Below are 288,358 nucleotides of genomic sequence, written 5' to 3'. Positions count from 1 at the left end.
AAGACGGTTCTGTCATTAGAATTGGGGTGATCTATAGGCCTCCAGGGCAATCTGAGGAATATGACAACAAGATGGTGGATGAAATTACCCAAATGGCAGTAAAGGGAGATATTGTGGTTATGGGTGATTTCAACATGCCTGATGTTGACTGGAATATCCCCAGTGCCCTTACATGCAAAAGTAAGACTATAGTAGAGGCCTTTACAGGAGCAGCTCTGGCACAGCTGGTTAAGACACCAACTAGAGGGGAGAATATTCTAGATTTAGTTTTTACGAATGGGAATTGGGTTTCAGATGTCAAGGTGGGAGAAAATTTAGGTTGCAGTGACCATCTATGTTTGTGGTTTGATGTAAAAACTCATTGTGAGCAATCCTATAATGCAACCAAAGTATTGGATTTCAGAAAAACAAATTTTAATGCAATGGGGGAATATTTAGATAATGAATTAAAGGGGAGGGATAAAATGGCAGGAGCGAGCACCCAGTGGACTGTATTTAAAAAGGCCATCTTAAAAGCCACTGGACTGTATGTAAGACAAATAACTAAAGGTAAAAGGAAGAAGAAACCGCTATGGTTTAGCAATGATGTAAGGACTATAGTCAATGAAAAAAAGGCTGCCTATAGGAGGTATAAAGAGTCTGGAAGTATAGCTGATAGGGAGGTGTATAAAATGAGACAGAAGGAGGCGAAACAGATAATATATGCTGCTAAAGCCTCAAAAGAGGAAGAAATTGCCAAATCTCTAAAGAAGGGGGATAAAACCTTCTTCAGATATATTAGTGATAAGAAGAAGAAAAACTGCGGCATCACGAAGCTTAGTACCGGGAAAAATACATGCATTAATGGGAATAAGGAGATCGCTGACCATTTCAATAGCTACTTCTGTTCAGTTTTCTCAAAAGACACCTTACAAAATAATAGTATAGAGGGATATAGCATTGCCTCCAACTGTACGGATTCAGCTCCAGTGATCTTAGAAGCCGATGTCTTAGAAGAACTTGAACGATTAAAGATAAATAAGGCAATGGGTCCAGATGGCATCCACCCCAGAGTTCTTAAAGAACTCAGATCTGTCATTGCTACCCCCCTGACTGATTTGTTTAACCAATCCTTGTTAACAGGAGATGTTCCTGAGGATTGGAGAATGGCAAGTGTTGTGCCTATCCACAAGAAGGGCAGTAGAGAAGAAGCTGGTAACTACAGGCCAGTTAGCTTGACATCAGTTGTAGTTAAAATGATGGAGACTCTACTGAAAAAGAGGATAAATCAGCACCTAAAAAACAATAAATTATTGGACCCAAATCAGCATGGCTTTACTGAAGGCAAATCATGTCAGACTAATCTCATTGATTTCTTTGACTATGTCACAAAGGTGTTGGATGAAGGTGGTGCCGTGGATATTGCCTACCTGGACTTCAGCAAAGCCTTTGATACAGTTCCACATAAAGAGCTGATAGATAAATTAGTGAAGATTGGACTTAATCCCTGGATAGTTCAATGGATTTGCAGCTGGCTGAAGCATAGACACCAGAGGGTTGTTGTGAATGGCGAGTATTCTGAGCAGAGTCAGGTTGCAAGCGGTGTGCCACAGGGGTCTGTTCTGGGTCCTATTCTTTTTAATGTGTTTGTGAGTGACATAGGGGAAGGTCTGGTAGGGAAGGTTTGCCTATTTGCCGATGACTCTAAAGTGTGCAATAGGGTTGATATTCCTGGAGGCGTCGGCAATATGGTAAATGATTTAGCTTTACTAGATAAATGGTCAAAGCAATGGAAACTGCAGTTTAATGTTTCCAAATGTAAAATAATGCACTTGGGGAAAAGGAATCCTCAATCTGACTATTGTATTGGCAGTTCTGTGTTAGCAAATACTTCAAAAGAAAAGGATTTAGGCGTAGTGATTTCTGACAGTCTCAAAACGGGTGAACAGTGCAGTCAGGCAGTAGGGAAAGCAAGTAGGATGCTTGGCTGCATAGCTAGAGGTATAACAAGCAGGAAGAGGGAGATTATGATCCCGCTATATAGAATGCTGGTGAGACCACATTTGGAATACTGTGTTCAGTTCTGGAGACCTCACCTACAAAAAGATATTGACAAAATTGAACGGGTCCAAAGACGGGCTACAAGAATGGTGGAAGGTCTTAAGTATAAAATGTATCAGGAAAGACTTAATGAACTCAATCTGTATAGTCTGGAGGACAGAAGGAAAAGGGGGGACATGATCGAAACATTTAAATATATTAAAGGGTTAAATAAGGTCCAGGAGGGAAGTGTTTTTAATAGGAAAGTGAACACAAGAACAAGGGGACACAATCTGAGGTTAGTTGGGGGAAAGATCAAAAGCAACATGAGAAAATATTATTTTACTGAAAGAGTAGTAGATCCTTGGAACAAACTTCCAGCAGACGTGGTAGATAAATCCACAGTAACTGAATTTAAACATGCCTGGGATAAACATATATCCATCCTAAGATAAAATACAGAAAATAGTATAAGGGCAGACTAGATGGACCATGGGGTCTTTTTCTGCCGTCAGACTTCTATGTTTCTATGTTTCTATGTTTCTACAGAACTAGACTTACAATCCTGGGCCTAGAAAGCTTAGAACTACGACACCTTAAACATGATCTAAGTATTGCCCACAAGATCATATGCTGCAACATCCTGCCTGTCAACGACTACTTCAGCTTCAACCGCAATAACACAAGAGCACGCAACAGGTTCAAACTTAATATCAACTGCTCCAAACTTGACTGTAAAAAATATGACTTTAGCAATCAAGCTGTTGAAGCGTGGAACTCATTACCAGACTCCGTGGTGTCAACCTCCAACCCCCAACATTTTTCCCTTAGACTTTCCACGGTTGACCTCTCCAGATTCCTTAGAGCAGTGTTTTTCAACCAGTGTGCCGCGAGACATGGTCAGGTGTGCCGCGAAGCTCAGAGAGAAAGAAAGAGAAAGAAAGCAAGAGAGAGAGAAAGAGAACAAGAGAGAGAGAAAGAGAGGGAGGGAAGGAGAGAGAGAGAAAGACATAGAGGGACGTAGGGAGGGAGAGAGAAAGAGAGCAAAAAAGAGGAAGGAAGAGAAAGAAAGAGGGATGGAGAGAGAGAGAAAGAAAGAGGAAGGAAGGGAGAGAAAGAGGGAGGGACAAAGAAATAGAGCGGAGGAAGAGAGAGGGGAGGAAGAGAGAGATAATTTTTTTGTCCAAACTTTTTTTAGCCCCTCTCCCCCCCCTGCTCAATGTGCCCCAGGGTTTCGTAAACGTAAAAAATGTGCCGCGGCTCAAAAAAGGTTGAAAATCACTGCCTTAGAGGTCAGTAAGGGGCGAGCATAAGTGCACTAGTGTGCCTTCCATCCCCTGTCCAATTGTCTCTCCTATATTTTATATATCTTTTCTCCCATTCATATATCCTTTCCTCTACTCTTAATTGATGTATTCTATTCTCATACCTCTTCTTCTAACCCTTCCCTGATATTTACTACTACATGTTTTTATTCTCTTTAACTTTCAATTTGTATTGGACAAAATAAATAAATAAAATGAATAAATAAAATAGATGGACCATGAGGTCTTTTTCTGCCGTCAATCTTCTATGTTTCTATCCTTTTCCTCCCACCTAGGACTGTATGACTGCAGCTTGTTGCTTGTATCCTTAAGATTTTTATTAATATTGTTTCTCCATTGCTTATTTGACCCCTATGACAATCATTAAGTGTGGTACCTCATGATTCTTGACAAATGTATCTTTTTCTTTTATGTACAGAGAGCATCTGCACCAAAGACAAATTCCTTGTGTGTCCAAGCACACTTGACCAATTTAAAAAAAATCTATTCTATTCTATCTGCCGCCACCACCCCTCCGCGGCGGCGGCGACTGTGAGAACGGGGCGTCTCATTTCCCACTCTCCACTCCCCACCCCCGCCCCGGCTACCGGCGAGTTCTCGCCACAAGAGAGACGCGCTCGTGCAGCTTTAGGCCGCCCGCGGCTTCCGGCGCTCGAGCCTCTGAGAGGCTGCCGGGCGCGGGGTGACGCACGGGGCCGAGGTGCCCAATGAACGAGGCGCGCCGTGCCAGGGACCGGTGTATAAAATGAGGCGCGCCGCCTGTGAAGAAGGAGCCAGAGGGTGGAGGCCCACTGCGAGAAGGGATTTTTGTGGGCGCCTGCGGCCTTTTCCCGCCTTTCCTTGCTTTGTCAGAGGGGGGGAAAGGAAACTTTTGGGCAGCGGGCACGCATTTAGACGTGGTTTTGTTTTGAACTTATCGACCACGAGAGCCGGCGAGCGGGGTCCTGACGTTTCCTTCGACTCCAGGCTGGGCGCACGTGCTGCCAGAAAACGCCCCATTCCCACGCTCGGATAGTTTCTCACACACTTCCAGCAGGACCCGCATCTGGGTCTCTTGCTCCCTTTATTCCCGGGAATCTGTTGGGCTGGGCGCGCCCGCCTTGACCCAAATGGAGAAAAGGAAGCCGCGGGCCGCGCTGGATCCGCCGCTGCGAACCGCCAGCTGCAATGGATACGCGCTGGCGGACAAGCAACCGCCCCTTCAGCGGAGCCTTTCGGGCGAAGCGCCGTCCCGGAGCTGGAAGACCGCGGCTGGCGGGCATCCCTTAGAGAGCTGGAAGGAAGAGCGGACCCGCAGCGAAGAGGACAACGAGATGAACTTGCCCGGCCTGGCGTCCGCTTACTCCACCATCCTGCGCGCCTTGGGCGAGGACCCGCAGCGCCAGGGGCTGCTCAAGACGCCCTGGAGGGCGGCCACGGCCATGCAGTACTTCACCAAAGGCTATCAGGAGACCATTACAGGTGAGACGCCCGACCCGGGCTTCTGTAAGGCTCGGAAAGCATTGAAATCAGGGAATCTTCACAATAGTCCTGTGGGGTAGGCTATTTATGGCAGATACCGGGGGATGTGCTGGTGTTAACAGTATGGTTCAAATTTATTTATTTATTGGATTTGTATGCCGCTCCTCTCCGAGGACTCGGGGTAGTTCACAACATAGCAAAGAATATATATAATGTACAGATCTAAAAATCCAATTAGTTTTACTAGAAAAACTTTAAAACTCTACTAACATTTAAAACCATTCATTCCGGTGAGGTCCCACAGAGTTGGCCTCCTTAGGGTCCCGTCGACCAAACAATGTCGGCTGGTGGGACCTAGGGGAAGAGCCTTCTCTGTGGGAGCCCCGACCCTCTGGAATCAGCTCCCCCCAGAGATTCGCATTGCTCCCACCCTTCTTGCCTTCCGAAAGAGCTTAAAAACTTATCTTTGCCACCAGGCTTAGGATTTTTAGATCTTCCCCCTGGCCAATGAATGTTTTCAGTATGATTGTTGAATGATTGGTTGATAAGTTTTTCTTTTTAATTGAATTTACATGATTGTTTTTAAATGTAGCATTAATTGGATTTATATTATTGTTCTGTTTTTTAATATATGCTGTGAGCCACCCTGCGTCCTCAGAGAGGGGCGGCATGCAAATCCAATTAAATAAATAAATAAATTCCCAGTCACATCAAAAAACATATTACATTCATTGGCCAGGGGGCTAGAGTCTAATGGCCCCACGCCTGGTGGCACAGATAGGTCTTTAAGCTTTTATGGAAGACGAGGAGGGTGGGGACAGTGCGAATCTCTGGGGGGAGCTGATTCCAGAGGGCCGGCCCCCCCACAAAGAAGGCTTTTCCCGCCAAACGACATTGTCTAGTTCAGTGTTTCCCAACCTTGGGAACTTGAAGATATTTGGACTTCAACTCCCAGAATTCCCCAGCCAGCGAATGCTGGCTGGGGAATTCTGGGAATTGAAGTCCAGCAAGTTCCCAGGGTTGGGAAATACTGGTCTAGTTGATGGGACCCGGAGAAGGCTGACTCTGTGATCAGAATGAATGAATGATCACATGTATTTGTTTGTTTATTTGTTTGTCTGTTTGGTTGAGTTGGAAAGGAGCTGTAGGTCATCTAGTCCAAACCCCCACCCCAAGCAGGGGTCCTTACATTGTTTCGGGCAAATGGCAGTCCAATCTCCCCTTGAAAGTCTCAAGTGTTAGAGCGTCACGGCTTGGCTAGCACATGACGTATCCAGCCCGCAACTAGGGAGTTTGACAACAGTGAGAGTTTCAATCCTTTCATTTAATGTTATTTTGAGGTTGGGGACAGACTAATAGAACAAGGATATGTCTCAGCCTCCTCCTTCAATGCACCTGAAGCATCTGCATGACCATTGTGAAAAATAAATAGTTGGACTGGTCTTATCCTGGCCAGCAGTGCTACATTTTTATGTTTTCTCTCAGTTAATCTTCACAAAAAACTACTACATTAGGTAGGCTGGAGAGAGAATGACTACCTCAAAGAAACCTAGAGAACTTTGCAAGTAAGTAGGGAGGGTTTTTTAAAAAAAATATTAGAATTGGAAGGGACCTTGCAGGTCATCTAATCCAGTCCCCACTCCAGCAGGAGTTCCTATACCATTTGAGACAGATGGCAGTCCAATCTCCCCTTAAAGGTTGCAGGTGTTGGAGCTCTCACAACCTCCGCAGGCAACCTATTCCACTGGTTGAGCACTCTCACATCAGAAAGTTCCTCCTTATTTCCAGGTTGAATCTCTTTTTGGTCAGTTTCCATCCGTCATTCTTTGTGTTTTGGAAAACAACCTGACCCCCTCCTCTCTGTGGTAGCCCCTCAAGTATTAGAACACTGCTATCATGTCTCCCCTGGTTCTTCTCTTCAGTAGACTACCCATGCCCAGTTCCTGTAACCATTGTTCGTATGTTTTAGTTTCCAGTCCCCTGATCATCTTGGTTACACTCTTCTGCACTTTCTCTAGAGTTTCAATGTCTTTTTCTGTAGTGTGGTGACCAAAACTGGATGCAGTACTGTAGGTGTGTGTGGTCTAACTATAAATCCATATAAATATACATCCAAGAAAGAAAGAAAGAAAGAAAGAAAGAAAGAAAGAAAGAAAGAAAGAAAGAAAGAAAGAAAGAAAGAAAGAAAGAAAGAAAAAATCTTTATAGAGTGGTATTAGTACCTCCCTATCCTAGATTGGACTTTCTGGAAACTTGTTTACATTTAAGGCATACATGGTGTTACAAACTTTGCTTGTAAGGCAGCTAGCTAGTACCTATACTTAGTCTATGGGAGATAATGCATGTGAGATAAGTGAGAATCAAAGTTTGTAGTAGGCTTGTTGGAGGCTGGGTACACCCAGTTTCCTTCTAGTGAAATCAGCATGACTTAAAAGAAAAAAAGTACAGTATTCCTTTCCTAGATAGCCTGTTAACTTTTTTTGTACTCTTTTCACAAAAGCTGAAAGAGGTGGGGCTCATGCCAGCAGGATGCTTTCACCCAACTGCTTGGTAAGTGATAGTTAAAGGAAGTGGATTAAGAGGAGGCAGACAAGCTAGAGTTCTCATCTTCTGAGAAGCCAGCTGAGTGATTTGGGGCTGTTTATTTGCTCTGAGCCCTAGACTGGAAAAATTAAGAAATATAGGAACTTTCGCAAAGCAAATCCCTTCTGAAAATCTTGCCAAGAAAACTGCGTGGACCTGCCCTTGTAGTCACTAAGTGTCAATATTAACTCTTGCCAACAACAAGGGTGGCGTAAGTTGTACCAGCAGGATACTTTCCTTCAGTTGCATCATAAATAATAAGGCTGCTTCTGCTTTGCATAATCCTGACCAATACAGCAGTACTGAAGGCCAAGGTTGAATCTTGCCTTAGTCCAAAATGTGGTTTGCTTGTTTATGGCTTAGTACTGAGTGTTCTGGGTCCTGGTGATGTACAAACCATTGTTCAGTGGTTAGCATGTTGCATAGGAAGAAGGAATATAATATATGTATGTGAATGATTGAATTGGATGAATGTGGATGACTGTACATGGGTTTTTTAGATTTTTTTATTATAGTAAATTTATATAATTCTTTTAAAAAAATAATTAGATTTCTTCACATACATTGTCTTCTGCATTTACAATGTTGTAGGCTGCCCTGAGTTGCTTCAAGGAGGGTCCGAGATGTGGTATGGGTTCCAGAAAGATGAACTGTATTCAAGGATGGGTCTGGCAAAAGTTTTGTAGGCTCTGGTGAGTAGTGTGAGATTGCCAGAGCAGAAGCTGTGTAGGATCAGGTTGACAACTCTAGAAGCCTTTTTGGCGATATTGTTGCAGTGGCCTTTGGCACTTACCGTAGATCATTTGATATCAGTTGTAGAAAAGCATTCATTAGTGTCTCCAATTACTCTAATTATTTCCTTTTCTCTCACATCACTTAGATTTAAATTTAGGTCTAGATTTAGATTTAGATTCCATCTTCCCTGCCGGAATGAACAATGTCTGATGTATTCTTATTTTCTCTGCCCAAATGCAACCTGATGAACGTAGGTTGGGCCAATTCTTACTCAACTCAGCCAGCCAGTGAGATTCTATTACTGAGGGTCCACCCGAATCTGCATTACTATGGTCTTCGGCCAATAGTTTTATCATTCCACCACACTGTCCTTGAGAATGAAACAAACATCCTCCTAGCTTAGCAAACAAGATTTACATATTTAGTGAACAGACACTAGGTCTCAAACATTTTTCTATGTGACTGGAGGCAAAATATTTATGACCTGAGCTAAAATTTCCACCAGTCTAATAGTTACAATATATCCAGGTCTACCTTTCATCTAGTCCAGTTTTTCTCAGCATTGGCAACTTTGTGATGTGTAGACTTTAACTCCCAGAATTCCCCAGCCAGCATACTTAAAGTTGCCAAGGTTCAGAAACACTATTAAAGTTTGTTGCAAAAATCAAACGCGCCACTTTTCAAATGCGCCGCTTCCCTGGACAGCCGGCTTTGCATCCTCCTCCCCCGCTGCTGCGCTGGGGCTGCCCCCTGGAGCCGGAGGCGACTCGGCCCCGGTGTGGCCGAAGCATGAGCTTCGCCTCCTCTTCCGCCGCTGCGTTGGGGGCTGCCTGCCACCGGCGGGTCCCCTCCGCCACCCAATCCTGGTACAAGATGGAGCTGGCCACCATTAAACAGGTAGGACGAGGGGAGAGAGAGAAAGGGGGCAAGAGGGGGGAGAGACGTCAGCTCAAAGCCCCGCAGAGCTGCTGCTGCCGCCTACCCCCTTCCATCCCAGCGCTGGCCGAGCCTCAATTACTCAAGGAAAGGGCGGAAGTGCCTGATGGGCGCCGCCATTTTTTCCTGAACTGGCGGGGGCAAAGTGGAATGGGGAGCGCACAGTTTTTCAAATGAAGAAAAACTTTTCGCTCCCCACCCCCAACTCCGACGCCCAGCTCAGCTGGGCAGCCTTGGAAAAGGCTGCACAGGGGGGGGGGGATTTTTCTGTGCGTGCCCACGCAGGCGCGCACCTTAGAGGGAACATTGGTTACAAGGAAACACAAGCAGGAAAGTTAGTTTCATTTCAGCAGAGCAGACAAGCAAAGAGAGTGGAGAGTGGGCAGAGTGCAGAGTAGACTGAGTCACGCCCAGCCTTCAACTCAAGTTCCAGTTTCGATTCTCTGCATAGAATCAGAAGTGGTTAGCATTGCTAATGCTTATTAATTGGCTAACGTTAGATTATCCACTGTTGACCTATCCAGATTCCTAAGAGGTCACTAAGGGGAGTGCATAAGTGCACTAGAGTGCCTTCCGTCCCCTGTCCTATTGCTCTCCTATATCTCCTATACCTTTCTTCTATTCCTATATCTATTCTATTCTTTCATTGATATGTTTTATTCCTATATCTTCTCTTCTATTCTTTCTTAGATATATTTTACTGTGAGTATATCCTCTATAACCTTCATTATGTATTTAACTATGTGTATACCCACTAAAACCCTAATTGTGTATTGGACAAAATCAATCAATCAATAATATGGCTCTCCCACTTGGTGAATATTTTAACAACACTGATTTATTCTATTAGCTTGACAAGATTAATCTCCCTCTCCTGTAATCAACAGTTTTGAGGCAGAAACATTAAAAGAAATTTCTCAACTTTCGCCACTGATTAATTGCAACGCATGGTGATATGAACTGCTAGAAATTCACAAAGTCAAACTCTTTCCTTGGCTTTGTTATCTCTGTCTCAGTCATCCTTGTGGGAAAGTAGGGACATAACATTGACTCTACATAAAAGATTGCAATCAGGATTGATTGTCCTAGATCAAATATGGACTTTGTGCCACTGATTTTTATTGGTATGTGGTGTTTTTCCATAGACTCCCATGTTAATTAGTACATCAATAAAACGAGAATGGGTTGGCCAGTTTCTGTCCAGCAGTTCCTGTGATCAGAAGCTGTTGAAGACATAAAAATGAACAAGATGTTTATGCAAAATTATGGAACTTTACTAGGTTGAAAATCCTTTAGATGAAACTTTCCCTGCAGCATCTTTACACAATTGCTTTGTAGGAACAATGTGAAAATAGCTTATGCACGCTCCTTACAGACCTCTTAGAAATGGGGAGAGATTGACTGTAGACAACCTAAGGTTAAAGTTTTTAGGGTTTGGGGTCAGGTAGTGCATTTTGGGCATTGATCACTCTATTGCTGAAGTCGTATTTTCTGCAGTTGGGTTTGGAGCAGTTTACATTTAGTTTGAATCTATTACGTGCTCGTGTATTGCTGCGGTTGAAGGTGAAGTAGTCATTAACAGGAAGGACATTTTGATATATGATTTTATGAACAACATTTAGATCAGATCGGAGGCGATGTAGTTGTAAATTTAGCTGAGCAACTCTGCCTGGCCTTTCATTCATTTTTGTAAAGTATGTTGGTTTATAAACTTTGCAAGGCTGCCATTGTCTCGTGTTTAATGGCTGCTCTTGTTCCAAATGTTTTGCATAGTTTTAAAACTGCTTGTTCCAAATCCATTTTAAAAGTGGCAAAGTTAGGCTAAGGTTCCTCCCCTCCCCTGCTTTCAGTCTGAATTTTCGTTGGTAAAATAGTATGTATTAAATTATACCCTTTTTTTCATTGCTGTTGGTGACGAAAATACTAGATATTTCCAAACAATGGATTCCACTTGAGTGAGAAGAGACAATATGTGTTTGCCGACCTTGTTAATGTTGGAAAATTACTCTGGGCAATTTCCGATTTATGGTAGTTTCCACCCAGCACATTCCCAGTTATACCCTGCATCTGGATTAGAGCAAACAAGCAGAGCCATTCCATTCAGTTAGCAAAAATATTGGTTGGTTGGTTTGTATTTATTAAACAGCAATAAACATTTTTAAAAATAGCTTTATATGGCAAAATGGGATGAAAAGCAGGCAAACTCTAAATAGCCCTGAATCTCTAAATATGAATGAAATATGGGCTAAAGATTTATTAATATATTCCTGAATGGCAAGCAACCATTTCAGATATCAGACAGATATGAAAAATGGACAATAATTTGTATTCTTTACCTCTACGAAATCCACAAAACTTTCTAGAAAGATTGTGTAATTTGCAAGAACAGTGCAAAAGGAGTGGCTTTGAGTCATCCCAGTCTTAACCCTTTTATGTACATAACAATAACACAATAGAGATGGAATGTAGGGTACCAGATGAACCTTCTCAATTGTGCATCATTAAGAATGTCAGGGATGTAATCTTACAATTACAGATTGTGATTACAGAGTCAAATTTTATTGCTCTTTATTTGTCATAATCTGTGAAACACTGTTTTCAAAGATACTGCAACTTGGACCTGTTTTCAATTATAGTATTTTATTTTATTTAGTTTACATATAATAAATATGGAATAACAATCGCAATGAAGACATAATTTTTAGACCATGTCACTTATGATCCCATGTTATGTCTGAAAATTTTGTATTCCAAAAATCGCTATTTTTTGAAACCACATTCCTTATTTTGGGATGGATATAAATAGTAAGCACTCTTCTGGATGTTGGGACACTGTGGAAAATGCAAGATATTAATTCCTTAGTAAATGTTCTCTGCCATTATGAATAGGCAGGAAATTGACAGGTGAGACTTCTGGTACTGTAGGAAAGGTGCATGGAAGTACTGTATTTTATTTCAAGTGATAACTCAGAAATATTGCTAATTTAATTCAACTTCTTGATGAATGCCCAATTTTTTCTTTGGCAATTGTTGAGTGCAATACCAATGAAACGATTGCTTGCCATTCAGGAATATATTAATAAATCTTTAGCCCATATTTCATTCATATTTAGAGATTCAGGGCTATTTACATTTTCACTCACTTTCCCTTAACTTCTGTTGTCATATCGATAACATAACAACATTGTAAAGTAGGTGAATGTGAAAATACTGTATATTGGCTGTGGTACAATATTTTGCATTAGCACAATAGTCAACTATTGTATCTTAAAGAGGAGTTAACATGAAACTAGGGTGCAGTTATCCAGAAGAAAACTGATTTGCATTAATATGAAATATATGTTGGCGACTGCAGAGTTTAGTTACATCAAACTAGAATTTGGCTTAAGATTCTTGAACCACATCAGATTAAGCCATAATGTTTTTTGGGCATATACGAACACAACAGCATTTTTTAAATTTGGAATCGCCTCTTGAGTGAAAACCAAACCAATTTGATTCTCTTTGGATGAATTCTATGTAACTATTATGGTAAGTACATCTCTTACTGCTAAACTTTAAGCAGAGACAATAAAAAGCACCATTTAGCAGTACAGTCTTCTTAACAAGTGTATTAATAGTGACAACAAAGCAGGTACAGTACAAGTAAGTGGCTAATACAGCTTTAACTTTAGGCCCTATAATATACATAATACAGAGAAATAAAGACTAGAGATGGACAGTAGGAAACCAGTCTGTTCTCCTCCAGTAAATAAGTCATTTGGTAGATATGGATGATGCATTATCCAATGATACGAAAGAAAGAATTGGGCTGTTATCAACTGCCCAGCAGTTGGTGCCTAAAGTGGTAATCTTAGTCTGTTAATTGATGGGGCTGACTGACCTCTCAAGAGTTTTGTGACACTTTAAAGACTAGTAATTTTAGTTCCTGAGCATTGAAATAAATTTGGTAGCCTTTAATATACTACAAGTCTCTCTGTTCTTTAAAAACGTCTGTTTATTCTAGGAAGGAAGTAAATTCTCAGTTGCTCAGAGACCATTAAATATATGTCTTCTGTGTTTTGTTGACCTGCCTTTTGAGTATCAAATTGGCAGTGCTTCTGAGAGGTTACCCAAGTGACATTAAAGCCATGCAAATAGTTTCTATAGCAACAGGCTCCCTTATCTCTGACGCAGTCTGTGTTTCCCTTCATTTAGGTTTATCATTTCTCTCTTTCTTTCTGGCTGTGCTCCTTGCTTTTATCCAGCATCACTTCCCTTGACTACAGGTAATCACGTTCCCCCTTCAGCATCTTCTAAACCTTTCAACTCAAAAGGACAGACACCTGATATGATTACTGAGTGTGGAGATTCCATATCCTTTTAGTTATGGATTAAAAGAGATTGTGTCCATACAAAGATTTAAACTTGGATTAAAGTTTAATCCAAGTCAGCCAAGGACTTGTGACTCTTCAAAAAAGCTTTTTTTATGGTTTAGGTGCAATCCATTGGCTTAGATGTGACACCTATTTTGTCACATATGCAAATTCTTCTCCTTATCTATCAGACTTAGACATATGCCTAAGTGAATCTGTGAAATAAATTATAAAATTGGGTTGTAAAATAAATTGTAAATGTAGCAATTAAAGACAAAAGACAGAATCTGTGATAATTTGGTCAATCTTAAATTTAGGTTAGATGAAGCCAATTTTCTTTAATAGACAATAGCAACAATATACAAAATAGTCATCTTCCTAGATCAGAGGTAGGCAAAGTTGGCTCTTCTATGACTTATGGACTTCAACTCCCAGAATTCCTGAGCCAATCAAGCTAGTTCAGGAATTCTGGGAGCTGAAGTCCACACCAACTTTGCCTACTCCTGTCCTAGATGAACATCTGTTCAGATCATATTGGTAGAAATGGCAAAAGAAAACTAAGTAACCATATAGAGACACAAATCTTATTGAAGGAAAGTCAGTTTGATTCTGCAAAATACATTTTGCCTGCCAACTCCTGCTCCTCCTCCACCTCCTTTTTTTGAGAGTGTCAGCTGACCCCTGGATGGAGGAGATATCATTGATCACATAGACATAGATTTTCTGTTCATTAAATTCTTCCAGAAGGATCTTGAGTAAATATAATAGTTGTGGGTTGAGAAAGTATATGTCTCTATGGATTGTAATCTAATTAAAATAGAAAGCAATGCATAAATGGGCAATTTTATAGGAAATAATAATAATAATAATGATGATAATAATAATAATAATGATAATAATGATAATAATGATGATGATGATGATAATAATAATAATAATAATTTGAATCTCTCCTTGGTCAGCTTCCATACGTTATCCTTTGTTTTGCTTTCTGGTGCCTTGGAAAACAGCCTGACTTCCTCCTCTCTCTGTTACTGGAACACTGCTATCACGTCTCCCCTGGTCCTTTTCTTTGGTAGACTAGCTTGGTATCATCTGCAAACCTGGGTTAGTTCTCCTGCCGTTCCCTGATCTAGGCCATTTTAATTTGGATTTGAGTTGACATGGATTTCGTTAGAACAAGCTCTTCATGAATACATTAACTACCTATGCCACAAAGGATCCTATATCATTTTTTGAAATGGCAAATGCTGACATTTAGCTCAACAGATCAAATATTCTGGGTGATTTGAAACATTTGTATTGTTAGGTTTTTTTTTAACAATATACAGTAGATCAAGGTTCGACAAACCCAGGCGCCTGGTCGCCAGTGGCGCCTAGAAAATGTTGTCTGGCGCCTAGAAAATTTTGCCTGCTGTACTGTATGTCAGCGTTTCCCAACCGGTGTGCCGCCTGGGCAGGGCGCTGCGGTGCCTCTGACCTCTCCGCTCCTGCCCGATGCCGCGGTTTCTGGCGCTCTCCTGCTGGGTCCCAAAGAAGGCAGGCAGGAAGGAGAGCTCCATTCTTCGCGCCTTTTTCCCGCCTTCCTTCTTTGGAGCCCAGCAGGAGAGCGCCAGAAACCGCGGCATCGAGCAGGAACCGGGAGGTCGGAGGCACCGGCACGGCAGCGCCCGCCCAGCTGAAGGTTCCCTGTTGTCATCGGCAAGTGTCCTTTGGAGCCCGGCGGGAGGGCACTGGCGGTGGGAGCGGGGGGGGGGGGGCGCGGCTGCAGCGGCACAGGCAGTCGCGGGGAGATGGCGGGGGGAGCGGGGGGCGGCTAAAGCGGCCCCGGGCACCGTTCCCTGTACGCTTTTCCAGGGGCGCGCAGGGAGCCGCGGCCACCCGCCCGCCTACCGGATTTCCCTCCGCGCGGCTGGGGAGATGGATTCGCCGCCCCCGCCAGCCCGATCTCCCTCCAGTGGCTGGTGACGTAGTTCTACCGCCCTCGCCAGCCTGATCTCCCTCCGTGGGGGGGTGGGGGGCGACGAACCGACGACCAGGGGCTGTCCGTCCGTGTTGGGTGGTGCAGGGCAGGCACAGGCAGCCCCAGGGGAGAACAAGGGAGGGAGAGAAAGGAAAGAGAGAGTAAGGGAGGGAGAGAAAATTGAATGAAGGAGGGAGAGAAAGAAAGAGTAAGAAGTAGAAAGGATAGAGAAAAAGGAAGAGAAAGGGAGGGAGAGAAAGGAAAGAGAGAGAAAGGGAGAGAAAGGGAGGGAGAGAAAATTGAATGAAGGAGGGAGAGAAAGAAAGAGTAAGAAGTAGAAAGGATAGAGAAAAAGGAAGAGAAAGGGAGGGGGAGAAAGGAAAGAGGGAGGAAGGGGGAGAGAAAGAAGATATGAAGGAGGGAGAAAAAGAAAGAGAGATAGGAAGGAAAGAGGGAGAGAAAGGAATGAGAGAGAAAGGGAGGGAGAGAAAGGGAATGAAAGAGGGAGAAGGGGTGAGAGATAGAAAGGATAGACAGAAAGGGAGAGAAAGGAAAGAGAGAAAGGGAGGGAGAGGAAGGAAAGAGATGAGAGAGGAAGGAGGAGACAGAGGGGGTGAAAGCGATGTCAGGTGGAGACTCGGCAAAAAACCAAGTTTGCTTAAAAAAAATTCTGGCTCCTAAATTTTTTGGCTGGCTCCTAGATTCTGAACAACTTTGTCGACCCCTGCAGTAGATGAATGTCAGCTCCTTTAAAAAAATAATATAGAGACTCATAGCAATGTTTAGTGGAACTGGTTCTGTTGATTTCTACTCAGAAGTATAAAGCTAATTGAATTCAGTGAGATTAATGCTCAGGGAAGTGTGATATAGTTGTAGCATCTGTGATCCTATATATCAGACTTCCCCCTACCAGATTTAAGATTTAAGATTTATTAGATTTGTATGCCGCCCCCTCCGAAGATTCGGGGTGGCTCACAACAACCACAATACAATACATAGATTACAAATCCAATAGAGTTAAAAAATGAGATTTAAAACCCATAGATATTAAAAGCAATCATACTGCACAATCACACCATTCTCATATATTACAGTCAGGAAAAAAGGTGGTGGTGGGGGAAGAGATAGTTATTCCCCCCCATGCCTGGTGACATAGATAGGTCTTCAACATGTTGTGGAAGGCGGGAAAGGTAGGGGCAATTCGAATCTCCAGGGGGAGTTGATTCCAGAGGGTCGGGACCACCACAGAGAAGGCTCTTCCCCTGGGTCCCACCAAACGGCATTGTTTAGTCGACGGGACCTGGAGAAGGCCAACTCTGTGGGACCTGATTGGCCGCTGGGATTCGTGCTGCAGAAGGCGGTCCCAGAGGTATTCTGGTCCGATGCCATGTAGGGCTTTATAGGTCATTACCAACACTTTGAATTGTGACCGGAAACTGATCGGCAACCAGTGCAGACCGCGGAGTGTTGGCGGAACGTGGGCAGATGCTGCATATGTGATTAACGTCAGCTTCCGTAATCATCCAGGCAACATAGACAAGAAAACTGCCTGGATGTAATCAACCAGGAGTCAAACCTGAGGCTAGGGATATTTAGGGGCAAAATGTTTTACAGTGATCCCTCGATTTTCGCGGGTTCAAACTTAGCGAAACGCTATACCATGGTTTTTCAAAAAATATTAATTAAAAAATACTCCACAGTTTTTTTTTCTATACCACGGTTTTTCCCACCCGATGACATCATACGTCATCACCAAGAATCACTTCTCTGTCTCTTTCTCTTTCTTTCCTGTCATTCTCTGCTTCAATCATTTTCTCATTTCTCTTTTTTTCTCCCCTTTTTTCTATTATTTCTCTCTCTCTTCCTTCCACTCTTCTCTCTCTCTCTTTCTTCCTCTCTCTCACTCTCTTCCTCCCTCTCTCATCTCTTTCTTTCTTTCCTTCTCTCTCTTTCTCTATCTCTCCCCCTCTTGCTCTCTCTCTTTTTCTCACTTTCCCTCTCTTGTTTTCTTTCTCTCACTCTTTCTCTCTCTCTTGCTATCTCTTGCTCTCCCCCCTCTTTCTCTCTCACGCGCCGGCCCGTGCACCCACCAGCCTCCGGAGAATGCCTGTCCCGCCTCTCTTGCAGCAGAGGAGAAAGAGAGGTGGAGCGGGTGGGCGAGCGGCGGGCGGAGCGGCGAGCGGGCGGGCGAATGGCGGGCGGGCGGGCAAACGGCGGACGGGCGGGCGAACGGGCGGACGGCGGGCGGGCGAACGGCAGGCGGGCGGGTGCCTACGGGGAACGGTGGCCACCAGCGCTGCTGCAGGAGGACCCGTGTCCGAAGAAAGCCGGTGAGAGGGGTAGTTTTTGGCTGTCCATAGCCAAAAATGGTGTTTTTACTTCCGCGCCGCTACATCGCGGAAAATCGATTTTCGCGGGAGGTCTTGGAACGTAACCCCCGCGAAAATCGAGGGATCACTGTATTACCTAAAACAGTGATGGCAAACCTTTTTTTCCTTGGGTGCCAAAAGAGAAATGCATGCGCACTACTGCACATGCGCGAGTGCCTGCACCCATAATTCAATGCCTGGGAAGAGCGAAAACATCTTCCCCTGCCCCCCCCCCCCCCCCCCGAAGCCCTCTGTAGGCTGGAAACGGTCTATTTCCCAACTTTGGGTGGACCCAATAGGCTCATGTTTCGCTCTCCCCAAGCTCCAAAGACTTCCCTGGAGCTGGGGGAGGGTAAAAACGCCCTCCCCCATCTCCCCGGATGCTCTCTGAAAGTCAAAAATGCCCTCCCAGAGCCTCTGCGAGCCAAAAATCAGCTGGCCGGCACACACAGGCATGTTAGAGCTGAGCTAGGGCAATGGCTCGCGTGCCAGCAGATATGGCTCCGCGTGCCATCTGTGGCACCCGTGCCATTGCTTCTCCATCACTGACCTAAAGCCTATGAAACTTTTCCATAGCAGCCCCATTCTTGAAACAAAGCCTTTGGCTTTGGTTTAATGTAATGTATCCATTACATTAACAACGTTGTCCTTTGTTCATAGGTGAAAAGGGTATTTACAAAAACCTAGAAATACAACATTGCAATTAGAATAAATAGGTGAATACAGATATCATTTTTTATTTTATTATTTTATATTATTTTATATTATTATTATTTATTTATTTTATTATTTTATTATTTTATTTTTATTTATTTTATTATTTATTTTATTTTATTTTATTTTATTTTATTTTATTTTATTTTATTTTATTTTATTTTATTTTATTTTATTTTATTTTATTTTATTTTATTTTATTTTATTTTATTTTATTTTATTTTATTTTATTTTATTTTATTTTATTTTATTTTATTTTATTTTATTTTATTTTATTTTATTTTATTTTATTTTATTTTATTTTATTTTATTTTATTTTATTTTATTTTATTTTATTGTTAGAGTTGAAAGGGACCATGCAGGTCATCAAGTCCAACCCCCTGCCTGAGCAGGAATCCTAAAGCACCCCGGCCAAGTGGCAGTCCAATCTCCTCTTGAAAGTGTCCAGAGTTGGGGAGTTCACAACCTCCGCAGGCAGGTTGTTCCACTGGTTGATCGCTCTGATCGCCAGGAAGCATTATTCGCCAGGAAGCGAATCTAAAAATTAGTAAAGCTGCTTGGTGGGTTGGTTGAGCTAATCCAGATAATCCCTCCATGCACCTGCTATTGGAGTAATAGATGCATATCCTGAACTAGATTTTTTTTTTAATGCCAAGAAACTAAATTATTGCTGGGTGGCATATAACCCATGACTTGGACGGCATGAGATTAGTGGTAGCCTCACATTCTATTGCCTGGGCTGAACTTAGGGGGAAAAAATGTTAATACATGTTGTGATTCCGTCTGAGGCCCCTCAGGGAACGGCTGATCCTCTGCCGGCTTCCTGCTCAGAGGGGGAGGATGAGGAACAGGAGGTTCAGGCAGACGGGGAGGAGGAATCTCAGGCTGAGGGAGAGGGAGGACAGCCAGAGTCCCCCGAGAGGGAGCTCTCCCCAGCAAGCAGCCTGGATTCCTTAGATGAAAATGCACAAGCAATAATCGATCTCCGGCAGAGAAGAGCAACACAACGAAAGGGACAATTAGCCAGGTACTTTCAGCACTAAAGAGGCAACAGCTGGGTTTGGGTGTGGTGCTCTCTGGAAAGGCTGAAAAGGCAGACCCACCCTTCCTGGCTTGTGGAGTATTATCTTTGGGAGTCCTGGGACCTGGCTGTGATCTTTGGCGTCTTGGAATTCTGGTTTGTGACTTTGAATACTGAAACCTTGGGGGGAAAAGGTGTGGGTCTTATTCTCTACAGTGGTGGGTGTGCCAGCAAGAAGTCTGCTGTATTGTCTGGCCATCAGGACTCTGCTGTGAAGTCTCCTAGCCTGCCTGTTGGGAAGAACAGGTTTTTCTCTGTGTTTATTTTTCAAACTATAAAGTGCTTTTGCTTTTACCAGCGTGTCTGGCTGCTTTTTCCAGTTGGTGTTGAAGTCTGGGGGCACCCAGACAGAACAATACACAAAGATTTTGATGGAGGCAAATGACTTATGGGAAGGGAAGTGCTGAAAAGCCAACTGAGTCACAGCTGCTCCTTTGAGCCTTTTTGTTGAAACAATATTTTATCTTTCCTCTCCTCCCTGCCCTCACTCCCTGTTTACATGCCTGGCTTCCTTAAGACCCTGCCAATGATGGACAGTACGTAACAAAACAGTTGTGTGCCTCTAAATTCTGGTTGTCAGGGTTACCTGCCTCTGTCTGGCAGCACACAGGAAATTAAAACCACCCCTGATAGCATATCTCGCCTGGCCTAAAGGGCAGTTCATTGGTATATGTGCCTTGCGTTCATAACTGGAAGGGATATATCTCAGCAGAAGCTAGAAAAGGAAAAGTGGATGGCATGGATGTTGATTCTGTTTATATTAGCTAAAGATGAGAAAGAAACTTTTCATGGCATCAAACCCCTTGTCTTCATTCAGCTCAATTCTTAAAAGTATCTAGAAGTGTGAAAAAAATGTAACATGAGATAAAGTTAATACTTTTATTTATAGGACTTTTTCTGTCCCCTTTTCTTTTTTATCCCAACTGTTTTGGATGGATAAACTGGTAATATAACAAATTATAGGAAATGTTTAATGTTATGCTAAAGGGTTAAATAAGGTTCAGGAGGGAAGTGTTTTTAATAGGAAAGTGAACACAATAACAAGGGGACACAATCTGAGGTTAGTTGGGGGAAAGATCAAAAGCAATTTGAGAAAATATTATTTTACTGAAAGAGTAGTAGATCCTTGGAACAAACTTCCAGCAGACGTGGTAGATAAATCCACAGTAGCTGAATTTAAACATGCCTGGGATAAACATATATCCATCCTAAGATAAAATACAGGAAATAGTATAAGGGCAGACTAGATGGACCATGAGGTCTTTTTTCTGCCGTCAATCTTCTATCTTTCTATGTTTCTATGTTATAACTACCATATTAACTAGGTTTGCAGGTTGCTGTTGTATCAGTTTCCACAATGTACTTGTGAGATAGGCTATGATTGTTCAAATTTTTCCTAGAGGAGAATGGATACAGAGATATATCTTTACATTATAGTCAACAAGATCCTGACAAAGTTGAGTTCCAAACTTGACGATCCATGTCTTAAATCTGGGTTCACATACTAAGCCACTAAGTTATTAGTTTGGACCAAATGCATTTCATATGAACTCCGTCATTATAGCATAACCTTAAATTGTGGTTAACTTTGATTTTCTTTGCACGTGGTTTGACTAACTCCAGGGCCAGTTTGGCTACCATAAATTAAGTCTAAACATTTTAGAATTTGGGAAGAAAAGCTACAAGTTCAAAGACTAAATCTTCTGCCAGTTAGAAAAAATACAGAATTAATGATGCATAGTATATATATCATCACAAAGTTTTGCTCTTAAAAACAAAAATAAATATAAAATGGCAAATGTATTCTATTGGATGTACACAGTGTTTCTTAAACATTTGTGCCTTTTCAACTTTCAGTGTTTCTTATACATATGACCTGTTCTCTACAAAAGTCTTGAAACTGGATAAAGAGACCCATGTAAGCCAACGAGTCACTTGTTCATTTATTTATTGAAGAAAATGATCCAAAGCTACATATTGGTGGTCATATTGATGCAGAAATGTTCAATATTCAAAAAGGTTTTACAAATTTAAACAAGACTGTAAAACTGTGCATGCTTGTGTATGTTCCATATATCTATCACAATTTGGCGGAGGTTGAATTTTAAAGAAGCTGGTCCAAAGAAATGGAAATGGATGAAACATAATTAAATTTACAGATAAGACAATGTCTAGATGTTCTATATGAAAAAGAATAACCATCTTGCATCACTGGTATTAGGGTTTTTTTAATAACAAAAAGAAAACAATGGAAAAACAATTTAAAAAGCCTAGGATATTGTGTCACTGTTGCTCTGTTGATTTCAGATGTACTCAATGATGCCATATTTGATGAAGACCACGATGAGATGGTGATTGTGAAGGATATTGATATGTTTTCAATGTGTGAACATCACCTGGTTCCATTTATTGGAAAGGTAAACTTTTAATTTCCTTTTCTCCGCTTTAAAGTCTAATCAATAGGCCAATCATTGTTAAATGCCTGATTTTCAAAACTATGCGGGACAACTTTAGCAAATTATCAAAAATGTGTTTAAAGGAAATACATGTTGCATACAGAACAACGAAGCCTGATCTTAGGGCCATCAAACAAGGTATAAAATGTAAAGTGAGCAAAAATAGTCCAACTGTTAACATCACAAGGTAGAGTGTTTCAAAGTGCAGCTTCTCCGTACTGAAGGAGCGGGTCCAGCAGTCACACGGGTTGCTCATGTCCAATCCGGTGGAACTGAGCCTAGTATTAAAAAAGCTTGCCGGATCCGCCCCTTCCCCAGAATTCGCTCAGTTCGCATATCCTGCGGTTGTATTGTGATAGCTCGTTCAACATTCTAACACCTTCCCTTCGATCTTTCCTTCAAAAAGTAGTAAGATTTATTGTATTTATTTATTTACTTGCACTAATTGCGCCAGCCGTTTAAAAGAAAAAAAGAAAAGAAGCGGCTCGGCTTTTTTCCTTGGGAGAAGTTGCGGTTTCGTTTCCCCCCGGCGGTTTTGCCGGTTACGATTCCTGCGGCCGCTTGTGGATTCTTCTAATCCCTTGGCCTGGAGGTCCTGGTGCAAGTATTTATCCATTGAATTATTGATTATTTATTGTATACAAATATTTAAGGGCTTATAAAATACCTCCTGCGGAGTGAGACGCCTTCTAGTCTCCTGGACTTAGTCGATCGCTTTTCCCTTAAGAAATTCTACGGAGCGATTTTTTCGGCGCGAAGGCCTTCGCGCCCTTTTTTAAAATCTAGGCCTCTCGTGTTGGCCTTCTGCCAGCCGCGTAGGCCTCAGTCCACCGCGTGGATCCGGGAGCGGGCCTTGGGGGTCCCAGGCTAAATTCTCCACCGGCTAAGCCTCCAACCAGAGTGCCTTGGTTTACTTAATTACAAAGTTTAGGGAGGCTGGCCCCGCTGGATTTGGGGGCACGAACTCTGGGTTTGCCCAGATTGTCCTCACGTTTCAGCAGCTTCGAGGCCTCGAAGCAGGATCCATTCCTCTTGGGAAGTCCTTGAAATCTTCTCCTTATAATTCAGTTATTGGCTCAGCCTTGTCTTCTGTTAATTGTCAGACTATGGCTACTTTTCCCAAGAGAGGCACAACTAAAGGTCCCAGAGAGGCCAGGCCTACAGGCGATGAGATTACTAGTATCCCCCAGGCCTCTTCCTCCTCTTCTCCAGGGGCCCGCCCCTCGACCAAGGTCACCAGGGCCGAGAAGAGAAGGGACCTAGCCCTACAAAAAATTCATGACAAATCAGCAAAACGTTTGAAAGTGCAGGCCCAAGTAATCAGTAGTCAAGACCCACCAGAGGCCTCTAGTCTGCCTCCTTCTGGGGTCCCTGTGTTATCTCTGGATGAGCCAAACCTAGACAGACCCCAACCTAACCTATGGGGCATAGGTCCAGAGGAACCAGATATTATTGAAGATTCCCCCCAGCCAGGATCCTCCCAGGCCTTTAGGGATTCTTCTGCCATTTCTGCTGATATTTCCAGTTTACCTCCTGAGTTCCAATCTATTTTTGCTGTGTTGTCCAAAGCCATTGATGCCAAACTCTCTACCATCAATGAGCTTCCTTTACCTCTTCCTCCTTCTCGTTCCTCCCGCCCCTTGGGTTCTTCCCCAGCGGTCAGAGCTCCTATTCAGGATGATTCAGAATCCTCCCAGGATGAATATGAGGATGTAGAGGAGGATGAAGACCCTTTTCAGGGCTTATCAGAGGATGAGGAATCCCAAATAAAGGTCCCTCCTCCAATTACTATTTTTCCTTCTCAACTATTCAAATCTCTCCTCCTCAAAGCTAGAATTTCTACGGGATTAGCGGCCCAGGAGAAACAAGCCTCCACTTCCACTGATCCCCCGGAGGAGAATCTACCTTACTTCACAGAGGAACAGGAGGATAACGAGGTAATTCCTATGCCTAAATTGTTTAAAGATGCCTTACTCAAACAGTGGGATTTTCCAGCCTCTGGCCTTAATCCCTCCACCAAGGACAGAAAGTTGTATAAACTCTCCTCTTCCTATGAAGAGCTTCTATCCTTTCCCAAACCAGATGAACCTGTCAAGATTCTTCACTCGGCAGCGGCTGTGCCAGGCGAGGCGGAGGAAGTCCTCCGCCCAGAGGACAAGCGCATCGAGCAAATGCTCAAAAGAGGATTCACCGCTGATTCCTGGGCCATTAAAAGTTCTGCAGCGGCCTCCTTCTTCTCCAGAGCCATGCTGCTGTGGCTTCGCCAACTTCAACAGCACATTCCTCCCGATGACTTGAGAGGTCAACAAGACTTCAACAAGGTCTTTGCAGCTGCCCAGTACGTGGCTGATGCCACCTTGCAATCTACTAGATTTTCTGCTAAGTCTATTGCAGCGTCTACAACGGCAAGAAGACTCCTATGGATTCGCCCTTGGAAAGCGGGAGTTCGCCAAAAGTGGCAGTTATCCCAGGGCCCCTTAAAGCGCGACCTTCTCTTCGGTGATCTTCTGGATCCACTCCTCACGGAGACCACGGACAAGAAGAAGGTTTTGGGTCCAACCACGAAAAAGGTTACCAAAACGCAGTCCTTTCGTCGCCCAGGGCGCCAGCAAGATCAAGCGGCTTCCTATCAGAGATCTCCAGGTCAGTATTCCCCCCGCTTTCGTTCCCAAGGCAGGAACTCCAGGGGTAGAGGGTTTCGTTTCCAAAGGGGAGCTTCCTCTAACAGGGCTTCAAAAAAACCTAGATGGTAATCTTACCTCCATTCCCATAGGGGGTCGCCTAGCTCATTTCGCCTCTAATTGGCGTCTCACCTCCAAGGACCCTTGGGTCATTGACACTGTTCAAACAGGCCTTCTTTTAGAATTTATTTCTCCTCCCCCTAAACGTTTTATTTCCTGCCCTTCTCCCAGGTCATCCTCAGATTGTAACCGTATGGAGGAGGCCATTTCTCATCTATTGTCCATCAGAGCCATTCAACCGGTCCCTTCCGGTCAGAAGGGCCTAGGTTTTTACTCCATCCTATTTATGGTTCCAAAGTCCTCCGGAGGTTGGAGAGCCATTTTGGATTTAAAGAAACTAAACCTATTCATCAAATATAGGAAGTTTAAGATGCACTCCTTGTCTTCTATTTTGGCCGCCATTCACTCGGGAGATTTCATGGTCTCCTTAGACCTCACTGAGGCCTACCTTCACATTCCTATAGCCAAGTGCCACAGAAAATTTTTACGTTTTTCCTTTCAGGGCAGGCATTTCCAGTATAGGGCGATGCCATTTGGCCTCTCCTCGGCCCCTCGGGTCTTTACAAAGCTCTTGGGGTCCCTGGCGGCCTATATCCGGGCGTCTCCCATCCACATTTTATGTTATCTTGATGATATTTTAATTCATGGGAACTCCCTAGAGAGAGTGAAAACAGACCTTTCTGTCACCATGTCAGTCCTCCAGGACCATGGATTTTCCATCAACTTTGATAAAAGTCACCTCCAACCTTCCACTTCCATTTCTCACCTGGGATCCATTATTGATTCAAAATCCTCCCAGGTTTTTCTCTCTCCCGAGAGAAAACTCAGTATAGTGGAGTTAATTTCTAACATTTTATCTAATCCTTCAGTATCCATAGTTACTCTATCTTCCCTTTTGGGGAAGATGGTGTCATGCATAGGCATCATTCCCTGGGCTCGCCTTCATGCTAGGGAACTCCAGTGGCTACTGTTGCCTTTTCAGAGATCGGGGCACAGCAACTCAAATCGACGCATTGTCATCCCACTGAGTGTTCGCAGATCCTTCAAATGGTGGAAGTCTCCGGCCATGGACAGAGGATCCCCGTTCAGGTGCCCGGATCAATTTGTCATCACCACAGATGCCAGTCTATCGGGATGGGGCGCCCACGCCCAGGGGATGATAGCCCAGGGCACGTGGTCCCCGGAGGAAGCTTCCAGGCCAATCAATTGGCTAGAGTTAAGAGCCGTCTCCCTGGCTCTGAAGCATTTCTCTCCTCGCATTCCCAACCGGCACGTTCTCATTCTCACCGACAACATTGCCACAAAAAGCCATATCTGCAGACAGGGGGGCACGAGATCCAAGGCTCTCATGAGGGAGGCCCTCAAGTTGGGCCTTTGGGCGGAAAAACATCTCCAGTCGCTCCTAGCCGATCACATCTCGGGGAGTCTCAACGTCCAGGCGGATTGGCTATCCCGAGCAACGATAGACCCAGGAGAGTGGAACCTTCATCAAGACCTGTTCCATCAAATCACCCTCAGATTCGGCCTACCAGTCCTGGATCTCTTCGCGACCAATGCGAACGCCCAACTCCCTCGCTTCTATTCCAGATTTCCATCCCCGGGAGCGGAAGCAATCAATGCCCTCCGGAGTCCATGGCCTCCAGGCCTACTCTACGCATTTCCTCCAATTCCAATCCTCCCGGACGTGATTCACAAGGTCCTCACCGAGAGGGCCCGAGTAATCTTAATCGCCCCTCATTGGCCCCGCCGGCCCTGGTTCGCGGATCTCCAACAGCTGTCCGTCCAGGACCCTTGGCGACTCCCCGTTTCGGGGGATATGCTGCGGCAGGGGGCCTCTTTCCATCCAGACCCGGAGTGGTTCCACCTCACCGCCTGGCTGTTATCAGGAGAGATTTAGAACTGCGTGGTCATGACCCCGATTCAGTGGAGGTCATTTTAAAGGCCAGGAGGGGCTCGACCAATCGAATCTACGACCACACGTGGTCCAAGTTTCACCAGTGGTGCCTACAGGAAGGTTTCTCCCCTCTGTGCATCCCCATACACAGAATTATTTCCTTCCTTATGCAAGGCTTCCATAAAGGACTTTCCACCAGCACCCTCCGGCGTCATCTGGCAGCCATCTCATCTGTCCTAGGGGGTCCCCGCAGACAGCCTCTCCGATCCTTCCCTGAAGTTCAGGAATTCCTCAAGGGCATAGCCAACCTCAGACCTTCCAAGGTCCACAGGTATCCATCCTGGGATTTGCCACGGGTTCTCCATTCCCTCACGCAGGCACCATACGAACCCCTAAAATCGGCGTCCCTCAGGTACCTATCCTTTAAGGTAGCTTTCCTGGTGGCTATTACCTCTGCCCGACGCATTTCGGAGCTGGCTGCCCTCTCAATCAGGCAGGACCTTTGCCAATTCCATCAGGACAAGGTAGTCTTGCGACTGGACCCCACCTTCTTACCCAAGGTCAGTTCCATGTTCCACAGATCTCAGGATATTGTCCTACCTTCCTTCTGCCTCCAACGAGACCATCCCTTGGCAATTAGATGGCACACCCTGGATCTCACCAGAGCGCTGAGAATATATATCCAACGCACAGGACCCTTTCGGAGGTCAGAAGCACTTTTTGTAGCCTATCATCCCAGAGTCATGGGGGCCAAAGTGTCTTCAACAGTAATAGGCCGTTGGATCAGAGGGACTATATCTAAGGCCTATGAGTCGGCCTCCCTCTCAGTTCCAAGGAACATCACTGCGCATTCCACCAGGAGCGCAGCCACCTCGGCCGCTTGGGCGACTCAAGCCCCGTTGGAGGAGGTCTGCAAAGCAGCCACTTGGGCCTCGCCAAATTCCTTCATCAGGCACTACAAAATTGATTCTTACGCTTCAGCGGACGCTGCCTTCGGCAGAAGGGTACTCCAATCCGTTATCTCACACGATAGCAAGCTAATCCCACCCTAGGGACCATCTATTGGGTATGTCCCATGTGACTGCTGGACCCGCTCCTTCAGTACGGAGAATAGGCGTTGATTGCTTACCTGAACGCCTCTTCTCGTACGGTGAGCGGGTACAGCAGTCACTTCCCGCCCTTGTATGTGTCTTCTTTACCTTTCTATATCTTTCTTCTTCTAACAATGAGAGTTGAACACTACAGAGCTTCACAACTGAGCCTAGTCTATGGATTCGCGAATTCTGGGGAAGGGGCGGATCCGGCAAGCTTTTTTAATACTAGGCTCAGTTCCACCGGATTGGACATGAGCAACCCGTGTGACTGCTGTACCCGCTCACCGTACGAGAAGAGGCGTTCAGGTAAGCAATCAACGCCTATTTTGGGGAGTCAAGAATAGGCAACCCAGTCCATAATGTATTTGTTGCTGTTCAATTTTAAAAGTATGTTTCGATTATTATTATTATTATTATTATTATTATTATTATTATTATTATTACTATTATTATTATTATTAATTAGATTTGTATGCCGCCCCTCTCCAAAGACTCGGGGCGGCTCACAACAATAAAAACAATATTATAACAAAACAAATCTAATATTAAAAGAAGCATATAAAACCCTATCATATATTTAAAAAACATACTTATATGAATTAAATGTCTTTATTTGATAAAGGAGCAGGTGCATCATCGCTCCAAATGCCCTTATCAGTTGCCAAAGCTCTGTACCTTGACCCGGGTGACGTCAAAGAATTATTTACTACTCCATTCAGGCAGCAAAATGTTTTCAGCATTTATGCTACGCAGTCTAATAAATAGAGAGTCCACTTAAAACCACGAATGGATAGGTAATAGATATGTCCATTTATTGTGTCTGGTTTTTTGTGTAATAAGTGCAGATTGAGTGTTTTGTGTTTTGATTGTATGACTCAAAGAAGGGGGAGGCACAGCTGTTGGGAACAAAGGCTGAATGAATTAGTTAAAAAATTGATGTCACTTTGTTTGCTCCTGAATGTCATTTTATAAATCATTACTCAGTGCTAATAGCTACACTCATCTTTGCTTTATCTCAATATCTGCTCTTCTCATTCAGCTTCTCATTTCACTGCCTGCCTGCCTATTCAGTGGAAGTGGGAAGATTTAGCACTGCTGGGTTTCTTATGTTCTTTCAACAAGTAAAAATAATGTAGAAACAGATCTGGAAGAATAACATTGCGTTCTGGCACTAAAATAGTGCCAATTCCGATCGTATTTACTTTCTTAATAAAGAAAACTATATTGGCCATAAAAATATAATCCCAAACTGATAGAACAATACTTTTATTGAGCTGATTGAAATGGGAATAAGAGCTACATAAACTTAAAATGGATTGATGGATTTTTTATTTTTCCAAATTTTGGCTGGCATGTTCCTAGCAAAAACCAGCCCATACAATAATCATTTACAATTTCAATTTGCCTTTTTGTTAAAATAATTAAAGTTATGACTCATGTAGCAAAGAAAATGTTACAATAAAACTTTACATCATGATATTAAAGCAGCTATTAAAACATGATGTAATGTGTGATTAAAGCAAGTAAATATCAGTTTATGAAAATAAATTTTCAGGTTGTATTTCAAAGACATCAGAGCGGTGGTGGTTTATAAATATTTTTGCTAAAGGTTTGTGTGTGTTGTGTGTGCTCGTGCATGACACTTTTGCACATTTGCAGAAATGTCCTGGGCAGGTGGGCGGAGCCTCTGGGCACCAGTGCTACCAGTTCTAAGGACCGGTCTGAACTGGGAGCAACCCACTGCTGCATCAGAGGTTATGAAAGACTAAACAATGGAGAAATAATTCATTGGCATTGGATCTGGTCCATCTCAGGTCTTGGTCTTGGATGATTCCAGCTCACCTGGAGTGAATGAATACAACTCCTCAGTGAATGAGTACAACTCCCATTTCCCATGGGAAATGTTAAAAGAAGTATTTTGAAACTCAGCCAGGGTGATTTTATTTTCTTTCAGGGAGAAACTCCATAGGACCCAGGCCACCAGGCACGCGGTTGCTGCTGATATGTGTTCAATGATGCCATTGTGCAAATGCTGACCTGATATACACTGCTCAAAAAAATAAAGGGAACACTTAAACAACACAATATAACTTCAAGGAAATCAAACTTCGGTGAAATCAAACTGTCCACTTAGGAAGCAACACTGAAAATCAATCTCACATGCTGTTGTGCACATTCAGCTTTGTACAGAACAAATTATTCAATGAGAATATTGCATTCATTCAGATCTAGGATGTGTTATCTGAGTGTTCCCTTTATTTTTTTGAGCAGCATATTTATGACCATTATTTATTTGATTACATAATCAAATATGTCCTTAAATGGGATGCTCTCTGAACTTGGTTGTTGTTTTTCAAGTCTATATCTGAGTACATTATTAGAAAGCAGTCCTTTCAAACATCTGAATCTTATCTGGTAAATAATAATATTATGTGCTATGTTACGTTATATGACATTATGTAAGATGTCATGTTATAGTTATGTCATGTTATACAATGCTAGGTAGGGGCTGTCCTCAAATTCCCTGAAAAGAAGAAATACCAATAAATGTATTGCTTCGATGCCTTTTGGATATACTGATGTGTTCAATTTAATTTAATTCGGGTTTTAAAAAGTTTACAGGTGCAGTTATTTATAAAGACATGAAATTGCCAAAAGAGAAGCAAGGGTGGATTGAAATCAGATTCTGACTTGCTTGTTGGACTCCATAGGGCTCTAAGCCATAAGCTATAGTGGTTCTCAACAGGGATTGCCCAAGACCGTGGGAAAAGACAAATTTCCCATGGTGTTAGGAACTAAAGCTTCTATTCTGGAGCCTTGGAACATATTTTTACAATCTGACCAATCAGGCGTTTAAAGTGGGGGTGTCCTTCTGACCTTCCTGCCAATCAGCTTAAAGCTCTGTTGGGAGAATTGGCGCTAGACTTATGGTTGGGGGTCACCACTACATGAGGAACTGTACTAAGGGGTCATGGCATTAGAAAGGTTGAGAACCACTGTATAGGCTTTTAGTGAAAGAGTAGGACATGCTGGGGTCAAGGCTGTCTAACATCCACAGCAAACCTTCAAAGCACAATGTTCACCTTTCTTTAGCAAAAGCCTGTCAGTTTCCTTCTTGTTTCGATCACCCCGAACTAGCCTGGATTTCTCTCCTAATAGTTTCTGACATTTCATTTCAAAGCCCTTTGTGTAATAACCCTGGCGGCATGCCTTGTGGGCAGAGATCTCTGTATTAAATTTGATCATCACAGACATAAGCTTTGACTTCTTCTGGGTCACAAGAGAGACCCATTTGAAAATGCCCGTGGCCTCTTGCAGCACAGTAAGAATATTTTTTCTACTTACCTTTACTTTCTCCATTTCTCCTCTCAAAGGGGAAACTTTTTCGTATCTAGGCCTAGCCAGGCAAAATTCTGAATGCTGGTACTGTCTGATTGAATTGACTCAGAGTCTCTTCTTTACTTATTACTAAAAATGCTGATTAAAAGTATGTAGCTTTAAACCAGGAGAAGCTAGTTGTTAAGTGATCAGAGGCCACCTTGGGTGAAACAGTGATGGGTCAGGCTTTTTGGAAGAGAGTTTTGGAGATCGTCTTTGATTTTAAAAATTATGCTTGGCTTATTTTACAGTTTCCTCTATAGTTTTGGTGGGTTTCCAACCTTTCAAATGCCAGGAAATCATCTTTCATTTCTTTATAATTATAATCAGAAAGGATTTCAACAAGGGGTAACTCCTGTCCTGACTTTGCTCCAGCAAAGTTTAGGGGAGAAGCTAAACAGTGCTGGGACTGGTTAATATTTGGAAGGGAGATTACTAGGGAATTCCATGTGTCCATTTAGGTAACAGGAGTCAAGCTCAAAAGTTAAGAGTTAGCAAACTTTGAAGTCTGGTTGCAAAGAGACTTTTGAAGGCCACATAGTAGTTCAAGATCACAAGTAGTTCAAGATCACAAGATATTCATCATTGACTTTTTCTGTTGCATTGCATTTCATAATAGCAATAGAATTTAGACTTATATACCGCTTCATAGTGCTTTACAGCCCTCTCTAAGCAGTTTACAGAGTCGGCATATTGCCCCCAACAATCTGGATCCTCATTTTACCCACCTGGGAAGGATGGAAGGCTGAGTCAACCTTGAGCCTGGTGAGACTTGAACTGCCAAACTGCTGGCAGCTGGTTATCAGCAGAAGTAGCCTGCAGTACTGCACTCTAACCACTACACCACCGTGGCTCTTTAGTGTATGTTTAGTGTATCTTTAGTGTATACTATTCTCCCAGTTTTCCTCTGTAGGGAAAGTTAAATTCAGCGGATGGCTTTTTCCCCTTCTTAAATAAAAACAATAAAAAATATTTTTAAACATAATAAATGAAGCATATAGAAAGTACAGGTGAGTCATTGTATATTGTATCATTAACAGGCAGATATACCATAGGTGTGGTTTGCCCAGAGAGATAAAAAATGCCAATGCACTTAAATTCAGATTCTGAATTTAAAGATCTTCAAAGCCAGTAGTACCTGTGTATACTTATTGTATATTACGGTAAAGGTAAAGGGTTTCTTCTGTACAATCATATCTGATTATAGGGAGCACTGGTTATCTTCGTTTCTTATCCAAGTAGAGCCAAAGTAGAGTCTGTTATCTTCCCACTGAAGTGGTACCTATTTATCTACTCGCATTTACATTCTTTTGAACTGCTAGATAGGCAGGAGCTAGAGCAAGTAATGGGAGCTCACCTTATTATGCGCACTCATGTTTTGAATCTGAGCTGCTAGTTTTCCAGACGATAAGCCCAGCTTCTTAACTGTTGAACCATCATGCCCCTATATATATTATTATTATTTCTTAATTATCTTATTTTGTCATGATTTGCCCCTAAGTTAATGCTGAGCATCATTTGTTATCCAGGGCTGCAGGCTTAAAGGGTAACATCATATAGCAGATAGGGCAAAAACAATAGTATTAGAGCCACAGCCAAAAATGGATAAGGCCACCCATTTTCCTCTTTGGGGCATACTCTTCTTTCTCTCTTATTTAAGTCATCTTTTTCCCCTTGGTTGTTGAACAGTGGAACAGATTGTTCTTGTTAGAAGTCTAGGTTTCAGTTGGCTGTAAGGTCCAAAGCGACTGACTTCTGCCTTCAGCCATCTCTTAGCTTCATCTCTTGTTTCTGAGAGTGTTTGCATTCTGCTTTTCCCATCTTTGCATCCTGCCTTTATCAGATGTCCATAAATATAATGAACTACTAATTAAAACATTTTTTCTAGGCTACAACCTCAGATGCGCCCCATTTAGTCATGTGATAGTAGTAATGAATCCCACTTATATTTGATTTAGTAGATTTTCAACAAATTGATATCAAGTTAGGAAATCTTTCCATATTTTCACGGCTATCTTTAGGACTTACGTCGCCATTCTTGGTTTGTTTGTTTTTTTCAATGAGCTTAATAAATACTAAACTGTAAAAGATTTCTGATTGCATCTTCTATTCTTTACAGGAAAGGAAGGAAAAAAGTGGGAAGTGAGTTCACAAGCATGTTGGATGTCTCTTTATTATTATTATTATTTATTAGATTTGTATGCCGCCCCTCTCCGTAGACTCGGGGCGGCTCACAACAGCAATAAAACAATTCATGACAAATCTAATAATTTAAAAACATTTAAAAAAAAACCCCGTTATTAAGCAGACATACACACAGACATACCATACATAAATTGTATAGGCCTGGGGGAGATATCTCAATTCCCCCATGCCTGGTGGCAAAGGTGGGTTTTAAGGAATTTACGAAAGGCAAAAAGGGTGGAGGCAGTTCTAATCTCCGGGGGGGGAGCTGGTTCCAGAGAGAATAGAATAGAAGAATAGAATTTTATTGGCCAAGTGTGATTGGACACACTTGGCCAATAAAATTCTATTCTTCTATTCGGGGCCACCACAGAGAAGGCTCTTCCCCTGAGACCCGCCAAACGACATTGTTTAGTCGACGGGACCCGGAGAAGGCCAACTCTGTGGGACCTAATCGGTTGCTGGGATTCGTGCGGCAGAATCCTTGGCCTTTTAAAACTTACACAACTGCATGCATGTTTGCTCCACTCATTCACCAATTTTTAAAAAGTCACTTTCTGGGTCATGCGTGACACGGCATGGGTACACATGCATGAATCTCACAGGTCAATAAGTCCTGAGTTTTGTTTAATGACTTGTTCTTCTTCTGCCTAGGTGCATATAGGTTATCTTCCCAACAAACAAGTCCTTGGGCTCAGCAAGCTTGCAAGGTAAGAAAAACAAATGCTTAAAAAATGTGAGTTGTTTAACTGTGGGTAACCAAAGTAAAACTAGTATGGCATGATTAAAAGCACTGGGCATTTTTAAAAGCACCTGGCTAGAGAGCAGGAGGTGGTGAGTTCTAATCCTACCTTAGGCACAAAGCCAGCTGGTTGATTTTGGGACAGCCATTTTTTAAAACCCTAAGTTTAAGGTAATGACAACAGCAATTTACTTCCAATGATGTTGCCAAGAAAAGTGCATGGTTTTGCTCATATAGTCACCAGGAGTTGAAGGAGATAAAGAGACAGAGGTAGAGATAAAGTAAAGGAAATGATGCCCAGATTCAACTATATGCAAAATTTGGAGCGATTTAATTCAGTTATTCTTCAGGTTCCAGTAAAGTAGCCTCACCAAAAGAGAGTGGGAAGGATCGTAATGTAAAAGAGAGCGAGGAGAGTTGATGTTTTGGACCATCTATGCCTGAAGATGATTGATATAGATGTTTTTTTTAAAAAACAAATTAAATTTGGGTTCTGGGAAAGTGAAGAGCTGTAATTGTTGGTATTTTAGATTTCAGTTCTCTTAGAATTGTGAATTGAGGGCCAGTATCTTTTAAGGGCCTTGCATGGGAAAGCCCAAGTCTCATGTTTCTTTCCCAAAATTGATAATGAAGTGCAGGTGGATCCATTGCTGTGCTACCTTGGAGAGGAAGAATCCACTCACCACAGATAGAAGCTTTAAGAGAAGAGGACTGGTCCCCCAGGCAGATTTTATTCTTAAACTCCCTTGCAAAATGGTTCCATTTAATTTTTCAATATGCAAAATATGGTCAGGCGGTAGGAAAAGCAAGTAGGATGCTTGGCTGCATAGCTAGAAGTATAACAAGCAGGAAGAGGGAGATTGTGATCCCCTTATATAGAGCGCTGGTGAGACCACATTTGGAATACTGTGTTCAGTTCTGGAGACCTCACCTACAAAAAGATATTGACAAAATTGAATGGGTCCAAAGACGGGCTACAAGAATGGTGGAAGGTCTTAAGCATAAAACATATCAGGAAAGACTTAATGAACTCAATCTGTATAGTCTGGAGGACAGAAGGAAAAGGGGGGAAATGATCGAAACATTTAAATATGTTAAAGGGTTAAATAAGGTTCAGGGGGGAAGTGTTTTTTAATAAGAAAGTGAACACAAGAACAAGGGGACACAATCTGAAGTTAGTTGGGGGAAAGATCAAAAGCAACATGAGAAAATATTATTTTACTGAAATAGTAGTAGATCCTTGGAACAAACTTGTAGCAGACGTGGTTGGTAAATCCACAGTAACTGAATTTAAACATGCCTGGGATAAACATATATCCATTGTAAGATAAAATACAGGAAATAGTATAAGGGCAGACTAGATGGACCATGAGGTCTTTTTCTGCCGTCAGTCTTCTATGTTTCTATGCTATGTGATACTGATGTGTCTTCAAGCCAATCTATATACAATATCTGTCTAGATCAGAGGGGTTACTTATAGTATTATAGCATTTAGATTTATATACTGCTTCATGGTGCTTTCAGCCCTCTCTAAGTGGTTTATGGAGAGTCAGCCTATTGCCCCCAACAATCTGGGTCCTCATTTTACCGACCTTGGAAGGATGGAAGGCTGAGTCAACCTTGAGCCTACTGAGATTTGATCTGCCAAACTGCTGGCAGCTGGTGATCAGCAGAAGTAGCTTGCAGTACTTGCACTCTAACCACTGCGCCACCGAGACTGAGGATTGTGGGGTCCTTTGTACTCTCTGAGCTTGGTGGCTTCCTTGCAGATGTTTCATTACCAAACTAGGTAAGCTGGAGTTGTTTACTCCAGACTTAGTTAAACGTCAGATCTTGGATTGACAGGTTAAAACTGTATTTCTATCATTTCTACAATACTACTGTACTCTATTAAAGAAATTGGTAGGATATCACATGTAGTTCTAGCTGAGAAACATTATAGAATGACTGTTTAATGCAAAGGGTGGGTTTTAAAAGTCCAAATACTCGTTAAATACATAAAAAAAAATCTTTCCTCTATTTCATGGAAATTCGTTTTTCACGGGTGGTCTTGGAACGCAGCCCCCGCCAAAAACGAGGGGTCACTGTACTAAATCTTCCATTCACAGTTTAGTCTGACGAAATTTGTTTTCTCTCTACAATGACCTTCTGTTTTAATCGTCTCAGTTAAACTTAACCGTATGTACCTCACGGTATAGTGCAGGGATCAAGAAATATACAAGTATAAGCAGCTATGATTCAGTTTTTTGGAAGTATTTATCTGTCTCATAAATATCACATCGCTTGCAGGCAAAACTACATTTTAATCAGAAGAATGGCCATTTTATTGGAAAATTAACTTCCCTAATGCACTTAACTACAAGACCTATTTTCTTCCCGTAACTACGATAGTTGGGTTGAGATACAGCGATTGGTTCAAGGTCACACAGTGAGGTTTGGTGGCTGAAAATAAACAACAACTGGGTCTTTTGCTCCTGGTCCAACACCTTAACTGCAACTCCACACTGGTGCGTACCTTAGAGACAAGTTCCAGACTTTTTCTGCAGAAGAAAAAGAGGCAGATTTAAGGACAATCTCAGATTCCCTTTTCTCTTTTTTTGCAGAGAAAGGGCATTCTACAAGAGGCGAATCCAGTGATAGCGAACCTATGGCATGGGTGCCACAGGTGGAGCCATATCTGCTGGCATGCGAGCCATTGCCCTAACTCAGCTCCAACGTGCATGTGTGTGCCAGCCAGCTGATTTTTGACTCTGGGAGCCAAAAATCTGGGAGGGTGTTTTTGGCTTCCAGAGAGCCTCCGGGGGACGGGGAGCGCATTTTTAACCTCCACTGGCTTCAGGGAAGCCTTTGGAGCCTGGGGAAGACAAAACACAAGCCTGCTAGGCTCACCAGAAGTTGGGGAACAGGACGTTTCCAGCCTCCAGAGGGCCTCCGGGAGGGGAGAGCTGTTTTCACCCTCCCCAGGCATTGAATTATGGGTGTGGGCACTAACACATTGGACCAGAATATCTCCGGGACCGCCTTCTGCCGCACGAATCCCAGCGACTGGTTAGGTCCCACAGAGTTGGCCTTCTCCGGGTCCGGTCGACTAAACAATGTCGTTTGGCAGGACCCAGGGGAAGAGCCTTCTCTGTGGCGGCCCCAACCCTCTGGAACCAGCTCCCCCCGGAGATCAGAACTGCCCCCACGCTCCTTGCCTTTCGTAAACTCCTTAAGACCCATCTCTGCCGTCAGGCATGGGGGAACTGAGACATCTCCCCCGGGCCTATACAGTTTATACATGGTATGTTTGTGTGTATGTTTGCTTTTAATAATGGGTTTTTTAGTGTTTTTTAAATTATTAGATTTGTTTTTACATTGTCTTTGTTATTGTTGTGAGCCGCCCCGAGTCTATGGAGAGGGGCGGCATACAAATCTAATGAATGAATGAATGAATGAATGAATGAATGAATGTGTGATAGCACGCATGCATGCTCTTTTGGCACCTGAGGCAAAAAAGGTTCACCATCACTGGGCTAATTGATATTATTTTCCCCCTATCCTTTTACACAAACATTTTGCATTAATAAGAACAACAGAGGTCTCTCCAGAACTCCCTCAGTATGTATGTATGTATGTATGTATGTATGTATGTATGTATGTATGTATGTATGTAGGTAGGTAGGTAGGTAGGTAGGTAGTTAGTTAGTTAGTTAGTTAGTTAGTTAGTTAGTAAGTAAAATTTATATGCTGCCCAACTCCAGTGGACTCCAGGCACCTCACAAATAATAATCCCATCTACTTTGAACCCTGGGTTAATATTCAAGTAGATTCCTTGAGGGTGACAGTTTTTGACTCTCGAATAACAAGTTCTGGACATCATAGATCCTGCAAAAAGCAACTAGTTAATACCATTTCAATGAATGACCTACAACCAAAGTTGAGTTCAAAGTTGGCTGGGGAATTCTGGGAGTTGAAGTCCAGATCTCTTCAAGTTGCCACGGTTGGGAAACACTGCTCTAGTTGATGGAATCCGTTTTGGAAATTCTTTCCAAGCAAAGAAGACCACAGAAGGAAAAGGGGGGACATGATCAAAACATTTAAATATGTTAAAGGGTTAAATAAGGTTCAGGAGGGAAGTGTTTTTAATAGGAAAGTGAACACAAGAACAAGGGGACACAATCTGAAGTTAGTCGGGGGAAAGATCAAAAGCAACATGAGAAAATATTATTTTACTGAAAAAGTAGTAGATCCTTGGAACAAACTTCCAGCAGATGTGGTTGGTAAATCCACAGTAACTGAATTTAAACATGCCTGGGATAAACATATATACATTGTAAGATAAAATACAAGAAATAGTATAAGGGCAGACTGGATGGACCATGAGGTCTTTTTCTGCCGTCAGTCTTCTATGTTTCTATTGTCCATCTTGGCATTTCTATTAAGTACCTTCCTTGGTAGAATTTGACCCCAGAAATGTTGCAGCCATTGTAAAAAAAAAAAAAATGCCTATGGCCAAACCACCTGAATTTTGATCATGTGACCTGTTGAGGGTCTGATGCTTCTCACCTCAATGGAAACTTTCTGGCACTCTGACATTTGTGATTGGCTTGCCTCACATTTATTGACTTACACAAGGGCTGCTTGTGTAATAGTTGGCGACTTTTATCCGCCTGCGTTAGTAAACTGTTGAAAATATTACATGGTGCCTCATCCATCTTAATATGTTTTCCATCCGGGGAGGTTTATTTGGCATCTGTTATCAGCCTTTTTTGTTTTTGATGGCATTGGCAGGGCAAATCAATGGATTAGTATTGCTAGGGTGGTGCGCCCCCCCCCCCAAATTATCTTTAAATTGTAGCAGCGGAGTAAAGACGTTCGTGTTGATTTGTCATTCACATCTGATGGTTTTCTTTCTGTCTGTGAATCACAGCAAGTGTTGTTTTCTTTCCCCTGTTTGCAAATCAATACATTGCTGAAGTTAATGGCAAAGGAAGTTGAATCTCGGTGAGGAGCTGCTTCTTATCTTGTATCAGTGGAAGAAGCGAGGCGTTTGCATATAAAGCAGGTTTATACTTATTCTGTTGCCCAAAATGTAGCAACTTTATCTCTAGACCAAGAAGATAAGATTCCCGTACAATTGGCATTTAGAAACCATTGCTTTGATTTTATTAGCAATACACAGTATCTAACCAAACTGAGAAATACAAGAATTCAAATGATCTTGCATTAGTCTGCAGCTTAGGAGTTGGGATCCCTCGATAGGCAATTTTGTTAACTTTTGTTATTTATTGAGGACTGTCTTATATAATGTTGGACAGATGGCCACCCAGGTTTTGTCCCTCTTGGGATTTCATTAACATAGAAACATAGAAGATTGACAGCAGAAAAAAGACCTCATGGTCCATCTACTCTGCCCTCTTATACTATTTCCTATATTTTATCTTATGATGGATACACAGTAAGTTTATCCCAGGCATGTTTAAATTCAGTTACTGTGGATTTACCAACTGTGTCTGCTGGAAGTTTGTTCCGAGCATCTACTACTCTTTCAGTAAAATAATATTTTCTCATGTTGCTTCTGATCTTTCCCCCAACTAACCTCAGATTGTGCCCTCTTGCTCTTGTGTTCACTTTCCTATTAAAAACACTTCCCTCCTGAACCTTATTTAACCCTGTAACATATTTCAATGTTTCGATCATGTCCCCCCTTTTCCTTCTGTCCTCCAGACTATACAGATTGAGTTCATTAAGTCTTTCCTGATACGTTTTATGCTTAAGACCTTTCACCATTCTTGTAGCCCGTCTTTGGACCCGCTCAACTTTATCAATATCTTTTTGTAGGTGAGGTCTCCAGAACTGAACACAGTATTCCAAATGTTATTAATATTCATGCATCAGCAGCCTTTTGGAAAAATGTGCTTTTTCCTGTTGAGACTAAACTCAAGAATGATATACAAGGGTTGACGAGTATAAGTTATAGACAGGAATAGACCAGAAAGTGACACTGTGTGTGAAGGAAGCACACAGAGGTATCAGTAGTGGGTTCTAAAACCCATTGCTACCAGTTTGCACATGCGCTTGTGCACATGTATTTTGCTTCTGTGCATGCTCAGAAGCGTCCCGGGTGGGTGGGCGGAGCCTCGTGCTGCAGCGGCTGCCGGTTCTAAGAACCGTGCTAAACTCGGAGCAACCTACCCCTAATTGAGGTCCCAGAATATTTCAACAGGAACAAAAGTGAAGTGTGTCAGTAGTCCATGGCATAAAATAAGTTGATAGGGACTTTATTGGGCCGACATACACGAGAAAGGCATCTGAGTAACTTCCCAGATCATTAGCATTACACGAGCTAATAGTATGACCCAGCTGCCAAAGAAGCAGAAGCAACACCAGGCTACGCCAACAGAATTATACTATCAAGATGAAGAGAAGTTATTATTTTTATCTATTCAGTATTGGTAAGTCTGCCTCTAGAATATTGTATTCAGTTCTGGACCCTGTATGTTAGAAAGGATATTAAACTAATGTGTCCAGCAGACAGCAACTAAGATGATAAGAAAAAATCTTATGGGAATGTTTGAAAGCACTGGGTAGAATAGAATAACAGGGTTGGAAGGGACATGTTCTATTACTATATCTCCTTTTCTATTCTTTCATAGATATATTTTACTATGAGTATATCCTCTATAACCATCGTCATGTATTTTACTATGTGTATATAGATATATACCCACTAAAACTCTCATTGTGTATTGGAATAAATAAAAAAATAAAAAAATAAAATAAACATTGGAGGTCTTCTAGTCCAACCCTCTGCTTAGCAGGAAATCCTGCACCACTTTTGACAAATCCTTGTCCAATCTCTTCTTAAAAACTTCCAGTGTTGGAGCATTCACAACTTCTGGAGGCAAGCTGTTCCACTGATTAATTGTCCTAACTGTCAGGAAATGTCTCCTTAGTTCTAAATTACTTCTCTTCTAGATTATTTTACTTAGTTAGTTAGTTAGTTTGTTTGTTGGAATTGACTTCTATGCTGCCCAATCTCGAAGGACTCAGGGCGGCTTACAATAATAGTACAAATGGAAATATAAATAGATACAGAACAATAAAAAGAAGTCGAATATAATCTAAAACTATAAATCCCCGTATTAAAAAGAAACCTATTAATTATAAAGCAGTCATAATCCCATACATACATACCGTTCATACATTATGGCCTTGTCAGTTATTAGTTCATGGCCCCCCAGGTCTGCCGGCAAAGCCAGGTCTTTGTGGCCTTATGGAAGGCCAGTGGGATGGGAGCAGTACGGACATCAGGGGGGAGTTGGCTCCATAGAGCTGGGGCAGCCACAGAGAAGGCCCTCCTCCATTGGCCCGCCAAACCTGCATTGCTTCGTCGACGGGACCTGGAGGAGGCCAAATCTGTGTGCTCTTATTGGTCTCTGGGAGGTTACTACCATGTCCAACAAGTTCCATACCCTAGAAGCAACCACAAAGACCCAACAAGCATACATTCTTTTTCCTGTCCCAGTGTTTCTCCGTACTGAAGGAGCGGGTCCAGCAGTCACATGGGTTGCTCATGTCCAATCCGGTGGAACTGAGCCTAGTATTAAAAAAGCTTGCCGGATCCGCCCCTTCCCCAGAATTCGCTCAGTTCGCATATCCTGCGGTTGTATTGTGATAGCTCGTTCAACTTTCGTTCAACATTCTAACACCTTCCCTTCGATCTTTTCCTTCAAAAATAGTAAGACTGTTTATCCTTATTTGTTTTACTTGCACTAATAGCGCCAGCCGTTTGCGGCTCGGCTTTTTTCCCTTGGAGAAGTTGCGGTTTCGTTTTCCCCCGGCGGTTTTGCCGTGTACGATCCCCGCGGCCGCTTGTGGATTCTTTTAATCCTTTGGCCTGGAGGTTCTAGTGCAAGTATTAATTGATTGCCTTATTGATTCTTTATTGCATATATATTAAAGGGCTTAAAAATACCTCCTGCGGAGTGAGACGGCTTTCTAGTCTCCTGGACTTAGTCGATCGCTTCCCCTTTAAGGCATATTCGGAGCGATTTTTCGGCGCGAAGGCCTTCGCGCCCTTTTTAAATCTAGGCCTCTCGTGTTGGCCTCCTGCCAGCCGCGTAGGCCTCAGTCCACCGCGTGGATCCCGGAGCGGGCCTTGGGGGTCCCAGGCTAAATTCTCCACCGGCTAAGCCTCCAACCAGAGTGCCTTGGTTTACTTAATTGGAAAGTTTAGGGAGGCTGGCCCCGCTGGATTTGGGGGCACGAACTCTGGGTTTGCCCAGATTGTCCTCACGTCTCAGCAGCTTCGAGGCCTCGAAGCAGGATCCATTCCTCTTGGGAAGTCCTTAAAATTCTTCTCCTTTTCTATTCAGTTATTGGCTCAGCCTTGTCTTCTGTTAATTATCAGACTATGGCTTCCTTTCCCAAGAGAGGCACAACTAAAGGTCCTAGAGAGGCCAGGCCTACAGGCGATGAGATTACTAGTATCCCCCAGGCCTCTTCCTCCTCTTCTCCTGGGGCCCGCCCCTCGACTAAGGTCACCAGGGCCGAGAAGAGAAGGGACCTAGCCCTACAAAGAATCCATGACAAATCAGCAAAACGTTTAAAAGTGCAGGCCCAAGTACTCAGTAGTCAAGACCCCCCAGAGGCTTCTAGTCTACCTCCTTCTGGGGTCCCTGTGTTATCTCTGGATGAGCCTAACCTAGACAGACCCCAACCTAACCTATGGGGCATAGGGCCAGAGGAACCAGATATTATTGAAGATTCCCTCCAGCCAGGATCCTCCCAGGCCTTTAGGGATTCTTCTGCCATTCCTGCTGATATTTCTAATTTACCTCCTGAGTTCCAATCTATTTTTGCTGTGTTGTCTAAGGCCATTGATGCCAAACTCTCTTCCATCAATGAGCTTCCCTTACCTCCTCCTCCTTCTCGTCCCTCCCGCCCCTTGGGTTCTTCCCCAGCGGTTAGGGCTCCTATTCAGGATGATTCAGATTCCTCTCAGGACGAATATGAGGATATGGAGGATGATGAGGACCCTTTCCAAGGGCTATCAGATGATGAGGAATCCCAAATAAAGGTTCCTTCTCCAATTACCATTTTCCCTTCTCAATTATTCAAATCTCTCCTCCTCAAAGCTAGGATTTCTACGGGATTAGCGGCCCAGGAGAAACAAGCCTCCACTTCCACTGATCCCCCGGAGGAGAATTTACCTTATTTCACTGAGGAACAGGAGGATAACGAGGTAATTCCTATGCCTAAATTGTTTAAAGATGCCTTACTCAAACAGTGGGATTTCCCAGCCTCTAGTCTTAATCCCTCTACTAAAGACAGGAAGTTGTACAAACTTTCCTCTTCCTATGAAGAGCTTCTATCCTTTCCCAAACCGGATGAACCTGTCAAGATCCTTCATTCGGCAGCGGCTGTGCCGGGAGAGGCGGAGGAAGTCCTCCGCCCAGAGGACAAGCGCATTGAACAAATGCTCAAAAGAGGATTCACGGCAGATTCCTGGGCCATTAAAAGTTCTGCAGCAGCCTCCTTTTTCTCCAGAGCCATGCTGCTGTGGCTTCGCCAACTTCAACAGCATATTCCTCCCGATGACTTGAGAGGTCAACAAGACTTCAACAAGGTCTTTGCAGCTGCCCAGTACGTGGCTGATGCCACCTTGCAATCTACCAGATTTTCTGCTAAGTCTATTGCAGCCTCTACAACGGCAAGGAGACTCCTATGGATTCGCCCTTGGCAAGCGGGAGTACGCCAGAAGTGGCAGTTATCCCAGGGACCCTTAAAGCGCGACCTTCTTTTCGGTGATCTTCTGGATCCACTCCTCACGGAAACCACGGATAAGAAGAAAGTTTTGGGTCCAACCACAAAAAAGGCTACCAAAACGCAGTCCTTTCGTCGCCCGGGGCGCCAGCAAGATCAAGCGGCTTCCTATCAGAGATCTCCAGGTCAGTATTCCCCCCGCTTTCGTTCCCAAAGTAGGAACTCCAGGGGTAGAGGTTTTCGCTTCCAAAGGGGAGCTTCTTCTAACAGGGCCTCAAAAAAACCTAGATGGTAATCTTTCCTCTATTCCCATAGGGGGTCGCCTAGCTCATTTCGCCTCAAATTGGCGTCTCACCTCCAAGGACCCCTGGGTCATTGACACTGTTCAAACTGGCCTTCTGTTAGAATTTATTTCTCCTCCCCCCAGACGTTTTATTTCCTGCCCTTCTCCCAGGTCCTCCTCAGATTGTAACCGTATGGAGGAGGCCATTTCTCATCTATTGTCCATCAGAGCCATTCAACCGGTTCCTTCCGGTCAGAAGGGCCTAGGTTTTTACTCCATTTTATTTATGGTTCCAAAATCCTCCGGAGGTTGGAGAGCTATTTTGGATTTAAAGAAACTAAACCTATTCATCAAATATAGGAAGTTTAAAATGCACTCCTTATCTTCTATTTTGGCCGCCATTCACTCCGGAGATTTCATGGTCTCCTTAGACCTCACTGAGGCCTACCTTCACATTCCTATAGCCAAATGCCACAGGAAGTTTTTACGTTTTTCCTTTCAAGGCAGGCATTTCCAGTATAGGGCGATGCCATTTGGCCTTTCCTCGGCCCCTCGGGTCTTTACAAAGCTCTTGGGGTCCCTGGCGGCCTATATCCGGGCGTCTCCCATTCACATTTTATGTTATCTTGATGATATTTTGATTCATGGGAACTCCCTAGAGAAAGTGAAAACAGACCTTTCTGTCACCATGTCAGTCCTTCAGGACCATGGTTTTTCCATCAACTTTGAAAAGAGTCACCTCCAACCTTCCACATCCATTTCTCACCTGGGTTCCATTATCAATTCAGAATCTTCCCAGGTTTTTCTCTCTCCCGAGAGAAAACTCAGTATAGGGGAGTTAATTTCTAACATTTTATCTAATTCTTCAGTATCCATAGTAACTCTGTCTTCCCTTTTGGGGAAGATGGTGTCATGCATAGGCATCATTCCCTGGGCTCGCCTTCATGCTAGGGAACTCCAGTGGCTCCTATTACCCTTTCAGAGATCGGGGCACAGCAACTCAAATCGGCGCATTGTCATTCCACCAAGTGTTCGCAGATCCTTCAAGTGGTGGAAGTCTCCGGCCATGGACAAAGGATCCCCGTTCAGATGCCCGGATCAATTTGTCATCACCACAGATGCCAGTCTATCGGGATGGGGCGCCCACGCCCAGGGGATGATAGCCCAGGGCACGTGGTCCCCGGAGGAAGCTTCCAGGCCAATCAATTGGCTAGAGTTAAGAGCCGTTTCCCTGGCTCTGAAGCACTTCTCTCCTCGCATTCCCAACCGGCACGTTCTCATTCTCACCGACAACATTGCCACTAAAAGCCATATCTGCAGACAGGGGGGCACGAGATCCAAAGCTCTCATGAGGGAGGCCCTCAAGTTAGGCCTTTGGGCGGAAAAACATCTTCGGTCGCTCCTAGCCGACCACATCTCGGGGAGCCTCAACGTCCAGGCGGACTGGCTATCTCGAGCAACGATAGACCCAGGAGAGTGGAACCTCCATCAGGACCTGTTCCATCAAATCAGCCTCAGATTCGGCCTACCAGTCCTGGATCTCTTCGCGACCAATGCGAACGCCCAACTCCCTCGCTTCTTTTCCAGATTTCCATCCCCGGGAGCGGAAGCAATCAATGCCCTCCGGAGTCCATGGCCTCCAGGCCTACTCTACGCATTTCCTCCAATTCCAATTCTCCCGGACGTGATTCACAAGGTTCTCACCGAGAGGGCCCGAGTAATCTTAATCGCCCCTCATTGGCCCCGCCGGCCCTGGTTCGCGGATCTCCAACAGCTGTCCGTCCAGGACCCTTGGCGACTCCCCGTTTCGGGGGATATGCTGCGGCAGGGGGCCTCATTCCATCCAGACCCGGAGTGGTTCCACCTCACCGCCTGGCTGTTATCAGGAGAGACTTAGAACTGCGTGGTCATGACCCCGATTCAGTGGAGGTCATTTTAAAGGCCAGAAGGGGTTCGACCAATCGAATCTACGACCACACGTGGTCCAAGTTTCACCAGTGGTGTCTACAGGAAGGTCTCTCCCCTCTGTGCATCCCCATACACAGAATTATTTCCTTCCTTATGCAAGGCTTCCATAAAGGACTTTCCACCAGCACCCTCCGGCGTCATCTGGCAGCCATTTCATCTGTCCTAGGGGGTCCCCGCAGACAGCCTCTCCGATCCTTCCCTGAAGTTCAGGAATTCCTCAAGGGCATAGCCAACCTCAGACCTTCCAAGGTCCACAGGTATCCATCCTGGGATTTGCCACGGGTTCTCCATTCCCTCACGCAGGCACCATACGAACCCCTAAAATCGGCGTCCCTCAGGTACCTATCCTTTAAGGTAGCATTCCTGGTGGCTATTACCTCTGCCTGACGCATTTCGGAGCTGGCTGCCCTCTCAATCAGGCAGGACCTTTGTCAATTCCATCAGGACAAGGTAGTCTTGCGACTGGACCCCACCTTCTTACCCAAGGTCAGTTCCATGTTCCACAGATCTCAGGATATTGTCCTACCTTCCTTCTGCCTCCAACGAGACCATCCCTTGGCAATTAGATGGCACACCCTGGATCTCATCAGAGCGCTGAGAATCTATATCCAACGCACAGGACCCTTTCGGAGGTCAGAAGCACTTTTCATAGCCTATCATCCCAGAGTCATGGGGGCCAAAGTGTCTTCAACAGTAATAGGCCGTTGGATCAGAGGGACTATATCTAAGGCCTATGAGTCGGCTTCCCTCTCAGTTCCAAGGAACATCACAGCGCATTCCACCAGGAGCGCAGCCACCTCGGCCGCTTGGGCGACTCAAGCCCCGTTGGAGGAGGTCTGCAAAGCAGCCACTTGGGCCTCGCCAAATTCCTTCATCAGGCACTACAAGATTGATTCTTACGCTTCAGCGGACGCTGCCTTCGGCAGAAGGGTACTCCAATCCGTTATCTCACACGATAGCAATCTAATCCCACCCTAGGGACCATCTATTGGGTATGTCCCATGTGACTGCTGGACCCGCTCCTTCAGTACGGAGAATAGGCGTTGATTGCTTACCTGAACGCCTCTTCTCGTACGGTGAGCGGGTACAGCAGTCACTTCCCGCCCTTGTATGTGTCTTCTTCACCTTTCTATAATCCTTTTTCCTCTAACAATAAGAGTTGAACACTACAGAGCTTCACAACTGAGCCTAGTCTATGGATTCGCGAATTCTGGGGAAGGGGCGGATCCGGCAAGCTTTTTTAATACTAGGCTCAGTTCCACCGGATTGGACATGAGCAACCCATGTGACTGCTGTACCCGCTCACCGTACGAGAAGAGGCGTTCAGGTAAGCAATCAACGCCTATTCTCTCTTACTAGTATCATGTATATAAACATTGTTATATCTTTGTATACTACCAATACCTACTTGACAAAACAAATAAATAAACCGTTCTTCATATGTTTTAGCCTCCAGTCCCCTAATCATCTTTGTTGCTTTTCTCTGCACTCTTTCTAGAGTTTCAACATATATTTATATGTATATTTAGCTCAGAGAAGGGAAGACTGTAGCGAGCCATGATATCCACAATAAGGCATCTTCCTTACATTTTTATTTATTTATTTATTTATTTTGTCCAATACGCAATGAGGGTTTTAGTGGATATATATCTATATACACATAGTAAAATACATGATGAAGGTTATAGAGGAGATACTCATAGTAAAATATATCTAAGAAATAATAGAAAAGAAGGTATAGTAATAGAACATATCAATGAAAGAATAGAAGAAGAGATATAGGAATAGAAGAAAGGTATAGGAGTTATAGGAGAGCAATAGGACAGGGGACGGACTCGCCCCGTACTGACCTCTTAGGAATCTGGATAGGTCAACCGTAGATAATTTAAGGGTAAAGTGTTGGGGGTTTGGGGATGACACTATGGAGTCCGGTAATGAGTTCCATGCTTCGACAACTCAGTTACTGAAGTCATATTTTTTACAGTCAGGTTTGGAGCGGTTAATATTAAGTTTAAATCTGTTGTGTGCTCTTGTGTTGTTGTGGTTGAAGCTGAAGTAGTCGCCCACAGGCAGGACGTTGCAGCATATGATCTTGTGGGCAATACTTAGATCTTGTTTAAGGCGTCTTAGTTCTAAACTTTCTAGGCCCAGGATTGAAAGTCTAGTCTCATAGGGTATTCTATTTCGAGTGGAGGACTCTAGAAAACATCTAAAGGGCTGTAGAAAACAGGACAGAATTACTCTGAGAAGTTTTTACCCACAAGCAACTAAAGCCTGCTGACACACTCGGTTGTTAAGAACTGTTTTTTGAATGCCTTGCAAATAAATTGGAAGAGATTACTCCAGAAGCAAACCTGGCCAACCCACTAAGGAGCAATTATTATTATGGCTGTTGGCTAAACAGATGAAGAAAGACAATGGCATCTACTGTATTTCACAGGCAGCCTGAAGCGTGACCTTAATTCTTCTATTACAAGAATCAGGACTTAGAAGAGCTTAAGTCTGGGAGCGTCACATCCCACGTTGAGACTTGCATGGCCAGTCCTGATATTTTGTCTCAGGATGCTTTATCAGTAGATCCCCATGCTAAAATTTCTCATGACAAACGATGGTGTAGTTTGCAGGTTTTGAAAAAAGAGTGAAAATTAGCATAAAACAAGAGCATCTTGCCCATCCCATTTGTTTATTTATTTTATTTATTTATTTATTTATTTTGTCCAATACACAATACATATTGAAGAGGATAGACATGAAGTATTATATATAAAGAAAAGATATAAAAATAGAGGAGAAGATATATGAAAGGAAGAAAAGATATCTGAGATATGAGATAAGGAGAGACAATTGGACGGGACAAAAGGCAGGCTAGTGCACTTATGTACGCCCCTTACTGACCTCTTAGGAACCTGGAGAGATCAATCGTGGATAGTCCAAGGGAGAAATGTTGGGGGTTAGGGGTTGACACTACTGAATCCGGTAATGAGTTCCACGCTTCGACAACTCGGTTGCTAAAGTCATATTTTTTACAGTCAAGCTTGGAGCGATTAATATTAAGTTTGAATTTGTTGCGTGCTCTTGTGTTGTTGCGGTTGAAGCTGAAGTAGTCATTGACAGGCAGGAGGTTGCAGCATATGATTTTGTGGGCAATACTTAGATCGTGTTTCAGGCATCGTTTAAACTGTAACAGTGAAAATGATTGTTTATTTTCATACCTTCTTGGTTTTTGAATCACCCCAGAATCTCTCTGTGCAAAGGCCTGGTTACCAACAGGCAAATGCAGGCTGAATTCTAGCAAATCAAAGAGGCTGAATTGGTGATTCAAGTAGCTTCTCAGAAATTTCCATCTTAAGAAGTGCATTTCAAAACTACAGGGGCAGAACATTGACTGAACACTGTAATAGAGCAGGGGGCTCATCTAGGGGTGGGTTCCAAAATTGTTTACTATCACTCTGTGGGTGTGGCTTAATTTTGTGAGTGTGTCTTAATTTTGTGGGAGTGGCTTGATGCTCATGTGATTGGGTGTGAGTGGTTTGGCAGTCATGTGACTTGGTGGGAGTGACCAACGTGATGTCACTCACTTCAAGAGTTGCCTGGCCTTTCCTCGCTTCAAAGGCCTTAATGAGGAACAATTTCCCTACCTATTTACTACTACTGAACATGCAAAATATACTATTTAATCCTATTTATACATGCCATGTGTGTATATTACACAGCGCACACAAAAATATACATTATCTGCTATATATACTGTATGTGCATGTATACACATACATCTGCCGCACGAATCCCAGCGACCGGTTAGGTCCCACAGAGTTGGCCTTCTCCGGGTCCTGTCGACTAAACAATGTCGTCTGGTGGGACCCAGGGGAAGAGCCTTCTCTGTGGTGGCTCCGACACTCTGGAACCAGCTCCCCCCAGAGATTAGGATTGCCCCCACCCTCCTTGCCTTTCGTAAACTCCTTAAAAACCACCTCTGCCGTCAGGCATGGGAGAATTGAAACATCTCCCCCTTGCCCATGTTGTTTTGGTGTATGATTGATTGTGTGCTTGTTTTTTATATATATTGGGGTTGCTTTTATGAATTTTTAAATCTAAAACTGTAATTAGATTGGTGAATATTAGATTTGTCACTATGTACTGTTTTTGCCATTGTTGTGAGCCGCCCCGAGTCTGCGGAGAGGGGCGGCATATAAATCCAATAAATCTAATCTAATCTATTCTAAAACTATACTTTCAATCTCACTTACTACAGTTGGAAAAAAAAACCCAGAGTTCACTTTCTGCCACACATTTAACCATAACCTTTATACATTAGAAGATTACACATGACTCTAGATGTACTTCCCTAGTTTGCATATGACTCTTAGAGCCAGGTGATGTCACTAATTGAATAAAATGTGGTGAAACTCACTTAACAATGCTCTTGCTTAGCAACCAAAATTTTGGGCTCAATTGTGGTCATAAATCAAGGATTATCTCTGCCTTCCTCTGATTACATCCCTGTGTTAAAATAGTTGAAACCAGAGTTTCACTAATTAAAAACATTTTGGAGTAAATGTGTCGTCCCTCCCCCCCACTTTGGGTAATGGCACACAAATCCATACCCACCACAACATGGACATTTAAATTGGCGTAAAAATTGTCGTGGGTGCTAAAATATATTAATAATAATTATTAATAATAATTTATTAGATTTGTATGCCGCCCCTCTCCGAAGACTCGGGGCGGCTCACAACAATAACAAAAACAATATAATAGTAATACAAATCTAATATTAAAAAAAAGTATATATAAAACCCCAACAATTAAAACCATACAACACATGCATACCAAACATAAAATATGAAAGCCTGTGGGAGGTGTCTCAGTTCCCCCATGCCTGGCAATATAGGTGGGTCTTGAGTAATTTGCGAAAGACAAGGAGGGTGGGGGCCGTTCTAATCTCTGGGGGGAGTTGATTCCAGGGGGCCAGGGCCGCCACAGAGAAGGCTCTTCCCCTGGGGCCCGCCAAATGACATTGTTTTGTCGACGGGACCCGGAGAAGGCCAACTCTGTGGGACCTAATCGGCCGCTGGGATTCATGCGGTAGAAGGCGGTTCCGGAGGTATTCAAAAAACCCTTCCCAAATATTCCTAATAGGGCAATTGATAAAGCTCATTCAGTGTTACCATTTTTATAATATGGAGAGTCCTCTAGTTACAACCATTGGTCCAGTATCCATTTGAAATTCGAACAGTGCTGAAGGAAGGGATTTACGGCTGGTTCTCAAAATTCACTAAGGTTTTCCTATATGTGGTTTTGGGTAATAAAGGAAAACATTTCGAAATACTGTCCTAGGCTTATCATTAATTTGTTTCCAGAATAATCTTAATGGAATGCTTTTCCTTTTCCTTCTAGGATTGTGGAAATATACAGTAGACGATTACAAGGCAAGTAACAAGCTTTTTCACTTCACCTAATGAAATGCATGTTTTGCCGTTCTAATAGAATGTGCCATGCAATATCAAGGGGCTATTAAAAGCATGAATGTGCTGTGAACAATTTATTGCTGGTATATCTGACTATACAAGAAGTTTCATAGTCATGGAGTTTGTTCGTTTGTTCATCCATCCATCCATCCATCCATCCATCCATCCATCCATCCATCCATTTCAGGAAGTTACTTTGGACAGCAAACAATACCAAAGAGAATAAGAAAAATGGCAATATATCTGCATGTTCATCAGTGAGAAGCATTCTAGCCTCGCTATTAGATAAGCTAACTTTCTACTTGGAAGGATTTGTAAATATACATTATCTACGGAAATATATATTTCGACTTCAGAACATGGCCAGCCCATAAATATGTTCCCCTGCATTTCAAAACCAAGCATTGCACTTCAGGTGGCACGCCCAGTTTTTGGAATCAGGGAGGAAAGTGTTTTCAGGCTGCAGCAACCAAGTCCCTATCTTCCCCTGGGAAGTTGAAGTGAATGGAAGTTAGGATCCCCGCTGCTTGGAACCACCCCAAAATGCAGAGGCTAAAAATCTCCGAAGGGTGGGGGTTGGCAGATAGGTAGGGGTAGGGCTACATTCGATATATAAGACGCGCCCAGTTTTTGACCCTCTTTTGGGGAGTAGAAAGGTGTGTCTTATACTCTGAAAATACGGTAATTATACAAGCAGAGTAAACATTGATGGAGAGACCTGAATGGAAGCCAATAACAAATCTGCTGCTCAACCTCTCACCACAAGGTGGCGCTGCATCCTCCATCACCTTTTTCTGCTTTATCCCAGGGCTCCCTGTCTCCAGATGTAGGTAGTCCTTAACTTATGACCAATCACTTAACAACTGTTTAATGTTATGATAGACCTGGAACAGATGTGTTATGGCCCATAAAGCACTTCTGGCTGTTGCGAGATGTGCCACTACCATCCACCCAATCATGTTATCACAGTTTGGCTGCATAGCAACTGGTTCACCTTTATAATTGGTTGCAGTATTTCCAACAAAAAAGTTTCCTACTTGGAGGAATGGCTTTGAGCTTATGGCTATGGATTCACTACCATGGTGTTTCGTTTATGACTGCTGCATAAAATTGAGCCTTGTGTATAGGTGCCTCAATTTAATAGTCTGTGATTGCAAATCCTGACCCAGTCACAGTGGTAAATTGAGGACCACTTGGGCCACTTCCATTTCAGAGGTCAGCACCTGCTTTTAAAAGGAGTACCATACTTTTCGGAGTATAAGACGCACTGGAATATAAGACGCATCTTAGTTTTTGGGGAGGAAAATAGGGAAAAGAATCTGCTTACCAGGTATTCATCTGGCTAGCATCCTTGAGCCTGGTCAGCTTCAGCACATTATTTTATCCCCTGGTTAGGGCTTTAAAAAACTTTATTCGGAGAAAGAGCTTGCTAGCTGGGAACATCATTAGCACCTGGAAAGAAACATTCGGAGTAAGTAGAGCAATGGGAAAAAACCCTGCAAAGACTTAGGGCTTGGAAAACATTCTTTGCAGAGAGTAACAAAGAGCTTGCAAGCCGGTAAGGGCTGGCAACATCATTAGCACCTGGTTAGGGCTGGAAAGAAACTTATTCTGAGCAAGTTAGAGCAATGGGAAAATACCCTGCAAAGACTTAGGGCTTGGACAACATTCTTTGCAGAGAGAAACAACGAAAGAACCTGCAAGGCAAGAGCTGGGAAGTTTGTTAGCACCTAGTTAAGGCTGGGGGGAAAAAAGCTACATTCACAGTATAAGACACATCCAAATTATCAGCCTCTTTTAGGAAGGATAAAGGTGCATCTTATATTCCAAACAATACAGTAAGTGTCAAAGATTTCCTTCTTCTTGGACTCTGAGAGGCTTCCTTCCATTAAGCAGATTTGTGGCACGTTCTTCGTCAGTAGACTTTGTGGGCCATGAAAATATGATTTAAAATTATGGTTTTTTAATTTTTAATGAGCTATGGCTTTAAGAAATTATCTCCTGATCAGGATATTTATTCATTTTTCTTCCCTCCCTCCCCCCCTTTTCACTGCAGTTCAGGAGCGCCTTACAAAACAAATTGCTATTGCCATCACAGAAGCCTTGCAGCCTGCTGGCGTTGGGGTGGTGATTGAAGCAACGTGAGTTGACACAAAATTTGTAATGTGTCCAAAGAGTGAGGGAGGAATTCAAGTTGGGGGTATGTGGAGAGAGAGTGAGAGTTTTCACTGTTCAATTTCTGTATGGGTAGTCCTCGACTTACAACCGTTCATTTAGTGACTGGTGGAAGCAACAACAGCACTCAAAAAAGTGACTTATGACTGGTCTTCATATAACTGTTGCAGCATCTCCCCCCCCCCCCCCCCCAGTTCTCAACTATTATATATAGTTGAGAACTATATATACCGGTAATATCTATCTATCTATCTATCTATCTATCTAACTATCTATCTATCTATCTATCTATCTATCTATCTATCTATCTATCATCATCCATCCTTCTCTCTCTCCATCTATTATCTCTCTCTCTCTTCTATATATAGTGATACATCATCTTACGAACCCCTCGTCATTCGAACTTTTTGGGGTTCAAGATTTTTTTGCCTCTTTTTTCAAACTATTTTCACCTTACGAACACGCCGCCACCGCCGTTAGGATGCCCTGCCTCCGGACTTCTGTTGCCAGGCGAAGGCTCTCCTCGTTGGGAAACCCCACCTCCAGACCTTCCGTTGCCAGCAAAGCGCCCGTTTTTGTGCTGCTGGGATTCCCCTGAGGCTCCCCGCCATGGAAAACCCCACCTCCAGACTTCTGTGTTTTTGCGATGCTGCAGGGGAATCCCAGCATTGCAAAAACGGGTGCTTCGCTGGCCACGGAAGTCCGGAGGTGGCGTTTCCCAGTGAAGGGAGCCTCAGTGAAAACACAGAAACGCAAAAACACGGAAGTCTGGAGGTAGGGTTTCCCATGGAGAGGAGCCTCAGGGGAATCCCAGCAGCGCAAAAACGGGCGCTTCGGCTTGCGCGCATCAATCGCTTTTCCATTGATTCCTATGGGAAACATTGTTTCGTCTTACAAACCTTTCACCTTACGAACCTCGTTCCGGAACCAATTAAGTTCGTAAGACAAGGTATCACTGTATATAGTTTCATCACCTCAGTGAATGCCATGGCTTAATCATCAATAAAAGTTTACATGAGAGTAGAAATATTGAGGGCTTCATTTAAAAAAAAAATAATTGGCAAGCTATTATGCTGAAACCAAGATCGAATTGTATTTCAATTGTGAAGCTAAAGCTTTCTATCCTACTTCTGCTTTTTCACTGAGCCATGGTGGCGCAGTGGTTAGAGTGTGGTACTATAAGCTGCTTCTGCTGACTGCTGGCTGTAGTTCACCAGTTCAAATCTCACCAGGCTCAAGGTTGACTCAGCCTTCCATCCTTCCGAGGTGGGTAAAATGAGGACCCAGATTGTTGGGGGCGATATGCTGACTCTGTAAACTGCTTAGAGAGGGCTGTAAAGCACCATGAAGCGGTATATAAGTCTAAGTGCTATTGCTATTGCTATTCTTGCAGCAAAAATATTCCCACTGAATTTTTTTTTCGCTGTCTTTTCCTTCTGCAGACACATGTGTATGGTGATGCGAGGGGTTCAGAAAATGAACAGTAAGACTGTAACCAGCACCATGCTTGGAGTATTCCGAGAAGACCCAAAGACACGTGAAGAATTTTTGGCACTCATCCGTAGCTAAAAACGTGCCATCCATTTTCCTTCCTGGACTGTCTTCTCTAGCATTGATGTTGAATCTTCTGCTGTTTGTGTTGCTCCTTCTCTTTTTGGAAAAGTAACAGTCACTTTAAGATTTCTGAAGTTTTACTCTGTTGGTGGTAATTTTCTTTGTTCATATGGTTCCTTGTGTCACTGGAGCATGAAGGTCCTGGAAATATTCTCTCAATCTATGTTAATGTGACTGTTTTAAGGCAAATGTCATGCAGTGGCTATGTGTTTTTTGTGTGGCCTTAGTCGGGTTGTTCTTGTCAAAGTCTGTCTGAAGTGCTCGAAGGACCTATCCCCACTAAGACAGAGAAACTCTTTGCCCTAATGTCCAGCAAATTTCTCCATCCTGTTTCCAAGGTAAAGAAAGATGGAGAAAGTCCATAGTCTAGATCAGTAATGGCGAACCTTTTTTTGCTCAGGTGCCAAAAGGGTGCGCGATAGCACACACACCCATAATGTAATGCTTTTCCTGCAGAGGAATTGCTTTGATTTGGCAAAAACTCTTGACACTGAAGAGAAAAAATAAGTCCTAGTTTGCCTGGCGCTTATTTCACTAATGGGAGAAGATACAAAACAGAATTCCTTTTGTGGTAATGGAAGCAGAACAATATACAAACTGGGTCCACCTTTCCAGGCTTGTTAGGAATTCTGGGAGTTGTAGTTTCACCTTATTTGGAAGACATCTTGAGGGAGAATGAGCTCTCCTCAAGAATCCAGGACTGATTACATTTTGATAGGATTGGAGCATTGTATTTTTCCCTTATATGAAACTGATTTGAATGATTTCTTTTAGAAAATGTGGTAAATCTTTTACCACATGATTTCTGTTCAATATAGGTTGTGAGTGACTATACTGTGGACACTACTGCCACATGGTTTATATTCTATACTGGACTATTTTCAGGACTTGCATTCAAGTAAGAACGATTTATGTTACTTCTTGAATGTCAGCCCTACATTGTTTATAACAACTTGGTGTCAATTTCAGACCAGCTCCAGCCTGGGATTCTGCATCTTTACTAAAACAAGCCTCGACAGGAACATTTTGAACAGAATCAGTTTTAAGACAAATATGGAATAAAGGATATTGGGAGACTGTGTTTAGCAACCAATTCCTTATTTGTCTTTGTCTTTGTTTTTCTATTTGTCTTTTTGCTGTTCAGAAGTGTTTTTGTAAGAATAGAATAGAATAGAATAGAATAGAATTTTATTGGCCAAGTGTGATAGGACACACAAGGAATTTGTCTTGGTGCACATGCTCTCAGTGTACATAAAATAAAATATACATTTGTCAAGAATCATGTGGTACAACACTTAATGATTGTCATAGGGGTCAAATAAGCAATGAAGAAACAATCAATATTAATAAAAATCTTAGGATACAAGCAACAAGTTATAGTCATACAGTCGTAAGTGGGAGGAAAAGGATGATAGGAATGTTAAGTTAAAACTATGTGGAGGAAAAACACAAGGATCTCTGAAAAAAACCCAGAATTTTGCTTTCCTAATCCCCCCTGGGTACTGGGTAATACGATAGACTCTGTTTGCTGGGCAGAGTTAGCAACTGCTCTCTCTTGTCCTGGGGCCCTTGGCAAGTGCCCATCATTGGGAGAGTAAATCAGACTTTTAAATCATGAAGCAGAAAGTCTGCAGAGCTCCAATGATTTCTGGTTGTTTGTGTGAAGGATCAGCCTCACCTCAGTTCTGCCCATGAAAATACCAAAATGCTCAGCCGAATTCAGGCTTACCAAATCAACATCCAGAATTCCATGTTCTTAGACTACCTTGTAATTTGCTCAGTCATAGTAGAAGAGAAGGAGATGTGCATGGCACAAATTTCCAGATGTTTTCTTCAGGCTCCCTTTGGGTTTTGGGGCATGTCATCACCCATTGCTTAGCTTGCAGGTATTTCTTTGCTGTATTAACTTACATTGTCCTGGAACGGACTTCACCATGCAATTCATAGAAACAATAGAAGATTGACGGCAGAAAAAGACCTGATGATCCATCTAGTCTGCCCTTATACTATTTCCTGTATTTTATCTTAGGATTTTATTTATTTTAAATTCAGTTACTGTGGATTTACCAACCACGTCTGCTGGAAGTTTGTTCCAAGCATCTACTACTTTTACAGTAAAATAATATTTTCTCACGTTACTTCTAATCTTTTCCCCCAACTAACCTCAGACTGTGCCCCCTTGTTCTTGTGTTCGCTTTCCTATTAAAAACACTTCTCTCCTGAACCTTTAACAGATTTAAATGTTTCGATCATGTCCCCCCTTTCCCTTCTTTCCTCCAGACTATACAGATTGAGTTCATTAAGTCTTTCCTGATACGTTTTATGCTTAAGACCTTCCACCATTTTTGTAGTCCATCTTTGGACCCATTCAATTTTATCAATATCTTTTATTTTTATTCTTAATTATATTTCTGTTGGATCCATGGCAGGATACCCAGCTTTGCAAGCATATTTATAACATGCAGAAACTCCAGCCAAAGATGCCTTTCTGACAAATGCTGGGCATTATTTCATTTCCACATTTCAGTTTTTAGGCATCTTCTAACTTACCTCTCTGCCGGTTCACTTGTTCATGGGCCATGCATGCGTGCTCATGCACAATACCCAAAAAACTGCTTCTGTGCATGCGCAGAAGCAAAAAAAGCTGTGCACGCGCATAAATGAAAAACAAGATGGCGGTGCCTATGGCGCTGCTGAGAGAGCAAATTTGGGGGCGTGGCCAGCCAGCCATCACTGCCAATTCAGCGAGCGCGGAAAATTCCCAGTACTGGTTCTATCGAACCAGCAGCAACCCACCTCTAACTATTAGAGTTCCCTAGCCATGTTGGTTAACCATGAAGGCAAAGTCTCCTGCAATTTGATACAGGATAATGAACACTGCCATACAAACCCTAAAATAGGCATGTTGCTGTAACACCACCCACATCTCCCTACTCTTCCATGATAATATAACCCCACTCATTTTCTGCTCCTAATTCCCATCACAGTGTTAAATGGAAGTTTGTTCCAAGGACGTGGTTGGTAAATCCACAGTAACTGAATTTAAACATGCCTGGGATAAACATATATCCATCCTAAGATAAAACACAGGAAATAGTATAAGGGCAGACTAGATGGACCATGAGGTCTTTTTCTGCCGTCAGTCTTCTATGTTTCTATGTATTTCAGAAATGGGCAATCTTTGCTGGCCAATAATTACATTTAACACTGTTAGGATGGGACTTAGGAGCAGAAAATGAATACCATAAATAATTTGGGGTTTTGGTCATTTTCTTCCTGTAAAATTCTCAGCAGATGGAAGATTGAGAAAGCTTCACATAGGAGTTGTGAGCACAACAGTTTCTACAAAAAACATTTTGTGGTGCCCAAAGTAGGTCAGGTTCCCTCTTGTGTAACTGGAATGTCGTGAAAAGCCGCTTACTGGAACTGATCTCAATAATTGCCTTCCGAATGGAAAACATATTAAAGAAAGTTTTATAACCACTCTAATTAGAGAAAGACGGGATCAGACCCCACTCCTACTTTAATATGTGAGATGCTCGTTTCACTCTGTCTGTTGGGCAAGGCTGCCTTGTTAGCCGGACCTGGTTGAAACTAGAGTGATGGGTTGCCTGCTTCCAATTTTGCTTGTTGGGGTTTTTTCAATTGGTGACCTTGGAAAACAAGGATGGAGGCAGTGTGGGTCAAAAACCGCACTATTGCAGATGTATCACAACCCAAACCTTGTCGATTTTGCATATGGATCGGTGCATTCACATACAAAATGGCAAGGATCTTGCAGATTTTATCGCCTCACCCCCAAATCTGTGGATACTGCTGAGATGATGGACAGATTTTTGCAGTATTGGCAAAGCCAATATTTAAGGGTTTTCTTGGGAGGTGGGCAGAATTGTCTGTTGGGATTTTGGGGGGCAAATGCAGAGATTAAAAGTGCCCCTTGCATCCTTGGGTTCTCCTAGGATCCAACCAATGTCACCGTTTTGGAGAGCGCTTTAAAAGAGCTTTAAAACAGATGCTGTAAAGCTTTCCTTCTTAACTTGCCAATTACCCCAAATCATGAAAAAGAACCCACCACCATAGACTCTGGTGAGGTCACAACATCATTAATCAAATTTCCTGTGGTCCCCAGTGACAGGAGGACATTACAGCAAAATTCCCAGGCTAAAAAGAAAAGTTGTCCATCCTCGGATTAGCAGATGCTTTGGACTCATCCGACAAAGGTTCTGTTTAATTTTCTTATGGATCAGTCACAGAGATTTGCAAAAATGTTGGCCAGATCTTGTCTTTCCTTCAAGAAGCACATCTGTATTTCCCCTCATTTTATTGTCTTTATTTATTATTTATTAGATTTCCACACCGCCCTATTCCTCAGACTCACAACAAAAGTGGATACATATCATATAGAAATCTAAAGTTAAAACATACTAAAAACCCAATTTCTTAAAAAAAAATCACTCACATTCAACCAATCCAATCTATATATTCATTCTGGGAGATTCAAAGCAACTTTTTGGCTTAATTATTATTAATTATTATTATTATTATTATTAATTGAAGTTTTGAGCCTAAATATCTGATTTGTACACTACGTCCCTCTAGGTTATTTTACAAATTGCACTGTAATGTCTCAAAAGCCAAAATTGCACTGCGAGAGTTGGGAGAACCCAGTGACTTGATCAGTCTGGAAAATTCACCTGTGCTTGAAACGGGAAGAGGAAATAGCAACATCCAGCCAATCCCTCTCTCTCTCTCTCTCTCTCCCTTTCTCGTTTCTTATCATGCAATGCTTCCAACATACCTCTTACCTGGTACCTGGATGCATCCTTAATAGCGCCGCTTCCTCTATTGCCTAGTTTGAAAGTGGGTGAGTGAAGCAAAGAAGTCGATTTCCATTCCTTTCCCTGGAAGAAAGGAAATTCCAAGTGGCTTGTTCTCTTCGTGGCCTTAATGTATTGAGATCCTTTGGCTCAGTGAATCCTATTTATAATTTTTGTGAACTCTCTCTCCTTACTGCCTTTATACTACTACACTTATGTATGTTCATGTCAGTATGTGTTATCCAAATATGTATGTGTACGTGTATGTAAATCATATGCAATTTGCTGTTGTCTCTCCCTCCAAATTCTGGCCTATTTATAGTATTAAAATGCAGTGTTGATCACTTTTGGAGATAGTCCTCTGTGTCATTTGTGAATGCAGTGCTCTTTTTTAACTTGCTGAATGCTGTGGCGCATGGGTTTTATGGCCAGGCTGGAGTGGTGGTGCCCTATGGTTGTATGGGTCAGCAGAAGGAGAGAAAGCAACAGGGGAGGGTGAAGGGGTGCTTGCTGGGTTTGGTTGTTTTCTTGCAGATGTTTGGGTACCTAAACTAGGTAACATCATCAGTGCTAGTAAGAAAGGGGTTTTGCTCACAGTTTATGTTATAGTGGCTTGACCTATCAGTGTTAGTGAGGATGGCCTTAGAGGTTCTTTGATCAGAACTGACTGGGCAAGCCACTAGAATATCATCTAAGGGCAAACTTCACTCCTTACTGTTCTGCCGGCGTGTCTCAACCGCCCGTAATTACAGGGTAATTAGTCCAGGAAGACACACACCACACGATAAAAGGAAAACCCAAATGTTTTTTAAAAAAGAAAAACAGAAATAGCTCCCTTTTTAAATGTCAAAGGGATTTTCTGGTACACACAAGGCACAGGTTAAATGCAATCCAATTGCTCACCCAATAACTGGGAAATTGAGTCCAATTCTAAAGTCCAGAGAGTCCACACACACAATCCTGAACAGCAAAAAACCACGATCTTGATGAAACAATGAATCAGATAAACTGCCATGAGGCTAACACACCAGGCTGCACTTTTATCTGTAGCACTAATTACAGCAGCCCCACCCAACCACAGGTGGCCTCATTTTCTCTTGTAATAATCCTTCAGTTGTTGTCTCCTATGCATCACTCTACGCATGTGTGGATGCATCATTAATTCTTGTTCAGAATCCAAGGATGATACAGATGATTGATCTCCTCCTGGCTGTCTGCCAAACTCCCCTCTTCCCTGTCACTCACGCTTCCTTGGTCAGAGGAGACAGATTCTACTGGAAGCAAAACAGGCCTGTGGCATGTGGATGTCTCCCCCACATCCACCTGCACATTGCTTGGGGCAGGAGCTGGGCCAGAGCTAACCACAACACTTACCAGCACTGATGATATTACCTATCATATTTTTCAGAGTATAATATGCACCTTAGTTTGACGTGAAGAAAATAGGAAAAAGAAAATCTACCTACCAGGTATTCATCTGGCTAGTGTCCTTAGTCTGATCAGCTTCAGTACATTATTTTATCCCCTGGTTAGGGCTGGGAAAAAAAATCTCCAGAAGGAGTAGCAATGAAAACAAGCCTGCAAAGACTTAAGATTGGAAAAAAACTTGTTCGGAGTACCAATGAAAAAATCCTGCAAGCCGGAAAGATCGTTAGCACCTCGTTAGTGCTGAAAAAACCTTTTTCCGGAGGGAATAGCAATGAAAGCAAGCCTGCAAGCTGGGAAGATCATTAGCACCTCGTTAGGGCTGGGGGGGGGGAAAAGCTTCGTAAAAGCTACATTCAGAGTATGACGCACCTAAGTTTTCAGCTTCTTTTAGGGGGGGATAAGGTGCATCTTATACACCGAAAAATATGGTAATTCAAGTACTGAAACACCTGCAAGCTCAGAGTGCCAAGAGTGCCATTTCAATCCTGAGCTACAAATATTCTCCTTAATTGGTAACACAGGAGTGGAAACTAAATTCTGGCCTTGAAGTGCATATGTGCTTTCACAAGGGCTTTTTTTGGGCTTCAGAGAGAGACACTATTCCCATTAGATCAGCCCTGTACATAGGATACTGGGGACTATAGCCTTGGAGAAACACCCACCTCCTGGTTGCTGGAGGAGGCTGATGGTTTGAGCCATAAATGAGAGAGAGGAAGAAGTACAGAGAGACGTGTTTGAGCTTTGAGGCATGGAGGTTAAAAATGCCTTTGCAGAGACCTGGCTAGCTGGTGAGAGACTGCTGGCTGTACACTGAGTATTGAGTGGAGATTCTCAGTCTCAGAGGAAGAAGACATCAGCTGGAGGCTTCCTTGGGAGGAGGGCAGTGAAGACCAAGACGTGCTTCACCAGAACTGGGTTCCACTTACCTTCGCCCCTGGTTCACATCGCCATGTTTCACACGTCACCACAAGCAATTTTATTTCCATGTGTGCTCAGATGGTGGATTCAGCCCGAAACACAGCTGAGGAGCTGATCAGCTGTGCTTGGGGGGGGGGGAAGGGAGAAATAAAGGTCAGTATTAACCCAGGGGTGGACGGGAGAGCTTTTTTCAAAGCACAAATCGAGCAGAAGACATCAAAACACAGGAAAATCGGCTGAAAATTCAGGAAAAAAAGATGGCGGCGAGCATGGCCCAGCACACAACTGGATCCATGACGCCAAAATTACATTACCAGCAGGTTGTTAATGGCTCGGGCGATCTGGAGGACCCACCCCTGTGCTTCATCCTAAACCTAAGACAGATATGGATGGAGAGAGGCCTGCTATTAGATACTTGGAATATTTGGGGAAGTCCAAGAGGAAGGTACTTCACACGTGATCCTAGCAGAGAGACAAGTGCAAAGGCTTAAAGCCCATGCTTATTCTGTCCCACCGTCAAGCCCCCCCCCCAAATAAAATTACACACCATTGGATCAACAAAGGTTTTACTATTTACAGATTGAGTCTTTTCGAAAAAAAGGTAAAAACTAGCAAAGGCTTCACCGCACTGATTATAAAGTCTTATCAGCTGGACAGGGTCCCAAGAAGAGATAACCACGATAGTAATTACCAAGTTGAAGCAAGATTCAGTAGCGTAGATGTACAGAGGTTGGCTGGAAGCCCAGAGCTCATTACTGCAGCCAAGAATGTGGTTTTTTGAAACACAAGCCGAAAACATGAGCTGTAACAAGATTTCTGAAACGAACTGTGTTCTCTACGTCAAAGCATTGCATGACTCCTCCTTAAATAGCCTGAGAGCCTGGCGCAATAGCCAGCAGTGCTACTCACAAGGAAGCCTCCTCCTGAGTAACCATTCTTGCCTCCTAGAGGCCCTGCAAATCCTAGCATCAAGAAGAGGCTCCTCCTCTTCTCCTGAGTCACTCATCTCAGGAGTTGCAGAAGGCCCTGGTTGCTCTTCAGCCTTTGACATCACGTCCTCTTTGCTGTCAGTCTTGGGTGCCAGGAACACAGGATGCCTGTACCACACCTTCACTGTCTTTGAGTCCTCTGGGTCCATTACTAATTGTGCAGGACGCAAACGGGTCCCAACAACAGTGGACTCAGCCAGAAGAGATGGAAAAGAAGAAAGGGGGGAGCTGGTAACTTTGCTAGGAAGAACCATGTGGACAGAGAGAACTACAGAAAAGTTAAAACTGAAAAGCCTGGATACTGCTGGATGTAGTTCAGAAAATACAGATGACTATAGTAAAGGACCCCACTCCCAAAGACTCCCCTAAGTCTATCAATCTCTGTGAAACCATTGTCCTGTTTAATGATACACACATAAAGTTGTAAAAGAACCACAGTCCTACAGTGACAAATACGTAACAACTCATAGTTAAAACTATTTGAGAATTGTTTTTAATACCCCTCCATTCAGCTTTGGAAGCAGCTGAACGCTACCCTACAGGGACAAGTTGGAAGGAAATCTTCCACTTCAGAACAGCAGGAAATTCTCTGCCCCACGCTGGGGGAAATTAGAGAAATAAATAGATTATCACAGGTTTATTCCCAGATCATATGATGAAGTTGGACTTTTAAGATTTCTCCACCTTGTTTCTTGGGTCAATGTAAATCCAGGCCACAAAAGATCTTTTTTAATCAAAATGCAATGGCTGAGATTTTCCTAATGCAATGGATTTTTTTTTGGGGGGGGGGGGGAGGTACAGCACTTTTATTTTCAAAACAGAATCGTCTTTTCCTTTTTACTTGAAGTGAGCGAATTCATGTTTTTCCCTTTTTTTCCCCTTTCGAGAGGACTGCTCCTCAGTTTTCAAAAGCAGCAAAATGCAGTGGTTTTAAAAAACTCAACAGTAGTGTCAATATTAATCTACTCAAACAATACAGCCTGGCTTTGCTGAGCTATCTAACGCTCTTGAAATTACATCTCTCACATCCTTTGTTCAGCTTTAAATGAATCCCAAAATGAACTAAAATGCTGACCTTTAATTTTGGCAGGAGTCTATGTCTTTGTAGCAGATGATTCATTCTGTGACCAGGTTCTTAACTAGAAAAGTTTGTAAGAAGAAGCAATTTTTCCCACGGGAATCAATGTAAAACCAAATAATGTGTGCGATTGAGGAAACCACAAGGAGCGTGGAGGCCCTGTTTCCTCCCAGGAGATTCCTAGAGAGGCCCCATGGAGGCTTCTTCCCGCCTTTTCTGGCCCCTTTTCTGGCCCTGTTTCCTCCCAGGAGATTCCTAGAGTGGCCCCACAGAGGCTTCTCCCTGCCTTTTCTGGCCCTGTTTCCTCCCAGGAGATTCTTAGAAAGGCCCCAAGGAGGCTTCTCCCTGCCTTTTCCGGTTACAATTTCAGAGGCTCGGGTTTGTAAGTGGAAAATTGTTCTTGAGAAGGGGCAAAAAAATCTTGAACACTTGGTTCTTATCTAGAAAAGTTAGTGTCAACTTTAAGCAGTGATGGGCTGCCAAAACTTTTACTGTCACACTGTGGGCATGGCTTATTTTGTGGGTGTGACTTGATGGTTGTGTGACTGGGTAGGAGTGGCTTGCTGGCCATGTGACCAGGTGGGAGTGGCTTGACAATCATTTGACTGGGGGGGCTTAAAGGTCATGTGATTGGGTGGGATTGGCTTACTGACCAAGATAAGTTTTCAAATAGATGACTGGACTCTTTTTCAGTTGATCTCTTTCAGTTGATTAAATCACATTATTTGAATAGCTGCAAAAAGGACAAATGATAGACAACATTATTTATTGAGGAGCACAGTAACATTATAAGGTTTTGTACTGAACCCACAAGGTTCAAAATGATAACAGATTAGGCAAGTAGCTCAATTTTCTTTAATTGCTATAAAAGTTCAGTTCTAGATAATGATTAAAATGATTAAAGCGATAATGGGTAAAAACATACTATTTAATTATTTCCTAGTTTTAAAAGTAATCATACTTAGAGGGAAGGACAATTTAAAAAACTGTTAAGTTTTCAATAAATAGTGCATAAACTTACTGCCTGCACTGCATCCCCCTCCCGTGGGGGCAGCAGCCCATTGCTGACTTTAAGCTTTGGTGGACTTCAACTCCCAGAATTCTAGGAGTTGTAAGTCCACCAGGCTTAAAGTTCACAAGGTTGAAGATTTAAATGGCTCCCTTATCAAACTAATCTTTCTCTGTTGGGGGGAAACCGTATTTTATAGTACCGGTCTCCAATCCCTGATGTGCACACTGGCACCGATCCGTGGCCCACCAGGAACCAGGCCACACAAGCAAGGAAACCCCATCTGTGCATGTGCAGGATATAGGTGACACATAAAACCATGCCCTTCCCCCCAGGACCACAACGCACACACACCCAAGGAACCGTTCCCTGGCAGCCAAAAGGTTTTGGGGAGGGAGCTTTCTGCTATATAGTATAAAAGTCCATTGGTCCCTCCAAACTTAATATTAACCGCTCCAAACTTGACTGTAAAAAATATGACTTCAGCAACCGAGTTGTCGAAGCGTGGAACTCATTACCTGACTCAGTAGTGTCAACCCCTAACCCCCAACATTTTTCCCTTAGACTATCCACGATTGACCTCTCCAGGTTCCTAAGAGGTCAGTAAGGGGCGTGCATAAGTGCACTAGTGTGTCTTCCGTCCCCTGTCCAATTGTCTCTCCTTATCTCATTTATCTTTTCTTCCTTTCAATTATGTTCACCTATACTTTTATATCTTTTCTTCGATTCTTTTCTTTATTTATATTATTACATATCTATTCTCTTCAATGTGTATTATGTATTGGATAAAATAAATACATAAATAAATAAAAACAAATACACCAGGGCAAAAAGCTTTTGGAAAAGGGTGAATTTAAAGTAGAAACTGACCTTGATAAATGCATTTAGCTCCATTTCCAGTGCCGCTGCTCTTAATTTTCTGCAGATGTTCCTTCTCTGACACTCTTATTAGAGCTTAAAAAGGAAAGAGGAACATCAATGACATGTCACAACCAGTTCATAAATTTTAATCTGAGTTGCTTCAGGACCTCATTATGAACGTCTGCAAAGGCTGGAAATGTAACCCTGCCTTTTCTTTTTGGGTTATCTGCTGAATGTGAAATTTGACATTCAAGCAGATTTCAGGAACAAAGAAGCCCTGTGCCTCTCATCTGCTGAGCTGCAACCATAAATCATGTTGTCATCCATAACTCAGTGTGGAGCAAATAATCATTTTTTTCACTAGGTTTATATTCTGCCATTCTTCCAGGATTTCAGAGGATCACCCTTACAATATGCCCCTGCCGTAACGATCCTGGTTTGATTGGATTGAGATTCACCTAATGACCTTTCATGGTTGATGATGGACTTTCCTTCCAATCTTCTACATGCTTCTCATAATAGCCAATCTATCCATTTAGGCATCTATATGTATTTCAGAAATATCCTTGGAGTATTTTCTGACAAGAGAAAAGCTTCTGGTAATGGAACCACCAGCGAGAGATGGTTAATATCATACAATGTGTGTTAGGATCTGTCCATAATGTTGGGATGGCAATATATTGGCTGCAGGTGTTTCAGACTGTCACAGGGGGGAGCTAGAGTTTATAATTTATTTCTCTGAGTCACCCTCTCTGTTTCTCTTTGTCTGGCTACTCACTGTTAGGTTTGCTCTGCAATTCTCTGCAATCTCTCTGTATTGTAGTCATGTATTATAGCTAAAATGTGTTTAGGCTTGATATCTTAGTTTGCTGATTATGACAAAGACAACTAGCAAGAAAGACTATGTACGTGGTAATATTTGGATTGTTATTCTGACTTATGTGTATGAGTTAGACTGTTTATCTGAATATGTTATGTCTCAAAGTAAACTTGAATTCAAGTTAGTATATCTGTGTGTGGCTGAGTACTTATTCACAACTAATCTCAATCTAAATGTTTCTGTATGTGTATAGCCTTGGTAAACAAAGATTACTCTGTTCATACATTAACAATGTGTTTAAGGACAAGTTACACAGTTCTTCTGTTTGAGATGCTTGAATTTGAATTCCTGCACTGAACAGGGGGTTGAACTCTCTCGTCTAAATTATTTTCAGTGCTATGATTTGATATATGAAATATTGACTTCTGTATGTATTGTGGAAGCAGACATCCTCATGTTACTGATATTTGGATCTGAGACAAGTTCTCAATCTGTGGATGTCTGAAAAGTCCATGCTATCTGTTGTGGTTAGCTCTGGCCCAGCTCCTGCCCCAAGGAATGTGCAGGTGGATGTGGGGGGAAAATCCAAATGCCGCAGGCCTATTTTGCTCCCGATGGAATCTGCTGATGAAGCCTCCTCTGACCAAGGAAGCGTGAGTGATAGGGAAGAGGGGAGTTTGGCAGACAGCCCAGGAGGAGATCAATCATCTGTATCATCCCTGGATTCTGAACAAGAATTAATGACACATCCATGCATGCGTAGAGTGATGCATAGGAGACAACAACTGAAGGATTATTACAAGAGAAAATAAGGCCACTTGTGGCTGGGTGGGGCTGCTGTAATTAGTGCTACAGATAAAAGTGCAGCTTGGTGTTTTAGCCTCATGGCAGTTTATCTGATTCATTGTTTTGTCAAGATCATGGTTTTTGTGCTGTTCAAGATTGTGTGTGGACTCTCTGGACTTTAGAATTGGACCCAATTTCCCAGTTATTGGGTGAGCAATTGGATTGCATTTAACCTGTGCCTTGTGTGTACCAGAAAATCCCTTTGACATTTAAAAAGGGAGCTGTTTCTGTTTTTCTGTTTATAAAAACTTTTGGGTTTTCCTTTTCTCATGTGGTGTGTGTCTTCCTGGACTAATTACCCTGTAATTACAGGCGGTTGAAACATGCCGGCAGAACACTATCCTCAGTTACCGGCTGAGAGTATTTAGGGCATAGATGTAATGTCGGTAAGCTAGGCAGAGGGTGTCCATGAGTCACTTGACTCTCATTGGTTAGTTTTGTTGAAGACAGTGTTCATTGGCCAGTTTGAGTTGCTTCTCTATATAAAAGAGCTTTATATAGTTGGTTGTTCCGCTAGCTCAGGGATAGGCAAAGTTGGCTCTTCTATGATATGTGGACTTCAACTCCCAGAATTCCTGCGCTAGCACGATTGGCTCAGGAATTTGGGGAGTTGAAGTCCACATATCATGGAAGAGCCAACTTTGCCTACCCCTGCGCTAGTTACTGGTTGAAATAAAAACAAGATTTACCTCAGCCATGAACGTCCGCCTGATCTCTCCGTTACTTCAAGGGGGGGGGGGGGTCAAACTCAAGGCCCACAGGCTGAATCTGGCCTGTGGGGTCCTTAAATCAGGCCCACAAGTCCACCCTAGAAACAGCAAAGATCTGTCCTGTGGTGCCTCTGCCAGTGAAAAACCAAGCTCAAGAGGGCCTCTTGCAGCCAAAAACAGATATAGAGCTGTGTACACACCCCTGTCCACGTCCCCCCCCCAGCTCCCCCCCCCCCTGAAGTCAAACACAACCCTGATGCGGCCCTCAGTGAAATCGAGTTTGACATCCCTGATTTAGGCTATCAAATTGATGTTTATCCCAGGGCCCGTTTTCTCGTTTTATTCTACAGCATTAGCTCGCTGTGAAAAGGTTAATTACTGTATCCTCATGAGCTTTTGTTCTTTTATTTCTTTGTGTCAGCTCTGGAGTTTAGAAAGAGTTACATCAGCCTGCCTAGAAGAGAAGCTGGTTTGAAAGTGGAACAAGGGTCAGCTTGGTTTTCTCAACCACCTAAAGAGGTTCCCTTGATCTTTTGCTGGGTGTGTATTTGCCAGAAACACCCCACCCGCTTTGCTCTTTCGTAAGGCCACTGACGCTTATGCCGGCCCAGCACACTGTTATTTGGAAAGCTCCTGGTTTCAGCGTCACAAATCTTCTGATCTCACCAGTGGAGGATTTGATGAACATCTGACTGCAATTTGAGTGGTCCGGGGGAGACAAATCAATGTTTCAGGCAAGAACTGACCTCAAAAGGACCCCAATAGCTGCACCACACTGGCAAGGAGAATGGATTAGATTATTATTAGAGTTGGTTCCAGGGCTTATATGCTCCTTACCTTTCCAGCAAAGTAGAGCACTGAGCATAGTTCCCTCTAAGCTGAGCAGTGAGCAATCGCTCACTTAAAAATCATCATCAACTCAGAGTTTTCCAAACCTGCCCAGAAGCCGAGAGGGAAAGAGTGAGAGGGAAGGAGAGAGAGAGGAAGAGAGAAAGAGAGAGAAACAGATAGAAAAAAGAGAGGAAGGAAAAGAGAAAGAAAAAGAATGGGAGTAAGGAAGAGAGAAAGAAAATCAAAATCTAGTTTGAAACTAGCTCAACTATTTAAGTGGCATTTTGATATTGATAGAGTTGCCCTATTATGAGCTCACTGTTATAGACACACAGTACAGTATTTTATTTTGAAATTCTCTGAGGCAAAACAGGGTGGGTTTTTTATTTGTTTGTTTGTTTATTTATTTATTCTGTGCCGCCCAGTCCCAAAGGGACTGCCGCTCAGACACTATACTTTTCCGCCCACCCCCCCAAAAAATTAGAGGGAACACTGGCACTGAGGCCCAATCTCTCACCACGGACAATTTCCAGAGGGATAGTTCTGCTAGTCTTTTTTCAGCAAATGCAAGAATACCATCTATCTAATGGACGTGGACCCCTGACCATTTCCCCAAATACTTAGGCAATGATCAGTTTGCACCTACCATTTCTCTGTCTGAAAAAGAAAACAGCTTCCCTCACCTCCCAGAGGCCCTCTGGAGGCAGGAAAGGGCTTGTTTCCCAACTTCTGGTGGGCCCAGTAGGCTCATGTTTCGCTCTCCCTTGGCTCCAAAGGCTTCCCGTGGAGCTGGGGGAGGGTAACAAATGCCCCCCCCCATAGGATCTCTGCCGATCTCTTGCACTGGCTGCCAATCAGTTTCCGGTCACAATTCAAAGTGTTGGTAATGACCTATAAAGCCCTACATAGCATCGGACCAGAATACCTACGAGACCACCTGCTGCTGCATGAATCCCAGCGGTCGATTAAGTCCCACAGAGTTGGCCTTTTCCGGGTCCCATCAACTAAACAATGCCGTCTGGTGGGACCCAGGGGAAGAGCATTCTCTGTGGTGGCCCCGGCCCTCTGGAATCAACTTCCCCTGGAGATTCGAACTGCCCCCACCCTCCTCGCCTTCCGGAAAATGCTAAAGACCCATCTCTGCTGCCAGGCGTGGGGGGATTAACCCTCCCCCCTTTTTCTCTGACCTCTATATTGATCTGCTGGACCGAGTGTGTATGACTGTGTAGTTAATGGGTTTTTTTATATATACATGTACTTTAATTTAGTTTAAATTTTAACATTAAATTTGTATTGTATTGTATTACTGTCTTGTTGTGCGCCGCCCCGAGTCTTTGGAGAGGGGCGGCATACAAATCTAATAAATTCAATTCAATTCAATCTCTGTGTTGTGTTTGGCTCTGGCCCAGCTCCTGCCCCAGGGAATGGGGAGGTGGATGCAGTGGAAACTTCAACATGTCACAGGCCTGTGTTATTGCCGACAGAATCAGTTCAGAGTTTAGTTTCCTCGCATGAAGAAGAGGATGGGAGTGACTCGGCAGAGGAGGGCTTGGCACACAGCCAAGGCAGTCAATCTTCCTTATCTTCTATTGCTTCAGATGATGACATTTTGGACCCACGCAAGCGCAGAATTATGCGTAGAAGAGACCAAGTAAGAACATATTACAGGAAATAAGGGAGGCCACCTGTGTTTGGGTGGGGCTCCAGTAATTAGGGCTGCTGCTATAAATAGCAATGTGTGGGTTTGGCCATTGTGGAATAATATCTGTTCACAGTTCGTTAGGAATCTTGTGTGCTGGACTTTGTTGCTTTTTCACGTCTTTGAAACCAAAGCAGAGCAACGTGTGTGTGTGTGTCTCACTTCATTGGAAGAAGAAGGGGTGTGAAGTTTCTTCACAGCTGCTAGCTAAGTACTTAATGACTGCTTAAGGGAAATTGTACAGACTACCCGGTTGTTTTGGGAAGAGTGCTCTTTGCAATACAAAAAGAGTGCTTAGTTTATTTTGACTTTTGTGATAAAGAACATTGTTTTGAATTTTCAAACGTGTGTGTGTCTGAAATTTGTACCCTTGGATTTTTGGGAGGCTCCTATCAGAGAGCCCAGCAGAACACTCTGGAAGCCAAAAAACCCCTCCCAGGGCCTCTGTGCAAGCCAAAAATCAGCTGGCCAGCACACACATGCATATTGGAGCTGAGCAAGGGCAACAGCTCGAGTGCCAGCAGATATGGTTTCACATGCCACCTGTGACACCTGTGCCATAGGTTCGCCATCACTGTCTTATAGTGTGAAAAATACGGTAATTGTGCAAAGCTGCTAACCACACTCCTGGAGTGACAGGGAAGGAGGCTGCTCCTGGTGAAGCATAAACTTTCATTGATTTTAGGTAAAACTTTTCCAGGTTTCTCTTTATCTCAGTTTTGCAACTAAAGTAAAGGTTTAACATTAACTTTTCAAATCTGGGATAACATTGAGAAAAGGTAATAACACTGAAATAACTTAGGAAACGTCTGCTTTTAAAGTACAGTTGTAAGCCGAGAATTACCTGTAAACAATTGGGTTTTTTTTAATGTAGAGATCACCTAAATTGCTAATTTTGCTGCTATCATACGTCCTTCAGTGAAGATCGCTACATGCCATTTTTCTGGGATGCTTGTCCTCTTCTATCGAGTGTGCACAGTGAAGGGCTACCAAAATTTTAACTACCGCACTGTGGGCGTGGCTTATGCATTTTCTTTCAACGTCTTTCAGTGCAAATTGGGTGTTCTGGGGTGGAGCTCCATTTTCGCTACCCCACTGCGTTCCCCTCCCCCGTCCGGGCAGTAGCCCACCCCTGAGCGCAGCTTTGGAGTGGCGAGGAAGGTAGGGAACACTCACTTAGCCAGCCAGATCAGCTGATTTAACCCTGGTGATCAATGGGGTGACACACACGTCACAACCAGATTGCCCTCACGCATCGGTTGTTTGCAATCCTGGTCACTGACCATCGTACGGAATATTCAAATACAAACTTTGTTGACAGAAAGCCTTTCATCTTTCTCTTTATCAGATTCTCTGCCAAGTTAGAGATCAGCAGAATCTCTGCATTGCCTGCTTTCAGAAGGGGGTTTGGCCAGAGTTGCATAGAATTCTGCAAGCCCAGCCTATTTTTACATGGACGGTCTCACCTTATAAAAGATTCTGTATTTATTTATTTATTAGATTTATTAGATTTTATTAGATTATTAGATGTAACAGGTATAGCTAGGTGCCACTAAAAGGGAAGAGGCAAAGACCATCTTTGCAAAATTTCTTGGTAAAAGATGCTCAGTAAATCTACTGACATAAATTCTGTAAATTTAATACATAAGATAAAGACTCTCCCTGATACACTCAAGGAAAACTGTCAAAATCAAAATCCAGCATACCATGTATGCAACTTTGTGCTTGTTTTGTTGTTGTTGTTGGATTAAAAATATTAAAAACAAAAAAAACTTGGAAGCAATGAATAATAATAGTAATAATTAACAATTAAAAGATGGGGGGAAAGTAAGCAGAATGCATCTTAATCCATCAGTCCCATCCAGCATGATACACATCTGTTGGGGGCCCCAGGCCAATTGACAGAGCCAGGTCTTCAGGCTCTTATTGAAGGTCAGAAGGAGGGATGTGGATCTCAGTCAAGGGGCAAAATGTTCCAAAGGGCAGGAGCCACAGTAGAAAAGTCTCTTCTCTTGGACCCTACCAACCCAAATCCCCAAGTCCATCTGCCAGCATGTGTCCTTACACACTTTTCAAACTGTTTTGTCTCAAGTGAAGGCATTATTTAACCAGGGTTTTCTTTTCTTTTTTATTAATTTATTTATTTGTCAAAATGTGTACGGGATAACAAAAGCATACTAGGCATAAATTTGGTCAATAGGACAGTAGGACAGGGATGGTAGGCACAATGATGCGCTTATGCACGCCCCTTACAGACGTCCTAGAAATAGGGAGAGGTCGACTGTAGACAGCTTAAGGTTAAAGTTTTGGGGGTTCAGGGAAAAAACCACAGAGTCAGGTAGTGTAGGAATTCCAGGTGCTGATCACTCTGTTGCGGAAGTTGTATTTTCTGCAGTTGAGTTTGGAGCGGTTTACATTGAGTTTGAATCTATTGTGGGCTTGTGTGTTGTTGTGGTTGAAGCTGAAGTAGCCATTGACAGGTATTGTGGCAGATGATTTTATGAACTACAGTTAGATCAGATCGAAGGCAATGTAGCTCTAAGTTATCTAAGCTCAAAATTTCAAGTCTGGTGGAATAAGGTATTCTGTTGTGAGTAGAGGACTGGAGGGCTCTTGTGAAATATTTCTGGACTCTCTCAATTGTATTAATGTCCGATATGCAGTGGGGGTTCCAGATGGGTGAGCTGTATTCGAGGATTGTTTTGGCAAATGTTTTGTATACTCTGGTTAGCAGTGCAATATTGCCAGAGAAGAAGCTACACAAGATTAGGTTAACAACTCTTAGTGCCTTTTTCACAATGTTGTTACAATGGGCTCTGGTTTATTTATTTTTATTTATTTATTTATTTATTTAGTCCGATACATAATACACATTGAAGAGAATAGATATGTAGTAATATAAATGAAGAAAAGAATAGAAGAAAAGATATAAAAGTATAGGTGAACATATTTGAAAGGAAGAAAAGATAAATGAGATAAGGAGAGACAATTGGACAGGGGACGGAAGGCACACTAGTGCACTTATGCACGGCCCTTACTGACCTCTAAGGAACCTGGAGAGGTCAATCGTGGATAGTCTAAGGGAAAAATGTTGGGGGTTAGGGTTTGACACTACTGAGTCAGGTAATGAGTTCCACCCTTCAACAACTCCGTTGCTGAAGTCATATTTTTTACAGTCAAGTTTGGAGCGGTTAATATTAAGTTTGAATCTGTTGCGTGCTTGGAATGTATTTGAGTTCAAACAACGTTGCAGAAAATCATGATGGCTTCTCTACGGGCTGCTTATGAATGGTTCCCTTTACTATCTTGGCAAGCCGCCTTGCTGAGAAAACACTCTGGACCAGTCCCTTCTTTTTCCTTCTTTAAACACCACCCAAACCATAGCAATCCTCAGCCAGGCTACTTGACTGGACTGCCCTCTGCTGGCTGAATATTGACACCACCGGCACACATAAATATAGCCAAACACCTTCCTCTCAGAGAAGCAAGCAAATAAGGAGAGCCTCCTGAGTCCCCCCACCCACCCAAACAAAGGACTCAAAGAGGAGCAAATATTTCAGTTATCCCCCATTTAGCTTTCAGAAAAGGGGAATGTTAGTCTTACACCTGGTATTACAAGACATACATTCATGGCTATCTCTTTTGGATGGACTGGATTTTTTTCAAAGTGGCATAATATTTATCCATTCAATTCTGAAAAAAAGATGCACCACAACATTCTCTGACATCAGGGGAGATTTACCCAAACTAGCATTTTAAGCAGAAACTCAGAGGAGGGAGTTTATCCCTTAACTTTTCACCCTGATCCGAATAGTTACATTGTTGTAAGCTACTGATTCCTAATAAAGACAAATATTTTCTTCAGATCTAACACTTGTAAATTCTGTTTACTGTAACCTTACGTAAAGGTAGTATTAGAATTCATGGTTTTAGGTTCCTGGTTGGACTGCCTAGAAGGTGTTGTGGTTGGCTCTGGGCCAGCTCCTGCCCCAAGGACTGTGGGGGTGGATGTGGGTGAATCCTCCCAGTGTCAGAGGCCTGTTTTACTGCTGACTGCTTTGGGCAGCAAAGTATTGTCGGAAACAGGGAGTGACTGTGAAATGGGACCCTCAGAGGGGGGCCTGGCAGGCAGCCCATTAGGAAGCAATGCACCATCCTCTTTCTCTTCACTGGACTCTGATGACGAAACATTTATTGATGTACGTAGGCAAAGAGCCTTGAATAGGAAAGAGCAGCTATGGAGGTATTACAAAAGATAAGAGAGTTCACCTGTGTTTGGCTGTGGTTCAACTAATTAGGGCTGCTGTTAAATGGGTCTCTCAGTGTGGAAGATTATCTGTTTGTGATTGTGGATCTGCCTTGACTCTTCGGATTCTCCAAGGACCCTGTGCTTTGATATCTGGACTCTGAACGTAAATCATAGTTAACCGTGTGAGTTAAACAAAGTCTGAAGGAGAGTAGCTGTGACGACTTCACAGCTACTGGTTAATTGCTTTGAGTTTGTTGCTTTTGTTATTTCACTGCCTTCAAGTCTGTTTGTTTTACACCTGAGCCCTTTGACTACAAAAAGAGGGTTTTGCTTCTATTTTTCTGTGGATAAAGAAAGTATTGTGGACTCCTCCCGTGTGTGTGTCTGTTTTGGCTACTTTTGCATTTGATTAGAGGCTCGTGCCAAAAGCCGGCAGAACAGAAGGGCTGACAACAGTTATCAAGGCCAGTTGATATGGGAGGTCCTTAAATGTAGCAAATAAGTGTCCTGTTCCTTCTTAATTATTTTTCTGAAGTATCCACAATACCTTTGGTGGTTCCATCTAAAGAGGAAGTTTCCAAGTGATGATTAAATTGTCTGTAAGCAGATGTGAAAGCATACACCAGCTCACTGTTTTCAAATAACAAGGGAAATTAACTAGGATTGATTTTTATATGATTAAATCATCATCTGAACCTGGGATAGCTCAGTTAAAATAATTATAGCTTAGCGTGTTGTTCATAAACTCTGTGCAACTTCATTTTCTAATGTAGCATTTGCAGAAGCATAGATATCCTAAATCTTTAAAACTCGAATCTGAAGAAGAGTTGCACAGAGGGGGGGAAAAACTGCAGAATAGAGATATGGTATAATCCTAAGGAGCAGATGTATTTAATATTTGTTATCATACTAAAAGTCGAAGGGATGCACCTTCCAAGCACACCTACTCAGATACAAATTAATATATTTGCTAAACCCTCTCTGAAAGATACTGGGGCAAATTAGAAGAGCAAGAAAGATTTTAATAAAGATATTGCGGAATTCAGTGGGAGTTTAGATATGTGTCCTGTTGTGATATGATTAGAGGCCCAGTTGAGTTTAGTAAGGAAGAAGCCAGTGAAGAAATTCCCTGTTTAGGAACAGAAGATGTTGCTGTCATATTTGGCTATAAGGCAGATTATGTAAACTGTTAGATAGGGTGAATGGAAGAGGCAGACAGGAAAGGCTTCAAAACAACAGCTATTTTATTTGGCAACTATTTACAACCCAGCAAAGGCTCTGTCTGACAGACAGCCACTTTCCAAGGAGCTGCTAGACATTCTAGCCCAGGAGTAGGCAATGTTGGCTCTTCTATGATTTATGGACTTCAACTCCTAGAATTCCTGAACCAATAATGCTATCTCAGGAATTCTGGGAGTTGAAGTTCACGTGTGATAGAAGGGCCAACTTTGCCTACTTCTGGTCTAGCCAATCAGCAGTCATTATTGTCCCTCCAGAATAGAGGACCTGACTGAAGCCTATGTGCTTCAGTCTGAGAATGTAACATAACATGTAACACCATCCAAATGAACAAATAAAATAGCTACCAACTGTTGTGGTTCAGTCTGGGACCCCTCCGGGAATGGCTGACCTTCTGTCGGTTTCCAGCTCAGAGGGAGAGGCTGAGGAACAGGAGGTGCAGACTGACGAGGAAGAGGAATCCCAGGCTGAAGAAGAAGGACAGCCAGAGTCCCACCAGGGGGAGCTCTCCCCAGCAAGCAGCCTGGATTCCTTAGGGGAAAATGCTCAAGACATCATAGATATGCGACAAAGGAGAGCTAATCAGAGACAGACTCAATTGGCTAAGTATTTCCAGCATTAGAGGTCACAGCTGGGTTTGGGTGTGGTGCTCTTGGGAAAGGATAAAAGGCGGACCCACCCTTCCTGGCTTGTGGAGTTTTATCTTGGAGATTCGTGAGACCTGTCTGTGAACTTTGGTGGCTTACAATCCTGGTTTGTGCCTTGGACTATTGAAACCTTGGGGGGGGGGGGGTGCCAGCAAGAAGCTTGTGGTATTGACTGGACATCAGGACCCTGCTGTAACGTATTATAGCCTGTCTGTTGTGAAGACAGGTTTTCCTTTGTGCTTATTTTTTCCAGCTATAAAATACTTTTGGCTTTTACCAGAGTGTCTGGCTGTTTTTTCAGTTGGTGTTGAGGTCTGGGAAAACCCAGACAGAACACCAACCAATTAAAGATGGCCTAAATTTTTCATTATGCTCAGGCTTCATACCCAATTAGCTATGTTATTTAACAAAGCTTGTGTTTGCAATTAATTTAATTTTATTATTTAATTTTATTTTTATTGATTGATTGATTGGTTTTATATGCTGCCCATCTCTGAGGACTCAGGTCGGTTTACAACATATAAAAGAGAGAACAATACAGTACAGTGTCCTAAATCCAATAAATTTAAAACTAAATATCTCATCTAAAATCCCCAGTTATATTAAAAGTCAATCATACAAACTCAGACAACCATACATAACATTCGTCGGCCAGGGAGGCTAGAGTCTAATCGCCCCAAGATGGTGGTATAGATGAGTTTTCAGACTCTTGTGGAAGGCGAGGAAGGTGGGGGCAGTACGAATCTCGGGGGGGGGGAGAGCTGATTTCAGAGTGCTGGAGCCCCCACAGAGAAGGCTCTTCCCCTAGGCCCTGCCAAGCAACATTGTCTAGTTGATGGGACCAAAAGGAGGCTGACTCTGTGGGACCTAACCAGTCACTGAGACTCATGCGGCAGAAGGCGGTCCCGCAAGTAATCTGGCCGAATGCTATGTAGGGCTTTCTTTCTTTCTTTCTTTCTTTCTTTCTTTCTTTCTTTCTTTCTTTCTTTCTCTCTCTCTATTTATTTATTTATATATTTATTCATTTCCAACAATTTGAATTGCATTGAGAAGCCGATCAGCAGCCAATGCAGTCCACAAAGTGCTGGAGAAACATGTACTGATTGTTTGTTTCTGGGTACAACTTAAGGTGTTTGTTATCACCTATAAAGCCCTTCATGGTTTGGGTCCATAAAATCTGAGGAACCCCAATGGGAATAACCTCTTCCTCAACCCATGCTGGCAGATGGGCTTGGGGATTTGGGTTGGTAGGGTCCAAGAGAAGAGACTTTTCTACTGTGGCTCTTGCCCTTTGGAACATTTTGCCCCTTGACTGAGATTCACATCCCTCCTTCTGACCTTCAATAAGAACCTGAAGACCTGGCTCTGTCAGTTGGCCTGGGAGCCCCAACAGAGGTGTATCATGCTGGATGGGACTGATGGATTAAGATGCATTCTGCTTATTTTCTCCCCATCTTTTAATTGTTAATTATTACTATTATTATTCATTGCTTCCAAGTTTTATTGGCTTTTAATATTTGTAAGCCAGCTGGTGAGATGGGCAGCAAACAAGAAACAACAACAAAACAAGCAGAAAGTTGCATACATGGTATGCTGGATTTTGATTTTGAGTTTTCCTTGATTGCATCAGGGAGAGTCTTTATCTTATGTATTAAATTTACAGAATTTATGTCAGTAGATTTACTGAGCATTTTTTACCAAGAAATTTTGCAAAGATGGTCTTTGCCTCTTCCGTTTTATTGGTACCTGTTACATAACTCGAAAAGTGCAATTGTAAACATCATAGAATTGCTTAACTAAATATATTCAGAAGCAGGTTGTTCAAGAACATACATCAAATATAGAAAGGGAGTTCAACTTGAAATGAAAATGATTGTGCCTCTCCAATATTTTAATTTATCCAATTAATTATTAAGGCGGCTTTGGCTATGGCAAGCTCTTTCATCAAGTTTGGAATAATTTGCTCCATGTTTATTTCCAGATAAATGATTCATCCACGTATTTAAATGCGTAAATGAATCATTTGTATTTATGGCTATATAAATCTGTTGAATATATAAATACTGAAATAAATAGAATGCCAGCATACCTAAGAGTCATTATTCTGATTCAATGAAAATATAGATTTGGAATCTGGAGTGTTGAGTTTGCAGACAATTCTTGTAACTGGGTTGTTAAAAAAGTATCTGTTGTCCATGTCCCCAGTATATTTGGTCTGCACTATACGGAGATGAGGGGATGCAATGGCTCAGGGGCTAAGATGCTGAGCTTGTCAATCAGAAAGGTCGGCAGTTTGGCTGTTTGAATCCCTAGCACTGCATAATGGAGTGAGCTGCCATTACTTGCCCCAGCTTCTGCCAACCTAGCAGTTTGAAGCATGTAAAAATGGAAGTAGAAAAATAGGGATCACTTTGGTAGAAAAATTTTGGTCAGGTACACAGAACTGGGAGAAATATTTTGATTTTTCTTTCTTTTTTCCCCTTCTGGGCTCTGGGTATGTTTTCCTATCACAGTAAATGAGGTTGAGTTGTGCGTGAGTGTGTGTATATACATATACAGTTTATATAGTAGATAATGTACATTTATGTGTGCCTGTGTGTAATATGTACGTATACATATGGCATATATACATAGAATAGTAGGAAAAATAGATAAAAAATTGTATCTCTTTGAGGCAAGGAGACGGCAGCACGCTAACCCAAAACCTTGACATGAGTGATGTCAAGTTGGCCACCTTTAAACCAGTCACATGACCTTTAACCCCAGTCATATGATCATCAAGCCACTCCCACCTGGTCACATGGCCAGCAAACCACACCCACAAAATAAGGCACGCCCACAGTGTGGTAGTCAAATAATTTGCAGACCTTCACTTGTGGGAAGGTAACAGCATGCTGTCCGACTTTGGCATTTAGTTGTGGTGGCCACATGATCATAGAATTATCATCAGACAGCGTTGGACCTTTGGCTTAGAAACGGGAACGATTAGCACATATGTATGAGGGAAACTTTTACCTTTATGTGGAGATGAGTAAACCACAAACTAAATCATCATAACTTAATTAAAAATGTAGCTACAATTGATTCAGCTTGTACAATATTCCACGTATAAAACAGTACAAAAAAAGTCTTCATAAGCATTTTTTTTAAACTCACAGAGCCTGGTTGAGCCAAAGAAGTGAAGGACACTTGAGAAAATACAATGCATTGTTTTTGGAAAATGTGGCATTCAAGATGCCTTGCCAAACTAGCGAGGAATTCAAAATGCTGGAAGTTGTGGCCCAATGGAATAAATCATGGCTTTACAATCTTCAAAAACTGGGTTTATATATTGTGCTAAATCCAGATCAGACCAACCACCTATACACTTTTGTAAACTGTTTGGTCTTACAAAGGATATGAATGGAAGATATATGAACCGTGGCTACTTTGAAGTACAGAATAATCCCATGCCTTAAAGGCAACGTTTATCAATCTCAGCCACTTTAAGATGTGCGGCCTTCAACTCCAAAATTCATCTCAGCGAAATTCACACATCTCAATGTCAATGAGATTGAGAAACAGGGCAATGTGTGAATGGAGTCACACTTTTTGGATTAGCTACCCAAGAAACACCTTTATAAACTCTTGTTTTATACAGAATAGTGGGAGTAGGTTTGTAAAAGATGTTTTGAGCATACAATTCAATCTTGCTCTGCAACATTACAGAATGCTGAATTAAGGCCATTGCTAAAATTAATTCACAGTTAAGACGGCCTGGTTTTTTCTCTCCTTTCAGAGCAAAAGGTTTTCCTTGATCCAAACACACCAAATAAAGAGGCAACACTCCCCAATGTTACAAAATCTTGTATTAATCATCTCCCTTCACTTTCAATATAACGTTGATATGAAACATAGGCATGATTCCTAGTTACATGGAAGGAGAACGAGTAATAAATATATATTGTAGCAAGTTGAAATCACAAGGGTGTTTCACCAGTAATAACAACAAATTGAAAACTGTACACTTGCAAAGAAATTACAGCATTCCCCAAACATTAGACTTTCCCCCCTGCCCCTCTTTCTTATTCTGATTAATCAGGAAGCTGATACATGTAAACAAACATGCTATTTCCATATATGACAAATTTCTTTTAAAAATATGCATTGCTTGGCAACATTAACTAGGCAAAAATATTTCTTTGTGCACTAACTTTATGCAGGGGAAATACACGCTTCCCCCTAACCAAAATAAAATAAAATAAAACAGAAAGAAAGAGATCAAGACTAAAATGCATGCATGTACAATAGAAGGCTCTTTTTTTTTCATTTTTGCCGATAGCAGGCATGCAACAAAATGGAAATCCAAGCGGCTTCATTTGCTCACAGTAGGCATAAATACATAAGGGGTTATATATTAATAAGGGAGGAAGTATTCTGTTTTATTTTTAAACATTTATTAACATTCCTGTTTTCTTGCAATTCCTCCCAGAGGAATACACATTCACCTTTTAAGTAAAGATTAAAGGAATACAAAAAATAAAACTCACTTTGCAAACTTTGATGACTTGTATAAAATCAACTTTAGTGTTTTCATAGCTGTGTGCAAATTATACTTTCTACAAGATCTACTCTTTCTACGTCTTAGAATCAGGCACATCCAGAAAACCCAGGAAGGGGGACGGTGTTCCCTACATGCTACAAGAAAGGTGGACCTGCTACTGTTCTGAACATCTCTTTGTTTCTCTTCCCCATCTCCCATTCTCTGTGAAAACAGAGGATGCCACACTCCTGAAGTCAGCACCTAATGAGATGGGATATGTGCCCGTAGGTCACATTTTGTGTGTTCCTAAGTGAGATAAGGAAGGAGAAACAAGAACATTCAGAACTTCTAATTTAGCTGGTTGAAACCCAGGAGAAGAGAAATGCTAAGGAGCCGAGTGTAAGGTGGGCCCTGGGTTCTAGGGCTAAATCAGAGCATAATTCTGCAGCCACAGACAAGGAAACACCTACAAAGTTGTATGTCTCCCATCAAAGCAGTTCTTTGTCCAGGGAATAGAGCTGGTCAGCAAGAAACATTCTCCTGCCATCTCCAAGGAAAATAGGGTTGAATCTTGTTTTCAAACTGGGAAAGGTTCCAGTTGCTAAAAAGAAGCAGCAAACGGCACAAAGAAAGATTTGTTTTCTTTTGATATTTGTATTTCTTCGCCTCATCTTAGACAAGAGGAAAAGGCACTGTCAAGGCTCAATATCTAGAGCACTGTTTCCCAACCTTGGCAACTTGAAGATATTTGGACTTCAACTCCCAGAATTCCCCAGCCAGCAAATGCTGGCTGGGGAATTCTGGGAGTTGAAGTCCAGATATCTTCAAGTTGCCAAGGTTGGGAAACACTGATCCAGCAGAAGTCTTCAAACTTGGCAATTTTAAGACTTGTGGACTTCAACTCCCAGAATTCTCCAGCCAGTATAGCTGGCTAGAGAATTCTGGGAGTTGAAGTCCACAAGTCTTAAACTTGCCAAGTTTGGGGACCCCTGATCTAGAGGATGTAAAGAGGCTGCCTGATGGCAGGCAGGTTGCAAGCTTCTTGAGTTTGAATACCCAAGCTTGTCCAGAGTGATTTGCAAGATAAAAAGCTTTCCTCAGAAGGACAAAAGCAGCAGCTCAAGGTAAGCTCTACCCCTTTCTTACATGCGTGCAACTTCACAATGCATCTACCAAAGGAGTAGAGCTTCCACTGGGACAATGTTACATTACATTAGCCGTCCCCTGGTGACAGCTACTTGCAGATGTCTCTGAGTCTACCAGTTAGCTATGGATGGGACATTTGCCTTACTGAATGCCAGCTCCTCCAATTAATCCTAAACTATAGGATTCCAGCACAAACATGATATTCTCAATAAATTGTTTGTTTACTGAGCTATGAGGGCACCCACAAATCTCTTCTTGGGTGAAGCTCCAAAGCCTTTATGTGCTTTAAAGAGCCATTAGATTAGATCAGTATTTCTCAATCTTGGCAATTTGACGTTTGGACTTCAACTCCCACAATTCCCCAACCAGCATAGCTGACTAGGAAATTCAGGGACATTTTTAAATTGCCAGGGTTGAAAAACACTGGATTAGAGATAACATTTGGATTAGATGCTGCAAAACAGAAATACATTCCTTTTTAAACCAAGCTACTAGCCTCAATAAAGTGTGTTTATTACCTAAACAGGCCAAAATTGAGCGTTGATGACCAATCTTTAAATCCCATTCAATAACAATGAGTGACTAGACTAGTGATGGCGAACCTTTTTTCCCTTGGGTGCCGAAAGTGTGCATAAGTGCCTACATCCATAATTCAATGCCTGGGGAGGACAAATACAGCTTCCCCCATCCACCAGAGGCCCTCTGGAAGCTGGAAACGGCCTGTTTCCCAACTTCTGGTGGGCCCAGTAGGCTCGTGTTTTGCCCTCCCCAGACTTCTGTGGAGCCAGGGGAGGGTAAAAACGCCCTCCCCCAGCCCCCTGGAGGCTCTGTGGAAGCCAAAAATGCCCTCCTGGAGTCTCTGTGAGAGCCAAAAATCAGCTGGCCGGCAGCCACATGCACATTGGAGCTGAGCTAGGGCAATGGCTCGCGTGCCAGCAGATATGGCTCCACGTGCCACCTGTGGCACCCGTGCCATAGGTTTGCCATCACTGGACTAGATATTTTGGGTGATAAGTTGGAAAGGCCTAAAATGTTATCCTGGCTAATTCACATGGGACTTTGATCATTAGGAATTTAACAATGCTCATGAGAATTGGTATCAAAGCAGCATGTCAAATGGCAATTATCTCCCATCGCCATATAACCAGGCTCTTTTCTAAATGTAATAATTAGCCATAGGACAAGTACTAAGGCCTACAGTTTATTTCTTTATTGTGAATCACAGTCAAGGACCCTTCAAAATGCTTTACTGCTTTGGGTTGCAGTACAGAAAGTTATCCCAGTGCAGAGAGCGGGAAAAAGCTTCGCCCACTGCATTACCAGATTTTTCAACCTTGTCAACTACTATCCCTCAAATAAATTTCAAAGCAGCATAAAAATTAGAATTCATCCCCTTCCCCTCACAACCCCCAATTATGTTACATAAATTTGTTATTTCCCCATTCACTAGAAAGAAAAGCACCAATATAAATTTCATACATGATAACCGCATAGTAAAAGTTATCTCTGGCAGAGCAGGCAGAGGTATCCAGCTTACACACTCTTGTAATGAGAACAAGAAAAAAAAATAGAACACACATTTCTATGTAGTGAAATAGTTTGCATTTTCTGAAACTATCATATAATTGCTTATTATAAAACAGTTGCATTGAGCAATAAATGGTAAATACAAAAACGAAAGGCACTGCCACTTTTTAAAAAAATACTAAACATTTGACTTCCATGGCCTTCAGCATGCAACTATTTTTTTTTTATAAATACATTTAATTTCATTTTGGATAGTTGAGTTTATTTTTTTTAAATCTTCTGTGTTTTCTACCTGCACTCAATACAGGATTTGAGAGGAAAGGATATTGGCTTCTAAAATGTATCTGAAGCCTCTGTTCAATACACAAGATACAAAAAACATGCTCAACTTAGCAATGTACCTACACACAGTGTTCATGGAAAATAAGATCTCTTTTCCAAAGGGGGAAAAATAGAAGAAAAAAATGTATATGGTTATTAACACCAGAATTTCACATGGGTACCAGCCATAGCAAGTTGTAAGTCATATGTCTATCCAAAATAATATACTTTAATAATCAGGTAACCTCTGTTTTCTATATTCAGCAAAGGAATAAATAAACATTTCAAATTTTTTAAAGTATTTTGACCAGATTTCCTTAATGTGGTGCTCTCCAGACACACATGGACTAAAGCAGGGCTGTCCAATTTTGGCAATTTGAACACCTGTGGATTTCAATCCCTAGAATTCCACAGGCGGCATGGCTGGCTAAGGAATTCTGGAAGTTAAACTGCACAAGTCTTCAAGTTTTTAAGATTTGACAGCCCCGGACTAAAGCTTCAATAATCTACAATAGCACCCTGATTTTGAGGAACAACTTAATTTCCTTACTTCTCCTCCCCCCACCCAGATTCCTGCATGAGTACATAGTTTATAGCAGTGTTTCCCAACCTTGGCAACTTGAAGATATCTGGACTTCAACTCCCAGAATTCCCCAGCCAGCGAATGCTGGCTGGGGAATTCTGGGAGTTGAAGTCCAGATATCTTCAAGTTGCCAAGGTTGGGAAACACTGGTTTATAGATTTCCAAAACACTCAAGTCTACAGAACTGTTCCTTCAGTTTCTACATCCAAACTATTTTCTACACCATTCCACCTGTTTTCCCGACGATTATCCTACCGCAACCAATCAGCCTATTTTACACAGCAGCCTCACCTAACCTCGTCTCTTCCAGATATGTTGTACTACAACTCCCAGAATTCCTCACTCATGCTATGGCCATATACCATGCTGGTTTCGGAATTTGCAATGGATCCACAGTTGGGAAAGGCTGATCTACAGCAATGAACAAGTATGTGAACCCATCAATTGCAAAACAACCTCTGCCTAAATCTGTCTAGCAGATTATGTCTTTTCTCAGGTGCCTTAAAAATCACTTTCCAAAATCTTTGCCTCTAACACTGCACTTTTTCTTTACTAAACATAAAACCAATGTTTCCTTTTTACATGAAACAAAACAAAGCAAAGGGTATTTTGGCACTTTTTGTTCAGAAACATCAGTTTTGATTTTTTAAAATACTGCTAACTGAAACCCATTATAGCCTCAATTAAAAAAAAAAACCCAAATAAAACAGTAACAAAGTTCCTAACCAAAAAGCAGCAGCAGCAAATGTTTGGCACTATGTAAGGTTTGATTGGTGGAAAAAATGTCTACTATCAAAAATGGATTCCCTGTTTGGGGGAGGAAAAAACCCCCACTGTAATTTGCACTACAGATTTACTGAAACAGGCCTGACTGCATCATATTTTGGGCATGTCCATTTTTCATGCCGGTTGCACTTTTATGGTCTTTGAACTCTGGGAGATTTGCCTCTGTATTGGAGTTGAAATTAAAGAGCCATGGAAAGCTCAGGATTTTCACACAACTGGGAAGGGGGAAGTATTCCTATTTAGCAGTAGTTTCAAACCAATTTAAATCTGTAGCCTAGGCTTCATCATGACAAATCTTCAGCATCTTCACAAAACTACAATTCCTAATGCAAGAAGCCATGATAATGCAACCAGTTTCAAACTGGATCATTGTTCACTATATACAGATGTTGCTTGGCACTCTCTCTCTCACACACACAATCTCTCTCTCTCTCTCTCTCACACACACACACATACCCAAGAACTAAGGATGCATTTTTGTTAAGATGTTGCACAGCTATTTTTTTCCTCAGGAGGAACAGGAAGTTGTTATACCAAAATATAATTTTGTTATTGAATGGATTGGACAGTTATCATAGAGCTGAAGCATCAATGATTATGATCAGAAATGAAATACTGATTTCTAAGTGACACCTTATCACTTGCTATTATCTGGTAGGTGATGCTTTGGAACATATTGCATTTTCATGTATGCACATATATCTATTTAAAAGCAGTTTCTTCCTCTCAGCACATAATTAGTACAGAAGTGGGGAAGATGTAGGTTAAAACAGAGACCAGCATAAGGCTTCTCTGTTTGTGAGCATAGCTGAAGTCACCAGCATGTTGGCCTTGCTGGTAATTGGCAGGTTTAAGGTGTTAACTAAATATCTTTGCTCATTAGAGGCTTATGGCACCTCATTTTTCCCTTTAATTTTCTCTTGGGTCAAATCAGCCTGTAGAGATGCTTAGGAAGAGCCTGGGAGCAATTGCACTGTTATTCATCTTTGGATTACAACACAACAGTTGTGAGGCTGCAATCATAATGCTATTTTGCCAATTGTTTCTTAGTTGTTGTCTAGATAATATTTTGGAACAAAGGTAGACTTAGGAGTGGAATAGATGTTGGTTAAATTTGCTTCCCTAACTTCTGAATTCCAAATGCTACCAAACCAAGATCAAGAAGAAATCTCCATGTGCCTCTGCTTTTTTTTTTTTAAAAAAAGAATGTTCTCTAAGATGATATTAACTTTCATAAAACTATTCTTGAGCGTCCTAATGCTCTAGTGCCAAATCTCAATGAAGCATCTTCAAAATTCATTCATTCTCTCTCTCTCTCTCTCACACACAAACACAAAATTAAAGGAACAGGACCCTCTCTTCAACTTTTCTTCTTTCTGTTCTGCAACATTTCTTTGGCATCCTGCTCTGGCCCAGCTTGGAAAGTCAAGAAAAAAGTTCTAAGTGCCTGAAATTCTCTAGAGACTCGACATTATTTTAAAAAGGCAGACCTGCTATGACGCCAAAAAGGGAAAAAAAAATTATACACGCACGCGCACACATACACACAGGTACCATGCAAAAGATCTATATTATTAATGGCAAGATGAGAAGGAAAGTGGGAATCCCTGGTTCCTCCAAGATCAAAAGGCTTTGACTTGCTTCTAGCCAAAACTGCTGGTATCCCTTCCTTCTGGGGGTGCCCTTATCCCAGCCACTGGATGTCTCAAGATATTTTATCTGCACCACATACCTACAATCTCATATGGGAATTTGGCAATTGGGACTGGGGCACTGGTAGTTTCCCAGAGCAGTAGGGATTTTGGCCATGGACAATGGCTCTCCAGGACAAGTTTGGAAACTAGGCTGGCTTTACCCCATTGTTTCTCTGCAGAAGAAGGAAGGTGGAGTTTGAAGCACGTGCAACATGCTTTTTTTTTCTATCCGCCTTCATATGTAAACAATGCTCAGGATTCAAAGCTAGTTTTTTGAATGTAACTGAGGCAAAACCCATTGGCCTTCTGAGTTTCCTTTCTATCCCACTCAATGAAACCACAGCTCCCATTGTGGTTTGAATGTCAGTGAAATACAGCTCATATTTACAGACAATGTGCAATTCCCTTCTTCTTGACCATGCGTCAATTATATATTTAAAGGTCTCCTTCTTCATATAGAAGACTTGCATCAAACACCCACCCACCCACCCACCCGTTTCCACTGGAGACCTCCTGCCTATTCCCTTGCTATTAAGATGCCTGCCCTTAGATACTTTTAAGACATGCACCAGGATGCCAGCCCTTAGGTGAAGTCCCCCAACTTGTTTTGCTTACTCCAAGTTGTTTTTTTCTTTGTGTGTGCGCTATCTCTGATGACACAATTGCTGTGTTGCTTCTGACATAACCATTAGGATAAGCAGCCCTTCACAATGGAAACAGAGATGGAGAAGAGGGAGAAGGCAGAGAGAAGAACAGAAGGAAACAGCAATGAAAGGATGCAATGTATCTCCAGGGATCCTTCGCATGACAAGGGACTCATCATGAAATCCATCACTGGTCCAGCAGCCAAATTTTCTCACGGCCAGCGTTGTCAGTGCAGATTCTTCCATCTTCTAGATAGTTGAGGTTCTGTCAACACCATCTGTAAGGAGTTGGACATTGTTAGATAACAATGCAGTCTGCATTGGTTGTCGATCAGTTTCCGGTCACAATTCAAAGTGTTGGTTATGACCTATAAAGCCCTTCATGGCACTGGACCAGATTATCTCAGGGACCGCCTTTTGCTGCACGAATCCCAGCGACCAGTTAGGTCCCACAGAGTGGGTCTTCTCCGGGTCCCGTCAACTAAGCAATGCCGCTTGGTGGGACCCAGGGGAAGAGCCTTCTCTGTGGCGGCCCCGGCCCTCTGGAACCAACTCCCCCCAGAGATTAGAATTGCCCCCACCCTCCTTGCCTTTCTTAAAACCCACCTCTGCTGCCAGGCATGGGAGAATTGAGATGCTCTTTCCCCCTAGGCCTTTACAATTTTATGCATGGTATATCTGTATGTATGTTTGGCTTTTTATATTAATGGGTTTTTAATCATTTTTAGTATTGGATTGTTATTGTACACTGTCTTGTTGTTGCTGTTAGCCGCCCCGAGTCTCCGGAGAGGGGCGGCATACAAATCCAATAAATAATAATAATAATAATAATAATAATAATAATAATAATAATAATAATAACCCATTGCTCAAAAGGAACAGCAGATGGCTTTCCAATTCAAAAGCAAGGATGATAGAGTAATGCAAAGACCAACCTACCCTATTTTGTGAGGCAAGGCATGGATGTTTCCACCCCTTCCCACCAAGTCCTTCCTCAGATACATCTGGCAATGAGGATCATAGGTAAAAATACAGCCCAGTGGGAACTCTCTCCTACCCATCCCAAGCCCTTTTGCAACAAAGCAATGCTGGGAGAAACTGCACTGTGAAGAAATGGATAAATTACAGTGCTATCCCAATATTACTTTGGTTTCTCTTGGGAAGAGGTTGAATCAGATGGTTAGGTTAAGTCAATCAAAGTAGATTTCCCAGGTTGGGAGGTTGGCGGTATTGCCTCCTGAGATCCTACCGTATCCAGGATGCTGCTCAACAGTAACCACCAAAAGCTAAATATTTGTACAAGGCCAAGACTTTGCAAGGATATCTAATCTCACTAGATTTCTATATCCCCAGACGAAAGCTTGCAAGAGAAGATCACACCCCCAAAATGACATTGCAACTTTAATGATGAGGAAACACATGTAACTTTATACAAAATCAAATAATGGTACATACTGCCTCAAAAGGCCAATCATTTCTACGGTAGCTCTGGCATCATCTTGAAGACCCAGAAAGGAAGTGAAGTAACAATCATTCTAATAAATTGTATTCAGTGGGGACTTGAACAAGACAAATGGAGACAAGAATAGAATCCCTTTCTGTCGCAAACTCCTTCCCCTTCTGTTGTGGTTAGCTGTGGCCCAGCTCCTGCCCCAAGGACTGTGGATGTGCGGGAGACATCCACATGCTGCAGGCCTGTTTTGCCCTCGGTGGAATCTGATGATGAAGGCTCCTCTGACCAAGAAGACATGAGTGACAGGGAGGAGGAGAGTGTGGCAGACAGCTCAGAAGGAGATCAATTATCTATCTCCTCCTTGGATTCAGAACAAGAGTTAATGATACAGCCACGCATGGGGAGAGCGATGCATAGGCAGCAACAACTGAGAGATTATTATCAAAGAAAATGAGGCCACCTGTGGTTGGGTGGGGCTGTGGTAATTAATGAGGCTACTATAAAGAGCAGCGTGTGGGTTTGGCCATTGTGGAGGATTATCTGATCGTTGTGTTTCATGCCTGCTTTGCTGACTTTAATCTTTGTGTGCTGATTTTCCCCGCTTTGAAACTAAACCAGAGCAAAGTGTGTTTCACTTTGTGAAAGAAGAAGGACTGTGAATTGCCTCACAGCTGCAAGCTAAGTATCACAAAACTGATAAGGGACTTGTACAAATTATCAGTTTGTTTGGAGACGAGTGCTCTTTGCTATACCAAAAGAGGGCTTAGTTTAAGTGAATTTTCATTATAAAGAACATTGTTTTGAATTTTCAAACGTGTGTGTGTCTGAAATTTGTACCTGTGAATTTTTGGGAGGAGTCCACCAGAGAGCCCGACAGAACACTCTTCCAATTTGTTCAGCATTGCAATATTACCTGAATGAGATACCCTTATACATGCCATTATGGGGTACAATGCTTCAGCAAGCCCAACAGATGGCGATCTATGACTGGTAGCAAAAATAACACCAAAGCACATTCATTCATCCATCCATCCATCCACTCATCTGAAGCAACCCCAGTAACTGCATCAGAATCATTGTGTGGATTTGCCTTTAATAACAAGTAGCTGTTAACCTTCTGACACCAGCTTCTTTCCCTTCTTGGTAGCTCCTCAAGAAAAGAATAAAACACATTTCACCAGGTAAAGCTTATTGCTCCTAATATTATCTGTGTATTGTAGCTGGAATTGATAGACAGCAAACATGGAATTTTCTACAGGCAAGAGGTAATGATGTGGTTCCCTTCTTATGTACTGGAGTAGATAAATAAAGCTTCAATTTATTAAAGTTGCCTCCCCCCCCAAAAAAAATCATTAGTCGCACTGTGTATTTTATTAGTGACCTTGGACAGCTGGTAGCTATATAACTCTGCGGAGAGGGGCGGCATACAAATCTAAATAAATAAATAAATAAATAAATAAATAAACTGCCACCTGGCTTTCTCTGTTTTAAGATAAACATGTTCATTCAGTAGTAAGAATTTCTATCCGATGGCTTTTTTCTCCCTATCATTTGCATCAAAGGCTGGCTCGCACATTGTGCTAAGCCAGTGTTTCCCAACCTTGGCAACTTGAAGATATCTGGACTTCAACTCCCAGAATTCCCCAGCCAGCGAATGCTGGCTGGGGAATTCTGGGAGTTGAAGTCCAGATATCTTCAAGTTGCCAAGGTTGGGAAACACTGTGCTAAGCAATGGCTTTCTTGACCATGATTTAACAGAATAAATAAACAAATAAAGAGCTGGCTTGGCATCCTTTATAACCCTCAGTGTCCAAAAGAAGCCACATTACTGTTGTGGTTAGCTCTGGCCCAGCTCCTGCCCCAAGGACTGTGGATGTGGGGGAGACATCCACATGCTGCAGGCCTGTTTTGCTCCCCCCCCGGTGGAATCTGATGATGAAGGCTCCTCTGACCAAGAAGACATGAGTGACAGGGAGGAGGAGAGTGTGGCAGACAGCTCAGAAGGAGATCAATTATCTAGTTCCTCCTTGGATTCAGAACAAGAGTTAATGATACAGCCACGCATGCGGAGAGCGATGCATAGGCAACAACAACTGAGAGATTATTATCAAAGAAAATGAGGCCACTTGTGGTTGGGTGGGGCTGAGGTAATTAGTGAGGCTGCTATAAAGAGCAACCTGTGGGTTTGGCCATTGTGGAGGATTATCTGATCGTTGTGTTTCGTGACTGCTTTACTGACTTGGACCTTTTGTGTGCTGATTTCCCCCCGCTTTGAAACTAAACCAGAGCAAAGTGTGTTTCACTTTGTGGAAGAAGAAGGATTGTGAATTGCCACACAGCTGCAAGCTAAGTATCATAGAACTGATAAGGGACTTGTACAAATTACCAGTTTGTTTGGAGACGAGTGCTCTTTGCTATACCAAAAGAGGGCTTAGTTTAAGTGAATTTTCATTATAAAGAACATTGTTTTGAATTTTCAAACGTGTGTGTGTCTGAAATTTGTACCTGTGAATTTTTGGGAGGAGTCTACCAGAGAGCCCGACAGAACACATTACTTTGTGACCTCATGATGAACCATGCCTCTATCTCTCAATACTTTTTCCTGTGCATCTTTAAAGCGCATCAATAGATATGGGCTGCAAAAAGCTGGACAACCCCCAGATCAGTGATGGCGAACGAGCCACAGGTGGCACATGGAGCCATATCTGCTGGCACGTGAACCATTGCCCTAATTAAACTGCAGTGCGCATGGATGTGCCAACCAGCTGATTTTTGGCTTTTGCATAGGCTCTGGGAAGATGTTCAGACCCTCCAGAGGGCCTCCGGGATGGAGGGGAAACCATTTCCACCCTCCCAGGCTCTAAGAATACCTTTGGAGCCTAGGGAGGGCGAAAAATGGTACTATTAGTGTTGTGGTTAGCTCTCGCCCAGCTCCTGCCCCAAGGACTGTGGATGTGGGGGAGACATCCACATGCTGCAGGCCTGTTTTGCCCCCAGTGGAATCTGCTGATGAAGGCTCCTCTGACCAAGAAGACATGAGTGACAGGGAGGAGGAGAGTGTGGCAGACAGCTCAGAAGGAGATGAATTATCTAGCTCCTCCTTGGATTCAGAACAAGAGTTAATGATATAGCCACGCATGCGGAGAGCGATGCATAGGCAAAAACAACTGAGAGATTATTATCAAAGAAAATTAGGCCACCTGTGGTTGGGTGGGGCTGTGGTAATTAGTGAGGCTGCTATAAATAGCAGCCTGTGGGTTTGGCCATTGTGGAGGATTATCTGATCGTTGTGTTTCGTGACTGCTTTACTGACTTTGACCTTTTGTGTTTTGATTTTTCCCCACTTTAAAACTAACCCAGAGCAAAGTGTGTTTCACTTTGTGAAAGAGGAAGGACTGTGAATTGCCTCACAGCTGCAAGATAAGTATCACAGAACTGATAAGGGACTTGTACAAATTACCAGTTTGTTTGGAGACCAGTGCTCTTTGCTATACCAAAAGAGGGCTTAGTTTAAGTGAATTTTCATTATAAAGAACATTGTTTTGAATTTTCAAACGTGTGTGTGTCTGAAATTTGTACCTGTGAATTTTTGGGAGGAGTCTACCAGAGAGCCCGACAGAACACATTACTTTGTGTCCTCATGATGAATCATGCCTCTATCTCTCAATACTTTTTCCTGTGTATCTTTAAAGCGCATCAATAGATATGGGCTGCAAAAAGCTGGACAACCCCCAGATCAGTGATGGCAAACGAGCCACAGGTGGCACATGGAGCCATATCTGCTAGCACGCAAACCATTGCCCTAATTAAACTGCAGTGTGCATGTATGTGCCAACCAGCTGATTTTCGGCTTGTGCAGAGGCTCTGGGAAGATGTTCAGACCCTCCAGAGGGCCTCCTGGATGGAGGGGAAACTATTTCTGCCCTCCCAGGCTCCAAGAATACCTTTGGAGCCTAGGGAGGGCGAAAAATGGTACTATTAGGCCCACCCGAAATTGAGAAACATGGAAGCGGGGTATTTTCCCCCCATACAGGGGATGTGGGCACTCCCATGGGCACAATAGCATGAGCATGGGTGCTTTTGGCACCTGTGGGAGAAAAGGTTCACCATCACTGCCCTAGATGACAAGAGAAGTTAACATTTCTGTATGTCTTCAATATTATCTAGTCATTATTGATAATAGTCTTTTTGCAGCTTAGATCTGGTAACCCTGCACAGGACAACTTCAAAGAGAGTAAACGAAATGGAAAGGAACCGACGTCTATTTAAACTTCACCTCCTGCCTCCCCCTCCTTCTAACTCCCAAACCTGCATAATTTTCTCCATTTAGCACAGGAACGAGACAGAGGAAATACTTTGAAGTCTGCTGCTAAGTCTGTGGCTGGTAAGTTACATAAGCACAGATGGAGGAGAGAAACACACACAGCGGGTTTTATTAAGGATGGAGACAGCCCGTCCATCTGTAGTCCCACAACTACTGGGGTTTTTTTGGAGTATAAGACACATTTTTCCCCTCCCTAAAAGAGGCTGAAAATTTGGGTGAGCCTTATACTCTGAATGTAGTTATTTTGAAGCTTTTTCCCCCTAGCCCTAACGAGGCACTAATGACCTTCACAGCTTGCAGGCTTTTTTCTATTGCTAAGAGCTCCAAAAATGTTTTTTTTCCAGCCCTAACAAAGGGCTAACTATCTTCCCAGCTTGCAGGTTTTTTCATTGTTACTCTCTTCGAAGAAGGGTTTTTCCAGCCCTAAGTCTTTGCAGGCTTTTTTTCATTGCTACTTGCTCTGAATAATGTTTTTTCCAGCCCTAACCAGGGGTTAAAATAATGTGCTTAAGCTGACCAGACTAAGGACGCTAGCCAGATAAATCCCTGGCGGGTAGATTTCCCCCCCTATTTTCCTTCCCCAAAACTAAGGTTTGATTTGATTTGATTTGATTTATTGGATTTATATGCTGCCCCTCTCCGCAAACTCGGGGCGGCTCACAACAAGGTAAAAACAATACATAATAACAAATCCAATAAGGTGCGTCTTATACTCCAGTACGTCTTATACTCTGAAAAATACAGTATATTTAATCATCACCTACTCTAAGGCCAGCTATTATGATTCTCTCTGTTAATGTGATTAGTCAAACAAACATTTGTGGGTCTGATATCTAGGTTTCATTTCGTCTACTGTTTATCCTGACAGGAAAAAAAACCCGTCCTATCTTGCTTAATGTTCACGTGGGGGGAAAAAAGTAATCCAAGTGCCTCGATCCTTTTCTATCTCTTAAAAGTGTTATATAAAGGATAATCTTTGCTTGATCTTTTCAGAATAAAAACAATATATAGGGAACAGAGTCTTGTTATGAAATGTCTCAGCAAGATGCCTTATAAAAGCAAAAGAGGGTTCCCACCCTTCCTTTTCCCCCAACTCAAATGAAGTTCTTTCAGAAACCAGGAGAATCTCAGCACATTTGCACATACAGTGATGAAATAAATTTCCTGCTATATTATTTGTTTGTTTGTTTGTTTGTTTATATCCTGCCTTTAATATTTTTACAAATAACTCAAGGTGGCAAACATATCCAAATCACCTGACTGGATGGTGGGGAATGAAAGGATTTATACTCCTTACCCAAGGAATAAGGATTTATACCCAGGAGTACAAATCTTTCCATTCCCCACCATCCAGCTGAAGAAACTTATAAGTACCTTTTCAAAAGGCACCTTTGGGATAAACATGCTCTAGTATTTTTCCAGAAACATAGACATTCCCACCCAGGACAAAGTCAACATTACACTGGCAGGTGAATCCCCAGGTTGGAAGCAACCTGACGAGCTACTGGTGAAGAGAACAAGTACAAACAGCACTAAAGCTTCTAATGTGGTTGGATTAAGGTCCAGCTGCTGACGTACCTAACGGAGAAGGAAAGTATGAAACTGCAAAGATTACCACTCCAATGGCAAAAATAGGAGTTTGCATATACAGTGGCACCTCTACTTGCGAACTTAATTCGTTCCATGACCAGGTTCTTAAGTAGAAAAGTTTGTAAGAAGAAGCAATTTTTCCCATAGGAATCAATGTAAAAGCAAATAATGTGTGCGATTGGGGAAACCACAAGGAGGGTGGAGGCCCTGTTTCCTCCCAGGAGATTCCTAGAGAGGCCCCATGGAGGCTTCCCCCTGCCTTTTCCGGCCCTGTTTCCTCCCAGGAGATTCCTAGAGAGGCCCCACGGAGGCTTCTCCCTGCCTTTTCCCGTTACAGTTTCAGAGGCTCAGGTTTGTAAGTGGAAAATGGTTCTTGAGAAAAGGCAAAAAAATCTTGAACATCTGGTTCCTATCTAAAAAGGTTCATAAGTAGAGGCATTCTTAGGTAGAGGTACCACTGTATGCAGCTTTCAATTAGTCCAAGATTTGGGGATCACTGTATCAGAAAGGCTTGAAGCAATTTTAATCTGAGCGAAAAAGAGGGAATAAAAATAATAATAGCTTTTACCTCCTAGGGCATGTTCCGTCATACTCAGGCACAAGGACTCCAGCCTATTATTGATATCGGGTTCTGTCACTGGGACCTGGAACTCTGCAAAGATAACAAGAGGACTAAATATAGCAGATGACAATTGCCACTATTATTTGAAAGGTTTTTCCTCTAGCTAAATAGAGCTTTAGAGTATTTTTTTTAAAGAAATAATAAGGAACTTTCTTACTTTAGACTCAACAAAATTATCAATTATTCTTCTAGATAATTTTGAAGCAGTCCGAGGATGGTATAATTCCATCAGCAAGGGACAATTAATTCTAGCCAAGGAGATGTATTATAATAAGATTTCAATTCCTTGCAGTACCTACATGTCTATTGAAGATACTAATTAAGACATAAGGCAACAACATGCTATGGAAAAAAGTGCACAATCGAGCACAGAAATAAATGGATGAATAAAACATACACTTTCATTTTAAAAAAAAAGAATTCACCATTCCAATCTGTTACAAAAATCTAGAAGCTGATTGTTCCACATCCCTTTCTATTCTATTCTATTCTATTCTATTCTATTCTATTCTATTCTATTCTATTCTATTCTGCATATTCCCAAGTTATAATGAGGTTTATTTCATTCCAACTTCATTCTGTGTAACTCCCAGCCATTATGAACTCTGTATGACACCATAAGTTTATTTGTGATTTGTTAGCATACTTCATGATATCTGCAAATCATTAATTCAATTTAACACGATTCATGAGCTCTGCAAAGTAGGGCTTAATAAACTATGATTAAATAAGTCAAAACGGACCCAACAGGCCTAAGTTTGAAATGAACTTCCAGTAGGCCCATTGGGCCTGTTTTTCGTCATCCAGAGGCTCCAGAGACTTTCCTGAAGCCCGGGGAAGGCGAAAATGACGTCTTCCGCCCTCTGGAAGCGTGAAAATCAGCTGGCCAGCATGCACATGTGCAATACCTCACATGTCCTCAGATATGACTCGATAGGTTCGCCATCACTGCCCAAATCCAATAGATCATACTAACAGACACACAATCCTATGTACATATATGTGCATAACATTACATTATATTATATTGCACCAGCATAGACATGTTGCACGATGTGCTGACCCTGCAAGTCTATCATACTAAATACCTGTGGTGTTATGTTGCATTCAGAAGTGTGACAGTCCACGGATAGAAGCTATTTTTCAGCCTGTTCATTGGACTGGCTATACTTCTGTACAGGGGTGGATTTCATTTACTGCCGCTAAAAGGTGTGCTTCCCACGGAGCTCCGCGACCCTGGAGTACGTGTGCGCATGTTGAAGTGAGATTTTCTTCTTGCGCATGCACAAGAAGCCAAATCTTGTGTGACGACGCATGCAAGCATGGGATTTTGCTGATTTTCACAGGGTTTTTTTGCTTACGCGCATGTTTGTTTTTCAGCTCAAGGGAAAATTACTTATTTCTAATTCAATCTGACACAAAAGGTGGGGTAGGGGAAGAATTCTCCCCTTGCTAGCCTTTCCAAATCAGGTCTTCCTAAAGGAATTGTTAATAAGCCAGACGGTACTTTTCACATGTCCATCACTCGTTCAGTGGGGAAATAAGGTTATTGAGCCTTGAGAAAAAAGAAAACTTGGTAAGACTTACCAGGTTGCTGAAACATAAGCATTGTCTGAGGAGAGGTGTGGACAGGCAGTGAACGGGTCCTCTGTACAGAACTATGGCTTCGGCTGGGCATACTGTTACTTCCTCCTGGATTTGCAAACCAAAGATTCTATGGAGAGAGAACAGAACAAAAGTGTCAAAATCAAGGCCCGTGGGGTGCTCAGATCTGGCCCATGGGGCAGTCCTGGAAACAGTGATGGATTGGCCCGTGGTGCCTCTGCCAGGAAAAACAAAGCTTGGGAGGGCTGTGTGCAGCCTGGCCAAGCTCCCTTTTTGACCACAGAGGGCTGCAGGAGGCTGTCCAGGCCAAAAACGGAGCCCGGTAGGGCTGTGTATGGCCTCCCCAAGCTCCATTATCGCTGGTAGGGGGCTGCAGGAGGCTGTTGTGGCCAAAAATGGAGCTCGATAAGTGACATTGAGCTTTGCCATGCCCCCCCCCAGGTCAAATGCAATCCTTATGTGGCCCTCAATGAAATTGAGTTTGACACCCATGCAACAGAGCATGCATCATTAAAATAAGGCAAACCATAAATGCAGAAAAGCAAGGGTCCCTAACAACATTATAATCCCTATAGAATTATACCAGTAGGCTTATTTACTAGTGCACCATATTTCACCAGAAAAGGGACAGTTGGTCTGATTTTGGAAAGAAGGGTAACAAAATAGTTCATTTCAGAAACTCTTCCATCCTGCCATAATTTGGTGGAACCTCCTCCAACCAGCTTCAAATGCATTTGCCCATACAATTCAATTCAATTCAATTCAATTCAATTCAATTCAATTCAATTTATTAGATTTATATGCCACCCCTCTCCGAAGACTCAGGGCGGCTCACAACAGTAATAAAAATAGTACAACAATGGAACAAATCTAATAATAAAATATATAAAAACCTCAACAATTAAAAAACCATACAACACATACACATCAAACATAAAATATAATAAGCCTGGGGGAGATGTCTTAGTTCCCCCATACCTGGCGATATAGGTGGGTCTTAAGTAACTTGCGAAAGACAAGGAGGGTGGGGGCCGTTCTAATCTCTGGGGGAGGTTGATTCCAGAGGGCCGGGGCTGCCACAGAGAAGGCTCTTCCCCTGGAGCCCGCCAAACGACATTGTTTGGTCGACGGGACCTGGAGAAGGCCAACTCTGTGGGACCTTATCGGCCGCTGGGATTCGTGCGGTAGAAGGAGGTTCCGGAGGTATTCTGGTCCAATGCCAGTAGCCCTCAATTTACAACCATTCATTTATGACTGTTTGAAATGACAGCGGCATTAAAAAAAGTAATTTACAACCGGACCTCGTACTTATGACTGCATCCCCACAAAAACATGTTCAAAATCTAGGCCCTTGACAATTGACATATGTGTTTACTAGGTAAATACGTGTGCTTCGCTATGAAATTATGTGATGGGGCTTGATAAATTGACACTTAAGGCTTGAAAATTAATAAATAGTTTAAAAAAGGGACTGTATTATTTCGTTAGAGATGGTAAGCTAAAGTTCTGTTATAGATGAAGCCATTGGCCATTGACTTCATCTTCTAGTAAGACTTCTCTTTTACCTTTTGAGCCTAGGACAAAAACAGACAGAGCAGATTGGGGCCCTGGATCACTTCCACTCCATGACTATTTATATTATTATTATTATTATTATTATTATTATTATTTAGATTTGTATGCTGCCCCTCTCTGTAGACTCGGGGCGGCTTACAGCAATGATATCCTTGATTGTTTCCCCAGACTTTGGCTCAATATGGATAGAATCCCCTGTTATGTGTGTTTTTATCTATGTTTCTGCATAAAGCAAACTAAACTCTTGTTTGGTGTTTTTATGGTTCTTTTTTTCCAGTATATTCCCAGGTATTTGTGTTGGGCTGATTGATCTGCAGTTTCCTGGATCTGTCCCCCAACCTTTCCCCCCCTGAAAATGAGAACTCTTCAAATTCACCAAACTTTATTTTATTTATTTTAGTTTGCCAAACAATCATAGGATGGTAATTTGTAAAAATAAAACATTAGATAAGTAATGATAAAAAGTAATGATAGAATACCCTATGAGACTAGACTTTCAATCCTGGGCCTAGAAAGTTTAGAACTAAGACGCCTTAAACAAGATCTAAGTATTGCCCACAAGATCATATGCTGCAATGTCCTGCCTGTCGGCGACTACTTCATCTTCAACCACAATAACACAAGAGCACACAACAAATTTAAGCTTAATATTAACCGCTCCAAACTTGACTGTAAAAAAATATGACTTCAGTAACCGAGTTGTCGAAGCGTGGAACTCATTACCGGACTCCATAGTGTCATCCCCAAACCCCCAACACTTTACCCTTAGATTATCTACGGTTGACCTCTCCAGATTCCTAAGAGGTCAGTAAGGGGCGAGTACAAGTGCACTAGAGTGCCTTCCGTCCCCTGTCCTATTGCTCTTCTATATCTCCTATACCTTTCTTCTATTCCTATATCTCTTCTTCTATTCTTTTATTGATATGTTCTATTACTATATCTTCTTTTCTATTATTTGTTAGATATATTTTACTATGAGTATCTCCTCTATAACCTTCATCATGTATTTTACTATGTGTATATAGATATATACCCACTAAACCCCCCATTGTGTATTGGACAAAACAAACAAACAAACAATAGGACAAGGACGGCAGGCACAATGGTGCGCTTATGCGCGCCCCTTACAGACCTCTTAGAAAAGGGGAGAGGTCAGTTGTAGATAGATACTTGCAACTATAAGTCACACAATTGCTTGCATTTCTCCTATACAGTTTCAGTTTAACCTAGCACATGCTGCACTTAGCTTTCTGAACAGGCCATACTAAGAACGTCAGTCCCTACCAATGGCCCGTCTCTCCTGCACTCAAAGCATTTTATTTTTCCTCCCTTGGCAACCCTTTACAGGACCTCTTTACAGCACTGAAAACAGGAAATGCCAGAAGTCTATTTTGACCAGCGCAATCTCTTTCATTTTTAAAACTGAAAATTCAATGTAGGAGTGTTCAGTTTAGTCAAAGAAGGAAACTGGAAAGAGAGTAACAAGGGAACTTTAGGTGAATGATAAATACTTTTTTCTTTTCCATAAAAGAAAAAAATTACATACTCTGAATCATACACATGTTGCCTTGTAATTTTAGATAAACTTTTCTGCACATGGACAAATGCACACGTACAGGGATTATAGTACTGTATAATGCTCAAGACTGCTGTATAGATGTTAGGAATATTCCGGCAGTTAAAAAAAATCACTTTTTCTGAAGAGTGTCATCTTTGGAAAGACAGTTTTGGATTAAAGACTATCAGTTTTCAACAACTGCCTGCCAGATGCTCTAAAGAAAACAGACTCATTGCAATGAAATGTATGAACATTTCTTTCAACATTGACATGTGCATGATATACAGGCAGTTCTCAGCTTATGACTCCAACCAGAACCAGAATTCCCAATGCTAGATAAGGTGTGTCAAATTCTATGACATTTCCCCCATTAACGACAACAACAGAGTTGGAAGGGAACTTGGAGGTCTTTTAGTCCAACCCCCTGCTTGGGCAATAAACCCTACACCACTTCAGACAAATAGTTATCCAATATCTTAAAAACTTGCAGTGTTGGAGCATTCACAACTTCTGGAGGCAAGTCGTTCCACAGATTAATTGTTCTAATTGTCAGGAAATTTCTCCTTAGTTCTAAATTGCTCCTCTCCTGGATTAGTTTTTACCCATTGCTTCTTGTTCTACCCTCAGGTGCTTTGGAGAATAGTTTGACTCCCTCTTCTTTGTGGCAACCCCTGAGATCTTGGAACACTGCTATCATGTCTCCCCCGGTCCTTCTTTTCATTGAACTGGCCATGCCCAGTTCCTACAACTGTTCTTCATATATTTTAGTCTCCAGTCCCCTAATCATCTTTGTTGCTCTTCTCTGCACTCTTTCTAGAGTCTCAACATCATCTTTACATCGTGGCAACCAAAACTGAATTGTTAAGCAAATCAATGCAGTGATAAGTAAATCACATATTTGAAAGGAGAATCTAGCTTTTCCCATTGACCTAAAGGTGCTTTCCCAAAAGGCAGCTTGGCTTCCTTGTTTTTCTTCCTTGAAAACATTTTGCTTCTCATCCAAGAAGCTTCTTCAGTTCTGAGTTGAACTGAAGAAGCTGTTTGTATGTGAAGTAAAATTATTTCAAGAAAAAAATCCCAAGAAAGTCCATTTCCCTTTCAATAAAAGCATCACTAGGACAACCATGATCTTGTGATTGAGAATCTCCATAGATATTTTCTCCACTGACTTTGTGGGCTGGGAAGGTAGCACTTAGCACTTAGACTTATGTACTGCTTCCCAGTGCTTTACAGCCCTTTAAGCGGTTTACAGAGTCAGCATATTGCCAACAATTTGGGTCCTCATTTTATCCACCTCGGAAGGATGGAAGGCAGAGTCAACCTTGAGCCTGGTGAGATTTGAACTGGTGAACTACAGCTGGCAGTCAGCAGAAGCAGCTTGCAGTACTGCACCCTAACCATTGCGCCACCAAGGTAGAAAATGGTAATCACATGACCCCAATCACCATAAAAATATTCCAGTGCCAAGAGCCCAGATTTTGATCATGTGAACATAGGGATGCTTCAATCGTTTTAAGTACAACGACTGGCCATAAGGTACTTCAAACAGTCAGTAAATGAATGGTTGTAAGTTGATGATTACCTGTACTACATTTTGGTACAAATGTTTATAAAATGGGGAAATTGTTTAGTTAACATAGTCGGATGCCTTTTTTGCAGAGTTGTCTGGCATAGATCTATATAAGTGTTTTCTAAAGTCATCAAAATTAGTGATTATCTCTTCACCTTGGGGCAGTTAATTTAACAGGCAGTTAAAACCTGTTAAATTAATTCTGCACAACTTTTATTTAGATAATGCTTCTGGTAGAAAGAAAATCCCAAGAGGGCTAGTGATAAAATTTATGCTGAGGTTTTTCACTGAGCCACTTTACTTTTGAAGTAGTTCCCTTCTAGTTTGCCCTACCCTTTTCTATCTCACTTTATCACAGGCTCTGTGGCTTTGAGGAACCACCCACACTGATGGATACTCACCTGTCTTCCTTGCTTTAAGATGGTGGGGTTGGCAGCTCCATTGCGCTGGCTGGCTCCTAGGAGACCACTGGGACCCAAAAGCCCCAGCCGTGTAGTGGGGAGATTTCGAGAGGGGATTTGGAATTGGCGTGGGTTTCTTCTGCCCATTCCTGCACCTGCAGATCCAGCTGTCGGTAAGGAGTTTGACTGGCCAAAACCTCGTCTGAGAAAACAAGAATGGACAAATCCAATTCAATGCAACTCAGCAATTCAGCTATTATAAACCCCAAACAGACACCTCACTTAAGATAAATAAGCAGAGAGGGGCGGCATACAAATCTAATAAATAAATAAATAAGGGGGGGATTGGGGCACTTTAACCAATTTAGTATATTAATTAATTAATTAATTAATTAATTTATAATAAATAAATAAATAAATATACTAAATTAGTTAAAGTGCCCCAATCGCCCCCTTTTTGAGGGGTGCCTTGAAGCTAACGATCTCTTGCACGTTGTCTTGTTTAAAACTAAAGACACGGCAAGCTCACTTTGAAACAATTAAATAATGCTTCACAAAATTGCACAACCGCTTTAGAGCTTTGTGCTGACATGACCAAAATAAATAAATCACAGCAAATAATTTAATTCACACTAAAGCCACGTTCCTGTCGAGAATCTGGAAATTAATAATTTTGTATGTGTGATTTCTTCCAACTCCCACCCTGTCACTTGATCACAAATCACTCAACCCACCATAGCTTCCAGGCGCAGTGGAAGTGTAAAAGTTGTTAGGCTGGATTAGGCTTGTTCCTGGGCAACCGCGAGTCTTGATTCCCCCCCCCCGCTAGATCCAAGGGGTATGCCTCCTACCCCTTGGCCCTCTAGGCCTAGCCCCACAACAATAACACAGGGAACTCTCTACAGTATTGGCCCTGCAAGGAGTTGAGTCTGCAGGAGGAAGCCCCAATCTTACGTTCTTTGCTGCCGGTATCCCGAGAGGTCTAAGATGGATTTGCGAGGGAAAGACCTGAATAGTTTTTGCACCTGCTGTTTCCATGACAACAGTCTTTTCTTCTGTGTCTCGGTAAATGCCTGCCCAAGAGAGGGAGTTATGGGAAGGTAGAAGGAAGGGGAAGGAGTGATGGGGGTGGTAAAACATTCAAAATAGAATAATGATTAGAAGAAAAAAATCATAAGTGATCTTTATCATCATCATCACGATTAGCACGGCTGGCTTATTAGTAAAAACATTTCACTAAGGAGGGGAACACAGTACCTTGTTAGAGGCAACCACTGTTCCCAAACAGCAAGTTTTATACTCAATAGTCTGAAATCTGTATTTTTCAATACAACTAATTATGCTTTGGAGAAAGACAAATTGAGCCGCAGACATTTCTGCATTTGAGGTGAATTTGGCTAATTTTGCATTCCTGTCATTCTATGGAGGGGCTGTGAAGTAGCCTTTCTCCAAGTTTCAAACACCATTGCTGCTTTTTCCACATGCAAGTTGCTAAGCACTATTCCAATGTGGATTCGATAGCAGCAAATACTTTAAAGTTCTCATGGCATCAACATTTCAGAAACACTGGTCTCACATGATCCATAATGTTACTTGTCTCAAGTAACATTATGTAGCATGATGAAAAAGTTGGAAGGCACGCTCTAGCCTAGACCAGAGTTGGCCCTCTACTCAGTGCAAGAATCCAGATTTAAGTACAGTGTTCCCTCGATTTTCGTGGGGGATGTGTTCCGAGACCGCCCGCGAAAGTTGAATTCCCGCGAAGTAGAGATGCGGAAGTAAATACACTATTTTTGGCTATGAACAGTATCACAAGCCTTCCCTTAACACTTTAAACCCCTAAATTGCAATTTCCCATTCTCTTAGCAACCATTTCGTTTATTACTCACCATGTTTATTTATTAATGTTTATTTAAAAAAATATTTATTAAAGGCGGACGAAAGTTTGGCGATGACATATGACGTCATTGGGCGGGAAAAACCGTGGTATGGGGGGGGAACCGTGAAGTATTTTTAATTAATATTTTTGAAAAACCGTGGTATAGACTTTTCACGAAGTTCGAACTCATGAAAATCGAGGGAACACTGTATTTCCAACAGATGGCTGTTTAGTCCCAGTTTGGCACGACACTGGTATTGAGCATTATTTCTCTGGGAACTAGCTCACCACTAACTTCTTGTTGTTAACCAATCAACAATACGATGTTAGCGATGAACCAATTCCCAGAGAGATGATGGGATAGGCCATCAAGTTAGTGTTCACTCTTAACAATCACACAAATTGATCTGCCCCAAATTGACCCTTCAGGTTTTCCAACACCGCACCCATCGCCACTGTAGTCAAGTCCATCCACTTCTGGTCATCTTCTTTTTCCATTCATCTTTCCCAGTATTACGGATTTCTCAAGAAAGCCAAGTATTCGCAAAATGGGTCTAAATTATAATAACTTGACCCTGATCATTTTGCCTAAAACAAATACTCGAGATTGATTTGTCTATGAACTCTATTTTCTAAGCTAATCATGGTATTCTCAGAAGCCTTTTCTAGCACCAACATTCAAAAGCATGAGTACTTTTTCTATCCTGTTTAATTAAAGGCTAACTTTAGTGGTTAATTAGAAATTTTAAGATTCCTGATTTTTTTAAGGACTTTTCACAGCTTACCACGATCAATGAAACCAAAGTTTTTTCTATTATATTTTCTATTATATTATCAGGCTTTCTTATTTACCCAGTATGCATATTTTTTCCATGTTCTTTTCTACTTTCTAAAACCAGTTTGAACATATGGCATCTTGCTTTCCATGAAGGATACTAATCTGTTACATGTCTCTATGCATTATTTTGCTAGCATATGAAATTAAGGACATTTATAGAATAGTTTGCACGTACTGTTAAATCTTCTGGGGTAATCTTCTGCTAATACGGTTTGATTAAAATCTTTACCGATTCTTGTTCTTCTGTTGCTTGCCATATCTCTATAAATATTTTATTAATTTCTTTACCCTTCTGACTTAGTAATGACCAGGGTGCTGATTTAATTTCATCTTACTGTACTAGAAATTCTTGTAATAGGGATGACATTCTAAGGAATCTTGGGTGTTGATATCTCTCTTGTCTATAATTTCAGCATACTCCTTCAAAACTTTGTTTGAACTTCCTGAAATCGGTTACTATTTCTCCATTAAGTGTCTTTTAGCAAACCAATGCAAAGTTGGAACCTCTTTCTAAATTTGGAGATCTTTTGGATCTTATTTGTCTGTGTCTGTTTTCATCTTTGATGTCTTTCCAGATTTCCCTGCAATACTGTTTCTTGTCTTTTTAACAGCTCTCTGAAATATTTTTCAATGTTCCTTCCTACAATTTTGTCTTTCTTGACTTTGGCTTCTCTTCTTGGCAATTTCTACTGTTTATTCTGACATCCAGCTTGCTTTTGTCTGTTTTGGGATCTTTGGCATTTTCTGTTGACATTTATCTTTAAAAATGTCTTTGATTTTATACTAGTTTCTCTGATTCCCTATAAATGGTTCAAAACGTCAGAGCAATTCCCAATGTTCTCCTTGACAACTGTGGGTATAAGTTCAAAATACACCCTGGAAATTGACTGACTTTCTATTTTAGCTTGAATTGGAACATGCATATGAGCAATTCATGATTTGTTGCTATTATAAGTGACCTCTTCTGCCTATTTGTATTAATCATATAAACAATTTAATTTCTGTGCATTCCATGTATTATCCATGTCCATGTCCATGTTCTTTGAAGTCTGGATTAGAAATCAGGAAATTATTTGATTGGCAGAAACCACTAAGCTGTTCTCCTTTATTTCTGTGTCAACTTTATTTTCCCCCCTTTCTACTTCCAACTTTGGAATTGCACTCTTCAACCACAAGAAGCACATCTTGTTTGGATGTTCAGTCCATTTCAGACTGAATTGTTCCTATTATTAAAAACTATTGTTCCTAACAAACAAATGGGATCTGCCTTCTTGTAACTTAACATTATTCCATTTCTTGCATTTTGGAACAACAGACAGCAAACTACTTCTTCTGTAATTTAAATTACTTGAAGAGTGTTATAATCTCTCAGCCAATCTTCCCTTCTGGAGGCTAAACAGCCTCTTCAATCTAACTTCATAGGACTTATAATCTAATTCTTTTGATTATCTTTGTTGAACTTTATTTATTTATTTTATTTATTTATTTATTTATTTTGTCCAATACACAATGAGGGTTTTAGTGGGTATATATCTATATACACTTAGTAAAATACATGATGAAGGTTATAGAGGAGATACCAATAGTAAAATATATCTAAGAAATAATAGAAAAGAAGATATAGGAATAGAACATATCAATGAAAGAATAGAAGAAGAGATATAGGAATAGAAGAAAGGTATAGGAGATATAGGAGAGCAATAGGACAGGGGACGGAAGGCACTCTAGTGCACTTGTACTCGCCCCTTACTGACCTCTTAGGAATCTGGAGAGGTCAACCGTAGATAATCTAAGGGTAAAGTGTTGGGGGTTTGGGGATGACACTATGGAGTCCGGTAATGAGTTCAACTCGGTTACTGAAGTCATATTTTTTACAGTCAAGTTTGGAGCAGTTAATATTAAGTTTAAATCTGTTGTGTGCTCTTGTGTTGTTGTGGTTGAAGCTGAAGTAGTCGCCGACAGGCAGGACGTTGCAGCATATGATCTTGTGGGCAATACTTAGATCTTGTTTAAGGCGTCTTAGTTCTAAACTTTCTAGGCCCAGGATTGAAAGTCTAGTCTCGTAGGGTATTCTATTTCGAGTGGAGGAGTGAAGGGCTCTTCTGGTGAAGTATCTTTGGACATTTTCAAGGCTGTTAATGTCTGAGATGCGATGTGGGTTCCAAACAGATGAGCTGTATTCGAGGATGGGTCTGGCAAAAGTTTTGTAAGCTCTGCTAAATAGGGTGAGATTGCCAGAGCAGAACTACGTAGGATTAGGATTACAACTCTTGAAGCCTTCTTGGCTGTATTGTTGCAGTGGGCTTTGGCACTTAAATCTTTTGTTATTAGTATACCAAGGTCTTTAACCGAGTGGGGATTATCTGTGATAATTTGATTATTCAGTTCATATTTGGAGTTCAGATTCTTCTTCCCAATGTGTAGAACAGAGCATTTGCTAGTTGAGATTTGGAGTTGCCATGTGTTAGACCACTCAGAAACAGCATCAAGGTCTTTTTGGAGAGTAGTTGTTATTTACTTATTTACTTATGAATCTTCATTAGGTTTAATTAAGAATTTGTGGTTAAACAAACCATAGCTTTGTTTGCTTTCCTAGGGCCAGGAAAGGGCCAGGTGGAATAAATATTATTACACTGTCGTAAAAAATCAGACTGCACCAGATTGGCAAACATTTTTGGAAGAATGAAAGTAACACTCCATAAGAGATTGGACTGTAACTAATGAGTTCTCTTAATAGTCAGCTTCAACTATATTTAAACCGTAAGCCTGGGACAGGGTGACAGCAAAAAATCTAATAGGATCCATTTGCTCTTTAAAAAAGTGAAATGAGGTGAGATGATAGGTGGCTAAGGTTGACCAGTCAACTGGTCATTTGGTTTTTAGTACTCCAGATGTTATGGAATCTCTCTTCAATGCCAGATGCCATAGAAAAGCTGGCTATAAATGCTAACTGTTATTTGATAAATATAAAACATCAAAAGTCTAGAGAAAGTGTTGAAGTTTTCTGGAAGCCAAAAGACGGTTACAGTAAGCTGTGTGAAGTTCAGGAATGCCAAAATTGGAGAAGAGAAATTGCAACTGAGAGGCCCAAATGTGACCATAGATAAAGAAAAGGGCAACAACATTTGATCTATGCAAGATCATTATCAACCAAGGGGGGAAAATTCCAGAGTATTTAGACCCATATAAGGAAAATGTTTGCTAATTGTAATTGCAAATTAATAGTAATTATATTCATGGCATTGGACCAGAATACATACGGAACCGCCTTCTACTGCACAAATCCCAGCTGCCGATAAGGTCCCACAGAGTTGGCCTTCTCCGGGTCCCGTCGACTAAACAATGTCATTTTGCGGGCCCCAGGGGAAGAGCCTTCTCTGTGGTGGCCCCAGCCCTCTGGAATCAACTCCCCCCAGTAGAATGGCCTCTACCCTCCTTGTCTTTTGCAAATTACTGAAGACCCACCTTTATCGCCAGGCAGGGGGGAACTGAGACATCCTCCCCCAGGCTTTTATATGTTATGTTTGGTATGTATGTGTTGTATGGTTTTAAATTGTTGGGGTTTTAGATATGTTTTATTTTAATATTAGATTTGTCTCACTGTTATATTGTTTTTGTATTACTGTTGTGAGCCGCCCTGAGTCTTCGGAGAGGGGCGGCATACAAATCTAATAAACAATATAATAATAATAATAATAATAATAATAATAATAATAATAATAATAATAATTCAGAGGTGGTTCTTTCATTAGTCTATTTATTGTAAAGCAGAAGCTTTTAAACATCATTTTATTAATAGAGAAGCAAAGAACCAGAAAGGATCCTTAGAAATCATTTATTCCATTTCCCCACTTAATTATGAGTGCTTCATTTAATACTGTATTTATAATAACTAGCAATGGGGTTTGACTGATTTGTATTCGAGTCTTCCCAAAATTACCCGTCTGAGCAGGAACTGATCTTTACCTAGAGCTAAGATGCTATCCCTAAGCCACACCTGTGCCAATATTAGTGCTCAAATGATCATATTTGCTGATCTAGGAAATCCAACAAATCTCTTCAAGAAATGGGAAGAGTTTGCTAATCTCCCCCCCTTCCCTCACCTATGTAAAATTACTCACCTCATGAATTAGGCATTTGTCTATGAGTTGTAGATAGGAGCTTATATTCTCCTCGTCAGGTCTGGAGACAAGGAGTTGGGTACAAACTGCAAAATAAGAATATCATCATCAACAAACCACATAAGTTTAAATGTAATGAGAAAATTGCAATTGTTTTAAATCTCTCGAAGAATGAACTCAAACTGCCCTCATTGTAGTGACCTGAAAAGAATTGCCATCAATGGGAAACAATTTAAAAAATGTACAGACACAGGCTGGATTCCATTCATGCCTTTTTCAGTTTTGTTCCAGCCTTTGCTTTCTGTTACTGTGGTGTCGATTTGGAATTATTCCATGTAGTTTTATTTATAAAAAGGAAGCTGCCTCCTGCTTCCCCAGTTCCAGGATGGAAAAGTCGCACGAAGGACTTTTAGTACATAGGACAAACATGGAATAGTGTAATCTAATCAGTGCCATCAGGGGGCAGGCATGAGCATAATACTGAATCCTTTGGGATTGGGCGGAATAGGAGTTGAATTAAATAAAAAAACCACCCAGACTTATTTGGATCAGGCAGCCTATACATTAATCAATTAACTAACTAACTAACTAACTAACTAACTAACTAACTAACTAACTAACTAACTAACTAACTAACTAACTAACTTACTTACTTATTTATTTATTTAGATTTGTATGCCGCCCCTCTCCGCAGACTCAGGGCGGCTCACAACAAAGTGAAAAAAACAATTTACAACAAATCTAAATTTCTACTAAAAACATTTTAAAAACCCCATTTTCTAAACACACATACATACACACATACCATTCATAAATTGTATATGCCCGGGGGAGATGTCTCAGTTCCCCCATGCCTGACGACACAGGTGGGTCTTAAGGAGCTTACGAAAGGCAAGGAGAGTAGGGGCAGTTCTAATCTCCGGGGGAAGTTAGTTCCAGAGGGTCGGGGCCGCCACAGAGAAGGCTCTTCCCCTGGGGCCCGCCAACCGACATTGTTTAGTTGACGGGACCCGGAGAAGGCCGACTCTGTGGGACCTAATCGGTCGCTGGGATTTATGCGGCAGCAGGCGGTCTCGGAGATATAATTAACTTAATAAGAACCCCCTGGACCAGACTGGCCTTGCAACAGGCACAAGTGGACCGTGAATAAAAAACCCTCCAAACTCACCTTTTCCCATCACTTTAGTAAACTGTCCTGGGATGTCCCCTTCTGGCAAAGGGATGCCCCCAGTTTCCCCCTCACAACTGGGTAAGGTGTGGTGCTGCATTCCTCCTGAGGCAGAGTCCTTGCAATCCGACCCTGGGTTGTCTGAGCCAATCAGAGAAGTTGGTCGATAGAGATGAGAACTGTGCTCATCCAATGACAGGTTCTGGAAAGCGTACGCTTTGATTGGGGTAAGGATCATTTGGTGAAGCTCCTGCAATGGGAGCCGCAGATTGCCTCCTTCTAGGATATCCTGCGGGTAACAAAACAGACACCCCCCCCTCCGTGAGCATCTCAAATCCTGAACCATCCCATAAATGTCACAGTTTTCAGCCAAGCATGAGTATCAATGAGATATCAGAGAAATAGCATAAGATAAGATAGAACTTGAATAAGACCTGGTTTGGTTCTGCAACCCAACAGGACCGACACAGACTTCAGAGGATAATCAGAACTGCAGAAAAAACAATTGCTGCCAACCTGCCTTCTATCGAGGGCCTGTATATTGCACAAGTCAAAAAGAGGGCGGTGAAAATATCGCATCCTGGATATAAACTGCTTCAACTCCTACCCTCAAAAGGTCACTATAGAGCACTTCACACCAAGACAACTAGACATAAGAAGAGTTTTTCCCCAAATGCCATCACTCTGCTAAACAAATAATTCCCTCAACACTGTCAAACTATTTATTAAGTCTGCCCTACTATTACTACTAGTTTTTTCTCGTCATTCCTACCACCCACTTCTCTCCTACCACCCATTTCCTTCCACTTATGACTGTATGACTGTAACTTGTTGCTTCTATCCTTAAGATTTTTATTAATATTGATTGCTTCCTTGTTGCTTATTTGACCCCATGACAATCATTAAGTGTGGTACCTCATGATTCTTGACAAATGTATCTTTTTCTTTTATGTAAACTGAGAGCATATACACCAAAGACAATCAAACTTGGCAATCAAACTTGGCCAATAAAGAATTCTATTCTATTCTATTCTGTCAGGAAGACAACCCAAAGAAGAATCCTAGTGAATGTTTAACACCTAACAAGTCAGCAGAATATAAGACACTGTTTTAGCTTTGGTTCATACATTGCAAGTAACCATGACTTGCTTAATCGTGGTTTGTAAAATAAACAAAAACCCATTGGGTTAGATGCTAAACCATATATAATTGTTCATAAATAACAATCACTGAATTCACACACCCATCTAAACGAGTGTAACAAACATGCTGCCTTGATTCTGTGAAATCTGGATTTTTATTCTTGCTCCTCCATATTATTTCCTATGTTTTTAGCCAACCTAGAATAAATTGATGGGAGGAATGATGAAAATCAATGTAAATGAACTCACTCATAACAGATGGCTCTCTAGTCTCTTCCTGCAGTATATACAGTGAAAAGGAGCTCACTGTCTCCATCACTAATTTGTATGCGATCCTTACTCTCACTTAGAAGATTCTAATTCAATTAGAAATAATTTTGACATACTTATATACTGAATTGCAATCTAGAAATTATTAGTCATTTTTGCTAGGAAGGTTAAAGGTAATGGAACTTATCAACTTCATACAATTATAGTTCCCAACCTCTACTGGGAAAGGAGAAACCATGACATTGGACCTCCTGTAAGAGTAGAAGATCAAAGGTCCACCTACATTAACACCCTGTTTCCAAAATGGCTAGTTTTCATGTAAACAGGTGATAATTTCCCCCCTGTTTTCTGTTTCTATATTCAAAACTTACTCTTTGGATATTAAAATTTCATTTCAGTATCAAAGTTAGCAAAATAAATACATACTTATTTAATTTAATAATATTAATCTCCCAGCCTAAATATTTTATCTTGAAAGAAACAAAATTACTTTAAAGAATGTTATAGCTAACTTTCCCTTTAGACAATCTTAGCAAGCAAACTTCTGTTTCTTACCAACAGCTCTAAACACTTCTGTAACCTACAACATTGCACAGTTCACACAGTTCCATTTATTTTTTTCTGTTTTTCATGAATCCCCTAGATGTGTAACATTCAACTGGAGCCATAATGTTTACTTATAAAGTGACTAAACAGTGTGACATCTACAGGGATTTAAATCAGAAGTAGGTACATGGTTCCAATAGTGCAAAGTGAGATTCCGGCTGCATAATGTCAAAAATCTGGAAAATATTGTGTGAAAAAGCTGACACTTCATGAGATCTGATGCTAATACCCCATCCTTCAAGATGCTGCAGAAATAGAGAGAGGGAGGGAGAGAGAGGGAGTGCTACCCATGAGTGCATGCTCATGAATACAGACAGAGGGGGTTGGACAACATTCTGTCCTTTCCAAATTGGGTGCTCACATGCTGGAACAAAATAGGGCCAACTTTATTGATTCTTCTGTTAGCTTACTTACAGGGCTTATATATCCCTCCAGTCAAAGCTGGCTCTGAACAGCTTGTTCACACAAATAAGGTTAAACTGTCGAGTTTAAAATACCAATACAATATAATAAAAACAAAGTCCCTGAGAGAAATGGAACTCACTTTCATTAATCTTTAGAATACAAAAAGGAACAGGTCTTAACATTCCCACCCACAAGGCCTGTTCAAAAAGTGATTTCTGTAGCCAAACATCAAGCAGACACAAATTTGAAATCATAGAAACATAGAAGTCTGACAGCAGAAAAAAACCTCATGGTCTATCTAGTCTGCCCTTATACTATTATCTGTATTTTATCTTAGGATGGATCTATGTTTATCCCAGGCATGTTTAAATTCAGTTATTGTGGATTTATCTACCACGTCTGCTGGAAGTTTGTTCCAAGGATCTACTACTCTTTCAGTAAAATAATATTTTCTCACGTTGCTTTTGATCTTTCCCCCAACTAACTTCAGATTTATCTCCTTGTTCTTGTGTTCACTTTCCTATTAAAAACACTTCCCTCCTGTACCTTATTTAACCCTTTAACATATTTAAATGTTTCGATCATGTCCCCCCTTTTCCTTCTGTCCTCCAGACTATACAGATTGAGTTCATTAAGTCTTTCCTGATACGTTTTATGCTTAAGACCTTCCACCATTCTTGTAGCCCGTCTTTGGACCCGTTCAATTTTGTCAATATCTTTTTGTAGGTGAGGTCTCCAGAACTGAACACAGTATTCCAAATGTGGTCTCACCAGCAGTCTATATAGCGGGATCACAATCTCCCTCTTCCTGCTTATTATACCTCTAGCTATGCAGCCAAGCATCCTACTTGCTTTCCCTACCACCTGACTGCACTGTTCACCCATTTTGAGACTGTCAGAAATCAGTACCCCTAACTCCTTCTCTTCTGAAGTTTTTGCTAACACAGAACTGCCAATACAATACTCAGATTGAGGATTCCTTTTCCCCAAGTGCATTATTTTACATTTGGAAATCCTTCAGCAGGGAGCTTTTTTAGCCAGACCCCCGAGGTGAGAGAGCAGGAGCTGGTATCTTGGGAAGGTAGTCAATTAGCTTGCAATCTTCCATGCCAACTTTCTCAGTGACCTCCTAAGGAAGTCATCATAGTAATGGAAAATCACATGATCACAAGGCTCTTGGCAAATGGTCATAAGTGGAAGCTGGTTGCCAAAACCCAAGACTATAATGACATGGTTGCCAGAGAGTAAGGCCATGTTTTGCAACAATCAGAAGGGCCTTTACAGGTCGTCATTATTTCCAAGACCTGTTAATTCTAACTGCCATTCAACCAACATTTGTAAGCTGAGGTCTTGCTGTATTTTTTGAACACATGTAAATTAATACAGGATTACTCATTCCATGATGCCTCCTTAGCATTAAATTCCATCTCTGCTTTGAATTTTCTGACAAATCACTTTAAAACATTGAGTATTGTAAAGCTTTCCATATTACTGAGCAGCCAAATCAATAGTTAGAACCATCTCATCTGAGAACATGGAAACCTTAACATTTTCAACCTTTGTTATAAAGTTTTAAGGTTCCATTTGCTTGAAAGTTCTTGCCGTTGTTGATTGTTATTAGCTGAAGTAATAGACCAATTCTCATCTCTTTTCAAAAGAAAAAATGGAGCACACTCACTCTTTCCAAAGATTTGAGGAGATTCTGCCTCTCTTTTAACTTTTGGATGCTGATCACAATCTTATGCCTTGCACCTTTGGTAACATTCTGCAACAGAGACATAGAACGCAATATTAGTGCATGGATACAGGATGTCGCACACGGGGGAAACACAGTTATCACTCCACACTAAAGCAATTTATATGAAGAGGTTCCAATAGGCATTAACTATACAGTGGTACCTCATCTTACGAACGCCTCTTCTAACGAACTTTTCAAGATACGAACCCGGTGTTTAAGATTTTTTTGCCTCTTCTTCCGAACTATTTCCACCTTACGAACCCAAGCAGCTGCTGCTGGGATGAAGGGGTTTCTTTTTTTCCCCTTTTTTGAAGAAAGGGAGGGGCTGCTTGGAGGAGGAAACATTTTGCAGAGAACAACGTGCTTGCAAAGGAACTGAAAGGATGTCTTTTGAAGAAAGAAAAGGGAGGAGGGAGGGGCAGCTTGGGGGAGGAAAATTTTTGCAGAGAACAACGTGCTTGCAAAGGAACTGAAAGGGTGTCTTTTGAAGAAAGAAAAGGGAGGGGCGCCCCCCTTGCCTTTCTTCCTTCCCACTCACCCTTTAGCCTAGCCTTGCTTCTTCCACCCGCCCCCTTTAGCTGCTCCTCCCTGCCCTCTGTTCGCCTCCCTTCTAAAGTTTGGGATTTTCCTGAAGGATTTGCACGCATTATTTGCTTTTACATTGATTCCTATGGGAAACATTGTTTCGTCTTACGAACTTTTCACCTTACAAACCTCCTCCTGGAACCAATTAAGTTCGTATGATGAGGTACCACTGTATTTAGATTAATACAGAGCCAGTATTATAACATTGATAGATGCTAAATGTATAGATCAGTGTTGGCAAACATTTTCAGCACCAAGGGCCAAAACGGGAGCATGCACATGTGGGAGAATACCGGAAACCGGAAGAGAAACTCCCCAGCGCGCATGCGTGGCAGTGCCAGAAACTGGAAGAGCAGTTCCGCAGTGCGCATGTGGGAAGCTGAGCTTCCAGTTTCCAGTATGTACATGAACATGCATGCCAGTCACCTGGTCTTCCAGTTTCTGGTTTGCATGCCGAAAACTGGAAGCTCATCTTCCCAGTGCGCGCATGGATGCCAGGGAACTGCTCTTCAGCTTTCTGATGCTCCTATGCGCCAGAACCCGGAAGAGCCATTGGCGACGGCTGGTGTGCCAGAACAGCTGGCTCTGTGTGCCACTTCCGGCACGTGTGCCGTAGGTTCACCCTCATGGATACAGATGTAAGAAAGCTGGTAAAATTATTAAATCTCAAGAAATTTTGCTAGATTCCAATATTTTTATGAGAATCATTTGAGCAAATGACTTCACTGTTGATAGGTTAGACTTCAGGTTGCAAGTGTTGCAATTGTATTATAATTTGCATGTCATAATTACATACCAGATTCCAGATCTCTGGGGCAGAGCACTCGGGTAGAGTAAGTACATAGATTTATGGCCCCCAAGACCTGAAAAATTTGCTCAATATTTAAGATAGAAGTGAAGAAAGCTTACTGATGGTGTGGCTCAAAGGATTTCTCTAATTCCACGTCCCCTCCCCAATATGATCTAGAACTGGGGTCTCTGTGGCAACTTTAAGACTTGTGGGCTTCAACACCCAGAATTCGATCTAGAACAGAGGTCTAGATCAATCTAGAACAGGTGTGTGTGTGTGTTTAAAGATACGATTTTTAGAACAGGGATCTCCAACCTTGACAACTTTAAGACTTGTGGACTTCAACTCTGAGAATTCCTCAGCCAGCAAAGCAAAGCTTGCTGAGGAATTATGGGAGTTGAAGCCCACAAGTCTTAAAGTTGCCAAGGTTGGAGACCTCTGATCTAGAATGAGATTGGGGAGGAAAAACAGAAGAAGTGGCACTTTTGAAAAAGGAGCAGCTTTCACCTGATATTTAATTCTATCAACCAGAGCATTCGGAATGGACCTTTATTCAGAGAACATTCCCTCAGGTCAAAAGAAAAGAGAGTTTGCTCTAACCCAAATAAAAGGTTGTATAAAAAGCTTTTGTAAAGCTGGTATTCTTTTGTAGCCATAGGAGGAAACACATCACTTAAAGTAGTACCTGTCATTAGTGAGGATAATGATTCAGACTAAAGGAACATGTTTTCCCCCCTTCAAATCTGGTATTTATTTATACAGTGGTACTTCTATTTACGAACTTAATTCGTTCCGTGACTAGGTTCTTAAGTAGAAAAGTTTGTAAGAAGAACCAATTTTTTCCCATAGGAATCAATGTAAAAGCAAATAATGTGTGTGATTGGGGAAACCACAGGGAGGGTGGAGGCCCTGTTTCCTCCCAGGAGATTCCTAGAGAGGCCCCACGGAGGCTTCTCCCCACCTTTTCTGGCTTTGTTTCCTCCCAGGAGATTCCTAGAGAGGCCCCAGGGAAGCTTTTCCCTGCATTTTCCGGTTACAGTTTCGGAGGCTCAGTTTGTAGGTGGAAAATGGTTCTTGAGAAGAAGCAAAGAAATCTTGAATACCCTGTTCTTATCTAGAAAAGTTCATAAGTAGAGGCGTTCTTAGGTAGAGGCACCACTGTATAAACCCTGTTTAATTAATTAATTAATTAATTAATTAATTAATTAGATTTGTATGCCGCCCCTCTCCATAGCCTGGGGCGGCTAACAGCAGTAAAAAGACAATATGAACAAATCTAATATTAAAAGTAATGTAAAAAACCCCAATTTAAGAAACCAATCATACAACCAATCATTTGCTCTTAAATTGGATGATCATTAGATGATTAGGTGTCAAATGGACGAAGCAACTCAGTAGCTTTTTTTTTTTTTACTAGATAATCTAACATACTTGAGCCTCAAGATGACATTCCGTCAAGGACATCATTTCATCATAGGTCATCTGGGAAAAAAGGGCAGCATACTTATGGAGACGCAGACTTTTGAGCCAGGCAGGAACATCTATAGGTGGAACAGACAAACACGACAATTACATCTTAAGAGTAGCAGAGCAACCTTTACCATAATCTGCTCTATGACCAGCTGCTTTGGGCCAATGGCAATTTTTTTTAAAAAAAAATGATAAATAGTGATAGCAACAATTAACAAGAAATAAAATTATAAAATTATACTAAACTGTAGTGAAAAGCTGAGATTAAAACTATACTGCTCAAAAAAAATTAAGGGAAATTAAGATCTGAATGAATGAAACATTCTCACTGAATATTTCATTTGCACAACTATTCCATTTGCACAACAGCATGTGAAATTGACTGTCAATCAGTGTTGCTTCGTAAGTGGACAGTTTGATTTCACAGAAGTTTGATTTACTTGGAGTTATATTCTTTTTTTTAAAGTGTTCCCTTTATTTTTTTGAGCAGGGTATATAAAAAGTCTTTGCCTGTAGGTAAAAATTAAGAGTGTTCCTGCAGATTTTACTCTGCTAGTCATAGCTGACTTTAGGGGGCATGCTCACATCTCTTTCTAAGCCATTGAACCAGCACTATCATAAGACATTTCTGCAGTCAAGTGACCAGCATGAGATCATGTCACAAAGCAGTGTTCTTTCCTAGTAAAGATAACTTTCTTCTTAATCTATGGAGTCAAGGGTTTTCTTTCCTAGGGATTGATTGGAGGAAGTCATGACACATGGCTTCTAAAAATACCCATGTCATGCTCTTCAAAACAATGGTCTGTCAAATCATTTATACAAATTTTATACTGGGCAGGGTATCATTCAGGCACAAGACCAATGGTATTCTAGAACAGTGTTTCCCAACCTTGGTAACTTGAAGATATCTGGACTTCAACTCCCAGAATACCCCAGCCAGCATTTGCTGGCTGGGGAATTCTGGGAGTTGAAGTCCAAATATCTTCAAGTTGCCAAGGTTGGGAAACACTGTTCTAGAGAATCATGTTTTATTGTGAAGGAGCAGTGAGCCTATGTACAGGGACTGTTTGCTCCCACCCTCTTCCTTCCATTAGTCCAGTCCTTCTCAAATAGTGGGGAGCCCTCCATTGAGGGGGGCATGGAGCAATGCCAGGGGGGCACATATGATTTCAGGAAACATGCATAGCCCCTCTCAATCAATTCACCCAGATGGGCAAAGTTTTCTCAGTTGCACGCTGCTCTCAGCCTGGGAGAGAAGGTACCTATGTGGGTTCTTTTTTTTCTTGGAGGGCGCTGCGGTAGCCATAAACCTAAGCTTGCCTGGCCCCATATCAAAAGAGGGCCCTAATCACGGTAGCCTATGCCTGCCTAACCGAAAACAGGCTCTATTGAGTTCAGTGTGACTTACTCCCTGGTAAGTGGGTAGAGCAGCCTTCCCCAGCCAATAGTTTACTTGTAGCTTATAATAAGTAAAATAATAAATATTAACACTAAGATTCCATTGGGACCCAGATCAGAGTTGGGGGGAGTGAAATGTTTACTTCTTCCTAACAGAAAATAATTGAAAAGCACTGCTTTAGTCCACCTAGCTAAATAAAGTGTATATTTATTTATTATCAGGTTACCCAAACTCACCCCTTGTTTGCTGTTTCCAAATAGACTAAGTATCCAAAAAAAGAAAGAAAGAACCAACCCCACTCTGTGATCCTGACTGTAAAGGAAGTAGGATACCAAGCTCTATAATTAGGTTACTATGCTTTCAAAATCATTCCTGCTTTTTTAGCCTTTTATAGCAGTGGGAAGAAATAGCAGGCAGAGTATTCCTGATAAGGCTGAACTGTCCAGATTCCAAGCACAATGTAATGCTTGTAATATCAAAATAATCTGCTCATTTAAGCATTTGCACTTCCAAAAGTTTGCAATAAGGGAAACTGAGTAATCAACTAATTAAATTATGTGAATGTTCCTTTCCATTAAAAATGATCCACAAACATAATAAATTGGTAGCAAATTATTAAAATGGTGCATGAAAATTAGACATTATTTTCTCTGCTGTGCTGAATTGCTGTTGCAAAGAATTTGACATTCTACTTTTATTCTCCATAATTTTTTTTAAAACATTCAGGATCATGGTGGGTATTATGTTGCACGCTTATACGATCCTTAAGCGATGATTGCATGGCATGAATTTATGATAATTATAAATACTAGCTGTCCACCAACAGGTTTGGAATTTAGCCCTTTTTACTGAGCTGCCATTCTGACATTGCTCAAATAATTGTCTTTCCTCTTTGCGTTCTTTAATTTGAAGCAGTTCCGGCTGGGAAATTCCGGAGTTGGTCCACACATTTTAAAAGTTCCCAAGTTTGAAAAACACTGACTTGAACCAAAGCAGGGAAGCCGTACACAAGCCTTCTAAATGTCACCTGAAGCAATGTGAAGCAAAGAGAAGTAAAAGCACAACTCCCTTGAGAAGCAGAATGAGAGAGTGGAAAAGGGCCATTTCGTCATCATGCTTAGCTGTTAAGAGAAGCAACAGAGGGGACCAGCTAACTCCTGGTTAACATGCCGTGGAGGGAAGCACAGATAGAACACATGGTAGGTCAGAGGTGGTCTGCTAAGGTGGAACGGTGACATGTGCTCGCCCCCGTGGCTCTAGTGGTAACGGAGTCCAGCGCGATTTTGCTACTGCACCTGTGCAGGTAGCAAAATTGCACACGGAGATGCAGGTGCGCCCGTGTTTTGGCACGGTTTTTTACTTTTGTGCATGCAAAATCTATCTATCTATCTATCTATCTATCTATCTATCTATCTATCTATCTATCTATCTATCTATCTATCTATCTATCTATCTATCTATCTATCTGATTTGTATGCCGCCCCTCTCCGTAGACTCGTAGAAATATGGGATATGTGATCCAGAATTTCCAAATATCCATTTTGCCTTTTTCCTGCTTTAAAAATAGTCAGTCTTCTTTCACGTGACCCTCCCTGTCCAATCAGGTCAGACTTTCCAGCTTGGACACCGAGCAGGCAGGACTGATTGGTACCAGAAGAGGACACCACCAGGAATTTTTATGGTTGCAAATTAGGGAATTTAAAAATCAACCTGGAATCAATCAGTGGAACCACTTGCCTTCAGAAATTGTGAGTGCTCCATCACTGGAGGTTTTTAAAAGAAAAAACTGGACAAGCATTTTGTCTGAAATGGTATAGGATTTCCTGCCTGAGCAGGGGGTTGGACTAGAAGATCTCCAAGGTCCCTACCAACTCTGTTATTCTCTTAAGAAGAGAATGCCAAGAATACCTTTATTGTTCAATAAAGTTCAATACTGTTTACTAGTGGCTGCAGAGCTCCAAAGCATTTGCTCCCCTTCACACCCATATCAAGGTTGTAGCTTTATTGGCTGTGCTGGGGAGAAGACTCAGATGGGAGATAAAGAAAGTTGCATAGGTGCCTATAATTGTTTTAAGCAGCCTGCTCATTCATACTGACCAAGAAGATTCATTCGTTCTCTTCATTTGGTGTTCTTGCGTGTGATATGCATAATGTTTGAATGTTTAGTATGCATATTGGGTTAGTTTATTATACTTATTAGGGTTTTAATTAGGGTTTTATAACTTAGTTTTATATCTCTGGGTCCACCTTCTGACGCATGAATCCCAGCAACCGATTAGGTCCCACAGAGTTGGCCTTCTCCGGGTCCCATCGACGAAACAATGTCGTCTGGCGGGACCCAGGAGAAGAGCCTTCTCTGTGGCGGCCCCAACCCTCTGGAATCAACTGCCCCACCCTCTTTGCCTTTCGTAAACTCCTTAAAACCCACCTCTGCCATCAGGTATGGAGAAATTGATTCCCCCGGGCCGCTCCGTTTTATGCATGGTTTGTCTGAGATGTATGACTGTTTTATATTAAGGGTTTTAAATTTTTTTTTTTTAAACTATTGGATTTGTACTGTGTTCTGTGTTGTGAGCCACTCCGAGTCTCCGGAGAAGGGCAGCATACAAATCTAATAAATAATAATAATTTATTTTATATTGTTGTAAACCGTCCTGAGCCCTTTGGGATTGAGCGGCATAGAAGTCAAATTAATAAATAAATAAAATAAATAAATAAACCCCAATCCTCTCTCTTTTTTTCTCAGCCAGCTATTCCAAATTAAGTTTTTTTCTACTGAGTGGGCTCACATGCTCTGCTAAACTCTGGTTTATTAATCAGTGTTTATCAAATATAGAGCAACTACCTGCCTGCACAACATAATAAGTAAAACAAAATAAACCAAATTATGGTTCAATGCAAAGGACGAATCCAGTGTAATGGACTGTGATGAATGAAATTGGGGAAACGGAGAAGGAGATGCTATCTAGGCAACAGGCGAGAGATGCAAGACCCCACAGCCACTTCATGGCCAGAGAAATAAACTTAACTGCCCTAATTCAGGCAGTTAATATGAAGGCAGGAACTTTGTGCCTTCAGACTTGCACAATTCTGTTAAAAAAGCCTTACAATAAAGTAGAATTAGTTCATTTTGTTGTGCTTTCTGTCTGGTTCGGCTGGGAGGGCTGACACCCAGCTAATGTGCTTCATACTTTCTATATTGACATTTGGATTGCAGAATGTGATATTTTTTTCTTCTAGCTTGATAGCTGTCCCAGGGGAGGTGTCCTATCTCAGCTAATAAATAAATAACTTCTACAAATCACCCTCTTTAATTTTAAACTGCAGTGCAGCCTAAGGACAGAAATTGAATTAAAATTTCTCCCTATTCTGTTTTTGAAGAATGTGCTTTAAACAACTTCAGGACTTGGTGGGAACGTAGGCAATCATGTTGTTAAGCAGTCGGGACAGGAAGGGAAAAACGTTCATTTACTTTCCACTCACCTTTCATACCACTCCCTTCTTCCTGGAATGTGTTACGAGTAGAAGTCTGATCTTCTAAATGTTCACTCCCACCACTGCCTGAAGAGGCTACACTGCTTTGCGGAGACAGAGGGGCGTGATCGGAAGGGATGCCCTGGGGTCCCCTATCCCGCAAGTCCTCATGAGACATCCATCCGTGTCCAAGGGGCTGGCTAGGCACAGTCATGGGTGGGGTGAGGGACACAGACCGTTTCAGAGGGCTGTGGTGGGTCTGACTTGAGAGAACTGGAACAAACAAGGTGGAAAACAAATTAAAGCAAGCTGTTTCTCCCCCCCGAGGGTTAGCAGATCAAAACAAACGTCTCCCTTGAATGCAAGTCACCACTTAAACTATCCGAGTGGTTCTTAAAGGGTTTGACCTAATTACTCCCTTTTTCTGGTCTGACATAATGGCATTACCTCCACCCACCCATCCAAAAAAACCAACCAACCAGATGGTTCTTTTATACAAGTGTCTTGACAACAGAAGCTTGAAACTGGATCCTGAACTCACAAACAAGCAATATAAATTGCTCTGTTACTCCCAGGGTATATACAAGTCCCTTGGGAGTATCTACCCCAACTTTAAGAGTTACTGGCTTAAAGTATGAATTAGACAAACATGTCACTTTCCATTAAGATGCGTTTTTAACCTGATATAATTGTTCTTGCTGAGTCACTCTGTTTTAATATTATACTTTAAGCAAAGTGGCCCACTAAATGAATATATGTCAATCTACCATAATGTCCGAGACTCTACTATATTACACACAATCTCCATCTGGTGATAAAATTATTGCTAAGTGGAACCGCTATCACAAAACTGGTATTTTTGTCTCTTAGTAAGGGTCATTTCTATTTAAAGCAGTGGTTCTCAACCTGGGGGTCGAGACCCCTTTGGGGGTCAAATGAGTGTTTCAGAGGGATCACCTAAGACCATGGGAAAAGACAAATTTCCTGCGGTGTTAGGAACTAAAGCTTCTATTCTGGCACCTTGGAACATATTTTTACAATCTGACCAATCAGGCGTTTACAGTGGGGGTGTCCCTCTGACCTTCCTGCCAATCAGCTTAAAGCTCCGCTGGGGGAATTGGCGCTAGACTTATGGTTGGGGGTCACCACAACATGAGGAACTGTATTAAGGGGACGCGGCATTAGAAAGGTTGAGAACCACTGACTTAAAGCATACAATGCATATAGGTAGTCCTCTACTTACAACATTTGTTCAGTGACGTTACAATGGCATTGAAAGAAATGACTTACACTTGGTCCATCACAGCATCCCCCATGGTCATGTGATCAAAATTTAGGTTCTTGGCAACCAGCTTATATTTACATTCCTGGGTCATGTGTTTGCTGTTTGCGACCTTCCTGGTTGGCACCTGACACCCAAAGTCAATTAGGGGGGTGGGGGGAGGAACCAGATTCGCTTAACAACTGCATGATTCACATAACTGCAGTGATTTGCTTACCAAATGTGGCAAAAAAATGGGCACAAAATGAGGTGTGACTCACTTAACAACTGCCTTGCTAAGCAATGAAAATTCTCATCTCAATTGTGGGTGTAAATCGAGATTACATTTATAACACACCTGAAACACAAGTGTGTATAATCAAGGAAGGAAATTTGACCTATAAGAAACATAGAAGACTGACAGCAGAAAAAGACCTCATGGTCCATCTAGTATGCCCTTTTACTATTTTCTGTATTTTATTTTAGGATAGATATATGTTTATCCCAGGCATGTTTAAATTCAGTTACTGTGGATTTTCCAACCATGTCTGCTGGAAGTTTGTTCCAAGGATCTACTACTCTTTCAGTAAAATAATATTTTCTCACGTTGCTTTTGATCTTTCCCCCAACTAACTTCAGATTGTGTCCCCTTGTTCTTGTGTTCACTTTCCTATTAAAAACACTTCCCTCCTGGACCTTATTTAACCCTTTAACATATTTAAATGTTTCGATCATGTTCCCCCTTTTCCTTCTGTCCTCCAGACTATACAGATTGAGTTCATTAAGTCTTTCCTGATACGTTTTATGCTTAAGACTTTCCACCATTCTTGTAGCCCGTCTTTGGACCCATTCAATTTTGTCAATACCTTTTTGTAGGTGAGGTCTCCAGAACTGAACACAGTATTCCAAATAAGGGATAAGATTAGATCTGAATTGGATTTAGGATGTTATGCATTGTTTTATTATATGTTGTGAGCTGCCCTGAGTCCTCAGAGAGGGGCGGCATAAAAGTCCAATTAATAAATAAACAATAAGATTGTGCCCAGCAAAGGGTACTTGGCAGCTCTCCTTGTATTTAATTCTGTTTCTTTTTTCTTTCTTTCTTTGAAATGCATTTCCTTTCTTGATTGAGTTTCTGGGACCTTTGTTCGGGTCACATCTTCACATGCATCCTTACCTCTATCACCCCTAAAACCCTTTCTGCATGTCTATCAAGCCCATCAAAATGTAGTGAATACATTTCTTTTTCCCCAAACTAATATGACGCTATTCCGTCGTGCTCCTCAACAACGAACGTCTTGTTTCCTAATCAAGTAAACAGATCTGAGGTGTACTGGAAGACAAATTATACAACTGCTGTTATTGCTAAGAACATAATGTTTCTCCTCGTGCAGAGAAAGCAGTGCAATGAATTTATTTTCAGAAAAAAAGCATTTGGGGAGGGGGGGATGTGTGTGTGTCATTTTGAGTCACTTTTGGCAACTGCTTGAAAAAGACCCTACAGTTTTCTTGGCAAGCTTTTGGGAACATTTTACCGTTGCCTCCTTCTTCCTATGGCTGAGTGTGTGTGGCTGGCCCAAAGTCACTCACCTGGCTTTGCGCCTAAGGCAGGACTAAAACTCACAGTCTCCCAGTTTTTAGTCTCTCCATTTAAACCTGGCTTCCCCATCCTACGGACTGATGACTGACACACATCTGAAGGATGCTAGGCTGGGAAGCAGCACTCCATGATCTTGAATCCACAACTAATCTGTACTTGCAAATTGGTTTAAAAAGAAATGGAGGGATGCATTATTTTTGCAGCAGTACTGAACATTATTATATGACGGTCTTGGTATATTTGGGTTTCTTCCCGTGTAGGATTTGGAAATTTCTGGTGACGTTTCGACGAGGTTGTAAAATTTCCAAATCCTACATGGGAAGAAACCCGAATATACCAAGACCGTCATACCTGTACCCGTGAAAATCTACGAAAATATATGTATATATATATTTCCAACACTTCAAAACTACAGGATATGAAATTGATTTCGACAGTACCAAATTAATTTCCAAAACAGAACGCTACAGCAAAAGAATAATCATGGAAGCCATCGAGATAGAAAAACATCCCCAAAATATGAACAAGCGGGATGATACCTCTCGCTTACCAGACATCTGGAAACCAGCCCTCAAACGTATCCCAGCCATAGAAACCAGACTCAGAACACACATTGTAAAACAATCAAGTAGCCTGCAAGTTCCAACTACTCAGGATATCACACCTAATCTACAACCATTAACTAATCAGCATACCTCAGCTACATCAACGACCCCAATTGTTACCCCATTGACTCACCAGGAAGTTTCTACACAGCAGGCAATTGCTGAGCCATCAAATCACACCCAGCCACCAGTATTTATAGAAGGAAGGCAGCTCAGGTCTCGCAGTGTTCGCCTGAGAACAAGGACAGAAACACCAGCCTGAAGATGACGAGTAAGACCTCGTCGAAACGTCGCCAGAAATTTCCAAATCCTACACGGGAAGAAACCCGAATATACCAAGACCGTCGGGTTTTCAGAACTAATCAATAAGTAATTAGAAACATAGAAACATAGAAGACTGATTGCAGAAAAAGACCTCATGGTCCATCTAGTCTGCCCTTATACTATTTCCTGTATTTTATCTTAGGATGGATATATGTTTATCCCAGGTATGTTTAAATTCAGTTACTGTGGATTTACCAACCACGTCTGCTGGAAGTTTGTTCCAAGGATCTACTACTCTTTCAGTAAAATAATATTTTCTCATGTTGCTTTTGATCTTTCCCCCAACTAACTTCAGATTGTGCCCCCTTGTTCTTGTGTTCACTTTCCTATTAAAAACACTTCCCTCCTGGACCTTAGTTAACCCTTTCTATAACTAGTCTATAACTAGTCTTTGTTCCAGTAAGAGGTACATTTCCTTATCAATGAATTTTTTAATTTCTCCTGTATCCAGACAAAATTCACTGCTGAATGTATATATATTTGCCTACCACATTCACACTTGTTTGTTTGTCTTATATGCCGCCCTTCTCTGAAGACTCAGGGCGGTTCACAACATATAAAAGAAATACAAAAATAATTCCAAAGCCCAATTATAAACTGATCTAAAAAACACGGTGATAAAACCATGCAATCATACTGATTCACACCACAGTCATACTGAGCGCCGGTGCAGGATGTTAGAGCTCAATGGCCCCAAGTCGGCCGGCAAATTAATAAATTAGCTTTGCTCTTGGTTGTCTAGACTCCCAGTTACTAATTTTTCTGATGCTTCTCCAAATCATTGTTGGGGAAGGAGCATAGACAACTTTAATACTTTCAGTCAGGTAATCTCTGTTAAAAGAACTGTGTTAAAATCTAAAAGATTTGATTTTGTTCTGCTTAAATAACATGTGCCACTAGTCACTTTTGAACATAGAAACATAGAAGACTGACAGCAGAAAAAGACCTCATGGCCCATCTAGTCTGCCCTTATACTATTTCCTGTATTTTATCTTACAATGGATATATGTTTATCCCAGGCATGTTTAAATTCAGTTACTGTGGATTTCTCTACCACGTCTGCTGGAAGTTTGTTCCAAGGATCTACTACTCTTTCAGTGAAATAATATTTTCTCACGTTGCTTTTGATCTTTCCCCCAACTAACTTCAGATTGTGTCCCCTTGTTCTTGTGTTCACTTTCCTATTAAAAACACTTCCCTTCTGGACCTTATTTAACCCTTTAACATATTTAAATGTTTCGATCATGTCCCCCCTTTTCCTTCTGTCCTCCAGACTATACAGATTGAGTTCATTAAGTCTTTCCTGATACGTTTTATGCTTAAGACCTTCCACCATTCTTGTAGCCCGTCTTTGCACCCATTCAATTTTGTCAATATCTTGTAACTGGGAACATCTTGGTTAAACAAGTCATTAGCCTCTCACAGAAGCTCCATTTTGCAAACTATGACCACTGAAAAATGGCTGCAAAAAAGGCCTCCCAATGCTATGTTTTTGGTACTAGAGCCAAAAAAAGACTTTTTAACAGAAAGAGAAGGAATGGTGCTGTCAAGATAGCATCCAACTAAATCAGAGTCCGAGTCAAAGTACTCCTCAAAGTTCCAATTTCTTGCCAGAGCCATCCTGGCAACCTATACTGGGAAACCTGATTCTTGAGTTTCCCACCCAGTTGAAAGTTCACATCCCTTGTCTACCACCCACAAACTTGTCATGTTGCCCAATCAGATCGCGCCAACGTGGCAAGTCCTCCTTCTGCTTCCGCCCAGGTGGATGGGCATAGGATGTCCTTGACTCACTTGAAAGAATGCTTTGTGGCGGCATCTGTTTCCTCGTGTAAATCACCCCTCTCAAGTTCCCATAAACATCAGGCCTTCTATATATAATGTGGCAAGCCGTTAATTTATCACCAACTTCTGCACCAGCTAAACAGGTGCCTTCACTGTAGGGTGGTTTCCCCCTTAACCATTGCTTTTCTTTTTTTCTCTTTTTAATTTTGCAATTGGCCAAATAAATTCACACATGGATTGCAAATACGGATGGGAAGGGCACTGGCAATTTATTTTCTTTCTATAGGAAAAACATTTTTGGTAACTCCAAGGATCATGGAGAGGAGTACTTCTTCATGCTCTTTTAAACTTTTTGAAAACATTTATTTATTTATTTATTTTAATTTATTTATTAGATTTGTATGCCACCCCTCTCCGTAGACTCGGGGCGGCTACTTTGACTACTTCTGGAAGAGAACTTGACTGACATGGTTTATTTTCATCATTCTGAGATTGTAGCAGTAAAGACAGATAAAGGCTTGTTTCAAAATGATGTCTAAGGGACTGGGAGTGAAAATGGAAAATTGCCATGCTGAATTGCCCTATTCCAGGATGAAACTACCAAACTGAATTTAAATTCATTTATATGTGAACTAGATGGATTTCTGGGCTGAAAAAAAATGGATGAGCACTTGATGGCAGCAAAGAGGAAAAAAACACAAGGCTCTTTGCTGTCATTTAGCTTTTGATTTTTAGATACGATAATCCATCCAACCCTAATCCCCAAAATACAAATGGCACTAGGTCATGGAAGATTGATTTAGGCCTCTACCAGTGTTGTGGTCAGTAAAAACCACAGAGATACTTTTGTGCTCATGTAGAACGTCTCTCTTTCTCCCTAATGGAAATCTGATCAGCAAAACCATTCCACGAAATTACAATTAGCTGAGTAGCCAAGAAATTTAGTGTGATACTGGTTCTTTCTTTGTGTACATCTTTTCACCGGAGATATTAGCACATTCTCTGTGTAAACAGATGGTTGCTGCCACCACAAAGCTAAAATAAAATGAAATAACAGAAGGAGCAATTAAATGGTAGAAAAGGCAGTATTCACAAGCATATCCGACTAATAAATTCAGTGATACTAACAATAAAGATTTACATATTTACTCATAAGAATAGTTGGGAATTCTATCGGCAGTTTTAAGGAAATCCTTCAGTTGCACTTTTCTATTACAGCTCTCAACTCAGAAAGCATGTTAAATTGTGTATAAACACATGAAAACCAGAACCTATGTTTAAGATTGAAGTGTTACCAAATATATTTTAAAGCACTATCTTTAAAAAAAAATCTTAGTATCTTTCTTGTATAAACTATTCGCAAACTTATTCTTGGCCCCCTCACCATGTGCCTCTAATTTTAGTTATAAGACATCTTAATAATGGTATTTATATCCTCATGATGGTTAAATCATCACCAGTCTTTTGCAGTGGCAATTCAAATCTCTCTTTAGTTTTCTATTATTAAATGGTTTTTTCCCAGGTGTTGATACTCTAGATTCAGTGGCTCTCAACCTGGGGATTGTTGTGATTCAGTCTGATGCTCCTCAGGGAACGGCTGGAAATCTGCCGGCTCCATGCTCAGAGGGGGAGGACGAGGAACAGGAGGAGGAGGAGGACCAGGCAGACGGGGAAGAGGAATGCCAGGACGAAGAGGAGGGAGAACAGCCTGAGACCCCCAGGGGGGAGCTCTCCCCAGCGAGTAGCCTGGAATCCTTAGATGAGAACGCACAAGCCATTATCGATATGAGGCAGAGAAGGACCTCCCAATGAAGGGGACAATTAGCCAGGTATTTCCATCCCTAATAGGCAACAGCTGGGTTTGGGTGTGGTTCTCCTCAGAAAGGTTGAAAAGGCAGGCCCGTCCTTCCTGTATTGTGGAGAGTTATCTTTTGGGAGTCCTGTGACCTTGCTTCAATCCTTGGCGTCTCTGATTCTGGCTTGTGGCCTCGAAGGCTGAAAACTTGGGGGAGGCGTGGGTTTTATTATCTACGGTGGTGTGTGTGCCAGCAAGAAGCCTGTTGTATTGTCTGGCCGTCGTGACTCTTCTGTGAAGCCTCATAGCATTCCAGTTTGTAAGAACAGTTTTTGTTCTCTGTGTTTGTTTTCAAAGATATAAAGTGACTTTGCTTTTTACCAGCGTGTCTGGCTGCTTTTTTCAGTTGGTGTTGAAGTCTGGGGGCACCCAGACAGAACAGGGATTGGGACCTCTTTGTGGGTCGCCTAAGACAACAGGAATAGACAAATTTGCCATGGTATTAATAAGAACTAAAGCTTCTATTCTGGCACCTTGGAACATATTTTTACAGTCTGACCAATCAGCTGTTTACAATGGGGCCACCTGCTGATCTTCCTGCCAATCAGCCTAAAGCTCTGTTGGGAGAATTGGCACTAGACTTATGGTTGGGGGTCACCACAACATGAGGAACTGTATTAACGGGTCGTGGCATTAGAAAGGCTGAGAACCATTGCCACAAGGGCCTGCAACCTGCAGCTCTTTGGGCCTTGGTTGTGGCTCCCTGTTGGGTGATCCCATCACTGACTGGCCCTGCCCCTCACCCTCCCCTACCACTTACTAGGCTAGGGGGTCATGTGACTGGGAATGAGTGAGTGACAACGAGTTGGCTACACCCATCTAGGTTTTGAGGCTCCCGATGTTTTCTTTTCTGAAGGAAACACATCCAAATGGCTCTTGACTGTTTAAGGTTGCAGACCCTGCTCTAGAAGATGATCTTCATTTAGAAGAGAAGGAGGAAGTGAAGAAGGAAGAGGATGATGAAGAAGAAATTTTATTGCTTTTATTATTGTTGTGAGCCACCCCGAGTCTTCGGAGAGGGGCGGCATACAAATCAAATCAAATCAAATCAAATCAAATCAAATCAAATCAAATCAAATCAATCAATAAAATAAAATAAAATAAAATAAATAAAACACTATAGCTAATAAGTCCATGGATAAAGCAGACAAGAATCGTGTTGAGTTACTTGTACACTTGCTTCTTTCCACATCACCGATCCATCAACTAGGGCAGTGATGGTGAACCTTTTCTTCCTCGGGTGCCAAAAGAGCCTGCATGCACAATATCGCGCATGCGCAAGTGCCCTCACCCATAATTCAATGCCTGAGGAATGTAAAAACAGCTTCCCCTGCCCCCCGGAGGCCATCTGGAGGCCGGAAAGAGCCTGTTTCCCAACTTCAGGTGAGCCCAGTAGACTCATGTTTCACTCTCCCCAGGCTCCAAAGGTTTCCCTGGAGCCAAAGGAGGGTAAAAACATCCTCCCCCATCCCCCTGGAGGCTCTCTGGAAGCCAAAAATGCCCTTCCAGAGCCTTTGTGCAAGCCAAAAATCAGCTGGCCGGCACACACATTCACGTTGGAGCTGAGCTAGGGCAACGGCTCGCTTGCCAGCAGATATGGCTCCGCATGCCACCTGTGACATAGATTTGCCATCACTGACTAGGGAATTTGGTGAGGAGTGTGCAAAAGGTTTGAAATTGCGTTAACGTTTTTAACGTTTCCACCTTCTTACTTGTTACAATCAATACACACACACAAACTCTCTGAACTGAACCAGAATGCAGACAATTTTAAGGTAAGACTGAACTTGCAAATTCAAGGCCAACAACCGAAATTCTTGTTCACACTGCCAACCTGGTCATCAGCTCATCTGCCATTTATTCCATTCCACGATTTACACATTAAATCATGTGTTATGGGTTCTACCTGATTAGTCAAGGTTACTGGCACATTTTCTGATCTCAACGTTTTGGAATTTGATCTATTGTTCTTATATAGTTATCAAATATAGTTCATTGCAGAAGCCATATAGACACCAACCTGTTTATTTATTTATTTTTTATTTATTTTATTTATTCGATTTTTATGCTGCCCTTCTCCTTAGACTCAGGGCGGCTTACAACATGTTAGCAATAGCACTTTTTAACAGAGCCAGCCTATTGCCCCCACAATCCGGGTCCTCATTTTACCCACCTCGGAAGGATGGAAGGCTGAGTCAACCTTGAGCCGGTGATGAGATTTGAACCGCTGACCTTCAGATCTACAGTCAGCTTCAGTGGCCTGCAGTACAGCACTCTACCTGCTGCGCCACCCCGGCTCTCATAATAATTGCATTTTTTATTAATATTATTAAATTTATTTGCTGCCTAGATCAACCACAAGGTAATTCTTAGGACAGCTGAGGCCAAAAGTTCCATTGTTGAAACAGTTGATAAGTGAGTTTTACAATCTTGGCCCATTTTACAATCTTTCATGACAAAGTCCTTACAGTTGTTAAATTAGTATCAGGGTTGTGAATCTGACTTTCTCATTTCCTTTGCATGTCAGAATGTCACAGAAGGTGATCATATGACCCTAGGACTCTGCAACTATGATAAATATGAGCCAGTTGCCAAGCAGCTGAATTTTGATCATGTGAACATGGAGATGGTGCCAACAGTCTGTGAAAAATAGTTGCAAGTCACTTCAGTGACATTGTAACTTTGAACTGTGACAAAATCAATGGTTGTAAGTCAAGTTCTATGTGTATGGACTTACCGTGTTTCCCCGATAGTAAGACCCCCCGATTGTAAGACATATGGGGGCTTTCAGGGGGGTTGGCTAACATAAGCCATACCCCGAAAGTAAGACATATGTCTTACTTTCGAGGAAACACGGGGGTATTGCGGGGGGGGGGGAGCCCGATGACCAGCGCCGTCCTTCGCCTCGCATTTCCGGGTTGGCGAGCCTGGATTGTTTTTCCTGCGAGCGAGAATTCTCCATCTTCCGCTGAAGGGGTTGTGGCGTTTTGGACCAGCGCCATCCTTCGCTTTGCCAAGCCGGGGAAGAGGCGGTGGCGGCGAGGCGAAGGACGGCGCTCCCCTCCGCTCGGCTCGCTTCAGACCAGCGCCGTCCTTCGCCTTGCCGCGGCGCCACCGCCTCTTCCCCGGCTTGGCAAAGCGAAGGACGGCGCTGGTCCCCGCTAAGCCTTCTGCGCCTGACTCGGCGAGGCGAGAGAGAAGAAGGAGAAGCGCAAGTGGATGCGGAGCGCCCGGGAGGCATTTATCTGCCCGGGAGGCATTTATCCGTCCTTCGCTTTGACGGCGCTGGTCTGCCCGCTCGGCTCGCTTCGGACCAGCGCCGTCAAAGCGAAGGATGGATAAATGCCTCCCGGGCGGATAAATGCCTCCCGGGCAGATAAATGCCTCCCGGGCGCTCCGCATCCACTTGCGCTTCTCCTTCTTCCCTCTCGCCTCGCCGAGTCAGGCGCAGAAGGCTTAGCGGGGACCAGTGCCGTCCTTCGCTTTGCCAAGCCGGGGAAGAGGCGGTGGCGGCGAGGCGAAGGACGGCGCTCCCCTCCGCTCGCCTCGCTTCGGACCAGCGCTAAGCCTTCTGCGCCTGACTGGGCGAGGCGAGAGGGAAGAAGGAGAAGCGCCGTCCTTCGCCTTGCCACGGCGCCACCGCCTCTTCCCCGGCTTGGCAAAGCGAAGGACGGCGCTGGTCCCTGCTAAGACTTCTGTGCCTGACTCGGCGAGGCGAGAGGGAAGAAGGAGAAGCGCAAGTGGATGCGGAGCGCCCGGGAGGCATTTATCCGCCCGGGAGGCATTTATCCGTCCTTCGCTTTGACGGCGCTGGTCCGCCCGCTCGGCTCGCTTCGGACCAGCGCCGTCAAAGCGAAGGACGGATAAATGCCTCCCGGGCGGATAAATGCCTCCCGGGCGTTCTGCATCCACTTGCGCTTCTCCTTCTTCCCTCTCGCCTCGCCGAGTCAGGCGCAGAAGGCTTAGCGGGGACCAGCGCCGTCCTTTGCTTTGCCAAGCCGGGGAAGAGGCGGTGGCGCCGCGGCAAGGCGAAGGACGGCGCTTCTCCTTCTTCCCTCTCGCCTCGCCCAGTCAGGCGCAGAAGGCTTAGCGGGGCTCCCCGGGCAAAGGCGATGCTCGCACCTGGCTCCGCGCCTTCCCGGCGCCCGTAGTTCCCTTCACTTCCTTTGCCTCACGTCTCCCCACCCCCCCAATCGTCCGGCCCGTAAAGCGGTACGGGGCTGGGGGTGGGTGGACGCCTAACGCCGCCCGCCCAGAGGAGAAGAGGCCTCGCCCGGACCAAAGCCCGAAGACGAGCCGGCCCCGGTGCCCAGGACAATATAAGACATACCCCCAAAGTAAGACACAGTGGGGCTTTTGGGGGTAAAAAGATAGTAAGACACTGCCTTACTATCGGGGAAACACGGTATGAAATTATACAGTCAAATTTACCAGCAATTTTGACAAAGTGCTAGTAAATGCATTGGTAAGCATGTAGATACATATACATAGAGATGTTCAATACTGCACAATGGAAATATATAGGGAATTCCCCATAGTTTGGTCAGCCCAATGATAGCTCACAAAAATGCTTGATTAGATAGAAACATAGAAACATAGAAGTCTGATGGCAGAAAAAGACCTCATGGACCATCTAGTCTGCCCTTATACTATTTTCTGTATTTTATCTTAGGATGGATATATGTTTATCCCAGGCATGTTTAAATGCAGTTACTGTGGATTTATCTACCACGTCTGCTGGAAGTTTGTTCCAAGGATCTACTACTCTTTCAGTCAAATAATATTTTCTCATGTTGCTTTTGATCTTTCCCCCAACGAACTTCAGATTGTGTCCCCTTGTTCTTGTGTTCACTTTCCTATTAAAAACACTTCCCTCCTGGACCTTATTTAACCCTTTAACATATTTAAATGTTTCGATCATGTCCCCCCTTTTCCTTCTGTCCTCCAGACTATACAGATTGAGTTTATTAACTCTTTCCTGATACGTTTTATGCTTAAGACCTTCCACCATTCTTGTAGCCAGTCTTTGGACCCGTTCAATTTTGTCAATATCTTTTTGTAGGTGAGGTCTCCAGAACTGAACACAGTATTCCAAATGTGGTCTTACCAGCACTCTATATAGCGGGATCATAATCTCCCTCTTCCTGCTTGTTACAGATAAAATGTGATTGGATAGTTAGTAATTTAAAATTTAAGATTTAATTGGATTTGTATGCCAACCCTCTCCGGGGACTCGGGGAGGCTCACAGCATATACAAAAAACAGAAAACAATAATAAACAATCCAATTAATAACACATTTAAAACAATTATTTAAAAATTCTAATTTAAAAAAGCTATCATTACCACTCATTCGACAATCATACTAAAAACATTCATTGGTCAGGTGGGGAGATCTAAAACCCCCAGGCCTGGTGGCAAAGATGAGTTTTTAAACTCTTTCGGAAGGCAAGGAGGGTGGGGGCAGTGCGAATCTCTGGGGGGAGTTGATTCCAGAAGGCCGGGGCCCCCACAGAGAAGGCTCTTCCCCTAGGTCCCACCAGCCAGCATTGTTTGGTCGACAGGATCCTAAGGAGACCAACTCTGTGGGACCTCACTGGATGCTGGGATTCGTGCGGCAGAAGGTGGTCTCAGAAACCAAACTATTAACGTGATATGTTATATGAACAAAATATATTACATTAAACCATCATTATCTGGGAACAGCAGGTTACTTGAACACAGCAGCTGGGTTTTCTTAATCTAGGTTTAGTGTGTTGTGTGCACCTATCTCACAAGATCATTGCCCTCCTGAACTGATAGCCTTGAAATAATTAGGCTGATAAATATTCACTCACCCTGTTTTTCTTATTACTCTGTTCTTTAATCTCTGTTTTGGCTGATTTATTATTTCTGAACTACCAAATTAAAAAAATTCTGCCCTCTTCAAATGATATGTGCCAACAGTAGGAAATGTGTATATAGACGGGAGAGTTACTCAGTTGAAATTATCGTACTTCAGCTGTGTGTGCTAAAAAGGGAAAGCAGGAAATATCAAAGGACAACATTGCTTTTGAACTAAGTAATCAAGGAGGAAATACCGATCGCTGAGAAAGTCTGGCAGACAAATTTAAAATTCGACATATGAAAGTCCCAACAATTTAGTGCACAGGCGGATACAATCAGCCAGTGAGGTTTGGCAGAAAGAGGATAGTAATTACTAACATTGTAAAAGACTGGTTTTCTCTGGCTGCAAACTTCAGTTCTGCTATTTCAGAAACATAGAATCAGTTGTCAAAAACAGCCTTTCTACCTAGTTTTCCCCAAAATAAGACATCCTCTGATAATAAGCCCAATCGGGCTTTTGAGTGCATGGCAATAAGGCCAAGCGCTTATTTCAGGGTTCACAAAAATATAAGACAGGGTCTTATTTTCAGGGAAACACAGTAGGGTTCCTCAGAGCTTTATCTTTTTCCTGCTGTTTTTTAACGTTTACATGAGTGACAGAGTAAGATCATCTGGTGGTCAGATATCATCAGCATGATGATGTCTCAAGGTACTTTTCTCACTGTCTAGAGCGGACAGGGGTCTCCAAACTTGGCAACTTTAAGAGTTGTGGACTTCAACTCCCAGAATTCCTCAGCCAGCTAAGGAATTCTGGGAGTTGACATCCACAACAATACCACAACGAAATGGTTTTCGCAGTGAAATCCAACAATACTACAAGTGCCACACGTGTTCTACTCTTGCATCGCTAAAGAGCCACACTTCAGCTCAGTTTGAAATATAATTTCTCTTTGATAAAACAATCCCAAACTGAGTAATAACAAAAACCCCAAATCAATACAGAAAACTAGAGCTGGGATCTTCTCATGTTCCCATCTCCACATATGTTTATTGCAGACTCTCCCCACTCAGCTTTTTGGGTTAAGTAATTTGCGTACCAGTGTATGAGGATTATTTTGTGGTTAAAGCTACTCTAAACCCATGGTGGAGTCTATGAGTGTTACATCTACAAAAAGTAGCAGTAATGGAAATACCATGTTATTGTTGTGAGAGGGGCGGCATACAAATCTAAATAATAATAATAATAATAATAATAATAATAATAATAATAATAATTATTATTATTATTATTATTATTATTATTATTATTATTATTATTATTATTATTATTATTATTATGTCAGTACAACACAGCAAATGGGATCACTATGCTGGATTTCGTATTTTATCACCAGTCGGGCGCTTCCCAAGCACCTAGGACTGCGTGATGTAGCGACGAATTATGTTTGCCGATCCCAGTAAAGCGGCCTTTTGCAATTGACAGATGGAGATTTTGTCAATTCCGATGGTTTTCAAATGTCCGCTGAGATCCTTTGGTACTGTGCCCAGCGTACCAAGTACCACTGGGACCACTTTCACTGGCTTATGCCAGAGTCGTTGCAGCTCGATTTTTAGATCTTCGTATTTCACTAATTTCTCTAGCTGCTTCTCCTCAATTCTGCTGTCCCCTGGGATTGCAATGTCGATGATCTATACTTTCTTTTTCTCCACGATGACAATGTCTGGTGTGTTATGCTTCAGAATTCGGTCAGTCTGAAGTCGGAAGTCCCACAGTAGTTTTGCTTGCTCATTTTCGACCACTTTTTCGGGCTTATGATCCCACCAGTTCTTTGCCACTGATAAATGGTAGTTCCGGCACAAGTTCCAGTGGATCATCTGTGCCACAGCATCATGTCTATGCTTGTAGTCAGTCTGTGCAATCAAGTTCCAGTTGTGCAGTGACTTCAGATCTTATTGGAGCTTCTACTGGTGCCAGACCAGATTTTGGTGTTTCTATTTTGCAAATTTTCTGTACAGTGATCCCTCGATCTTCGCGATCTCGATCTTCGCGAAATGCTATATCGCGATTTTTCAAAAAATATTAATTAAAAATATTTTCCCACCCGATGACGTCACTCTCTTCCTTTCTCATCTTTCTTTCTCTCTCTCTTTCTCTATCTTGCTTCTTCCTCTCTCACACTCTCTTCTTCCCTCTCTCATCTCTTTCTTTCCTTCTCTCTCTTTCTCTATCTCTCCCCCTCTTGCTCTCGAGCGGCGGGCGGCGGGCGAGCGGCGGGCGGGCAGCAGCGAGGAGCCGAAGATCGGGGTTTCCCCTTTGCGTGGGCGGCGGGGAAGACCCAGGGAAGGTTCCTTCGGCCGCCCAGCAGCTGATCTGCTCGGCAGCGCCGCAGCAGCGAGGAGCCGAAGATCGGGGTTTCCCCTTTGCGTGGGCGGCAGGGAAACCCCGATCTTCGGCTCCTCGCTGCTGCGGCGCTGCCGAGCAGATCAGCTGCTGGGCGGCCAAAGGAACCTTCCCTGGGTCTTTCCCCGCCGCCCACGCAAAGGGGAAACCCCGATCTTCGGCTCCTCGCTGCTGCGGCGCTGCCGAGCAGATCAGCTGCTGGGCGGCCGAAGGAACCTTCCCTGGGTCTTTCCCCGCCGCCCACGCAAAGGGGAAACCCCGATCTTTGGCTCCTCGCTGCTGCGGCGCTGCCGAGCAGATCAGCTGCTGGGCGGCGGAAGGAACCTTCCCTGGGTCTTCCCAGGTGTGGAAGTAAAAACACCATCTGCGCATGCGCGGCCATGGAAAACAGGACGCGCATGCGCAGATGGTGTTTTTACTTCCGCACCACTATATCGCGAAAAATCGATTATCGCGAGGGGTCTTGGAACGGAACCCTCGCGATAATCGAGGGATCACTGTATTTCTTCTAATTCGACTTCACCGAACATTTGGTTCCTGATTATGAATCGTCGCTGATCGGCCAGTCGAAGTTCTGTTATTTTAGAGTCTGCATATTCTTCTTTCCATAATTGGTACATTATATTATTATTATTATTATTATTATTATTATTATTATTATTATTATTATTATTATTATTATTATTATTCCCTGAAAGTAAGTCTGAGTCTTATTTTATTTTGAACCCATAAAAAATGAGTCTAATTATTGACTCACCTCATGGCAGCAATGACAACTCTGCCCAACAAGAGTCCCTGCTGGTCCACTTCTCCTGTGGCTACTTGCCGCCACTCTCTTGCATCACCCTGGCCTCCATTTCGCCATCAGAGCCTTCCAGAAAGCCCTCTACAGCTGAGAAACGGGCTCCAGATCTGGAGCTCTGTTATTGCCTGCAGAGGGCTTTCTGGAAGGCATCTGAAGGTGAAATGGAAGCCAGGGGGGTGCCACACATGTCAATCTGGAGTCCATTTGTCAGCTGCTGAGGGCTTTCTGGAAGATTGACGGGACCTGCAAGTGGCAGCAAGTGGCCATTGAAGAAGGCCAGGCAGCTCCACACCCCCTAGGTTAATTTTTACCTCACCCTACCTGCACCCTGGGGCATAGTTCCCTCTAAGCTGAGCAGTGAGCAATCGCTCACTTAAAAATCATCATCAACTCAGAGTTTTCCAAACCTGCCCAGGAGCCGAGAGGGAAAGAGTGAGAGGGAAGGAGAGAGAGGAAGAGAGGAAGAGAAACAGATAGAAAAAAGAGAGGAAGGAAAAGAGAAAGAAAAAGAATGGGAGTAAGGAAGAGAGAAAGAAAATCAAAATCTACTTTGAAACTAGCTCAACTATTTAAGTGGCATTTTGATATTGATAGAGTTGCCCTATTATGAGCTCACTGTTATAGACACACAGTACAGTATTTTATTTTGAAATTCTCTGAGGCAAAACAGGGTGGGTTTTTTATTTATTTGTTTGTTTGTTTATTTATTTGTTTATTATTTCTGTACCACCCAGTCCCGAAGGGACTGCCGCTCAGACACTATACTTTTCCGCCCCCCCCAAAAAAAAATTAGAGGGAACACTGCCCTGGGGTGCACGAGATCTTAATTAGGGCTAATTTTAGAGGTAGGGCTTAATTTGAGCTTTGAGTTAATTTGAGTTAAAAAAACATGATAGGGCTTTTCCGAATGGGTCTTATTTTAGGGGAAACATGGTAGTATCAGCCTTTAATATTTGCTTTGGCGGCTGATCAATCCTGGAAATCAAGATTCCTAAAATTTGTTCTGCAGTAACTGAATCTGACATTTCATTGCTTACGCTTGTGTAAGGGGATTTAGGTACAGATATATTGTCTCCCTCTAAATGCGATGACCAACCATTACAAAATGATACGAGCATAAAAACTCACAGCTGACCTGCCCTTTGTAACTGGTGATTGTTCAGATAAAAATTATTCCACTATGTAGCATTTTTGATGAATTTTGTAAAGGGCAAGTCAGTTTTTTTCCCGACCTGCCCTTTACAACTGGCGTTAGTTCAGATAAAAATATTTCATAGTATGGTATTTCTGACGAATTCTGATGAAGATTATTCATCGCCCACTAATGCGACTGTCAATCACATTTTATATCTTGTACAAATTGGACTTAAAGTGGAGTGCGGCGAAGGGCAACTTGCGACAGGAATATCTAAAGGGCACCGTTTCTGGTGATCATAGCAGGTCAACAACTTCTTCCATTCCTAATGGCTTAATAATAATGCATGGAATTGCAGCAATAATTATAATGGTTGGTCGCTGTTGGTTTTGCGCCGATTTCTTATTTTCTAGCCGTTATATTCTTTAACGGTGGAATAGAAATATTAATTGGCCACCAACAAACATGCAGTCAGTATTGGGTTGCTACCCGGTACGAGCCACACTGCGCACTGGTAGCAAAAATGAAGAGGACATGTGCAAGAGAGATATTTTGGTGGTTTTTTGCTTCTGTGTGGAAGCAAAAAACCCACCACTCTCTCACATGTGCGTGTGTCCCGTCACGAGATTTTGCTTCTTGTGCATGCGCAGAAGCAAAATCTCACTTGGAGGCGCATGCCCGGTGGTCACCCAGAGCTGTGCACAAATCGGACTGGTAAGTGGCGGGAATGGCAACCCCTGCCTACATGCAGTTATGGGATGGTATAAACTATTGTTTCTATTATGAAATAAAATTGTGTATCTGGTTCCAAAAATAAATCTTAGAGATCTAATTTTTTTAAAAAGGTAGTTGAAAAATTGCAATTACTGCTCCCCCCGGAGATTAGGATCGCCCCCACCCTCCTTGCCTTTCATAAACTCATTAAAACCCACCTCTGCCGTCAGGCATGGGGGAATTGAGACATCTCCCCCTGGCCTATATAGTGTTATGTATGGTATGTTTGTGTGTATGTCTTTTTTAAATAATGGGCTTTTGAGATATTTTTAAATATTAGATTTGTTATTGCACATTGTTTTTATTATTGCTGTGAGCCGCCCTGAGTCTATGGAGAGGGGCGGCATACAAATCTAATAAATAAATAAATAAATAAATAAATAAATAAACACACACACACACACACACACACACACACAAACAAACAAACAAACCCTTATTTTCGGGTTATATATTTTTGAACCCTGAAATAAGCGATTGGCCTTATTGCCATACACTCAAAAGCCTGATTGGGCTTATTATCAGGGGATGTCTTATTTTGGGGAAAACAGGGTAGTCACTCTTTCTTTCTTTCTTTCTTTCCTTCTTTCCTTTCATTCATTCATTTATTCATTCAATTTTTTATGCCGCCCTTCTCCTTAGACTTAGGATGGCTTACAACATGTTAGCAATAGCGGTTTTTAACAGAACCAGCCTATTGCCCCCATAATCCGGGTCCTCATTTTACCCACCTCGAAAAGATGGAAGGCTGAGTCAACCTTGAGCCAGTGATGAGATTTGAACTGTTGACCTGCAGATCTACAGTCAGCTTTACTGGCCTGCAGTACAGTACTCTACCTGCTGCACCACCTCAGCTCACAATATTGTATATTGTCATTGTAGAACAAGATTATAATGTTTCCAAAGCTCCCTGAATCTATCATTGCCTTGTGTGACCTAAAACATACCTTCTAAAGTTCAACCATCCCTCTTCTGTGGCTCTGCTCTGAAAAAATCGGGTTAAGCAAACTACATTTGTTTTCAACTGCCAGAGAAATCATTGATAAATCTGGGGACAACCCTAAAGGCAAAATAAAAATAGCTGAAGTTACTTACTCTGATCTTATTTAAAATATTTCAGGATCTCCAAGGGATTGGACTAAGGACACTGTTTTTCAGTGGTTCTTCTTCCTCAAGGAGTAGCCCCAGTGGTGAAGGGAGGAGAATTCTGCCCCAAAATTTCTACTTTGTAGATTTCCTTGGAACTCTTTACCTCTCTCCCAGACCTTGACCAGAATGAAGTGCTAGTATTACAATGCTTAATCGGTGCCTGGAAGTTGCCAGAGTTGGGTGGGAAGGAAGAGACTTGAAATGAATCTTCCCAAGATGGAATGGCTTTAGGCTTTTTGGCCAACTAATTTCAAAGAAATCTTGCATTTGATCTGGAACTAAATTATAGTCTCCTATTTAGATGACCCCCAATTTGTGGGTCCCCCTAAATGCATAGCTCCTTGCTTGCTGAGCAAATACGAGTATTTGCACGGGAAGATCCACCACAGAATCCCCTGACATGAGTGACAAACAGGTCAAATAGAACCCTGATGCAGGCCTCAATGAAATCACACACATACACACACACACACAGAACTGAGTATATCCCTCACATTTTGTAAATACAGTGACGCCTTGTCTTACAAACTTAATTGGTTCCAGGATGAGGTTCGTAAGGTGAAAAGTTCATAAGACGAAACAATGTTTCCCATAGGAATCAATGGAAAAGCGATTAATGCGTGCAAGCCCAAAATCCACCCCTTTTGCCAGCCGAAGTGCCCGTTTTCGCGCTGGTGGGATTCCCCTGAGGCTCCCTTCCATGGGAAGCCCCACCTCTGGACTTCCGCGTTTTTGAGATGCTGCAGGGGAATCCCAGCAGGGGAATCCCACCATCGCAAAAATGGGTGCTTCGCTGGCAACGGAAGTCCGGAGTTGGGGTTTCCCAGCGAGGGAAGCCTCAGTGAAATCGCAGCATCGCAAAAACGCGGAAGTCCAGAGGTGGGGTTTCCCATGGAGGGGAGCCTCAGGGGAATCCCACCAGTGCGAAAATGGGCACTTCGGCAGGCAATGGAAGTCTGGAGGCGGGGCATCCCAGTGGTGGCAGCGGGTTTGTAAGCTGAAAATAGTTCGGAAGAAGAGGCAAAAAAATCTTAAACGCCACGTTCTTATCTCGAAAAGTTCATATGATGAGGGGTTCATAAGATGAGGTATCACTGTATTTAAGTATATCTTTTTATGTGCTCACTTTTGTTGCCAGCAGTTTAGACGTTAATGGCTGTTGTGTTATTTTGAGGGGAGAGCACATTTATACTGTTATACAAGCTGTATACTCACTACTTTATATTGTAGCCAAGTGTCATTTCATCAGTGTTGTCACATGAGAAGATATACTTAAATATTTACAAAATGTGAGGGGGTGTAATCACTTCTGTGACATACAGTACACACACTCTCTGTGTGTGTGTGTTTGTTTGAGTGAATGAATGGATAGATAGATGGATACTGGACTACAGTTTGGGAAATTCTGTGATTTGGTATCTGGATATTTTAATGTGCGATTCTACCTATATGTTTCATACCAGATTGCTTTACTACATTGATCTTAATGTATTTTTAGCTGTTATCACATCTGACAGTATTTAAGCTCCAGAGCAGGATGGAAAGTTTATTTAAAAATATATATTATAACTTTTTGATTTTGATCCAACCAAAAACCAGAGCAACCCACGGGATACTACATCTCTCAAGAGCCTCAGCCATCATGATTATTGGTGAAGGAAATCCTCTTCAATAATATCTGTACATTAGATGAAGTCTGACTCTCTCTAAATAGGCAATATTTCTACAGCAGGAGCCTTTCCTTTTCTGGTATCCTTTGGAACAGGCGATTGCAGAGGGAGGGCAGGTTAGGTTTGTTTTTAAAAAACTATGCTTTTTAGTTTATTATAGCATTATTCACTATTTTACCAACGATTTTAAAGAAGCAGAAAATTTAACTCCGGCAGGTAGGCGGTTGGCATAGAATTTTAGCATCATAATCTTGAGGGGATTGCAAAAAACAAACAAGTAAATCGAGTCCAGGTGTTCATCTGACGGTAGATCTCCATCTGTATGCTTTCATTTTATAATGCAAGTGAAAGACTGTTAACACTTCTTTAAGTAAAAATGTTAAATTTAGACTGTGAACGACTAAAAAAAGCCCCTGCCTTTCAAAAGCATGCATCTATACACCATATGGATACACAATCTTCAGATTCTAAATGCATGCGCTGTATTTAAAATCCTACTTTGTAAATTTTGCAGCAGGGGAGCAATTCCGCAAAGCTCCTGTTGAACAAGAGCGACGTGTTAGGCAGAGCAAGCTGTGGTCCTGGTGAGAGCAGAACGGCCTCATTGTAGCAAGTCAGGAAGTATCTTGGCCTGGGACAAGGGCTATTTGTGTAGGAATGACATGGAGAGAACATTCAGGCCAAAGGAAAAATAGGTATTACGTAGCAGCTCTTTCGGTGGGAAAGGGTGCTTCATGCCAGAAGTGTAGCTGAATGGAACATTGTGCACGAAGCAGAGACTGACTCAGAAAGGATCGCCCAATGAGAAGCAGACGATGCTCAAAGGAAGCCACATCTGCCTTTGGTGGGGCAGGTTCACCTGGATGAGAACCTGCCCATTGAAAAGGCTTCGTGGCATTTCTAAAAGCATGTGTGATAGATATGGACAGCCTTCCTCTAGTAGACTTATAAAGCTAACTCAACATTGACTCTTAATGTCGTACAAAGAAAACAGTTGTAACACTGAAAAGCGAGCAAAAAAGAATGGTAATGGTTACAAATGAATGGATGGAATGAAATGAAAGGAAAATAAGTGGTATTGTGTGTCCGTGGAACCATAAGAGAAAAGTGATGAGTGTAAGAGATCTGCATGAAGTGTCTGGTCTCAATGAGTTGTTCAATGTATGGAAGGAAGTGAAGGTGGTAGATTGAATTATGAATATTAGAACATACAATTTTATTTATTTACACTATTTACTTACACCTGATCTTCTAGACTCTAGAGATTTACAAAACACTGAACACGCAATGCTTAAAACAGTAAAATGTCTTATCCCAATGCAGCACCCATATTTTCCTAACCAATTCCATTCTTAAATGTTCTGCAGACAAGCTATGTTTTAACCCCATTGTAAAGTACCACCAAGAATGGACATCCATGGGTAAACTCTGTAGTCTTTCCTGTTGGCTTTCGCAGTTCTATTTTTTATTATTTTTGTTTTTCATGTTGTAAGCCACCAAGAATCTTCAAACAACTATGGTGCAACATAAATGTGGTATATAATTTAAGCAAACTCTTCCACAGAGATGGAGCATAAACTGAAAGCATTATGGTCCTTTCCATATGATCTTAACATCTTAAGTACTCTTAACATCTCATTTCCAATAAACCACTTAAACGGGATTGGTTTTATCTGTAGTATCAGACAAGTCACCAATCACTGGATGACCCCCTCCTTTTCCTACCAAACTGAACTATTCAGTTCAGGCTGAATGTAACTGCTTCAAAACAGGGTCTCCTATTTTTCAATTCTGCTGAAAGCCCAGATGATTCCTGTTAAAGAGTACCCAAAATAACAAAGAAATGTTGTGGGATGAGTAGGGATATACCCCAATCAGGTCACAAGATCAGGGCAACCAGTTTGGTTCTCTCAAAAGTGTTTTGTTTCTTTTTTTGAAAAGGCAACTGGACTGATTTTTTTTGGAGAAAGACAATGCCGTTTTGCTTCTTATCAAGGAAGATTCATCAGTTGTACTGGATGGTATTACTGAGAAGAAAGGACAATTATTGATGTTTATTGTCCTTTTATCACTAACACAATCCAATACAACTGATGAAGATTCCAGAAAACCAGCCAACAGACACACGGAGCTGTTAAACTCCAGTAAGATGCCCATCTCACAATGGGACACAGGTCAGATGGAGTGGAAAGGAGCAGGGCTCGTACGAAGTAAGAAAGAAAGAAAGAAAGATGGTAAGAAGGTAAATAGACAGAAAAAGAAAGGTGGGAGAAAGGAGGAAAGAAAAAGGAAAGAAAGAAAGAGAAAGAAAGAAAGGAAGATGGTAGGAAGGAAGACATACAGAAAAAGAAAGGAGGGAGGAAAAGGAAGAAGAAAAGAAAAAGGAAACAAAGATAAAGACAGAAAGAAAGGGGGGTGGGAGGGAGGGAGGAAGGAAGAAAGAAAGAAAGATGGTAGGTAGGAAGGAAGGAAGACAGAAAGAAAAAGAAAGGAGGAAGGGAAAGGAAGAAGAAAAAAGAAACAAAGATAAAGACAGAAAGGGGGTGGGAGGGAGGGAGGAAGGAAGGAAGGAAGGAAGAAAGAAAGAAAGAAAGATGGTAGGAAGGAAGACAGAAAGAAAAAGATGGTAGGAAGGAAGACACACAGAAAGAAATAAAAAGAAAGAAAGGAGGGTGAAGGGAGAGAAGAAGGAACGAATGAAAGAAAGACATATGACCACAATTGAGCCTAACATTTTGGCTGCTAAACAAGAGCGTTGTTAAGTGAGTTTCACCACATTTTACATTTTATGCCCACCCAGTCACCTGACCACCGAGCCACGGCCACCTGAGGGGGGTGGAGGGCAATGAGGATGAGTTTGTAGCACCAAGGGAGCGGTGGACTGAAAATGTTTGGGAACCACTGTTGTAGACTACAGCAACAAAATCTTGAAAGCCTGTCCAAGTTTCTCTTCGTTGCATTTCTTAGTAAACAAAATTAAGGCAACTTGTTTCAGTTTCGGAACTGCGCAGTCTTTTCTCAAGTTCGTTCAATCTTTCCCCAAGGTGATGCCTAATACAAGGTCTAAATCCTGACTGAATGAGGTTCAGATAACCCACTTCATTTAGGATAGTCTGTAGTTGCTGTCCCACCATTGCTGCCTTCTGCAGACACTGTTACATGAAAATATCTGTTCTTCTATAAGTAAATATTAAAACAAATTGATTAGAAATGCAGAACTGGTGCAACAAAATATGTAATGTATTCCACAAGGAAGAAGAAAGAAGGAAAACAAGGAATGCGAAAGAACAAAAGAAGAACTATGAATTAGTCCCATTGCTTTAAGTGTGGGTTTCCCACACACAGAATGAGAGGTCAAACTGATCCTTCCCACAATAAATTTTCTATATAACCGCTTGGTTTAATGTGTTGGTAGTTGTTGTAACAGTCGCATGTTTTGTCTGTCTGCTTTTGCATATGCAAATCTGAACTGGCTTTTTGCCATCCTCACGTCTACGCTGTTTCATAATCAGCTATAAAGATGCAGAGGATTAAGAAGCAATGCTCATGGTCAGAAAGGAACAGCTAGATCCTGACACGCATGATGATGCTGTAGCAAAGGAGTGTCAAACTAGCGGCGTCATGTGATGTATCGGGACTTTTCTCCCCTTTGCTAAACTGGGTATGGGCATGGTCAGTGCGTGATGCCATCCGGCCTGCAGGCCATGGGTTTGACAGCCCTGTCCTAGCATCATCTGGTGTTGAAGGATGCTCCGAGTTCTGTTTCAGCTACACCTGGATGATCATCGGTTCTGTACATTAAATCTACATGAAAATCGTTTAGCACACCACAAAGAAAATTGAAGCTATAATAAATCAGTTGGCTGTTCTACATGACGGATTAAATTCCTTTACTTTATCTCAGTATTATCCTCTTCTTAGAACATATTCACTGCAGAGAAAACATCTATGTGACCAGACTACCTCCGGAATCGCCTGCTACCGCACGAATCCCAGCGACCGATAAGGTCCCACAGAGTTGGCCTTCTCCGGGTCCCATCGACTGAACAATGTCGTTTGGCGGGCCCCAAGGGAAGAGCCTTCTCTGCGGCGGCCCCGGCCTTCTGGAACCAACTTGCCCCGGAGATTAGAATTGCCCCCACCCTCCCTGTCTTTCATAAACTACTCAAGACTTATACCGCCAGGCATGGGGGAGTTGAGATATTCCTTCCCCCTAGGGTCATTACAAGTTATGCATGGTATGTCTGTGTGTATGTTTGGTTTTATAATAAGGGTTTTTAGTTGTTTTATTATTGGATTGTCACATGCTGCTTTTTATCATTGTTGTTAGCCGCCCCGAGTCTACGGAGAGGGGCGGCATACAAATCCAATAAATTATTATTATTATTATTATTATTATTATTATTATTATTACACAGTGTATCTTACTCATAGGTGGGCTGCTAAGGTGGAACACTGATGTGTGCTCGCTCCCGTGGCTCTGAGTGCTAGCAGAGTCCAGCGCAATTCTGCTACTGCACCTGGGCAGGTAGCAAAATCACCGTTCCACCTTAGCAGCCCACCTCTGATCTTACTGTATATGCATGGGTGGTGGTACAGAGAAATTTTGATTACACTACAGGAAGTTCTTGACTTAGGACGACAATTGGGAAGATAATTTTTGTTCCTCAGCAAGGCAATTGTTAAGTGATTTGCACCTGATTTCACAATCATTTTCGCCTCATTTAAGTGAATCACTGCAGTTGTTGTGTGGCTCATGTGGTCGTTAAGTGAATTGGATTTTCCCCATTCACTTTGCTGGTGGGAAGTTGATGGGAAGGTCACCAGTGGAAATAACATAACTCTGGGATGTTGCAACTATTGTAAATACATGCTGGTTGCCAAGCAGCTGAATTTAGACCGTATGACCAAACAGTAGCTAAATGAATGGCTTTAAATTGAGGACTATCTACACTGGTTTTATTTTGCATCATATGTTTGTTCTAATAAAGAATGGAGAAGACAGATTGTGAAAAATTTGCCAGACAATTGCTATCTGATTGTTTGCAAGTCTTTTTCTACTACAGTGGTACCTCCACTTGCGAACTTAATTTGTTCCGTGACCGGGTTCTTAAGTAGAAAGGTTTATAAGAAGAAGCAATTTTTCCCATAGGAATCAATGTAAAAGTAAATAATGTGTGCAATTGGGGAAACCATAGGGAGGGTGGAGGCTCTGTTTCCTCCCAGGAGATTCCCAGAGAAGCCCCACAGAGGCTTCTTCCTGTCTTTTCCAGCCCTGTTTCCTCCCAGGAGATTCCTAGAGAGGCCCCATGGAGGCTACTCCCCGCCTTTTCCAGCCCTGTTTCCTCCCAGGGTATTCCTAGAGAGGCCCCACGGAGGCTTCTTCCTATCTTTTCCAGCCCTGTTTCCTCCCAGGAGATTTCTAGAGAGGCCCCATGGAGGCTTCTCCCCGCCTTTTCCAGCCCTGTTTCCTTCCAGGGGATTCCTAGAGAGGCCCCACGGAGGCTTCTTCCTCCCTTTTCCAGCCCTGTTTCCTCCCAGGAGATTCCTAGAGAGGCCCCACAGAGGCTTCTCCCTGCCTTTTCCGGTTACAGTTTCAGAGGCTCGGGTTTGTAAGTGGAAAATGGTTCTTGTGAAGAGGCAAAAAAATCTTGAACACCCGGTTCTTATCTAGAAAAATTCGCAATTAGAGGCGTTTGTAAGTAGAGGTACCACTGTACATCTTATTTACATCAGGTACTGATGTGTAAAACACCATTAAAATTACATTGAAGTTATAAAATATTTCTGCCCTATTGGTTTATTGCTTTTACCTATTCTGCCTCTATAATTTCTTATTCAGTGTCGCAGTGGGTTAGAAATGAAGTGCCCGATATTGAATTCTGGAGGCAGACATATCTGGTAACCTGGTGCGAAGCATCAACCTTTAAAAACATTACTGACTTACTTGTGCCTGTGCCAGTCCCAATTGTGTTGATAGTTGCAGGAACAGAGGACGAAGAATAGAGAGGGAGGTGGCCATTCTCACACCCCAGGTTTTTATCTTGCCAGCTGGAGGCATTCACACATATACCAGAGTCCCGAGAGCTCTGCCACCCATTGAGTTTATCATCCGAGTTCTGTCTTTGGTGATAGTAATGTGACTGCCCATAATCCACCGAGTCGGACCGGCCTCTGTTTTGGCTGCCAAAGGTACCCGATGTGCGGTCCTCCAAGTGGTTCAACCACATGGCAAGGGCACTCCTGTCCTCCAGGGATGTGGCAGGATGGATCAAAGCATAGGACAGGAGTTGCCTGCTCTCCTCTATGTGTTGGTTGTGTTCAATTGAGTGAGCCAGGATTTTGGGAAGTAGTTTCATGTATTCCACTTTTCCTTCAATATTCCCTGGCTTCAGCAAAGGCAGGTGGGTTAGCAATAGAGAAATCACTTTGTCCTTCGATTCTTGCTGCCACTGGTTAATGATTCCTGTTGTGCCGGGGGTAGGGGGAGAGAAGGGAGGGATGGAGAGGAAAGAGAGAGTTGTGAAATTAGCAAACAAGCCCAAGAAGTAAATCAAGAGGTTTTAAAATGTTATGAATAGCTTTTTGACCTTAATCTTATCCATAATCGTTTTATTTTCTTCTACTTCAGTGAAAATTAAGATGCAAAACAAGAACAACAATAAAACAGGATAATACTTAAGACTGTATGCAAGCTTTTGAATCACACAGAACTTCCAAGCAAATTCAAGTGTGGCTGGGGAAGACGTTATGTTTGTTCTTGCAAATGAAGACATATCCACCATTGTGTCAGAAAGGCCAACATGAATCCATATCACATTACCAATTTGTAATTAGAATCATAACCCTACTTAGGATTCAACTTCTCTCAGTAGCATACTCTTATAAACATATGGGCTTTCCTAAATATGCCCATGTCACACCAACACTCCGCAGTCTGCATTGGTTGCCGATCAGTTTCCGGTCACAATTCAAAGTGTTGGTTATGACCTATAAAGCCCTTCATGGCACCGGACCAGAATATCTCCGGGACCGGCTTCTGCCGCACAAATCCCAGCGACCAGTTAGGTCCCACAGAGTTGGCCTTCTCCGGGTGCCGTCAACTAAACAATGTCATTTGGCGGGACCCAGGGGAAGAGCCTTCTCTGTGGCGGCCCCGACCCTTTGGAATCAACTCCCCCAAGATATCAGAGTTGCCCCCCGCCCCCCCCCCCGCCTTGCCTTTCGTAAAGTTCTTAAGACCCATCTCTGTCGTCAGGCATGGGGGAACTGACACATCTCCCTCGGGCCTATACAGTTTATACATGGAATGTTTGTGTGTGTGTTTGCTTTTAATAATGGGGTTTTTAGTGTTTTTTAAATTATTAGATTTGTTTTTTACATTGTTTTTGTTATTGTTGTGAGCCGCCCCAAGTCTACGGAGAGGGGCGGCATATAAATCTAATAAATAATAATAATATCCTAAAATGAAACCAAGTCATCAAAATGGTTAACTTCCTTTCTTGATCCAGACATGCTTATATTGTTATTTTGTGAAATTGGTCATTTATGGACATTTTTTTCAATCATGTGAGCTTGGGATCATGGAAGTTGCTATATGGAGGGAAAGCTGTGTGCCTGGCACAAGATATGTGGGAGGCTCCATATCTGGACTACATACATTATTTGTGCAAAGAACAGAGTGGTATCTCTTCGGGCACCTACCAGGTAGGCAAAAATGGCTACGTATGCCGTTATCCATTAACCTTGGGAAGGATCATAGTTCTATGGGGAAAAAGATCAGGCACAACTGGGCACTCTATACAAGTGGTTTCTGAGTTCAGGTGCCAGGAAAGCACAACAGTTAAGTTTTGTAATTTACCAAGAATAGAGAGAGAGAAAAGAAAGAGAAAATGGATTAATTTAAAATACAAAAATATGTTTAATGGAAAAGTAAAACCTCACTCATATGATATTCATTTTTCTTATTAAAATGCACATTTATACAAAGTTTTTCATTTTTTAATTACATTTCTTTATTAAATGTCTAAAACAGATAAGATATAAAAACAAAAAAAATTAAGGAAAAATAGGGACGTAGCAGTGCAAAGGGGTAAACAAGAAACAAGAAAAGAAATAGAAAAAAGGAGTAATTTCCAATTTTCAATTGTTATCAATTTAAGATACATCAAATTTTAGATGCAAAATTCAATATCACACAATAATTCTCTCAAATCTCATTAATATAGCATTCTTTCAGCTGCAAAAAAGTCCACAAGTGGTTTCCAAAAAGAAACAGTTATACAAAATCTTTTCTTTAAGCAAGTAGTTAACATCACCATCTCCCCCTGTTCCATTAACTTCACCATCTATTCTTCCATTGTGGGAATTTCTGAATCTTTTCATCTACATTTACAAAAAGATTGTTTGAAAATAATCTTATTGTATTAACACACTCAAACATCTTGAGGCCTCTTTTCTATTTAAAGTTAGCCCTAAGGAGAGTTCTACTCAGTCCAGACAGAAAAACATATTTGGAAATAAATTAGATTTTTTAAAAAACATGTACCGTAATTTATTTATTTATTTATTTATTAGATTTGTATGCCGCCCCTCTCCACAGACTTGGAGAGGGGCAGCATACAAATCTTGGGGCGGCAGACTAATTGTTGATTGCTAGCCTGATATAGCTTGCCATTCATTCATTCATTCATTCATTCATTCATTCATTCATTCATTCATTCATTTATTGGATTTGTATGCCGCCCTTCTCCGCAGACTCGGGGTGGCTAACAACAATGACAAAAACAGCATGTAACAATCCAATCCAATACTAAAATAACTAAAAAAAAACTTATTATAAAAACCAAACATACATACAGACATACCATGCGTAAATTGTAAAGGCCTAAGGGGAAAGAATATCTCAGTTCCCCCCATGCCTGATGGCAGAGGTGGGTTTTAAGAAGTTTACGAAAGGCGAGGAGGGTGGGGGCAATTCTAATCTCTGGGGGGAGTTGGTTCCAAAGGGCCGGGGCCGCCACAGAGAAGGCTCTTCCCCTGGGTCCTGCCAAATGACCGAGTCTACGGAGAGGGGCGGCATACAAATCTAATAAATAATAATAATAATAATAATAATAATAATAATAATAATAATAATAATTGTTTAGTTGACGGGACTCGGAGAAGGCCCACTCTGTGGGACCTAACTGGTCACTGGGATTTGTGCAGCAGTTGCTCATTAAAGCAAGATAGAGTATCTAAAGTAGCAAAATATATTTAATTATTATTAAATGAATCATTCTAAAACATTAAAAAAACCAGTTATGAATCAAGGTATTTTGACAGTGATGGCAGAAACCCAAACTGGAATGACTTACTGTTTAGAATTCCACTGAATAATATTTACCCTTATGTCTTAAAAAACCTGAAGAAGGGTAAAAGATTGACTCAACCATCTTTTCCTTTAATGATTTAAATTAACCTTGTGCGATCTGGTAAATATGTTAGGAAGCCAAGCAAATTTCCATTTCTGTTTTCTGAGAGCCATTCATGATTCTAGCTGCTGTGCTGAGTCCTGTCTGTCTACTCTATTCATTCTGCATTGCAAGTATGAAATATAGGATTGTCAAGGATGATATCCACCCGTTTTGAAGTCAGATGGTGGCAAGTGTGGCTCAGAGGCAGGCAAACATATGCCTTTGCAAGTGATTGTACATTAAGTGGAGGTTTCCTGAAATATAAGTCACTGCTAAAGAAAGAAAACAAAGTAGAGAACTATGACATTAATTCCATTTCTATTTTTATTTTTTTATTTTTTATTTTTTTATTTTTTTATTTTTTTATTTTTTTATTTTTTATTTATTTATTTATTTATTTATTTAGTTAGTTAGTTAGTTAGTTAGTTAGTTAGTTAGTTAGTTAGTTAGTCAGTCCAATACATAATGAGGGTTTTAGTAGCTATATATCTATATACACATAGTAAAATACATGATGAAGGTTATAGAGGAGATACTCATAGTAAAATATATCTAAGAAATAATAGAAAAGAAGATATACAGTAGTCCCTCGCTATATCGCGCTTCACCTACTGCGGCTTCACTTCATCGCGGGTTTTCAAAAAATATTAATGAGAAAAATCATTCGCGGATCTTCGCTGGTTCGCGGGTTTCTGAGGAAGTTGATCGGCAGATTTAAACAGCCCGCGAAACTCGATCGGCAGGTTTTTCAAAAAAAATATATCTAAAATTTTGTAAGAGTGTGGGAAGGGTTTATAAACACTTAAAACAATGAAAACTTATCAAATTTACAATTACAATATAAATACTTAAATAAGTACTATCAGTCGATAAATTCCCCATCGCGGATTTCACCTATCGCGGCCGGGTCTGGAACGTAACACCAGCGATAGGTGAGGGACTACTGTAGTAATAGAACATATCAATGAAAGAATAGAAGAAGAGATATAGGAATAGAAGAAAGATATAGGAGATATAGGAGAGCAATAGGACAGGGGACGGAAGGCACTCTAGTGCACTTGTACTCGCCCCTTACTGACCTCTTAGGAATCTGGATAGGTCAACTGTAGATAATCTAAGGGTAAAGTGTTGGGGGTTTGGGGATGACACTATGGAGTCCGGTAATGAGTTCCACGCTTCGACAACTCGGTTACTGAAGTCATATTTTTTACAGTCAAGTTTGGAGCGGTTAATATTAAGTTTAAATCTGTTGTGTGCTCTTGTGTTGTTGTGGTTGAAGCTGAAGTAGTCGCCGACAAGCAAGACGTTGCAGCACATGATCTTGTGGGCAATACTTAGATCTTGTTTAAGGCGTCTTAGTTCTTATTTCTTAGGCACGTATGTGCCTGAAGTGTCTCAACCCACATAACCCTCTCTCTGTCATCTGCTACCTCCAAGATAACAAATGACTCAACCCACCAAGGCAGCTTATCTTTCAAAGATGGACATTTATACAAATCACAACTAGCTGAGAGAGAAAGAAGAACATTTTGTGGCTAATCAGGAACTTCATTAAAAGGTAAACTTTAGATAATTATTGTTTATATGGAGAAGGGGAATATTTTTGCATTACTGGTTACAGCTCTTAGCATGTGAGCATGATACTTTTCTGGATTAAACTGAAGGCAATTCCATCTAAAATTTAGAAGAATGGGTAGATACCTTGTTTACCAACACTTGCTAAGATACCAATTCATAACGCTTTCCATTTCTTAGTCTTCATAAGGCAACTGTAAAGTAGTCAGAGATTCCAGATGGTCAAAAATTGAAACAGTATGAATGAGGGAATGGGATTTTTATCATTGCTGCATATATTGTGTTATAAAATTTGTCCCAAGTGTCAATTCTTTTGGAGACCAAGGCACTCACTATGGTGAGCTGCTTTTTATAGTTATTCTGATTAGACCAGAGTTATTTGGAACTGCTTATCTTTAAACAGTCTGTCCCATTTTTTCAAGTCATTTTTTCCACTCTCCTGTTACATTTAATACCAGCAACAAATTTGGCTTTATAACGCTTTATCTTTGAAGTTGAAGCTGACTTCTTAAAGTTTGCTCCTCCTGTTGTTGGATTTTATAATTTTAATTAGTGATTGAATTTTATTATTGCTAATTATTAGCTTTTGTAAGGTATCTAAAATCATTTTCACTGGGCCGAGCATGAATCTTACTACACACCTTGACTACCAATGAGGGATCACTAGTAAGTGGAGCCAAAAAACGATGAGGGTGTACATTATAACCAGCCTATCAGTAGTATCTGTGTATGTCTTGATCTAAAGTTACAGTATTCATCACATTGGAAGGCATAAAATGAGGAACTTAGTCTTAGTGAATCAGTTTGGTATATCATAAAATATGACATGAGGGAAGCCTTTGAAGCCTGGGGTGGGTGAAAAACGGGCCTACTGGGCCCACCGGAAGTTGGGAAATGGACTGTTTCCAGCCTCCAGAGGGCGTCCGGGGCAGCAGAGGAGGCGTTTTCACTCTCCTCAGGCTCCACGGAAGCCTTTGGAGCCTGTGGGGGGTGAAAAATTGGCCTACTGGGCCCACCGGAAGTTGGGAAATGGACTGTTTCCAGCCTCCAGAGGGCCTCCGGGGAAGCAGAGGAGGCTGTTTTCACTCTCCTCAGCTCCAGGGAAGCCTTTGGAGCCTGTGGGGGGGGGGGGTGATGAAAAATAGGCCTACTGGGCCCACCGGAAGTTGGGAAATGGACTGTTTCCAGCCTCCAGAGGGCCTCCGGGCAGCAGAGGAGGCTGTTTCACTCTCCTCAGGCTCCACGGAAGCCTTTGGAGCCTGTGGGGGGTGAAAAATTGGCCTACTGGGCCCACCAGAAGTTGGGAAATGGACTGTTTCCAGCCTCCAGAGGGCCTCCGGGGAAGCAGAGGAGGCTGTTTTCACTCTCCTCAGGCTCCAGGGAAGCCTTTGGAGCCTGTGGGGGGTGAAAAATAGGCCTACTGGTCCCACCGGAAGTTGGGAAATGGACTGTTTCCAGCCTCCAGAGGGCCTCCGGGGCAGCAGAGGAGGCTGTTTTCACTCTCCTCAGGCTCCAGGGAAGCCTTTGGAGCCTGTGGGGGGTGAAAAACGGGCCTACTGGGCCCACCGGGTCACACATACATGTGTAGGGGTGTGGGATGCAGGGTGGCATTGAATTATGGGTGAGGGCACGCACATGCTCACTAGCACATGTGCATGCACTTTTGGCACCCGAGGGAAAAAGGGCTTGCCATCACTGTCCTAGACTCTGGCCACAACAGAAATGTAGTGATATAGTTTCTCTGGCAGGTAATCATCCAGCATTTGTTTAAACATCTCTGAAGATGAGGTCACCATCCCCCAAGGCACCCCTTTCATTGTCAAATAGCTCTTACAGCTAGGACATTTTTCAGTATAAACCAAAACAATTTCTTTGTAAATTAAATCTGCTCTTTCTTATCCTGTTTTCTGCCCTGTCTTCTACATGAAAGCCATAAACTCCTTATGACACTTCCTGTGTGTCTCTACAGTCTTGTCTTTTTGAGACTAAACATAACCAATGATTCCATTTATTCCTCAAAAATTTTTCCTTCCAGGCCCATTATTATCTTGGTCCCCCTAATCTAAACAATCTCCAAATTTTGTTTTTTTTTTGCCACTGCTGTTATACTAAATCAATTTTTTTTTAAAAAAAAATCAACATTCACAGATTGTATAATGTGTTCAGACTCATTGTATTGTGTGAATTCAACCATTTGAGTTTATTCCATGATTTAAAATTATATGTAAAGCAGAAGTTACACATGCAATGCAAAACAGAATTGTTTTCCCCTTAAGTTAGAAATAAAATGAAAACAAAACTCTCAAGATTTGTGTAGTTGCCATTGTCTACAATACAGTCGTACCTTGTCATACGAACCCCTTGTCATATGAACGTTTCGAGATATGAACCCAGAGTTCGGATTTTTTTTGCCTCTTCTTACGAACTTTTTTCACCTTATGAACATGCCACCGCCGCTGGGATGCCCCGCCTCCGGACTTCCATTACAAATGAAGCCCCTGTTTTTGCGATCCTGGGATTCACCTACAGCATCGCAAAAACACGGAAGTCAGGAGGTGGGATTTCCCATGGAGGGGAGCCTCAGGGGAATCCCAGGATCGCAAAAACGGGAGCTCTGTTGGCAACGGAAGTCCAGAGGTGGGGTTTCCCAGCAAGGGAAGCCTCAGTGAAATAGCACCATCACAAAAACACAGAAGTCCAGAGGTGGGGTTTCAAGGACTTCCGTGTTTTTGCGATGGTGCAATTTCATTGAGGCTTCTCTTTCTGGGAAACCACACTTCCAGACTTCTGTTGCCAGTGGAGTGCCCATTTTTGCGATCCTGGGATTCCCCTCCTGGGATTTCCCTACAGCAGCGCAAAAACGCGGAAGTCCAGAGGTTGGCTTTCCCATGGAGGGGAGCTTCAGGAGAATCCCACCAGCATAAAAACGGGCGCTTTGGCTTGAAAAAGGGGTAAATTTTGGGCTTCCACACATTAATCGGTTTTCCATTGATTCCTATGGGAAACATTGTAGCGTCTTATGAACTTTGGACCTTACGAACCTCCTCCCGGAACCAATTAAGTTCGTAAGACAAGGTATCACTGTATTACAGATTTTTTATAAATGCATACCCAATTTTCTTTCTGAGAAATGTATTTATGACTGCTTGATACCCATATCTGCAATTAAAAACCAAATAAAAAATTTTAAAGTAAAAAACTCCGCAAGACGCAGAAATATTCCATAAAAATTTAGATTTAGAATTTAGATAAAATTGTTCAAACCCATAAAATGTGAGGTTTGCTAGATAGGGGTTATATTCACACATATTTAAGCTGATTATTAAATTCATCCATTTCTAGGTTTGCACAACCTTGTGCAATACAAACAAGCAAGCAAGGTTCCTGTGACACAGTAACACCTTTATTTAATGGCAACAAGTTTATCATGTGGGACAAATATGGCTCCATCAATATTAACTGAGCTTGTTAAATATGTCATGTGAATACAGCTTTCTTGGAATAATTAATTCCTTGATTCACATAAGGTTTATTCCCATATCTGTCCTTTAAGGTTTCCAAGCTGAAATGCACATGGAAGGAATCCCCATGATACCTCTAGAGTACAGCCTGTTCATATGTAAAAATATGTTTCTTTGGACAGCTTGTCCAAGAGGACTCTTCAAATCTGCTGACTTGGAATTGTCAAGGTATGGCCAGTTCAAGATTGAGTGACTCTTTGTTCACATGGACACATGATCAGAAGAGCGAGCTTCAGAATAGCAGTACCAAACTTTCCAGAGACACTTCATTTTGACACTCCACTCTGTGCCCAAGTGACTTGCACAAAGTTACTTTTTAAAAAAAAAATTAATTTATTTATTAGATTTGTATGCCGCCCCTCTCCCTAGACTCGGGGTAGCTAACAACAATAGTAAAACAACATATAACAAATCTAATATTTAAAATAATTTAAAAAACCCTAATTTAAAAACCAAACATACACACAAACATACCATGCATAAATTGTATAGGCCTAGGGGGAAGGGAATATCTCAGTTCTCCCATGCCTGATGACAGAGGTGGGTTTTAAGGAGCTTATTTGCTACTTCTTATATATTTTTCATGTTTTGTACTACTGCAATCCAAAGTCTATGGAAGGCTATACAAAAGGAAACTTCCGGACAGCTTTAAGGATAGTGTTACAGTAGTACAATTTTGCAAGGGCTGTTTAATTTTTGGTCAATCCATTACATCTTGTTGTGTATACTCCCATTCAGCCTGAGGATTATTTAGGTTCCGAAGTAGAGAGCGATTTTGAATTGGCAGATGGGCCTGATTTATAGATAGAAAGGTATGTTAGTGAAGAGGAGGAGGAGGAGGGGGAGGGGGAGTCAATTGACGAAAAGATGCATTCAGGATTGAGTGAGGAGGACTGAAGGTGGGTTAACCCTTACTTCCGACGTTCTCAGAAAAGGTTAGAACAAGTCTCAGGGAAGAGATATTAGAAGGTGAGGAACTGGTTAATCAGTTACCTCACATACGGGTGTGAACAGAAGAAGAAACTGATTTCATTCAATCTTGCCATCCCAAGATGGACACATCCATGACAAGCTCCGGAGCGTAAGCTATCAAATGTGTGATTTATTACCTGCTTTTATGACTCTTGGCTAGCACTGATTAGCCCATAAATTTTAGAATGACTTGTGGAATGTTTTTATGTTACTACCAAGATAATTTGCTTAACTACTAAAGATAGAGATAAGAAAAGAAAACACTGCGTGCAAAGCTGATGTATGAATGGGAGAAAAAGGAGAAATAAAGAAGATGTTATGTTTTACAAAGATATGCACTGAGCAATCATTTATTCCGATTATTATCTGAATTCAGCCTGAAACCAGAACAGATCTCAGTCCAGATTCACAATAATCATTTCCCAGAGCTGGTTTAAGAAAATAGAGAAAAAAAGAGAGATTTTTTTGTTACTGGGAATAGCAAGGGAGAAATTTGGAAAAAAACCAATTATATTTGATCCTGCACATAACTACAGCTGCGAGAATAACTTTCGCACAATCATAGAAAAATAATGATTTATCAAAAGAAGAAGAGGCTATTGAAAAAATAATGTCATGTGCTGAACTGGATAGATTAAACACAGGAATTAAAAAGCAAAGATGACTCAGACTACTATAAATGCTGGGATAGGTTTTGTTATTGGATGGAAAAGAGTGGGGGCGGAGATATAGTCAGAATAAAGAACAAACGATTGATAAGAAAGAAAATTAAAATACCCGGGGATAAAGGAGAAACAGGAAAGATCTTTTTGAGAGAATAATGTACAGAAAATGTAAATAATTGTAAATATTAATTCTTTATTAATAAACAAGCATAAAATAAGTATGAAAATTGTAAAAACAGGTCTGCCATGTAATGTCCAATGTTTTTAAATGTTTTTAAATGTTTTTTGTTTGTATTGTTTGTAAATAAAATATTTATAATTAAAAAATAAACAGTAAAACCCGACACAGAATGTAACTGATCTATCTTTCCTTCCTCTACAAATCCCAGACACATGAATTAACTTACTTTTAAAGTTGATGAGGCATCAACAGGTTATTTGAGATGCCCCATCCCAGGGGTAGGCAAAGTTGGCTCTTCTATGACTTGTGGACTTCAACTCCCAGAATTGCTGAGTCAATCATGCTAGCTCAGGAATTCTGGGAGTTGAAGTCCACATGTCATAGACAAGTCAACTTTGCCTATCCCTGCCCTATCGTGACCACACCGGTCACCTTCCATTCCTGCTGATATTACAACTTTAACATGGAACCAACAAGTATTTGGACATGTATGCTCCTGTAGGAGAAGAGTAAACTGAGCTGGAAGTGGGTTAAAAGTGTTATCAGTTTAGAGTTATTACATTACAACAAGAGAACTAAGTTTGGTCCCCCCCTCCCCCCCCATGAATTCTGTTGACCTTTATCTAGTGCCAATTTAGCTTTGACCACTAGTTGACAAGATTCTTGAATTAGAGGTAACAATAATAAACTCTTCAATAGCATTTAGCAATAGCACTTAGACTTACATATCGCTTCACGGTGCTTTTACAGACTTCTCTAAGCGGTTTACAGAGTCAGTATATTGATCCCAATAATGTGGGACCTCACTTTATCCAATTCGGAAGGATGGAAGGGTGTGTCAACCTTGAGCCTGATGATATTCAATCTGCCAAATTGCAGGCAGCCAGCAATCTGTCTGCAGTACTGCATTCTAACCAGTGAGCCACCACGGCTCTATCCCTAGCTCTCTTCTATGCTGGGAATTCAACAAATGGTCTTGGTTATTTCTGCCTGGCAACTCCCTGGTTTAAAGATTCTTTTAGAAGTCAAATTTGAAAGGGCAACATAAAAGCTGAGGACTATATGTAACAGCCTGGTCCAAATGCCTGGGGAAAGAGCCAGGTCTTCATGCCCTTCTGAGTGCTTAGAAAGGTTGAAATTATATGTATCTTTAGGGAGAGGTTATTAGGTGAGCAGGTGTCCAGCCTACTGGAACCAAGCCAATCTAACAAAGTATTTTCCTGTGCAGGAATAATGAGAATCCAAAAATACTGCTTAGAAGGAAAATCAACTCAGAGATACAGAATCCTACAATCTACTCTTATAAGTAAATCTGCTCATTTTCAAACAAACAAAAAGAATTTGATATTTCCCAGAAGGAAGTATGGTGGTTAAGTAGCTTCAATAGATTGGTACAAGTTAGTCAAAATATATATGAGTAATGAATATAAAGGTGTAAGCCAAGAGTTTCAGCGTAGGCATTTACACAAAATTCCATAGTGATTTTGCAATTTACAAACAAGACATTGGTTTGTATTAAGCAGCAATTATAGTCCAAAATAATATTTTATACATAAAAATTATGTACAAATTCAAGAATGACACAGCAGCAAGTACCTGTATTTACTAAGTCTTACTGCCAATCACTTTCCTTATATGTCAAAGAAAAAGAAGTACAATGTCACAAAAATCCATTTTAAAGCTTCAGATGTTAGGAAATAATTAACTGATCTATTACAACCTGACAACGTAACTTTGACATACAGTGATACCTTGTCTTACGAACTTAATTGGTTCCGGGAGGAGGTTCGAAAGGTGAAAAGTTCGTAAGATGAAACAATGTTTCCCATAGGAATCACTGGAAAACCGATTACTGCATGCAAGGCCAAAGTTTACCCCTTTTTCAAGCCAAAACGCCCCTCCATGGGAAACCCCACTTCCAGACTTTCGCGTTTTTGCAATGCTGTAGGGGAATCCCAAGAGGGGAATCCCAGGATCGCAAAAACGGGTGCTTTGCTGGGTGCCGTCGTCCGGCTGTCACCTTCTGAAACAGCTGGGGGCTTCTCGGCATTCTCCTGAATGCCGAATCTGGAAGTTCAGCAAAAGTTCGGGTTCGGGTTCGGGAGAATGCCGAGAAGCACCGCTGTCCGGCTGTCACCTTCCCAGAAGAGCCATGGAGCTGTTGGCCGGTTGGGAGGCGCAACGGAGGTGGGGAATCCCAATAGGGAATTCCAGGGGTGGAGCTTTGATGTCACGGAGACATCCTTCCTGGAGTCCCCGTTTCAGCACGCGGTCATATCAGAGGGCACACAAGACTTTGCCATGTTTCAGTTCCAGCCCGCATGCATGCGCTGGCCAGCTGATTTGTGGCCTTGGCAAAGGCCGTTTTGTCTTCTGGATGTGCAAAAAACAGCAGAGTTGGCAAACTGGAAGTGCGTTTTCTGAACTTCCGGTTTGTTCGTTGGGGGATTTTTTTCACCTATCAAGCTTCAGAAAGGCCTGTGCGCATGCACGGGAGGCAGCGCGGGGAGGGGTGCGCATCCATGATGGGGGGGAGAGGGGGCACATGCACGCATGCTAGCACATCCCCACACACCCCTTTTGGCATATGAACCAAAAAAGGTTCGCCATCACTGGTCTATAGTCTTGGGCAGGGGTAGGCAAAGGTGGCTCTTCTATGACAGGTGGACTTCAACTCCCAGAATTCCTGAGCTAGCATGATTGGCTTAGGAATTCTGGGGGTTGAAGTCCACAAGTCATAGAAGAGCCAACTTCGCCTACCCCTGGTCTTGGGTAATCTATATTCTTGAAGAAAAGGCTCTAATCTCTTGTCATGTAGGAACCAGAAACTCTCTGTTAGAGAAGAAAAGAGAAAGGCTGATTTTCTCTTCCAGGGACCTCCAGAGAATAATGCAAGAACCCCTATGGTGAACAAAACTAGGGATACTCAATGACATACTGTATATTTATTTTAGTTTTCGTTTATTTAGATCTGCAGAGCTGCCTGATTCCCAAGGCAACTCTAGGTGGTAAAGATAACTTAAAAACCAATATAAATAGCACAACTGATTAAAAACATCACATAATAAAAAGCAAAATGTAGATGCTGAGGATAATTCCCGAACAACAATTATAAAATCGCACAAGTTTCACTACCTTCCTAATCCCCATGCCTGGGAAAATAGCCAGTTCTTAAAGAATTTTCTGGAAAGCCAGCAATAATCTCAGGTGGTAGGATGTTCCAAAAGGGGAGCACCATGGCAGAAGATGTATACTTTGTAATCAGTATATTTTAATTGGTGGGATCCAGACCAATCAAATATCTTGGTCCCATCCCATGAAGTAGTGAGCCCCAGGACCTTGCATTGCACTCAGAAACTTCTTGAGAGTCTGTGCAGCTCACAAAACATGGACTAGACTTTTCTGCTTCAACCAACACCAACTGGAATGGATCCCAAGGTGTTGTGGTTAGCTCTGGCCCTGCTCCTGCCCCAAGCACTGTGGATGTGGGGGAGACATCCACATGCTGCAGGCCTGTTTTGCCCCCGGTGGAATCTGCTGATGAAGGCTCCTCTGACCAAGAAGACATGAGTGACAGGGAGGAGGAGAGTGGGGCAGATAGCTCAGAAGGAGATCAATTATCTAGCTCCTCCTTGGATTCAGAACAAGAGTTAATGATAAAGCCACGCATGCAGAGAGCGATGCATAGGCAACAACAACTGAGAGATTATTATCAAAGAAAATGAGGCCACCTGTGGTTGGGTGAGGCTGTGGTAATTAGTGAGGCTGCTATAAATAGCAGCCTGTGGGTTTGGCCATTGTGGAGGATTATCTGATCGTTGTATTTCGTGACTGCTTTACTGACTTTGACTTCTTCTTTTTTTTTCACCTTTTATAAAATAATGTTTATTGGTTATATACAAATATATACAAAGAAACAATACAAAACAGTGTTGACAAGACAAGGTGTTCATATCATAAGCATCTGATCATTGTTTCCAATAGGGCCGAACGAACCACATTTAACAATAACATTGAACATAAGACAGCCCCTTCCCCACCCCACCCCGCTGCCAATCTGCAGCTATATTTATTTTTTATTTTCCCGGCTATTCAGTCAGCGGAATCGTATTTCTTAAAGTTTGCTTAATCGTTGGTCTAAAACTTCCTTTTCTAAATAATGTGTTTAGTATTATGATTGTTATAGTTCTAATTTATTTCTATCCTAAAAAGAAAAAAAAAAGAAAAGAAGAAGAAAAAAGAGGGGGGGGGGAAAAAAGAAAAGAAAAAGAAAAGAAAAAGGGGACTTTGACTTTTTGTGTGCTGATTTTCCCCCGCTTTGAAACTAAACCAGAGCAAAGTGTGTTTCACTTTGTGAAAGAAGAAGGACTGTGAATTGCCTCACAGCTGCAAGATAAGTATCACAGAACTGATAAGGGACTTGTACAAATTACCAGTTTGTTCGGAGACGAGTGCTCTTTGCTATACAAAAAGAGTGCTTAGTTTATTTGAATTTTTGGTATAAAGAACATTGTTTTGAATTTTCAAACGTGTGTGTGTCTGAAATTTGTACCTGTGAATTTTTGGGAGGATTCTACCAGAGAGCCCGACAGAACACAAGGAATGAGAACCAGTGACATACCACTCATTCCCAACCCAAACAGAGATTCTAGAAGGAGTCTATGATCATTTGATGGCATTGCAAATCACCAAGGAGTCAAACAGCGTAAGGATGCAGCACGCCTTCATCCTACTCCCTTTGCGTGGGATGAGGCATCTCCTATACATTGCATTAGGCCCCCACTTTGCAGAAATCAAAGCATCTAGAATAGCATCAACTGCCAGAAGACTAGAAGACACTTGTCTAAACGGATCAATAACCTGGCTCTGTAAAAGAAGGAATGCATAACTTGAGACTGTCTCGTTAAGAGATCCTCCTCATTGGAGCAATTTGACAAGTTAGCACCAAACAGTAATTTTAATGTCAAAGAAAAGGGAATCATTAAACATTCAGAGGCACATATTTATATTATTTAATGAATGCAATGTAATTTAAATTCAGCCTCTGTCCATATTTAGATACAGGCACTGGCAAAGCAGACAAAGAATGAAGTCTAGCCCTTGTCTGAAAATAGGTTTGCTTCCAGAATAAGACAATTATCTTCAAAAATGTATAAATAGTTCAGGTTTCTAGGCATCAGAATTCTGCTTTTAGAACTCCAAGCACCTAGGACAGTGATGGCAAACTTTTTTTTTCCTCGGGTGCTAAAAGAGCGTGCACACCTGCTATTGCACGCTCTTTGGGTGCCCACACCCATAATTCAATGCCTGGGGAGGGCGAAAACAGCTTTCCCTGCTCCCCCAGAGGCCCTCTGCAGGCCGGAAACGACCTGTTTCCCAACTTCTGGTGGGCCCAATAGACTCGTGTTTCGCCCTCCTCTCCAAAGGCTTCCTTAGAGCTGGGGGAGGGTAAAAACACCCTCCCCCATTCCCCTGGGGGCTCTCTGAGAACCAAAAATGCCCTCCCAGAGCCTCTGTGCAAGCCAAAAATCAGTTGGTCAGCACACATGCACGTTGGAGCTAAGCTAGAGCAACGGCACGCATGCCAGCAGATATGGCTCTGTGTGCCACCTGTGGCACCCGTGCCATAGGTTTGTCATCACTGAGCTAGGGCTTCTTTTGTCTGTATCCAACATACCCACAATTTAGACAACATAATTATATCGGTCTTTGGCACAATGTATATGAAAACAGAAGCAGCCAGGGAGCAGGGAGATTGTAGGGAGTCACACTGGAAATAAAAGACAGATGAGGATTGTGTGGTCTAATTCCCAGGACATAAGCTGCTAATTGCTGTTGAGATTTTTCCATACAAAAACAATACAAATGGTTCACCCTATGCTGCCACACATCAGATTGCTGGGCAATGCCACAGGGTGGTGATGCTGTAACAGGAAAGGGAAAGCTAGAGTCATTGCTTTGTTTTGTTTTGTTAAGGAAGACGCAAAGTAATGTAGGGCCCTTGGCCAAATTAAAAAATAAATAGTCATTCGTGTAAGCCTCCTCTGCGTACTGTGCCACCATGTGACCTGTTCTTTTGGAATTTCTGCTTGTGACTGGCCGGTGAAATTACTCTGTGACCTGTAATAACACCACTCCAAAATTAGATTGCAGCTTTACTTGGCCTTTCTCCACCCCACCAGGCAGAACACAAGCTTCAAGGGTTTTCTTTCCATTTAGGGCTCTTTATTTTTTTTAAAAAAATTGGATGCTCATAATACACTTCTTTCACATTGCCAACCTAATTATGATGTGAGGTTTCTAAACTCTCTCTCCTTTGGGGGGGGGGGAAGCCACAATGTCTGCTCACAAAATCTCCATGTCTTGGTAAAGTCCAGGAGGCATCCAATAATACTCACATACACAAACCGATTGGTCCAAGGACGCCATTAAATACACACTTTCACCTACCCCTTTTCTTTCTTAGTTAGATCTGTAATCTCTGAAACTTAGAAGAAAGCCTTGAAGACTGTCTTGTCCTTGTGACATCATGATACTTCTTTCCACTTAGTCCTTGATATGCTCTTCTTCAAACTCATTACCTGACTCAGTAGTGTCAACCCCAAACCCCCAACATTTTCCCCTTACGGCTATCCACGATTGACCTCTCCAGATTCGTAAGAGGTCAGTAAGGGGCGTGCATAAATGCACTAGTGTGCCTTCCGTCCCCTGTCCAATTGTCTCTCCTTTATCTCCTTTATCTTTTCTTCCTTTCATATATCTTTTCCTCTATTTTTATATCTTTTCTTCTATCCTTTTCATTATACAGTGTTCCCTCAATTTTCGTGGGTTTGAACTTCGCGAATAGCCTATACCACGGTTTTTCAAACATATTAATTAAAAAATACTTCACGGGTTTTTTTCTATACCACGGTTTTTCCTGCCCGATGACGTCATACATCATCGCCAAACTAATCATTTTTGCAAATAAATAACAAAAAAATAATTATTGTTAATAAATAATTATGTTTATAAATATCAGGATTACTAAGTGTCTTATTCAATGGTGAATACCAGTAATAATGGTGAGTAAATTGTTAAGGGAATGGGAAATGGTAATTTAGGGGTTTAAAGCAGTGATTTTCAACCTTTTTTGAGCCGCGGCACATTTTTTACATTTACAAAACCCTGGGGCATATTGGGGGGGGGCAGCTAAAAAAAGTTTGGACAAAAAAATTCTTTCTCTCTCTTCCTCCCCTTCGCTCTATTTATTTCTCCCTCCATCTTTCTCTCCCTTCCTTCCTCTTTCTCTCTCTCTCCATCCCTCTTTCTTTCTCCTCCTTCCTTCCTCTTTTTTTTGCTCTCTTTCTCTCCCTCCCTACGTCCCTCTATGTCTTTCTCTCCCTCTCTTTCCCTCCCACTCTTTCTCTCTCTCTTTCTCTTCTCTTTCTCTCTCTCTTGCTTTCTTTTTCTCTTGTTCTCTTTCTCTCTCTCGCTCTTTCTCTCTCTTGCTTTCTTTTTCTCTCTCTCTCTCTCTCTTTCTTTCTTTCTCTCTTTCTTTCTCTCTCTCTTGCTTTCTTTCTGAGCTTCGCGGCACACCTGACCATGTCTCGCGGCACACTAGTGTAGCACGGCACACTGGTTGAAAAACACTGGTTTAAAGTGTTAAGGGAAGGCTGTCCATAGCCAAAAATGGTGTATTTACTTCTGCATCTCTACTTCGCGGAAATTCGACTTTCGTGGGCGGTCTCGGAACACATCCCCCGCGAAAATTGAGGGATCACTGTATATATTACTACTTGCCTATTCTCTTCAAAGTATATTATGTATTGGACAAAATAAATAAATTAAAAAAATAAAAATAAAATAAAGATTTCATTGAGGGCCGTATCAGCATAGTGTTTGACCTGGGGGGGGGGTAGTGTGGCCAGGATGGGCGCTAGTTTTGCTTTCTCCTGTTAAAAAACTAACCTTCCAATTCTCCAGATGTCTTCTTTGTACTCGGGGTTGCTTCTAAAGTCTTGTGCTCGCAAATTCAGTGAAGGACTATGCAATGGGTGATAGGTTTGCAACATCTGATACGTTTTTATAACGGCAAAAACTGGAGACGAGTGGGATAATTGTGAACATAACAACCTGGATCAGTCCCCAGTATTGTGGGGAGAGGGGGTTGAAAAATTATGTAAAAAGAGTGCCAGGAAGTCCATATTAAGCGACAAACACCAAAGCAGAAAGCCTTGCCAAAAATGTTTTTTTTTAAATCGAGAGTAAATGAAGTGTGGAGAAAGTTTCAAATACAAATTTCAAGCTAATGACACAGACGCTGGAAAAGTAACAATGACTCACAAGGCCATAAAATGTGCCTGGGTTCACTGCCATATGACGTAAAGCCACAATGACTTCCACATTAGCAGAGAGAGAAAAAAAAAACGGAAGGAGAAGATCAGGATGGAATCGCTACTTGTTTCAGCCAAAACTGGAAAGAAACACTGCCAACTGGAATGCTATTGGCTCCGCAAATCTTGGCCAAGTGGAAATTTTAGAAAGGAAAAAAGAAAAACAGACAGCTAACTTCTTGGAAGGGACATTCACAAAGAATATCCCAAATTCCACCCAGTCTCCTTTCCCAGCTATATTTCCATCCCAAATATGTTGAAGAGCCAACTTCTTTTTGATAGGAAAAAAGAGAAAGACATTGACAGCTCACAGTCCTTTAGTACAGTGTTTTTCAACCAGTGTGCCGTGGCACACTAGTGTGCCGCGAGACATGGTCAGGTGTGCCGCGAAGAAGGAAGCTCAGGTTCCGCTCTCGCAACTTTTTGCTGAGAGAGAGTGAGAGAGAGAGAAAGAAAGCAAGAGAAAGAGAAAGAAAGCAAGAGAGAGAGAGAAAGAGAGAGAGAAAGCAATAGAGAGAAAGAAAAGAAAGAGAGAACGCAAGAGTGAGAGAGAAAGAAAGCAAGAGAGAGAGAGAGAGAGAAAAGGAGAGGAAGGGAGAGAGAGACAGAGAGAAATGAGCAAAAAGGGTAGGGAAAAAGAGAAATGAGAAAATGATTGAGACAGAGAATGACAGGAAAGAGAGAGGAAAAAATGAGAGAGAAGTGACTCTTGATTTAAAGCATATGATAAAAAGCACCCAAAGAATAAGAGAGAGAAAAAACCCAGCCCTCACCTGGTTTTGGAAATGGTTCAAGAGTGTGTATACACACACACAAAGGTGGGGAGGAGACAGGGATGGAAAAAGAGAGCAGAGTGTCTTAGAATGTCATTTTGTGTCATTTTGGTTGGTGATGTGCCCCAGGATTTTGTAAATGTAAAAAATGTGCCGTGGCTCAAAAAAGGTTGAAAATCACTGCTTTAGTAGGCAGGCAATCAGGCGTTTCTGTTCACTTGCATCTTGTTATGGCTATGCTCAGATATCCGGAGATTAGTAGAAGAATTAAATCTGTATAGGGGTCCAAACTATGTCTTAGGGCAGGGAAGGAACTTTTTTCGGTAAAATCAAGAAAATGTGGAGACTGAAGAACATCATTCTAAATCCTCCCCCCCCCCCCACCTGAAAGAAGAGAGAACACAACATTGCTTTATTTGTAATAGCTTCATATGACATCTTTGAACTGTCTTCTTTCTGGTACCCTCTAGAACAGGGGATCTCCAACCTGGGCAACTTTTAAGCCTGGAGGACTTCAACTCCCAGAATTCCTCAGCTAGCTGGCTGGGGAATTCTGGGAGTTGAAGTCCTCCAGGCCTAAAGTTGCCAAGGTTGGAGACCCCTGCTCTAGAAAGGTTGGCTATAACTTCCTTCATTTTCTTCTACTCTAGATGAAAGAAGTTTCATATAAGATTAAGGATTAAAAAGAAATTTTTCCCCCCCCAGAAAACAGTAAAATAAAGTCTACAATATTAATTTTTGGAAAGTCAAGGAACTAGACGAACTTGGAAAAATATTTCTTGTGGGTTATATAAAATGATATATGAATATTTTGAAATACTAGAGAAGATGTTAAGCTCCTGAAGTTGTTCACAGTTGTTTGGAGGGGGGAAGGAGTCAGCTTTATATCTTTTTCTTTTAATTTTATTTTCTCTCATTTTGCATATATCCTTCTTTACTTTTTATATTTTTCTTAGTTTGTATTTATCTTTTATCTTTTAAAATCAAAATAAAATTATTAGAAGAAAAATGCTGAATCAGCCCTACTTTTATTGCTGCGTCATTCCTTTTTCACAGAGACTCAATGGCAAGTGAGATTATTTACCTCATTACAACATTATACCTTGAAAATCAGTCATGAATCATTATCTCATGCCAGGACAACGGACAGTGTTCCTTCTAATTTTTTTTTGGGGGGGCGGAAAAGTATAGTGTCTGAGCGGCAGTCCCTTCGAGACTGGGCGGCACAGAAATAATAAATAAATAAATAAACAAACAAACAAACAAATAAAAAACCCACCCTGTTTTGCCTCAGAGAATTTCAAAATAAAATACTGTACTGTGTGTCTATAACAGTGAGTTCATAATAGGGCAACTCTATCAATATCAAAATGCCACTTAAATAGTTGAGCTAGTTTCAAACTAGATTTTGATTTTCTTTCTCTCTTCCTTACTCCCATTCTTTTTCTTTCTCTTTTCCTTCCTCTCTTTTTTCTATCTGTTTCTCTCTCTTCCTCTCTCTCTCCTTCCCTCTCACTCTTTCCCTCTCGGCTTCTGGGCAGGTTTGGAAAACTCTGAGTTGATGATGATTTTTAAGTGAGCGATTGCTCACTGCTCAGCTTAGAGGGAACTATGACAACGGGTACATTAATTTTCTACTTTCTCCTGCTGCTCCATCAATTCAGTTAAATACAGAATTTATAAAGTGAAGAAAACAATGAAATTACATTTAGCTTGTGCACACGCATTGTAGTAAACTCAGGATGCCTAGAAAATAGGGAAAACTTTGTACAGGAAAAAAACCCTCAAAATATGCCCCCCCCCCATTCCAGTGGTGAGTGATACAGTGTCAGAAGACCAAATCATTGTGGAGAAAAATCTACAAAAAGTGCAAGAAGTGGATATTGATTTGATGCAGTTATTCAACCAACTCCTCCTCACTCCAATACCATGACTAGATTCACACTTTTAAAAGAGAATCTTAAAAAGCACCAAAATCTATTAAGAACAACACATTAATATGTCAGAACATAAGTGATGCTGACATGTAGACAATCTGGGAAACTTAGCTGTATATAGAAAGTGCCTGAATTAGCGTAACCTCAATAATATCTACTGGGAGTTGTAAAAATCAATGCTATAAATAAAGCTTGGTAAAATACAGTTTCCTTAGCAGATTATTGCACTTATTTTTATGTGTAGTGGTTTTATTTTCTGTTGTTTGCGAAGAGCAGAGCACAAACAAACCAGCTGACACCCTAGTACACCACATGAGTCCCAATTAGTGTAGACAATTATAACAACAAATCTCAAGAGTCTGTTTGATACTTTAATATGGCAAGTTGGAAGCTTTACTATTGTAACTGAATTACTAGTTATAAGAGATGTTTTTTTAGGAATCAAAGCAAAGGTACCACATTTTTAACACAGAGTGACCAAGTTTGACATTTGAATCCAAAATAACTTTTCATCATTAAATCTGAACTTTGATACACATTAAAAATTATGTAAATTGGATGCAGAATTTTGGGTGGGGATAGTCACTATTGGTATAAGTCTTGAGTAGATTTATAGCTTCTAAAGAATATCTGGAAAAACTGTAACACTAAAAAGTACTATAAGACTTGCACAAGACACAGAACACCAAAACTATGGACAAGCAAAGCTATCTTACTCCCAGGGAATTGTTTCAGATGAAAACCTAAACAGCATCCTATGTCACGGATACTGAAAAGAAGGCAAGGCTTAACATTATAATAATTGGCTTATTGGCTACATAATATAATAATTGGCTAAACAATTATTGTGGGTACCTCTACTTAAGAACGCCTCTACTTAAGAACTTTTCCAGATAAGAACCGGGTGTTCAAGATTTTTTTTGCCTCTACTTAAGAACCATTTTCTACTTAAGAATCCGAGCCCAGAAAAATTTCCCAGGAAATTTGAGAACGGCACGAAGGCCCAGCCAGTTTCCTGTCATTCCCCCTTTAATCCTGGCCATCTCGGGCTTTTCTGGGCTAGCAGAGGAGCCTTTCGGTGGTGCTTAAGGAGGCTTTAGCAGTCCATCAATGAGTATGCAGATATAATTTGTTTTATAGTTACTCTTATTGACATATTCTCAACAAGTGCTGACTATTTCTTTACAACCACTTAGATTTCTGAAGAGAATGGCATTAATGGATAAATAGCTAGGAAAAAATGCATGGATTATTATTTCAATATATGGTTACTGCAGTGAGATTACTACATGAAGAGATGAAAAGATTTGACATTACTCATTATGGAGGAATGGTTTATGAAGTTGGCAGATTTCATTGAGATGGATAAATTGACTTGTCTGAATAGAGAAAACACATTATTTGCATTTCTCAGTAACTTGAACCCTCTTTCTTGTGTAAAAATTTTAAAAAATGTGAATTATGGTTTTGATAATTAGGGCAGATTGTTGGAAGAAGAGTAATATGATATAACTTTAGAGAAGTTGAAATATTCTTGTACTGCTATGAAAAACATCAGAAGCCATTTTGTTTTATCATTTTTTCCCTATTTTTCAACTTTTTATTTTCTTGTAGCCCTTTTCTTCTTTCTCCTTCCTTCCTTCCTTCCTTCCTTTTCCTATCATTTGTTTCTATCTTCTTGTTTTAAAATTTTATTTAATTACATTCAGATTTCTGGAGAGAACGCAGCACTTTAGATTTAAAATTATTATCAGCCACTCCTTTAATCAATATGATGATGGGAAAGTACAAAAGAAATCTCTCTCTTGTATGAGGTAATTTTATTCTATTATGTTTATTGTGGCTCTGAAATAAAAACTAACCAAAATTAAATATCCTGCATTCAATATCTCATTTTTCATTCTTAGAAAATCTCAGGACATAATGAGCTAAAGTATATTTTTAAAAAGTTCTATTTTTACAAAATATAATAAAAGTTTTTCTGCATACAAATAGACTGGCTTTTTTTTTACATTCAGCAGATGACAATCTCTCTCTCTTATAGAGCACTGGCTAACAGCAGAAATGTTACACTAAAGTTCTTTGTGGGTATTATTGCAATAATTATAATGAATGATTACACCTGCTTTTTCAGGACAAGCTGCAAAGGATTGATTTTAAAAATCAGGGTAATATGATAAAAAGACAGAATTTTCTTTCTTTCAATTAAATTAGGTCCAGGGAATATTTTTCTTTCTTCCCCACAATAGTGACCTTTCACTTTCTTTTTCTTCTTTTAATCAGTGTTCTGAAGAACACTGCCTTCTTTTTTTTTCTGATACAGAAAATGGGATCATATGAGAAAGTCCCAGATACAACTGGGGCTAAGAAACAGAAGGGCAGAAAGGTAAAATGCAGGGAAAATATCATATCCTCTATGGTAAGAGAGGAAAATCTCTCTACCTTTTCACATCTAGTCTATCATCGTCTTAAAATGTCTTCTTTTTCTGGGAAAAGCATACAACCATGGTCTGCAACTGGAATAAAGAACAGTAGCTTGTTGATTGAAGGGTAAGGAAAGAATATGTTTTCAGGCCGAGTTTGGACCCTGAGGTGGTTATGTTCCTATGTTCCTCCTATGTTCCTCTCATTACAGGATACGATCATCGATTGAGGGGGGCAGCCTGTCAGCCCTGGAGGCCATCTTTTTCTTGAATTCTTCAGGGCTGTCACATTTAGTGCTCTAGGAAACTGGGAGGGGGGATTGCATGGAGTCGCAATGATATTTAGCCATAACAACATTCCTTTCTCAGAGAGTCAAGGACATTTGTAAGCCACCCTGAGTCCTCAGAGAGGGTCAGCCTAAAAATCCAATAGATAGATAGATAGATAGATAGATAGATAGATAGATAGATAGATAGATAGATAGATAGATAAGATGGATAGATAGATAGATACCGTGTTTCCCCAAAAATAAGACACTGTCTTATATTAATTTTTGCCCCAAAAGTTGTGCTACGTCTTATTTTCGGGGGGTGCCTTATATTTCTCAAATAAGACAAATTCACAGGCAGAAAAGCTGACACCCCCAAAGAAAGTGTACCATATGGTACACTGATTACGGTACGGTACCTCTCAGTATGGCACCCCCACACACAAACATATGGTACAACAGTATACTCCCGCTATTGCAGCTTCCGGCCACCAGAGGAACTATAGTCTACGCACTGTAGTGGAGACTGTCATGGCGGTGAGACAGCAGCAGACTATGTCTGCTGTACTGGATGGTACAAAGCGATGGAAGGGGCCAGCAGGGGACGCCACATTATTACAGTACTGGTATGAACAGCTTTGAATGGTACCGTATGTTTTTCCATCATACTGTATGTAAACTTGACTATGCCTTATTTTTGGGGGGTGCCTTATATTAGCAAATTCTGCAAAACCTCTGATATGCCTTACTTTCGGGGTATATCTTATTTTCAGGGAAACAAGGTAGGTAGGTAGGTAGATAGATAGATAGATAGATAGATAGATAGATAGATAGATAGATAGATAGATAGATAGATAGATAGATAAAATTTGCCCTGCACTTGGAGTGACCTGACTGGGCGGTACCTCAGTTGGGATGGTGCATTGTTTGTGATGGACATGTGGGCTCAGGGGAAGGTACTTGGACATTCTTTAGGGTGGGGAAAATTGGAAGCTTTCAGATTTGGGGTTTCCCAATATTACATCTCTAGTAAAATGGAACTTTAAGGAACTGCTGACCTTGGTGTCTTCTTTCATTGGGGATGTTACTTGGAAACCTGATGTTTTTTGGAGCTATGACTAAGCGGATGAGCTCACGGTCCTGAAGAATTCAAGAAAAAGATAGCCTCCAGGGCTGACAACTGGAGAACTGCAGCAGTTCTTGTAATGATGCAGTAGGAAAGCAAGACAACGGAGTGGAGGATTCTTTCCATACAGAAAGAGACAACATGAAACATATTGCTGAGGGACCTTACTAAGTAAGAGTGGACGCCTTTTCAATCAGATCTGCTACACAGGTAGTCCTGACTTAATGACCAGTTGTTAGGTGACCATTTAAAGAAAAGCTACTTATAACCCAACTTCTGACAGGTGCACACATACCCACGGTCAAATGACCATATTTCAAGTGCTTGGAACAGGTTCACTTTTACAACCGGTTGCAGCATTCAATAGCCATGACTGCAATTCCCAGGAAAAAAATGCCCATAGGAACTGTTAGTATTATGTACAAAACAGTTGGGTTTCCAATATATAAACAAACTAACAATTAATGTTTATATGTATTGAAGTACTATAGCCATAAGAGGGAGCCAGAAGCATGATTCTCTCTTTCTCTGCTCTCTCTGTTCTTTCTGCTGTTTCACTGTGACTGATGTACAGTGATCCCTCGAGTTTCGCGATCTCGAGTTTCGCGAAACGCCATATCGCGAGTTTTCAACCCGGAAGTAAACTCCACCATCTGCGCATGCGTGCCCTTCCACGCATGCGTAGATGGTGGAGTTTCCCCGCCGGGCAGAGGCTTCCCTGGGTCTTCCCCCTCTTGCCCTGGTAAGACAGCATCGGCACGAGCAACGGCGTGGGCGGGCGGGCGGCACGCGCGCGGGAAACCCCACCTCCGCCTCCCAGCTGGGAAGCGGAGCCAGCAACAGCGTGGGCGGGCGGGCGGTGCGCGCGAGCCTGGGGACACCCTAACTCTGCTTCCCAGCGCGCGCGCGTTGCTGGGGAAAGCGCGCGCGCTTGGGGACTCCCTAGGTCCGCTCCCCAGCTGGGGAGGGAGTCCCCACCCCGCGCGCGTTGCTGGGGAAAGCGCGCGCGCTTGGGGACTCCCTAGGTCCGCTCCCCAGCTGGGGAGGGAGTCCCCACCGCGCGCGCGTTGCTGGGGAATGCGCGCGCGCTTGGGGACTCCCTAGGTCCGCTCCCCAGCTGGGGAGGGAGTCCCCACCCCGCGCGCGTTGCTGGGGAATGCGCGCGCGCTTGGGGACTCCCTAGGTCCGCTCCCCAGCTGGGGAGGGAGTCCCCACCCCGCGCGCGTTGCTGCGGAATGCGCGCGCGCTTGGGGACTCCCTAGGTCCGCTCCCCAGCTGGGGAGGGAGTCCCCACCCCGCGCGCGTTGCTGCGGAATGCGCGCGCGCTTGGGGACTCCCTAGGTCCGCTCCCCAGCTGGGGAGGGAGTCCCCACCCCGCGCGCGTTGCTGGGGAAAGCGCGCGCGCTTGGGGACTCCCTAGGTCCGCTCCCCAGCTGGGGAGCGGACCTAGGGAGTCCCCAAGCGCGCGCGCTTTCCCCAGCAACGCGCCACCCCAGGCGCGAGCAACGGGGTGGGCGGGCGAAGGGCGGCCGGCAGTGGAAGCAAAAACACCATCTGCGCACGCGCAGATGGTGTTTTTACTTCCGCACCGCTACTTCGCGAAAAATCGATCTTCGCGAGGGGTCCTGGAACGGAACCCTCGCGATGATCGAGGGATCACTGTAGTATGTTCTGTGTTAGTTTGATGTATTTGTAAGCTGTAACATCTGATATGTAAGACAAAAACAGGCTTGTAATATTATTATTGTATTGAGAAAAATTGACTGATTTGGACCTGAATGGCTGGACTGTTTAACTTGACTGTGCTATTTCTAAAGTAAACACTATTTTATACACTTTAAAGTATCTGTCTTGTATGATTGAATAATTATTCATTTCTCCTGGATATTTGCTGGAATCCCACATTTTCCTCTGTGCATGTCCTTGATAACTCAAGGGTCATTCTGCACACCCCTTAACAGGAACACACTGATTCACTTAACATCTGCTGCATTTGCTTAATGACTGCTGCATTCCTTTAACATTCTGTTAATGACCACAGTATTTGCTTAACAACTATTGGGAAAAAATGTAACATTTGGTCTGGTCACATTTTATGACTGTCATGATTTAAGATAGACGGGTTCTATTACAGTCATAAGTCAAGAACAACCTGTATCCCCCCAAAATGGAGCTCAAACTTTTTCAAAAGTAAAGAACAGTTTCGTTTCCCAAATCTATTTATTTTTATGTAACTTAATTTAGTAGTTCTAAATATACCCTCCCCCAATGAGCAATCTCGTTGGCAAAAATGAAAAAAAATCACAATACCAGAATGTATGAACAAAATATGCAAATCAAATGAGGTCTGAAACTCATAACTGTTTTAAAAGAACAACAAGAAAGAAAACCAGGAAAAGGGAGAAATCTCCATTTGTTTATCTTTATATCTAGAGGACAAAGCAGTGGTGCCCTAGATCAGGGGTAGTATACTCACGGCCCAGATGCATTACATGCTGGCCATTCCCACCTCTGGTTTAATGAAGGGGGGGAAGATGCAGTTCATTAGGTGAAGACAATGTGATGCCATGAGTTTGACACTTATACCCTAGATCAGTGATGGCGAACCTATGGCACGGGTGCCACAGGTGGCACGTGGAGCCATATCTGCAGGCACGTGAGCCGTTGCCCTAGCTCAGCTCCAACGTGCATGTGTGTGTCAGTCAGCTGATTTTTGACTTGAACAGAGGCTCTGGGAGGGTGTTTTTGGCTTCCAGAGAGCCTCCGGGGGGATGGGAGAGGGCGTTTTTATGTTTTTACCCTGCTGCAGGGAAGCCTTTGGAGCTTGGGGAGGGTGAAACACGAGTCTACTGAGCCCACCAGAAGTTGGGAAACAGGCTGTTTCCGACCTCCAGAGTGTTGTGGTTCAGCCTGAGGCTGCTCAGGGACCGGCTGTGTCTCTGCTGGCTCCATGCCCGGAGGAGGATGACAGCGAAGAGGAGGGGGCAGAACAGTCGGACGGGGGAGAGGAAAGTCAGGAATGGGACAAAGGAGAACAGCATGAGAGCCCCGGAGGGGGGGGTCTCTCCCCAGCCAGTAGCTTGGAGTCATTAGGTGATGAAGCACAAGCCATCATTGACATGCGACAGAGACGGTCAGATCAAAGAAAAGAGCAATTAAAGAAGTATTATCAGCACTGAATTAGGAACAGCTGGGCTTGGGTGTGGTCCTCCTTAGCAGTGTTTAAAAGGCAGGCAAGCCCTTGAAGCCATGTGGAGTGTCCTGCTTTGTTCTCGACGTCTCTGTTCCTGGCTTGTGGCCCAGCAGTTTGGAAGACCCGTGGGAGGTGTAGGTCTGCTAACTACAGCCTCGTCTTGGCAGCAAGAATCCTGTATTGCTGCATGGACTTTTGCCTTCGTGGATATATTTGAAGATACAGCGTTTTCCTGTTTGTAAGGACATTTTCTGTTACCTGTGTTTTTCTTGAATTTTATAAACTGCCTTTGCCTTTTACCGGTGTGTCTGGCTTCTCTTTTTGGGTTGGTATTGGCTTCCGGAGTGACCCAGACAGATCACAGAGGGGAAGCTTTTTCACCCTCCCAGGCATTAAATTATGTGTGCGGGGACTTGTGCATTCACGATAATGCGCGCACACGCTCATTCGGCACCCGAGGGAGAAAAGTTTCGCCATCACTGCCCTAGATAGTAGAATCTAATGAATATGTAATTCAGCTATTGGAGGAATTTGGGAAAACACATAAAAGCAAGGTGTGTAAATAGGTGCATCTATATATTTGATTACTACAAGTAGCACCGTTTTGGCAGATTTCTCTCCCCCCCCCAAAAGACATGTTAATAAAATGTCTTTTATTTCTTAAAACAAATAGGGTCCAACTCTGATGTTTTAAAGATATGTGAGTGAAATAATCCCTAGGAATAATAGTCTAGTAAAGAAGACCGCAGCCTTGTCGAAGAGATGGAGAGAAAAAGTACAGACACATGCTAGATATAGCAAACATATGACTCTCTTACTAAAAATACATATGCGGTCTCACCAGCAGCCAGGAATAAACCAGGGGCAGACCAACTTCTTTGTCACAGGGCTGCTTAATAGGTGCAGATGAACCTCAGACAGAAGAAGCACTGCTACTTTTAACTTGTACTGCTTTGCAGCATTGTAACTTCTAAAACTGATGATTGTACTCACAGGGTTGCATAGAAAATCCATAAACATGCTAATTAGAAACACAGCTATGAAGCTATCTTCTTTTTCATACATTTTCTGACACAATAGTTCTCAATCCAAGTGAGAGCAGAAGGTTACCCAATCTCTTCTTACAAACTTCCAGTGTTGGAGCATTTATGACTTCTGGAGGCAAGTTGTTCCCCTGATTAATTGTTCTGTCAAGTAATGTCTCCTTAGTTCTAGGCTGCTTCTCTCCTTGATTAGTTTCCACCCATTGCTTCTTGTTCTACCCTCAGGGGTTTTGGGGAATAGTTTGACTCCCTCTTTTTTGTGGCATCCCACAAAGGAGAGGGAGTCAAACTATTCTCCAGGAGATTCTCAGCATGGATGGGTGTCAACAGACTCAAACTCAACCCAGATAAGACGGAGTGGCTGTGGGTTCTGCCTCCTAAGAACAATTCCATCAGTCCATCCATAACCCTGGGGGGGGGGATTATTGATCCCCTCAGAGAGGGTCCACAACTTGGGTGTCCTCCTCGATCCACAGCTCACATTAGAGAAACATCTTTCAGCTGTGGCGAGGGGGGCGTTTGCCCAGGTTCGCCTGGTGCACCAATTGCGGCCCTATTTGGACCGGGAGTCATTGCTCACAGTCACTCATGCCCTCATCACCTCGAGGCTCGACTACTGTAACGCTCTCTACATGGGGCTACCTTTGAAAAGTGTTCGGAAACTTCAGATCGTGCAGAATGCAGCTGCGAGAGCAATCATGGGCTTCCCTAGGTATGCCCATGTTACACCAACACTCCGCAGTCTGCATTGGTTGCCAATTAATTTCCGGTCACAATTCAAAGTGTTGGTTATGACCTATAAAGCCCTTCATGGCATCGGACCAGAATATCTCCGGGACCGCCTTCTACCACATGAATCCCAGCGACCGGTTGGGTCCAACAGAGTTGGCCTTCTCCGGGTCCCGTTGACTAAGCAATGTCATTTGGCGGGACCCAGGAGAAGAGCCTTCTCTGTGGTGGCCCCGGCCCTCTGGAACCAGCTCCCCCCCGGATATCAGAGTTGCCCCCACCCTCCTTGCCTTTTGCAAGCTCCTTAAAACCCACCTCTGTCGTCAGGCATGGGGGAATTGAAATTTCCCTTCCCCCTAGGCTTATAGAATTTATACATGGTATGCTTGTATGTATGAGTGGTTCTTTAAAATGGGGTTTTTAAGATTATTTTTAATATTAGATTTGTTTACATTGTCTTTTTATATTGTTGTTAGCTTCCCCGAGTCTTCGGAGAGGGGCGGCATACAAATCTAATAAATAAATAAATAAAATAAATGGAAGCAAAATTATGATGCACTTCTTTAAATGGACAAAGTCATCCAAACCAAATGTTAGATAATTCATGAGTGTGAACCATTTTGTTCACTAGGAAGGTTTTGTAAACCTACAACTTAATGGAAAGCTAAGATACAATGAATATTACACATACTATTAATTTATATTATTACTGAAAATGTCTTTAGTTCTATGTTGGATCTCTCCTAAATGAGCTTCCATCAATTGCTTCTTGTCTTGCTTTTGTGATAGTCCCTCAAGTACTGGAAGGCAACTATCACATCACCCCAATCCATCCCCAAAGAGACAAAGTTAAAGGATCAAATCAAGATCTGGCCCCCACCCCACGGCATCTTTTAGTTGAGCTATTAAGGAAAAAGGTGGTTTCAACAGGTGGATATAGGACAAGTTTCCCAAACTTGGAACTCCATTTCAAGTCCCACAATGGCCATATTCTGGGGGATGCTGCAATTGGTCCATTCCACATCTGGAATGTGGTCGAATTAAGAAAGGTGGTAATACAGCTCATCAAGCACTGATTAAAAGCATTTAACAGAGTGAAGTAGGTAATTCAGCCATCTGGACAACATCCTCTAATTGCAATCCAGAGCACTTCCCTAAGTTGCAGCTTGTAACAAAATAGCAGCTGTATCTCCAAACCCCGTGAGGACGAACCTGTGGCACGCGGAGTCATATCACAAGGCATGTGAGACTTTGCCATGTTTCAGCTCCAAGTGATTTGAAGAAAAGGCCGTTTCACCCTTTAGGTGCTTCAGGGAAGCTTCCCTGAAGCATCCAACTTCCCTGAAGCCCTGGAGGCAAAAGAAATCACCCAAAAGACAAACCAGAAGTTTGGAAAAACACACTTCTGGTTTGCCGTTGTGCTGTTTTTTGCATTCCAAAGAGTTCAAGGAAGCTTCCTGAAGCCCTGTAGTGCAAAAAACAGCACAATGGGCAAACTGGAACTGCATTTTCTGAACTTCTGGTTTGCCCATTTGTGCTGTTTTTTGCACTCCAGAGCTTCAGGAAGTGTCCCTGAACCCTCTGGAGTGCAAAAAATAGCCCAACGGCAAACGGAAAGTGTGTTTCCCTGAACTTCTGATTTGCCCATTTGGGCATTTTTTTTCACCTACCAGGCTTCAGAAAGGCCTGTGCACATGCACGGGGGGCAGCACGGGTGTTTGTGCACATACATATCGGGAGGAAGAGGTGTGGGCATGTGCATGCATGCTAGCACACCCCCACACACCTCTTTTGACACGTGAGCAAAAAAAGGTTCGCCATCACTGTCTTAACTAGTTTACAGTAGAAAAACTGAGAGATTAGCAATTGCAGTGGTACCTCTACTTTAGAACGCCTTTACTTAAGAATCAGGTGTTCAAGATTTTTTTTTGTCTCTACTTAAGAACCATTTTCTACTTAAGAACCCGAGCCCAGAAAAATTTCCCGGGAAATTTGAGAGCAGCATGAAGGCCCGGCCAGTTTCCTGCCATTCCCCCTTTAATCTTGGGCTTTTCTGGGCTGCCAGAGGAGCCTTTTGGTGGCGCTTAAGGAGGCTTTGGCAGTCCAGAGTGAACAAAGCATTTTCCTTTCTCTGGGCGCTTGGAGAGGGAATTAACCTCGGCCAGTGCCCAGAGAAAAGAAACGCTCCCTTCGCTCTGGGCAGCAACTGTCCTCCTCCTCCTCTTCTTCCTCCTCCTCTTCTTCCTCCTCCTCCTTCCTTTCAAGCTTTTATTTCTTTCCTAATGAGTTTGCACACATTATTTGCTTTTACATTGATTCCTATGGGGAAAATTTGCTTCTGCTTACAAACCATTCTACTTAAGAACCTGGTCACAGAATGAATTAAGTTCTTAAGTAGAGGTACCACTATACATTCAAAACAGGGTAACTAAAAAAAAGAGAAACTATTCAGGGTGTGGGTATGTTTCTAAAATCTACCAGAAAAAGGGGGGGGGACATTAATGCAAACCTGCTTGCTCTTTTTTCTTTTTCTCTCTCTCTTACATGATCTAAAAATAAGATCATTCTGACAGCAAGGTTTGGGGTTTGTTTGTTTTTTTACAAAAATAAGTCAACAAGATCATAGCCTAATTTACAGATATAAAAGGGACAGCGAAATGTCTACATTTATAAAGAGCTAAAAATGTTTGCAAAGTTCCCTTGTTGAGAAGGAATATAATTAGAAGTATTTTTTAAAATTACGATCTTTTTCTCCACCCCAAATCATGGCAGTGCTTGTGACCACTTATTCGCTTCCACCTCAGTCCATTGGAATGTGCTGGCACACCACAAGCGAGCTTAAAGAATGCAGAGTTTCCGTAGGGTAGCACTTCAGAGGATCCCAAATGACAGTGGTTAGCTGCATTCTTTTGCTCCGAGATCACTGATTCCCATTTAGGAAAGTGCAACAGTGGAAACCAGGAACGTAAGAAAAGGAAGAATGCAAGACTGTTGTGATTGAAAACCCTGGAAACATCCTACAGAAAACAAGAGCAGGTGTAGCTGAATGGGAAGAAATGAACAAGAGTTAGAGAAATAAGTTCTTTTCCAAAGAGAATCATCAGCCATTCCAGACCACTGATTTCTAGCCAAATTTATTCCTTACAAACAATAATCCCAACAGCCCAGACCTAAACTTTCTTTTTCCTCTATACAGTGTTCCCTCGATTTTCGCGGGTTCGAACTTTGCGGAACGTCTATACCACGGTTTTTCAAAAATATTAATTAAAGAATACTTTGTGGTTTTTCCCACCCGATGACATCATATGTCACTGCCAAACTTTCGTCTGCCTTTAAAAAACGTTTTTTTAAATAAACTTTAATAAATAAACATGATGAGTAATAATCTAAATGGTTGCTAAGAGAATGGGAAATTGCAATTTAGGGGTTTAAAGTGTTAAGGGAAGGCTTGGGATACTGTTCATAGCCAAAAATAGTGTATTTACTTCCGCATCTCTACTTCGCGGAAATTCGACTTTCGCGGGCGGTCTCAGAACGCATCCCCAGCGAAAATTGAGGGAACACTGTATACAGCTTTTTAAAAAAATTACAGGTCTCAGAAGTCCCCAAGATTTAATTAAATTGTTAATAAAAATCCAAAGGAAGGACAAAGTGCTTTGTATGTATCGTATTTTTTTCTTCTTCAACAATACACGAGAAATTCGTAGATAGCCACACTCAGCCATTAACCAGATCCAAAACTTTAGTTACAGCAAAGTGTCCTTGATTTCAAATAATGTTATGTGGTCCTACTTAGCTTTCAAATGTGTAATAATTAGTACTCTAAGTCAACCTCATTTGCTTCATTTTTAGAATAGGCTTTCCAAAGTCAATAATGATGATTTCTCTCTAGCTATATAGGAGCTTCATGAGAGAAGAACAACCTGAGTCAGGTAGAAGTTGTATTTGCCCAACTGAAATTGTTGTAATCATATTGTTCAAATCTAAGAAATCACCTTCATTAAGTCTTCCAAATGTTGCTGTAAAGCAGGGCTTCTCAATTATTTTCTGTTATCCCCCCATCAGAAGAAGTAAATATACCAGCTCTCCGTGGTACGATTGTTTCCAATATTTGGCACGTTTTCGCTGAAAAAACTCAAGCGGCTTATCAACGTGATTGGGGTGTAATGTGTTTAAGTGATGCCTTAATTTATTTGGCTTCATGCTGTCCGCTGCCACCATTTTTAGAGACAGTAAACATACCAGTCTTTCCTCGTCTCCCACCATAGTCACAGTGAAACCAAGCCCTACATACGCTTTGTCATATTTCCTCGTCTTAGCTTTTGGGAGACTTATGTTTGTCTCATTACTTCCGTCTCTCTCCTCTTTTCTTTTCATCCCTGTTAAAGATTTTTTCATGGTGTCTCTTAAGGGTTTTCTATCTTCACTTCATATCTCCTGCTCTGAGCGGTATGCTATTGTTTGGTGCAAAAACCCCCTACTCCTTATGGCAAAAAAAAGCATGTACCCCGGGGCAATGCACCCCCTCCCCTGGCATAATTCAGTGCCCTCCCCAGGCCACCCGCCCCACTATTTGAGAAGAGCTGCTGTACAGTAACTCCTGGAAGCTCTAGCTAGCATGGATAATACAATAGAGAAATGGTTAAGTTGTTGTTCAGCAGATACATCGCGAAAACTATACGTAACACGTGGACATCCCAACATGAATTACAATATTGGTCAACATGTCTACCATAATCAGGCACCACAACTTTTACAAATAGAAAACAAAAAAGCTCTGGTCACTTTCATATTCATTTACTGCAAAGATTCAGTAACTCAAATTGCATATGTCACTTCACCTATGACCATAGTTGAAGGCAACAAATACAGGATGATGATGTGAACTGCTCAACTGCCTCCTTCAAGAATTGACCTAAATTTTGGAGTATAAGACGTAACTTAGTTTTGGGGGAGGAAAACAGGTGGGAGGGAATCTGCCTACCAGGTATTATTTTAGCTGCTGGTTAGGGCTTAAAAAACCTTATTCAGAGAGAGTAACAATGGAAGAGCCTGCAAGCCAGTAAGAGCTGGAAAGAAACTTATTCAGGGCAAGTAGAGCAAAGAAAAAAAGCCTGCAAAGGCTTAGGGCTGGAAAAATATTATTCTGAGAGAGTAACAATGAAAGAGCCTGCAAGATAAGAGCTGGGAAGATCATTAGCAGCTAGTTAGGGCTTGGGGAAAAAGAGCTTCGAAAAAAGCTACGTTCAGAGTATAAGATGCACCCAAATTTTCAGCCTCTTTTTTAGGGAGGAAAAAGGTATGTCTTATACTCCAAAAAATATGGCATGTGCCACCCTGCATTATATTTGAAATTAATGCCAGAGTTAGACAGAAGAGGTTGTAGCCAGGTCAGTTAGCTTTTATAAGTACAAAACCCTTCAACTGTCAAAGCAGAAAATTAAAACTTGGAATTTTCTTTAATGGTGGCAGCTTCTCCATTGCTGGAACTGATAGGATGAAGCTCCTATTGAGTTATTCTAAGCTAATGATGTAAGAATGTAATGTTTTATTCTGACCTATTTTTGGCTTTATTTTTAACGGGTTAATATAGTCAAACAGCCTTTCCCAATAAAATGCCATCCAGATGTATCAGCTATATTTTTAAAGATCCCGAGCCAGCATGAGCAATAAGAGTTAATGCAAGTTGTGATCTTACACTTCTGGAGGGAAGAGTTGAGTATGAAGAATTCTGAAGGCAGAATTCCCTTGTATAAGCAGTGTTCAAATAAAATAGGCACTGTTCTTATTTTACAGCAGCTTGCTCGGAAAAGTTTATCTCAATTAGAAATAAAACAAGATGTCCAACTTCAAGTAAGAAATGTGGTCACCCATGGGATACCTGAATTGAAAATTGAGAACAGCAATGTCTGTCAAATACTTAAAATATCCTTCTAATAATTCGAGCATGCCACATGCTTCACTTACAACTAAGCAGCACTAGTAAAAGGAAAACAATGCATTTTTTTTTACAAATGCCTGCCAAAATGCTTAAAAGGCTTTGTGATATATCCAACCTGAGCAAGTGTCTTTGCCATGCTGACCAGAAAAAGACTCATAAAGAGTTTCATTCAAAAGCTGCTGCCCTCAAGAGATACGAGTCCACGGAGAGGGGTGGCATACAAATCCAATGAATGAATGAATGAATGAATGAATGAATGAATGAATGAATGAATGAATGAATGAATGAATAAATAAGAGTTACGAGTTCATGGCAAGAATAAACGTGTTGGCAAATTTCTTTCAAATACTACCCAGTCCAAATGGTGGGGGTGGGAAGGTATCAAACTCTAAAATGGGATTGAAAAAGATCCCAATAAACAGCATCTAAAGCAGTGCTTTCCAATTTCTGTGACTTTGAACTGTGCGGTGTCAATGCTGATGTTACTTACTTGAGTAATGAAACATCTGCAAGGCAACAGCCAAGGTTTGGAGAGCACTAATGACTCCACAGTCCATCCCGGAGTTATGTATATTTTCTTCTATTTGATTCTTTACTTAGGATTTATATTAATTCAAATTCATAACAACATTATACAGAATTGTAAGAGACTTTGGAGGCCTTCTAGCCCACTGCCCACCTACTCTTCCAGTTTCTGGCTCACGTGTATATATGAAGACCACTGTCCGATGTGCATGTGTCGGCTCCGTCTTGCCTTTTTAGTGTCTTTGCATCTCCCTGCTGTTTTGTGGTTCCCATTTTGGGGGGGGGCAGGGAGAGCTTTGCTCCAATTCTGGCCAGGATGAAGCACTCCACAGCCCACAAGCCAGTGCAGCCTCCCTTCCTGGTTGTGACTTTTACGACTTGGTGCCATCTCCATGATGCGTTCTCCTCCAGCCCTCCTGGCGCAGTGCGGCTATTGCTCCTTTTCCTCTTGGCTGCTCCAGCATCCCGTCCGGACACTGCAGCATGAGAACCACTGCCTCCCCCTTGTAGCAGAAAGAGCAATGGGCAGGGCAGCCGGCCTACTGGTCTGCCAGCCGCACAGCAAGCCTTGTCCCACTGCCCCATGCGCCTGAGCTGGCCAGGCACTCTGGATTGTGGACACACATTAGTGCTCCAGGCTGGAGCTGTGCAAGAAGTCTGATCGGGTGGGGAGGAAGGGAAACCCCGGCCCGCCCATCCTGGCTGGCAGCTCTCCTCTCCTTGCTCTTCCAGGTTCCGGTGTGCCAGCACCTGGTCTTCACGCACTCAGGAGCACCAGAAACAATCCATAGAGATAGCTGAAGATTTCCACCATGATAAGGAATGCAGAAACCTCTCAGGAAGCAAAACCCTGCTCTGGGAAGTGCCTCAACCCACCCCGAAGATTAGAACTGCCCCCACCCTCCTTGCCTTTCGCAATCTCCTAAAAACCCACCTTTGCCGCCAGGCATGGGGAAATTGATTCCCCTCGGCTGCTCCAATTTATGTATGATTTGTTTGGGTTGTATGATTGTTTTTAATTAAGGGTTTTAAAACTGTTTTTGCTTTTAACATTGGATTTGCATTTTGTATTACTGTTGTGAGCCGCTCCGAGTCTTCGGAGAGGGGCGGCATACAAATCTAATAAATTATTATTAATTATTATTATTCACATGAGATTTCACTTGCTGTGCATGCAAAGAAATGAAATCTTGCACCAATAGGCATGGAGGGTGCACCGGTAGCACCAAAGACGGAAGGCCTTCGCTGGCTCAGTAGGTCTGATTTTTTGCCCTGCCCAGGCTCCAGAGGCTTCTCTAGAGCCTGGGGAGGTCAAAAACACCCTCTCTTGCCCGCTCCGGAGGGTCTCCAGAGGCTGAAAACGCCCTCCCCGAGCCTCCATGTCAGCTGAAAACCAGCTGGCTGGTGTGTACATACGTGCTGGAGCTGAGCTAGGGCAATGGCTTACGTGCTGGCAGATATGGCTCCGTATGCCACCTGTGGCACGCATACCATAGGTTCGCCATCACTGGTATAGGGACTCCTGCCTGAGCAGGGGGTTGGACTAGATGACCTACAAGGTCCCTTCCAATTCTAATAAATAAATAAATGAACAAACGAATGAATGAATGAATAAATGAATAAATCATGTAAAACCAAAGGAACTTGTTCTATTTTTTATTTTATTTTTGAAGACTGAGTTGCTACAGCCTGCTTCAATGAACACACAACTATGAACGTTCTTGGAAACAGACCACAATGGAACCACAGAATAAGGGATGAAAAAGGACTTCCTTCCTTTTATCATTTCTGTGGGCAGATGTTGCCATTTTCTGCTCTTTGACTGAAACCAAAACAGAGACATCGAAACCAACACCATTCTAGTAATTCATTCAAGAAATCCCACTATCATAGCGGTTGCCTTTTCTGGCAGTCTCAGCTACCGAAAAACCCCAAACATTTTCAACCATCCTATGTCTCAAGTACCAATAAAGCACCACACTTGGGTATCAGGAACCTAAAAATCTCTGATTTCTTTTTTTTTTTAAAGCATTTTAATAGTTTTGACAGCTAGTCTACACAGCACGGAAGAAGGAAGAGACAATAATGTTACTGAGGTAAATAAACTTTTTTTCCCTTCCTTTTCCTCCAAATAATTGTTTGCAATTTTAATCACCTTACTGAAACATAGTTTACTTCTTTCCAAATTAAAAACAAAACAAAACACAAGAGGTAGGAAAGAAGGCCCTTTTAATTACTAATATATTCCAGATGTTAAAAACCTGCGCCTGAAATAGACTGGTCTGGAAAATATGCATCTCAAACATAAAATGTGAACTTTTCCATTTTTTTTTTATAGTATGTACAGTGGTTGTGTGGTATTATCAGGCCTGGGGATCGCTGTACAGATCTAAAAGCAATAGAAGCAACAACAAATGTTTTAATTTGGCAAGCAAAGTGACTTTCCATTAAGTAGTAAGGATGATTTAACGGTGAAAGTGAAATGTAGAAAACAATAGACGAGTTAACTATTGCCGAACAGACTATTTTGTTTTTATTCAGGATGAGCCTGCACACCAGTGATCATATTGTTTATGTGATGTCCTTAGGTAAAAAAAACCCAAACCCTTGTGTTTATTGTCTGGCTCCTGTACTACATTACTACAATTAATAGTAGTTCCGTAAGAAATGCTTGTAGTGTAAACCAGTGATTTTCAACCTTTTTTGAGCCGCGGCACATTTTTTACATTTACAAAATCCTGGGGCACACCACTAACCAAAATGACACAAAATGCCATTCTAATACAGTACATATTATACATATAGTTAATAATATAGTTTCTAAATGTATTTATACTCACTTAGTGTGAAACCTGGGCCTGTTTCGATGAACACAAAACAGCAGGAATGGTAGAAAGCTCTTCCTCAACAGTTCTCAGAAACATAGAATCATAGAAGACTGACGGCAGAAAAAGACCTCATGGTCCATGTAGTCTGCCCTTATACTATTTCCTGTATTTTATCTTACAATGGATATATGTTTATCCCAGGCATGTTTAAATTCAGTTACTGTGGATTTACCAACCACGTCTGCTGGAAGTTTGTTCCAAGGATCTACTACTCTTTCAGTGAAATAATATTTTCTCACGTTGCTTTTGATCTTTCCCCCAACTAACTTCAGATTGTGTCCCCTTGTTCTTGTGTTCACTTTCCTATTAAAAACACTTCCCTCCTGAACCTTATTTAACCCTTTAACATATTTAAATGTTTCGATCATGTCCCCCCTTTTTCCTTCTGTCCTCCAGACTATACAGATTGAGTTCATTAAGTCTTTCCTGATACGTTTTATGCTTAAGACCTTCCACCATTCTTGTAGCCCGTCTTTGGACCCGTTCAATTTTGTCAATATCTTTTTGTAGGTGAGGTCTCCAGAACTGAACACAGTATTCCAAATGTGGTCTCACCACCGCTCTATATAAGGGGATCACAATCTCCCTCTTCCTGCTTGTTATACCTCTAGCTATGCAGCCAAGCATCCAACTTGCTTTTCCTACAGCCCGACCACACTGCTCACCCATTTTGAGACTGTCAGAAATCATTACCCCTAAATCCTTCTCTTCTGAAGTTTTTGCTAACACAGAATTGCCAATGCAATACTCAGATTGAGGATTTCTTTTCCCCAAGTGCATTATTTTACATTTGGAAACATTAAACTGCAGTTTCCATTGCTTTAACCATTTATCTAGTAAAGCTAAAGCTCAGTCTCTGTTTTTAGTTTTAGCAGTCAAGCTTGAGAAGCTCAGCTCACATAGATATGTGGTTGAAAATGGGAGCAATCTTTGTTGGCCAGAATGGGGAACTCCTTGGCGACAGATAACCAAAAACAATGACAAGTGCGCGGCAGCCCGAGTGGGGACCTTCCTGGGTGTAGAATAGGCGTTGATTGCTTACCTGAACGCCTCTTCTCGTACGGTGAGCGGGTACAGCAGTCACATGGGTTGCTCATGTCCAATCCGGTGGAACTGAGCCTAGTGTTAAAAAAGCTTGCCGGATCCGCCCCTTCCCCAGAATTCGCGAATCCATAGACTAGGCTCAGCTGTGAAGCTCTGTAGTGTTCAACTCTCATTGTTAGAGGAAGAAAGATATAGAAAGGTAAAGAAGACACATACAAGGGCGGGAAGTGACTGCTGTACCCGCTCACCGTACGAGAAGAGGCGTTCAGGTAAGCAATCAACGCCTATTCTCCGTACTGAAGGAGCGGGTCCAGCAGTCACATGGGACATACCCAATAGATGGTCCCTAGGGTGGGATTAGATTGCTATCGTGTGAGATAACGGATTGGAGTACCCTTCTGCCGAAGGCAGCGTCCGCTGAAGCGTAAGAATCAATCTTGTAGTGCCTGATGAAGGAATTTGGCGAGGCCCAAGTGGCTGCTTTGCAGACCTCCTCCAACGGGGCTTGAGTCGCCCAAGCGGCCGAGGTGGCTGCGCTCCTGGTGGAATGCGCTGTGATGTTCCTTGGAACTGAGAGGGAGGCCGACTCATAGGCCTTAGATATAGTCCCTCTGATCCAACGGCCTATTACTGTTGAAGACACTTTGGCCCCCATGACTCTGGGGTGATAGGCTATAAAAAGTGCTTCTGACCTCCGAAAGGGTCCTGTGCGTTGGATATAGATTCTCAGCGCTCTGATGAGATCCAGGGTGTGCCATCTAATTGCCAAGGGATGGTCTCGTTGGAGGCAGAAGGAAGGTAGGACAATATCCTGAGATCTGTGGAACATGGAACTGACCTTGGGTAAGAAGGTGGGGTCCAGTCGCAAGACTACCTTGTCCTGATGGAATTGACAAAGGTCCTGCCTGATTGAGAGGGCAGCCAGCTCCGAAATGCGTCGGGCAGAGGTAATAGCCACCAGAAATGCTACCTTAAAAGATAGGTACCTGAGGGACGCCGATTTTAGGGGTTCGTATGGTGCCTGCGTGAGGGAATGGAGAACCCGTGGCAAATCCCAGGACGGATACCTGTGGACCTTGGAAGGTCTGAGGTTGGCTATGCCCTTGAGGAATTCCTGAACTTCAGGGAAGGATCGGAGAGGCTGTCTGCGGGGACCCCCTAGGACAGATGAAATGGCTGCCAGATGACGCCGGAGGGTGCTGGTGGAAAGTCCTTTATGGAAGCCTTGCATAAGGAAGGAAATAATTCTGTGTATGGGGATGCACAGAGGGGAGAGACCTTCCTGTAGACACCACTGGTGAAACTTGGACCACGTGTGGTCGTAGATTCGATTGGTCGAACCCCTTCTGGCCTTTAAAATGACCTCCACTGAATCGGGGTCATGACCACGCAGTTCTAAGTCTCTCCTGATAACAGCCAGGCGGTGAGGTGGAACCACTCCGGGTCTGGATGGAAAGAGGCCCCCTGCCGCAGCATATCCCCCGAAACGGGGAGTCGCCAAGGGTCCTGGACGGACAGCTGTTGGAGATCCGCGAACCAGGGCCGGCGGGGCCAATGAGGGGCGATTAAGATTATTCGGGCCCTCTCGGTGAGGACCTTGTGAATCACGTCCGGGAGAATTGGAATTGGAGGAAATGCATAGAGTAGGCCTGGAGGCCATGGACTCCGGAGGGCATTGATTGCTTCCGCTCCCGGGGATGGAAATCTGGAAAAGAAGCGAGGGAGTTGGGCGTTCGCATTGGTCGCGAAGAGATCCAGGATTGGTAGGCCGAATCTGAGGCTGATTTGATGGAACAGGTCTTGATGGAGGTTCCACTCTCCTGGGTCTATCGTTGCTCGAGATAGCCAATCCGCCTGGACGTTGAGGCTCCCCGAGATGTGATCGGCTAGGAGCGACCGAAGATGTTTTTCCGCCCAAAGGCCTAACTTGAGGGCCTCCCTCATGAGAGCCTTGGATCTCGTGCCCCCCTGTCTGCAGATATGGCTTTTTGTGGCAATGTTGTCGGTGAGAATGAGAACGTGCCGGTTGGGAATGCGAGGAGAGAAATGCTTCAGAGCCAGGGAAACGGCTCTTAACTCTAGCCAATTGATTGGCCTGGAAGCCTCCTCCGGGGACCACGTGCCCTGGGCTATCATCCCCTGGGCGTGGGCGCCCCATCCCGACAGACTGGCATCTGTGGTGATGACAAATTGATCCGGGCACCTGAACGGGGATCCTTTGTCCATGGCCGGAGACTTCCACCACTTGAAGGATCTGCGAACACTTGGTGGGATGACAATGCGCCGATTTGAGTTGCTGTGCCCCGATCTCTGAAAGGGTAATAGGAGCCACTGGAGTTCCCTAGCATGAAGGCGAGCCCAGGGAATGATGCCTATGCATGACACCATCTTCCCCAAAAGGGAAGACAGAGTTACTATGGAGACTGAAGAATTAGATAAAATGTTAGAAATTAACTCCCCTATACTAAGTTTTCTCTCGGGAGAGAGAAAAACCTGGGAGGATTCTGAATTGATAATGGAACCCAGGTGAGAAATGGATGTGGAAGGTTGGAGGTGACTTTTTTCAAAGTTGATGGAAAATCCATGGTCCTGAAGGACTGACATGGTGACAGAAAGGTCTGTTTTCACTTTCTCTAGGGAGTTCCCATGAATCAAAATATCATCAAGATAACATAAAATGTGGATGGGAGACGCCCGGATATAGGCCGCCAGGGACCCCAAGAGCTTTGTAAAGACCCGAGGGGCCGAGGAAAGGCCAAATGGCATCGCCCTATACTGGAAATGCCTGCCTTGAAAGGAAAAACGTAAAAATTTTCTGTGGCATTTGGCTATAGGAATGTGAAGGTAGGCCTCAGTGAGGTCTAAGGAGACCATGAAATCTCCCGTGTGAATGGCGGCCAAAATAAAAGATAAGGAGTGCATCTTAAACTTCCTATATTTGATGAATAGGTTTAGTTTCTTTAAATCCAAAATAGCTCTCCAACCTCCGGAGGACTTTGGAACCATAAATAGGATGGAGTAAAAACCTAGACCCTTCTGACCGGAAGGAACCGGTTGAATGGCTCTGATGGACAATAGATGAGAAATGGCCTCCTCCATACGGTTACAATCTGAGGAGGACCTGGGAGAAGGGCAGGAAATAAAACGCTTAGGGGGAGGAGAAATAAATTCTAAAAGAAGGCCTGTTTGAACAGTGTCAATGACCCAGGGGTCCTTGGAGGTGAGACGCCAATTAGAGGCGAAATGAGCTAGGCGACCCCCTATGGGAATAGAGGAAAGATTACCATCTAGGTTTTTTTGAGGCCCTGTTAGAGGAAGCTCCCCTTTGGAAGCGAAAACCTCTACCCCTGGAGTTCCTACCCTGGGAACGAAAGCGGGGGGAATACTGACCTGGAGATCTCTGATAGGAAGCCGCTTGATCTTGCTGGCGCCCCGGGCGACGAAAGGACTGTGTTTTGGTAGCCTTTTTTGTGGTTGGACCCAAAACTTTCTTCTTGTCCGTGGTTTCCGTGAGGAGTGGATCCAGAAGATCACCGAAAAGAAGGTCGCGCTTTAAGGGTCCCTGGGATAACTGCCACTTCTGGCGTACTCCCGCTTGCCAAGGGCGAATCCATAGGAGTCTCCTTGCCGTTGTAGAAGCTGCAATAGACTTAGCAGAAAATCTAGTAGATTGCAAGGTGGCATCAGCCACGTACTGGGCAGCTGCAAAGACCTTGTTGAAGTCTTGTTGACCTCTCAAGTCATCTGGAGGAATATGCTGTTGGAGTTGGCGAAGCCACAGCAGCGTGGCTCTGGAGAAAAAGGAGGCTGCTGCAGAACTTTTAATGGCCCAGGAATCTGCTGTGAATCCTCTTTTGAGCATTTGTTCAATACGCTTGTCCTCTGGGCGGAGGACTTCCTCCGCCTCTCCTGGCACAGCCGCTGCCGAGTGAAGGATCTTGACAGGTTCATCCGGTTTGGGAAAGGATAGAAGCTCTTCATAGGAAGAGGAAAGTTTGTACAACTTTCTGTCTTTGGTGGAGGGATTAAGGCCAGAGGCTGGGAAATCCCACTGTTTGAGTAATGCATCTTTAAACAATTTAGGCATAGGAATTACCTCGTTATCCTCCTGTTCCTCCGTGAAGTAAGGTAAATTCTCCTCCGGGGGATCAGTGGCAGTGGAGGCTTGTTTCTCCTGGGCCGCTAATCCCATAGAAATCCTAGCTTTGAGGAGGAGAGATTTGAATAATTGAGAAGGGAAAATGGTAATTGGAGAAGGAACCTTTATTTGGGATTCCTCATCATCTGATAGGCCTTGAAAAGGGTCCTCATCATCCTCCATATCCTCATATTCGTCCTGAGAGGAATCTGAATCATCCTGAATAGGAGCTCTAACCGCTGGGGAAGAACCCAAGGGGCGGGAGGGACGAGAAGGAGGAGGAGGTAAGGGAAGCTCATTGATGGAAGAGAGTTTGGCATCAATGGCCTTAGACAACACAGCAAAAATAGATTGGAACTCAGGAGGTAAACTAGAAATATCAGCAGGAATGGCAGAAGAATCCCTAAAGGCCTGGGAGGATCCTGGCTGGGGGGAATCTTCAATAATATCTGGTTCCTCTGGACCTATGCCCCATAGGTTAGGTTGGGGTCTGTCTAGGTTAGGCTCATCCAGAGATAACACAGGGACCCCAGAAGGAGGTAGATTAGAAGCCTCTGGGGGGTCTTGACTACTGAGTACTTGGGCCTGCACTTTTAGACGTTTTGCTGATTTGTCATGGATTCTTTGTAGGGCTAGGTCCCTTCTCTTCTCGGCCCTGGTGACCTTGGTCGAGGGGTGGGCCCCTGGAGAAGAGGAGGAAGAGGCCTGGGGGATAGTAGTAATCTCATCGCCTGTAGGCCTGGCCTCTCTGGGACCTTTAGTTGTGCCTCTCTTGGGAAAAGTAGCCATAGTCTGACAATTAACAGAAGACAAGGCTGAGCCAATAACTGAATAAATAAGGAGAAGAATTTCAAGGACTTCCCAAGAGGAATGGATCCTGCTTCGAGGCCTCGAAGCTGCTGAGACGTGAGGACAATCTGGGCAAACCCAGAGTTCGTGTCCCCAAATCCAGCGGGGCCAGCCTCCCTAAACTTTATAATTAAGTAAACCAAGGCACTCTGGTTGGAGGCTTAGCCGGTGGAGAATTTAGCCTGGGCGTCCCAAGGCCCGCTCCGGGATCCACGCGGTGGACTGAGGCCTACGCGGCTGGCAGGAGGCCAACACGAGAGGCCTAAATTTAAAAAGGGCGCGAAGGCCTTCGCGCCGAAAAATCGCTCCGAATATGTCTTAAAGGGGAAGCGATCGACTAAGTCCAGGAGACTAGAAAGCCGTCTCACTCCGCAGGAGGTATTTCTTAAGCCCTTTAATATATATATACAATAAAGAATCAATAAATCAATAAAATAATACTTGCACCAGAACCTCCAGGCCAAAGGATTAAAAGAATCCACAAGCGGCCGCGGGGATCGTACACGGCAAAACCGCCGGGGGAAAACGAAACCGCAACTTCTCCAAAGGAAAAAAGCCGAGCCGCAAACGGCTGGCGCTATTAGTGCAAGTAAATAATAATGGTAAAACAATTCTTACTACTTTTGAAGAAAAAGATCGAAGGGAAGGTGTTAGAATGTTGAACGAGCTATCACAATACAACCGCAGGATATGCGAACTGAGCGAATTCTGGGGAAGGGGCGGATCCGGCAAGCTTTTTTAACACTAGGCTCAGTTCCACCGGATTGGACATGAGCAACCCATGTGACTGCTGGACCCGCTCCTTCAGTACGGAGAAGAAAGGTGACCTGCTATTGGTTCATCGCTAGTGGTCGGGATGAATCCTAGAAGGTGATTGGTCAGTGAGCGTTCCCTGTGCCTCCACTCTTTCTGTCGTTGATAGCTGGAGAGATTGTGAGGGGAATGTTTATGTCTGGATGGAGGTGGCTGGCGACGGGCTGGATAAATGGCCTCTACGGACCGTAGTTTGGGGACCATGTTTAATTTCCCCAGGACACACCTGACCATGTCTCACGGCACACTAGTGTGCTGCAGCACATTGGTTGAAAAACACTGGTGTAAACCATACAATAGACGGATCATCAGTATCTTTTTAGACGCAATGCTTTCTAACAGAGAGAGTATGTTTGCATACTTGAATGTTGATATGAAGCACAAATGAAGCATTGTCTTGTCCAGCAGTCTCTTCCCATAATGATCACACGAATCGCACAATTATACATGAAACTATATAGGTGAAGAATGCAACCAGAGGCAGCCTCAACGAGAGACAGCCTCGGGCATTTCCTATGGCAGAAGCCCTTGTTTTAGTAGTTTTATACTGAATATATCCTGAAATACACTGAGATAAAGCAGCTATAAATATTTCACTAGCAATTTAGCCTAATGAAGAATCTTGGCAGGCCTAAGGCACTATGAATCCATGGAGGCAATGCATGTGTAAATACATTCAAAGCTGCTTTAACACCATCCATCCTCTGGATTTGATCCTGTTACCTACTCCACCCTCTTGCTCATGATCCTCATAGGCATCGTGGGCCCCCAGGCCTTGAGATTGACACCTCTGGTATAGTTGGTTCAAATAGGTATGTCACAAGACACACATTTTCCCTGTTGTTTCACATTGGTTTCTGGGTAGAACGTAAGATATTGGTTATCAACATTCCTGGCCCTAGGGCCTGGCTACCTGAAGGACTATTTGCTTTCACATCCTTTTATCCATTGGTGAGACCAGCAAGAATGAGCATGCTCATGTTCTCCATCAATTAAGCAGTGTGACTTTGAGGGGCCTATCTTGAGAAGCATATCTTCTTAGTAATGATATTCCACCTGGAGATCTCCATTGCTCCTATCTTTCTGAATGTCCACAAATTGTTAAAAGACCTGATGTTCTCCCAAGTGTTGGATTAGAAGTGGTGAGCTCCTTTGGTTCTTCCAGTCACCTCAGGGGTGAAATCCAGCAGGTTCTAACAGGTTCTGGAGAACTGGTAGCAGAAATTTTGAATAGTTCGGGGAACCAGCAAATCCCACCTCTGGCTGGTCCCGGAGTGGGTTGGGAATGGAGGTTTTGCAATACCCTTCTCCCGGGAGTAGGGAGGGAATGGGGATTTTGCAATTTCCTTCCCCTGTCATACTCAAGCCTGGGGGGGGGAGTCATTGACCCCCTCAGAGAGGGTCCGCAACTTGGGCGTCCTCCTCGATCCACAGCTTACATTAGAGAAACATCTTTCAGCTGGGGCGAGGGGGGCGTTTGCCCAGGTTCGCCTGGTGAACCAGTTGAGGCCCTATTTGGACCGGGAGTCTCTGCTCACAGTCACTCATGCCCTCATCACCTCGAGGCTCGACTACTGCAATGCTCTCTACATGGGGCTACCTTTGAAAAGTGTTCGGAAACTTCAGATCATGTAGAATGCAGCTGCGAGAGCAGTCATGGGCTTCCCCAAATATGCCCATGTTACACCAACACTCCGCAGTCTGCATTGGTTGCCGATCAGTTTCCGGTCACAATTCAAAGTGTTGGTTATGACCTATAAAGCCCTTCATGGCACCGGAGCAGATTATCTCAGGGACCACCTTCTGCTGCACAAATCCCAGCGACCAGTTAGGTCCCACAGAGTGGGCCTTCTCCGGGTCCCATCAACTAAACCAGTGTTTTTCAACTAGTGTGCCATGGCACACTAGTGTGCCGTGAGACATGGTCAGGTGTGCCCTGGGGAAATTGAACATGGGTCCCCAAACTACGGTCCACGGAGGCCATTTATCCAGCCCGTCGCCAGCTGCCTCCATCCAGACATAAACATTCCCCTCACAATCCCTCCAGCTATCAGCAACAGAAAGAGTGGAGGCACAGGGAACGCTCACTGACCAATCACCTTCTAGGATTCATCCCGACCACTAGCGATAAACCAATAGCAGGCCGCCTTTCGTCTACACCCAGGAAGGTCCCCACTCGGGCTGCCGCGCACTTGTCATTGTTTTTGGTTGTCTGTTGCCAAGGAGTTCCCCATTCTGGCCAACAAAGATTGTTCCCATTTTCAACAACATATCTATGTGAGCTGAGCTTCTCAAGCTTGACTGCTAAAACTAAAAACAGAAACAGACTGAGAACTGTTGAGGAAGAGCTTTCTACCATTCCTGCCCTTTTGTGTTCATCGAAACAGGCCCAGGTTTCACACTAAGTGAGTATAAATACATTTAGAAACTATATTATTAACTATATGTATAATCTGTACTGTATTAGAATGGCATTTTGTGTCATTTTGGTTAGTGGTGTGCCCCAGGATTTTGTAAGTGTAAAAAATGTGCCGCGGCTCAAAAAAGGTTGAAAATCACTGAACTAAACAATGTCATTTAGCAGGACCCAGGGGAAGAGCCTTCTCTGTGGTAGCCCCGGCCCTTTGGAACCAACTCCCCCCCGAGATTAGAATTGCCCCCACCCTCCTCGCCTTTCGTAAACTTCTTAAAACCCACCTCTGCCGTCAGGCATGGGGGAATTGAGATATTCTTTGCTCCTAGGCCTTTACAATTTACGCATGGTATGTCTGTATGTCTGTTTGGTTTTTATAATAAGGTTTTTTTTAGTTATTTTAGTATTGGATTGGATTGTTACATGCTGTTTTTATCATTGTTGTTAGCATTGTTGTTAGTCTACGGAGAGGGGCAGCATACAAATCCAATAAATAAATAAATAAAATAAGCCATGCCACGCCCACCAAGCTATGCCTACAGAACTGGTAGTAAAAAATAAATGGATTTCACCACTGAGTCATCTGAATTCTTCATTGATAAAAGTGGCTCCCTTTTATATTTTTAAATTATTAACCAGCCAGAGTCACTATGGAATCAGGAATCAGCCTTAAAAGTGAAATAATAAATAAAATGGAAAAAACAACAACATCTAGATGCCAGAGGTCTCACATTCCAAGTTACAAATGTATACAGATATCATTAAAACAACCAAGAATGCTTTATTTTTTTAAAAAACTACAAGCATCCACTGTGAAAAGCAATCTTTCTCCAATGTATCAAACATAGTTCTGGAATATCCAAAATCTTTTGATTAGATATATCAGGAAACAAAACAGACCCAGTTAGATCCTCAAAAAGAAACTTTCATGTGACAGTAGTACTCCTGGTTTTTGTGCCTGCTCTGACCATACATTGGGAATGGACTGAAATGTGGTCTGGACATGCAGAAGAATAAAATGGTACAGTCTATTCTACTATTTCAGGTTGCAGAATGTGGCAAAATTCTCCTCAAAGTAAAGAAGCAAAGCTTCTTACCCTGGTTGTTTTCCTTCCTATGAGATTTTCCAGGACAATAAACATCAAAAACAATTATGTGCAACCTGGAAATAGCAGTCATTTCAAACAGCCTACCATTTTATTCTGCTGAGTATGGAGACCAAGTCTCTCTAAAGATCATATATGAATCCGGTAAGAAGCAAAATTTTCCACTTTCATAACGTTGGTTTTGGGAAGATAAGAAGCCATGGTTTACCCCCTGAACTCAAGTGGCCTTTTTTCCCCCCCTAAAAAAGATTGAGCTTTTTAAACCTCTCTTCTCAATATATTGAGTCAAAATGAAGGCACCTATCCATAGTCATCTCTACTTCTTTGCCATTAAAAAATATATTTCTAATTCCTATTAGTGTGATGTACTGTGTATCTTCCTCTAATTCATGAAAATTGTTGAGAGAGGCTTTCTCCACCATGGAAATTCCAGAAATGTTTGGATTGCAACTCCCCAAATTTCTAGGCAAAATTCTAGGAGCTAAAATCCCAATATACCGTATTTTTGGAGTATAAGACGCACCGGAGTATAAGACCTTAGTTTTGGGGGAGGAAAACAAGGAAAAAAGGCCTCTGCCTCCCAGCAATTTGTCAAACAGCAAACAGCACAAATGATATACAGTACAGTATTTGCTGTGTATTTCTGTGCATTTGTGCCTGACCCATAGAAATAGCAAAGAATTGGAGAAATGTACATTATGGCAGTATATTAATGCTAGAACGTTTTCTTAAATGTAATCACACTGACTCCTCCCAATTATCTAAATAGATCTACTGTATTCCAAACATGACTAAGTCAGGATTTAACTCGGCTGCTTTATCTTCATATTAAAAGAGGACACTGTTACATTTCACACTCTACTTTTACAGAGCTGTTAAAATAGACATGGTTTTCTGGAAGTATACATTATTTTCTGCTAGTTAAAAGAAGATACAATAGCACTGGGCCTCTTCAGATCAAGCATTTATTTTAAAAAGCTTCTTCATTTTGTTATGTTGTCTAGAACAATAATAAAGCAGTCTTTAAAAGTAAGTCTAATAATTTGAACATTCTACAGACATTTATAGTTATTGACTTACCTCCTGATAAGCGCAAGAAAATAAATTTCTGCTTCTCCCTCTCCCTCCCAATTTGCCTACTTGCAGCTAGTTTCAGTTTAGCAGAGTTGGGAAGTTGATAATGAGTTGCTTGGCTTAACAGGCTCCTTCCTGTTTGCTGCAAGGAGGTAGATTGCTGGGAGGCAGAGGCCAAAGGGCGGAGGTGGTTGGGGGGGGCTATATTTGGTGTATAAGATGCACTCACGTTTTCACCTTCTTTAAGGAGGTAAAAAGGTGTGTCTTATACTCCAAAAATACGGTATGTGTCAATCTCACTGCATAGATTAGACCAAGAAATCAACTCCACAGAAAGGCTAAAATGACTTTTATTGAGATTGGCTAGAATAATATAACCTTGCAGTCTGATTATTCTGTACCTCTAATCCTTATAGTTCAGTGAATCAGGCAGCTGTCTGAGGCCAAATGTTATCTGGACTTTCTTGATTTTAAAATCACTCCAGCCCCTTTTTTCCTAGGCAAGAAATCTCTGTCAAGGGAATCTTCCTCATCTCTAAAATAAGATATGGGAGGGGGGGATGCAAAATTGTCTCAAAATCGGTGAACAGTGCAGTCAGGCGGTAGGGAAAGCAAGTAGGATGTTGGCTGCATAGCTAGAGGTATAACAAGCAGGAAGAGGGAGATTATGATCCCGCTATATAGAGTGTTGGTGAGACCACATTTGGAATACTGTGTTCAGTTCTGGAGACCTCACCTACAAAAAGATATTGACACAATTGAAGGGGTCCAAAGACGGGCTACAAGAATGGTGGAAGGTCTTAAGCATAAAACGTATCAGGAAAGACTTAATGAACTCAATCTGTATAGTCTGGAGGACAGAAGGAAAAGGGGGGACATGATCGAAACATTTAAATATGTTAAAGGGTTAAATAAGGTCCAGGAGGGAAATGTTTTTAATAGGAAAGTGAACACAAGACCAAGGGGACACAATCTGAAGTTAGTTGGGGGAAAGATCAAAAGCAACATGAGAAAATATTATTTTACTGAAAGAGTAGTAGATCCTTGGAACAAACTTCCAGCAGACGTGGTAGATAAATCCACAGTAACTGAATTTAAACATGCCTGGGATAAACATATATCCATCCTAAGATAAAATACAGAAAATAGTATAAGGGCAGACTAGATGGACCATAAGGTCTTTTTCTGCCGTCAGACTTCTATGTTTCTATGTTTCTAAATTGGGGAAAGCCAAGTTAAAAGTGCTTCTCTTTCTCTCAAACTCACCCAAAAGATTAAGTAATCCCTCAAAAACATAAGAAGCAAGCAACTGCAATTCTCTTTGGAAAAGAGAAAGAGATTTGCATTGTGTTGCTGCTTTTTTCCTCAAAAGCATAGTTTGCAACATAAAAACACTTCAGAACGCTCCACAAGGGTGTTTTGTTTTTTTCCAATGTAAAAACTGGACTGCTTTATTATTTCATTTACAAACCAGACATATACCCTGTGATTATCCAACTCAAGTGTTACTATTTAAAAATTCAAACAGCAAATCTAGGAAGTGGAAAGCACTGAACTTTTGGCTAGGAATCATGATGCCTTCAAAATAAAACCCAATTATCAAAAGATTTAACGACTCCAGACATTTCTATTCTAGCTTTTGAATTCACTGAAGTGGCTCTCCAAGGAACAGAGAAGAGATGGAAAGGTTAGCAATTCTCAACGAATGTGCTTCCTTTAGAATATTGTTTGCAGATACTTTGTTTTCCTAGGAAAAATCCGGAATAAAAGCTTTAGTTCAAGACCGAGAAACCTGCTGTCCTCCAGGTATTGTTGAATTTCCACATTGTATCACCCTTGCCAATGTGCCCGACGGTTAGGGATAAGAATTCAGAAATATCCTGGGTGGATTGTCATAGCCAGAGCAAGTGATTGTTCTTTATTCTGCTCTTTTTGAGTTTTCTATTCAGTTCTGGTTATCAAATTTGAAAAGGATTTAGAGAAACAAGTTCATAAAACGGCAAGAGGATAAGTGAACTTAGAAAGTAAATCTCATTGAAGGAATTAAACCTATTTCACCTTGAGATGAAAAGACTCAATATCTTCCATTCCTTTAAAGGATGACAGTCGTAACCTGCTCTCTATTGTTCAAGTGTGCAGCATAGGAAATAATATATTTGAAGATATAAGGAAAGAAGGTTCTAAATAACAAAGCTTCCTAACATTAAAAGCAGTCTAAGAGTGGCAGTGATTATCTAACAAGGGGGATCATTCTCATTCATTGGATGGGATTAAACAGGGATTCAACAGATGTGTGTCAGTGGTGCTTTAATTTGGATTTTTCTATTGAGCACTGGGTACAACTCAATCATTGCTTCCACTTGTAGTTCTAAAATTTTAAGCTGAACTGATACACTTAATCAACAGATTAGGAAATTAATGACACATGTCTACCTAGAACAGTGATGGCAAACCTATTTTTCCTTGGGTGCCCAAAGTGCCTACACAGATCTACTCCAAACATGACCAATAATTTAATGCACCACATGTGCCCTGCCACCTGTACACATGATCCCCCATGTTGCCCCGCCCTGCACATGCTTGAATGACCCCCCTCCTCTATTTACGGACTTCCAGTTGACCTGTTAGGCCCGTTTTTCACCCTCCCCAGGCTCCAGAGGCTTTCTTGTAGTCTGGGGAAGGCAAAAATGGCTTCCATCACCCCCTCTCAAGGCCCTCCTTAGGCCAAAAACACCCTCCCAGAGCCTCCGCGCAAGCTGAAAATCAGCTGGCTGGCAGGCACATGTGCACTGGAGCTGAACTAAGGCAATGGCTCATGTGACAGCAGATATGGCTCCATGTGCCACCTGTGGCACGTGTGCCATAATTTCGCTATCATGGACCTAGAAGCATGAAATATACATCCACAACACATAAACTTTGACCATTCTAGGTAGCAAAATAAACCCAATTCCACCTTTTAATATTAATGTTTTGATGGTGTAGATTAGAAAAACTGTGATTTGGAAAGACACTAATGGCTCCACTAGACAACTAGAATGCTGGTTAGAAACAATTACAGTAATCCCTCATTTTTCGCGGGGGATGCGTTCCAAGACCACCCATGAAAAATGAATTTCCGTGAAGTAGAGGAAAGATTTGTTTTATGTATTTAACAAATATTTGGACTTTTAAAACCCACCCTTTGCATTAAACAGTCATTCTATAATGTTTTTCAGCTGGAACTACATGTGATGTCCTACCAGTTTCTTTAATAGAATACAGTAGTACTGTAGAAGAATTTTATGAATTTTTAATGGATTTAAAATTTTCAATGGATTTAATGGATTTAAATCCCCTTTGAAAACCCATGAAGTAGCAAATCCGCGAAAGATGAACCGTGAAGTAGCGAGGGGTTACTGTATTTCCATTAGATGTCTATTGTAAGAAGAGGAATTTTAGGAACATAATATGCTTGCTCTTCTCTTCCTCAATCCATTTTGCACAAACTTTATTATCCCAACCCTCTTTTTTCCCCTTGACAACTAGAGGTTCAGATGGCCTTGTTAAAAGATTTTAATTTAGCCCCCTTATTATTAGCTTAAAGAGTTGCAACAGAAAGATAGGATATTTCTTGTTAAACCTATGCAAAATGAACCTCTCTCAGTTATTACATAATATTACAAGCAGAGAAGTTCAGTCCCTATCAGCAGTAATAGCACCATCTCCAATAAAAATTTAAAACCCCAAGTAGCAATATTTGAATTTCTTGAAGTGTTTTGTCCTGAAGAACGCAAAATAAGATATTGTTTTGTCTAAACTCTTTAATTGGCCACTACTATCTGTACCTTCGCAATCTTCCTACATGACCAACTCGTGAAATGACCATGAAGATATGACTTTTTATTTTTATTTTTTCACCAACTTTACATCCATACATATACATGCGTATACATTTTTCAAATATATCATAAACAGATATCTTAATTTCACACTATTTATGCTTTTATCTCCCATCTCCGGAGAGGGGTGGCATACAAATCGAATAAATCTAATCTAATCTGTTTTCCTTCTATATTTTGTGTTACTCTCCTCCCTCTATCTCCCACTCTTCCCTCTACCTTCTTTCTCCCTCTCTCCCTCTTACCTGCTTTCCTCCTACCTCTCTCCCCTTCCTTCCTACTTCCTCCCATGAGGATACAGCTTAAAGGCCTCTCTATTGCAGGTTATTTTGCACTCCATTCTCAACATCTGGGAGAGTGTGGTATAAGAGCATAATTTAATCCTGTAATATAAAGAATAACACTTTTTCAAAAAGGTAGCAGTTGTAACTTCTTAAAAACTGTACTGTACTCAGTAAACCTGGATTTGAAAGGCCCTGAAAAGCATTCAATTAGTGTCATACAGCAGTATTGCATGATGTCAAATTTGCATTTCTGGGCGATCTCAGCAAACACAAGCATATGGATATTCCAATTGTCTTATTGTGCAACAGATGAGAATGGACAATTGATTATGATATCAATGATATTTAAAACTTGAAATTTTTAAACAAATGCCAACCATCTTAATATTAAATGAAAGCACAGTAACTGAATTTAAACATGCCTGGGATAAAAATATGACCATCCTAAGATAAAATACAGGAAATAATATAAGGGCAGACTAGATGGGGTCTGTTCTGTCTGGGTGCCCCCAGACTCCAACACCAACTGGAAAAAACAGCCAGACACGCTGGTACAAACAAAGGCACTTTATAGTTTGAAAAATAAACACAGAGAAAAACCTGTTCTTCCCAACAGGCAGGCTATGAGACTTCCCAGCAGAATCCTGACGGCCAGACAATACAGCAGACTTCTTGCTGGCACACCCACCACTGTAGAGAATAAGACCCACACCTTTTCCCCCCAAGGTTTCACTATTCAAAGTCACAAACCAGAATTCCAAGACGCCAAAGATCATAGCCAGGTCCCAGGACTCCCAAAGATAATACTCCACAAGCCAGGAAGGGTGGGTCTGCCTTTTCAGCCTTTCCAGAGAGCACCACACCCAAACCCAGCTGTTGCCTCTTTAGTGCTGAAAGTACCTGGCTAATTGTCCCCTTCCTTGTGTTGCTCTTCTCTGCCGGAGATCGATGATTGCTTGTGCATTTTCATCTAAGGAATCCAGGCTGCTTGCTGGGGAGAGCTCCCTCTCGGGGGACTCTGGCTGTCCTCCCTCTCCCTCAGCCTGAGATTCCTCCTCCCCGTCTGCCTGAACCTCCTGTTCCTCATCCTCCCCCTCTGAGCAGGAAGCCAGCAGAGGATCAGCCGTTCCCTGAAGGGCCTCAGACGGAATCACAACAGGGTCTGAGGTCTTTTTTTGCAGTCAATCTTCTATGTTTCTATGTTAAAGCCAGAGGAAGGAGTGGTTCAACCATAGCTTCTTCTTTTTACTGCTTGGGAGGCATTTATATAGACAGACTAACATGTATTGTGCCTATCTGAAGCTTGAATCCCTAGGAAAGCCTCTTTTCCTGTGTCTTCAGAATAGAATTATCAATTGGGTGGAAAGTTGCAAGCCTTTAGGAGTTAAAAGACATTTTATTTTGTGACAAATTAGGGTAATTATGTAAAATTCATGTTAAACTGTCTCTTTATACAGCTTTTTCTCTGTTTACTTATAAGTTTAGCTAATTTCATTTCTTGCCTTTCCTCCATCTGTTTAGAATCCTTTACATATTGCTCCCTCCCAACAGGGTAGATGTGGTCCAAAGAAAACGATCAGTCCAAACCATCCAGCGAGTTTGCATAGCTAATGTACTGGACCTCTAGTCTTCCCTGATACTTTTATCAGATTAAGACTAAATATGTCAGCAGGATGGGGAAGAATGCTCCATTATGAGATGGATTTATAACTGGCTGAACTGTAGGTACTGAACGAGTAGTCTTTAACGGTACTATATCTATACTACGTACTTCCCAGAGGCTGGTGGGAAGAGCTGCTGGCTGTGAGTGGAGGAGACTGAGAGAGAGTACAGATAACGGCCCAAGCTCTTAACGGCAGGCAAATCATATAACTATAAACAAAAAATAGCAATAATACATTCATTATTAGTGCGCTTGAGATTGTGATTTTATTTTACTTCAAAATGACAGGCTTAGTTCAGTGTACAGTGATCCCTCGAGTTTCGCGATCTCGATCTTCGCAAAACGCTATATCGCGATTTTTCCACCCGATGACGTCACTCTCTTCCTTCCTTTCTCATCTTTCTTTCTCTCTCTCTTTCTCTATCTTGCTTCTTCCTCTCTCACACTCTCTTCCTCCCTCTCTCATCTCTTTCTTTCCTTCTCTCTCTTTCTCTATCTCTCCCCCTCTTGCTGGCGGGCGGCGGGTGGGCGGGCCGGCGGGCGCATCAGCGAGGAGCCGGGGTTTCCCCTTTGCGTGGGCGGTGGGGAAACCCCGATCTTCGTCTGCTCGCTGCTGCTGCAGGCAGGCAGCGGACAAGCGGCGGGTGGACAAGCGAGGCGGCGGACAAGCGGCGGGCGGACAAGCGGCGGGCGGACAAGCGGCAGGCGGACAAGCGGCGGGCGGACAAGCGGCGGGCAGGCAGGCGGCGGACAAGCGGCGGGTGGACAAGCGGCGGGCGGACAAGCGGTGGGCGGACAAGCGGCGGGCGGACAAGCGGCGGGCGCGGCAGCAGCGAGGAGCCGAAGATCGGGATTTCCCCTTTGCGTGGGTGGCAGGGAAACCCGGATCTTCGGCTCCTCGCTGCTGCGGCGCTGCCGAGCAGATCAGCTGCTGGGCGGCGGAAGGAACCTTCCCGGGGTCTTCCCAGGTGCGGAAGTAAAAACACCATCTGTGCATGCGCGGCCATGGAAAAAAGGGCGCGCATGCGCAGATGGTGTTTTTACTTCCGCACCACTATATTGCCAAAAATCGAGTATCACGAGGGGTCTTGGAACGTAACCCTCGCGATACTCGAGGGATCACTGTAATACCTGTTTTGCAGCTGTCTTTCGCAGTACTCTTCAAATTTGGATACTGTCCTCTTTGTAAACAAATTACCATATTTTTCAGACTATAAGACACATCAGTGTATAAGATGCACCAAGATTTCAAAGAGGTAAGTAAGAAAAAAAATTGTCCTACCCCATCCCCAGGAGAACTCTGCAGACCTACCAACCTCTCTGCACACTCCATTTTTTGCAAAAATGGGCCCATTTTTCACCCATTTTTTGCAAAAAACGGAACACAGAGAAGTTTTGGCAGGCTTGCAGAATGTCCCTAGGGACTGGGGGGAGGCAAAAACACAGTTTTTGTGAAAATTGGCTGTTTTTCATCCATTTCACCAAACTTCCAGTGGAGGATGAAATGGCCTTTCCCAAGGTCGAAAATCATCTAGACAGCACGCACATGCGCACTGGAGCTGAAACATGGCACAATCTCATATATCCTTCAATATGGCTTTGCCATCATGGCTATCATCTTGTGGAGGGGGTTGGACTAGAAGACCTCCAAGATCCCTTCCTGCTCTATTCTTATTCACTATCATGGGAGAATTACTCATAGTATTAGAATATGCTAATATTCAAAGGCAAGAAAATAAATCAGAACATTCGTGGCAGGTAGTTCCAAATTCTGTACAAGTAGTTCTCGACTTACAACCATTTGTTTAATGACCATTCAGAGCTACAACAGAGTAAGTGACTTATGACTGATTTTCGTACTTACAACCACTGCAGCATCACCATGGTTGCATGATCGAAATCCAGATGCTTGGCAACTGGCACATATTTACGACAGCTGCACTGTCTGAGGTGTCCAAGTGATCACCATTGGTACCCTTCCCAACTAGCTTCCGACAAGTAATAGTAGAAGCCAACGGGATGTTGCAATGGCTGAAAGTATGAAAAGCCAGATTTGCTTAATGACCAACTGGTTTACTTAACAATTGCAATGATTCCCTTAACAACAATGGCAAGAAAGTTTGCAAAGTGGGTCATAATTCAGTTAATTCAGTCTTGTTTCAGAGGCTTAGCAACAGGAATTTTGGGATTAATTGTAATCATAAAACAAGGATTACCTGTGCTCGGAATATCTACCTTGGAGGGGGGAAGGGAGGGGAGGAGATCCACTGTCTGGCAGCATTGCTCAATATGGTTAGAAGATAGATGGGAAACCACCGATAGACTATTCAGTGGAAAATTTGTCAGCAGCATCTCGAGTCTTACAGCCTTATAATACTTCACGTACAGTGGTACCTCGTGATACGAACCCCTCGTGATACGAACTTTTCGGGAATTTTTTGCCTCTTCTTATGAACTTTTTTCACCTTATGAACCCACCACCGATTGCAAAAATGGCGCTCTGCTGGGCGGCACTGTCCGGCTGTAACCTTCTGAAACAGCCGGGCGCTTCTGGGCGTTCTCCCGAATGCTGAACCCGGAAGTTCAGCAAAAGTTCGGGTTCGGGTTCCGGAGGCCGTCAAGAAGTGCCCAGTTGTTTCAGAAGGTTACAACTGGGTGGCAGCGCTGGGCGGAGTGCCGTTTTTGCGATCGGTGGTGGCGTTTTCGGCCGATCTGGAGGCTCAAACGGAGGTGGGGAATCCCAATAGGGAATTCCATGGGTGGAGCTTTGACATCACGAAGACGTCCTTCCTGGATGTCAAAAGGTGACAGCCGGGCGGCGGCGCCCAGCGGAGTGCCATTTTGCAATTTCCCTCCCCTTTGCACGCATTAATCGCTTTTACATTGTTTCCTATGGGAAACATTGTTTCGTCTTACGAACTTTTCGCCTTACGAACCTCCTCCAGGAACCAAGGTATTACTGTACTTGTAAAAGAGTCCATGGAGAGGGGCGGCATATAAGTCCAATCAATCAATCAATCAATCAACAAACAAACAAACAAACTCTTATGGAAGAAATAGCCTTATCCAAATGAACAATTCTAAAATAGAGAGAAAACTGTAATTTCCTTCTCACTTCTTACTACTTCATTGCGATTTTGGATTTGGCTGTCCTTTAAATACATATCTAGTTCAATCACAGCATCAATCACAGCAAACAATTGTTTAACTGGCACAGTGACGGAGTTGTAATAACATGCTAGGCCAGGCTAAAATAGGGTTGAGTAATCTTGTTTTTAATAAAGTTCATGTGTCGAGGCACTGCAATGGGGTTTTATTAACCTGCATTAGCACATCGTATGAATCAAGCCATAAGGCGTTTTAAAGAGGCCTGCATTTTGTCAATGAAATGAGGGGCAATCCCATTATACAGCTGTTTGTCTCCTATTTTGTGGGTTAATACAACACATGGCTGTTCTCAGTGTTACAGGTATTTTTCCTGAGGTTCCCACTGCATGCATTGTCTCTTTAGAGCAGGGGTCTCAAACTCAATTTACCCGGGGGCCGCTGGAGGTAGAGTCTGGGTGAGGCTGGGCCGCATCAGGTTTTCCACAAGAAAAGCTCTTACAAAAACATTCCAATGTTATCAAATGTCTTTATTTTTTCATCTTAGTTTGTGTTAAAAAATAATTCATAAGAAAAATTCATAAGAAAAAAATAAATAAATCCGTAATAAATAAAATTAAAATGATAATAATAATAATAATAATACAGCAGATATAGAAGACTGAAGAAACCACATATAGTTGCTAATTAGAGAAATGTAATTATTATTATTCAGATTCTATAATAATAATGTCTATATTAACCGTTCTTTAACATATAACAGACATAGATTGTGAGCTGGGCAGTGTTGGTGATGTCTGTGGTCTCATCAAGAACGACTGAGTATACACTGAAACATTTTGCTTTCTCACACAGTTGATCATAAATGTCACTTGACAGGTCAGAAATGCGCTCTGCTACAGTGTTGGCAGAAACACTGATGTTGCTAAACTGACCTTTCTTTTCTGGACAGACAATATACTTGCAGCCTGTAATATGCTCTTTTTTACAAATTCACCTTCTTTGAATGGCTTTCCTGCTTTAGCAATAATGCACTAATATTAAACACTATTTAGCACTAATATTAAACTTTGATATTGAGGTGGGGGCCGAGGGCTGCAGTTGGCCCACAGGCCGTGAGCTTGAGACCTCTGCTTTAGAGGGAAGTAACAACAGATCCTAGTACTGCCAGCAGCTAATTAGCTGCCTTATATGAAAAGCAGTAACAAGCAGCGGTACTTGATTTAGTTATATACTTCTAATTAAGTGCAGTACAGATTTGGGATAAAATAAAAACTGATGCAAAAGTGTACTAAAAGGATTAATAATGGAATATAAGCCTGCAAAGTAAAATATCTATAACTTTGTTAAAGGATTAACCTCTATATATACAAGGTAAAGGTGAGAATTATTCAATGGCTTCCACATAGTAACAATGAATATCTATACAGTCATACAATAATTGTATTTTACGTTATATAAAACAAAGGAGTCGTAGATGTGATTTGCTTATGCAGGTTCTAGATAGCAGGAATCACCCTTCCTCCCTACATTTGAACCAAGCTACATGCGATGACCTAAAGCATGTGTGAAGTGCTGTATTTTATTGTGGGCAGTCATGCAACACATGAGAATGTGCATTTAATCTCAGTATAATCAACATGTTTAATGTTACTTTATTTGTGGCTGCAACAAGTCTTTGAAAGAAGTACTTTGTTATTATAAGAACAACAAAAAGGCCAGGGGAACAGTTGAGTAAGATACAGGCTGTGATCCCCAACATTTATATTATATTTATATTATATTTATTCTATTTGTATGCCGCCCCTCTCCATAGACTCGGGGAGGCTCACAGCAATAATAAGAACAATATACGGTAACAATCCAATAACTAAAAAACTAAATAATAAAAAAACTAAAAAACCCTTATTTAAAATAAAACATACACTCAAACATACCATGCATAAAATATATAGGCCGGGGGAGATGTCCCAATTCTCCCATGCCTGACGGAAAAGGTGCGTCTTAAGAAGTTTACGAAAGGCAAGGAGGGTGGGTGCAATCCTAATCTCCAGGGAGAGCTGGTTCCAAAGGGCCGGGGCCGCCACAGAGAAGGCTCTTCCCCTGGGTCCCGCCAGTCGACATTGTTTAGTCAACGGGACCCGGAGAAGGCCAATTCTGTGTGACCTAATCGGTTGCTGGGATTCATGCGGCAGAAGGCGGTCCCGGAGATATTCTGGTCCGATGCCATGAAGGGCTTTATAGGTCATGACCAACACTTTGAACTGTGACCCGAAACTGATCGGCAACCAATGCAGACTGCGGAGTATTGGTGTAACATGGGCATACTTAGGGAAGCCCATGATTTCTCTCGCAGCTGCATTCTGCACGATCTGAAGTTTCCGTACACTTTTCAAATTTGTGGCTTGGCAGCCCAGTTGGGGGGAAGAGGGGAACTGTGCCATGCGAGTGGCGGGCTGGCATGTATACGCATGCAGCTTTACCTGTACGAGTGGCAGGCTGGCATGCACCTGCATACATGTGCAGCTCAACTTGTGAAAGTTGAGCTGTGAACATGTGTGCACACGTACCAGCCTGCCGCTCGTGTGGCCCTGTTTCAAATAGGTTACAGCCTGGTAATTGGTCATGGCACCTGGATTAGGGGTCTTCATTCTCATCATTTGATTTCATAAGATTTATATGCTGCCCAATCTTGCAGTTTGGCATTTATTTTACAATAAATGAGATTAAAAATATTTTTAATATAATATTAATAACAGAGTTGGAAGAGACCTTGGAGGTCTTCTAGTCCAATCCCCTGCTTGGGCAGGAGACCCTACGTATCTTGAACCTATCTTCTGGAGAGTTTGGTCTCATCTGCAAATTTGATGAGTTCTCCATCTATCCCCTCGTCCAAGTCATGATCAAAGTTTATTTGATCTCATGTTCCTATGGCTTTTCTGAAACCTGTAGCTATTCATCTGGAATTTCTTTTCTTTGTATGATATTAAGAAAAAAACTTAGCTAGCTACCGTGTTTCCCCGATAGTAAGGCAGTGTCTTACTTTTTTTTTATCCACAAAAGCCCCACTATGTCTTACTTTCGGGGTATGTTTTACATTGGAAAAAAAATGAAAGGGTCCTTTCAGCGGCTGCAGGAGGCGAAGATTGGGGTTTCCCCTTTGTGTGGGCGGTGGGGAAGACCCAGGGAAGATTTCGTCACCCGCTCGGGACAAACCCAAGCGGCCGAGTCGACGGAGCGCGCCGGGGAAGCTTTACGGGCCGGACGATTGGGGGGGCGGGGGGGGGGCGCGAGGCAAAGGAAGTGAAGGGAACTACGGGAGCCGGGAAGGCGCGGAGCCAGGTGCGAGCGTCGCCGCGCGCGTGTCCTTTCAGACCCCCCCGCCGTTTCCCGCCTCCACTCACCAAATTGACAGGGTGAAGGTAGCCGTTCCCGGAGGGCTCTTCTTGCGCGGGGTTTTCTTATGCGCCTTGCCCGCCGCCGCGCCCCGGCCTTTGCCCGGGAAGCCCCGCTAAGCCTTCTGCGCCTGACTCGGCGAGGCGAGAGGGAAGAAGGAGAAGCGCAAGTGGATGCGGAGCGCCCGGGAGGCATTTATCCGCCCGGGAGGCATTTATCCGTCCTTTGCTTTGACAGCGCTGGTCCGAAGCGATTTATTGTTTATTGTTAATAATTTATTTATTGTTAATAAATAATTATGTTTATAATTATCAGGATCACTGTGTCTTATTCAATGGTGAATATCAGTAATAATGGTGAGTAAATGGTTGTTAAGGGAATGGGAAATGGTAATTTAGGGGTTTAAAGTATTAAGGGATGGCTTGTGAGACTGTTCATAGCCAAAAATAGTGTATTTACTTCCGCATCTCTACTTCGCGGAAATTCAACTTTCGCAGGTGGTCTCGGAACGTATCCCCCGCGAAAATCGAGGGAACACTGTATATATACAGCATGCTCAACAAACACCCTCAGTTTTTAGGCCACACAAACATATTTTGTATTTGTTGATATACAGCTGTTAACACTTCCGACTGTTTCTTCTGTAAATTAACCTGGATTTGTGCCATCCTATCTGATCTGTTGCCTGTTGTATTTCACTTTTCTCTTCACAAAATAGTTCCCTCCCTGTAAAGGGTTTTAGAAGAGTCTTACATCTTACTTTAAACTCACTCGCCTTTATAAGATTGCTTCCATATTTATTCTTAGGTTAGGTTAGGTTTATTGGATTTATATGCCGCCCCTCTCCGCAAACTCGGGTATATCTACAGTAGATATTTATCTTCCTGCAAAGGCTATCTTTCCCAAGTAGTGTTATATGCTTCTACTTGCTGACAGTCTTGATTAAAATAACTTGCCTTGTCTTTTCTTTTGTGATATTTCAAATCTGCGTTCAGACACTCCATCCTCCTTGTTGCCCAAGGCCTTCATTTTTCTTCTTTCTCTGGTTATCATGCTAGCTTGGTTCCAATAGCCACTTGATTTGGGTGTTATTTTTTTTCATTGCAGTTTTCCCTTAGCTCCTCAAGTTCTCTTCCCCATAAGTTAAGTACCGTATTTTTCAGAGTATAAGATGCACCGGAATATAAGATGCATCTTAGTTTTGGGGGAGAAAAACAAGGGGGAAATATCTGCCTCTGCCTCTCAGCAATTTGCCTCCCAGCACACAGCAAACAGTACATATGATATACACTATTTGCTGTGTATTTCTGTGCATATTTGTCTGACCCATAGAAATAGCAAAGAATTGGAGAAATGTACATTATGGGAGAATATTAATGCCAGCAAGTTTTCTTAAACTCCTCCCAATTATTTAAACAGATCTACTCCAAACATGACTAAGTCAGGGTTTAATTCAGCTGCCTTATCTTAATACTTAAAGAGGACACTGTTACATTTAGATACATTTACAGATCTTTAAAACTGATGTGGTTTTCTGGAAGTATAAGTTGTCTAGAAGAATAATAAAGCAGTCTTTAAAAAATAAGTCTAATAATCTGAACATTCTATAGACCTTTATAGTTATTGACTTACCTCCTTGCATCCAGTTTCAGCAGTTCAACTCTCAGCAATTTGCCTCCTGGCAGCTAGCTTTAGTTTCAGTTCTAGCTCATGGCCTGCCTGCAGCATCCTGAATCAGCTGGTGGTCAGAAGGCTGAAAATCAGTTGCTTGTGCTATTAAGGCTTTGTGCTGGGAGGCAGAGGCCAAAGGGTGGGGTGGGGCTACATTCGGTGTATAAGATGCACCCAGGTTTTCACCCTCTTATACTCCAAAAAATATGGTATATTGAATCTATCCCTTACATTAATCTTCTCCAAGTCCTATCTTGCTAATACATATGCAGCATTCACTTAAATTTTCTACTTTGAAACAGTTATTCTGTGGGATAAAATCTTAATTAAAGAAGCTTGGAATGAAGATCAATTCAGGGATAAAGTGGTCTGATATTTTTCCTAGATATTTTCTATATCCTCTGTGCAACTGGAGGAATAAAAGTTGTAAAGAGCAACTCGAACAGCCCAAAAGCAAATACTACTACTACTACTACTACTACTACTACTAATAATAATAATAATAATAATAATAATAATAATTTATTGGATTTGTATGCCGCCCCTCTCCGTAGACTCGGGGTGGCTAACAACAATGATAAAAACAGCATGTGACAATCCAATAATAAAACAACTAAAAACCCTTATTATAAAACCAAACATACACACAGATAAACCATGCATAATTTGTAATGGCCTGGGGGGAAGGAATATCTCAACTGCCCCATGCCTGGCGGTATAAATGAGTCTTGAGTAGTTTACAAAATACAGGGAGGGTGGGGGCAATTCTAATCTCCGGGGGGAGTTGGTTCCAGAGGGCCGGGGCAGACACAGAGAAGGCTCTTCCCCTGGGGCCCGCCAAATGACATTGTTTAGTCGACAGGACCCGGAGAAGGCCAACTCTGTGGGACCTTATCGGTCGCGGTTCCGGAGGTAATCTGGTCCAAAGACTAAAACTATTATTTACCACTGGCAATAGCAGCACTTAGACATATGTACTTCTTCACAGTGTTTTACAGCTCTATCTGAGTGCTTTTACAGAGTCAGCATATTGCCCCAACAATCTGGGTCCCCATTTTACTGACCTCGGAACGATGGAAGGCTGAGTGAACCGTGAGCTGATCAAAATCGAACGCCTGGCAGTGAGCAACGTTAGCCTGTAGTGCTGCATTCTAACCACTGCGCCACCACAACGCTTCAGTTACCATAGTCACCACAGCCCCACAGTTCACCACCTTCAGTCATTTATAAAAATGATAGAGGATATAAGTAAATAAAGTAAATATATCATCCATCTCAAAGGGTATTGTACTATGGCAAACTAATCTAGATACAGTATCAAGGTTTGCTCCCTATGAATCCAATATAATTCAGTATGAAGCAGCGTATTTTTATTTATTTTATTTTTATTTTATTTATTATACTGTCACACTATATACCCTGTTTCCCCGATAGTAAGACACCCCCGATTGTAAGACGTATCGGGGGTTTCAGAGGGGTCGGCTAATATAAGCCGTACCCCGAAAGTAAGACATATGTCTTACTTTCGGGGAAACACGGGGGTATTGCCGGGGGGGGGAAGCCCGATGACGTCGCTTCCAAGCTCCCCGCGCGCCCCTCACCTTCGCCTCGGTGCCACCGCCTCTTCCCCGGCTTGGCAAAGCGAAGGACGGCGCTGGTCCGAAGCGAGCCAAGCAGGCGGCGGCGGCTTGCAGCGAAGGCGCTCGTCCCAGCAACCGAGTCCTGCCGAGGCTCGGCTGCAAGCGACCAGCGAGGCCGACCAGCTCCGAGGCCAGCGGCCGGAGCTGCGCCCTCCTTCGCCCGCCTCCTTTCTGGCAGGCAGGTGGGGCTGCCCAACTGCGCAGAGCGGCTCCTCCTCTCCAGACACACGCTTCCCCGACACGCGTCTGTGGCTCCACGCGTGCACGCCGCTTGGAGCCCTGAGGTTGAACTTGGAAAAGGGCTCACGAGGCTCCTGTCCCACGGCTGCCCTTCTGGACTCTGGGGAGATGCCTTCGGGAATGCGACCCTTTCAATTTTTTTCCAATGTAAGACATACCCCGAAAGTAAGACATAGTGGGGCTTTTGGGGGTAAAAAGAAAGTAAGACACTGTCTTACTTTCGGGGAAACACGGTAATATTATGTTAGATGCTATTGTGCAAGTTTATCCAAATGCTCCAGTAACCCAATTTGTTTGGTGGCTTCATCCATCTTACAGATCATTCATTTCTAAAGCACTAATCATAACTTATCTTCCTTGGGCAGAACATTTGAGTTCATTTTGCAGAACCTTGCAAAAATTGACAGTTACATTGCAAAAGGCATGGCCTGTGCACACCAAGTTCTGCAAGAAGCCGAATTACAATTTCAAGAAACTCACAATTACATATCTTGCAGAGATGCTTTTGTTGTGTATAACTTCTTTTTGTACAAGGAACATATTCTTTCCTTTACCCAAGTCAGGGTCTAATTCATTGTTTCTCAACATGTGTAGAATTTAACTTCCAGAAGGAAAACTGGCTGGGGAATTCTGGAAGCCCACACATCTTAAACTTGCTAAGATTGAGAAACACTGCTCTAATTTATTCAACATTGCATTAAGCTATTTTCCAACTGGGAGAATATATTCTCTTGTCCAGGTTTTCAAGATTTCACCTACCTCTTAACATACACAAATGGAATAAATGATAATTCGCAATTTTTCCTAATGCCAACATTAATTGGTCCTGCATTGTTTACTTATTTTGTTACAGAATGTGTAAGCTGCTGCAATCATTACTATTCTTAGCTTTAGTTATGCACAACTAATTAAATAGTCTGTGATAGCTTTAAAACACAACTATCCATGCAGCAAAGATCTTAGAATTATACAGTGAAATTATGCTGGACTGAGGCCAATGTCTGCATTCTCAAGGGCAACCTTATTCCATAATCCTCCAAAGTAACAGGACATTTTCCTGTATAACCGAAGCCTTTTAAAATAGGGCAGATTTTATGATGAGTGAAGCGATTTAGCAGGCCGTTGTCTGTACATTGCTCTTTCTCCAGACAATGAAGTCACTTCAATCCCTCTTTTACATGCATTCCACAGGTTTAGTGCATGATGTTTTTACTAATGGCATCATTAGAGATAGCTGCAAAGAACTTCTTCCTGGGGACTACAGCAAGGCCGCTATTCTGAATCTGGTGGGCAAATTTAGTGAATAGTCACATCTATAATCCAAGGAAAAGTCTTCTCAAGTCTGGAGATCTTTGGTTAAATATAATAATTTTCTGGCACGGCATTATTCCCAAGAATGTGTGCCTCTTGAGGATGAAAATATTGCACAAATGAGGCCTGGTGACACAATGGTTAAAGTGCAGTGCTGGAGGCAAACTCTACCCACAGCTTGGAGTTTGATTCTAACAGGATTCAAGCTTGACTCAGCCTTCCGAAGTCGGTAAAATGAGGTTTTTGGGGCCAATATGCAAATAATACTTCTACATTGTAAACTGCCCAGAGAGTCCTGCAAAACACTATGGGGCGGCATATAAGCCTAAACGCTAATGCTAAAACTTCTGTAACCTGAACCAAGAGGCAAAGTGCTAATAAATCTAATCACTCAGTCTGTGAATCAATAATATCTGCACAGTGTGTTTGGGTCAACAAAATTGAGCCTTAGAACCTAAGATCTATAACAAAAAGATCTCCAGGTTAAATCCTCAGCATCTCCAATGAAAAGGATCTTGCAGCTAGTGACCTTCTCTGCATGGGGCATTGGACAGCAGGGTAAAATCAGCATTATTTCCCTAAAAAGATCAGCCATGAGCACCTTCATAGGCAAATTATATGAACATCACACTGACATCAATGTCTAACAGATCTTGTTTCAGAAGCTGTATGAGACAGCTAGCGGCAAAATAGAAACATAGAAGACTGACGGCAGAAAAAGACCTCATGGTCCATCTAGTCTGCCCTTATACTATTTCCTGTATTTTATCTTACAATGGATATATGTTTATCCCAGGCATGTTTAAATTCAGTTACTGTGGATTTACCAACCACATCTGCTGGAAGTTTGTTCCAAGGATCTACTACTCTTTCAGTAAAATAATATTTTCTCATGTTGCCTTTATATCTTTCCCCCAACTAACTTCAGATTGTGTCCCCTTGTTCTTGTGTTCACTTTCCTATTAAAAACACTTCCCTCCTGAACCTTATTTAACCCTTTAACATGTTTAAATGTTTCGATCATGTCCCCCCTTTTCCTTCTGTCCTCTAGACTATACAGATTGAGTTCATTAAGTCTTTCCTGATACATTTTATGCTTAAGACCTTCCACCATTCTTGTAGCCCGTCTTTGGACCCGTTCAATTTTGTCAATATCTTTTTGTAGGTGAGGTCTCCAGAACTGAACACAGTACTCCAAATGTGGTCTCACCAGCGCTCTATATAAGGGGATCACAATCTCCTTCTTCCTGCTTGTTATACCTCTAGCTATGCAGCCAAGCATCCTACTTGCTTTTCCTACCGCCCAACCACACTGCTCACCCATTTTGAGACTGTCAGAAATCACTACCCCTAAATCCTTCTCTTCTGAAGGTTTTGCTAACACAGAAATAATGCTAATGGTAATGTATGTGACTGTAAACACCTCATGTATTCATGGTTTCTACATCTAATTGAACAGACAACTGTTACTCTTCTATAGAAATACAAAACATTACAACTACGGGTATATGAATGTAGCTTCCAAGCTTGTACCCTTATTAAGGAATCCACAACTATCTAAAAGTGTTCAACCTAAACTTGCAATAGGCAATCCATGATCCCTAATCTCTCTCTCTTGCTCTCTCTTTTGGTGGTGGTGGATCTCAGCACATTGTCCTGATTCTGTTCGATTGAATTTTCCTTCTATCAGCACAATTGAAAAGGCTTTTATCATTAAAAAAAGGAATAACCCAATACCCCAAACTCCACCCATAGGAATGATATACATTGCTGCAGTAGCTCTCCAACCTCTGCAAGCCCATCAATGTAGACCTCCCGCCAGAGTGAACAGAACAACTTCAATTCAAATTGAATGACCTAAGTGCTAAAGCCCACTGCAACAATATCGCCAAAAAGCTTCTAGAGTTGTTAACCTGATCCTACGCAGCTTCTGCTCAGGCAATCTCACACTACTCACAAGAGCCTACAAAACTTTTGCCAGACCCACCCTAGACTACTGCTCATCTGTCTGGAACCCATACCACATCTCAGACATCAACACCCTTGAAAATGTCCAAAGATATTTCACCAGAAGAACCCTTCACTCCTCCACTCGAAACAGAATATCCTACGAAAATAGACTAACAATCCTGGGCCTAGAAAGCCTAGAACTACGGTGCCTAAAACACGATTTGAGTATTGCCCACAAGATCATATGCTGCAACGTCCTACCGGTCAATGACTACTTCAGCTTCAACAACAACACAAGAGCACGCAACAGATTCAAACTTAATACGAACCGCTCCAAACTTGACTGTAAAAAATATGATTTCAACAATCGAGTTATTGAAGCGTGGAACTCATTACCGGACTCAATTGTGTCAACCCCTAACCCCCAACATTTCTCCCTTAGACTCTCCACGATTGACCTCTCCAGGTTCCTAAGAGGCCAGTAAAGGGCGTACATAAGTGCACTGGTGTGCCTTTCATCCCCTGTCCAATTGTCTTTCCTCTCTTTCACCTATCATATATATTCTCTTCCTTTCATATATCCTCTCCTCTAAGTTCACTTTTACCCTTATATATATTACCACATGTCTATTTTTCTTCCTATGTATTTGTTTATTGGACAAATGAATAAATGAATAAATGAATCCATGTTGTTCTGCTAAACCAGGGGGGTGTCCAACTTTGGTGACTTTTAAGACTTCAGGACTTCAACTCCCAGAATTCCCTAGCCAACTCCAAGCAATTCACGAGTCCACAGAGAGGGGCGGCATACAAGTCCAATAAACAAACAGACAAACAAACAATTCCCCATGCTGGCAGCTGAAGTCCACATGTCTTAAGGTTACCACGGCTGGACACCCTAGTATCAGGATTGTAAATGCTGTGCCAGGTTTGGCAAATCTATGACAACACACATGTGATGACAATTTGAAATCCTTGTTTCCAGAGGACACACATATTTGTTGGCTCTGTTAGTAAGAGGAACCAAAAAGAAGCAACACCCATCAGCATACATATGGGTTCAGTGTAAACCAAAATCATTAGAAATTCTAGTTTACGTAATGCATCAAGGATGCTAATACAGTAACATTAACTGGAGGAGGATCCTCCTCCACTAAACAGATGGTTTGCTGAAGCCTGTGACTGAGTTCATACATTTCACTAAGTCATAATGCAATTTCTTTGATTTACAGCTCAGTATCTTATGATGAATCCAGTGAACTATGATTCATTCAATTTTTTTTAAAATAGAGCTTAGTGCAATATGTGAGTGAATCCACCCTTTGACTTTTATTTCATCAATGAGAGTGAATGCGGGTTTTTTTCTTCTTCTGGTATCTAATGATCTCCAGTTTTTGGAATGTGGTTAGAAGAAGAATCACCAGTTTTGCAGAAAGGAGGGGGTCAGAGAAACAGCTTGCAGTTGCCAGCAGTTTGAACTGGGAGACACAAAAACAGCTGTTACTTGGATGATGCATTCTTGGAATGCAGCTGTTGTCTTTGGGAAGCGAATATAGTATCAGCTGTTTGCTGTCTATTTATTGGGATATATTTGCCTCCACTATGTTTTGCTTCCATATTTGTAAATAATGCGAATGTAAAACAGTTACCATAAATCACCAGCAATGCCGTCAGCTGAGCAACTTGTAGGTTTGTCCCTGGAACTGTGGGTAACAAATGCAACAGTGGGACAAAGTTTCGTATCATTTGCAAGAATGGTGTGGAATCTGTGTTCTTCTACCCCATTATATCACATTTGTATGCCGCCCCTCTCCGCAGACTCGGGGCAGCTAACAGCAATAATAATACAATGTAAACAAATCTAATATTTAAGTTAATTTAAAATCCCAATTTAGAAACCAATCATACATACTGACATACCATGCATAAATTATATAAGCCTAGGGGGAGGGAAAGTCTCAATTCCCCCATGCCTGATGACAGAGGTGGGTTTTAAGGAGCTTACGAAAGGCAAAGAGGGTGGGGAAAACTCTGATATCTGGGGGGAGTTGGTTCCAAAGGGTCGGGGCCGCCACAGAGAAGGCTCTTCCCCTGGGTCCCGCCAAACGACATTGTTTAGTTAAAAACATAGAAACATAGAAGACTGATGGGAGAAAAAGACCTCATGGTCCATCTAGTCTGCCCTTATACTATTTCCTGTATTTTATCTTACAATGGATATATGTTTATCCCAGGCATGTTTAAATTCGGTTACTGTGGATTTACCAACCACGTCTGCTGGAAGTTTGTTCCAAGGATCTACTACTCTTTCAGTGAAATAATATTTTCTCACGTTGCTTTTGATCTTTCCCCCAACTAACTTCAGATTGTGTCCCCTTGTTCTTGTGTTCACTTTCCTATTAAAAACACTTCCCTCCTGAACCTTATTTAACCCTTTAACATATTTAAATGTTTCGATCATGTCCCCCCTTTTTCCTTCTGTCCTCCAGATTATACAGATTGAGTTCATTAAGTCTTTCCTGATACGTTTTATGCTTAAGACCTTCCACCATTTTTGTAGCCCGTCTTTGGACCCGTTCAATTTTGTCAATATTTTTTTGTAGGTGAGGCCTCCAGAACTGAACACAGTATTCCAAATGTGGTCTCACCAGCGCTCTATATAAGGGGATCACAATCTCCCTCTTCCTGCTTGTTATACCTCTAGCTATGCAGCCAAGCAGCCAAGCAAGTTGACGGGACCCGGAGAAGGCCCACTCTGTGGGACCTAACCGGTCGCTGGGATTCGTGCGGCAGAAGGCGGTCCCGGAGATATTCTGGTCCGGTGCCATGAAGGGCTTTATAGGTCATAACCAAGACTTTGAATTGTGACCGGAAACTGATCGGCAACCAATGCAGACTGCGGAGTTGTTAAGTGATCACTACATCTGTTAAGTTAATAACATACCATATTTTTTGGAGAGAGGAAAATAGGGAAAAAATAATCTGCCTGCCCGATATTCATCTAGCTAGTCTTTAGTTTGGTCCTGGTGCCGCAGTGGTTAGAGTGCAGTACTGCAAGCTTCTTCTGCTGATCACTGGCTGCCAGGAGTTTGGTAGATCGAATCTCAGTAGGCTCAGGGTTGACTCAGCCTTCCAGCCTTCCAAGGTCCATAAAATGAGGACCTAAATTGTTGGGGGCAATATGCTTATTCTCTGTAAACCGTTTAGAGAGAGCTGTAAAGCACTGTCGAGAGGTATATAAGTCTAAATGCTTATTACTATGCCATGGTCAACTTCAGCACATTGGTTTGCTGGTTTTGAGTGCACCTGCTTGCTTTTTATCCCCTGGTTGGGGATAAAAACCAGTTTCTAAAACACTTCATTTCTTTCTCTCTCTTCAGAGAGAAACAATGAGAAAATCAGGCAAAGGAACGATCGCTAGCAAAGCACAGAAGATCAGGTCACTTGTGAGCACCTGGTTAAGGCTGGAGAAAAAGGCAGAAGATTGCTTCACTGTTAGCACCTGGTTAGGGCTGACAAAAGGCTCAGCTGATTGTCGGAGGGAGCAGCAATGAAAGAAGCAGGCAAAGGGAAGATCACTTAGCTAGCAAAGCATGTAAGATTGTGTTAGCACCTTGTTAGGGCTTGGTAAAAGCTACATTTGAAGCATAAGACGCACCCAAATTTTTACCCACTTTTAGGGGGGGGAAGGTGTGTCTTATACTCCAAAAAATACGGTAGTTATTAAGTGAATCTGACTTCCCCGTTGATTTTACTTGTCAGAAAGGTCACAAAAGGTGATCATATCATCCCAGGGCACTGCAACTGTCATAAGTACATGGCAGTTGCCAAGCGTCCAAATTTTGATCACCTGACTATGAGGATACTGTACTGCAACGGTCATGTGAAAAAAGTTTGAAAAACAGTCATAAGTCTTTTTTTAGTGCTGTTGTAACCTTGAACAATCACTAAATGTAGGACTACCTGTAATCAATACTTTTAATGAAATGATGACTCGGATCATTAATAGGACCGTTCTCCAACGTCCTGAAATTGATTATGAGCAAAAGGCAAGGAAATATAGGAATCAACAACCAGCAAAAGTGATAAAAATATTTTACTACAACTCAACACAGCGGAGTTTTATGGCCACGATGGTGGGGAAAGGAATCTTGCTTTATCACCAACAATGTACTTACCCATCATTTCATTTCATTTATTTCATTTCATTTATTTGATTTGTATGCCGCCCCTCTCCGGAGACTCGGAGTGGCTCACAACACAAAACATGATACAAATCCAACAATAAAAAAGCAATTTAAAACCCTACGTATCAAAAACAATCATACATCTCAGACAAACCTTGTGTAAAACGGGAAACGCACACACCCCTTTACTTTGTCATGAGTTCAATCTGAAGAAGGAACACAACACTGAGAAAAATCATGTCAGAGGTGGGTTCCTGGCGGTTCAGACCAGTTCCCCCTGCTCATCAAACCGGCAGTGATGGCTGACTGGACACGCCCCCGAACTGGCTCTCTCGATGGCGCCATAGGCACCACCATAGGTGCCGCCATGTTGTTTTTCGCTTCTGTGCACACATAATGGGATTAGGCAAACAGAGGAGCTGGGTTTGACCCAGGGGTGAAATACAGCAGGTTCCGACAGGTTCTGGAGAACTGGTAGTGAAAATATTGAGTAGTTCAGAGAACTGGCAAATGTCACCTCTGGCTGGCCCCAGAGTGAGGAGGAAACTGAGATTTTGCAGTATTCTTCCCCTGCTATACCCACCAAGCCACACCACACCCACCAAGCCATGCCCACAGAGCCGGTAGTAAATAAAATTGTGGGAATTAGGCCTTGGACTTTTGTACTAGAGCCCATGAGGAGTTGGGCGGCCTATAAATCTCAATAATAAATAAAATAAATAGTACTAAATTCAAGTGGACTTATAGGAATGACACTAAAGATACCCCAGAAAACTTACATCTACTCACCTTTATACTATACACCAGGGGTGTTAAACTCTTTTTATTTTTATTTTTAAAAAAACTTTATTTAAACAATTAAAATAAACAAAATTAACAAACATGCTTAACATTGGTTGGAGTTCTTTGGCTTACATTTCAGCAATTTACTGGGTTTTTTTATATATACATTTTAAATCAATTAAGTATATTTACTATAATTTTTTCTTATCTAATTACCCCAAAACTCCATTTCTTTGAGGGACCCATCAGGGTTGTGCTTGACCTGGGGGTGGGGCATGGCTATGGTGGGTGTGGCCATCTTGCCATCGCTTGTGTCGGGGGTGCCTATGATGACCCAAGTGCTCTGCCAAAAAAAGTGGGCTTCTGAGCCCCATTTTGGCCAGCAACCGCCTCCTGCAACCCTTTGCCAGTTAAAACAGCTTGAGAGGACCATGCGTGGCCCCACTGAGCTCTGTTTTCGCTGGCAGAGGGTTTCAGGTGGACATCATGGCCAAAAACGAGGCCTGGAAGGGCTGCACAGGGCAGAGGCACTGCGGACCAATCATTTGCTGTTCCAGGGCAACCCCTAGGGGCCAGATTAAAGCACAATACAAGACTTGATTTGACACCCCTGCTATACACCAAATGGCATCTCACTAGCTTAACTTCTACGATGATTTGAAATTGTCAATCTTTGTTTAAACAAATAAATTTACAAAAGAATTACAGAAGGATTGTTATAAAATTGGGGGGAAGTTTTATGATTGGATGGAAACTAAGAGACATGAATGTATTAGTAATTCGTTAATTTTGGGAAAAATTGAAACATGAGAATTTGATCTAAATCTTTAAACTTTAAACATATAGAACTTTATTTTATGAAGTAGGTGATGTATTATGAATAGTTTTTTTTATTAAAGATATACAGTATGTATGTATGTATGTATATATATATATATATATGTATGTATGTATGTATGTATGTATGTATGTATGTATGTATGTAGATTGTTCTGAGTTCGGGTTTTGCCCCGTGTAATATTTTGAGTGTCTATACGACGTTTCGGTGAAATCACATTCACCATCATCAGGCTGACGTTTTAAGCTTCGTGTTGCTGTAAATATGAAACTTTCATATTTACAGCAACACGAAGCTTAAAACTTCAGCCTGATGATGGTGAATGTGGGTACAGGTATGACGGTCTTGGTATATTCGGGTTTCTTCCCGTGTAGGATTTGGAAATTTCTGGCGACGTTTCGACGAGGTCCCACTCGTCATCTTCAGGCTGGTGTTTCTGTCCTTGTTCTCAGGCGAACACTGCGAGACCTGAGCTGCCTTCCTTCTATAAATACTGGTGGCTGGGTGTGGTTTGAAGCAGGCAATTGCTGAGCCATCAAACCACACCCAGCCACCAGTATTTATAGAAGGAAGGCAGCTCAGGTCTCGCAGTGTTCGCCTGAGAACAAGGACAGAAAAACCAGCCTGAAGATGACGAGTGGGACCTCGTCGAAACGTCGCCAGAAATTTTGGGATTTGATCCTGTGGACTCTGCCTTGTAAGGCAGAGACTTAGCAGAGGTGCTATCAGATCAGATCCCTTCCAGCTGTGTGTGTGTGTGTGTGTGTGTGTGTGTGTATGTATATATGTATGTATGTACGTACGTATATATATATATATATATATATATATATATATATATATATATATATACACACACAGTGAACCCTCGAGTTTTGCGTCCTCGAGCATCGCGAAAGGGCTATTTCGCGAGTTTTCAACCCGGAAGTAAACTCCACCATCTGCGCATGCGTGCCTTTTTTCTATGGCCACGCATGCGTAGATGGTGGAGTTCCCCAGCTGGGAAGCTGGGCGGCTTCCCTGGGTCTTCCCCCTCTTGCCCCGGTAAGACCCCAGCGGCAGCGCGAGCAACGGCGTGGGCGGGCGGGCGGCACGCGCGGGGACACCCCAGCTCCGCTCCCCAGCTGGGAAGCGGCCCCAGCAACAGCGTGGGCGGGCGGTGCGCGCGCTCTTCGGGAAACCCCAGCTCCGCTCCCCAGCTGGGAAGCGGCCCCAGCAACGCGCGCGCGCTTGGGGAAACCCCAGCTCCGCTCCCCAGCTGGGAAGCGGCCCCAGCAACAGCGTGGGCGGGCGGGTGGTGCGCGCGCGCTTGGGGACACCCCAGCTCCGCTCCCCAGCTGGGAAGCGGCCCCAGCAACGCGCGCGCGCTTGGGGAACCCCCAGCTCCGCTCCCCAGCTGGGAAGCAGCCCCAGCAACAGCGTGGGCGGGCAGCACGCGCGCGGGGAAACCCCAGGCGCGAGCAACGGGGTGGGCGGGCGAAGGGCAGATGGTGTTTTTACTTCCGCACCGCTACTTCGCGAAAAATCGATCATCGCTTGGGGTCCTGGAACGGAACCCTCGCGATGATCGAGGGACCACTGTATGTATATATATATGTATATATATATATATATATATATATATATATATATATATATATATATATAACATGTTTTTTTGCTGAATTTGAAAATTAAGGGAGACTAGGATAGATCTATTTCGGCCTTATTTTGGCCTCATCAGCTAGCCATACCCACTGGGTCTTGAACCTGCAACCTTTGCCTTGTAAGGCAGAGAATTATGCTCTAGGCTACAGTATCCAATCCCTTCAGCTCTGCACCAGGGAAGGGTTACATATTTTGTGTCGAATCACCCTGGTGTATCGAAGGAACATCATACATACATACATACATACATACATACATACATACATACATACATACAGTATATATAATTTTTATTAGCTGTATGATATAATATTAAAATTTAGATAAAAGAGATTTTATTAATGTTTGCATTGATGTAATGTAACTTTTTATAGTAAGATGGAGAGGAAGAATTTTTATTTCGACTTTTAAGAATTGATAATGTTGTATAACATTAATTAAAAAAAATTTAGATAAGGAGAGGCAAGAGCCTCCATTGAGTGAGAGATAAGAGCCTACATTGAGTGAATAATAAGAAAAGAAAAGAAAAAAATTATATATGATTGACTATATATCGTTTTATTTTATGGTGGAGAAAATTTTAAAAAATTATACCGGGGAAAAAAAATTATACTGGAAAACCCATTACAGTAGAGTTTTCCCATTGCCTCTATCCTGCACTAGATTTTGGATGCAGCAGAGAAGGTGTTAACCCAGTTTCCAAGCCATAAACAATAGCCTCTCTGATAAAATTCCTTAATCCCATAGAGAACACAGCAGGATTCTTCAGCTGCTGTGCACCATCCTCCTACCACATCACTGAGGATTACTGGACCTTCCCTCCTCCACTTCCCAAGAAAACTGAGGATAACCTGGGGGCAGGGAGGGATGAGAGCCACCTGTCCAAACACCCAGGCAAACCTTGGGGCTCTCAAGGACTAATCTAAAACAGCAGCAGCAGCAGCAATGCCTGGTGCTTCCTTTCTCCCCCACTCCTGGTTCCTGGCACATAGAGGGGACTTTGAGAAAACTCAGCACAGAGCAGTCCTTTAAGCTGATCCATCAGTGTTTTGTGCAGCCTATAACTGTTCACTAGGTTAGCTTGACCAGCAAGGGGACGGAGCCTTCACACATGATTGGCACAGATAATTTTAAATAAAAACAAGTTCGCTAAAAGGTGACAATTAAGGCGGTGCTCCACTTGATATGAAAAATGTCTTTGTCGAGAAGGGAGCAGCTCCAATTGGATATGTTTTACCATCACATTCAATATTACTCCGGTACTCTTTGATTTAGACTCCCTCAAATTGGGTTTTCCTTAATCCACAGAGGTGGAGTGGACCCACTTTGGGACCATGTTTGAACTGAATTAGCTGTCAGGCCGATGCCCTCATTTGGAGATAAGAGACTTTGGCCTGCCACAGTTAGAATAGTATTGTCGGTATTTGGGAGGAGTGGTTGCATGAGAGGGAAAGTTACTAGTCACAACAAATTCCTTTCTTAAAATCCAAGGTCATCCTTTGTTCTACACCAATGGATGGACGAATGAGGTCTGAGGGATTGCAGCAACCAGACTGGTCCACGTGATGAACTTGTGGGTGTGGGGACAAGGGGTGAACCTTAACCTGGGTGGGGTACCGGAAGGAAGTTAGTACTGGTTTGGCTACAGTGCAACCAACATGGTTCTGTTAATAAATAAAACCTTGGAAGAGAGCAAAGGACTTGAATCTGATTTATTTCTCAGGTACTAATTGGATTTATTTCTCAGATGCTAATTGGAGCTTGATATTAGGTCTGCCTCTTTAAACTTTACACTCTGGTTGGAAGATTGATTGATTGATTGATTGATTGGATTTGTATGCGGCCCCTCTCCGTAGACTCGAGGCGGCTAACAACAATGATAAAAAACAGCATGTAACAATCCAATAATAAAACAACTAAAAACCCTTATTATAAAACCAAACATACACCCAAACATACCATGCATAACTTGTAATGGCCTAGGGGGAAGGAATATCTCAACTCCCCCATGCCTGGCGGCATAAGTGAGTCTTGAGTAGTTTACAATCTTTATACCACTCCACTTAAATTGGCAAACTTTCCTCGTCTAAGTAGAGATTCTGCTTCAGGGGGTACCGATGTCTTATTCTTTCATTTATAAATATAAAATTAATAAGTAGAATAGAAAAGCAATCACGCAGAGGAAGGAAGAGTTGACATGTATCAAAAGAACAGCTTCCATAGAATAGGCTCACTCTAATCTGTAATAATATCTTCCTGTAATAATATCTTCTCCATAACAACAGTTAAGCAGAACAAGCAGCACATTTCTCAATGCATATAGCCCCCACAGGTTAGTTCACTGTTGGAAAAAATATCCTTTTGGGTTCAGTTCTAAGAGGGGACAAAGACACTGGAAACATGGTGGTTGATTGCAAAGATGGTTTAATGATTAAAAGGATCACATGGTTTGATGTCCCAGACAGAAAAGGGGAAATCACACGCCTTGGAGATCTTGGGGGGGGGGAGGGGGAGAGGGATGCTGAAAGTGCCTGAGTTTTATACCCTCTCTGGGCTCTACCTTAGAGCTTCCTGTTCCTGTGTAAGAAATTGTTTCTGATTGGCTGTCAGACTCCCAGGGGGCGGGGGTGGTGGTCTTAGCTAACTTTGTAGGCTATCGGTGTCCCAGGCTTGGCTGCTGGATGATGATGTAATGAAAGGGCTTTGGGATGATGATGTAATGAAAGGGCTTTGGGATGATGATGTAATGAAAGGGCTTTGGGATTCCTATTATGGCTCTGCTTGAAGGAGTTGTTATGTAGAATAGACTGGCCCAACCCTTAATGGTCCATTGACAAAGGAGGGGCCTGAGTTTCTGCCTCCCTTTTAGGGGAAATATTCTGCCCTTTTTAATATTTCCTAAAATATTTCATTCTTCTAGGAAAGAGGTGGGTGCTAACTTCCTTCAGCACCGGTCCTTTAGTATGCACCCCGGGCCCTATGAATGCTCATTGAAACAGCAGCATAACTGAAGCATGCCGCAGTAATCGGGGTTATGGTACTTACTGTAGATACCTTCTGATCCTTTCCACACAGCAAAACATGAGCAGAGTTCACAGGAACATTCCCACTGAAAAATGCCCTGAGTTTTTAGCCCAAATCAGCCAAGCAGTTTAGCTTTTTATCAAGAGGCTACATAATCAAAGGCTAATATAGAAGAGCCACACCTTTATGTTCTTCAAAGTACTCTGCAATTTTGGGGTGGAATCTCTGATATTTTTTCTCTGAATCTTTGAACATTTTCAAGAACATACATGGATTGAACACAAGACACTCAATGACTGATTTGTTTAACCAATCCCTGTTAACAGGGGATGTTCCTGAGGATTGGAGAATGGCCAATGTTGTGCCTATCCACAAGAATGGCAGTAGAGAAGAAGCTGGTAACTACAGGCCAGTTAGCTTGACATCAGTTGTAGTTAAAATGATGGAGACTCTACTCAAAAAGAGGATAAATCGGCACCTAAAAAACAATAACTTATTGGACCCAAATCAGCATGGCTTTACTGAAGGCAAATCATGTCAGACTAATCTCATTGATTTCTTTGACTATGTCACAAAGGTGTTGGATCAAGGTGGTGCCGTGGATATTGCCTATCTGGACTTCAGCAAAGCCTTTGATACGGTTCCACATAAAGAGCTGATAGATAAATTAGTGAAGATTGGACTTAATCCCTGGATAATTCAGTGGATTTCAAGCTGGCTGAAGCATAGACATCAGAGAGTTATTGTTAATGGCGAGTATTCTGAGCAGAGACAGGTTACAAGCGGTGTGCCACAAGGGTCTGTTCTGGGTCCTATTCTTTTTAATATGTTTGTGAGTGACATAGGGGAAGGTTTGGTAGGGAAGGTTTGCCTATTTGCCGATGACTCTAAAGTGTGCAATAGGGTTGATATTCCTGGAGGGGTCCGTAATATGGTAAATGATTTAGCTTTACTGGATAAATGGTGAAAGCAATGGAAACTGCAGTTTAATGTTTCCAAATGTAAAATAATGCACTTGGGGAAAAGGAATCCTCAATCTGAGTATTGCATTGGCAGTTCTGTGTTAGCAAAAACTTCAGAAGAGAAGGATTTAGGGGTAGTGATTTCTGACAGTCTCAAAATGGGTGAGAAGTGTGATCGGGCAGTAGGAAAAGCAAGTAGGATGCTTGGCTGCATAGCTAGAGGTATAACAAGCAGGAAGAGGGAGGTTGTGATCCCCTTATATAGAGCGCTGGTGAGACCAAATTTGGAATACTGTGTTCAGTTCTGGAGACCTCACCTACAAAAAGATATTGACAAAATTGAACGGGTCCAAAGACGGGCTACAAGAATGGTGGAAGGTCTTAAGCATAAAACGTATCAGGAAAGACTTAATGAACTCAATCTGTATAGTCTGGAGGACAGAAGGGAAAGGGGGGACATGATCGAAACATTTAAATATGTTAAAGGGTTAAATAAGATTCAGGAGGGAATATGTTTTTAATAGGAAAGTGAACACAGGAACAAGGGGGCACAATCTGAAGTTAGTTGGGGGAAAGATCAAAAGCAACGTGAGGAAATATTATTTCACTGAAAGAGTAGTAGATCCTTGGAACAAACTTCCAGCAGACGTGGTTGGTAAATCCACAGTAACTGAATTTAAACATGCCTGGGATAAACATATATCCACCCTAAGATAAAATACAGGAAATAGTATAAGGGCAGACTAGATGGACCATGAGGTCTTTTTCTGCCGTCAATCTTCTATGTTTCTATGTTTCTATTTGAAGTCTTATTTGTCTGAATTTTGAAAGGCAGTTCACTTTATTTATATATATATATTTAATTCTCTGCCTTACAAGGCAAAGGTTGCAGGTTCAAGTCCCAGTGATGAGGCCAAAATAAGGCTGAAATAGATCTATCCTAGTCTCCCTTAATTTTCAAATTCAGCCAAATTATGTGACGTGTGTGTGTATATATATATATACATACATCATACATACATACATACATACATACATACATACATACATACATACATACATACTGGGGAAAGGTTCATAGAAATGTGCATACTTATGAAAATAATGTTATATTGTGACATAGATGTTATACAGTGAATCTTATAAGTTTAACAAACTGAATTAGACAAGATTTCCAAAAATACACAGGAAGTCTGAAGTAATCAGAGGTGACAGAGTCAACCTTCCCTAGGCATAATTCAGTGACCTACTGTTAAGCAATGACAATATTAAAGCAGGTCTGCAGAACATGTAGCGTGTCAAGCAGCCTTGCACATTTAACAGTGGTTTTTTTAAAACACTCAATCAATTTATTGCCACCAAATACTACCACTGTCGCTGTCAGGAAAACATAAGTCAGAAATGGGAAATATTTTTGTTTCAAGATAAGAGTCACACGCTTCTGGTTGAAAGACACAATCAGGCTTAATGGGTAAGTAATTTGGCATGATTTTGCAGTTTGTCATGTTTGACACAACTGTACTCGGTACAACAAAGAAACTCAACTTTCCATTAAAGTTTAAAAAACCCTAATTAATTCCCAGGTCTGTCTTCCTATACAACCTATACAGATCTGAATTTGAAATTGCAATGAGATGGGCAGGAAGCAAATTTAATGAATAAATGAAATAAAAATAACTTGCACGGGTCTTTCTATTGGGGTTCTACACCCGTTAAAGTTATTACTACTTAATAATATGCTACATACATTTGTTTCATATGTTTACAAAGTTCCATATTTCTCTCATTTCACATTGTTCCACAGTTCTTTCTTTTTCTTTCTCTTAGTCCAATTGTACCATCTATTCCATATTTCATAATATTCCAAATTATTTTGATCTTTGAGTTCAATGGACAATCTGTCCATCTCTGCACACTTGTAAATTTTTCCATTAATATATTCTCAGGTGGTGTTTGATTATTCTTCCATAATTGAGCATATGCTATCCTCGCTGCCATAATAATATGTATCGTCAAATATTTTATATTTTGGAGGTAGTGTTTTCTCATAATACCCAGCAAGAAGAATTCAGGAGTAAATTCCATTGTTATTTCCATAATTTTCTGTAACCCTTCATAGATTATTCTAACACAATCTACAGGGGATGCCCTTAAAGAGTATCCAGGATCTTCAGCTGGTGCAAAATGCAGTGGCACAAACAGCTGTGTATAGTTTCATTCAATGAACATTAAACTTCTACTCTGGGAGCAGTATTAGTGGCTAGTTTGTTTCTGAATCCAATTCAAGACACTAGTAATAGCCTATGAAGCTTTACAGGCCAAGGGGCTGAGTTATTTCAGGGACCAGATCTCCCAGTTACATCTACTACTACATCAAGTCCAGAATAACAAGCATGTTACATTTCCCATCTTTTTAGGCCGGTTATCTGATGGGGGCAGGAGAAGGGCTTTTTCTGCTGCAATGAAGCAGAACTTCATCTCCTCCAAGGTTATAGTGGGCCCAACCCTGCTTGTCCTCTAACAAGTTCTGAAAACTCAGTTGCACCAATGTGCTTGAGATCTAGCTGTCGTTTGAAGTCTGCTAGATGTCTGTGCTGATTGATCCATGATTTGCACTTGCCTGATTTTTTTTCTTTTTCTGGCTTTATTTTTGGTTTTTAGTAGGGTTTTAAATTGATTTTAAAGGCTAGTTATTTTTAAAAATTGATTTTTGTGTCTTGTTTATTGGTTGTATTATTTGATTGTTTTCATCATCCGGACCACCGAGAGTCACAAATATAAAGTGAATGATTATACAAATAAAATAAAATGGAATAAAATATATGAATAAGTAAATAATACAGAGAATGAACTGGGATTAGCTGCACATGTGGAATACAGAGAGAGATTTAAATCCATGCCCACAAAAAATTTCAGTATTGTGTTCTTAAAACAAGGAGGAAAAAAAGCTAAGTATGACTTGTGAGTAAGAGATACTGTACTTAGAAAATCTTAGGGCTGTAGGTTAGAGTTTTGAAACTGAAAAACCATCCTGCGAGAAGGGAGCAAACTACAAAATGGCAAACTACATCTATCTTATTGGCAAGAAAACTACGTACCAGGTTACAGGACCTTATAGTTACCCAGAGCAGAGCACAATTTAAAGGAATCTTTATTATTTTATCCATGGCACAGTTCTCAAAATTATTGTGGAAGAAAGTTAAACAAATACCACAATGATCTAAAACAGCTGAGCATCAAAGGGTTTACGCAACAATTCAGCAAATGCCTTTTTTCTTAGAGTCTTCATGTCAGAGCTCTGGAATCTGGCATCAGTATATTTAGTGATCTAATGAATTATTATATAAAGAGCAAGCTGATACTAGTGCAAATTCTCCAATGACCACTTTTAAAAAAGAAACTAGGAAAGAAATATTTCTAGTTATTTAATTGAAATCCAAGAATTCCAAAGGAAATGATTTAGTAGGCAAGTAGAAACAAAAAATAATAGTTACAATAGTTATGGTTATAGTTATAATAGTTATAGTTATCCAAGAATTCCAAAAGAAATGATTTAGTAGGTAAGGAGAGCAAAAAATAATAGTTACAATAGTTATGTTTATAGTTATAATAGTTATAGTTATCCAAGAATTCCAAAAGAAATGATTTAGTAGGTAAGGAGAACAAAAAATAATAGTTGCAATAGTTATAGTTATGGCTGTAACTATAGTTAGATAAGTTGATTTTAAATCTACTGTATACAGTGAAAGGCTATCAACATTTTTACTACCACACTGTGGGCGTGGATTATGCAGGACACCCTGCATTTTCTTTCAACATCTTTCAGTGCAAATTCAGTGCTCTGGGGTGGAGCTCCATTTTCGCTACCCCACTGCGTTCCCGCTCGTCCGGGCAGTAGCCCAACCCTGACTGTATATTAGAAACATTAACTACTACCAATGCAAACACTGCGTATGGCTCTTTGGGACCCTGCTGTGGCTCTCCAATAAATCTAATCTCTGCCCCATCACTGGCTGGTCGCACCTTCCTCTCCCTCACCTGGCCTGAGAAGGTAAGGGCAACAATGGGAATGGGGAAGTGGCCAGGACTGATTCTCTGGCGCTAGTTGAAGACCATAGCCACCCCAAGCCAAGCCTTCCCTTCGGGAGAACCTCCTCCTTCTCTCGCGACTCCATGGCTGGCTATGGCAGGGCACAGCAAGGCAATGGCCAGATCCTTACGGCAGGAAAGAAGTGACCCTGTAGCTGCGTCCACACCACATTTGCGAGTAAGGCAGCCTTTGCTTCCTGCCGCTTCGGGCTCGTGTTTCGCCCTCCCCAGGTTCTAAAGAGTTTCCTGGAGCTTGGGGAGGGTAAAAGCGCCTTCCCCTCCCACCTGAGGCTCTCTGGAAGCCAAAAGTGCCCTCCCAGCGGATCTGTGTAAGCCAAAAATCAACTGGCCGGCACACACATGCACGTTGGAGCTGAGCTAGGGCAACAGCTGGTGTGCCAGCAGATATGGCTCCATGTGCCACCTGTGGCACCTGTGCCATAGGTTTGCCATCACTGACCTAGAGAGAGCTTGATAGAAGGGTTGTAGGTTACAGATGCAAGGAAGGGGCTCATAGGTTGGTATGAGTGACTGACAGTCATTCTTCCTCCTCCCTGGTATAAAAAGGCAAATTTCATATACAGTGGAACCCCGACATAAGAGCTGCTCTACTTAAGAGCAACTCGAGATAAGAGCTGGGAGGGGAGAGATATTTTTGTTCTACTTACAAGCCCAAATTCGAGATACAAGCGCCAAGGAGCTGTCTCCTGAAGCCAAACGCTAACTTCCGCGTTCGGCTTCAGGAGACAGCTGCGAAGCGGCGCACGTGTTTTAAAAGGTTGCAGCCGGCCTGGGGGGCTCGGGGGGGTGCTTGCAGCTTTCTTTCTTGCTCTTTTTCTTTCTCTCTTTTACCTTCCCTTCCTCTATTTCTTCTTTTCTTTCTCCTTCCCACCTTCTTCCCTCCCTCCCTCCCTTCACTCATTCCTCTCTTACTCTCCCCTTTCATAAGTTTCCTTGCTTCCTTCCTCTGTTCCTGTCCCTTCCCCCTTTCTTTCTTTCTTTCTTTCTTTCTTTCTTTCTTGCTCTTTTTCTTTCTCTCTTTTACCTTCCCTTCCTCTATTTCTTCTTTTCTTTCTCCTTCCCACCTTCTTCCCTCCCTCCCTCCCTTCACTCATTCCTCTCTTACTCTCCCCTTTCATAAGTTTCCTTGCTTCCTTCCTCTGTTCCTGTCCCTTCCCTCTTTCTTTCCTTCCTTCCTTCCCACCCTCCGTCCATTCATTCACCCATTCCTCTCTTGATCGCTTAAAGCCGGTCCCTGGTGCAAAAAGGGTTGGGGACCTCTGTCCTACAGGATTGGGTGGCAGAGAAGTTGAACATATGTAAATTTAAAAGTTTAAGAAAGTTTACAAGTTAAGTGAAAGAAACTTCATTATTCATTTATATGTACATGTACATTTCTTCATTAAAAACATGTCTTTCTGCATAATTTAGACTAACTTTGTGAGTTTTTTGAGGGCTGGAACCAATTAAAATTATTTACATTAATTCTTATGGGGAAAAGTCGTTCGAGATAAGAGCTGCTCGACTTAAGAGCCCAGGTCCGGAACGAATTAAACTCGTATCTCGAGGTACCACTGTATATATATATATATAGTTCATTGAATAAAACTAGCCTAATTAAATCAAATAATTTTAATGAGGTCATCGCTTTAATACTTTTCAGTGCTAGAAAATTTGTATTATTATTATTATTATTCACATATAGTCTCAAGTGAAAATGTTGCATTTTTAATTCATACTAGCTTTAACATCACACAATCAGGAAACTCTTCTGGAGTAATTCTATATGATGGATATCAAAGGAACCACCACATTGCCCCTTGTGTGTTTCAGAGAGCAAGAGAATATGGAGCTTGATCTTAGCAACCCAATGAAGTTCTTTATTACAGTAGGAAGCATTTCTTGAGATACGGCTCCAATCCATGCTACAGGCAGTGTTCCCTCTAATTTTTTGGGGGGGTGGGCGGAAAAGTATAGTGTCTGAGTGGCAGTCCCTTCGGGACTGGGCAGCACAGAAATAATAAATAAATAAACAAACAAACAAACAAACAAAAAACCCACCCTGTTTTGCCTCAGAGAATTTCAAAATAAAATACTGTACTGTGTGTCTATAACAGTGAGCTCATAATAGGGCAACTCTATCAATATCAAAATGCCACTTAAATAGTTGAGCTAGTTTCAAACTAGATTTTGATTTTCTTTCTCTCTTCCTTACTCCCATTCTTTTTCTTTTTCTTCCTCTCTTTTTTCTATCTGTTTCTCTCTCTTCCTCTCTTCCTCTCTCTCTCCTTCCCTCTCACTCTTTCCCTCTCAGCTTCTTGGCAGGTTTGGAAAACTCTGAGTTGATGATGATTTTTAAGTGAGCGATTGTTCACTGCTCAGCTTAGAGGGAACTATGGCTACAGGTAGTCCTCAATTTATGACTGGTTTTGTTTAATGATTGAAATAACAACAGGCTTTTAAAAGTCCATCTTACAGCCAGTCCCAGAAATTACAATTACTGCACCCCACTAGTAACATGAACATGTTTCTGGTGCTATTTCCAAGAACAGGCTCACATTTAAGACTTCTTTCTTTCTTTCTTTCTTTCTTTCTTTCTTTCTTTCTTTCTTTCTTTCTTTCTTTCTTTCTTTCTTGATTTGTATGCCGCCCTTCTCCGTAGACTCAGGGCGGCTCACAACACAATAAAACAGTTCAATAATTTAATAATTTACAATTTAAAATATTTTTTTAAAAAAACCCATTATTAAGCAGACATACATACAAACATACCATACATAAATTGTATAGGCCCAGGGGAGATATCTCAATTCCCCCATGCCTGACGACAAAGGTGGGTTTTGAGGAGTTTACGAAAGGCAAGGACGGTAGGGGCAGTTCTAATCTCTGGGGGGAGCTGGTTCCAGAGAGTCGGGGCCGCCACAGAGAAGGCTCTTCCCCTGGGGTCCGCCAACCGACATTGTTTAGTTGACGGGACCCAGAGAAGGCCCACTCTGTGGGACCTAATTGGTCTCTGGGATTCATGCAGCAGAAGGCGGTCCCGGAGGTATTCTGGTCTGATGCCATGAAGGGCTTTATAGGTCATAACCAACACTTTGAATTGTGACCGGAAATTGATCGGCAATGCAGTGTTCTATGGTCACATGACTGCAAATTGCAATTTTTTTGGGGGGGGGGGGTGTCTGTGTATGTGTGTGTGTTTTCAGAAGAATGTAAATGGATATGTTGGAATCACTAAACAACCACATGGTTTGCTTAATAATCACATGATTTGTTTTACAACCATGGTCAATCGCATTACAACTGTTGTAACAATGATCATAAAATCAAGTCCAATCATTACAACTGTAATGACTTATGACCAAAATTGTGACCTCCATTGTGGTCTCCACTGACATCTTTCTTCAAAGAAAAAAGCCAAAGCCTTTGCAAAAATAACTTGATGAACAGTGGTGTGGCCACCAGAAAAGACTAAGCAAAGCAAACTTATCTTCTGATTCAGAAAAACTCTAGTAACTACAATCTAGACCAAATGCAGTTTGCAAATTGCTTTTAAGAGCACAGCAGCATCAAAGTAGAGTAATGCAATCTGGCTGAAGTATGAATTAAACTAGGGCAATAGAAATATAGCTGTAATATCAAATCAAGTCATCCAAATGTGCCTCTTCCCACTATGTCCTGTCACTATTTTTATCTGGTTATCTAAAACTACTCAGCCTGAGATTATTTATTTACTTAAACTATTTATAGAACTGTTGCTCTCATAGCAATGACGCTGGTAGACATGTAGAGAAACTATAACAAAGTAGTACACCCCAATGATGCCCCAATTAAATAATAATCTTCCAAATGAAATGTCTATTGTTATCCCAAAGGTGGGAGTGTGCTTTAAGATAGGGGTTTCCAGCCTTGGCAAGTTTAAGACATGTGGACTTTGAAGCTGAAGTCCACAAGTCTTAAAGTTGCCAAAGTTGGAGACCCCTGCTTTAAGAGATTCAAGAATCAACATGGATATTAGCTACTATCAATTTCCACTTCAAAGCATATAACAGGACAGTTTGGAAAACTTTATTTTCTGCCGATTTCCATCCCAAAGAAGATGTCAATATTGCAACCTCAATATTGGCTGTATCACCGCACGAATCCCAGCGGCCGATAAGGTCCCACAGAGTTGGCCTTCTCCGGGTCCCGTCAACTAAACAATGTCGTCTGGCGGGCCCCAGGGGAAGAGCCTTCTCTGTGGCGGCCCCAGCCCTCTGGAATCAACTCCCCCCGGAGATTAGAACTGCTCCCACCCTCCTTGCCTTCCGTAAACTACTTAAGACCCACCTATACCGCCAGGCATGGGGGATTTGAGACATCTTTCCCCCAGGCTTATTATAATTTATGTTTGGTATGTATGTGCTGTTTGGTTTTTAATTATGATAGGTTTTTTAGGTTTTTTTAATATTAGATTTGTGCCATTATAATATTGTTTTTATCGTTGTTGTGAGCCGCCCCGAGTCTTCGGAGAGGGGCGGCATACAAATCTAATAAATTATTATTAATTATTATTATTAATGTTCATAAATTTCAAATGCCTATCTGTATCTCCAGAGACAGGCTGTTTCTCCATTTAATGTGTGAAGATATAAACAGTGGATCTCTCCCTTCCAAAGATATAAATCTTCAAGTTGTATAAATCTGTAACATTCACAAAATTGACTACACAGAAATCTCAAAACACTAGTTCTGAAAGAAACTCCAGCAGATTTTACTAAGCTGAAAGGGCAAAGAAGAGTGAAAGGCAAAGTAATATTCAACCAAAGCTATAGATAGGGGTGTGCAGTGGGAAGAAAGGACTGATACAGTATTCTGACATCATGACAGACTCCATGAGTTGCATACTTAACTTGCATACTTGCCTGATGTCAGGACATAAATATGAAAAACTGAGTTTGCGCTGTGACCCTGCAACATACTTTTCATCCTTGTGGTTTCTAGTGGAAGTCTATGAGCAAACACTGCATAAATCAAAGCCAAATGAATGAATAGCTCCTTCAAACAGAAATCAAGGAACTATTTGGAGTACGGATACAGAAAAACAACATGTATTTTCCCTAAATTTGAGGAAGGCAATGGAAGGGTGGAAAACATAGTTTAGATCCATACACATGCTGAATTGTAGCATGATTTATTTTGTGTTGGCTCACCAAATAGCAATAGCTATCTAGACATATAAAATTTCACAGTGCTTTATAGCCCTCTCTACAGAGTCAGCATATTGCCCCCAACAATCTGGGTTCTCATTTTACCAACCTCAGAAGGATGGAAGGCTGAATCAACCTTGAGCCGGTGGGATTCGAACTGTTGAACTACCGGCAACTGGCAGTCAGCAGAAGTAGCCTGCAGTACTGCATTCCAACCACTGGGACACCATGGCTCACATGAGACCAGCCATTCACTATTCACTGAATAAATCAAGCTAATCTAATAATGTCAGAGTGACGCATGAAAGATTTCTGAAAATATGGAGATAGCTCCATGGAAATGCTGACCCTCCAGAAAAGACCTGGGCAAGGGGCGGCTCGGGGGCCGCATCTGGCCCGCCCACTGTCTGTGACCGGTCTGCAGAGGTTGGAGTCTGCTCCAGTGCAAGGATGAAAGAGCTCACCGCATCTGCCAGGACTCCTCCAGTTCCTGATGAATCATGAAGAAAGCAGGAATCGGTGGAGTTCCGGCAGACATGGTGAGCTCTTTCATCCTCATACTGGAGCAGACCCCGACCTCCTACCGAGCACGTCCGAGCACAGAAACCACACAAACACTCCAGCACAGTGACTCTGGTGCACCATGTTGCTGTAAAGCAAACAATTAGGGGTCTGTAGAGTGGGTCTGGGTGTTTAGGTCACACCAGGATCTGGGTCTTTACAGTATTGGGTAGAACTGAGTTAATTATATTAGTCCGACCCTCTAAAACCATCCCAATTTCTCATGCGGCCCCATGGAGATTAGAACTGCCCCCATCCTCCTTGCCTTTCGTAAAGTTCTTAAGACCTATCTCTGCCATCAGGCATGGGGGAACTGAGACATCTCCCCCGGGCCTATACAATTTATACATGGCATGTTTGTGTGTATGTTTGCTTTTAATAATGGGGTTTTTAGTGTTTTTTAAATTATTAGATTTGTTCTTACATTGTCTTTGTTATTGTTGAGAGCCGCCCCGAGTCTACGGAGAGGGGCGGCATACAAATCTAATAAATAATAATAATAATAATAATAATAATAATAATAATAATAATAATAATTGCCCACCCCTGCTCCAGAAGCAACTGAACAAAAGTAAGTTCTTTGCCAGGGATCATTATGTAAGACAATGAATGTGTGCTTGTAAATATAGAGTAAAATCCATGCTTATACAGGTAGTCAATGCTTACCAACCGCCTCGTTCAGCAATCATTCAAAATTACAATGGTACTGAAAAAAATAACTTTATAACCAATGCCTGCATTTACAACCTTTGCAGCATCCTTACGGTCAGTACAAATTATCGTCATTACGGTCAGTACAAATTATCCAGTGCCCCCCTCCCTCCCTTGCAGAGCATAAAAGTTGGAAAGGCAGGTACTACAAGAGAATAAGCAGGCACAATGGGGAATTAACCAGGCTATTTGTGTCGCGTGGTGTACTCATGGCTGCCAGTGCCGGTGCATTGTTTTTGATGTGTATTCCCTACTGCGTCCCTGCTTACTCTCTTGTAATCCCTTCCTCTCCAATGAATGTAAATACAAACATTAATTTCCTTATTAATTATCCCAGCACCGAGGTGAGCTTTCTAAAGAACAAGGGAGTAATTAAAAGGAAAACAAAAATCAAAGGTGCAAAACTAATTAATTTTGTCTGTTTTGTCTGGGGCGAGTATTCCAAAGGGAAGGGGAGGGAGGAAAGGAAAATATAACTGTGGCCAGGTACTTCCCACTTAGTGTCCGCTTCGCTTAGTGACAGAGTTGCCACTTGCACCTACTAAAGAGATATCACTTATATAATTACAGTGTAGCTGTTGTGAAAAGTATATTGCAGAGCTGGAAAAAAAGAAGAAAATGGAAATTTTGGAGGACAGGAACAATTTCCTAACATAAAAACACTGCACTGTTGCAGGATTTTTAGATTAGTAAAAGTAAGAGGAAATGGTTGAAATACAATGATATATCATACAGAGAAAACATACAGGTTTTGTTCTTCATTGATGTAAAGCAATGTTTTTCAAACTTTCTGCAATCACCGATCACTAAATAAACATTTTGAAAATGAAGGGACTACTCAATTCAACAAATGCTCCCCTGTTCTGTAAGAGTATTGGAATTCGCTTTGAAATAAAGACTGTGATCGCCTTAGCATATATTTCTTTGTTTAAAACCTTTTAAAATTGAATTTTGTTCCAAAAAAATAATCCAAAATTATGTATCACTTAGGCAAAATAAAACTGTATAAAATAATTATGTATCTCATTCCATACAATAATATATCTACTGGTTAAGAATCTTCAACAGAAACCTCTGGCTATTAAAATGGTAGGAAATGAAATCCCAAAAGTGCCTTTTCAAGTGGCAACTGGACTTCCTAACTCCCCCTCCCCATTCCAGGGGTGGGTTCATCCTGGTTCGGACTAGATCCCCCAAACTGTTAGTGACCAGCTGATGATGTGAAAATGGCATCACGGATCCGGTTCGGGCGGTGCTGGTCTGTAGGTGCGGCTATCTCTTTTTTTGGAATTTTCGGAGGAATTTTACATCTTTGGATAGCTTCTCTTCTTTCTCTGCTTCAAACAGAGCCCTCCTGCCCACCCCCTAATATTCACCTTTATTTCTTCACCTGAAGCACAGCTGATGAACTCCTCAAGCTGTGTTTTGGGCTGTATTACGCTACAGAGCATGCATGGAAGTGAAAATTCATGTGGAGATGCATGCAGGTGCATGAAATGTCACAACGTGAACCAGTGGCGAAGGTACGGCAGGTGGAACCCACCCTTGCCCATGTTTAGATATCAGGAAAGTAATGAGAATGGCAGATAATTCCTTCTTAGAAATGGACCTTCTGCAGCAATTGGAAAGTCTAAAAGGAAAATCAACTTATGATCACAATTGAGAACAAAATTTCTGTTTCTAAGGAAAATGTGTTTGATTTCTTTTACCTATTTGTTTGTTTGTTTATATTTCTATGCTGCCCAACTCCCTAGAGCAATGATGGTGAACCTGTGGCACGCGGAGCCATTGCCCTAGCTCAGCTCCAACGTGCATGAATGTGTTGGCCAGCTTATTTTTGGCTCACAGAGGCTCTGGGAGGGCATTTTTGGCTTCCAAAGAGCTTCCGGGGGGGGGATGGGTGAGGGTAAGCCTTTGGAGCCTGGGCAGGGCAAAATGCGAGCCTACCGGGCCCACCAGAAGTTGGGAAACAGGCCTTTTCGGCCTCCAGAGAGCCTCCAGGAGGGCAGGGGCAGTTGTTTTTGCCCTCCCCAGGCATTGAATTATAGGTGTGGGCACTTGGGCATGTGCGATAGCATGCACCCATGCTCTTTCAGGACCCGTGGGAAAAAAGGTTCACCATCACTGCCCTAGAGACGCAGGACAGCTCACAACAAAAATGAACATTCCCCCCAGGTCAATGGCTAGTCATCCCTCCCCCAAGGTCAATGGCCCCAGATCTTTATGGCCTTCCGGAGGCCAATAACATGGGAGTAGTGTGGATCTCAGGAGGAAGCTTATTTCACAGAGTCGGGGCAACCACAGAGAAGGCTCTCCCCTGTAAATCACTGATTTAGTAAAACACTATATTTCTTAAGGGAACTATGTAGACATTAAAGAAATCCAGCTTCCCCCACTGACTTTGATTGTTAGAAGCTGGATGCTGGCCTAAAAACCAGGAGACCATCAGTTCTACTCCTGCTTTAGGCATGAAGAGCCATCTGGGTAATTTGGGGCCAACCACCAGGAGACTGTAAGCTCTAGTCCCGTCTTAGAAATCCAAATTAATTGGGTGGCTTTGGGTCAGTCACTCTCTGTCAACCCAACATAGGGGTTTTGTGAGGAAAAAAGAGGAGGAGGAAGGAGTATTTGGTATGTTTGCTGCCTTGAGTTACTCATAAAGTTAATAATAATGATGATGATAATCATAATGATATTGATAATAATAATGATGATGATAATAATTACTAATTAATTACTAATTAATTAATTGGATTTGTATGCCGCCCCTCTCTGCAGACTCGGGGCGGCTAACAACAGTAACAAAACAGTATACAGCGGTCCCCCGATTATCGCGAGGGTTCCGTTCCAGGACCCCTCGCAATGATCGGTTTTTCGCGAAGTAGCGCTGCGGAAGTAAAAACACCATCTGCGCATGCGCAGATGGTGTTTTTACTTCCGCCGCAGCAGCGAGGAGCCGAAGATTGGGGTTTCCCCGCCGCCCACGCAAACTCCTCGCTGCTGCTGCGCCCGCCGCTTGTCCGCCCGCCGCTTGTCCGCCGCCTGCCCACGCGCCCGCCCTTCGCCCGCCCACGCCGTTCGCTCGCGCCGCTTCCCAGCTGAGTCCTGAAGCGAACTTCCGGAAGTTCGCCTTTGACGTTTGGCTTCGGGACTCAGTTGGGAAGCCGTGCGGCTGTTTTAAAACATTGCCGCCGGCATGGGGGGCTTCCTAGCAGCCCCCCAAACCCGGGTTGGGGGTCCGGGGGTGCTGGCAAGCCCCCCATGCCGGCGGCGACGTTTTAAAACAGCCGCATGGCTTCCCAACTGAGTCCCGAAGCCAAACGCGGAAGTTCGCCTTTGACGTTTGGCTTCGGGACTCAGTTGGGAAGCCGCGCGGCTGTTTTAAAACGTCACCGCCGGCATGGGGGGCTTGCCAGCACCCCCCCGAACCCGGGTGGCCGGGCGAGCAGCGAGCGAAGGGCGGGTGGCCGGGCGAAGGGCGGGCGAGCGGTGAAGGGCGGGCGAGCGGGTGCTGGGGGGGCTTCTCGCCCTCCCGCCAGCAAGAGGGGGAAGACCCAGGGAAGCCGCCCAGCAGCTGATCTGCCCGGCGCCATCTACGCATGCGTGGCCATAGAAAAAAGGGCGCGCATGCGCAGATGGTGTTTTTACTTCCGGGTTGAAAAATCACGATATAGCCGTTCGCAATGATCGGGATCGCGATATCCGGGGGATCACTGTAATCCAATACTAAAAAACAGTTAAAACCCATTATATAATAACCAATCATACACACAGACATACCATGCATAAAATTTTAAAGGCCTAGGGGGAGAGTGTATCTCAATTCACCCATGCCTGGCGGCAGAGGTGAGTTTTAAGCAGCTTACGAAAGGCAAGGAGGGTGGGGGCAATTCTAATCTCTGGGGGGAGTTGGTTCCAGAGGGCAGGGGCCGCCACAGAGAAGGCTCTTCCCCTGGATCTCGCCAAATGACATTGTTTGGTTGACGGGACCCGGAGAAGACCCACTCTGTGGGACCTAACTGGTCATTGGGATAATTAATATAATAATAATAATAATAATAATAATAATAATAATAATAATAATTTATTAGATTTGTATGCCGCCCCTCTCCAAAAACAAGGGGCCGCTCACAACAATAATAAAGATGGGATAAAAATCTAATAAATAAATAAATCAAGAAAATAAACAATCATTCCCCTTTAAAACTCACTCCCACCCACCCCAGACTTTCACTTAAACTCTCCATCTGCACACTCAGTTAAAATGAAAGCCAAAACCGCGGAATTGCACTTGCCTATATTTATCTCTCAGCACACCTCCTGTCCCTTCCTTTCATTCTGCTACAGCTGGAAGCTCTTTGGGGCAGAGGCCTTTTGTGGATCACGTTTCACCAGCCACTGAAGCATCACACAGTTGTGTGTACTTAAGATGGAAGCTTTGAGTGTTCCCACAAATCTAAGAGAAGGTCGCCTTCTTCAAACTGTATAATTAGGTCAGGGGTGAAATGCTCCCGGTTCATTACGGCCTGTCGGTCATCGGGAGAAACGGTCGCGAAGGGGGCGCAAGGTTCCTGGATGCCACTTGGGTTCTTTTACGCAAAGCATTCTGTGCATATGCAGAGGGTAAAAGAACTCAAATGGTGTCAGAATGCAGCTGCGAGAGCAATTATGGGCTTCTCCAAGTATGCCCATATCACTCCAACACTCCGCAGTCTGCATTGGTTGCCGATCAGTTTCCGGTCACAATTCAAAGTGTTGGTTATGACCTATAAAGCCCTTCATGGCACCGGACCAGAATATCTTCGGGACCGCCTCCTGCCGCACGAATCCCAGCGACTGGTTAGGTCCCACAGAGTTGGCCTTCTCCGGGTCCCGTCGACTAAACAATGTCGTCTGGCGGGACCCAGGGGAAGAGCCTTCTCTGTGGGGGCCCCGATCCTCTGGAACCAGCTCCCCCCTGAGATTAGGATTGCCCCCACCCTCCCTGCCTTTCGTAAACTCCTTAAGACCCACCTCTGCCGTCAGGCATGGGGGAACTAAAACACCTCCCCCTTGCCCATGTTGTTTGTTGATTGATTGACTGTGTGCCTGTTTTTTTATATATACTGGTTTTTATGAGATTACTAATTTTAAATTGTAATTAGATTGGTGGGCATTGGATTTGGTATTATGTACTGTGCTGTTTTTTTATTATTGTTGTGAGCCGCCCCGAGTTTGCGGAGAGGGGCGGCATATAAATCCAATAAATCTAATCTAATCTAATCCGGGCGGTACTTTGCGTTCCCTTCAGGCCGGCTCTCCAACGACGGACAGGCATGAGTGAACCAGGAGCATTTCATTCCTGAATTAGGTCCATGTCTGAATTTAAAAGACTGAATTCAACTTTCAACAAGATAAAGCTAAGACAAGAGGCAACAGGTGGGTGCAAAGCTGGCAGGAAAGGGGAGGAAGGCCTAGAAACAGCTGAGTATTATTTTTACTAGGTTGAGAAATCCACAGTGTCTCTCAATGCAATCCTGGTAAGATTTCGTCCTCCGTAGAGTCTCTCTTCTCCTACAGCAACTGTACAACCAGGAGAAATGCCTAAAGATACTGCAATTGGAAGGAAATCACAAGGAACCAATAACAATTAGAAAGAAAAACTTTGCTCTTTTTGCAAAAACATTAATAATCCAAATCCAACTCCTGGTTTGCTCATGTCTGTTGGTCGTCAGACAGTTGTGAAGGCAGAGTGAGACTCTGCCCACCCACCTGGATGTCGCCATCTATGTTGCAGACAGCAATACATTGTTAGTTTTTATATATTGCCAATTATTAATAAATAATTATTAATAAATAATTAATAAAATATAAAATAAAATAAAATATTGTCTCTCCTTATCTCATTTATCTTTTCTTCTTTTCAAATATGTTCACCTATACTTTTATATCTTTTCTTCTATTCTTTTCTTTACATATATTATTACATATTTTCCTCTTCAATGTGTATTATGTATTGGACAAAATAAATAAATAAATAAATAAATAAAATAAACCCAACTTGTTATGTACATAGTACTAACAAGGTATAATAACCCAAAGCAACACATAAAGTGGTACCTCTACTTACGAACTTAATTCGTTCTGTGACCAAGTTCTTAAGTAGAAAAGATTGTAAGAAGAAGCAATTTTTCCCATAGGAATCAATGTAAAAGCAAATAACGCGTGCGATTGGGGAAACCACAGGGAGGGTGGAGGCCCTGTTTCTTCCCAGGAGATGCCTAGAGAGGCCCCACGGAGGCTTCTCCCCACTTTTTCCGGCCCTGTTTCCTCCCAGGAGATTCCTAGAGAGGCCCCACGGAGGCTTCTCCCTACCTTTTCCGGTCCTGTTTCCTCCCAGGAGATTCCTAGAGAGGCCCCACAGAGGCTTCTCCCTGCCTTTTCCAGTTACAGTTTTGGAGGCTCGGGTTTGTAAGTGGAAAATGGTTCTTGAGAAGAGGCAAAAAAAATTTGAACACCCGATTCCTATCTAGAAATGTAGAGGCCTTTGTAGGTAGAGGTACCACTGTATACCTAAAAATCCTCCTCCTATTTTCCCCACAACCTGTTAGGTGAGTTGGGTTGAGAGAGAAAATAACTGGCCCAAACTCCCCACGCCAGTTTTTATGCTTAAGGCAAGACTAGAACTCACAGTCTCCTGATTTCTAGCATGATGCCTTAAAGTTGCCAAAGTTGGAAAAAGCTAATCTCTGCTTTGGTTGCTTGTCTTAAAGAATACAAGGGACTGAAAAATTGCTTCCATAAACTTCGGTGCTGCCAAACCAGTCACAATGATCAGCCAACCTAACATTTAATATTAGATTTGTTCCACTGTTATATTGTTTTTATTGCTGTTGTGAGCCACCCCGAATGTTCGGAGAGGGGTGCATACAAATCTAATAAATAAATAAATAAATTTCCAAATGGTAATGATCACTCATTAATGCATTAGCATCTAGATGCATTTTATATTCAATCTGTAAATAATGCAACCACTTGCAACGTGACAGGAAAAAAATGCTGTATTCTTCTTTAGAATTTCAAAATATGCTCTTAGCTTGTATAAGAGGTGCAGTTCTTCAAGCAACGTTTAAGGAAAAAGGATGTGGAAGCTGCCCAGAGCAGAACAAAAATAGTACATTTGAGAAGGCCACAGAAGTGTGTGGAGATACTCTTAAAGGGAAGAATGAAAAGGGATGGAACATAAAATGAAAGAAGGAAGAAAAATTCATATAATGAATCTACTGCAAAAAAACAAGGATGAAACAAAGCTGTTGCTTAATAGAAATGTTGCAAAGTCAAAAGGAGCAAGGAACAATTAAAACAGGCAGAGAAAATGCACAGAAATGTTGACAAAAATTAGACATTGTTTTGGAAGTAGGTGAAGAGGATTAAACAAAGACCCTCTGGCATCATGAATGAAATTAAAAATAAAAATGACTTGGGATGACGCTGCAATGAGGAAATGTTGGAAATGTAATTGAGAGAATGATAGCTAAATCCTCAATTTAGAATAGAATAGAATTTTATTGGCCAAGTGTGATTGGACACACAAGGAATTTGTCTTGGTGCATATGCTCTCAGCATACATAAAATAAAATATACATTTGTCAAGAATCATGTGGTACGACACTTAATGATTGTTATAGGGGTCAAATAAGCAATGAAGAAGCAATATTAATAAAAATCTTAGGATATAAGCAACAAGTTACAGTCATGCAGTCAACATGGGAGGAAATGGGTGATAGGAATGATGAGAAAAACTAGTAGAATAGCAGATTTAGTAGAAAGTCTGACAGTGTTGAGGGAATTATTTGATGGCGTTCGGAAAAAAACTGTTCTTGTGCCTAGTTGTCTTGGTGTGCAGTGCTCTGTAGCGACGTTTTGAGGGTAGGAGTTTGTGTCCAGGATTTGAGGGGTCAGTAAATATTTTCCCCGCCCTCTTTTTGACTCATGCAGTTTACAGGTCCTCAATGGAAGGCAGGTTGGCAGCAATTGTTTTTTCTGCAGTTCTGATTATCCTCTGAAGTCTGTGTCGGTCCTGTTGGGTTGCAGCACCAAACCAGACGGTTATAGAGGTGCAGATGACAGACTCAATGATTCCTCTGTGGAACTGTATCAGCAGCTCCTTGGGCAGTTTGAGCTTCCTGAGCTGGCGCAGAAAGAACATTACAGCTATAACTGGGACTGGAATATCCATCATTAGGCGAGGCAATTAAGTGAGTCATGCCCAATTTTATTATTATTTTTTTTTTTGCTGCAATTGTTAAGTGAATCACATGGTTGGTAAGCAAATCTGGCTCCCCCCACTGATTTTGCTTGTTGGAACCCAGGTAGGAAAGTCTCAAATGGCAATCAATGACCCCCATGTAATTACGGCATTATTAACACTACAATAAAGTGTCATGAATGTGTGCCAGTTGCCAAGAATCCAAATTTTGATTGTGTCACTCATCAAATTTGGTACAAATTTGCTAGGGCAGTGGCTTGTGTGGCAACAGATATGGCTCCACGTGCCACCTGTGGCACCCATCACTGCACTATATTATTACAGGAGATAAGTGAGGCCACCTGTGGTTGGGTGGGGCTGCTGTAATTAGTGCTACAGATAAAAAGAGCAGCATGCTGATTTAGCCTCGTGGAAGTTTATCTGATTCATAATTTCGTCAAGATTGTGGTTTTGCTGTTTCCCTGTTAAGATTGTGTGTGGACTGACTTTGGAATTGGACTCAATTTCCCAGTTATTGGGTGAGAAATTGGATTTCATTTAGCCTGTGCCTTGTGTGTACCAGAAAATCTCTTTGACATTTAAAAAGGGAGTTTTTTCTGGTTTTCTGTTGATAAAGACTTTTGGTTTTACTTCTATCATGTGGTGTGTGTCTTTTTGGACCAATTACCCTTTAATTACGGGCAGCTGGGACATGCCAGTAGAACACCTTCCCCAAGATCACTCTAAAGCCATTCTGAGTCTCCGGAGAGGGGCGGCATAGAAATCTAATAAATAATAATACATACCTTTAGAGATGACCATGTCAGGAGAAAGACAGAACTAAAATAAATGCAGTGGGAATCATCTGCCTAAGAAGCGTATATGATAAAACAGAAAAGACAGGATCAACAAATGAATGCAGAAGGAATGTGGAAGGAATACAAAAACAAATGCCAATACTGAAACAAGTATGCTGAGGTGGTCAAGTCATACAGAGAAAATGAAGATCAAACTGCAGTACAAGTGTAGGATGGGAGAAGAAATGGGATGAGAAGGAAGAAATGAAGGAAGCCGTAGCTGGATGAAGCTGAAGTTCCGCAAAAAGAAAGAGAAGTTTAAATGGCCATGTATAAAGTAGTAGTTGGATCTGCTGAAATTAAGGATGGTTTGCTGTTCTGCTGGGCTCTCTTGGTATGAGCCTCCCGAAAATTAAAGGGTACAAATTTCAGACACACACATGTTTGAAAATTCAAAACAATGTTCTTTATCACAAAATTCAAAAGAAACAAAGCACCCTTTTTGTATTGCAAAGAGCACTTGTCCCAAAACAACCTTGTAGGCTGTACAATTCCCTTAATCAGTCCTTAAGTACTTAGCTAGCAGCTGTGAAGAAACGTCACAGCCCTCCTTCTTCCAACAAAGTGAGACACACACACTTTGCTCTGCTTTGGTTTCAAAGGCGTGAAAAACCAACAAAGTCCAGAAAACAGCAAAACACGGTCCTCAAGAACTGCGATCAGATAATCTTCCACAAAGGCCAAACCAACACGCTGCTATTTGTATCAGCAGCTCTAATTACTAGAGCCCCACCCAAACACAGGTGGCCTCTCTTATCTCCTGTAATATTTCCTCAATTGGTCTCTTCTATGCATAACTCTGTGCCTGCGTGGGTCCAAGACTTCCGCATCCGAATCGACCGAAGATAATGGAGATTGGCTTCTTGGGCTGTGTGCCAAGCCCCCCTCTTCCAAGTCACCCCCACCTTCTTCTTCGTCCGAGGAAACTGCACTACCTGCCTCTGTTGGCAATAAAACAGGCCTATGACATGTTGATGTTTCCCCTGCATCCACCTCCACATTCCCTGGGGCAGGAGCTGGGCCAGAGCCAACCACAACAGTTTGCAAGGCAGAAAATGGTATGGAGAATTAAACCGAATGCCAATAGAGTAAATTTCTTTTGCTAACTTTAATCACTCTTATTGTTTCTTATTTGTGTCCAGTGCTAACACTGACTCCAAAAGGAAATTGTTTGAAGGTTGCATACTTATTTATATACATATACACATGTATGCATTATTTTTTTTACACTTCAGTTTACCTATCTGTGTTGCTATGTACTTTGACATAAAAGCATCTCTTGTAAAGACATGTTTCAAATAAGTGGTCATTGAAACATAACTTTTCCAACAGGCTACTTTAAAATTCATTCAAGCCATGCTCATATCCCATTTAACCAAACTTATGGCGAATAGGAATGCTATAACATGAGAAGTAAGCAGGCTATCCCATTGGCACAGGGATGTTAAGTAATGGTAGACTATCGGGGCTTGCGGAGCATATGGCTCGACATACAATTTGTTGTGAATGACTTGGCACAGGGATGTCATGTCATGGTAAACCCACGGTCCGTACGGAGTCTACGACCTTTGTGTGGTTTTTGATACTCTTCCATGGAGGGGGTGAAGAGATGCCGTCACACCAACGGTGGTGGACGGGACAAGGATACGGGTTAACAACTGGTCAACCCACCTCTGTCGTCAGGCATGGGGGAATTGAGATATCCCTTTCCCCCTAGGCCTATACAATTTATGCATGGTATGTTTGTATGTATGTTTGGGTTTTTAATAAGGGTTTTTAGTTATTTTAAATATTAGATTTGTTATATGCTGTTTTTATTGTTGTTGTTAGCCGCCCCGAGTCTACGGAGAGGGGCAGCATACAAATCTAATAAATAAATGAATAAATGAATGAATGAATGAATGAATGAATGAATGAATAAATAAATAAATAAATAAATAAATGAATAAATAAATGAATAAGCAAACAAACAAACAAACAAACAAACAAATGTAGCAGTGGGTGGCACAATGATCAGACACTTGGGTAAACTCCCCTAGCCTTCACTGAGTCAATGTAGTGCAGATGTTGGGACTGGCATTTTTCCACAGACCTGTAGTGGTGCCTGCGTGAGCTGGGGCAGGCTTAGGTGTGGGACCTGGGGGCCAAGATAGAGAAGTAAGCAGGCTATCCCATATTGCTAAGTCTCTCCACTGCAGATGAAGAACTGCAAACTCTAGCTATGAGTTAGAACGGCCCATTTATCCCCCTTCCAACCCTTCAGGCCCCAGTGCTCTTACACCCAATAATTTATTTTTATTTTGCTTTCTTGACTAACTTCATAAGATTAGATCACTTTAAACTCTTTTATGCAGTGTGGTGGCATTCATGAAAGACACCACAACACTGTTCCTAAACAGACTATATAAGGAAATAGCCTAATTCCCAGCAGGGTTTACCACCACGAATTCAAACAGAGAAACCTCTCCGTCTTGGAATGGAGCCCTGGAGTGATTTCCTAAAAATAAATTTCGGAGTAGCTTTCTATGCTTTGCAAAATTCAGCAGGAAGCTACCATCAAATGGCCCCAGCAACAGCTGCCCTCAAACCCTCCAAGCCTTATGTTCTCATGTGAACTGGAAGAACACTCACCATTCTCCTCCACAATGAACAGTGGGGGCTCTGTTCAGAATTACACTGAGGCTGGACAAAAGGGGAAGGGGGGAACGACACGTTTTTAGCACCATCACCCCCCCTCCCTTAACAAAGCATGTGCTAGTTGTGGGGTATAAACACTTCATTCACAGGCAGCAACAACTGTTTTATTTTATTTTAAAAATTGGTAATAAATAATCAAGTGGATGTTTATTTTGCAAGTGACAATGGAGTCAAATGGTACAGCTGTGCAACAGATCCAGATTTGAAGGGTGGGATAGAAACATAGAAGACTGGCAGCAGAAAAAGACCTCATGATCCATCTAGTCTGCCCTTATACTATTTTCTGTATTTTATCTTAGGATGGATATATGTTTATCCCAGGCATGTTTAAATTCAGTTACTGTGGATTTACCAACCATGGCTGCTGGAAGTTTGTTCCAAGGATCTACTACTCTTTCAATAAAGTAATATTTTCTCATGTTGCTTTTGATCTTTCCCCCAACTAACTTCAGATTGTGTCCCCTTGTTCTTGTGTTCACTTTCCTATTAAAAACACGTCCCTCCTGGACCTTATTTAACCCTTTAATATATTTAAATGTTTCGATCATGTCCCCCCTTTTTCTTCTGTCCTCCAGACTATACAGATTGAGTTTATTAAGTCTTTCCTGATGCGTTTTATGCTTAGGACCTTCCACCATTCTTGTAGCCCGTCTTTGGACCCGTTCAAATTTGTCAATATCTTTTTGTAGGTGAGGTCTCCAGAACTGAACACAGTAGTATTCCAACTGTGGTCTCACCAGCACTCTATATGGCGGGATCATAATCTCCCTCTTCCTGCTTGTTATACCTCTAGCTATGCAGCCAAGCATCCTACTTGCTTTCCCTACCGCCTGACTTTTGAGACTGTCAGAAATCACTAGGATTAGGATTAGGTTAGGATGTGATTAACAGGCACACATCGCCCTGCTTGTGCACTTCTTTAACCAAACTCATCTCCGGATTGTGCATCATCTTCACAGGGCAGCTGCATGAATAAACAACACAACGCAACACAAAACAAAACCCCTAAGAATGTTGCAAACCCTAAATCTCTGTGCACAAAATATACCAAATAATCTATCAGCTGTCTACAGCTCTTTATTCTCCAAAGAATTACTTTTAAAAGTCTGAGGATAAACAAACACATAACGCAGGCACAGAGGTCCTATGTTTGATATCTTCAAATAACACATGCCCAGCATTTCATAAACGGCAACACTGCATATCCATACATTATTAGGCTAGCTACATACATACAGTACATAGCATTACTTGCAAGCAAGGGCAGCAGCAAGAGCTGCTTTAAGCCCTTGAGAACAAATGTAGCCTCATAGTCCAGCTTCTTAATCTCTTAACATGCTACCTGATCTAGCTCAAGCCCTTCAGTAGAAAACCAAACCAAATCCAAGCGCCTAATGTAGCTTCCCTCAAGCTCCTGTTTGCTCAGGCAGTAGAAATTTCCTTCCTCTCTACCCCATTCTCAAGCAAAATTGAGGAAAGACATCCAACTAGGAATGGATGCCTTCGGTTGGCAATAATAATAATAATAATAATACTAATAATACTAATACTACTACTACTACTACTAATAATAATAATAATAATAATTTATTAGATTTGTATGCCGCCCCTCTCCGAAGACTCGGGGCGGCTCACAACAACGATAGAAACAATATTATACTGCCAAAAATCTAATATTAAAAAAAAACTAAAAACCCTATCATAATTAAAAACCAAACAGCACATACATACCAAACATAAATTATAATAAGCCTAAAACAAATGGGTCACTTGTTCAGTTTTCACTCTGGATATTTTACTTGGTTGGAGGAGGAGGAGGAGAAATGCTGTATTTTTTAACTTTTGTGATTTTTACCCAAGGAAGCTACATTTAATTTAGATTTAGACTATCCACTGTTGACCTCACCCGATTCTTAAGAGGTCAGCAAGGGGCGTGCATAAGTGCATCAGCGTGCCTTCCGTTCCCAGTCCTAATGTTTCTCTCTTACCAGTATCATGTCTATAAACATTGTTATATCTTTGTATACTACCAATACGTATTTGAAAAATAAATTAATAAAATAAATAGAGCTTTTCTTACACTACTAAAAACTACAGCTAATTTATGGAATGTTTATAAGATAATTGAAAATTATAGATTTAAAAACACAGTCTATCCCCAATGTTTAGAATGACACAATCCCCGAGTGTGCCAATGAACAAAAAGGCCTTTGAGTGTACATATGTAGATGAACTTTGCCTCAAATAGATATACACCAACTGATACCAGAAGGAATTTTTTTTACCAGTTCTTATTGTCAGTCCTGATTCAGTCTTGCAAAGGGTAAAGAAACTAAATTAAAAAAAGCCCACTGCAACAATATAGCCAAGAAAGCTTCAAGAGTTGTAAACCTACCGTAATCCTATGTAGCTTCTGCTCTGGCAATCTCACACTACTTACCAGAGCTTACAAAACATTTGCCAGACCCATCCTCGAATACAGCTCATCTGTTTGGAACCCATATCGCATCTCAGACATTAACACCCTTGAAAATGTCCAAAGATACTTCACCAGAAGAGCCCTTCACTCCTCCACTCGAAATAGAATACCCTATGAGACTAGACTTTCAATCCTGGGCCTAGAAAGCTTAGAACTAAGACGCCTTAAACAAGATCTAAGTATTGCCCACAAGATCATATGCTGCAACGTCCTGCCTGTCGGCGACTACTTTAGCTTCAACCACAACAACACAAGAGCACACAAAAGATTTAAACTTAATATTAATCGCTCCAAACTTGACTGTAAAAAATATGACTTCAGTAACCGAATTGTCGAAGCGTGGAACTCATTACCGGACTTCATAGCGTCATCCCCAAACCCTCAACACTTTACCTTTAGATTATCTACGGTTGACCTATCCAGATTCCTAAGAGGTCAGTAAGGGGCGAGTACAAGTGCACTAGAGTGCCTTCCGTCCCCTGTCCTATTGCTCTCCTATATCTCCTATACCTTTCTTCTATTCCTATATCTCTTCTTCTATTTTTTCTTAGATATATTTTACTATGAGTATCTCCTCTATAACCTTCATCATGTATTTTACTATGTGTATATAGATATATATATATACCCATTAAAACTCTCATTGTGTATTGGACAAAATAAATAAATAAAAATAAATTTTAAAAAATTCATTCCCAAAATTAAAAAAAAGACCTATTTGAGAATCTACTGAAAAGGCTTGACTAGGGTCAATACCTTTACCTGAAATTACCATCAGCCACCATACACTTTCTCCCCCATGACTCAGCTGCACTTTGCACACTTGAACTCTGACTGTTCATAAGAAGATACACTGAGCATTCTCAGTTATGGTTGCTGTTATGTACTGAGTTGTACATGGTTTCACCCAGGTCCAGCATTTCAGTGGCAGAACGCTCAAACGCTATTGGTTAATGCTATCTGACAGCTGCTGGGCTAGCTGTCAGACTGCAAGTTGCTGGTTGTACAGGGAAGTTGCCCACTAAAGAAGTTCCTCTTGAAGTCTGTCTCCTGTCGTTATTCCCACAACTCAACTGTGGCAGCGAGAGCTTGGGACTAGCAGGATGAAGACAATCTATTTAGGCATTGCAACCAGCCTGGCAGTTTTCCCCGAGGGACCCCTGACACCTCGCTGATCATGTCTGCCTTCCATCCACCAGCGCTTTTCAACCCAGCAAAAGAGAAACAGGAGTCTTACATGAGGAGATTTGAATGCCTCCTAAAAGCAAATGATCTGTTGGGTCTGACAGATAACCAAACAAGAGCACTTTTCTTGAGTCACTATCAGACCCAACTCCAGTACATGCCGTACTGTGGCAGGCCCTGCAAGTGACTTTGAAAACCCACTACGCTCCTACTCCTTCCAAAGTCACCAAGCGCTATGATTCCTGCAGCGGATACAGCGGGAGGCCAAGACAATCAACCAATACTTTATGTGGCTGCCCTCCATAAACCCACAGATCACTGCGAATTCAGAGACTTTAATGACACCCAGTTAATATGCAGCATTCAGGACATCCACTTCGTGGAAACTATAGTTTAATGTTTCCAAATGTAAAATAATGCACTTGGGCAAAAGGAATCCTCAATCTGAGTACTGTATTGGCAGTTCTGTGCTAGCAAAAACTTATTTATTTATTTATTATTTAGATTTGTATGCCGCCCCTCTCCGCAGACTCGGAGCGGCTCACAACAGAATAAAACAATTTATAACAAATCCAAATATAATTTAAGATATTTAAAAAACCCAGGTTTGATTAAAAAAAAACCCATTTACTAAACAAACATACATACAAACATACCATGCATAAATTGTATAAGCCCGGGGGAGATGTCTCAGTTCCCACATGCCTGACGACAAAGGTGGGTTTTAAGGAGCTTACGAAAGGCAAGGAGAGTAGGGGCAGTTCTAATCTCTGGGGGGAGTTGGTTCCAGAGAGTCGGGGCCGCCACAGAGAAGGCTCTTCCCCTGGGGCCCGCCAACCGACATTGTTTAGTTGACGGGACCTGGAGAAGGCCCACTCGGGACCTAATCGGTCGCTGGGATTCATGCGGCAGAAGGCGGTCTCGGAGATATTCTGGTCCAGTGCCATGAAGGGCTTTAAAGGTCATAACCAACACTTTGAATTGTGACCGGAAACTGATCGACAACCAATGCAGACTGCGGAGTGTTGGTGAAACATGGGCATACCTAGGTAAGCCCATGACTGCTCTCGCAGCAGGATTTAGGGGTAGTGATTTCAGACAGTCTCAAAATGGGTGAACAGGCGGTAGGGAAAGCAAGTAGAATGCTTGCCTGCATAGCTAGAGGTATGTATGTATGTATGTATGTATGTATGTATGTATGTATGTATGTATTTATTTATTTATTTATTTATTTAGTTCTATTTTTTTATGCCGCCCTTCTCCTTAGACTTGGGGTGGCTTACAACATGTTAGCAATAGCACTTTTTAACAGAACCAGCATATTGCCCCCACAATCCGGGTCCTCAGGTATAACAAGCAGGAAGAGGGAGATTGTGATCCCACTATATAGAGCGCTGGTGAGACCATCAGTTCTGGAGACCTCACCTACAAAAAGATATTGATAAAATTCAACGGGTCCAAAGACGGGCTACAAAAATAGAGGAAGGTCTTAAGCACAAAACCTATAGAAGACTGACAGCAGAAAAAGACCTCATGATCCATCTAGTCTGCCCTTATACTATTGCCTGTATTTTATCTTAGGACGGATCTATGTTTATTCCAGGCATGTTTAAATTCAGTTACTGTGGATTTACCAACCACGGCTGCTGGAAGTTTGTTCCAAGCATCTACTACTACTTTCAGTAAAATAATATTTTCTCATGTTGCTTTAGATCTTTCCCCCAACTAACCTCAGATTGTGCCCCCTTGTTCTTGTGTTCACTTTCCTATTAAAAACACTTCCCTCCTGAACCTTATTTAACCCTTTAACATATTTAAATGTTTCGATCATGTCCCCCCTTTTCCTTCTGTCCTCCAGACTATACAGATTGAGTTCATTGTCTTTCCTGACACGTTTTATGCTTAAGACCTTCCACCATTCTTGTAGCCCGTCTTTGGACCCGTTCAATTTTGTCAATATCTTTTTGTAGGTGAGGTCTCCAGAACTGAACACAGTATTCCAAATGTGGTCTCACCAGCGCTCTATATAGCGGGATCCCAATCTCCCTCTTCCTGCTTGTTATACCTCTAGCTATGCAGCCAAGCATCCTACTTGCTTTCCCTACCGCCCAACCACACTGCTCACCCATTTTGAGACGGTCAGAAATCACTACCCCTAAATGGGTAGCACAGATGCTTTGAGAAGGTGCCCATTGCCTGATTCACTCACTGACATTTCTCCAGTCCTCTTCATTGAACTTGTTAACTCTGACTTTGTCACTTCAGGTGAGGTGGGTAGGCACATAGCCACAGACCCCTCTCTCAGAACTGTGTGGAGGGGATGGCCAAAGGACCCGGTCAAACCAGACTTCAAGCCCTATACGCAATGACAACACAAACAGAACAAGGCGGGCGGATCCTCTGGGGTGACCAAGTGGTAATTCTGTCCAGCTTGTGAGCTGGCATTCTTAGGGTGCTACATGAGGGCCATCCGAGGATTGTCTGGATGATATCCTTCACTAGGAGTTATGTGTGATGGCCAAATATGCACTCGGAAATTCAAAAATGGATTGTGTAAGCCTTGCCCAAGAGTACAGGACAGCTCCCCCAAGTGCCAATTGGGAAAAACCAAAAGCCCCTTGCTCACATTTACATATAGAGTTTGCAGTGCGATTTCATGGCCAGACCTTCATGATCCCATGGGATGCCTATTCCTAATGGATCAAATTTTTCAAATAGGCTCAACCTAGTCACCGGAGGACCGTAATCAGGTCCTCCGGTGACTATTTGTCATCCATCGGCTACCAAATGATCTGGTATCGAATAGCGGGCCCCAGTTCACCTCAACCCACTTCGAGGGGTTCCTAGCGGACTTGGCGATCCGTCATGCCCTGTCCATGCTGTCCATCCAGCATCGAATGGGCTTGTAGAACGATTTGTTCGATCCATCAAGGAGGCTTTAAGGCTTGACCCCAGGGACTAGCAGGCCAGGGTTGGCAAGTTCCTCTTAACCCAGCATATCACCTCTAGTGCAACCACAGGCCACAGCCCAGCCAAACTCCTCATGGGTCGCAGGCTTCAATCAGTCTTAGACCGCCTGTACCCTAACTATGAACCAAAACAAAATAGCAAACCAAACCAAACCACTAGGTCCCTTCACCATAGGAGACCTAGTATTCACTCGAAATTACGTTGAGTAGGTCGAGAAAATCTTAGGCCCAGTGTCCTACTCAGTGTGATTAAGCGATGGCTGACAGTGGAAATGGCACATTGACCAACTTAGAAAGCGAGTAAAGGGCGAAACCCATAAAATATAAATAACTATACTCCTTCCTTAGCTAACTGATGGAGCCAGAAGACTTACCTGAGGCGCCAGGAGTCCAGTGGCGATCACATGATGAACTGGTTCCAATATACAAAGAGGCCACACCCAAAAGCTTCCAGAAGCTTCCAAGCTCAGATCCAGGAGCAGTGGCAGACCTATCTACTTAGGCTACTACCACCTCACCCATGACTGAGCTTTGCAGGTCAGGGAAGATTCCTAAACACCCCGCCTACCTGCGTGATTATGTATGCTGCATGGATTGTTCCATCCAGGAGAGGAGGGGTGTTATGTACTGACAATTGTACATGGTTTAACTCAGGTCCATGTTTGAGGGTGAGAATGCTCAAACGCTATTGGCTAATGCAGCTCCCTACAAAAGGGCTAGCTGTCAGACTTCAAGTTGTTGTTTGTACAAAGAGGTTGTCTAGTAAAGAAGTTCCTTTTGAAGTCCGTCTCTGTCATTATTCCCACAACTCAACAGTTACTAAAATAAATAAATAAAAAACTAACATACTGTACTTCTGAAACCAGCAATGCATTTTTCTTGACTAACTGTATTAGAACTTTTATACTGAACTGAAATGGGGAAACCTGAACCCAAGGGCCATTCTCTCCCTCACCAATTAAAGAAACATTTGCAGTATTAGAAACACCTGTAAAGCATTCCTGCTCCAGGTGTCTCGATCTTTCTCTTTGAAAATTCCCTAGGTCAGGGATAGGCAAAGTTGGCTCTTCTATGACTTGAAGACTTCAACTCCCAAAATTCCTGAGCCAATCATGCTAGCTGAGGAATTCTGGGAGTTGAAGTCCATATGTTATAGAAAAGCCAACTTTGCCTATCTCTGCCCTAGGTACCATTGTTAAGGATCTTTTAGGAAAGGCTTTACCCCTGGTTCCTTGAAGCTGCTGATCCCTAGAAGCTGGATGACATGCAAGAGATTAGACTGCCATTTGTCACAAAGATATATTCTGTTAATCTTATGAATCTTATGAATCCCCAAAGGTGAGGGTTGAAGTTGAGTCCAAATCATTCAATTGATGGGAGGAGTTTGCAAGGAGTCAGGGTTTCAGCCAAGTCAATATCCATGCCCAGGTAATGTCCTAGAGCAGTGATGATGAGCCTATGGCACGGGTGCCACAGGTGGCATGCGGAGCCATATCTGCTGGCACGCAAGCCGTTGCCCTAGCTCAGCTCCAACCGGCATGTGTGTGCCGGCCAGTTGATTTTTGGCTCGCACAGAGACTCTGGGAGGAGGTTTTTTGCTTCCAGAGAACCCCCAGGGGGATAGGAGAGGGCATTTTTACCCTCCCCTGGCTCCAGGGAGGCCTCCAGGAAGGGGGAGAAGCTGGTTTGCCTTCCCCAGGCATTGAATTATCGGTGTGGGCACTCATGCATGCGCAATAGCACATGCTCATGCTCTTTAGGCACCCGAGGAGAAAAAGGTTTGCCATCACTGTCCTAGAGTGCTCAAAGCATTGGCTTACATGATCCCCATTCTTTTAAGAAATCACTGGTCTTTATTTCAGATGGGAAATCTAAGGCTACTGTAACAGTGTGGTTTGTCTAATAAATCCAAGGTAGACATGAAGCTTGAATGAGCAGCCTCTCAATTTGCTCCTCACAATACAATCTTATGCAGGTCTACTCAAAATTTAGCTCAAGTTTGTTTATATAAGAAAAAATGTGTTGCCTCTCAGCATTGCTTCCCACACAGTTTACACAAACTAGACGACCTATAAAACATCTTAAAACATCACTCTAGAAATTCTTGAAAAATGGTTTTATCGTGTAACAATGACTCCACACATTGGGTATTATCTCAGAAAACATTCCAGGTTGCTATCTACCTAACCTCAAACAGATACTTGATGTCAAAAATTCAGCAACCCTTCCAGTCTGGCACTCTTTTAGAACAAAATGTCCAAAATTCCTTAGTTGCAAACCCAGAACATTTGAAAGGTGCCAGATTGGGAAAAGCCAATGTACAAGATTGAGATTTTAGTACACTGAATGTATTAGTATTTTATAGTAATACAATATATAATGTAGCCTCATTGTATGGCAAGCTAGGTGTATGTTTAGATCAGTGTAAAGTTTTCATTGGTTTTTGCATATATTTTATCATTCTCGTTTAGCCCAGTGGTTTTCAATTTTTGGCAACTTTAAGATGTGTGGACTTTTAAAAGATTACTCCTCTCTCCCTCTAGACCAAGGGTCTTCAAACTTGGCAACTTTAAGGCTTGTGGACTTCAACTCCCAGAATTCTCCAGCCAGCCTATACAGTAGAACCTCGACTTACGAATTTAATTGGGAAGGAGGCTCGTAAGTCGAAAAGCTCGTATGACGAAACATTGTTTCCCATAGGAATCAATGGAAAAGCGATTAATGCGTGCAAGCCCAAAAATAAGAAACCGGCCGCCACCACCGAAGGAGGCTTGAGCCTCCCGATCCTCCCCGCACCTTTGCCATGCATGTCAGGAGAGAGAGGGAAGGAGGGAGAGAGAAGCAGACGGGCAGCAGCCGCAGCGGAGGCCAAGTCTCGCTCCGGGCTGTGCCCCCTCTGAGCGCTCACTGCCTGTCCCTGTCAGCGGCCCAGCCACCTTCACCCGCCCGGACAACCGCCAGAGAGGCTCCTCCGGAGGGGCGCACGGGGAAGGGCTTGAGCCGCCGCCTTCTCCTTTCCCCGTGGGAGCACCGCACCTCTTGTCTGCCTGGCCTGAGAGGCACGAAACCGGTGCTCATGCCGGGCGGCCCGCCTGGAACGCCAGCAATGCCGCCGGGCCAATTGCTGAACGGGGGCAGGGCGCGGAAGGAGGCGAAGGCGAGGAGAGCGCTGCTAACTGCAAGAATCTTGTAGAAGTTTGCCCGGAGGCGCTGCCCACATCTCAGAAGGGAAGAGGCGTAGGGAAAAAGCGGGGCAAAAAGTCCTGAAAACACCGCCAAAGCCGGCATCCCAAACCGTACGCGAGGGAACTCTCAGGAAGAAGGATGAGTCAGAGGCAGGTCTTGCCGGGCCGATTGCCGAGCGGGGGCGGGGCGCGGAAGGAGGCGAAGGCACCGCCGCACCGGCCCCCATCCCGAAATGCTCGTATATAGAGCAGCTCGTATGTCGAGGTTCTACTGTAGCTGGCTGGTGGCTGCTACTATAGCTGCTACTGGAGCTATGCTGGATGGAGAATTCTGGGAGTTGAAGTCCACAAGCCTTAAAGTCGCCAAGTTTGGGGACTTCTGCTCTAGACAGATATAAACAATCTTGATAAATCAACACATTTTCTAATATTTTAATTTTTTTTTTAAAAAACCTCTTCCTCCCAAATTCCATCCCCAATCAATAATCAAGTTACAAAAACCTATCCTTTAATTTGCATTACTATAGCTTTTAAAAAAAATTTTGTTCTGCATTGGTAAACTTTAATTAAATTATTGTTAAAGAAAAAAAATAAGTGGGGACTTGAGTCCCAGAATTCTGCAGGCAGCACGCTAGGAATTGAAGTCCACACATACCTTAAGTTGCCACGGGTTGAAAAATTCTGGTTTAGCCTATCACACCGCATATATAAAAGGAGGTTTAAGTGGATATATGCAAACTTTCTCTTAGCCATAAATCACAAGTTCTAAGTAGTTGTGCAGCTTGTGCTTTGCTCAGCCAGTTTAAACAATGTGGCAGAACTAGTTAGAAGTGCACCACATAATTCACTATAAACTATCATTTTCAAATCACAATAGCTCGATCAGTTATGCCAGTACCAAACAAATGTGAACTAGCCAATAATTACTATTCTCTCTTAAGCTAACTCTTCACTGTTCACAATAAAGAGATAATAACATGGAAATATATAGAACTGATAAAAATTATTAGGATAATATATGCGAAGAAAAAATAAAAATACATTATTAAAATGTGATGTCTTTTAAATTTTTGTCAGTATCTGCACAAGGATTTTGCATGGTCACCCCAGAGAATTTAAAAAGAAACTTTATAAATGGATGTCAAAACTTTTTTTCACTGTTGAGAAAAATGACTTTTTCCCTTGCTCTTTAGTAGCAATTTGTAGCACTGGTGGTGCTACAAATTTCCAGACTCTTTACACGTGGGAAAGCAGTGAGAATGAATGTAGATCCAGTACAATTGTTTGTAAAAATCAATGTCCTCCATCTCTTCTTTAACACATTCAAGATGAACACTTAATTCTTTTTTGCTGCACATCATGGATTTGCAACCCTTCCTCATAGGGGAAATAATAATATAAACACGTTCTAAAGTATCAATTTAAACACGTACTGTATATATTTTCTACAGTAAAATAATATTTCAACCTATTGGCAAAGCCACAAAGAACCACGAGAAGTTTTTTGCTGAAAAACCCATCAGTCACAAGTTCTTATGAAAGAATGAGCTTTCCCAGATTGCTAAAATTGACGCAAGTCATATAAACACACACACACACAAGCACCTATGCACACCCTCCGAGGAGCAAAGGCAAGAACTACTCAACATCCTTCACAAGGTAGCATTAGGCTTTTGCACGCTGCTGAAGAACAGAGGAAATCCTATTTCCCCCAAAAAAGCCTAGGAAATCCAGACTCTACGTGACCTGACTTAGTTATTAGACAGCAGGTTTTACGGGAGGGAGGAAAACGGTATTTACAACCATTCATGCTACCCGTAGTTACAGCAAAGCTTACGCTGAATGAGGTTGCAGAGGGGGAAAGTATCATCAGGAAGTTACTCCCAGTTGCTGCCGTTAACAGAGTGGGTTTTTGGAAGAGCGGTTTCTATGCAGCAACCTCAAAAACCCACCACCTTTCAAATATGCATCCTCATGTACATCGGAGAACAATGTGGCATCCAAAATGGTCTGGATGCACCAAAAGGGAGGGGAGGAGAAAGAGGAGGTGGACTCACCAGGGCTGTTGGCTTCGTTTTCCAGAACGTGCAGTTCTGTGCAATCGGCCAGGGAGTGCTCAAGGCAGAGCTGAAGGAAACGGGCCTGGCTCCGGGTCACTCTCTTCAGTAAGGAAAGCAAAGCGACTGTCTGCTCGCACTCGTTCCAGCCTTTGAACCAACCTGCCAATACTCCAACCTGGTCTCGAAACATCATGGTTGGTGCAAGTGAATCTCGGCGTGCAATATCGAGAACAGGAAAAAAATATATCTGTGTGGGGCACTCCCTGATATATAGATATATTTTTGCAAGGGGGGAAAAAAAGTAGGAGAATCCCCTAGAAGTTCCTTTTTTTTCTCTTCCCACCCACGCCTTTTTTTTAAAAAAACCTCTATTTTACAACGTTGTTAACTACAGAAATAGGACAGATGTTTGGAGAGGGATTCCAGAGGTTTGCTTAACTCTTCTTCTTCCTCGACCGTCCAAAAGGCCACTGGCTGCTTCTTAATTCTGCCAAGGATGATGACACATGGTGGCAAGGAAAAAACAGACACACTGCGTGGTCTGTGTGTGGACTTGTACAGCTGTTTATTTCTCAACAAGGCACAGCAATGTATGAAGATGTCGAGAGAGGATATGGGTTAACGTAGTTGTTTTCTTTTGGGTGTTTCCCCCTCCCTTTTCGCTCTTTTCCAGTCTGGTTATTCTAGCCCAGGGCTGGTGTTGGCTCTCCTTCCTCGGGCAGCTTTCTGGACCATGCACGGGTCACAGCATTCCTTGCTAGGGGAAGTGTAGAAAATAGAAGCCTTCACAACTGCTGGAGAGGAGGAGGGGATGGAGAGAGAGAGAGAGGGAGGGGGGAAAAAGAAGAATTTCGCTGTGAGATGAGACACTCTGAAAGGCAACAAGCTATGATTCAGCATGACAAACAACGCGGCTTACTTCCTAATACGACAGAAGGGAAATTTGGGATCAACAATCGCCCGAGAGCAAGAGGGGTGGGCTTAGGGAGGGGCTCGGTGAGTGGGGCAGCCAGGGGTTGGTGTCCTTCTTTCTGCTAAAAGGACCACCCTCTCCCAAGACATAACAGGTTCTAGGGGCAAAAGGAAGAGATGAGCAGAGAGATAATGAGGCGCTAGAAATGCAGCCCACACACAGGCAGCAGAGGGAGTGATGGAGAAGTGTGGGCTTCACATCAGAGAGATTTAAAAAAACAACCACCCACCCACCCTGCTACACACAGCGGGTGAGGACAGAGCTCCCTGTTGCTTATTGTACAATCTAAGCACTTCTCCCCCAGCCGCCCCCCCCCCCCCAAGACAGGAATGTACCTGGCTGGGAGAGAGGACTGCAACTGATCATTCATACACAAGGAGAAAAGGGGGTGGTGGGGGAGAGAGAGAGAGAACTTAACACTGCGGCTATAGATAGCTAATGCAAACCAGCCCAGGTTCTATGCTGAGGAAGAGAAGGCTGCTGCAGCTTCAACTACAGAATCCAACCACAGTCATTCACCAGCCCCCGCTGGATGTAGACTCCAAGCAAACAGCAGGCAGGAGACAAAAATAAACTCTCAGACAACACCCCCCCCCTTCTTTGCCCAAGACCATAGCACACACTTCAGCAGAAACCCAGAGGGGCGGGTGGGGTGGAAACCCAAGGAAGTCTTTCGGGAGTTGGGCGTCATAAAAATCAAATTAATAAAATTAATAAATAAATAAGGGAAAGTCACCATTTTCATACTCCTTTAAAAAAAACAGGGGATGAACACCAGCTCTCCCCCCACCCACTTTTTCACTCTCACCACGGAGTGTCCTAGATGCAATTCGCACACTTCTTATTCACCCCTATTTCACAAGGTGGCGTCCATCTCTCTCTCCTTCTCTCTGCGGTGGAAATCTCCAACTGAGGGTAGGTTTCTTCCAGGGGTTTGCACAAATTGATGGAAAAAAGGCTTCTAACAGTCGCTCAGAAGCTCCAGGACTACAACTCCCATCACCCCAGCCAAGATGGCAACACGGCTAACTAAGGGCAGCTATTGGAAATCCTTGACACTTCTGGAGAGTCCCAAGGTGAGAGTAGGGCTTGAGAGGACTAAGCAAGAAGGGCAAAAGGGAGGGGGGGAGTGGTACCTCTCCCAAGCACAGATGGGTGAAGAGAAAGCAACAGTCCCAGAAAAGCATTTCACTTTAATGGGCTTTGATGCTGTTCGAAGTAGATGAGTCTTCAAAAGAACCAGATGCCTTCTCCAACAGGGAAGTATCCAACCTTGGCAACTTTAAGCCTGGCGGACTTCAACTCCCAGAATCCCCCAGCCAGAAAAGCTGGGATTCTGGGAGTTGAAGTCCGCCAGGCTTAAGTGGCCAAGGTTGAAGACACCCCTATTCTGGCTGGGGGATTCTGGGAGTTTAAGTCCGCCAGGCTTAAAGTGGCCAAGATTGGAGATTCTTGTTATGGCTGGGGGATTCTGGGAGTTGAAGTCCGCCAGGTTTAAGTGGCCAAGGTTGAAGACACCCCCCATTCTGGCTGGGGGATTCTGGGAGTTGAAGTCCGCCAGGCTTAAAGTGGCCACGGTTGGAGAGTCCTGTTCTGGCTGGAGGATTCTGGGAGTTGAAGTCCGCCAGGCTTAAAGTGGCCACGGTTGGAGACCCCTGTTCTGGCTGGGGGATTCTGGGAGTTGAAGTCCGCCAGGCTTAAAGTGGCCACGGTTGGAGAGTCCTGTTCTGGCTGGGGGATTCTGGGAGTTGAAGTCCGCCAGGCTTAAAGTGGCCACGGTTGGAGAGTCCTGTTCTGGCTGGAGGATTCTGGGAGTTGAAGTCCGCCAGGCTTAAAGTGGCCACGGTTGGAGACCCCTGTTCTGGCTGGGGGATTCTGGGAGTTGAAGTCCGCCAGGCTTAAAGTGGGCACGGTTGGAGAGTCCTGTTCTGGCTGGATGATTCTGGGAGTTGAAGTCCGCCAGGCTTAAAGTGGCCAAGGTGAAAGACCCCTGTTCTAGAAGGGGTTGTAGCCCCATCATCCCCCAAGTGCTGCAAAAGGGATTCTGGGAGTTGAAGTCCGCCAGGCTTAAAGTGGCCATGGTCGGAGACCCCTGTTCTGCCTGGGGGATTCTGGGAGTTGCAGTCCTTCAGGCTTAAAGTTGCCAAGGCTGGAGACCCCTTATTCCACAAGGGGTAGTAGCCCCAATCATCCCCCAAATCACCCGCCCAGAAACTTTCAGGGTGTCACAAAGAGAAGCAACCACCTTCGCTTTCACACAGCCTCCCCCTCTCCCCTTGTGTACAAGAACGACAAAAGCACCGGTTCAGAATAAACTTACGAGCCCGGGACTCCCTGTCCCAGCCAAACGTCCCTCACCCGGGCGGGCTCTCCACTCCACAGACACCCGCCAAGCTCCTCTCCGCCTGCCAGCCGCGCCCCCCCCTCCACTGCGTCCTTCGAGCCCCGCGACAGTCTGGCGTCCCCCGTGCTGGGAATCCCCCCCCCTTCGTGCCCGGTGGGGGGGGGAAGAGAACTCCTTGATTGACGGACGCAAGTCAGGACGCCGCAGAGCCAAAGGGCGCCCTCCCGCCGGCTCGCCCTCCCTCCCGCTATGCGGAGCGCCCACCTGGCTGCCGTCCGTCCGTCTTTCTTCTTTGCCGGCTCGGGCTGAACCTTTTACTGAAGGAGAGGCGGGAGAGGAGCCGGCGAGGGAGGCGGCGGCGGCGGAGGAGGAGGCGGCGGTGGCGCCTGGCGGTGCCCGGGCAGGGCCATGGCGAGCGCCCGCGCACCAGCGAAGGCGACCCCCACCCGTCCCCCTCAGGCGGCGGGCGAAGCAAACGAGCGCTGCGTCCGGGCGCGCCGTCGGGAGCCGCGTCTCTCCCGCGCTCTCTCTCCGGCGCAAGTGAGCCGCGGAGCCCCCCGCGCCTCACATGCTAGTCATTAGCATAGCCCATGACGTCATGGCCTCGGCAGCGGAGGTGCAACGCCCCCTCCCCGAGGAGCAGCGGGTGCGTGTGCGTGTGTGGGGGGGGCGCGCCTCGCATTCCTCCGCCGCTGACTCAGCCCCAGGCGAGGCGTCCGCGCGGGGCGCAATTGGCTGCAGGGGGCGGAGCGCGTCTCGAGCCCACCCCGGCCGGGGGAGCTCAGAGGAGGAGGGGCTCCAGCTGCTCGCTGCTGCTGTCATCCCGCCCCCCCCCCCAACCGAGCCGGCAGACTTTGCATTGGCGAGAGAGAGGAGGGGGGAATGAAAGAGAGAGAGGCGGCTTGTTGCGCTTTCGTCTCGCGCGCCCCGCACTTTCGCAGCCCTGCGAAGGACACGCCCGTCCGCAAAACCCGCCCCCCCCCCACCCGCCGCCCCACTTAACCCGCGTTCAGTCGGCGTGCATAGCCGCGCCGCTTCTGCCCCGGTCGATACCTCTGCCTACAGGTTGGTTCACCTGGGCATCCGAGATGTCCTGCTTCCCTCTACCGCCAACCCCCCTCGACAGGGATGTTTGCAAAAACGGGGCCCTCTTTAAACACACACACACACACACACCTGGTCTTGGGCGCGTGCCGAGAAAAGAACCCCCCAGTAAATCTCCCGGCAAAACATCGACGTGCCGCCCCCCCCCCCCCTCTAAACGTTGCTGCATTGCAGATTGCGCTTCTCTCCGGGTTTTAAGATCGGGAGAGAATAACGTGTGGGGGGGGGGTTGCAAAGAAGTCCACGCGCCTCCTGAGTTGGGCACCCGGACGGGAACGGCTCCACGATGCCGGGATAAGGGAACACCTGCATCAGGTGTATGCGAGCGAGAGCTTCGAGCCTGCGGATATTGGGAACTGCCATAAAGGGGATGGTTGGTTACCGGCTTCCGAAGGGGGTGGGTGAGAGTAGACTGCAGGCCTGTACCATCTTAGTAAAAGCTAGAGTGACTAAGTAAAACCTTAGTAAAACCTACACCACCTTAGTAAAAGCTAGACCTGTACCTCCTTAGTAAAAGCAACTAAGTAAAACCTTAGTAAAACCTATATCACCTTAGCAAAACCTTAGTAAAACCTATACCACCTTAGTAAAAGCTAGACCTGTACCTCCTTAGTAAAACCTAGACCTTAGTAAAACCATCTTAGTAAAACCTTAGTAAAACCTATACCACCATAGTAAAAGCTAGACCTGTACCATCTAAGTAAAACCTAGACCTGTATCACCTTAGTAAAACCTAGAGTGAGTAAGTAAAACCTTAGTAAAACCTATACCACCTTAGTAAAAGCTAGACCTGTACCACCTTAGTAAAACCTAGAGTGACTAAGTAAAACCTTAGTAAAACCTATATGGGGGGTTTTATGTAATTTTATTATTAGATTTGTTTCATTATTATACTGTTTTTTATTGCTGTTGAGAGCCGCCCGGAGTCTTCGGAGAGGGGCGGCATACAAATCTAATTAATAATAATAATAATAATAATAATAATAATAATAATAATAATAATAATAATAAAACCTAGAGAATTACATCAGCGAAACCTATGAGAAGCTATATACACTTTTTTGTCTACAAAACCAGACTGTTACGTCAAGGTAATACAAGACAGTCTTGTATTGTAATGCTCCGAGATAATTTTACCTACAGCAAGCTCACAGTCCCTTCTTGCTTTTAATCATCTTTTGTCCTCGGGGACTCTGCCAACTTTCTCGGCTTGATCCATGCCATGTTCCAAAGGTCAAGGGCGAAGGATCTCTACGTCTTTCAGGACAACGTTTCCCAGTCATCAAGATGCATCCATGTCTTTACCAAGCTGTGTCATCTGATGCACAACCTTAGTCTCCAAGCATCTTGGTTGAGGCTTTCAGGACTCTTAATATGTACCACCAAAAGCTTCTATCGTAGTGTTTCCCAACCTTGGCAACTTGAAGATATCTGGACTTCAACTCCCAGAATTCCCCAGCCAGCATTCGCTGGCTGGGGAATTCTGGGAGTTGAAGTCCAGATATCTTCAAGTTGCCATGGTTGGGAAACACTGTTCTATCGGATGTAAAAACACAAAAGTGAAATCTGCAAAGAGAAGAATGACGACCATATGAACTGCACATAATTGGTTACATTCTGTTTAATTCGTTGTAAGGGGGGGGTTGTATCAACTTTCTGGGATGCAGCTAATGTGTCCCTCTGCCCCCCCCCCCCAAGATTGTGCGCACCATTGCACAGGTTCAGTGATAGCTCTCTTCCTGCTAATTGGAAAACACAACCCAATAAATCCTGTTTTTGTTTGTAGCCTTTTTTTCCAATTATACTACTAAAAACTCTTGAGCATACAGAACAATTCCTTAAATCGTTTAAATCAGTCACTCTGGGTTGCACAATCATCTCTTTGTTCAGTTGACAATAGACCTGCTCTCGCTGTGTTTGACTCTGGAGCTCTGCAGCGTTTTGGATCTGAAGGCAAAATGGTGTTTCAGGTACTTGGCTTAAGGAGTTGTTGACAAGGGCTACCTTGACACTTACCGGTAAATATCTTTTCCCCTTAGATGCTGTGCACAGCTCTGCAACAGCCCTTTGGGATTTCTGATGGGGGAAGATCAGATCTCTGTTAATCTTTTAAGCTGCCCATATCTTCAAATAAAACACTATTCCACAGCGGGCTAGAAGCAAGATGTTACAGAGTCTCCGGAGAGGGGCGGCATACAAATCCAATAAATAAAAAAATATGTACAGTTTATTTATTTATTAATTGGACTTATATGCTGCCCCTCTTCGTGGACTCGGGGCAGCTCATAACATTCCGATAAAAAGATAGAATATAAAACATTCCTAAATCCACAGTAACAGTAACTAACTGAATTTCACAGTAACTGAATTTAAACATGCCTGGGATAAACATATATCCATTCTAAGATAAAATACAAGAAATAGTATAAGGGGCGTGCATAAGTGCACTTATGTACCTAATGTCCCTGTCCTACTGTCTTCTTATCCTTTCTATTACGTTCTACTTATGTTATGCTAATATGTACTCTAATACTATACTTGTTTGACAAATAAATAAATAAATAAACAAACAAACAAACAAATAAATAAATAAATAAATAAAGTGTAAGGACAGACTAGATGGACCATGAGGTCTTTTTCTGCGGTCAAATCTTTTATGTTTCTATGTTTCTAAGCCAATTAATACAATAATTACTTTAAAATGTGTCTTATTTATTTATTTATTTATTTATTTATTATTTAGATTTGTATGCCGCCCCTCTCTGCGGACTCGGGGCGGCTAAAAACTAGTCTTAAAAACTAGTCACTTTAAAACGAACAATCACATCCATACTGTCACATTCAATACATTTACTGGGCAGAGGCTGGGGTCTAGTGACCTCAAGTCTGTCGACATAGGTGTGTTTTCAAGTTCTTATAAAAGGCAAGGAGGGTGGGAGCGGTGCAAATCTTTCCGGGAAGTTGATTCCAGAGGGCTGGGGCCCCCACAGAGAAGGCTCTTCCCCTAGGACATGCCAAACAATATTGTTTAGTTGACGGGACCTGGTGAAGGCCAACTCTGTGGGACCTGATTCATGCATTCACTAATAGGTTTATGTTTCCTTCCCATCTCACATAGCAACACAGAGAAAAAGAGAGACAGGTGGGTGGGTGGATGCATGGATGGATAGATATAAGCTTTTAAATCACCCTTTGGTTAAATGGATAACTCTTCTTTTTTGAGTTTATAAGGTGTGTGGATGAACAGCTTCACTTCTGTGTAGCTTTAAGGCAGGGGTCTGGAGCTGCATGTGGCTCTTTGATCCCTCTGCTGATGCTCCCTGTCACTGGTCAGCTCCAAAATTGATGGGGCTTTTGATTAGGATAGGTAGAGGAAAAAGAATAGAATAGAATAGAATTCTTTATTGGCCAAGTGGGATTGGACGCACAAGGAATTTGTCTTGGTGCATATGCTCTCAGCGTACATAAAAGAAAAGGTACATTTGTCAAGAATTATGTACAGCACTTAATGATTGTCATAGGGATCAAATAAGCAATCAGGAAACAATATTAATAAGAATCTTAAGAATACAAGCAACATGTTACAGTCATACCGTCATAAGTGGGAGGAAGTGGGTGATATAAATTTTTATTAATATTGTTTGTTTCCTGATTCCTCATTTGACCCCCATGACAATCATCAAGTGCTGCACCCCATGATTCCTGACAAACGTACCCCCTCTTCCATGTACACTGAGAGTACATTTAGTTAGTTAGTTAGTTAGTTAGTTAGTTAGTTAGTTAGTTAGTTGCTTTACTTACTTACTTACTTACTTACTTACTTACTTACTTACTTACTTACTTACTTACTTACTTACTTACTTACTTACTGGTACTTACTTACTTATTTATTTGACTTGCATGCCGCCCCTCTCTGTAGACTCGGGGCGGCTCACAACATATCAATAAAAAACACAATATATAAAATATATCTAAATCCAATTAATATAAATCATTAGTTTAAAATAGTCTAAAAAAAGTTAAACATTTAAAAATCATTCTTTCAAATGCACACTGCAAACATCCTACATGTTCAATAGCCAGAGGCTGGGGTCTACTGACCCCAAGCCTGGCGGCATAAATAAGTTTTCATATTCTTACGAAAGGCAAGGAGAGTGGGGGCAGTACGATTCTCTTGGGGGGAGCCGGCCCCCCCACAGAGAAGGCTCTTCCCCTAGGACCCGCCACATGACATTGTCTAGTTGACGGGACCTGGAGAAAGCCGACTCTTTGTGACCTGACCGGATGCTGGGATTCATGCGGCAGAAGCCGGTCCTGCTGGTCTAATGCCATTTAGGGGGTTATAGGTCATAACCAACACTTTGAATCAGGTCCGGAAACCAATTGGCAGCCAGTGCAGTCCGCAGAGTGCTGAAGAAATACGGCCATACTTCACGCGGCTGCATTCTGCGCAAACCCTTTCTTCCACCCTTCCACCAGTATCAACAGTAGAGACCTTCAAATTTCTAGGTTCTATCATATCTCAAGACCTAAAATGGTTACCTAACATCAAAAACATCATCAAAAAAGCACAACAAAGAATGTTCTTTCTGCGCCAGCTCAGGAAGCTCAAACTGCCCAAGAAGCTGCTGATACAGTTCTACAGAGGAATCATTGAGTCTGTCATCTGCACCTCTTTAACTGTCTGGTTTGGTTCTGCAACCCAACAAGACTGACACAGACTTCAGAAGATAATCAGAACTGCAGAAAAAACAATTGCTGCCAACCTGCATTCCATTGAGGACCTGTATACTGCAGACGTCAAAAAGAGGGCGGGGAAAATATTTACTGACCCCTTGCATCCTGGACATAAACTGTTTCAACTCCTACCCTCAAAATGTCGCTACAGAGCACTACACATCAAGACAACTAGATACAAGAACAATTTTTTTCCCAAACGCCATCACTCTACTAAACAAATAATTCCCTCAACACTGTCAGACTTTTTACTAAATTTTCTACTAGTTTTTCTCATCATTCCCATCATCCTTTTCCTCCCACTTAGGACTGTATGACTGTAACTTGTTGCTTGTATCCTAAGATTTTTATTAATATTGATTGTTTCTTCATTGCTTATTTGACCCCTATGATAATCATTAAGTGTTGTACCACATGATTCTTGACAAATGTATCTTTTTCTGTTATGTACATTGAGAGCATCTGCACCAAGACAAATTCCTTGTGTGTCCAATCACACTTGGCCAATAAAATTCTATTCGATTTGTAGTTTCCGAGCACTTTTCAGAGGTAGCCCCATGTAGAGAAAGACAAACTCCAATCACACCTGTCCAACTCCCCCCGGAGATTAGAACTGCCCCTACTCTTCCTGCCTTCCGCAAACTTCTTAAAACCCACCTTTGCCGTCAGGCATGGGGGAATTGAAACATCCCCCCCCCTGGGCACGTTGAATTTATATATGGTATGCTTGTGTGTGAGTCTGTTAGTTTGTGGGGTTTTTTAAATCTTTAAAATTTTAAATTGTTGATTACTTACGATTTGTCTTTTTACATGTTGTGAGCCGCCCCGAGTCTTCGGAGAGGGGCGGCATACAAATCCAAGTAATAAATAATAAATAAATAAATAAATAAAGGACACCAGCACTAGGAGGAGAGACAATGGTGGGGGAACTGGACTTCCAGTTGGCTCCAGAATTGAACAGTGTGTGTGTGCGCGCATTCCAGTTAGGACATTTGAGTGTTCAAGGTTGCCGCCCCCTGCTTTAAGGAGTGGCTTTGACTGACCGCTGTGCCAAAACCAGAACAACCTGCAAGAGAAGGGATTTGCCAGGTCTCTTCCGGGAGAATAGAGATAAAACCTGGATTGCAATAAACCTATGGCGGGCAAAACCCGAAAAGATAATTCTTATGCATATTTTTTGTGGGGGGATTTTTGTTTAGAATCTACTCCTGGTAGTTTTACAGAGCCTTGCAGAAGCAGAGTTATTATATTCTGCAAAGGCAGAAGTCTGGTGTTTCTGTTTAATTATTCATTCAATTTCTATACACTCCCAAACTCAACCAAGTTACTCTGGGTGGCTTATAATTCTGAAATTATAAAACAATTAAACAATAAAAAACAATGAAACATCCAGAAAATTGATATTTATTGCTGCTCAGCTTGGTCCCCATTCACATCAAAGATTGTACAACGAGCTAGGAGCTGGTTTTTAGAAAATATGACATGTACATTGTTATTCATTTGTTAGGAATGGTTTCAAAGACCGCTTCCTAGATCCGGATTGGGCTGGGTGCACACCAGTTTTTCAAAGCTACCTAGATCTGAACTAAAAGAGAGAGAGAATTTCCATTTCTCTTTATTTCCCTCTATTGATTATCTGCATTTCTGCACTTCTCATTTGATACTCCTACTTCTTTCTCATACACATACAGACAATCAAAATGAAAGGAAAGATTTTACAAAAAAAGATTGCATGGTTTTCCCCAAATCTATGTTTTATATGTCATTGTTTGGAAATGAAAAAGACACAATTCTTAAAAATAACAATTGTCGTGGCCTGATTAGAGTAAAAATAGGGCATTCTACTTCTGTTTTATACCTGCTTTGCATCACTATGCCAGTGTTTCCCAACCTTGGCCACTTGAAGATATCTGGACTTCAACTCCCAGAATTCCCCAGCCAGGTGGCTGGGGAATTCTGGGAGCTGAAATCCAAATATCTTCAAGTGGCCAGGGTTGGGAAACACTGCACTATGCTATTTGACTCATTTAAGACCCTTAGAATTAAACTGATGTTCTTTGTTATTTTGGGGATGACCCTGACCCATGTTTCTTAACTCACAATGAGTTTTCAAGAGCCCATATGAGCATTCAGTGTAAACTTGGGAAATGGGTGCTACTAATTCCCTTGTAAAATATACAGGGAGAGTCTGGAAACACCTTTTAAAACAAATCTACTGAAAGATTTTGTGAGTTGCAGCTCATTTCAACAGATATATACAATGCACAGCAGCTCATGAAGACTTATTCCTTTTCATCAAAATCACGAGTTGGAAAAGGTGCTTTTAGTCTCTTTTCGCTTTTGCCATCATAGGCTCCAACAATCAATCAATCATTCATTCATTCATTCATTCATTCATTCATTCATTCATTCATTCATTCAGTCCAATACACAATAATACACAATGAAGGTTATAGAGGATATAGTAGAGAAGAAATACGAGATATAGGAGAGAATATAGGACAGGGGACGGAAGGCACTCTAGTGCACTTATGCACGCTCCTTACTGACCTCTTAGTAATCTGGAGAGGTCAACCGTGGATAGTCTTAGAGAAAAATGATGGGGGTTAGGGGATGATACTACAGAGTCCGGTAATGAGTTCCACGCTTCAACAACCCAATTACTAAAGTCATATTTTTTACAGTCAAGTTTGGAGCGGTTAATATTAAGCTTGAATCTGTTGTGTGCTCTTGTGTTGTTGCGGTTGAAGCTGAAGTAGTCTTTGACAGGCAGGACATTGCAGCATATGATCTTGTGGGCAATACTTAGATCATGTTTAAGGCATCGTAGTTCTAAGCTTTCAAGACCCAGGATTGTAAGTCTAGTTTCGCAGGGTTATTCTGTTTCGAGTGGAGGAATGAAGGGCTCTTCTTGTGAAGTATCTTTGAACATTTTAAACATAGAAACATAGAAGACTGACGGCAGAAAAAGACCTCATGGTCCATCTAGTCTGCCCTTATACTATTTCCTGTATTTTATCTTACAATGAATATATGTTTATCCCAGGCATGTTTAAATTCAGTTACTGTGGATTTACCAACCATGTCTGCTGGAAGTTTGTTCCAAGGATCTACTACTCTTTCAATAAAATAATATTTTCTCATGTTGCTTCTGATCTTTCCGCCAACTAACTTCAGATTGTGTCCCCTTGTTCTTGTGTTCACTTTCCTATTAAAAACACTTCCCTCCTGAACCTTATTTAACCCTTTAACATATTTAAATGTTTCGATCACGTCCCACCTTTCCTTTTCAAGGGTGTTAATGTCTGAGATGCGATATGGGTTCCAAACAGATGAGCTGTATTCAAGGATGGGTCTGGCGAAAGTTTTGTAAGCTCTGGTAAGTAGTGTGAGATTTCCAGAGCAGAAGCTACGTTTATAGTTCATCTCTATCACCTGATACTCAAAAGCATATTGAAAAATTGAAGCAAAAAGACTTCTGATTTCATAAACTGACCAACTTTCAGTTCCCCCAACTTCTTTTCTAAGTATCAAATTTTAAAAACTCCCAAATATATTTTTAGGATTTCCTGAAAAAGATTATTTGTAAAAAAAAAAACTGTAGTGTATCTTTAACCAACCTAAAAGCCAAAGTTCTCAATCCAACAGAAAAGAACTGCCAGCAGATGGAAAGATTATCCATATTTCCCCATTGAGACCCACCCACCTGCTTCAATTTTGTGTTATAGATTAATGCAGATGATGGAAGAAATGGGTGCTAGTGAGTGATCCTCCTCAAAATTCCACTGCAATGATTTCTGCAGGGTTTTAAGGAATGCATATTTTGTAAGGAGTTCTCGGATTGACCTTGGCTTGTTTGGCTGAGCCTGAGTCAGACTAGCCTAGGAAGGGAATGGAAAACTAAACCACACCTATGCATTCTTAGGAAACAAGAGTAACAGACGCTTTGTAACAGAAATGTATTTAATCCCTGGAATGTCTCTTTAAAAGATTGTTCTAAGATTCCAGAATACAGTACTGTAATCAATCAGAACTGATCATTTTTGTCTTGGCAATTCCCTAGGGTGGGAGCTAGGGACAAGACCTCTTGCCTAATGAAAATTGTTTTGCAACTTTGGGTAGAGTTGCTAGTTAAGGTTTCCTTTATTGAATTAAACTGAAGTGGGGATCAGTGATAAAACCAATGCTTTGGACCTAGATTCGGTTCTGGTCCTTTCTCCAGACATCAAAGGATAAGCAATGTGAGGCTGCCCTAAAGAGGAGGGAGGTCAACTTATTTTTCAAAACAACAGAAGGCAAGACAAGAAACAATGGGTGGAAATTAATCAAGGAGAGAAACAACCTAGAATTAAGGAGAAACTTCTTAACAGGGAGGAGAACAGTTAACCAGTGGAACAGCTTGCCATCAGAAGTTGTAGGTGCTTCATCACTGGAGGTTTTTAAGAGACTGACAACTACTTGTCTCACATTTTTGTGTCAAAAAGGCTTCAAGAGTTGTTAACCTAATCCTACATAGCTTCTGCTCCAGCAATCTCACACTACTAACCAGAGCATACAAAACTTTCGCCAGACCAATCTTTGAACATAGCTCATCTGTCTGGAACCCACACCGCATTTCGGACATAAACACTCTAGAAAACGTCCAGGGATACTTTACTAGAAGAACCCTGCACTCCTCCACTCGCAACAGTATAACCTACGCAACTAGACTTACAATCCTAGGTTTAGAAAACTTAGAACTACATCACCTTATACACGACCTAAGCATAGCCCATAAAATCATCTGCTACAATGCCCTTCCTGTCAACGACTACTTTAGCTTCAACCACAACAACACTCGAGCACGCAACAGATGCAAACTTAAAGTAAACTGCTCTAAACTTGACTGGAGGAAATACGACTTTAGTAACCGAATAATTGATACATGGAACTCACTACTGGACTCTGTAGTATCATCATCACTTAACCCCTAAAACTTTACCCTTATACTATCCACTGTTGACCTCACCCAATTCCTAAGAGGTCAGTAAGGGGCGTGCATAAGTGCACCAGCGTGCCTTCCATCCCCTGTCCTAATGTTTCTCTTTTACTAGTATCATGTATATAAATACTGTATTATTCTATTTCTGTATGCCACCAATATGTACTTGACAAAACAAACAACAAATAAATAAACATAAATGGTACAAGGTCTCCTGCTTGAACAGAGGATGGAACTGGTTGACCACCAAGGTGCTTTCCACCTCTTTTCTAATCCAGTTCCTTTGACTGAAATCTTAGACAACTGCAGATAATTGGAATAGAGACTTTTTGGCTAGATGATAAGGGTAGGTGATATATGATCCAAGGTCCTTTGATCCAGGTTGTAAGGAATAGGGAAGGGAATTACCAGGTCCGCTAGTGGTTTTAATCCTCTCTTCTTTGCATTTAACAATTTTATCCTGATCATGGATATTTAATGCTTGGAAGATAAACATATTTAACTGGATTCATACAGGTTCTGCTTCGTTAGGGCTTCTGAAATAATTCGCAATTGTCTGGGATTCAACTATCAAGCTAAGCCATAAGCATTGGTTACAAACCCCAACTAAGTTTGCAATGCATGTGACTTCATTCCAGCCCCCTTACTCCCACGGCAATCTTTGCAGCCAAGAGACTATTGCAGATAGTTTGGCCTTCAGCAAGGGGAAAAAAAACCCCTGTGTTCTAGATAAGTGAAGACAAAAAACTCCTGGTGTTCCCACTGGGATTCAGGAATTATAGCTATCCATTGGGGGAAGCTGCTAAATTGGCAAAGGGCCAAGAGATTGACAAAGGGCCAAGAATACAGCATTCTTCTCAGAAGGAGAAGAATTTGCTTATAAAGTGTAGTGTGAAACATCCTTGACCTATCTATCTGTCAAATGAATGCATTCTTATGTCTTTCTCTCATCCCCATTTTTTAAGCCCTATAGCAGGGATGGCAAACCTATGGCACACATGCCACAGGTGGTGCGCGGAGCCATATCTGCCGGCACGTGAGCTGTTGCCCTAGATAAGCTCCAGCACACATGTGCGTGCCAGCAAGTTGGTTTTCAGCTGGCGTGGAGGCTCTGGGGAGACATTTTCGGCCTCCAGAGGCAGGAGAAGCCTTTGGAGCCTGGGGAGGGTGAAAACGGGCCTACCAGGCCCACCGGAAGACAAGAAATGGGCCGTTTCTGGCTTTCAGAGGGCTTCTTCAGGATGGTCGAGGCCGTTTTCACCCTCCCCAGACATTAAATCATGTGTGTGGCACTCACACATGCGTGAGAGCACACATTTATTTATTTATTTTATTTTGTCCAATACACAATGAGGGTTTTAGTGGGTATATATATACACATAGTAAAATACATGATGAAGGTTATAGAGGAGATACTCATAGTAAAATATATCTAAGAAAGAATAGAAAAGAAGATATAGTAGTAGAACATATCAATGAAAGAATAGAAGAAGAGATATAGGAATAGAAGAAAGGTATAGGAGATATAGGAGAGCAATAGGACAGGGGACGGAAGGCACTCTAGTGCACTTGTACTCTAGTGCACTTGTACTCTTAGGAATTGGGATAGGTCAACCATAGATAATCTAAGGGTAAATTGTTGGGGGTTTGGGGATGACACTATATAGTAATGAGTTCCACGCTTCGACAACTCGGTTACTGAAGTCATATTTTTTACAGTCAAGTTTGGAGCGGTTAACATTAAGTTTAAATCTGTTGTGTGCTCTTGTGTTGTTGTGGTTGAAGCTGAAGTAGTCGCCGACAGGCAGGACGTTGCAGCATATGTAAAGTTCCTGAGTAAAAGTGAAATAATCGAGCTTCAGATGCTCGAGGGTTAACTGGTTCAGCAATAACATTGTCTCCAAGCATATTCAGGCGCGAACTGCAAGCAGCGCTTGGGTTCCTGTATTTAAACTTTTTTCCCCCGCCCAAGACAGGATTGACAGTTAAACAATTCTCCCGCTCAAACGGAGCAACCAATCAAATTAAAAAATTCAAATTCAAACTATTTGCATTCAACTATTTACATATTCAACAAAAAGCTCTACCAGGTAGAAACCATTTACATTCGCCCTTGCCCATGAGCACTGCTAACCAAGATACTCACTTCTGGTGTGTACCTAGCCCCGTGTCTCAAAGGAACTGCCTTCTCTGGAACCGTAGTCACCTTGCTCAGGAGGCTGAGATGTTGTGCAAAAGCGTTTGGCTCTGTTGATGGGCATGTGATTCCATGCTGGCATTTGACCTTGGGTTACTGCTGAACACAGATTTGCACAGCGGCAGCAATAGTTCGATGTTAGATTATTTTTGGACTGTTTTCTCTGGGTACTTGGAAGGATCAGTAGGGAGAGCTAGTTTTAGAGTCTAGTCATTACAGCCGATTTTAACAGATAACGTTTTGGCAATATTTTCCTTTCGACCATTGTAGTTGTAAGCCTGTTTGTCCCTCAACGTCTTGCACAAATAGTTCGTTTATTAAAAAAAGAATTGTTACATTCCTGTTTTCCAAGATAGCCACCAGTACGTGCAAAACATGACATTTGGCCTGTAAGAGTCTTATTTTAATTTTCTGTCTTATTGTTTGCTTGTTTGTTTGTTTGTTTGTTTGTTTATTTATTTATTTGATTTGATTTGATTTGATTTGATTTGATTTGATTTGATTCGATTCGATTCGATTTGTATGCTGCCCCTCTCTGTAGACTCGGGGCGGCTCACAACACAATAAAACAGTTCATGACAAATCTAATAATTTACAATTTAAAATATTTTAAAAACCCCATTATTAAGTAGACATACATACAAACATACCATACATAAATTATATAGGCCCGGGGGAAATATCTCAGTTCCCCCATGCCTGATGACAAAGGTGGGTTTTGAGGAGTTTACGAAAGGCAAGGAGGGTAGGGGCAGTTCTAATCTCTGGGGGGAGCTGGTTCCAGAGAGTCGGGGCCGCCACAGAGAAGGCTCTTCCCCTGGGGCCCGCCAACCGACATTGTTTAGTTGACGGGACCAATGGTCAGAAAAAACTTTGTTAGGAAATTGTCTTCTAGATTTTGTTTTCTCTTAGAATTTTCTGCAAGTGCTGGGTCCAATTTTTTTTAAATTAACTAGGTGTTGATCCATTTATTGTGTAGGATTGACTAATCAGCTATTAGCCAAGTCTGATGTTGTGGACTGAGCCCAAAAGTTATCCAGCTGGTTTTCATCCCTAAGGCGGGACTTGAACTCACTGTCTCTTGATTTCTAACCTAATTGCTTTCACTACTAGACCAAACTGACTCTCTTGCCTTAAAATATTTATATGAAAGAGTAAATTTTTTGCCACCAGCTTAAAATGGCTTTTAAGTATACAGAATTCCAAGCTGAAAAAGCTGGGATTTTCCAGGCTGGATAATTTCTTCTACCAACGTCACAACTGAAATTTCTGGCATCCGTCTTTCATTTAGAAATCTTTCAGAAATCTCCATGGCAAATTATCTGATTCACTAATGCTATTATTAGCAGATATAATTTTGTTCTGAATGTCTCAAAAACAAAATCCAGAATATGTGAAGTTAGGCGACTGCTTTAGCATTTCCATAAGCCCCAAAGGTTTAAATTTCAAAAATAATAGGAGTGGATTCAAAATCTCAGCAGGGGGCCTGGTTGACCTTATTTACACTTGGGAGTTAAGCAGGTCTGGGCCTTACTAGAACTTGGAATGGTTCCTGCAGAGGACATCAGGAGTGTAGGTTCTGGGTATGATTTTCCTATCACAGTAAATGAGGATGAATGTGTACAATTTTAGAAGAGCTGTGCGTGCGTGTGTGTACATACACTTTTATATAGTAGATAATCAGGAGTGGGCTACTGCCCGGACAGGGGGAAATGGATAAGTAAGTAAGTAAGTAAGTAAGTAAGTAAGTAAGTAAGTAAGTAAGTAAGTAAGTAAGTAAGTAAACAAACAAACAAACAAACAAACAAACAAGCAGGTCATAAACCAATACTTTGAATTGTGTCCGGAAACAGATCGGCAGCCAATGCAGTCCCCGGAGTGATGATGAGATATGGGCATGTCTTGGAAGACCCAAAACCGCTCACGCAGCTGCATTTTGGACAATCTGAAGTTTCCAAACACTCTTCAAAGGTAGCCCCAGGTAGAGAGCATTGCAGTAGTCGAACCTTGAGGTGATAAGGGCCTGAGTGACTGTGAGCAAAGACTCCCTGTCCAAATAGGGCCACAACTGGTGCACCAGGCTGACCCGGGCAAACGACCCCCTCGCCCTTACCATTTATTTGTTTGTTTGATTGATTTATATGCTGCCCCTCTCCAGCATATACCCAGTATAGGCTGCCCTCCGAGCAGCAGCTGATTCGTCCTGCGCATGTGCAGAAAGGTGAAGGGGGTGCACGGGCGCATGCGCGCAGGCTCCCCTCCTCATGTTGTGGTGACCCCCAACCATAAGTCTAGCACCAATTCTCCCAACAGAGCTTGAAACTGATTGGCTGGAAGGTCAGAGGGACACCCCCACTGCCAATGCCTGATTGGTCGGATTGTAAAAATATACTGCTCAAAAAAATAAAGGGAACACTCAAATAATTCCTAGATCTGAATGAATGAAATATTCTCATTGAATACTTCATTCTGTACAAAGTTGAATATGCTGGCAACATGTGAAATTGATTGTCAATCAGTGCTGCTTCCTAACTAGACAGTTTGATTTCATAAAATAGAATAGAATAGAATAGAATTTTATTGGCCAAGTGTGATTGGACACACAAGGAATTTGTCTTGGTGTATATGCTCTCAGCGTACATAAAAGAAAAAGATACGTTTGTCAAGAATCATGTGGTACAACACTTAACGATTGTCATGGGGTCAAATAAAATCTTAGGATACAAGCAACAAGTTACAGTCATACAGTCCTAAGTGGGAGGAAAAGGATGATAGGAATGATGAGAAAAACTAGTAGAATAGAAGTACAGATTTAGTACAAAGTCTGACAGTGTTGAGGGAATTATTTGTTTGGTAAGAAGTTTGATTTATCTTGGAGTTATATTGTTTTGTTTAAGTGTTCTCTTTAATTTTGGGGGCAGTGTAGGTTCAATTCAATTTCAATTCAATTCAATTTATTAGATTTGCATGGCGCCCTTCTCCGCAGACTCGGCGCCAGAATAGAAACTTTGTTAATTTAGAAATGTATCTTTTCTCATGGTCTTAGGCGACCCCTGTGAAACGGTCGTTCGACCCCCCCAAAGGGGTCCCGACCCCCAGGTTGAGAACCACTGGACTAGATGATCTACCAGGTCCTTTCCAACTCTGTAAATCTGAATCTGAATTTCAGATAGGTTACTATCCAGTCTTTTCTTAACAACCTTCAGTGATGAAACTCTCACAGCCTCTGACCTCTGAAGTCAAGCTGTTCCACTGGTCAAATGTCTTCACTGTTAGGAAGTTTGTCCTTAATTCCATGTCCAGTCAACGAAGCAGTGGAAGTGATGCGCCAGTGCCTGGAGGCTGTTGGGGCCTGGATGGGTGTCAACAGACTCAAACTCAACCCCGATAAGACGGAGTGGCTGTGGGTCCTGCCTCCCAGGGACAATTCCATCTGTCCGTCCATAACCCGGGGGGGGATTATTGACCCCCTCAGAGAGGGTCCGCAACTTGGGCGTCCTCCTTGATCCACAGGCTCACATTAGAGAAACATCTTTCAGCTGTGGCGAGGGGGGCGTTCGCCCAGGTTCGCCTGGTGCACCAGTTGCGGCCCTACCTGGACCGGGACTCACTGCTCACAGTCATTCATGCCCTCATCTCCTTGAGGTTCGACTACTGTAATGCTCTCTACATGGGGCTACCTTTGAAAAGTGTTCGGAAACTTCAGATCGTGCAGAATGCAGCTGCGAGAGCAATCATGGGCTTCCCAAGGTATGCCCATGTTACACGAACACTCCGCAGTCTGCATTGGTTGTCGATCAGTTTCCGGTCACAATTCAAAGTGTTGGTTATGACCTATAAAGCCCTTCATGGCATCGGACCAGAATACCTCCGGGACCGCCTTCTGCCGCACGAATCCCAGCGACTGGTTAGGTCCCACAGAGTTGGCCTTCTCCGGGTCCCGTCGACTAAACAATGTCGTTTGGCGAGACCCAGGAGAAGAGCCTTCTCTGTGGTGGCCCCGACCTTCTGGAACCAGCTCCCCCCGGAGATTAGAACTGCCCCCACCCTCCTTGCCTTTTGTAAAGTTCTTAAGACCCATCTCTGCCGTCAGGCATGGGGGAACTGAGACATCTCCCCCGGGCCTATAAAGTTTATACATGGTATGTTTGTGTGTATGTTTGCTTTTAATAATGGGGTTTTTAGCGTTTTTTAAATTATTAGATTTGTTCTTACATTGTTATTGTTATTGTTGTGAGCCGCCCCGAGTCTACGGAGAGGGGCGGCATACAAATCTAATAAATAATAATAATAATAATAATAATAATAATAATAATAATAATAATTAAAAAAAAAAAAAGTTGCTTCTCTCCTTAATTCGTTTCCATCCACTATATTAAATGCAGCAAAGATGTCTCAATCATCTGGAAGTTCTGACTAAGTATGCCCTAAAATAAGCCTCCCAGAACAAAGTGCTTCTTTCTGAACTGAGAGGTGCTTTCTGAGTAAATCAACATGGAGGAAACACACATTTTGCTTAACAAAGGATCTTCTCCAGGTAGAGGCAATGCAATTTGTAGCTTTTAAGGAGACATACAAGCCATCTTACAAAGATGTTTTACCATTTAGCTGATTTGCCTGAAGTGGGAAGTCCATGGAAGGAAAATGGTTTGAGTGCGTTCTTCATGCTTAGTGTTTTTCCTACAGCTTCTGTGTTCAGTTCCTCATGTTCAAAACAGCTGAAACTACTGTATTTTTCAGAGTATGAGACACGTCGGAATATAAGGTGCACCTGATTTTAGAGGAAGAAAACTAGGAAAAAAGTATTCTGAATCAAAGGGTGTAGTAATATATTATTTGACAAAATACTAGTGTAGCAGAATACTTTTTACAACCATGTACACTTTTTATAACCATGTACACTTTTCACAAACTTCAATCCTGACAGCTTTAAGACCTGTGGACTTCAACTCCCAGAATTCCTCCTTCAGTCATTCCTCCTTCAGTCATACTAGGTCAGCAATGGGAGTTGAAGTCCACAAGTCTTAAACTTGCCAAGTTTGAAGATCCTTGCACCCCTAACCCAGGGCCTGACAGCTTTAAGACTAGTGGACTTCAGCTCCCAGAATTCTTCCTCCAGTCATGCTAGATGGGGTAATTAGGAGGCCAAAACAGTCCTGTTTTTCCAAAACATGGGGTGGGCGAAGGGTGTTGGAAGCCTGCAGAGCGCTCCTAGGTACTGAGGGATGGCAAAAACGCCCTTGTTTTTTGAAAACCAGGCCATTTTTTTGGCCAATTTTTACAACAATTGGGGCATTTTTGTCTTCCCCCAAACCCCAGGAGCACTCTGCAGGCTTCCCAGACCCTTTGCCCAACTCATTTTGACGAAACAAATGGGGGGAAAAAGGCCCGTTTTTCAAAAAAAACAGGCATTTTTGCCATCTCCCAGCACCCAGGAGCTCTCTGCAAACAGGGGGTGGGGCTTTGGAACAGCAGAAAATGGCTGTATTTGGTGTATAAGACACACTGACATTTCCACCCTCTTTTAGGGGGAAAAGGCTGCATCTTATACTCTGAAAAATATGGTAATAAGAGTCGTAAGTCAAAAGATAAATGCAAGACTCACACAGTCTCCTCTGACCTTGTCTTTAAACAGGACTGTTTGCTGTGATTGATCAGTCCTCCCAATAGATAACAGAAAAAGATTTCTACATACCTTTGGATTTTAGCTGATAATCACAAACAAAAGAACCTTAAATGTTTCTAATCACTTCATTTACTCATCAAAGCACTGGTA

At 42.4% G+C, this 288,358-nt stretch overlaps 2 protein-coding genes across 7 annotated transcripts; one reads left to right on the top strand and one right to left on the bottom strand.

The window, feature by feature from the left end:
- The first annotated feature begins 4,112 nt into the window (after positions 1-4,112).
- GCH1 (GTP cyclohydrolase 1) lies at positions 4,113-60,454 on the top strand. 2 transcript variants are annotated; one of them, XR_011558927.1, is made up of 7 exons: positions 4,113-4,805; positions 21,849-21,958; positions 33,943-33,998; positions 51,429-51,460; positions 53,556-53,640; positions 55,117-58,309; positions 58,521-60,454. XR_011558927.1 is itself a non-coding variant. In XM_070749581.1 (6 exons), exons 1-6 carry the CDS (start codon positions 4,454-4,456, stop codon positions 55,241-55,243), a joined length of 762 nt encoding a protein of 253 aa, XP_070605682.1. In that variant the 5' UTR covers positions 4,113-4,453; the 3' UTR covers positions 55,244-60,454. The 2 variants fall into 2 exon arrangements, 1 of the variants encoding a protein (XP_070605682.1); XM_070749581.1 differs by having other exon boundaries at positions 55,117-60,454.
- A 23,843-nt stretch (positions 60,455-84,297) lies between these two features.
- SAMD4A (sterile alpha motif domain containing 4A) lies at positions 84,298-270,101 on the bottom strand. 5 transcript variants are annotated; one of them, XM_070749541.1, is made up of 13 exons: positions 269,828-270,101; positions 266,244-267,040; positions 150,372-150,890; positions 123,245-123,508; positions 118,324-118,433; positions 115,458-115,544; positions 111,357-111,645; positions 110,189-110,274; positions 104,305-104,423; positions 103,351-103,552; positions 98,229-98,355; positions 96,588-96,671; positions 84,298-88,930 (listed from the first exon to the last, which is right to left on the bottom strand). In XM_070749541.1, the coding sequence occupies exons 2-13, from the start codon at positions 266,437-266,439 to the stop codon at positions 88,902-88,904; spliced, it is 2,112 nt and encodes a 703-aa protein (XP_070605642.1). In that variant the 5' UTR covers positions 266,440-267,040; positions 269,828-270,101; the 3' UTR covers positions 84,298-88,901. The 5 variants fall into 5 exon arrangements, with proteins under 5 accessions (XP_070605642.1, XP_070605631.1, XP_070605650.1 ...); XM_070749530.1 differs by having other exon boundaries at positions 266,244-267,037; XM_070749549.1 differs by lacking the exon at positions 269,828-270,101 and adding an exon at positions 268,069-268,092 and having other exon boundaries at positions 266,244-267,037.
- Positions 270,102-288,358: the final 18,257 nt, after the last annotated feature.

Source organism: Erythrolamprus reginae, chromosome 1 (genome assembly GCF_031021105.1).
Source record: "Erythrolamprus reginae isolate rEryReg1 chromosome 1, rEryReg1.hap1, whole genome shotgun sequence".
Classification (NCBI taxonomy): Eukaryota; Metazoa; Chordata; class Lepidosauria; order Squamata; family Dipsadidae; genus Erythrolamprus; species Erythrolamprus reginae.
This window is presented reverse-complemented; position numbering and strand designations above follow the sequence as displayed.

Excerpts from the sequence above, each read along its gene's own strand:
- GCH1 (XM_070749581.1), top strand. The coding sequence starts at position 4,454 with ATGGAGAAAAGGAAGCCGCGGGCCGCGCTGGATCCGCCGCTGCGAACC. Across the intron at positions 21,959-33,942 it reads TGGTTCCATTTATTGGAAAG|GTGCATATAGGTTATCTTCC; the intron begins GTAAACTTTTAA and ends TCTTCTGCCTAG. Across the intron at positions 53,641-55,116 it reads GGGGTGGTGATTGAAGCAAC|ACACATGTGTATGGTGATGC; the intron begins GTGAGTTGACAC and ends TTCCTTCTGCAG.
- SAMD4A (XM_070749541.1), bottom strand. The coding sequence starts at position 266,439 with ATGATGTTTCGAGACCAGGTTGGAGTATTGGCAGGTTGGTTCAAAGGC. Across the intron at positions 150,891-266,243 it reads AAACGAAGCCAACAGCCCTG|GAATCATTAACCAGTGGCAG; the intron begins GTGAGTCCACCT and ends CCGGCACAACAG. Across the intron at positions 115,545-118,323 it reads AATGTCATCTTGAGGCTCAA|AATGTTACCAAAGGTGCAAG; the intron begins GTATGTTAGATT and ends TCTCTGTTGCAG.